This window comes from Pantherophis guttatus, chromosome 1 (genome assembly GCF_059756535.1).
Source record: "Pantherophis guttatus breed Tessera chromosome 1, ASM5975653v1, whole genome shotgun sequence".
Lineage (NCBI taxonomy): Eukaryota > Metazoa > Chordata > Lepidosauria > Squamata > Colubridae > Pantherophis > Pantherophis guttatus.
This window is the reverse complement of record NC_142063.1, coordinates 39,346,606-39,634,963: the sequence shown is the minus strand read 5'-3', so window position 1 is coordinate 39,634,963 and position 288,358 is coordinate 39,346,606. Positions and strand designations below refer to the sequence as shown.

The following is a 288,358-nucleotide window of genomic DNA, read 5'->3' as shown; positions in this document are numbered from 1 at the left end:
TACTGTACAAAATTCATTCTCCTGTTGAAATCCATACATCTTAAAGTTGCTGAAGTTGAAAATACTGTTATACATGGAAAGATGGACACCTAAATCTGTCACTACTGCCTTCTCTTAGTTTTCTTCAAATATGCATTTTTTTTTCAAAATCAGCATCATTTACCTACCAATGACCTAGTGGTAATTATTCATGTTTATTTTGGCCAGGTCCACAGTTCAATTCATTTGATGGTTTGGTTGTGACTTACTTGCTGAGTGAGCAGGCATTCTTGATTAAAGTCCTGGATTTATACTGGGCATTAATCTGGCCTAGATTATGGTCAATACTTGTTTTTCTTTTCTCATCAAGCCAAAATGTAATTTTCTTTCTCTTATTTCTGCTTCTGATCGGAAGACGTAAAACCAACACTCTTTCCATGGGACTCTCCTTATCATGATTAATAGAGTTGTTATTTGGAGAGTATCCAAAACGAAAAGAGAGGAGAATTTATATTTCTACAGAAGTTGCTGAATTACAACTCTCATAATCCCTGACTACTGTAGTGATCAGGCTGATTGCAATTTGTAGGAGCTGAAACCCAAATGTTCTAGAGACCTACAGCTTTCAAGCCTGATTATATAGGAATCTGTACTTAAACAATAACCCCTTAAAATGTATAATTATTTATGCCAAAAGATTTACAGTCTAAATGTTGGAAGCAGGTTTTGCAGCCTTACATAACCTGCAATGAGCAGTGTACCAGAGTTTCTCTGGAGGAGGGTACCATATAAATGAGTCCATCAGGGAAAAAATCCAGTCTCTTATAGATGGCAACATACTATCTGGTGATAAAAGTAGCATCAAGAGGATCTCTGGAGATCAGGAGGTTTCCTTTGAGTATCCATGTTCATGGAGGTGGAACTAGGAAATTGTCTAACAAGGCAGTTCCACAAGGTTTCTTATAGCGTGCTGACTTTTTGTTTTTAATGGATAACCTTTCATGAAACTAGATGTCATCTTAATATAGCTTGTTACCAATGTTACATTAGATATGTATTAGTGAAAATAGACTGAGCTGACTGGAACACTCTAAGCCTAAGGCCTGGCATAAATATAGAAACATCAGCTAGGCAGAAAAGGCATCTGTAATCCATAACCCAAGATGTAAATGGAGAAGGCAGCAAGCATGCTCAGCTGCTATTTATTACAACATAGTCCATGTGTATCCCATTTACTTATCATATTGTATAATACTCTTTCCTCATGTCCAGGAAAACATGCAATGCCATCTCGTCAACAAATTTTCAGGTGGCTTCACTGAGACATCCCTCAAGATTTTCAGCAATAATATGGACTTAGTTTGCCCCGCCCTCTTCAGGAAGGGGTTTTCCCTTTTTTAAAAACTTTTCAGCCTAGTCTGAGGGGTCCTTTGTATTCTCTGATCTTGGTTGTTTTCTTGCAGACATTTCATTACCCAAACTAGTAACATCATCAGTGCTAGTAAGGAGTGGGGTTTATTCTCAATTTATATTTTAGAGGCTTGCCCTGTCAGTGTTGATGGGGATGGTCTTGGAGATTGTTTGGTTGGACTGTTTATTGTTAGCTTGCTTTGCAGTTTCTTGATTGGAGTATTGTTTATTCCTGACCATCTAGCAGTTTGAAAACATGCAAATGTGAGTAGATAAATAGGTACCACTTTGGTGGGAAAGTAGCAACATTCTGTATGTCAGAATTGGCATATAGTCATGCTGACCACATGATCACAAAAGTGTCTTTGGACAACACTTTCTCCCTCAGCTAAAAAATGGAATGACCACCAATCCCTAGCGTCACACTCAATTTAGCTTTACCTTTTACTTCTTGATTGTTGGTCTGATGTTAATCTTGGTGTTAATCTATGCTTAGCTGGATGTGTTTTGTCTTTTTGTTCCCTTCTTGGCTTGTTGATTGTCTCTTTTGCACAGCATGTAGATGTTGTTTATGCTTATGTATCTATTGATGGCCAATTTATCAGAGTGCCAGGTTTCCAGAACTTATCTAGTGTTTTGGATTTGGCTTAATCTAACATGGTTGCTGTTTCCTAATTGAAACTATGATTAAGCCTGTCTATTTGTTGTAAAATTAAAGTCTAAGTCTAGCAGTCTGTTCTGGTATTCTCCAGCTGCATAGTCACTACATAATTTTTGAAAGCCTCTAGACTACATTTAAAAATAAAAAATAGCTCTAACAATTTTTAAAAATAAAAAATAGCTCTAACAATTACAACATTCTGTCTTTCTGTGTAACAGGAACACTCTGAAATGTTGGTCCTTAATGACCTGTTGATGCGTGTAGTTTTTCTTTCAAGTATACTAGATAACAGTTTGTCACTTCATTAAGGATAGTGACAGAACATGAAGGACCACAATAGTATTGAACTTCAATTCCCATTATCTCTCTGTACTGACCATGTTGATTGGTGCTGCTGAGAATGATAGCTTAATCAGAGAGACAGTTTCCTGTTTCTCATTTAGGATTCAGATCCCAAAATTCTTATTTCCAAAAGCACAAAGTCCTGCAGGATGTGGAAAGCATGAGTGTTGCCAACTGTATTCAGAATGATGAATATAAGCTTGTGTATAAGTCACAGCCCAAAAGTCTGGCTAGTTTTTATTCTGCAATCCAATGGTTTTGTTTTAACTCAACTTGCTGTTACTTAACTCAGTCATTCCAAAACCGTCCTAGAAAGCTATTGAAAACAATAACTGCCCCCCTGACAAAGCTGGAATAATCCCCTTTCCTCCGTCTCAACTGAAAACATCTTTGCTTGCTTCCCCCAGCACTGCACACATTTAATTCTGCACCAATTTAGGTTAATGACCTTGAAATGGGGAAAAAGTAACATTTCTTCTGATCTCTATAAAAGGTCACCAATCTTAATTTCCATTCATGAATAGGCAAGTGATTATTTATGTGTTTTAACAATATGCAGTCCAAGGGGTGAATTAAAACTGGGGAAACATGAGGACATATCCCTGCTCAGATTGTCACAAAAGGAATCATACATAGAAGTCTTTCAAATACCTCCAGGATTCTTTGTTGCTCTTATTTATCCCAGCACCCAGAACACAAAGAAAGCAATGTGGATTTACAATTTTGCTTTCCTTCTGAACTAAAACCTTTACTCATTAACTCCTCTTCCTTGTATACATGCCTAAATCCAAGTCTTTCTGGCCAGATAGGTCTGAGTTCCAGAAGAATCAAGGCAGGAAGCTTATAAAGCACTTTCTGTTTGATGGCTTATAGGTACTATAGTAGTTCCCATTCATTTTTGTTGACTTCCAAAAAAGTTTAGCCAGTCCCAAGGTGATACTTTTCTAACGTCTCCTACTGCTTTTCCATCTTCTCATCCAGTCCTCATGCAACCTTTGGGTATTTGGGGAACAAACTTTGCTTAAGAGGGCCATTCCTTCTTTTGAAAACCATCTTGTTGTGCCTGGCCTAATTTTCTCCCTCTTTCATAAAAGGTTTTTAATTTTTAATATCTTTTAATATTTTATACATTCAATTTTAAAATTGGTTTTAAATAGTTCGGGGTTTTAAATTTGTCGGAGCCGAAATTATTTAATTTGATTTTATTCTACTTTTAAATTTTGTATGGATGTGTTTTATTGTTTGGCTGTGCACTGCCCTGAGTTCTTCGGGAGTAGGGCGGTATAGAAATCGAATAAAATAAATGAATGAATAAATAAATTGTTAGAAATTTATATTCTGGTATTTTACCAGAAATTGCTACTACTTTTTTTAAAAAACTATTTTGTTTTTATGACCTACATTGAATGAGTCTCAAATACCCCATGTTTTATAAATGTCCATTTGTGTCATCAGGCAAATATTCTCCTGAACATTATGAACAATTTGATGTTGATATTGCAATAGAATGAATCATCATTTATGGATATTTGTTAGCCATAACAAATATATTTGTTAATAAAATGTAATTATCTTGGAATAATTTCCACACCACTGAGGTAAAGAAATGCTATCCAGCTCCTTGGAAGACCTGTGGAATATGCTGGGTCAACTCCCAAGAAAAGAAGCAGCTGGTTCTTGAGATAAACTTCTCCCTCAATGAGGGCCTCCCTACATTTCTCCTTGTAATTCAGAATTATTTCTAGCCCCAGAGCCCAGTTTTGGGGAAAGCAACTGAAGGACTGGTTATAGGCATCATATTCTGTATTGAGACTTGCAAGAGAAGTCGAAGACTAGAAATAAGTGGAGATCATGCAAGATTGGATCAGATGATAGTCCAATAGACATGTGATAGACAAGTGAGTTGTCATTTTGTGGAAAAGGCAGCTGAAATTACTTCAAGTGTGTTTTGCCAGTAAACAGCAAGATATTGTTATCTCAGCAGCAAGTAAGAACTAAGTGGTGCAAACCCAACCATCTACATTTGTCCAATGAGTTACTCAGTCTCTTTTTCTGGATAGCCATAATTTTGATAAATTAACCAAGATGGACCAGATTCACAGAACAATGGTTGGCTAATAAGTGTGGCCGTGGATAGTTCCATGGCGATTTTGCTGATAAAAAAGCAACGTTCTCTGATTGGTGGTCTTGAATAAAACTCTGGTTGTGCTTCTGCTAAGAGGGGAGATTGTCATTTTCTCATTAGAATTTTCTGCTGCATCTTTAAAAAAAACCTGTGTAAACTGTTGGATGCATAAACCCTTTGAAATTATTTTAAAAGTATTGACAGATTGCAATAGAACTCAGATGTAATCTGAAATGGTTTGAACACTCCAAAATATTTAATAAATGCAAAATCAGTTTCATCAGGGCACTCTTTATGTATCTGAAAATTTGTAATGCAAAATAAAGGCAAAATTGCTTCTTCCAAAGTATAGAACACGGGTGTCAAACTCGTGTTGTCATAGCGGTATCATGTGATGTATCCCGACTTTTCCGTCTTCGCTAACCCAGGCATGGGCGTGGCCAGCGCATGATGCATCCGGCCCGCAGGCTGTGAATTTGACAGCCCTGGTATAAACATCAAATAATGATTATAAGTTACAGGATTCCAATTGACTGTTAGAAAATAATATAATGATCACAATAGAACCTGTGATTGAGGAAGTTTGCAAATTCCTTTTTATTGGAATTCTACAAACATGTTGGCTGAATGTTTGTCAGAAGTTTTAAATTGAACTCCAGCACTGAGCAAAGATTGATTTCAAGGGCTTAAGTCCTGCCTTCTAATTCTAGGTTTCTATATAACCCATGTTAATTAATTAATTGTTTTATTTGAAGGCAGTTTTTTTTTAAGTCTCCAGTTGTTTTTAGTAGTAGTAATACATGCTCAGTTGTACTGTTCCTCCCTTAGATCAGTATGTGTTGCTTTTATTCTTCTTTGAGATTAACTTTCAGTTAAGGCTTCCCTTGCCCCTTGATCCAGGGAGGATTGATTATTATTCTTGAACACAATCCAGTAATTTTCTCATAGGGCTAACTGATTGAGCTTTCTATTTAATTAAAGATACTTTGATAAATGTTACACATAAGAACATTGGAGTCCATATTCTTTATAGGAATGGCAAGTAAGCCTCCCAAATACCACCTCAGACCTCTTTGCTTTTGAAAACACCTTTCGGGCTGGCTATCATAGCTCTCTGGCCAGCAATTGCAAACGAATGTTTACTTTGATAGTTTGCTTAATAAAGTTAAGCAAGTATTGGAGGTTTTCACAAGAGGACAGTGACCTGGCCTTGGTGCAAGCAAGCAAAGTCTAGGAAGGCAAAGGGACCAGGCCTTAGCCTCACACCCACAGCAGTAAGCACATTTTCTTGCTTATCAAGGAACACTTCTTAGATATACAGCCCAAAGTTCTCAGAGGAAACAAAGAAAAAGAGAGGCTAGCAGGACTCTAAATACCTTAATGTTATGCTATAGAGATGACAAGAGTACTCTAATTTCACAGCCAATGACAAGAGATGTCTTAACAACTGCAGGCTATGTTGGGAATTTCTCTTTTCATTTCAGTGTAGCTTTAATTAAGCCCATCACCTTCAAGCAGTATTCAAAAATGTGATTTCAACTGAAGGGTTTTATAGATTGTCCAATTAACATGCATAACCTCCAAGGAAGCCCTCTTAGCTGTCCCATTGTGAGCATTCCCTGAGCTTCTATGCGATTAACCTTGGTTGATATGACTACAGCATACACAATATGAAAATTTTAAATGTGAATGGTTAGTTTAACAGCAAAATTGTATCACTTGTAATGGGAGGAGGGGTAAGGAATGAGAAATATGTATATTAAAAGTTTTATGTTTAGTATTACTATACTTAACTATACAAGACAGACACAGACTTCAGAGGATAATTAGAACTGCAGAAAAACAATTACTGCCAACCTGCCTTCCATTAAGGACCTGTATACTGCACGAGTCAAAAAGAGGGCTGTGAAAATATCTACAGACCCCTTGCATCCTGGACATAAATTGTTTCAACTCCTATCCTCAAAACGATGTTATAGACACCACACACCAAAACCACTAGACACAAGAACAGTTTTTTTCTGAACGCCATCACTCTGCTAAACAAATAATTCCCTCAACACTATCAAACTATTCACTAAGGCTGCATTACTAGTACTATTAGTTTTCTCATCATTCCTATCACCCATCTCCTCCCATTTATGACTGCATGACTGTAGCTTTGTTGCTTGGATCCTTACAATTTATATTGATATAGTTTCCTGATTGCTTATTTGTACCCTATGACTATCATTTAATGTTGTACCTTATGATTCTTGACGAATGTATCTTTTATGTATACTGAGAGCATATGCACCAAAGACAAATTCCTTGTGTGTCCAAACCCACTTGGCCAATAAGGAATTCTATTCTATTTCTTGCTTTCTGTTTAATGTTTTCTTTAATGTTTGGAAATCAAGGGCCCTTCCATACTCAACAGCCATATCAATCCAAAATCTGCATTATTTCATGGGCTGATACCAGTGCTGTCAGAATTAATGTCAGAATTAATAAGCTCTGCTATAAAGAAAAACAATAGCAAAAACTGATTTTCAGCATTTCATCTGTAGTAAAAGAGCAATTACTACACTCACTCCTCTTCCAGCTCCTGCAGTTTTTCCTTTCGCTCCAAGGAAAGACGTGTCATCAATCCCCACTGATTTCTGGCAGCTTTACTAGGCCTTCTTCATCATGACTGATTTGCTGGTTGGTTTTACCTTGTTAATTGTTACCAAAGAAAAAACAGCAAAAGAACAAGAGTGTGGCTGGTTGCTATTTTGAGTGATCCCATTGGACAATTGTAAGTATTGCTGGCCAGCTCAAGTGCGGGAAAAGTGAGAACTCTCAAGGCGCAAAAATTACCCTAATAATTTGGAAAGGAAATGATCACATGGAAGATGAAAAAGAAGATATATTTCTTGCATGTTTAATAAACAGAAAAGGACAAGTGACAGTTTCTTCTTCTACACAGTTATTAATTGGACTTTCAACTTCTCATGAGTTCTCACATTAGATGCTGAACGCCTGTCTTTATGCATCTTGACAGTGCTAAACATTTGACCAACTAAATTTATTTACTTGATTATGTCCTATGTTCCATATCATGGATGATTCTACATATTAAACCATTATTATTTGGATTTACAGTATGTCTCTCCCTATTCCAAGTCTCTAAGCAGTTTACAGAAATGCAGTGAGAGCGACGAAGAATTTGGTCCATCCATCTTGCTGCTAGTCATTCTCATCTTCTCTTTCCACCCACTTTCTCGGCATTAGAGCTTTTCCCAGAGAATTAGGTCTTCACATAATGTGACCAAAGTAGGGTAATTTGAGCTTGGTCATTTATGCCTTGAAGGAGAAATCTGGGTTGATTTGTTTGATGTTTCATTTGTTTGTTTTTGGGTTCTCTGGGGAATTCTCAAGAGTTTTCTCCAACACAAACTTTCAAAAGCATCAATACTGTTCAGAGGTGGGTTTCACATAATGTTACCACCGGTTTGCTGCATACTGAAAATGTGAGTGCGCACGCTTGCACACATGCACACAGCTTAGAAAACATGGCTAACTAGGATGGCATAGCGCCGAGGCGGGTAGGCAGGTGGGCTACGAACTGGTCCGAACCGGCTGAATCCACCACAGATAATTTTTCTATCCAGTACAGTACGTAGCACATTGACAAATGGGACTAAAATTAAATGTACAGAAGAGCAAACAAGGTAGAACAACCAGCCTTTGAATTGGCAATAAAGATCTTGAAATGGTAGATACCTTCAGCCTTTTAGGATCAACCATCAATGGTAAAGAATAAGCAGTCAAGAAATATACCACAGATAGCATTTTGTAGAGTGTTTAATTAATTATTAAATTTGCATACTGTTTAATTCCCTGAAAAGCCTCTGAAAAAAATATTTTGATACCATGGTATGTCTATATCTACAAAGACCAGAATAGTGCAAGCAATGGTGTTCTCTGTAACACTGTATGGCAGTGATGCCGTCGTGTGCCAAAAGCGGGGGGAGTGCAGGGGGGTTGCACACGCACGTGCCCACACCCATAATTCAATGTGCCCTACCCCCATGCATGCGCACCTGACCCCCCCCCCACAACCTCCCTTTTGGGCACACAATGGCACGGTGGGCCCATTAGGCCTGTTTTTTGCTCTCCCCAGGCTCCAGAGGCTTTCTAGGAGCCTGTGGAGGGGGGAAACGGCCTTCCCCACCCCCTGGAGGCCCTCTGGAGGCCGAAAACAGCCTGTTTTCTGACTTCTGGTGGGCCTGGAAGGCCCAAAAATCAGCTGGCTGGCACGCACATGCACACTGGAGCTGAGCTAGGGCAACACTCGTGTGCCCACCGATATGGCTCCGCATGCCACCTGTGGCACACATGCCATAGGTTCGCCATCACGGTTCTATGGAAATGAAAAGTTGGACTTTGAAGAAACAGGATAGGAAGAGTATTGATACCTTTGAACTTTGGTGTTGGGGAAGATTTCAGAGAATACCATGGACAGCCAAGAAAGCAAACAAATAGATCATGGAACAAATCAATCCAGAGTATCCATTTGAAGCACAAATGACCAGGCTCAAATAATCATACTCCAAACACATTATGCAAAGACCTACTGTAGATCTTTGAAGAAGGTTCTAATGCTGGGAAAAATGTAGGGAAAAAGAAGCAGAAAAATGTATGGACTCAGTTACAGTGACAATGAGTGCACGGCTGGGAGACTTGAAAGAACAGGTTAGGGACAGATCAGAGCCCAAATCCTGCTTCTTTTTTTGCATGGTTTTAGCTGCCAACTCTTCAACCATTGTTTTAATGAAAAAGGTTGCAATGGTCAAGTTGGGAATTCAGAGTTTTTAATGGGAAAATTGCCCAGCAATTTAACATTTAACATATATTTTATATCAAAGTGCTTGAATTTGGAATTCCTAATTACAACTAAGCTTCCTGTGAGAAGAACTTGTTGTGGCATGAATGGAAGCTGGAATTATTTACTATGAGTTGTTATGTACACCATTTTCAAACGTGTCTAAACAAGCTGAGACCTTTTGTGTAAGCATAAAGAGAGGCTAAAAAATATCCTGTGCCTATTACTGGTGATGCATTTTATTTTCCAATTGTTTTGAAATAGGTAATTTGAAACTTGCTGTGTGTCTCACTGTCCTCTCAAAATGTATTCATATTTTCCACATATTCCTATTTTTAGCACTTATACACCAACTTCTACTCTATTACATCAATATCTCAGTTATCTGACTTATTCAGTAAACCAGCTTTTTGATTTTGTGACACACCAAACTATAAACTAAGCACATGGGCTAGTCTAAAATATGATTAGATAAATTGTGACAAAGTGTGTGATGTTAATACAACCAGGGTCTCCTCCTACCTTTTAAGCAACTGCTAACTTGCTTATCCTCACTTTTTATATTTATAGCAACACTATTAAAGTTAGTATATTTGTCAAAGAATTAAAGGCTGAGTATAATAACCAACTCATATTTTTGGGGTGTGTAAAGCATTGTAAATAAAACAGTTACTGAAACCCTCTGGATTTGTCGCTTTCTTCTTTGAGGACCTCATCAGCTGTGGGGAACCATCTGCTTCTTGGGACAGCGATGCAAAGTTGGGCTTCTCTTGTTTTACTACATGTATCAAAACAAGAGGATGCATCTGTCCTAGCTTGCTGTCCTCATATTACTTTGGAACAGCTGGGCCCAGGTCTTTCTACCAGGAGCATGGAAAAAAGAATGGTACTAAGGGCAATACCTAAAGGTCTGAGGAAAAAGGGGCATGCTTGCATCAACTTGAATGGGCAATGGGCTCTTCCTGAACCCCATCACCTGACTGACCCCTGAGATAATATTTGGCTAAGGGTCAGATTTCCCTGAGATTTGAACTGCTTCAGGTTTCTCCCAGCTAAAGTTGAATATGTCCTTGACTGTTTAGTATTAACATAACATCTTGACCGTGTTTCATTTCATTCATGGTTTGGAGATGAGGTGAAGACAATACCATGGTGACAAAGTGAAAAGAGAGTTGCTGGGGCATGTTTGTACCTAGTTAAATACAAGAGGGGAAAGCCCTCTGTTAACGTAACAGTGATGGCCAGGACACAATGCCAGCCAAGCCATTTTGAGAATATGTTATAGCTCTGGTCAAGAGAGGAGAAGGCTGGCCAGATCTCAAGGGAAGGAACTTCTGGAATTGCTAAACAGTTAGGTATCACATATGAGTAGTTCAGCGTAGATTTAAGGAATATTGCTGAACTTGGAGCTTTGAAATTCTTTTTGTCAGGGAACAGGTCAGTGTGGAAATAATTATCAATTCAATTTGTATGCCGCCCCTCTCCGAAGACTCAGGGCGGCTAGTAATAATATCTGTATCAATTTCTGCCTTTCTGGCATTCATATTTTAGAATTCAGGATTCTATTACTGATCTTACCTATTACTTCCAGATTACTCTCCAATTGAACTTTTGACAAGACAATTGTATCTGGGATGCAAACATCTGAATTACCACTTGATGGCAGCCCAGAGTGCAAGTTTTCTGTTTCTTTACTGCCTTCCAGTGGTTAGCAAGATTTTTGCAGCCTAGATATGGTTGCTTTAATTTGTGATCTACTCAAATGTTTACTGCTCTGTGTAAACCCTTCTAAAATGTTTATTGAAACAAGTTCATGTACACCAATTTGACTTTCTGTTATTTGAGTGAACTAAATTGGCTTGGCACATCATTATTGTTCCAACATACCATATATCCTGCCTTTCTACCTAAACCATAAACCATGCTTCCTTCATCATATTTGTTGAATTCATGGAGCACGCTAAACTAAAGCCATGGTTTCTGGCTGAGGTCTGCAAAACACAATGGGCTAATGTGCAGCTGGCTACCATGGCTCAGTGACTATAGTCAGCTGGCATAAGCTAGCTAGCCACACTTTTTCTCTGGTATGAATCCACAACTTGGTTAATTCCTCTAAATGTTAAACATGCTAGTTTGAATATTAGTGTGTGAGGACACAAAAAGGTGACTCAAATCTATTTAGTAAGTTGTGATCAAAATAAACTGCAATGGGTTAGCCATGATGTGTTAGGCTGCTGCTGCAGATACTTGATTACCATCATGGAGGACCCAATGATGTCAACCAGGCAAGTAGAGTTCAAAGTGTTCTTAATACTGTAACACTGTGTGACTAAGTGATCAAAGTGTTTTTAATGTTGGAGTACCATGTGACTTGATTTCAGGTAGGGAAGATTCAGGACTGCAAATTAAACAGGCATGATTCATCAAGTGTACACTTGCATTTCATACCAGAGCTTATTTAGAACCTGACAAAGTGTGATTTATTAAAGAATTGTAGGAGGAGAGAATGTTAGTTCTTGGCAAAAAACCAAAAGGAATCCAATAGTACTTTTTCAGACTTACAAATTTGATTCAAAAGCATTAACTTTTGTGAAAGCTCAGTATGAAAATATGCTAGTTGACTTCTGATTTATGATATACCGGTAATTGTGCAAAATTATTTTTCCTTGCTTCTTCGAAACACTTAGAAATAACTGCATCCATAGCAAAATGTTACCCTCTACAGACAACTAATAGTTACTGCAACAGGTATTACCAGCTCTAGAACTCTTCTTTGTGGCCAAATATAGAATTCCTCCTTAAACCAGCCACATTCCACACATTCTCGCCCCCCTCAAGAAAATTCTAAATTGTTTGCTGCCTGATAAAGGGTTAATTGAAACTTCAAACCTTCTTGCTATGCTTGCATGGTACATTGAATCCAGTTAACCAATGTCTGTTGCCTTTATCTTTTCTATATTTTCTTTCTAGCTGCTTCCTCAGAGTCTTACAGGAAGCAGAATGTATAACCTATATCAAATACTGATTTTCGTAAACCTTGCAATTTAGTTAATGGGTTGTGTGTGACAGGGCAAGATGGCAGGGAGGTTGACTGTCAAATCAGGGTTTTTTTCAAACTTGGCAACTTGAAAATGTGGACTTCAACTTCTGGACTTCTAGTTGAAGTCTTCATAGCTTCAAGTTACCAAGTTTGAAAAAAACAAAAAAAAACTGTCTTAAACAATATGGGCTTACTCAGTGGTGGGATTCAAGTCATTTAATAGCCGGTTCTCTGCCCTAATGATTTCTTCCAACAACCAGTTCGCCAAACTGCTCAGAAAGTTAACAACCGGTTCTCCCGAAGTGGTGCGAACTGGCTGAATCCCACCACTGGGCTTACTGTGTCATTCAAAACCAGCTATTTTTCCTCTATGAATTTTACAGTTTGGTGATTTAGACCTGCCACATGGACTGTATTCAAGCACCATGTTATATAATGGAAACTATGTTCAGCTTTATTGACAACCTAATTGCTTCTGTTCACACAACTGCTTAATGCGTTGTGTATTCCCTGTCAACTATCTGCAGTGAGAAATACGTGTCTTCTTTGAAGTCTTCATTCTGGTACTATGCCATCTGTTCAGAGGTGGGTTTCAGCAGGTTCTGACCAGTTCTGGAGAACCGGTAGTGGAAATTTTGAGTAGTTTGAAGAACTGGTAGTAAAAATTCTGATTGGCCCTGCCCCCATCTATTCTCTGCCTCCCAAGTCCCAGCTGATCAGGTGGGAATGGGGATTTTGCAGTAACTTCCCCTGGATTGGGGAGGGAATGGAGATTTTATATCATCCTTCCCCTGCCATGCCTACCAAGCCAGTAGTAAAAAATTTTGAAACCCACCACTGCACCTGTTGGAAACTTCTTGAGTGGGTCTTTATGCCTTCACGAGCTAATCATTATATTATTATATCATAGCATTATCCAAGATGGGAATTACATGCTGAGAGCCACTTTGATGTAATAGTGAAGGCATTAGACTCCCAGGAGTTTGGGAGTTCTAGTCCTGTCTTTGGCACGAAGCTAGCTGGGCCAGTCACTCTCTCAGCCCTAGACAGAAGGCAATGGCAAACCATTTCCAAAATCTTGCCACGAAAACTGAAGGGATTTGTCCATGCAGTTGTCAGGAGTCAAGACTGATGTGAAGACACCTAAAAAAATAATTACATAAACGTATTTTAGTAATGATATGCTGGCATTAATATCTGATTTATTCACTAGCATGAGAATAATTCATGATTATATATGGTAATCTGTCCCAACATGCTTTAATGGACTGAATGCCTTAATCCAAATGCTCTGAAACTAACAGTTGTGGAAGAGCAGGAAACAGGTTTTTGGCTGAGGATTTCCCAGATTAGTTAGATTTCTATTAACCCAGGACCAAGATGGCCATAGGTCAACTATGAGTATGATTGACCCACCTATCTTGGGGCCATTTTGTGAAAGCACCTGCAACAAACCTCAAGAATGCTAACTGAGGAATTCTGGGAGTTGAAGTCCACACATCTTAAAACTGCCAGGTTTGTGAAACATTGCAATAGGTGACAGCAAGGACTGAGAGTTTTCTGTATCTCTTTGCTGCCCTCTAGTGGTGGTCTGGAGTTTACAGCCTGAGGGTCTTTTCAGTTTGTAGCCTTTCCTATATTGTTAGGGCTACCAGATCTGGATGGCAAACTAGGTAGCAATAAAGGGAGAGAGATTTCTCTATTACTTTGCTGCCTTCTAATGGCTTACTAGTATTTTGCAGCCCAGATACAGAAGCCCTAACTAAAATGTAAGTCAGTTTCATCCCACTTTGTTGCATTTTTTAAAAAAGCTTGTACTGTCTGTTTTATCCCTCGACTGTTGGCGCCAAGTTATGATTAGGAAAATCAAGTTATTTCATAACAATCAGAATAATTGAAAACACAAGCAGGGCTTCACTTTATTTGTCTGCCATCATTTAAGTCAAGTTATATGAGTCTCAGATTCCAGTAGATAGCAGATTCACAAAAGGCTTACCTTTTGGAAGTCATTATTTAGTTAGCAAGCAAGGGAGACTTGCCCCACCCACAGACAAATATGATGCAATCAGAATATTTGGCAACGATTTTCTGAGCAATTTAGTGTTTTTATATCCTGGTTCTCTGGGAAACCACATTCTGAATTTGCAAGACATTTTAAGAACAAAATTACATTTCTCTATATTAATGGAAGCTGCTGGATGTGCAAATAATGTTCGGCTCCAACTAAGGACATGATGTGAATGAAAAGCAAGAGTCCAGTGGAATTTGTTTCCTATCAGAAGGTCCCATGATACCAAATGCTGCCTCTTCAATTTCTGCCTGCAACACAAGCCCTAACTGTAAGTTGATAGGGCCAATAGGATACAGTACAGGTAGTCCTTGAATTAAGTCTATAATTGAATCTGGCAATTACACCAAGTCATGATGGTTGTAAAGTGGATCATCACAAGTCTAGACTTGCTTTTAATGACTTCTTTTGAGATGGCCATAAAGCAACTGTCACAGTCGTTAAGTGAACCTATTGTTCGCTATGGGCCAGTTTTTGCCAGAAATCGGAAGAAAACACTAGTTTCCAACAAAATTGTTATATATTGCAAGGACATGACCATGGGACACTGCAAACAGATGTAAATGTGGGCTGGTTGCCAACTGCCCAATATGTGGTCATGTGGCTGTGGGGGAGGAGCAATGTCAAAATGTTGAAATTGGATTGTAAGTACCTTTGGGGGAGGGCATCAAAGTTTCAAGAGGTCACTAAGAACTGGTTGTGAGTTGAGCACTTCCTTTACTATATTTGCATAGGTCAAAATTAAAAAGCAGTCAGTATGGATTCCTTAACTGGTTCTCCCCAAATTCCAGGGCTGAATCCAGTGCTGAAATCCAAATTTTTTTTTACTACTGGTTCTGTGGGCGTGGCTTGGTGGGGGTGGCAGGGGAAGGAAACTGCAAAATCTCCATTCCCACTCCATTCTGGGGCCAGCCAGAGGTGGTATTTGCTGGTTCTCTGAACTATTCAAAATTTCCGCTACTGGTTCTCCAGAACCTGTCAGAACCTGCTGGATTTCACCCCTGGCTGAATCCATTACTTGCCAACTTGGAGGTAGAAAAGGTAGATTTCTCCATAAGGAAAAGAGTCCTTGGCTTGTTTTCATCCAGAATGCTGTATTTGTACAAAAATATTTACCATCTATCAACAAAGATTTGCTTCTATGAGCGCTGCCTACTGAACAGATTGGGAGCTGCACCCAGGTGCAGTGAAACAAACTTTTCTTACACACTTAAACTGGGCAGGGATGAGTTCCTGAAGGATATCTAGATCCTTGTGCTCAACTGAAGGAGGGAACGGAAAAGCATATAAGCAGAAAAGTGAAATCTGAGGGGTAAAAGAGCCCAACAACAATCTCCTGTATCTGTAGTTCCTGAAGCTGGAAATACTACCAGTACTTCTGATCAATCAGGGGCTATGCCGATATTAACACTCAGTGGCAGAGGGAATCAGTGAAGTCAGTTTGATAAGATAAGGTAAAGGTTCCCCTCGCACACACTGTACGTGCTAGTCATTCCCAACTCTAGGGGGTGGTGCTCATCTTTGTTTCAAAGCCGAAGAGCCAGCGCTGTCCGAAGACGTCTCTGCAGTCACGTGGCAGGCATGACTAAATGCCAAAGGCGCATGGAACGCTGTTACCTTTCCACCAAAGGTGGTCCCTATTTTTCTACTTGAATTTTTTATGTGCTTTCGAACCATTAGGTTGGCAGAAGCCGGGACAAGTAATGGGAGCTCACCCCATTATGCGGCACTAGGGATTTGAACCGCTGAACTGCCGACTTTTGATCGACAAGCTCAGCGTCTTAGCCCCTGAGCCACCACGTCCCTCTACTTGATAGGATATGTCTATGGAATTTCTCAGTCATCCAGGTCATGGTTGTCCCAAAGGTGCTTTTTCAAAAGGCAACTAGACTTTCTGGGGGTTTTTTTTTTTGAAGATATTTCGCTTCTTGTCCAAGAAGCTTCTTCAGCTCTGACTGGATGGTGGGGAACTGAAGGATTTATATTCCTTGCAGACAGCTGGTCATTTGCATTCTTTTAGTGAATCGTTTGATAGGATATGCCTTTGGTCTTTCATTATAATGGAAACCCACAGAGACAAGTCTGGGCACACATCACACAGAGCCTTTGAGCAGCAGTGCTCGATTATCAGCAACTCTCCTTGCTGGTGCCTAGACATCCTGAACAAGGTCTGAAGTTCTTGAAGGCAACTCAGGCTCTCATTTTGAATGCGTCTGTTAAATTTCTGCAAATATCAACAATTTTGAAGTGCAAGTTTCTTCTGTTTTGTTTCAGCTTAAGATGTAAACTCTGGGGCAAAAAACTCCCCCACATTTCTTGTTTGTTGCAATACACCTAATTGCTCCTAATGTTGTATTTCTTCCAGGGTAGTGTTATTTTGTGCATTATTTCATATCATTGACTTGATGATGATAATCAGAAGAATGCAAAAACCCTATACATTGTAATTTTAACCCAGGCGACTTGACTTCAGCATAATTTCATCTCTAAAGTTGCCAGCTTTGCCCCAAATGTGCTCCAGTACATCTAACAGTTCTGGGAGAGCAATACAGGACAGGGGCAGGCTTCCGATCTTTGCCTTTCGCTCCTTGGAGAGCTTGCTTCATTGTGACAGGGTTTCCATATCACACTATGCCATCTCGTGATTAACCACAGTTGATTTAATAAATCATAATGGGTGGCTTCACCCAATTCAACTAAACAGGTCATGTGTCTTAATTGTAGAGTGGAAATAATAGTCTTACTGCTTTCCGTGCACTTTTATGCAGGGTTTATTTTATTTGTTTTGCATCTTGATTGGGGTGGTGGTGGTGAGGTTTGTTTCCTAAGAAAAGAGCTGAGACAAGACTGAGGGATGCTGAGAACTGTAGTTTCAATTGTGTTGAATTGTATTTCACAGCAGATGAGGCAGGAAAGTTAATGGAAGAGTTTACTATGGTTCACAAGGATAAAAAAGTCACCTCTTCTCTCAACTGCCTGGCACCCCTTGTCATCTATGAGCTGTGGGACGTTCATGCTAATGATCAAAAGATTAATTAACTTCACCCCACCTATCAATGCTACACAAATACTCATTTATTCACTCTTCATTTACTCTTGTACACTTCAGGCAGTGTATTTATGTATGTAATTATTTATGTATATAAGTCAGTGGTGAAATCCAAATATTTTTACTACTGGTTCTGTGGGCGTGGCTTGGTGGGCGTGGTGTAGCTTGATGGGCATGGCTTGGTAGGCGTGGCAGGGAAAGGATACTGCAAAATCCCCATTCCCTCCCCACTCCAGGGGAAGGATATTGCAAAATCTCCATTCCCTCCCCACTCTGGGGCCAGCCAGAGGTGGTATTTGCCGGTTCTCCGAACTACTCAAAATTTCCGCTACCGGTTCTCCAGAACCTGTCAGAACCTGCTGGATTTCACCCCTGGTGGAATATAAACAAAGAAACAAACAACCCAAAATACAATCAAAGTAAAGGGAAAATAAAACATGGGCTACACAGCCATCTTGCTAAGTCTGTAGTTTGGTGGCAGCCCCAGGCCTGGTCGCCCAATTAGATCTTGAATTTATTTTGGAATAGCAAAAGGGATGGGGGCCAATCCAATTTTGGAGAGAAGGATGTTCCATAGGTGGGCATTACAGTTTAAGAATATCTGCTGGTTTCATTAAGCAGACAGATGGGTACATTCCAGATTCCCTCCCTGAAATCTTGCCATCTAGTGAAATCTCGGAAGCGGGCCTTTTCCATAACTGCCCTTAACACCCTCTTGCTGGAGATTCAAGAGACACCCACCCTTCTAGCCATTTGGAGGGCCATTAAGACCTGGTTTTTTACTGAGGCATTGGGGTTGTATTATACAGTAGATAGTATGGAAGGCGGGCAATTTAGCTTGCTGTGGGGCATCCCAAGGGGACAATTAAGGTGCAGGAGTTTTGTTTTATTGCTTTTATTGTTTTATGATTGTTTCATTTATAGCTTTTATTCTTGCTGTGAGCCTGCCCACAGTTGCTTAACATGGGTGGCCGTATAAATATTTTAAATAAACAAATAGCAAAGCTTGCCTGTGAGACATGCATAGCAGGAACATTCCATCCAAGGATATTTCTTCTAGCTAGGCTGAATGACATGCTAAATAGGAACAAAGAAATGGACGTATTGCAAACAAGCCCTCCATGGGAAAACAAATTCCAGCAAAGCCAGGATAACATTGGAATGCAGTTTCATTAGCATTAATACTGGTGGCTAGCAGAAAACATGCAACTGAATTTGGAAGTCTGAGAAATGAAGAAAACTTAGTAAACTGAAGTGTTAAAATATAGAGCCAGTTTTTATACGTTGTTTTTGTAACTGGAAAAGTTAGGGATTAAATCTGGCTATTGCAAAGGAAGTGCTTCAACATTAAGCTTAATGTTTGAAATGAATGGAATTGCTATTACTATCTAGCTCTTGTTTATTTTAGTGAGGCTTGCTTAAGTAATAGTCTGCTCCTTAAAGCATTTGTACAGTTTCTTTTGCTGAAATCACACCTCCACAACCTTAATACTTAGATTCAATTCCCAGGCAGAGGGAATTCTTTGGAGTAAATAGATACAGGCTGGAGGCAGGGAAATGTCTTAGTTATCCACATCTATGGAAATTAGGTCTTTGTCTCTTTTTAAGATGTGAGTTAGCACTTCTGTGTGCAATCATTGTCCCATCAATGTCTCAAAGACAATTAAGTTAATAGCTGGTAGTGCATGAGAAAGACTCCAGGGAACACTGACGACTGAGCGCAGAGCCGATCCAAGAGTATTACCTGATTGCCTACCTGTTTATTACCCACTTATGGTGCTTCTTAGCAAAGAAAGGAGAAGTTGGAACAGGATGTTATATCAAGCAGTCAACAGTCAGGGAATCGGTTTCTCAAATGTTGCCCTAGAGCAAGGAGTAGCTATTGCAGGTGCAATCAACTTCATACCCACCCACCCCACCTCCATACTCCTCTCCTCCACTAATATGCTAGCAATACTTCCAACTAAAAAGGGATTAAGTACAGTAGAAGATGCATCTCTTTTCAAATTCACACGAGGAAGTTAAGTGAGCCTGTAAATGAAGCCATCCTTTATTGTGCGCTGTTAACCCACACTTGGTTTCCTGAAATGAGGTCAGAGAAGTTACGTGTAACTGTAGGTTTACAAATGTGTAAGTTGATGATAGTAGAAAGGAACAACATACCTTGACACGTGCCCTTGTAAAGTGCGTAAATGTTTGTGGAAGGGGATTACAGTCAACATCATAAAATGCCACTAGAGTGGAGGGCACGGCTTTAAAGAGAGTTGCATAGCTCTTTATTTCTTCATCCGTTGATTTATTCTAAGTCAGTTACATTTTTAAGCCAAAGTATTTTAAGCAGGAGTGGGTTTCACCTATCTTAGCCGTTTGCTGTGCGTGCGCACACTCGCGCATGTGCTTTGATCGCTCATGAGCCTTCTGTACATGTGCCTGGCCTAAAAAACATGCCTAAATAGCACGGCTTGGAGCCGGGGTGGGGTGGGCCGGGCCGGGCCCACCCGCAATCGCCACTACCGGTTTGCCCGAACCGGTGCAAACCGGCTCAATACCACCTCTGACTTTAAGGCACAAAACAAAAGGCAGCCACAAATAAAAAAATAGCTTTTTGCTCTACTTTTTCCAAAACAACAGACAACACTCCAAGAAGAGCTGTTTTGGATCAGGGTTGGGGGAAAGAATGTTTGAATGCGGAGGTAGGGTGAGGTTGCTTATATAGGCAAGGGAAATCCAGATGGAAAAGGACTAGAGCTGTGATGGCGAACCTATGACATACGTGCCACAGGTGGCACATGGAGCCATATTGGTGGGCACATGAGTGTTGTCCTAGCTCAGCTCCAGCATGCATGTGTGCGCCGGCCAGCTGATTTTCGAGCCTTCCGGACCCACTGGAAGTCAGGAAACAAGCTGTTTCCGGCCTCTGGAGGGCCTCTGGGGGAGGGAGGAGGCCGTTTTCGCCCTCCCCAGGCCCCAGAAAGCCTCTGGACCTTGGTGAGAGTGAAAAATGGGCCTTTTGGTCCCACTGGAAGTCAGGAAACGGGTCATTTCCGGCCTCCAGAGGGCCTTTAGGGGGGTGAGGAAGGCCGTTTTTGCCCTCCCCAGGCTCCAAGAAAGCCTCTGGGGCCTGGGGAGATTGAAAAACAGGCCTACCATGCCTACTGTATCATCGCGTGCCAAAAGTGGGGGGAGTGTGGGAAGGGGGTGTCGTGCATGCATGCATGGGGGGATGGGGCACATTGAATTATGGGTGTGGGCACACATGTGCAACCCCCTGCTCCCCCCACTTTTTGCATGCGATGGCAAAAAGGTTAGCCATCACTGGACTAGAGGAATTAAGACTGTTTGATGCCTAAAATATGTAACTAGATTGCTCCAGGGTTAGTTGGTGGGAGGCAAATGAAATAAGAATATTGTGAATTGGAAAGTTGCTACCCAAACTTTTGAAACTTACTACTTCAACACAGAAGTTGGACATTTGAATTTCAACATCACTCAGTATCTGAAGGAGGACATTAGCTGAGGGGAGGCAGCCCTGATGTAGGAGAGGCCCTAAAAGTGTGATTAGAAGTGTACATAGATAAACTCAGTGCCAAGCTTCCTATCCAAAGGCATGTATTCCTTTCCTTAACAAAGGGATTTGAGCTGAACGCATTGTGAGTAGGACTTTGGGCCTGCTCAGCAGGCTTTCCAGGAAAACAGACCTGTTCAGCCATCAGATGTATTGCCTTTTAACAACCTTTTCTTTTACCTGTATTGATCTAATAGCATAAGATCTGTAGAAATTATGAAATAAATCATCAAATCCTTCCTTGGAAAGGGGAATCATGCTGAATCAATTAGTAGCTGTTAACATGTTATTGGGAATTTTGTTGCTACTGGTAGTCCTGAAATGTTTTTGGTTCCACTTACATCTGAAATTTGAAACAGCATCCACTAGCGAATTTTTGGTGGCCACGGCTTCTGAACCTGTCTGAAAATCTGAAAAAGAAGAAATGTTGCCTATGAGAAAATCTGAAAAAGAAATTATTTCTCTTAACCATCTTTTTTTGATAGCTCTTCTACCAACACATTTCCACTGTATAGCATTAATCTCCTGGAAAAAATGGGGCTATATATCACTGATCTTGAACCACTAAAGATCATTGTTGCTCCTGTAATGTTATCTCCTTTGAATGGGTGGAGTTACTCAGTATCTTTGCAAACATAGCAGCTTGTTGCTATGTCTGCCGCCAACTGACATGTCCCAAAATGCACAGAAGATAATCCCCTGCAATTTCCCTGTAGCACAACTGTATGCTGGCTGCAATCCAGCTGTATTATGTGAATGAGCCTGCTAGGCATTTCAGAGAGTGAACTGCTTAGTTCCCTGTGATCTTGCAAGCAGATTTAGAAATGGAAGATTTCTCTGAGGAAACCAACCCCGCCTGGATTATGGTGGCTAGGAATAATAGGCAATATGATCCAACACATTTTAAGAGTCCCTGGATGGTGGAATTCAATTTTTTTTACTACCGGTTCTGTGGGCGTTGCTTGGTGGGCTTGGTGGGCGTGGCTAAGTGGGTATGGCAGGGGAAAGATATTGCAAAATCTCCATTCCCACCCCATTCCAGGGGAAGGATACTGCAAAGTCTCCATTCCCTCCCCACTCTGGGACCAGCCAGAGGTGTACTATATTTGCATAGATCAAAACTAAAAAGCAGTCAGTATGGATTCCTTAACTGGTTTTCCCCAAATTCCAAGGCTGAATCCAGTGGTGAAATCCAAAATTTTTTATTACCGGTTCTGTGGGTGTGGCTTGGTGGGCATGGTGTGGCTTGGTGGGCGTGGCTTGGTGGCAGGGGAAGGACACTGCAAAATCTCCATTCCCACCCCACTCCAGGGGAAGGATACTACAAAATCCCCATTCCCTCCCCACTCTGGGACCAGCCAGAGGTGGTATTTACTGGTTCTCCGAACTACTCAAAATTTCTGCTACAGGTTCTCCAGAACCTGTCAGAATCTGCTGAATAGCACCCCTGATTCCATCCTTCTTTGTCCTAAGTGGCTCCTAGTTTTCTCAGTGAATACATGCCATTCACTTTCTGTATTTTTCATTAGAGTGAGAGGTTTGTGGAAGGCTTGCTAAAGAAGCCTGTCCCTAGGTAGCTATGATGCTGTTGGTGCCTAGAACAGCTGGAGACTCTTCACTTCCTCTGATAACAATAGACAGTTGCATAGAACTATACAGTTCTTTTTTGGGTAGTGCTGACAGCATAGGCACTTGTAATTTCCTCCACTCATTTATTTATAGAATTGTGATGGATTTCACCAATCTTTTGTTTATCAGTCTTAATAACTGGGGACTTTTGTGAGCTAAAGTCTCCAACTTTCACATCAGGTTGTGGTCTCCAAAAGGATAAATAACTTTTTTGGGGTTAGAGACCTATTTGATATATTGAGAATAATAACTCAATAAGTAACTCTCATCCTGCCCACCAAGGGACCTGGTCAGTCAATGGAGAAGCCTCCCCAGAGCCGTCATGTTTTGAGGATGTTCACAACATGCTCATAAAGTTTCATTAAAGGAACATCTGTTAGAGGGTGTAAAAAAAAAATTAAGACAAGTAAGCTGCAACTTTACAATCAAAGCTCTGCTACTTTTTCACATGTGTAACACATGTGAAAAAGTGTGAGGCTTCAGTCATGGGACTGTGGCTGCCATTTTGACTCTGTTAATCTCCTCTGTGGACACCCTGGCTTATGGTAAGAGCCAGCTACTCCATCTTCTTACAGTAACTGAAGTCACTAGTATGATATGCTTAGGATTCCCTTGCAGCCACTATTTCTCTTGCAAAACATTAGCCTCCCTCTGTAGGAAGAAATATCTTTCTGGGTTCAGCTCCAAGTGGGGAAAAAGACACTGGAAACATGGAGACTGCTTGGAAAGATGGTTTAATGGTGGACAGGATCACATGGTTTGAGTTCCCGAACAGAAAAGGGCCGAGATGCAGCGAGACCCCGGGTTTTATGCCCTCTCTGGCTTTGAATTTCCTGGGGCCCCGAAAGAGTATCCTGATTGGTTGTCAGACTCCCAGGGGTTGGGGGTCTTAGCTAGCCTTGCTGGCTGATGTAATCTTCCCAGGTGCCATGTGGTGAGTTTCTGTTGCTAGATGGGTCCTATTGTATTGCAGATGATGATCCATTGACAAAGATGGGTGGGAATTGAGTTTCTGCCTCTGGCCCATTGACAAAGGGGGGGGCAAGAAGGTGGGAGCTGCTTCATCTTTAAAACATGCTTCTCCATTTCTCATCCAGGGAAACATAATATTCTGCCTTTTTAATATTTCCTAAAATATTTCATTCTTCTAGGAAAGGGGTAGGTGCTAACTTCCTACACCTCCAAACCATTTTGAAAGAATTTTTGAGCCTCAGCCGAGTTTTACAATTGAAACACCTGCCCTCTAAATCAGCCAGATCACTGTTTAGCTTTTTATACAGAAGTTGTTGGATGTCTATATAAAAAGAAGAGGCAGCTTGCTTGTTGTCTTGGGATTCTAAATTTAGCAGATGGTAAACAGGCATCTTTTTAATCCTAACGGTAAAAAGAGAAAGCCAAATGTGAAATAAAATGCCTCACTTTCAATATAGAAAAGAACAATAGGATTAATAAATCTCTTTGTAATGAGATGCAGTGCAAATTTGGATTATGAAGTTGACTAGGGTGGTTAACCTGTGTATGTGTGTTTGGATAAATATATACTTTCTCTTGAGAGCAGGCAACAGAATTTCATTTTTAATGGGGGCCAGTGCTCACAGTAAAAATATGACAATAACATCTGTCTGTCTGTCTGTCTGTCTGTCTGTCTGTCTGTCTGTCTGTCTATCTATCTATCTATCTATCTATCTATCTATCTATCTATCTATCTATCTCTGCCCAAGCGCCCCTGTATGACTATATCATGTCCACAAAGTCCTCAACAGCTTGTCTTGAGTTTACATTCCTTAAACTGAAATAATAATACATCATTGGTTTCTCTGTTGTCTGAGTTGATGGCTGAAAGGGGGATTCTTTCCAGATTTCCTGAGGTGAGGTATATAGTCTATCACATCCTTGGCAGCTGGATCATGCAATAGGGACAAGTAAATTGGCCAGATTTCACCTTGAGCATCTCTGCAAGATGTCACACAAAAAGCTTAGTGGAGGTTGAATAGTTTTTCTTGCCATCTGTTCTCAGTAAGTCTTAGCTTCCACTTCAAGGACAAGTTCTATTCTATAAAGTTTGAATATAAAGTAAGGTCTCCACCACTATGATATTAGTTTAAATAGGAATATTTTAGAGATATAATCCCTGAAAAAAATCTGCTTTGTTATCCATATTTACTTTTCCACATAATCACTACTATTTGAAATAGTATTTAGTATCAGCTCCACATTGTAAATTAGTTTGGAGCTTTAACTCAACCTTTAGCCTTCATGTTGTTTTTCTTAACAAGTGTCCTAATAGTTTGGAAAGAAAAACTGTGTTGGACTCTGATAACTTTGCTGTTCCTTGCATTTCTGCAAAACACTGAGCTTGGGATGACTGGCAAGAGTTATCTGTAAGAAACTAGTTACAAGTCCATAAACCTGTTTATAAAATTATATAGTTAGCTATGACTATTCCCTCATGTTTATATATATATATATATTTCTTTCATTTATGTCATTTATTGTATTTGTTTCCTCATTTCTCTGCAACTTCACACTTCTCCCAACAAGAAGATTAACTGGACAGAGAGAATGACTGGTCTTAAGTCCCTCACTGAACATCATGGCTAAGTTGAAGTTCAGCCTGGCTTTCTCTCATTTGAGTCTAGATCATGGGTGTCAAACTCGATCGTGTCACGTGACGTATCATGGCGTTTTTTGCCTTTGCAAAGCCAGGGTGGGTGTGGCCTGTGTGTGACGCATCTGGCCAGTGGGCTGCCAGTTTGACAGGCCAGCTCTAGAGACTCAGGTATTAGTACCAACTTGATCTTAATTGATCTCAAAAAGCTAAGTGTTGGTTTGCATTTAGATAGAAGATAACCAGGAAATCCAGAACTATAGAGATTTTTTGACCAAGAAATCAGAAAACATCCAGAAAAAAGGCAGTGGCAATCTGCTATCTTGCCAAGAAAGCAATGGCAAGTTCCAGAGTCAATCAGAAGCTCAACTTGAAAGAGATGTTTCCTTGTATTTTGTGAGCGTAAGAAGGTTAATTTATGAAGTGCTTTATATATTTCCTTGAGGCTTTCACACTGTCATCTCTAACCCTATAGAAATTCTTGAGAGTAAAAAAAATTACAGAGCTGGAAAGTAAGCTGTGAGATCATCTTGTCAAAATCACAATATCACAATTTAATCGTGATCATCAAAATGAACTGTATGGGAGAAATATGTAAAAAAAAAGAGTATTAGAATTTGATTCAGAGGTTATGGGAATGTGTTCCGAATCCCCCTCCAAAATGGTGTGCTGAACAGACAGGTGATTCTTTTTCTCCTGCTGTTGAATACCTGATTTTGTCACCAAAGCTGGTTATTTGGTGGCTGGGCTGCCCGTTTTTTGAAGGGGAAACTAGGAAGACCCAGGATTACCTTTGGACAATTATGCACTAATGGAGAAGAGGGAATCTGGATAACTATGGACAGTCTGGTCTCTTGCCACCTTTTCCCTTCAGCTGCTCATTTTTCTTAATCTCACCTGGGTTTTAATTGCACTTTTTGAAGCTTCACTATCTCTTGATTTATGACTAGTTGACTTTTCACCTATTTTATAATCTCTTGATGGACTTTTAAATCTTTTTTTTCCTGTTTGTCCACTATTATTATATTCCAAACTACTCTTTAGCCTTACTTACTTACATACAAACATACATATAAACAAATATATCATCATCATCATTTTAGCCATTGTCTATCCACTGCAGGATGAAGGCCTCTTCCACATGTTTCCACCAAAACAGTCCTGAGCTTTATTTTGCCAATTGGACCAACAATACTTGCTGATGTCATTGATCCATCTTATAGGTCTCTTTTATGGATGCTTTTTGTCATTTTTTCTATGACTGCTTTTGGTCCACCTGCCATCAGTCCTTCTTGCTATGTGACCAGCCCATTTCTACTGCAATTCTTTTACTCTCTTGATAACATCATATACTTTCCTTTGTTCTCCAATCCATGTGCAAGTCTATCTATTTTCTATTTCAAGCAAGTATCTTTCCATGGATCTTTGCGCCACTTATACCTTTTGCAACAATTGTGAGGTTAGTGTCCATGTTTCTCTGGCATATAATAGAGCAAGTAGCACACACTACCTACTATACAGTGAATATTATTGGATTTATATTTACACAGGATTATACTACAAATTTTGCTCTTTCTAGTTTACCTTTTTTTAAAAAAGAGCATTGATATTGATCTCTCAATTTTTGATAGGAAAATTCCTTCCTTCCTTCCTGGAATAGATGTGATAATTAAATCCCATAAATATATTGCATTCAAAGTTTGGGCTTTTCTTAACAATTAAGAGTTTAATACATTAGGGTTGTTTTATTGGTTAAATAAGGATAAAATGTTTAGATTAGGCAGAGAATTTTGTTTACTTTTTACTGTGATTTATGATTCATATTACATTGGCTATTTTATTAACTATTAAATGCTGGATTTTAATAATATTAGGGAGTCTTAAAATGCAGTAATGCACTAATCTAATAGTACTTCATCTATAATTTATTATATTGCTTGCTAACCTTTCTTAATTTTTTTCTACTTGCTTTTCTTGATACTTTTAAATAACTACTAAAATAAAATAAAATAAAATAAAATAAAATAAAATAAAATAATCAAGTAAATAAATATAGCAATAGATCTTACAAAGTCCATGCATTTGGGATTATCCCAGTGCCTCCTGGGACATTGTTTATTTACTCAATCTGAGTAAATAATACTTTTCCTTCCTATCATGATGCTACATTAATCTGTCAATAAAAATAAACTTCCCAGATGTTACTAAGCACCAGAATTACAACAGCTGCTATTTTAGAAAACATTCCTAGTCCACAAAGTTGCTTGAAGAGTTGCTACAGCTGTTGGAAACGGGAATATGTCAGCACATATCTACACTATAAAGTTCTTCAGTAGTCAAAGCCCCAGGAAATATTTCTTAAAAATGTTTGTATTTACTGTTCTAAGAAAAGGGAAGGCAAAGTCAAACCAAACCTTGAGGGGAATTCCCACTTTTCCCCATCAGCACAAGTTGCCTGAGAAGTGGCAGCCTGGTGGGCTCAAGCACCACTCCTATGATACAATTTGGAGTACCTCTGCTTGTGATGTGAAAAATAAAAGACTTCTCTTTAACCCCGGTTGTTAGGAAATCACTGGCACTTCTCAATTAAAGGATATATTCTCAACAGCCACACTTACTGTTAACATAGTGAGAAAAAAACAAACAGAACCAGCAGTTGAAAAGTTCTACCCTAAAGTCATAAAAGTATAACAATTTAACCAATCATAATCTAATCTAGCATGTCATGTGAACCTGGCTAGTTTGGTTCATGCTAAGCCAGAAACTTGGTTAATCCCCCATGTCAAAGTTCTGTTAACTAGGCAAGAATACAATGCTTAGAATGCAAATACAGTCTAATCATTCTCTTCTGTGCCCTTTTGAACATGGAGTTAATAACACTGGCTTATTAACTTCCAACTGTTGCGAGGAGGACTGTAAGAATTTTGGCTATACTTTGAACCGTTCAAAGCAGGGGTATCAAACTCGCGGCCTGTTCTGCCCCAGCTACGGATCCCAAAGAATGTAGCACACACAAACTCTGAACAAAACTCAGTTTACTTCAAAACACAGTCTTTTGCAAATGCAGGCTGTTAATAAAAACATTCTTAACAACCTGCCAGAAATTCCACAGATAAGATAGAGTCTTACTAGAGTTGGCAGAAAGCCCAGAAATCAGGTTTGCAGAGAAAATTCAAACTCAATGATCAGCGAATGAATGGACGAACACACGTTGTTTCCTGCAGCTTTTTACAAGCTGTGTGCAAACTTAAATAGACTAAGGGAGTGGCCAATTAGCCCCAAGCCTTACTCTCGAGGAGACCTCCTCCTGGGTAACCACTCCTGCCTTTTGGCAGCTCTGCGTGCTCATGCATTGAGAAGAGGCTCTTCCACTTCATCCTCTTCACTTAAAGGAGCCTCTGGAGGTTCTGAAGGCCCTGGCTGAATCCCTGCCTCTGGCACCACAACTTCTTCAGCCTCCTCGCTGTCCAACTCGAGCGCCGGCTGCACAGGCTGCTGGCGCGACACCACACCAGCTTCCTTGTCGTCGGGATCAGCAACAATCTGCGCAGGCCGCTGGCGGGCCACAACACAGCCCACAGGCCAGATGCGTTACGTGCTGGCCCCTCCCCCTCCCGGTTTAGCAAAGAGGGAAAAAGTCCCGATATTTCACATGATGCCACTGTGACGATACCAGTTTGACACCCCTGATTTAAAGTGCTATGACGCTATGTCACAAGTGTGGGACATAGCGAGGGAGGTGGATTTTTTTCTTCCTCCCATAGAGGAGCAAACTACTTTCACAACAGGTTCTGTACATCATTCAAGAGGAGGGCTGTCAAACTGATGTTGTCACAGCAGCATCATGTGACATATCGGGACTTTTCCCCCCTTTGCTAAACCGGGTGTGGGCGTGGCCAGAGCATGATACATCTGACCCATGGGCCGGAAATTTGATGCCCTGTTCAAAAGCATAACTTTCCTGAGCAGAATGCACATAGAACTTCCCTTCCTAGTTCTATATGATGGTGAAGGACAGGGGTACCAATCTCACGTCATCACGGCGTCGTCATGTGACATATTGCTTTTCCCCCCTTTGCTAAACCGGGCGTGGGCATGGTCAGTGCATGACGCATCCATGGGCCACAAGTTTGACAGCCCTGGTGAAAGAGAATTGAATGTAAAGTTGGGCTCATGTAGAATAGGATTCCCCAAAATGTTTAATCTCAATCCCAATAGCTCAATAGAATTTGGATTCTAGCCAAAGGTTACTGCTGCTGTTATTATTTGTAGTACTATCAGTTAAACTAGTATTTATTAAACTATCTTCATATAATTATAAATGCTTGGGGATTGTTGAACAATCTGGAACTTTATAAAGGGGTCAATGAGCAGAAGGTTTGGAGGGGCACTGATGTAAAACTTGCCCAAGAGACCTTCCACCCTTATTTTTTTTAAAAAATATGCCCTCTATTATAATACATCAGTGTTAAATATAATTACATACAGTTATACAGAATCTGATAACAGCCAAACCGGCCTTAGAAAATATTGTAATTCTGTATAAAAGAGCAGAATCTTGAATCTTTTATCTTCATAGTTCTTTTTGATTATTTATATTCCACTTTATAAATGTAATATATTTAGAAACCTTCAACCTTCTGTTTCTTCCCATATTTCTTAGGATATCCTAATTGCACATTCATTCCTTCCCAGGCTAGGTCAAAGGAGAACATTAAAAAAAATGTTGCAAAACAGGCTCTAATTTTAAAACCGCTCCCACTGATAAAAGTTATGTTAGATAAGCCTGTATATTGCTTGGTAGTTTATGGAAATTACAATTATAAAAGGGGAAAATATAATAAAAGTATGAAAGTTAAAATAATGTGGGATAAATTGAGATCTATGCTTGTGCCAGGCATATGAACTAAATACAACTGTTCCCAAGGGAAGGAGATATTTGGCCGACTATAGGGGACAGAGAGAATAACCTTGAAGGACAGGAAGAAGAGCTGCTTTCAAGGCAACAGTCAGATAAAAGTAACCTCAGTCATGCCAAGAAAATAACATGCATAAGCATCTTAGGCAACACCTTCCCTAGTTCACATGAAGATGAGGGAGGGACAGGGGGAAATTTACAAGATTCTGTTCCTATAGTTTTACAGTAAAAGTAATAACTATATGACATCGGTTTGCCTTGAAGGACTGACACCAGGGGTGAAATCCAGCAGGTTCTGACAGGTTCTGGAGAATCAGTAGTGGAAATTTTGAGCAGTTCAGAGAACTGGCAAATACCACCTCTGGCTGGCTCCAGAGTGGGGTGGGAATGGAGATTTTGCAGTATCCTTCCCTGCCATGCCTACCAAGCCATGCCCACCAAGCCACACCACGCTCACAGAACCCGTAGTAAAAAAAAATTGAATTTCACCACTGAAATTCACTGATTTTTTCACCACTGAAAAAAATTTGAATGACACCTATAGACTTTTGAATATCCATCTGGCCTGTGTTATCTTGGAGGCCTTTCTCGCTGTTACCGACAGGAGGAGTTGTGATTTCTGCAGCTTACTGAACCGCAGCAGCTACAATTTAACTTCAATTGTGTTTATTTTTTCTCCTTTGGAGAAGAACAAATGAAACGAGACCAATCTTTCTCCATGCAGGAGACAGAAAGTATTGCTGACCAGATGACATCAGCTTTTAGGGCACGTGCCCGAGAGTGGAGGTTCCATTCTTATATCTCTGTCCCAAATATGAAAACTGTGGGGTGAGACAGAACTCTAAACCTGGGGCCTGGTGGCTCAGCAGACTGAAAGCATTGTGATTAACACCAGCTGTCTGCAATTACTGTAAGTTCGAATCTCACCAGGCTCAAGGTTGACTCAGCCTTCCATCCTTTCTAAGGTAGGTAAATTGAGGACCCAGTTTGTGGGGGCAATAAGCTGACTTTGTATAAATATACAAAAAGTATGAAGGCTATTGCTTAACGCATTGTAAGCCGCCCTGTTCTGTCCCCAACCCCACGTACACACACCAATAGACGTTCAGGAGTTAAAGACCAAACCAGCCAGCAAAATCCTTTTCCTTATGATAACAGAACTTGGCAACAACCTAGTGGCTGCCTGCCAAGAGTTTATTATTTACAAAGAGGAGAGATAACTTCTCCCCATTTCTGATACATCAAAGGAAAGCAGCTCAATAATTACAATCAAGTCCAGAGATAATCCAGTCTTAAAGCAAAAGTCCGGCAATGCAGAATGGCGTGGAAGCTTTCAGCTTTGTTCGTCACAAGGTTTGACTGGCCACCACGCTCCCTTTTTATATCCTGTGGGGTGTGGTCCAGTGACTCAGCCTAATCTCGGGCACGCCCTTTCTTCTGTTGCGCGCGCTTATCTCTGCGACGCTGGCGTGGGTCCAGCCAAGACTCATTACCCTCATCACTGTCCATCTGTGGCTGCGTGGACGTGCTTGGCCCTGGCCCTATCTCTTGCCCTTCGGCGGACACCGAAGGCATTGCCAGAGAGGAGGGTCCTGGAGAGGGAGGCCTTGCCAACTCCTCCCCTTCACTCTCGGAGTCCTCTCCTGACGATGACACAGGCTCCAGTAACGGAGCCACAACATGCCCTGAGTCTCCGGAGAAGGGCGGCATATAAATCAAATAAAAAAAACAACAACTGGTCCTTAAGCATATTTATTTCTCTGTATCTGAAGTTCAAGAATAAACGCTAATTTAGATTGCCTCTTATGAAAATCATTCTTCAAATAGGGAGCATTCAGCCAAAATAGCATTTCTTTCATAGAAAAGGGAAATATCAATAGGCAATGTGGAGGGAGGAGAAAACCCAGAAGGAGAGAATTGATAGAATGTTCTAGATGTGGACATGGCTAGAATCTTTATCAGGAGCCTCCATGCTGCAATATGTTGCTATAGGTCTTTTTGAGTCTCCAAGACATTGGCACATTGAAACCATTTCCTGCTTTCCATTCTTCTTACTTTCCTCCAGTTATTTTCTAAGGAGAAATATTAATGCCTTTTTACAAAAAATATTTCAAAGTTTCCATTTTCTGTAGTTGCTGAGAAAAGGATAATGAGCAACAGATTCTGGTATATGGAGCTGATTGTAACAGGCACAAGAAGTTTCCAACTTGCCACTAAGTCTTCAGACCGGATGTATATGAAGATCTTCTATCAATATCCATTGGGATTAGTTAAATTCTGAAGAATTGTACCTATACGTTGTATAGGATTACAGATCCCTTGAGATTCTTTCTATGCCAGCAAATCTCATTTGCTTATGTTCAGAATGACATATCCTTTGCTCTTAACGCTTAAACAGGGATTTCCTACATCGTATATACCTATTCTAGGTATATATTTTCAAAGAATTTCTGAGACTAGATAAAATTAGATTAAGATGTTTAATAAAAGTTCTGCTCTTTAAAGATTGGATAACTACTGCCAACAAGATCTTTAAAGTGATGGGACACATTTGCAGTGTGAACTTTGAATAAGAAGCCTGTGTGCAAGTCAACTCCTATCCAGCAGAGGTCAGTAATTCCTGCGCCTCAGCACTTTTGGTATAAACCAAAATTAAGGCAGCAAGAGAACAAAATTGATATAATTGTCAAACAATCCGTTGGAGAGCACAGACTATTGCACTGAATCATTCTGCCTGCGATATTCCAAATGTAAAGCCGGTTACTCTGAGTTTAAAAATAAATCCTGAGAGCAGAGATGTTAAAAGGAAAAACATGAAAAATCACAGTGAATTATTGAGTATTAAAAATGAAGAACGTGGGTGGAGATAGGTTAGGTTATTGATTGTTTAGTTTAAAGAAAAGGGATATTATGTCTAGATGTGAATATATGTAAAAGATTTGAGCTAAGAGATATAATGATGGGGGGGAAGGAAATGGGTAGCTGAACTGAATAAATGTTAAATTAGGATTTACTATATAGTCTTATAGTGGAAGGTTGTTTTGAAATGTTATATTAATATATACAAAAGATTTGACTTAAGAGATAGACGTATGGGGGGTAGTAAAAGGGTAGATTATGAGCGGAAATCGCTAAATTGGGAGATATAATAATATTATGTTAAATTAGGAGTTATTAGATAATGTTATAACAGAATGTCACTTTGAAATGTATAGCATAGTATAGTATAAGGGGGATATGATAATTTTATTAGAAAGAAAGGGTCAGCATATGGAGATGGAGTAAGTGGATGGTAAAGTATGATATAATCTGTTATGAATTTGGGTTTTATTATGAAGAAGTCACAGGGGAAGGGGAGGGTGAGGGGGGGTTAGGGAGGAGGGGGGGAAAGGGGGAAAATCTGTATTTGAAAAACTTTTTCAAAAAAAAATAATATTAAAAAAAAAATGAAGAACGGATGCCCTGTTTCAGTACCTGGGGACAGAGCAAGGAACTCAAATGCATACTATAGAATAGGAAGTATCTTGCTTGAGAATTGCACTTCTGAGTGAGAACTGAACATGAGTCAGCAATTCAACCTGGAAGCGAAAGAGGGAAACTTAGTTATTTGGCTGCATCTCTTTCATAGCACAGGAAGTTATTATACCCACTCTGCTCCCTGGTATACTGGCTGGGTGGGGAAGTCTGGGAGTTGAAGTCCACACACTTTGAAATTGCTGAGGTTGGGAAACAACGACCTTGGTGCATGGATTTCATACTTGAAAAGGATCCAGGCAAGCTGGAAGAGAAATAAAATGAGGAAATGAAGCTAGTTTTGGGACTGGAAATTTATTCCTTTGAGGAGAGGCTGAGGGAACTGAGCATGCTGAATGGAAGTACAGGTAATCCTCGATTTATGACCATGCTTGAGTCAAAAATTTCTATAGCTAAGTGAAACATTTGTTAAGTGAGCTTTGCCCCATTTTGCGACCTTTCTTGCTACGGTTGCTAAGTGAATCATTGCAGTTGTTAAGTTAGTAACACGGTTGTTAAGTGGAATCTGGTTTCCCCATGGACTTTGCTCGTCAGAAGGTCGCAAAAAGGTGATCACATGACTCCAGGACACTGCAACCGTCATAAATATGGGTCAGTTGCCAAGTTGCTGAAGTTTGATCACATGTCCATGAAGATGCTACAGTGGTCTTACGTGTGAAAAACGGCCATAAGTAACTTTTTTAGTCCTGCTATACACTGGTGGGTTTCAAAAAATTTTATTACAGATTCTGTGGGTGTGGCTTGGTTGGCGTGGCTTGGTGGGCGTGGCAGGAAAAGAATACTGTAAAATCTCCATTCCCATCCCATTCCAGGGGAAGGTTACTGCAAAATCCCCATTTCCTCCCGATCAGCTAGGACTTGGGAGGCAGAGAATAGATGGGGGCGGGGCCAGTCAGAATTTTTACTACCAGTTCTCTGAACTACTCAAAATTTTCACTACTGGTTCTCCAGAACTGGTCAGAATCAGGGGTGGGTTCTAAATTTTTTTACTACCGGTTCTGTGGGCGTGGCTTATTTTGTGGGCATGGCTTGGTGGGGGTAAAGTGACTGGGTGGGAGTGGCCAACTTTTTTCCCCCCTACTTTTAAAAGCATTTTTTCTATAACCTTAAGAGGTTGCAGAAAACAATGCTTTGAAAAGCCTCTGCCGATCAGGCAACTCAGCTGAGATTGTCAGAGGCCTTTCAAAGCATTTTTTAACCATCTTTTCGGCTGAAGAGGTTGTAGAAAAAATGCTTTGAAAAGCCTCTGACGTTCCCAGCTGAGCCGCAGGATCATCAGAGGCTTTTTTTTTTTTTACTTTTAAAAGCATTTTTTCGGCCAAAAAGGTTATAAAAAAAATGCTTTTAAAAGTTAAAAAAAAAGCCTCTGATGAGGTGGGTGGGGTAAGCGAGCGGCGACTGGGCCGGGGACCGGTTCAGGGGCATGGCAGCCAAAGTTATTAGTGGTTCTCGGAACTACTACAAATTTTTACTACCGGTTCTTGCGAACCGGTGCGAACCGGTAGCAACCCACCATTGGTCAGAACCTGCTGAAACCCACCTCTGCCACTGTAACTTCGAACAGTCACTAAATGTATGTTGTAAATCGAGGACTACCTGAATAGTTCAAATACCTGAAGGAACTTCACACAAAAGAAGACCATGATTTGTTCCCTATTGTCGAAGAAGGCAGGAGTTGGAAGGCAGGACTTGGAATAACTTGTCTTAAGTTATAGGAAAACTAATTTCGGCTGACTGTTAAGAATGCTTTTTAGCGATAAAAGCGGTTTGACCGCAAGATCAATTGCCAAGGGGTGTGTATGTGATCAGCTTTCCATTACTGAACATGGCTAGACATGGATCTTTTCATTTGCACCAATCAAGGATTTGATTTAGCACAGATTTCAATGTCTTGTACTAATCCTATTATTTTTTTAATACATACTTTATGGCATACAGTCACAGACATTTGTGCATGAAGGACAAAGATAAAGCAGGTGTTGTAATATTGTGATGGAAACTCCATTCCTTATGTATTTATGTGCTATATAATGTCATAAAAGAGCAGTTTGGTCTAGTGGTCAAGGCTAGAATCCAGGAGACCATGGCTTCTGCCCCTGCCTTAGAGCTGTGGTGGCGCAGTGGTTAGAATGCAGTATTTCCGCTTAACTCTGCTCACATTGCCAGAAGTTTGATTCCTTCGTTCCTGACCAGCTCAAGTTTGAGTCAGGAATGAAGAAAGGTTGACTCAGCCTTCCATCCTTCTGAGGTGGGTAAAATGAGGACCTAGATTGTTGGGGGAAATATGCTGACTCTGTAAACCACTTTGAGAGGGATGTAAACCACTGTGAAGGAGTATATAAGTCTAAGTGCTATTGCTTAGGAACAAAGCCAGCTGGGTGACCTTGGGCCAGTCATTTTCTCTCAGCCCAAGGAAGGAGGCAATGGAAAAACACTTCTGAAATCTTACCAACAAAAATGCAGGGACTTAACCAGTCAGTAACCAGGAGTCAACGCTACTCAGAGGCACACACACACAAAGTGTGTCACAACTATAAAATGGTGGAGCTTGTGTTACAACGTTGCAACACATATTTTATTATAATGGTGCCACTGTGGTTAGGAATAGATGCCTTTATGTATGGTTCCCACTGTCACCTTATGGTTCAGGCTGCAACCTGGCAATAAGTTGTATTGAATTAAATGCAATGTAGAAATATGGGGTTACATTTCTGATCTTGGAACTCAGTCAAAATCTTAGAGGCTTCCTGGTCTACTGATACTAATGCTAGTAAAATCAGCTGAAAAACCTGATGGCAATTATGAGATTTATAGGGATGTTTCTGGGCAGATGTTTCTACTGCAGGTCTGCAGTATAGATAGCCCTCTACGTACGACCACAATTGGGACCAGAATTTCAGTTGTTAAACAAGGCAGATGTTAAGTGAGTCATGCTCAGTTTTATGGCTTCAAGCGGTTACGTGAATCACTGCAAGTTGTTAAGTGAATCACATAGTCATTAAGCAAATCCAGTGTTCTCCCTTGACTTTGCTTGTTGGAAGTTGGCTGGGAAGGTTGCAGAGGGCAGTCACATGACCCCAGGATGCTGCAACCATTGTAAATACATGTCGGCTGCCTGATCATGTGACCATGAGGATGCTACAATGGTTGCACACCACAAAGACTGATCATTATTTTCAGTGTCGCTGAAACTTTAATCACTAAACAAATGATTGTAAGTCAAAGACTATCTATATGAGATTCACGTGATTCATTTCTTTGACTTTTCATCTGAGAAGGAGCTGCATTTAATGAAGATCTTGCTGGAAACCTAAGCACAGTCTGACAGTGTAAGTAACCTTCGCTACAGGATCTTTACTTATCTATTTCTGAATCATTTATCAGTCATGTACATATTATACAGTAGGTCTTTATTTTATAATATCTTTAGTTTAGAAATCCTATTCTTTTCTATAACCAGAATGTGCTTAAAGCAGTTTAGCATCAGGACAGGAGAAGTGAACTACTTTGGTCATGAAGGCGCTGCCCGGGAAGACAATAGCTGTGTGTTTCACAGTTGAAGCAATTAACACACATGGCAATTTAGAAGCCTCCCCCCACAAGACTATTTAGTTCAAGGTCAATATTACTTTCCTGCATCGCCACCTGTGCTATCTAATGGGCTATATCAAAGGAGGCTCACAAATGAAACATGAAATTAAGATGGCCGCTTCTCCAGCCTGATGATTTCCATTGGCTTTCACAATTCCTCTGATGAGTTTCACCTGACGTAGAAAAGCTTTCCTAGCTGTTTTCTGAAACAGAGAAGTAATCCAAGCAATTGGCGATAGCAATTGTGCAAGCAGCCTGCTGCTTTTCTTAATAGGGGTCAAGCTGAATGATTGCAAAGTCTCTAGCTTTTACTATTGTTCAGTGGGAAACGGCTGAAGGATACCTGCAAACTCCTCTTAACTTCTGTTGCCATTCTCTTTCTCAAGATTGATGTTGTCTCAAAGCTCAGGAAATGACCCTGGAGCAGTACAAGAGAAGATGATAATATTTCTGAGTCACCAGAAGAGCAAAAGAAGAACAGGTGAGTTCATCTCTCACTGAATGGAAAGCAAGCACCTTCCTGTTTTGTTCAATCTGCAAGCAGGGCTGTGCTTGCCTTGGTCCTTCGACTAAGCATTTGAGCACTACGTTTGGTTGTGTACCTCTGTGGTGATACCTGGGATGTCTCCCATGTTGGTGAGGAGAAAATAAGAATTGTATTCCGACACATCTAAGAGCACCAGATTGAGATGATCTGTTTTAGATCAACCAACCCCAAGTTATTTTGGGTGTGGTTAATAAATTTTAACCACATTGTTAAGACATGTTTATTTTCCACACCATCTGGATAATAATGAATTGTATTGCTTGGAATTTTCTAATTCATCTGATTAAATTCCTGCCTTTTGTCCTGATTGAGGACATTTATATCCCACTCAACCCTCATGGCTGCTACAAATAATTAAATAGTTATAAGAATATCAGTATAATAATATGTTAAGTAGTAGGACGGTACCTGGCAAAGAATACCAGGTTTGTGGATAGAAATTTGAGACCTGAATAGTGATTGGAAATATGCACCCCTAGTTCTCTGCAACCCCCAAATTTGAATCACCACACAATTCAATAAATACTTCCAGTGCTAGTGGCCAGTGTGTGTGGCCACTGCATCTCCCTTTAACTGTGCCAGCAGTTATTTCATCAGTTTTCCTCCTGCGCTTAGTGTAGCAAAGCTGTAAACCATGTCATTGAGATGATGTTTGGGCTGAGTGAATTGAGTCACAGTTCATTCCCTCATGCTTATGATTTAATTATAAACCAGTCCTTGTGGCAGGTGTGACCATCATCACACCTTCTGACTGGAAGTACTTACTTATGTAGCTGATTCTGCAAGTTAACTTTGGAACCCGGCTTCCAACCAGAGTTACCCTGGGATTTTCAGTATCCTTTCCCAAGGCAGCTTTAGATAAACCTTGATTGATTGATTGATCTGTCTGCTCATCTCACAATGGTAATATTCGGTGGCATGCAAGGATTAAAACACAAAATCCACAGCATTCAAGAACTCCACTCATAGAGAAACACATAACCACAACAGATTTCTGTGTTCACTGGTGCCAAGGAAAAGTGCTGGATGAGTGCCTGCTTCTCTAAGCTCTTATTATTGCATGATTTTCACTCATGTACGCTCTGATCCTCCAAAGCCCCATCAACTTCTGCAGCTAAGGTTGTTTTTCCATTTCTAATTTGCACTGCTTATTCACTGAGCCACAGAAGTGTAGGAGCTGGAGAAATACCAAGAAGTGTACAGCACAGTATTTATTTTTTTATATTTTTATTTATTTCGTCAAGCATGTATTAGATAAGATATATAGACATAATTATGAATACATGAGATGGATACAAATAAAAGGGAAGATTAGAACAGAGATGGTAGGCATGTTGGTGCACTTCTGCATGCCACTTAAAGACCTCTTAGGAATGGGGTGAGGTCGATAGTAGACAGTCTAAGGGTTAGAGTTTTGGGGTTTGGGGAAGAAACCACAGAGTCAGGTAGTGCATTACAGGCACTGACTACTCTGTTGCTGAAGTCATATCGTATCTCTGCTTAGGATCTGAATTGTCTTGTAATCTTTGCTGTAAATCAGTGGCCCCTGACTTTTTGGGCCCCACGGACTGGTTCTATGGAGAAAGGTTTTTCTGTGGGCTGCAGCCCGGTGTTAGGCCACGGACTAGGGGTTGAGGACTCTTGTTCTAAATGAAACATCTTGCAACTCTGGGCAATTTACAAAAAAAGTTAAAAAGTGCTAGAAAGCAGTTAAAATTAGAAAAAACGAATAGAGAAGTTAAAAGTTAAAAATCAATATGATAGAAGTCCTGGGGATGAGAATCTTCTCTAACCTGTCAACCACTCTGAACGGAGCAGGCCCTTGTTTGGCCCAGGCCAAACAGCAGAGCAATTGCAATAGCATTTAGACTTATATACCGCTTCACAGTGCTTTACAGCCCTCTCTAAGTGATTTACAGAGTCAGCATATTGCCCCCAACAATCTGGGTCCTCATTTTGCCTACCTTGGAAGGATGGAAGGCTGAGTCAACCTTGAACTGGTGAGATTCGAACTGCCAAATTGCAGGCAGCTGGGAGTCAGCAGAAATAACTTACAGCACTGCGCCACCACGGCACTCTAGCCATATTTTTTAGGCTCCTCTGGAAAGCCAAGAATATGGGGGCAGACCTCAACTCCAAAAAGAGAAGAGAGACTAGTCCAGAGGGCAGGGGCCACAACAGAAAAGGCTCTTCTGGACCCCACCAGCTGAAATTCTTTGGCTGACAGGATCTGAAGTAAGTCCTTTCCCCTGAAACAAGTGGGGTGGGTTAGTCCCACTAGAGCGAGATGTTTCCTCAGATACCTTGGACCCAGTCCATAAAGAGTTTTAAAGGTAATGACCTACACCTTGAGTAAGACCTGAAAGCAAACTGGTAGCCACTGCAGCTCACATAATAGCAGTGTTACATGTGCCACCTGAGATGCTTCCAGAACTGTCTGTGTTGCTGTGTTATGTACCAGGTAGCTTCCAAGAACTCTTCAAATGTACCCAATGTAGAGTGTATTGCAGTGATCCAACAGGGAGATGAATAAGGAACGAATGACAGTGTACAGGTCTTACGATCCAGGAAAGGGAATAACTGGTGCATAACTGGGAATAACACAAAGTTGTGAAAAGGGTCTCCTAGTCATGACTGCCACCTACTCTTTGAGCAGGATTCGCAAGTCTAGGAGAAGCCCCAGGTTGTGCATTGCGTTTGTCTGGGGTAATGCAAATCCATCCAGAACTAAGGATGATAAACCCTCAGATCCCGAGGCCCCTTGAAGCCACAGTCTTTTATTACATTTAAAATACAATCCTCCTTTTGCTTTTATTAGTTTACTTATTGCATAATATCTAGCCTTTTTAAAAAAATAAGGATGCCAAACTTTTTCATTGTTTTTGGTTTTCAGCCTGTAAATGCCAGCAACATTCCATGCAGAAATGTTGCAACTAAAGCATTTCCTAGATAATAATGTGTTGGGACTACAATAGAGTCAGCACCTGGCATCATTGGGCAGCTAGACCATCCCCAAAACTTTGCTGCACCCTCTGCTAATTCTAACCCTAAATTCCTGTCCAATTAACAATTCTAGATCTTCAGATACCCTGCTTTTCCATTGCCCATAATGTCTATAGAGATTCTCAGTCATCCAGGTCATGGTGCTTTTTTTCAAGAGGCAACTGGACTTCGTTTTTCCTTGAAGACATCTCACTTCTCATCCAAGAAGCTTCTTCAGTTTTGACTGAATAGTGGGGAAGGGTAGGATTTATATTCCTTGCAGTCATCTGGTCGTTAGCACTCTTTCTCAGAATTCAGAAAGGGTTCTGAGAAACTTACAGTCTCCTGGTTTTTAGCTAAGTGCCTTAACTACTAAACCAAACTAGCAATCCTTGATGTTAACTGTATTGGGGTATAGATTTTCAGTAGAGCCCAATTTGTCAAAATTTGCAATTTGGAGCCTTTATGGAAACAAATATTTTGTCTTCTGAGAAGAAATACAATTCTCTGCTCCACATTAGCTTCATGGCAGTTATAATGAAAAAGCTGCAACGAAACAATATTTTATCTGATACTAAAGCAGGGCAAGCATCTAAAGCACTTCTCAGGAGAAAACCAATTCAGGTTACCTGTTTACCACCAGATTTGGTGCTCATGGATACACAGAGCATTCCCTGATCAAGAGAAGTATGCTTGCAAGGCATTGATCAAGACAAGTATACTAGCTAAGTTGATGATTTGCAAGAGATGAAAGATACTTGGTGTGTACGTGTGTGCATATGAAAGAGGGGGTAGGGGAGAACTCCCATGTTCATTATTTTTTTGCTGAAAATGAATTACAACTCCCTTTTTTTGTTTTAAGATTTTTATTCATTTGCATTGCTCTTGTGCATTTGACTGCGTACTAGCACTTGGAAATTTAGAAGGTCGTGGTTTGTCTGGCAAGCAAGTATGGGAAAGCATCTCTTCCTTTGTTTCTGCATGTCAGCTACTGTTAAAGGCACAGTGGAAAGTGAACTAAATGGCACATTAAATGACCTTCTGGAGGGGAGGACTGGGTTCTCTGTTTTTTTCTAGTAGCATTGGAGATACCCCTACCAGAGAGAGCCTTTTCTCATGGAGGTTTAATTAAGTCTCTTTAAAAAGGAGATACCCCATTGCCTTCATTCCTTCCTAGCAGCTGCAGTGTTTGGGATTAATGATTTCTGTTGACTCAGAAGGCATCCTTAATTAATTGGTTAGCCTGTTTTCAAATCTTACTTTTTTTTTTTATAGAACTGCAGATGGCAAGTGCTGCCTTGGAAGAGACATTCCCCTATTGTGGGTGGGAAAGAAAAATGGATAATTTCATTTCTGAAATTAAACTCCCGGAAGCACATATGGCTGTAATCTGGAAAAAAAAAAGTGATTATCTTTTTAAATAGATAAGGACATTATGTGGATCTATTGAATGGTGTAACATTCTTCACATATTTCTTAGATGAAAATCGCATTTTGTTTAAGGGAGGTAACTCCACATAAGCATGTTCAGGACTATATAGCCTTAACTGATTGACAACACTAATATTGCTGGCAAACACTTTTCTTTAAATCTGAGAAAAATACATTGATTTAGAGGCAAAAAGAATTGATTTCTCTAATTTTGTGGAAGTCAGACACTCAGCAAGCGAAAGAGTCTTTTTGGACATATGTCATGCCATATGTCAGGGGTGTCAAAATCAAGGGCCAGGGCCGGATCCAGCCCATGGGGTACTTAGATCTGGCCTGTGGGGCTGCCCTGGAAACAGCGAAGGACAGGTCCACAATGCTTCTGCCAGTGAAAACGGGCTCCCAAGCTTCATTTTCGGCTGCCATGGCCTCCTGCAATCCTCTGCCAGTGAAAACGGAGCTTTCGGAGGGCCACACATGGAGCTCAGGAGCCTGTTTTCGCTGGAAGAGCACTCAGGCCACCACAAGCGCCCCCGACAGAAGTGACGTCGAGCTGGCCATGCCCACCCTGGGCACACCCACCCTGGCCCCCCAAGGCCAAACACAACCCTGATGTGGCCCTCAATGAAATTGAGTTTGACACCCCTGCCATATATGATAAGGTATACTTGCTAAAATCCACTATTCCTCATATTTCTTCCAGGACTGTCTACAGAAACTGTAGACAGTTTCCAGACTGTCTACAGGTTTTATGACTGGCCGCTTAGTGACCATTCAAAGTTATGACCAACCTGAAAAAGGATTTACAACTCAGATTCAAAGTTCTGATGATCCCCCTGCCCTCCACAGTGGTCACATGACCAAACTTTGGGCATTCGGCAGCACAGCCATATTTAGGGCTGCTTGCAGTGTCCCACAGTCACATGACTGCATTTTACAATGGTTTTGCTGAAAAATGCACTGGTTTGTTTAAGATTATTGTGTTTACTTATCAACTGCTGCATTCACTTTACAACTGCTTTACAAATTGCTGTTTGCTTTACAGTCTCTGCATTTGCTTCACAGCCATTGTAAAATATAAAATTTATGACTGACAGGACATAAGACCATAATGGGTTTGCTCCAGGGGTGGGTTCTAAATTTTTTTACTACCGTTTCTGTGGGCATGGCTTATTTTGTGGGTGTGGCTTGGTGGGTAATGTGACTGGGTGGGCATGGCCAACTTTTTTTTTTTTTAACTTTTAAAAGCATTTTTTCTACAATTTTAAGAGGTGCAGAAAAAAATGCTTTGAAAAGCCTCTGCCGATCAGGCAACTCAGCTGAGATCGTCAGAGGCTTTTCAAAGCATTTTTTTTACCACCTCTTCGGTTGAAAAAATGCTTTGAAAAGCCTCTGACGTTCCCAGCTGAGCCGTGGGATCATCAGAGACTTTTTTTTTAACTTTTAAAAGCATTTTTTCGGCTGAAAAAAAGCCTCTGATGAGGTAGGTGGGGTAAGCGAGCGGTGACCGGGCCGGGGACTGGTTCCGGGGCGTGGCCAGCCAATGTTATTACCGGTTCTCGGAATTACTACAAATTTTTACTACCGGTTCTTGCGAATCGGTGCGAACCGGGAGCAACCTACCACTGCTTTGCTCCCTTTACAGTCGTATGGTTGGGACTGAAATTTTAAACAAAGTCAAAATGGCAGCCGCAATGGTGTCATTAAAACTCTGGCTATTGTTTATACCTGTTGCACACACAATATTCTTCCCTGCCCTCTGCACTACATTTCCTGATATATTCAATTTTGAGAGTACCTCAAACCTGGCCCCATTTGCCCTTAATTATGTTAAGGTTTAGATTTTTATGAAAATCTGTGTGCAGCGTATGTGTCTGATGCTTGGCATTTGCCCCAAAGTCTCCATTAGCGTTTATGTGCATGAGAGAAAGATGCAACCGCACAATTTCTCTTTCTGTAGCATTTGATATCTGAAGTCTTGGTGAGCCTTGGTGGCGCAGCAGACTAAAGTGCTGTTAAGTAGCACCAGCTGCCTGCAATTACTGCAGGTTCAAATCTTACAAGGCTCAAGGTTGACTCAGCCTTCCATCCTTTCGAGGCAGGTAAAATGAGGAGCCGGATTGTGGGGGCAATAACCTGACTTTGTATAAAAAAGAACACCGCTTGGGGGGGGAGGGTGAAATCCCTACTAAGCAGGTATATACAAAAGTATGAAGGCTATTGCTTAACGCATTGTAAGCCTCCCTGAGTCTCCGGAGAAGGGCGGCATATAAATCGAACCAATAAATAAATAAGTGTCTACAAGAGATCCGAACATTAAAAGGTGCAATATTCAAACAGTACGTTATTGCAGACAGTCGGTCTCCCATTCTCCATTTTTCACTTGAGATGTTATTTATTCCACTTGCATTTAACTTCATCACAGTGCTAGTATTTGACATTAACAATAAATCCTGCGTAGCAAATTTCAGCTTCAGTTAATGCAGCTCTGTTGTGAGTTCATCTATTATTGGCAATCTTGTACAAACATACCAACCAGGACAATAGAACCTGCTATTCTTTATTATACATTTCTCCCCATCTTTGCTGCGCTTTAATGGCAAATCTGAGAAAGACTGAAGAAGCCAATCAGAAAATACGTTTCCCTTTTCTGAATGGTGAACAATTGCAGGGAGAATAGATGAAGGGGGAAAATGCAGGAAGCATAACACAAAAGCCCTCCAGTAGATGTGATCCTTGGCATTCTGTTATTTAGCCCTCTTCGGTACTTAATTTCTCACTTTCCACTGCTTTTGAATCCCGTCAGTCGGCTTTTTAGCGATGAGCTTAAATAAAGCGATGAGCTTTATTTATTTAGCATATTTTCATGGCCACTCATATATCAGGGTGGCAAAAAAGTGAAACCAATTTTATAGCATAAACACACACACAAATGAGCCCCCACCTCCATCTCAATAACAGCATAAGAAACACACGCATCAGTGGTGGGCTGCCCCTGGTTCGGACCGGTTCGCAAGAACCGGTAGTAAAACTGGTAAAACCAGTTTTACCAATTTTACCAGTAAAACCACCCACCGCCCTGGATGTCGTCATCTGTGATCTGCTCATGTGTAGAAGCTTCTGCGCATGCGAGCGAAGCAAGCATGCTTGCACGATCCCATTGCAAACCAGTAGTAAAGGTAAGTAGAACCCACCCCTGACACACACCCACACCAGAGCTCCATTAACATGCTGACCCCAGTATCTGGGGGAAAGCCAGGTCTTTGTGGGCCTTCTGGAAGGCAGCAGGTTTGGGGGGTGTCCATATCTTGGAGGTGGGAGAGGCTCTTTCACATGACAGGCTCCATGATAGAGAAGGGACAGCTTCCGAGTGACACCAGTCTTGTATACTTGAGTCACATACCCTAAACCCAATAATGAGAGGCAAAGGAAAGCAATATTCATTCCATAGATTCTCTATTGGCCCTCCCCTTGTTGATATGTTCCTGGAGTAGACTTTTCCCCAGGCTCTGCATAACAACTGTGAGAAAAAAAAACCCCTCTGCATGAGCAGGAATGTCATGTCTGAATAAGCTGTAGGGCAGTTCTACTCACAATACACACAATGCCCTGATTGTGAGTCCATAAACACTTCCATGATGTTACGCTGGTAATAATGTGGAAGAGTTTGGCCATGCTGCCTGTTAGGATATTTTTAATGACTTCTGAGACAAGACAGCAGCCCTACGGATTTCCTAGTAGCTTCCCACCACCCCAGGATTAATCAGATTTGGATGCGAGCAGGTAAAAAAGTCAAGCTGGCAGCCACAACAATGTGATCAAAGCTCCCTCCCAGCCCCTTTTTGATGTACATTGGGCTTGTCAAAAAGGGGCAGGGCTGTGATCACATGTATTGGCTGCCAGCTTGATTTTTTTTTTTTAACCACTCTCCTGCTAGTTCTGCTCCTGCTCAATTTTTGTTGTTAGCCAAGATTGGCTAGTGCTGTCATCTGCCACGGCACCTTCTATTACAGTATGTAATATAACCAAAGTGCATGAAATGGAGTAAAAAATATCCCTCTGCACTGCCTTGAAAGGTTCTTGTGGGCTAGTTCTGAAAACATCATTATAACAGGAGATTTTAAAAAGGACAATTTTCACATCAATGTATTTATAACCCTCCATTTTTCACATTTTATCTTTTAATTTACTGATGAGCAAGAAATTGGATCTTGCTGATTTTCTTTAAAAAAAACCACCCTAATGTAATTAGGTAAGTCATATAATTGCACCTTCTCAAGGATTCTCTCACCCATGAAGGGGATATAAGCTGGATCAGCAAAGTGGGCTTTCTGGATGCAACCTAATATTGTCCACTCAGCACGAGCATCTGAACTGTCCTCCCCCACCCCAAAGGAGGAAAAAGTAATTGGGCTGGAGAAGAGAGCAGAACTGAGCAGAGAGATAGATACCTTGGATGAGAATGAGAGATTGATAGATCAGCAGGTTAAAAATATGAAAGAGTGGATACAGATAGTTTTATCTGTGTTGTGTGAGCTTGTGCACGTGTTTGAAACTGCAGCAAAACTAGAGTTTCTTTTTTAATGTTTGGGAACACATTCCCATTTCCCTACTTGCCTCAAGCTGCTTCCTGAATTCAATTCTTGAATTGAGGCAAGCAGAGAAATGAATTTACTGAATTTATTTTCTTTCTTCTTGCACTCTCCTCCTCCTCCTATTACTTCTCTTTCAAGGCAGTTGCTGGGGGAAAAAAAAATCAAACAGTTGTTTGTCAGTTGACTCCCTGCCAAAAAGAAGGGTGAAAAAGAGATTAATGTTGAAGGTTTCAGCCTTGCTCACTGCCAGGCTACAGCACTGCCAGAAAGAGTTGCAAGGATCTGCAGACAAAAAGAGCTCACATCAATCCAGATTGTCTTCTTCATTCCTGCAGCCACCGCAAAAAGCACCCACTGTTAGAGCTGTTGGGAAAAGCACCCGGTTGCAAAATGCTGACATGCTGTCTTTTTGATTGCACAGGTTATAGTGGCTTTCAAATGAAAACAAAGGAATGGTGCCTTTGTAATCAAGTTGATTCCCCTCATGGTAACTATTCAGATTTTTTTTTTTGGTGCAAATGGCTAGAGGAATGTATATTTCATGTTCTGAAAATGTGGATGGGAAGGTATCCAAGTCGTTTATTTACTCTCCTTTGGTATGAAGCAATGTTTTTCAAATTTAACTATCTTAAGATATATGGACTTCAACTCCCAGAATTCCCTAGTGAGCATGCTGGCTAGGTAATTCCAGAGTTAGAAATCCATGTATCTTAATATTGTCAAGTTGAAAAATGCTGGTGTGGAATGTAGGCAGGAGGAGTTTTAGAATAGAATAGAATAACAGAGTTGGAAGGGACCTTGGAGGTCTTCTAATCCAACACCCTGCCCAGGCAGGAAACCCTACACCACTTCAGACAAATGGTTATCCAACATCTTCTTAAAAACTTCCAGTGTTGGAGCATTCACAACTTCTGCAGGCAAGTTGTTCCACTTATTAATTGTTCTAACTGTCAGGAAATTTCTAAGTTGCTTCTCTCCTTGATTAGTTTCCACCCATTGCTTCTTGTTCTACCCTCAGGTGCTTTGGAGAATAGTTTGACTCCTTCTTCTTTGTGGCAGCCCCTGAGATATTGGAACACTGATATCATGTCTCCCCTAGTCCTTCTTTTCATTAAACTAGACATACCCAGTTCCTGCAACCGTTCTTCATATGTTTTAGCCTCCAGTCCCCTAATCATCTTTGTTGCTCTTCTCTGCACTCTTTCTAGAGTCTCAACATCTTTTTTACATCGTGGCGATCAAAATGGAATGCAATATTCCAAGTGTGGCCTTACCAAGGCATTATAAAGTGGTATTAACACTTCATGTGATCTTGATTCTATCCCTCTGTTTATGCAGCCCAGAACTGTGTTGGCTTTTTTGGCGGCTGCTGCACACTGTTGGCTCATATCTAAATGGTTGTCCACTAGGATTCCAAGATTTTGTTTTTCTTGTACCTGAGGAAATTTAGGGGATAAGGCATTTACTGAAAAAATAATTTGGGGACTCTCTTTTAGGTCAGCTGAAGGAAGCACAGATTGCCACATGATGTTTTCTGCCTATTTCTAGCATTCTGAAGTCAGTAGAAGTTTGCTTCAGATTGCTTCAGAGACTGAAGAGGGAAGAAGTGAGGAAGGAAAAAGGGGGTGAGATGGGAGTCCTCTAAATGACAAAAATGGCTGAATGACCAATTTTACAGGCTCTCTGTAACTGAGAATTGGTTTATATACACTATGTATTTCAAAATTGGTAACATACACATTCATCTCAAAAGTAATATGACAGGAGTTATAGAAATATAACTGGTATCTTTTTCTATCTGCATTGACTGCCGGCTGAGTCTACTTGTCAGCCGTAAAGCAGTAAACAAACAGGAAGAATGTGCCTTAATCTAGGAGACGGGCACTTGAATCTTTTGTTTCCTGTCACCAAAACAAATATTTCATAACCAGGACAGCCATAAAGTACTTTTAAACTATGGACTTAGTTATTTACCTAGCAGTTTTCCTAAGATGGCAACATGAATTGCTTTACTTCATTTATCACATTTTAACTCTCCTCCTACTCTGTTTTGTTTTGGGCCTTTGACTTTATGTTCTGTGACACCTTGAATTTATACAACCTAATCCTGTTTTGATGGAACCAGTGATCTGTGATCATACAATCTTATCTTATTAACAACATAATATCAATATTAATATAGCAATATATATTTCTTAAATGGTGGGCTGCTTCATCATTGGGATTAAGCATTATAGATCAGTGGTCACCAACTGGTAATCCGTGGACCACTGGTGGTCCGCAAGAAAATTTTGGTCTGCAGAAAAATTATTTGCATTTTTTATATTGCACTAAATCAGGGGTCCTCAAACTATGGCCCCTGGGGCGGATACATGCAATGAACATTTGCATTACTGTGGAGAGTCTCCCCCTTCAGGGTCTTTTTGTGTGAGTTGGAGTGGGGCAGAAATTCCAACTTGGAGTCTGCTTCAGCCTCCTGGTGTGGGGCTTTGGGCAAAGGCTGGAGGAAAATGCCGCTGGTGGCGAAGAGCCAGAGGGCTTTGTTCCAGTGGGACTGCATCATGGCCTGGAACTGGCTGACCATCTCAGCCCACTGAGCTTCCAGGTGCCGATACCTGGCCTTGCACTCCTGCAGGTCTTCCCTCTACTTGGAAAGCCTATGCTCTTAGTCCTCAGTGAGGTGCTTCTGCTAAGCCTCCTTCTCGGTCAGATCCAATCTGAACTGAGCTGTTTTGCCAACTCTTTCTCATGGTGGCTGCTTAGCTCCAATAACTGCTTCCTGTTGGGACACTAAGGAGCCTGGATGGACAGGCGAGGAGGGGTGAGTAGAGGCTGGCGAGGCGCCCCTCAACATGAGTGACATCAAGTTGACCACACCCACCCAGTCACATGACCACCTAGCCACACCCACCCAGCCGATCATTAGGCAGATCATATTAGTGGTCCGTGGGATTTAAAATTATGAATTTAGTGGTCCCTGAGGTCCGAAAGGTTGGTGACCCCTGGTGTAGATCAGGGTTTCCCATACTTAATAACGCTATTATGTGTGGACTTCAATCCCTAGAATTCATTAGTTAGCATGCCTGGAGCACCATCTTCAAAAAAGGGACAAAAATGGAATTTATTTATTTATTTATTTATTTTATTCAATTTGTATACCGCCCTTCTCCTAATGGACTCAGGGCGGTGCACAGCCAAAACTAAAACACATACCAATACAAAATTTAAAATTTTTTAAAGAATTTCATGACTTTGGCCCCAAAATTTAAAACATTCAAACTAAAACCCATTGACAATTTAAAAAACTAAAAAAGCTAGAAAAGGGGGGGGGGGTTTCACGCCAGCCCTGCTTGATGGAAAGGAAAAGTTTTTAGGGCACGGCGAAAAACCCGGAGATCCAATATCCTTCGTATCTCCGGGATCAAATCGTTCCAGAGGGCAGGAGCTGCCATAAAGAAGGCCCTCCCGCTGGGGGTCGCCAGCCGACATTGCCTGGCTGATGGCACCCTGAGGAGTCCCTCTCTGTGGGAGCGTACTGGTCGGTGGGAGGCTATTGGCGACAGAAGGCGGTCCCGCAAATACCCAGGTCCTATGCCATGGAGCGCTTTAAAGGTGATGACCAACACCTTAAAGCGCACCCGGAAGACCACTGGAAGCCAGTGCTGCTCACGCAGGAGAGGTGTCAGATGGGAGCGCCCCCTCGCTCCCATAATGCCCCGCGTGGCTGCATTCTGCACCAGGCTTTTGACAAAGTAGACCACAACCTAATCTTTGTAAGTTAGAAAAATGTGGGATAGACAGCATCACTACCAAATGGATTCATAACTGGTTGACAAACTGCACTCAATGTGTAGTCCTTAATGGAACAACTTTTACATGGAGGGAAGTAAGCAGTGGGGCACTCCAAGGTTCTGTCTTAGGCCCAATATTCTTTAATATTTTCATAAACAATTTTGATGAGGGAATATAAGGGGAACTCCTCAAATTTGCAGATAACATCAATTGTTAGGAATAGGCAGGAATAGGCAACAGCCCAGAAGATAGGCTTAAGATCCAGAAAGATTGTGACAGACTAATACTGGGCCTATCTAACTGAATGAAATTCAATGGTGAAAAAAGTAAGACAAGAAAAACCAAATGTACAGATATAGAATAAGTGGAACCTGGCTCAATAGCAGTAATTGCAAGAGGGATGTTAGAGTTCTGGTGGACAATCACTTAAATATGAGCCAGCAGTTTGGTGCAGCTACCAAAAAAGCCAATGCAATCCAAGGCTGCATTAACAGAGGATAGAATCAAGGTTACATGAAGTATTAGTACTGCTTTATAATGCCTTGATAAAACCACGTTGGGAATATTACATCCAGTTTTGGACGCCACAATATAAAAAAGATGTTCAAATTCTGGAAAGAATGCAGAGAAAGGCAAGAAAGATGATTAGGGGGCTGGAGGCTAAAATATATGAAGAATGGTTGCAGGAATTGGGTTTATCTAGTTTAGTGAAAAGAAGGACCGGGGGTGACACAATACCAGTGTCCCAATATTTGAGGGGCTGCCACAAAGAAGGGAGGGGTCAACCTCTTTTCCAAAACACCAGAAGGCAGGACAAGAAGCAATGGATGGAAACTAATCAAAGAGAGAAGCAATCTAGAACTAGGGAGAAATTTCCTGACAGTGAGAACAATTAACCAGTGATACTGGTGGCCTTCAGAAGTTGTGGGTGCTCCATTACTGGAGGTTTTAAAGAACAGATTAGATAGTCATTTATCTAGAATGGTATATGGTCTCCTGCAGGGGTTGGTTCTACTTACCTTTACTACTGGTTCGCAGCGGGGCCACACGCTCGCGCTCTTCTGTGCAAGTGCAGAAGCGTTTTGATGACATCAGGGTCGGTGGGCGGAGCCTCCCTCTGGTTTTACTATCGGTTCTATAGAACCGGTGCGAACCGGGGGCAACCCATCACTGGTCTCCTGCTTGTGCAGAGAATTGAATTAGAAGACCTCCTAAGTCCCTTCCAACCATGGGTGAAATGCTCCTGGTTCGGACCGGATCACCCGATCTGGTAGCGATGGAGGCGGGTGGTTCGGAGAACCGGTAGCAAAAATCCCTACCCCCCACCCCCATTGGCCAGATGATCCGCACAATTATCAGAGGCTTTTTTTTCATTTTTAAAAGCATTTTTTCTACTACCTCTTTGGCCGAAAAAATGCTTTTAAAAGTAAAAAAAAAAAGCCTCTGATGATCGTGTGGCTCAGCTGGGATCATCAGAGGCTTTTAAAAGCATTTTTTCTACAACCTCTTAGGCCAAAGAGGTTATAGAAAAAATGTTTTTAAAAGTAAAAAAAAAAGTTGTCCACACCCACTCAGTCATATTACCCCCCCACACACACACACACCAAGCCACGCCCACAGAACCGGTAGTAACAAATTTTACATTTCACCACTGCTTCCAACTGTTATTCTGTTATATCTTAAAGTGGCCAAGGTTGGGAAACACTGATCTAGATGGACTTTAGAGCTTCCTCACTCCTTGTCTTCAGTCAAAAGAATGTGGACTTTTAAGTAAAGGGCTGGAAGCCATACTGAAACAATTTTAAAGAGGTTAAAAGGTAGATTTAAAAAACAACCATCATTTTATCTCCATCCCATGTATTGAAATAAAAATTTTCCTCATAAAATCATTGGATATTTTTTCCCATCCTTCTTGTTCAGTGATAGGGGTGTCCACAAAGTATGATCAAAAGGTCAAGATGGCAGCCACAGTGGTGCCATCAAAACTTCACCTGTGGGTTTTTTTGATGATTCAATCATACCATAGTGGCTGCCATCTTGACATTTTGTACACATACCTTATGCACACCCCTTTTTAATTCACCAACAGTTTTTGAATAATCTGATTCCAGGGATTTCTAACCCTCTTTAATTGGCCCTGAGCTTGGAAACTTTCCCCCCATAATGTGTATCTATGACTACGGTATACAGCTAGAGATCATGTCATGTCCTGAAACAGAAAAATAACGAAGTTGTGAATAGGATTACATGCAATCCTTGACTTACAACTACAATTGAACCCAAAATTTCTGTTGATAAGCAAGACAATTGTTAAGTGAGTTTTGCCCCATTTTAAACCTTTCTTGCCACAGATGTTAAGTGAATCACTGCAGTTGTTAAGTGAGTAACATGGTTGCTAAATGAATCTGGCTTCCCCACTGACTTTGCTTGTCAGAAAGATTGCAAAAGGTGATCACATGATCCAGGATGTTGCAACCGTTGCCACGCGTTCGAATTTTGATCACACGACCATGGCGATGTTGCCACGGTCCATAAGGATGAAAAACAGCCATATGTCACTTTTTTCAGTGCTGTTGTAACTTCAAACAGTCACTAAACGAATGGTTTTAAATCAAGGACTACCTAACCCTACGTAGTTAAAATGTTATCCCAGAATGTAAAATGTAATCTTCAAACAGAAGATTAGGGATATATATGGAGAGATTGCCCTGGAAGTTAGCAATTGCAATTGTGCCAGCATTGCAGTGAAAGAAAGTACAGTAGCTAATGCCACTAAGAGATCTTCCACACAAAAGCTTTGTGTCACTTGAGGCTGGTCTCAGGACTGGTTTGATCTCATGGCTTGGGGAGCTGAGCCAATTTATTCCTGGATATGCATAGCTTGTGGGTAGCCTGCTATCCCAACAGCAGGAAATCTCGCCTTCCTTTGCTTCCTGGGCTCAGGCAGCTATTTGTCCCTCCCTCCCTTTCTTTTTAGCATTCAGTTTCTGGAGCTTGCCTCTTCCTCCATGCATTATTTAGAATCATTTCCCCCTCTCCAGTCACAGTAGCAATACTTAGATATAGTTAGATGATTTGGGGGTGGGGAGAGAAAGCCCACCTGGTTGCAAAATTGCTGGAATGCTCTTATTTATCTTCATAATTCACAAGGGTTTTTAAATGTGACAGATGAATGACGGGCAGGGTCTGAGAAGCCTTTGCAGGTTTTCAATACTTTAGTGTACATTTTGTTTTTCAATAGATCTTTCAGTAGATGGCTTCCCTCTTTGCCATTGATCAGATCGTTTGTTTTTTTTTGCAAAGAGGCAGCTGGTTGCATACAAATAAACATTTTGAAAGATGTGAAAAATATGGTGTGTGTAGGTGTGTGTGTATGTAAGGAATTTAATCCTAGAATAATAATCTATTTAGCATGGTGTGGGGTAAAGGTGTCTTTGTTTTCTCTACACCTCCAGTACCTTTGGAGAAGGGATCATTAAATAAAATACGTTCTTTGTATTCTCCCCTATTGGGCCACTGGAGGGAGTCCTGTTTGGCTCATGGTATTCTCCACATTTTGAGATCAGCTGAAGAGAAGATCATCACAGTTTGCTGTCAAACTGCTAGGTGAGTGATGATAGAACAGAAACTCTGGTAGAGTGGTAGGATACTCTATCAATGTTCCTCAGACAGTGGACAGAGGGTGGGATTAGGTGGCACACAAGGAAATCTTGAAAAGTCTCTAGCTGCTATACTTTCCATCTATGATTCCTCCCAGTTCTGTATTGCTTGCACAACACAACTGTTTTAATAGTGGGAGAAGCTATTTATAGAACAGGGGTGTCAAACTTGATTTCATTGAGGGCCACATCAGGGTTGTGTTTGACCTTGGGGGGCCGTGGCCAGGGTGGGTGTGGCCAGCCCAACGTCACTTATGTCGGGGGAACCTATGGCAGCCTAAGCGCTCTGCCAGTGAAAATGGGCTCTCAAGCTCCTTTTTCAGCTGCAACAGCCTCCTGCAACTCTCTGCCAGCGAAAACTGAGCTCAGGAGGGCCGCATGCAGCCGTCCCGAACTCCATTTTTGCTGGCAGAGTCACTGTGGGCCGGCCCTTTACTGTTTCCAGGGCGGCCCCCTGGGCCAGATCTAAGCATCCCGTGGGCTGGCTCTAGCTCCTGTGCCTTGAGTTTGACACCCCTGTTATAGAGTAATAGAACTATAGGCCTGGAAGAGACCTTGGAGGTCTTCTAGTCCAACCCTCTGCCCAAGGCAGGAGTCCTTCTGGACAAATGGTTGTCTGATCTTTTCTCTGGATGGCAAGCTGTTCCAATGATTAATTGTTCTCATTGTCAGGAAATTTCCCCTTAATTCCAGGTTTGATCTCCCTCTGATGAGCCTTCCACCCATTGTTTCATGTCATGCTTTCAGGTGTCTTGGAGAATAAATTTATTTATTTTAATTTTAATTTTATCTATTAAATGTATTTGCTTCCCATCTCATTTTGAAGTGACTCCCGTGGCTTGTGGTATTGAAAACATCAAAATTGTAAAAGATAAATATTTCTAAAAATAAAAATGGAAATTACAGTGAAAAACAGAATTGCACTTAAATGATAGGGAGGAAGCAGGATTGCCTCTTATTCATCAATCACTTCCAGTGTGATGTTCCCCCACTGGGGCCCCAAGCCATCTGGCAGAGCCAGGTCTCCAGGCCCTTACGGAAGATCAGAAGGATGGGAGCTGAGCTCACCTCAGGGATAAAACATTCTAATGGGCAGGTGCCATGGCAGAGAAGGCCCTTCTCTTGGACCCCACTAGCAGGAATTCCTTGACTGAGAGGGCCCACACCATGCCTCCTCTGCCGACGTGGTTGCGGTGGGCCAATCCCAGTGGGATGAGACTGGTTCCTCAAGTAACCTGGACCTACGTAATTCAGGACTTTAAAGTTAATAACCAACACTTTGAATTGCATCTGGAAGCAAAGTGACAGCCAGTGAGTGCACCTCGCGAAGCAATGGAGTAACAGGGGCCACCCTAGGAATCGCCTAAACTGCCCATCCTGCCACACTCTGCATCAGTTGAACCTTCCAAATGTTCCCAAGGTTGACCCATGTAGAGTGCATTGCAGCATTCCAGATGTGAGATGACCAGGGCTTAAATCAACCACTTCTTCCCTGTTCAGGTATTGGAAGACAACTATAATGTCACTCCTAAGCCTTCTCTTTGTTAGGCTAAACATACAGTACTTAGTTCCCTTAGCCATTCATCATACTATTTAGCCTCCAGAACCCTTATCATCTTTTGTTGCTCTTCTCTGTACTCTTTCTAAGTCCTCAGCATCTTTGTTTGCATCATGGTGACCAGAACTGGGCACAGTATTCCAAGTGTGGCCTCACTAGTTTACAGTATAAAGTGGCATTATTACTCTTGATGCTATCCCTCTGTTCATGCAGCCTAGGACTGCATTGGGCTTTTTTTTGGCAGCTGAAACTTAAGGGGTGGTCTACCAGAACACCTAAACCCCTCTCATAGGTAGTACTGTTGAGCCAGGTACTGCCTATTTTGTACCTGAATTGTGCTTTTTTCCCCTTACTCTCCATCTATCTTGTCCCTTTTGAGACAAAAAGAGGCAAGCTAGATGGAGGATGAAATCTTATTCTGCTGCCAGTTAACATTTATAGCCTCTTAAGTATCTGTACCTTACTATAAAACACATATTAATAACAGTGTAAATATAACAACAGAATGTGTTGCATTCTGGGAGCTTTGTGAGACCAAGATTTGTTAGACGAATTCCTGGTACCCTGTTTTCCCCAAAATAAGACATCCCCTGATAATAAGCCCAATCGGGCTTTTGAGCGCATGGCAATAAGGCCAAGCGCTTATTTCAGGGTTCAAAAAAATATAAGACAGGGTCTTATTTTTGGGGAAACACGGTATATAAAGACACAAAATGTTTATTCCCATCGAAATTTGCTGAACATTTAAAAAGCAAAGATTATACCAAGAATTTATAAGAACATAATTTATCTCCTTTTACCTGTACTAATAGACAAATATTTCAAAGAAAGCAGATCCTATTTACACAATTAATAAGGAAAAGAAAACAGAAGCCTGTCACAGAAAAAAACAGAAAAATGGAGGGGAATATCCTCAAACCGCAAATGTTTGGGAGAAAAGAGAAGTCTTAATCATGCTTAGTAAGTAATTATTGCTTACTAACCAATATTTATTAACCATTATTATCAAACCATGTTTAGACCATCATACAATGCTCAAGCAGTTTAGGTTGTTAATAAAAAGTTAAGGATATGCTGCTCACAAAAGTTCTTAATTTCATTTTTTCTTATTGTGAAGTCGATTACTCAGCTCCTGGTTATAAAAAGCAGCATCAGCATATACCCTCTACTTTCAGCCAATTTTAGGACCTTCCAAGAAGAATTCCAACTGATTGGTCAATAATTTGGATGGTCTGATCACTATCTTACACATGTTTTTTTACAGTATTTGTTTGGCAGAATGGCCAAGTCATAGGGATATGGATTCATCTAGGTTAAAAGTGTGAATTAAGTTGGCTCCTTAAAATGTGGATCAAATTAAATATTCCTCCGGGGTAGCACTACTTTTGAAAGAGCCTTGTGTGGCATATGCTGCATTGGTCTCTTTCAACCTCCCCTCCTCCCAAGTAGGACTAGAGTTTATGCTAATCAGTCAGCAGTAGCAGGAGTGGTTAAGGTGCTGGCTTATAAACCAGGAGACTGTGAGTTCTAGTCCTGCCTTAGGCTTGAAAACCAGCTGAGTGACTTTGGACCAATCACTCAGCCCAACTCAACAACTCCCAAGATGGTTGTTGTGAAGAAAATAGGAGGCAGGTGAATTAGATATGTTTACCTTGAATTACTTATAAAGTAATAAACGCAGGCTAAAAATGAAATCAATCAATCAATCAATCAAACAAAGAAAGACTTTAATTTTATTTTACAATATCTTTCTAGGAGGAGAGGGATGGTCTTCAGCCTGACCTTACAAACAGAATGCTATTGCTGCCATCTTGATTTCCCCAGAAATATCTCTAGTTTTATGCAATAGCCAGCACCGTTGAAATAAAGAGCAAAGGCAGAGAGCAATATAGAGAAGGTTATTACAGAAGATCAGAACATAACCGATTGATGCAACCAGAGTAGCTTTATTGACAGGCCTCTGGATAAAATTGCTTACTACTTTAAATGCCATTCATTAGTGGAAAAGCAAGATACAATTTCAGTAAACCTAAATCTATAAAAGACAATTCATGCTAATTCATAATAAAGATCATGGCCAGTTGTGCTAGTTTATCAGAGATTGGAATTATTGATAAATACACCTCCTTTTTCACACAGCTGTTGTTTACTCCCACATTAGCCACTGTAATTAAACACTTCACCCGTATTCCACAAAGTCATTTCAGGTCAGGAGAACCGAGCAATTGCTATTCCTTTCTGGTTCTGCCCAAGGCTGAGTTAAAAAAAAAAAAAAGAACAACATCGTCCTTCATTTCTCTATATTAAGTAATGGACTAAGAAGAATGCTGGCTCTGAAAAGGGCATTCTGTTCCATTAATTATTGCCCTAAAGAACCAAAGGATTTATATCTTCAGACTAGGTTCCTTCCACCCAAAGCCAAAAAAAGTGACCACGGCTTTCATTTCCCACTTTCCTGTGTCCACATTTTTCATCAAATACGAGGCTCAATTTCACAGTAGCACAAATGTAATCCCTAAACCAGATGTCTTCAAACTTGGCAGCTTTAAGACTTGTGGACTTCAACTCCCAGAATTCTCCAGCCAGCTGGCTGGAGAATTCTGCGAGTTGAAGTCCACAAGTCTTAAAACTGCCAAGTTTGAAGACCTCTGCCCTAAACTATCCTCCAGTCTTCCAACATTCCTTTGGGACTACTAGGGTTCAATATATTCATAGATGATGTTGGAAGCACAGAGCATAGCTGTCAAAGGACACCATATTTTCAGGAAGGCAAAAACTTTGAAGTAGAAAGGCCTTTGTGCAACTTGAATGAACAGAAAATAAAATAAAAACCGAAATGCAATCGTATCCATTTGTATACTTCTTCATCCTGAAAAGTGGTTCATAACATCAAAAGAGCTCAGAGTCACCTTATAGGAGTAGGTGAAATGAGGACCCAGTTTGTGGGGGCAATAAGCTGACTTTGTATAAATATACAAGGATGAAGGCTATTGCTGAGCACATTGTAAGCCGCCCTGAGTCTTCGGAGAAGGGCGGCATATAAATCAAATTAAAAAAAAAAAAAAAAAGGGGTGGAATCAAAAATCAATAAATAAATCTCACAACTTAATAGTTAAATATTACTTATCAATATCTAATGTTGTAAGCCACCTAGAATCACCTCACAGTGAAATGGACGGCAAACAAATTTAATAATAATAATAACAGTGCTTCTTTATATAATACATAGTAATATTAATAGACACACACTGTTTGAAAGATCAATAATTGGCATAATAATGAGACAAAAACATATTCCAGGTAGCAGCAAAAGCAAAACAACCAAAAGACCAAATGTCTGTGGAGATTCTTAGTCATCCAGGTCATAGCTGTCTCAAAGGTGCTTTTTTCTTCAAAAGGCAACTGAACTATGTTTTTTTTCCTCTGAGGAAGAAGAAGGAAAATTTGCTTCTCATCCAAGAAGCTTCATCAGTTATGATGGTGGGGGGGATGGAAGGATTTTAAAAAGACCACTTTAACCAATATTAACTATTAATCCTAAAAAACAAAAATGTATGGCTATATTCTAGCCAGCATCTGAAATATTTTTTGTGATGCAATCCCAGCTGAGGCTGGAATGAGAAAGACTAATCTTTCCCAATTGGGCACTTCCAGAAATTTTGGGGATTTAGAAGAAAACCTGATTGAGAAAAGGTGATCTAGATGAGAAGCAAGGACAACCCAGATGTAGTGGGACTCGTGATATATTTTGGGCCCAAAATTTTTAATTTCACATGTACAGTAGTGGATAAAAGCTAGAGGTGCATTATTGTGGCTAATCTAGAGGCCGTCTTGTTATGCTTGGAAGACTGACAAGGAGGGGTGTGTGCAACTTGGTTTATTAATATGGGACGTAACTGCAATCTGTTCCTGGCAGTATAAGAGCCAAACAGAACTGCATCAGCCAAAGCCCTCTGAGTATATAGACATGTATCTACATGTATATATGTATGGGTGTAAGTATATATATGTGTATACATATTTATATAGCGTGTATATGTGTGTTACGTATGTGTATGAGTAGATATATTCTTTCTTTTGAAAGGCAACAGAATTTCATTTTTAATGTGTGCCAGTGTGATCACAGTAAAAAATGACGAAGGTTATCTTGATCTATATAAAGTCAGAGGAAGCTTTGGTCTTTTACTTTGAAAGCTGGGTGATAAGCCTCTGGTTGGAAGAAAGTTGAATGCAGTATTCCTATGAATCCAGTTATTCCAGAATTGGACAAGTTATAACAGGCATTTGAAAAAAGGGCATTTCTCCCCAGTCAGAATTGTTGTACTGTGTTTCCCCAAAAATAAGACCCTGTCTTATATTTTTTTGAACCCCAAAATAAGCGCTTGGCCTTATTTTCAGGGGAGTCTTATTATTTTGGGGCGTGTGGAGCAAGATGGGGCTCCTCTTGCCGTCTTACTTGATTTCCAGGTCTGCGTTTAAATATTTTCGGGGAGGGCTTATTTTCGGGGGGAGGCTTATTTTAGCGCATGTGCTCAAAAGCCCAATTGGGCTTATTATCAGGGGATCTCTTATTTTCCGGGAAACAGGGTATTAAGGAACTTCCATTTAGTTAGCTGAGGCCTGTTTCCGTTTACCTTGAGATTATTTCAGAGGATGCTGACTCAGGGTGTTGATCCTGAATCAGCCCTGACAGTCTGTGGAAAAGGAATGCCAGGATATTTCACCCTTGTCTCCTTCCTCATCAACTCGGGTCAGTTTCAGGTCGTTTGATTCTGCAGGAACCGATGCATTTTCCAGGCCTCTGCACAGTAGAGATAATAACTTTGCAATTGTTTGCTGCTTCCAGAATGCGATAGAGATTAGAGACATTTCACCAGTGATTTTCTTTCTTTCTTTCTTTTTCTATTCCAGCTTGTAGCTCTGCTCTTGATTGTTAATTATGTTAACTATGGGGTTGAGGCCCCTAAAAATCCTTGGGATTAAGAACATTTTGAAGACCAAGAGCTGCACTTCACAGTCACTGAAGGTGCTGAAGTTTGCAACATTGTAAAATTTAGGCAGTGTTAGAGGAGAAGTCTGAGCTTACTTTTCTCTTTCATCTTTTATTATAGCAAAATACTTTTCAGATGTTTCCCACTTCAAAATGGTGGGAAATTATGCTTTCAGTTTTCAGCAGTCATCATTAAAAGGGTCACAGAAGATCAAACTAGGAACCAGGTCACAGGTTTTCCACCCTTTTTTTTTTCATGCATCTGATTGTTCCTATTGGAGATGGTTTATTTGCAAACTTCAACAATCACAGTGTATTTTAAAGGCATTTAAAAGCATTTGTTATAGGTATTTTTATGATGTGTAACAAGCATGGGAATATTTTCCTCTGTCTGAGGGACAGGAATGTTTTAGCTGGTGGTCTTTCATTCAGGCCTTTCCTCACCGCTGAGCTGAAGTGTCATCAACCCGCCCTTAAAGTAGCTGAAAAATCCCCTAGCATAAAATTTGTCACCCTGTCACTGACCCTCATCCTGCCAGTTTCAAGTCACATCCGTCACTTGATTTCCTTCTAAAGTAATGGATGATAAAGGGCTGCCATCTGCTTGTCTCCTATGCTGAAACCAGTAGGAGATGAAGCTTTAGATATTACTGTCTGTATTTCAAGCTTTCTTCATTGCTGGCCAGAGTTTTTGTTTGAATAGTTGTTACCAATTGGTTGGTTCTCCTCTCATCCATGCCAGGAACCAAAGCAGTATTCTTTCTTTTTTGTGGGTGCTTTTCACTGATATTCATTTATTAGATTTTTATCTAGCCTTTATTATCTTTATAAATAACTCAAGGTGGCAAACATACATAATGCACCTTCTTCCTCTTATTTTCCTCATAACAATAACTGTGTAAGGCAGGTTGGGCTGAGTGACTGGCCCAAAATCACTCAGCAGGCTTTCTATGACTAACGTGGGACTAGAATTCACAGTCTCCTGATTTCTAGGCCAGCACCTTAACTATTACACCAAACTATGCCTTTTATACCTCATCTACTGACTTCACTACCTGCTCAACACCTTCCCATCTAGTGCAGTCAGGCAGGGAGACACTGGTAGAATGCTTGCCAGTTTTACTTGGTCTTAAAAAAAAAAAAAAAAAGAAGGCCAGTGTTCATTGCTCCCATGGTGGACAGCAACCAGTTATTAGAGAAGAAGGGGTATTCCTGCCCAGAATGGAACAACTCGCCGCAGCCAATTCATCATGGCAAACCCGCCACAGTCAACTTGCCCTAGCTAATTCGCCATGGCCAATTTGTCATAGCCAAAGGACAACTCACCATGGGACAACTGGTTGCGGGATAACTCAACAATTCAATTTAATTATTTAAAAAAAAAATTCATTTACATTTTATTTTGTCCCTCCTTTGGATTTCTTTCTTTAATTATTCTATTCCACTATTTCTTCTATATTAGTGTTACTCTTGTCCCACAGCAAGTTGTCCCATGGCAAATGGGCTGTGGTGAGTTGCCCACGGCCAGTTGTCATAGACCCGTACGTGTAGTGGGGCAAGTTAGTTATGCGAATCAGCCAATATTACAGGAAGGTTTTGTGTTCAAAGAATCAGCAGAAAGCTAAGGAGTGGCAGGAACAATGATATTGCAAAAGTTGTAGGATTATACTGCCCTGTCATGTGCCCCTTCCAAATGATCTCAATGGGTGCCAAATCACCTCAAAACATATATCTTGGTTTTCCAACCTTTGCAACTTTAAGATGTGTGGGCTTCAATTCCCAGAATTCCCCAGCCACCATGGTTGGCTGGGGAATTCTGGGAGCTGAAGTCCCACACATCTTAAAGTTGCAAAGATTGGAACACCTTGTCATAGGTATAGCTAGGGTTTTGTTGGCAGAAGGGGGAAAATGTCACTTTCACTCCAGATCAGATATTCTGACAGGCAGTTTTGGCTAGAGGTGAAGGATGAGAGATATCATCATAAAATGATGTTAATATCATGTTAAAAACCTGGAACTGTTTTACAGTAAATACTTTTTATATTGTGAATATTAAAGCATTTATGTTCTCCCCACCCACATCTTTTGGAATGTTGAATTTACAATTAAAATTCTACAATTCAGCAAAACAGATCGTCTCTGTGAGACAAATATTCCCTCTTCTTCCCATTGCCAAGTTCTTTTTGTTATAAACTTGCATTTTTTTTCCAGATTTCCTTCAGTCTATACATGGAGCAAAACCTAGGCCCGTGATGGTGAACCTATGGCACGCGTTCCACAGGTGGCACGCAGAGCCATATCTGTGAGCTCGTGAGTGTTGCCCTAGGTCAGCTCCAGCGCACATGTGCGTGCCAGCCAGCTGATTTTCGGGCCTTTTGGGCCCACTGGAAGTCAGGAAATGGGCCGTTTCTGGCCTCTGTAGGGCCTCTGGGGGGTGGGGAAGGCCGTTCTTGCCCTTCCCAGGCTCCTAGAAAGCCTCTGGTGCCTGGGGAGGGCAAAAAATGGGACTACCAGGCCCACCGGGCCATCACGTGCCAAAAGCAGGGAGAATGTCACGCATGGGTGTGGGCATGCGCACGTGCGCCCCCCCGCGCTCCCCCGCTTTTGGCACGCGATGACAAAAAGGTTAGCCATCACTGTCCTAGGCCATCTTCAATTATTTCTTGCATCCATTTCCTGCAGATAGGGACTAGAAAAACTAATACATTTTCTGCAGTAAAAATATTGGTATACTCTAGTTTATCTGCTTCTTCTTTTTTCCCAGTGGAACTTTCTTTGACAAAACTATCATCACCATTGAACCACGGTGATGCAGTGTTTAGAATGCAGTACTGCAGGCTACTTCTGTTGCCTGCTAGCTGCCTGCAATTTGGCAGTTCAAATCTCACCAGGCTCAAGGTTGACTCAGCCTAAAGATTCTCAGCTGCATTACTGTGAGCAAGAACAGATATAACCTTACAAGGTTTATTTAGATGGGCCCTGGCATGGTATTATTTAAAGCCAACTTCAAAGGGAGTAAACGGCTCCTGTGCCTCAAAAGGTTTTGTAGCACTGGACGATAAAAATTACCATGAAGAAATGAGAGAATGTGGTTTTTTTGGGTGCCTTAGAGAGTCAGTTTTAACTTGTGGTGACTGCCTGGATTAGTCCCTGCAACTTTCTTTATCTCTCTCTCTCTCTCTTTTTAAAAAATAACTTTATTATATTTCAGAGTCAAACTTTAAAATACAAACTAACATAAATTTTCGGAACTAGTTTATCATTGCCTTTTTCTTCCTAGAGCTGAAAAAAAAAGTGATTGCCCCAAAATCACCTAGCTGGCTTTGTGCCTAAGACAGGACTAGAACTCACAGTCCCCAGGTTTATAACTTGATACCTTTACCACTACACCAAACTTTATTTGGCAATCCAGTTCAAAATTTCCCTTTGGCATTAACAAGTCATGCTAATTAATGGGCAGTTAGATTAAGAGATTTCATAGGCCATCATTCTTTATGAAGAGGAAAAAGCACAGTAAAACTGGTCTGACTAGCTGAATGAGAGAGGTCTGTATGCCAAAACAGACAGAAAAGGAAACGGTCTGAACTACTAGACATCCAGATTGCTTGTGCTAGAACAGAATGTATAACCACCAGTATTTCCTTCTTTAAAAGGAAATTGACCCAATTAAAAAAAAAAAATCTTGCCATTCTCAACAATAGCCTTTGACCAAGTTGGCTGGGAACTTAAGGAGCTGGACAAACATACTTAGATCGTAACAGATTATGGAAGCTGTATAACAATTAACTCTAGCTAAAGATATGTACGGCAAGGAAACCAACAGTTCTTATGAATTGCTAAATTTACTGGGATTTTGACAAGGTTAGCCAACTTGTGGCCCATAGATTGCATATTATAGAACCTCATTTAGATACTCAAAGTACCTTGGAATATTATATCAAAATTCAGCAGTGCAAATTCTTTCTTTCTTTCTTTCTTTCTTTCTTTCTTTCTTTCTTTCTTTCTTTCTTTCTTTCTTTCTTTCTTTCTCTTTCTTTCTTTCTTTCCTTCCTTCCTTCCTTCCTTTCTTCCTTCCTTCTTTCACTCTTTCTCCCTCCCTCCCTTCCTTCCTTTCCTTCCTTTCACTTAGTATATAAACTGTTCTAATCAAAAGGACTCTGAGTGGCATCTGATCCCCCAAATCCATAATTTGGGTTAAAAACAGACGAATAGGAAGATAAACATAACATTATCAGTTATGTTATCAAAATAAGAACTTTAAAAATGCCAGAATAAGCCTGGAAATAGGTTTAACTAAGTTTGGGTGAGGCAAAATACAGTTATTGCTACTCTTTAATCCCACTGAAATTTTCAAATCGTGAAAATTTAAATCAGAATGTCCATGTTATTAGAAGGCCTTCTGCAATTTTTTGCCAGTCCAGGAGGTGAATCTCAGACCTCTGGCCAGAAACCATTACAACTCCTATAGCCCAAGGAAGATTTAAGATTAACGCTGTTTAGGAGGCAGAACTGTGAATAGAGTGCCCAGAATACATTTGTCTACTGAAGTTTAATTTTATTTGACACAGAAATTGCTCTGCAAGTCCCTACAAAACAAAGATGCTCTGAGTCTTGGCAAGGGCTCCTCCACATTCTTCTCAGTTGCTTCCACCTCAGCTGGAGGTCTTATCACTTGTGAAACTTCCATATGGCAGGCTGCCCATAGTGAATGACAACTATTGAAGGATGTCTTAACTGGGAGTATCAAGAGAAATAACAAGCAGGAGGGGATAGGAGCAATAAATAGCTATGACTGATCCTGCAGCAGAATGCAACTTCCTAGGGCAGCTGCCAGGAACTTGCCAAAGATGCTTGCTCTCTGTGGCTTATCCTAGAAGTTGCAATTTTAATTTTCTAGTACAAATCTCCTGATGCAGCAGTTTTCAAAAGGCATCTTCAACACATTTACCCCAGCCAGGCACAAGAACAGCTCCATAACTTTGAAACTGGTTATCTGAAAGAGCATTTTCTCTTATATAAACCCCAAAAACTTCTTGAGACCTTACAGTGGCTACGTTCCCATGGTGCACTGATTTGCAATTTGGTCAGCCACATATGCATATAATAGCAGCAGAAAGATGCTATCTTTTCCCACTGTTTCTTCACTATTTTTCTGAAATTTACAGAACTGTTTCTTCCAAAAGGGATTAATGTATTAGGAAAGTGGCACCCAATAAAATTAAAATGCCCAAATTCCTTCCGGGCCCTTTTTAGACCTCAATATTTGATGTGTAAGTGCGGTCCAATATTTTGTTGTAAATGCATCCATCTACCCAGAAAAAAAGGCAAAGGAAAGTAGAAGCAGAAGGGAGAAAGTCACCAATGGCATTTCAGTCAATTGGGTTTTTTTTAATAGGCTGCATTTCTGTATAGCATTTCTGAATGGGTCATCCCTCTAACTTCCCAAAACCAGGGGTGAAATGCTATTGGTTCAGCTGAACTGGCAGTGAGTGGTTCAGAGAACTGGTAGCAATGGCAGTGCGAGGCTCTGCCCACCTGGCCGGTCGTCATTACTTCCTGATTTTAACCAGGAAGTAACCTGTTTTTTACCCCTCTGCGCATGCGCAGAGGGTCCACGTGCGCATGTGACATGCACAGCGTGTGCACTTCCAAACTGGTAGGGAAGGTAAGTAGATTTCACCCGTGCCCAAAACCATTTGCAAGAGCATCCAGAACACGTTCCTCAGATGCTCAAAGAATTTTAGATCTATTGGTCATCTGAACCTAGGCAATTGCTTGCCTGAAATGAGTAAATTAACCAGGGCTAAGCTCCCGTTACTTGTCCCAGCTTCTGCCAACCTAGCAGTTCGAAAGAACATAAAAAAAAAAATGCAAGTAGAAAAGATAGGGACCAGATAGGGTGGGAAGGTAATAGCGTTCCATGCGCCTTTGGCATTTAGTCATGCTGACCACATGACCATGGACACGTCTTCGGACAGCGCTGGCTCTTCGGCTTTGAAACGGAGATGAACACCGTCCCCTAGAGTCGGGAACGACTAGCACATATGTGCGAGGGGAACCTTTACTTTTACCTGTAAGCATGAGAACAGAGTGAATGACCTTTCAGACAACACTGAAGCAGGCAACTACCTTGGAGAAGGCTTTTTCACAAGTGGAACCTCAATTATGCTATGTTGTCCAAGGCTTGTTGGACAACATCCAACAATCCCTGCTGTATGATTCTGTATCCTGCTTCATGCTTAAATTGCACTTCTGCTTATTTATTAGAAGCCATGCAGAGAACTATGTGATAAGAAAACATGTGAGTATGGAATAAATATAAATATAGGTTCTGTTTGAAAGCACCATTATGGCTATCAGCACAAGAAGCATTCTATAGACAAGAAATGATAAGTTAAACATGAATCAGGGGTGAAATGCTCCCAGTTTGGACCGGCTCGGGCGAGTAGGTAGCGATGGTGGCGGGCAGTTCGGAGAACTGGTAGCAAAAATCCCTGACCCCGCCCCCCATGCCCAGCTGAGCCGCGTGATCATCAGAGCCTTTTTTTCCTTTTAAATGGCTCTGACGAGCCAAGCTCTAACGATCCCAGCTGAGTTGCCTGCTAATCAGGCAACTCAGCTTGGATCGCCAGAGCCATGTAAAAGAAAAAAAGTTTCTTTTTTTCTCCCCCCTTCCCCCCAGCCTCCAGCTTGCTTACCTTAGCTGCTGCGCTTGCTGTAATACCTGCAATCCATTGCATCAGCAAGCAACTGAATCTCCCTGCCTGAAATCAAGCTCATCGGTGAGCAGCTCTATCTGCACTTGTGAACTTCAACTCCCAGCAAAGCTGACTGAGGAATTCTGGGAGTTGAAGTCCACAAGTCTTAAAGTTGCCAAGGTTGGAGACCCCTGTTCTATTGGGTAAGTTTTTTTCTCCTTTGGGAGCTTTAAAAAAATAGTTAATTGGGGGTTTTTTTAGTTCTTTTTTTAGACCTAGCCATTTAAAGTTTAGGAAGTTTTAAATTTAGCTGTTTTTATATAAAAATAAAAATAAATTAAAATAATATTTGTGCAGCTTTCTGAGATTTAGTGTGTTTCTGTAGTGTTTCACTCTAACTACACAAACACACAAAATCTCACAAAGCTGTATGTGGAATTTTGTGTGTAAAGTGTGAAAGTTGTTTTTTGGGGGGTTTTGTGGCTGTGTGAGGTTCCTGCTTGTTGCAGGGGCCATTTTGGGTCTAGCACAGCTGCTTTTACATTGTGGGTGAGCCAGTTGTGTTGTGTTGTGTGTGTGTAAAGTGTGAAAGTTGTTTTTTTGGGCTTTTTGTGGCTGTGTGAGGTTCCTGCTTGTTGCAGGGGCCATTTTGGGTCTAGCACAGCTGCTTTTACATTGTGGGTGAGCCAGTTGTGTTGTGTTGTGTTTTGTAGGTTAAAAAAGGGCAAAGAAGTGACATTGACTTGGCCACGCCCACCCAGTCACCTTACCACCAAGCCCTGCCCACTAATTAAGCCATGCCCACAGAACCAGTAGCAAAAAATTTTAGATTTCACCCCTGACATGAATGGTTAACTTATCGTGATGTACTAGAATTTTCTCACAGGGACTGTAAAATAAAATCAAGAGAAGATTCGATAATAGAAAGATATATCTGCCAATGGTTTTCTAATGTACAATTATCTGAAATATTTAAACTGGATCAAAGATTTTATGGTATTGAACAAGGTAAAACTGAGTTTGAAGCAGAACTCTTTATTAAAGTTATTGCTAAAATGTATACACTTTTGTTGAAATATGAGATAGAAGGACAAGTGAAAGAATGCATAATTAAATTGACTAAAAATATCAGTTTTTAGAATAGAATAGAATTCTTTATTGGCCACGTGTGATTGGACATACGAGGAATTTGTCTTTGGTGCATATGTTCTCAGTGTACATAAAAGGAAAAAAATACATTCATCAAGAATCATAAGATACAACACTTCGTGATATTCATAGGTTACTAATAAGCAATCAAATTGTACTAGGAAACAAAAGAACAAAATAAATCGTAAAAATAGGAAGGAAGAGAAGAATAATAGTAATACAGACTTAGTAAATAGTTAGACGGTGTTGTGGGAATTAGTTGTTTAGCAGATTAATGGCATTCAGGAAATAACTGTCCTTGTGTCTAGTTGTTCTGGTGTGCAGTATGCAGGGTAGAAGTTGAAACAATTTATGTCCAGGATGTGAGGGATCTGTAGATATTTTCTCAGCTCTCTTTTTGACTCGTGCAGTATAAGGATCCTCACTGGAAGGCAGGTTGGTAGCAATTGTTTTTTTTCTGCAGTTCTAATTATCCGTTGAAGTCTGTGTCTTATAATATACTAATGGATCAATGGGAATGTGGATGGAAGGATTGAAATTTACATTATGTTCTAATTTTAAAGAGAATTTTTATAGAATGATGTATCATTGAACTTTGTCACCAGATAAATTGTCTAGAATGTATAAAACTTCAATTTTTTGCTAAAAATGTGAACAATATGAAGGGACATCCTATCATGTTTAGTGAATGTGTAAAGAAGTTTAACAATTTTGAATACGAGTACTGCACATACATTGATTCAGAAAATTTTAAAGTCTGAAGTACAATTGAAACCAGAGAGTTTTCTTTTTGGACTGGTGAACAGCAACTAGAAAAAGACATGGACCTTTGTTTTTATATTATTGGGAAAGTTTGACACTACCCACAATGGAGCAATTGGTGAAGAAGATGGAATTTGCAGAGATAACTAAACTTCTTTGATGAGAGAAAAGCCAGTATCTACATTTATGTTGAGTACAGATCATTTATATAATTTTTGCATAAAACAGAAAAAATGCACTTTTGGTTTGTTGCTTCAATGATTAGAAAAAGACTGGATAATAAGAAAAAATGAGTTTTTGTAATTATAGAGAACTTTGTAATCATACTGAATTTGCTGCAGATGGAATTGGAAGCTGCTTCTTCCTGTTTCTTTTTAACTTTTCTGCATCTCTCTCTCTCTCTCCCCTTAGTCTGTACCAGTTTGTTTTTGTTTTCTGCACACACACACACACACACACACACTAAAGAAAACATATGCATGCCAAAAATAAGAAATATAACCCCCCCAAACTAGCACAACAGCAATGGCTGCTGTGTAGTTAAATAACATCTGTATTTCCACAGTATAATTCTTTCAGTTTTTTTCACGGCTACATTGCTATCACATATCACTTTTACCTATGTAATACGCAGCTTGCTTATCTCACACAAGGATAAGCACACATTATTGTTGCTAATTAACAAGAGCAGAGTTGAACCACTGTTGCAACAGAAAGAGAACATGTAAATATGTGCTAATGAGCTGCTGGAATGAAGCACAGGAACTTTTATCTATTTAAGTCCAATAAGTATAATGGAAATGGAATATAATCAAGATATTGGCTAAAGTACTGATCTAACAATACTAATCTAAATTATTTTTATAATAACTGCCCATAATAAAATAAAAATCCACCTAGTTACCTACCTATCATATAAACCTATCTTCCTAAAATACCTATCTATCTGCCTTTCATATTGGAAAGTATGAGCCTGAGAAATAAGAAACATAATCCTTTATCTTACATTTTAACATGTGTCCATAATATCATAAAACATGTGCAAATGAGTGTAACATTTAAATATTACAATTTATACAATATGCAATATCTTTGTAGGGATTCCCACATATATGTATTTGATGATATCTGTGTAATGATATGTTATAATTATTGTATATTGCTTTTCTTCTGGGTAAGAACTTAATGTAGTTAAAGATTTTTCCTTATAAGTTTTTTTAAAAAGCTTTCATAATATATTATTTAAAGCAACTTTTCAAAATGTATACTTTTTAGGAAGAACCATGCAACCCCCTGAGAAATTTGTACCTCACAGCTAAGACAGATCCTGTATAACACATGGATTGATCTTGAGAAATGGTGCAGAAAAGTATTTTTAGAATGTTAGTCACCCAAATGTATCAATTTATATCATATCCATACAAACATTCCAGAATGTGATGACAGTGACAGAGAAGGTCACTGTGTGATGGCCAATTCAAACATGGAATTTTGAGGAGTTGTGAAGAAATCCATTAATTTCTAGGCACATAGAGTTGATGAATGTATTTTCTACAAATAAGGACAAGATTTTAGTATACCATATCTTGGCTTAAAAAATTCAGACTACCATGAGATGGGAGCAGATGCTTTTATGGGCCAGATAATGGCAGGCCTAACAAAAATTAGCAGATACAGAAATATCTTTAAACACCATAATCCACTGCCTTCGAAGAATACCCAGGTAAAACAAAAGATTTCTGCATGCTGATAGGTTTGAAGTGTTCTTAAATAAGATAGAAATTGCACAATGTCTTTATTGTTAGTGCTAAGGCAAAGGGTAAGCAGTCTCTTTAAGCCACTGATCATATCAGTAGTCCTTGACTTATCACAGTTCCATTGCTAAGCACATCAGGCGTTAAGTGAGTTTTCCCCATTTCATGATGTTGCTTGCCACAGCTGTTAAGGGAATCAACTGCAGTTGTTAAGTGAGTAATATGGTCGTTAAGTGAATCTGGCTTCCTCCCCTCATTAAGGTGACCCAATCTGTGCTGTAAAAGAAATAGAAAAAGCCCTGGCCTTTTGTTGTCATCTGGATCACTGCAACTAAGATCTATTAGCTGATCTTGATGTAAAAGAAATAGAAAAAGCACTGGCCTTTTGTTGTCATCTGGATCACTGCAACTAAGATCTATTAGCTGATCTTGGTGTAGTGGTTAACGTGGTGCAGTGGTTAACGTGCAGCTGACTGACTGCAATTTGGCAGTTCAAATCTCACCAGGCTCAAGGTTGACGCAGCCTTCCAGCCTTCTGAGGTAGGTAAAATGAGGACCCAGATTGTTGGGGGAAATATGGTGACTCTGTAGAGAGGGCTGTAAAGCGGTATATGAGGCTAAGTTCCATTGCTATTGCTATTTATAGCAGATCTGTGATATAGCGATGGTCTGTATTCAGGCAGGGACAATGGACATCACCTACCCCTTACTCCTGTGAACTGAAAATGAATCTGGCACTTTATATGCACAAAGCATGTGCCTTATTAACACCTGACAGAGTAGAGCAGAGCAACTAAAATGGAACCATCTCACTGGACTTCCCTAGAACCACAGAGGCTTTTTGACAAATTGGAACTCTCAAACGCTCCACACAGCACAGATCTTCTCATGGTCCATTTGTGAGCACGTGGAATTGCTGAGTCAGATTGAAATAATTGCAGCAAAAAGAGTGCCCTGTATTGTGGACAGAGCAGCTTAGCTTTTTGCAAAGTAAGATCAGTTGCAAATTTGGTGGGAGGGGGAAGGACAGAGACATAAGCAGGATGGAGGCTCAGAAAGCAGAGCTCTTACCTACTACTCCCTCTTGCTGCACACTGAGCCTGTCAACAGTGCATTTGTTTTATTACAGACAAGATGCTATAACATAATCCTGTACCAAGCTAGTGGAACTGCATAAAGCCTTACTGGAAGGCAATAAAAACTGTACTCAGAATTTACACGGACAGAAAGGCAAGTGATCAACACAAATCCAACAAGACCAGCTCTTCTATTGTAACTGATGTCATTTCTATCTTGCTTTCTACCTTTTTATGTTAATACTGTAAATAACTAGGAGTTTTATGTAATTATGGCAGGATAAACATGTAATAGACACATATTTTGTTATTGCTAATCACTAATTTTATCTCCTGCTGGGAAGTTAGAACTATTCCAATTGGCTTTCAATCATCCTGAGCTGCACCTTTCACTCTGTCCATTAACAGCTATCTTTTTGGCCGGGAGGACACTCTTATTTTGTGGTACAGTATACAAACATTTGCAAAACCTTTGTGCAGTTTCATAATTAGTATTTTGAGCCAGGGAGCAGAAACTTGGGTGTATTAGGCTGTATCTAGAAAAAAGAAACAGAAATTTCCACTCCTTACACCTCTTTTGGCATCCATCCCACAGGTGGCCTTTGCTCTGATTGCATGCATTGGCTCCAGAGATCCACAAAGAAAGGAAAGACAAACTACTTATAGAGGAACCTGCTGTTCTGCTCAAAGTTTTGCTCTAGGTTTCCACTATCTTTAGTTATTAATTTTTTAGTGTGGAAAGCCATAATATGAAATAATGCTTTTTACATAAGGAAGAGTGCTTTTGGATATGCCAGTACCCACCTTATAGCATACTTCATTTTGTTGGGTCTGTTTTTTTTCAGGTTCTGCCTATTTGTACCCTATACTCTGAGCACTGGTGCCCAGTGCTCTTTAGCACTGCTAAAGCTCTTTAGCACTGCTTTTCTCAAGAATGCCCTTGGCATCTTCTGGCGATTCCTTCTTAGCACTTCCTTCCTTATTGAGATTATGCTGTGAGTGTGTTTCTTGGTATTGGCCTCGCACCTCTTCAGATTTTGTCTAAAACCCACCAGAAAACTTGAGCAAGGTGTCTTCCAAACATTCTTCCCATACTTTGGTCAGATTTGTCTCTCACCAAAAGCCCTTCCTATAATACAAGTAGTCCTCAACTTACTACAGTTCATTTAGTGACAGTTCAAAGTTACAACGGGATTGAAAAAAGTGATTTATGACCGTTTTTCACTCTTATGACCATTGTAGCATCCCCATGGTCATGTGATCAAAATCCAGATGCTTGGGAACTGACTCATATTTATGACGGTTTCAGTGTCCTGGGGTCAGATTATCACCTTCTATGACCTTCTGATAAGCAAAGTCAATGGGGAAGCCAGATTCACTTAACAACCATGTTACTAACTTAACAACATCAATGATTCACTTAACAACTGTGCCAAGAAAATTTGTAAAATGGGGCAAAACAAACTTAACAAATATTTCACTTAGCAACAGAAATGTTGGGCTCAGCTGTGGTCATAGGTTGAGGACTACCTGTATAGAGCATGTTCCAAGAATCCAAAGTTTTTCAATAATATTTTCCCTTTAACTTGTAGTGCTCTTTCAGAATCCTCTATTCTTCCTTCGGATCATGATCTTTAGATGGAATTATGGACAAAGGTGTCATCTGTGCTGCAAATTCTTTTTCATTCCTGCCTAGCTTTTGCTGTTCTTCAATTTCTTTTTTGGCAGTGTCATTTATTCCAACATGAAACTAGAAAGGGATAATGGTCAATAAGTTTAATTCATCAGGTCAGCCTCTTCATCATATTCTGCACCTTTGCCCTTTGACAGATAATGCCCTTCCCTTGAAATTATGTCTGATCTGCAGATGGCTGTTCCGCTCAGCACCAAGTTGCCCATTTCCTCCCCATGCTTTTTCCTCGTTGGGTCAATTTTTGGATTCCTACCTTCTTCCCATCTCAGGAATGCTGAGAAATAATCTTTCCCTACACATCTGTGAGCCACGGGGGTAGGCTGCTGGGGGTTTGCAGGGGTTCGGGAAAACCTCTAGCTAAGATTCTGTGCAGTTCAGAGAACCGCCAAATCGCACTCCTGGCTGGCCCCGCCCACCCCTCCCAGGAGTCCCCATGCGGCCCGTTTTGGATGCAGGTAAGTGCAGGGCGCGCATGGAGGCTCAGGGAGGGTGAAAAACAGGCCTACCGGAAGTTTGGGAAGGCCGGAAATGGGCCTGTTTCTGGCCTCCAGAGGGCCTCTGGAGCCTGGGTAGGCTGTTTTCGCCCTCCCGGAGGAAAACTTCTGGAGCCCAGGGAAGGCAAAAAGCCGCCCCTTGCGGTGGTGCAGGAGGCTGACTAGGCCATGCCCACCATAGCCACGCCCACGCCCACCCAGCAACTGGGCAGAGAACCCCTTGCTAAATTTTTTTTAAAAAATTTGATTTATATGCTGCCTTTCTCCGGAGACTCAGGACAGCTTACAGTGCGTTAAGCAATAGCCTTCATACTTTTGTATATTTATACAAAGTCAGCTTATTGCCCCCACAAACTGGGTCCTCAATTTACCTACCTTAGAAAGGATGGAAGGCTGAGTCAACCTTGAGCCTGGTGAGATTCGAATTTACAGTAATTACAGACAGCTGGTGTTAATCACAATGCTATCAGTCTGCTGTGCCACCAGGCCCGTGGTGAGCCACCTCCTGGGAGAAGACCTGAAATTGATTGTGTAGATTCAGCATAGTCTCTTGATCCTCTGAGTTACATGCAGACAACCCTCCTCCTCTAAGTTCAAGTTTTCTTTGTAGTTGTCTCTTTCTTCCTGTGCTCATTTTGCAGACATCTTCTTGCCTTGTCCAGAAGAGTGTCAGTGTCACTCGACATACCTCCAGACCCCTCCGCTTTCTCCCCCAGCAATATAATGAACTTGGACTTAGTATAAAAATAGCTGGGATCTTCTTCTGGCAGGAACAAAAACATGGCATATTATCTTGAGGGTCATCATGATACCTGCCTCCTTGTCTATATCTATATGTTTCCCCGAACATTGTGCAGCTTCAAACAGCTTCTTCTTTTAACCACTTTCTTGTCTAGATTCTCCTGCAAAAAAAAAATTGAAAAGCTTGAGCTGATAAGACAAACTCTAATAAGCTGTCCAGTGTTGCGGTGAATTGGGCAGCAAATAAATTTAATAAATATATTTAAAAATAATGAAATAAATATTTCTGCTGCTCATGGTGACCTTCTGCTAGAGTATTCCACAGGGGTGGATAAATGTGGCCCTTTTTATAACCTGTGGCCAAGCTGTTTAAGGAATTCTGGGAGTTGAAGTCCACAGGTTGTAAAAGGGCCACATTTGCCCACCCCTGCTCTAGAAGTATGCAAATTATCCTGATGAGTTAGAATAATTTCCCATATCTAAAAGGAAAGTGGGCAGTAATAATGATTCTAGATCCGGTGTAAACAACACCAGCTGCTTTGGGGACATCAACTCTTTATTTAGAAGTTATTTTTATTTTGAAAAGAAATGTTGCATTAAGTGGAACAAACTCACAGCATTATATTTATAACTAAGAATGTCAATATGCCAAAGATAGCACATATCAAGTCATTACTCCCACGTTGGTTATAATACCAGACAGTTACAAACTATTATTGTTGTAGAAATTAAACAGCATATGATTTAAGGAAAGAGAGGCCCTGCGAAGCTTAATAGGCCTACCCTGAAGAAGAGTTGGGGGTGGGGGGAAAGAAAATGGAAGAAGGGAGGAAAATTTTCAGAAAATGGGAAACTTTGGGGAAAATAAGAAAAAAGAGGAGCAGGAGAAAATGGTCATGCTTGGGTTAAAATCTTGCTTGTGACTGCAGGAAGTGGGTCGTGAGTGATTAGAATACAGTCTTGCAGGCTAACTCTGGATTCCTCTGCCAGGAGTTCAATTCTGGCTGGCTCAAGGTTGAATTAGCCTTCCATCCTTCCAAGTTGGTAAAATGAGGACCCAGATTGTTGTGGGCAATATGCTGACTCTGTAAAACCGCTTAGAGAGGGCTGTAAAGGACTATGAAGCAGTATATAAATCTAAGTGCTGTTGCTATTAATTCATAATGACTAACACATCTAATCAACTCAAATGCCTAATCTACATTTGCCTCTGAACCCACCAAGATGAAGAATCCCAGCCCTACCAACTTGCTCTCTTTCCATTTACCAGGGAAGTATAAGGGGAAACTGAGAGAATGAGGTCCATCTTAAGCATGCTTAACCAGAATAATGTCATCATCAGCCAGCAATGCCTGTTCCTCATCTCACTAAATCTGCACTAGGAGGTCCTGCCCCAAAGAACAGATTTTGGGTACATGGAAGGAGTCTTGCAATGCTAATGAGGGGATGAAAAGGATCTGTTGTATAAAGACTTCTTTAGTACAGCAGTTGTTCAATAATTATAGTATATATAATTTTGCCTATTAGCTCCTAAGGATCTAAGGATGTTTGGGCAATACCAAATTTCTGAAATTACATGTCCTTGTTTAGAGAATTTATGCAAATCATACATTTTGCAACAAATATAAAACTTAACGTGTGAATAAAATACGTATTTAAGTATAATAGGAGGTTTGAAAAAGAACTGTAATTTTCTAGCTGCTAAGATATTGTAATATTTATCAAGGGAGAACAATAATAAATAATGAATGAATTTTTGTGTTATCAGTTGTTAATTTTCCTATCAGTTTCAGAAAATACCAACAGATAATCATTTTTTCTTTGTTTATCCAAAAAGATACCAGTGAAGTCCAAAAAGGAGTATTAAGAGGATTTGTTTATAAGTGAGACTACACTATTTTCATTTTCAAAATTAAGAGAACTGAGATTTAATTGTTTTAGCTCTCTTCCAGTTTTTTTAAGCTAAGCTATTTTGTTAAGAGTTTGTGAACCCTGAATCAGCTTAATTCAGCCAAAATGGTTTCTTCTTTATCTGTGTGGTCACCATAGATACCACTTCAATCTACTAAGAAATGTACTACTATTTTGTTCCTAAATTATTTTATCCACAGATGCTCCTATGATTTGTTTTGTACAAATCTGACATAGCTGCATCAGATTTTGCCTCTTTTTGTTTGAGATAAATATAGTAGACAATGGCTACTATATAATTATGCATTACAAAACTGAGTTTTGTAAACAAAAAGTCTCACGCTGGATTTTCATATACTATGACATTTAAATGGCATTAAAATATGCAATTTCATTCATATGATTTGTACTTACAATTCTATTCTGATGATTTTGTCTAACTTCTTATACAAGTAATACATACTAAAATAAAGCAGAACACATCCACGAGGAATTGTACAGATATAAAAACAGACAAAGTTCCTGTGTGCAGGATTATGTTTTAAAACTAATGAACTGTAGACAGAAAAAAGGGAGAAAGATTTGTCAGGCTACCAAGGAAAAATATAAAGCTGACAATTGTAGCTTAATGAAGGAGTGTAGATCTGTATCAAGATAATCCCAAACAAAATCCTTGACACTTTGAGTTAAAAGAACACTGGGTCAATATATATTTATTCCATCATTGTGACATCTGGCTTTCTTAAAGATACTCAACACCTTATTCAACCTGTTCTCTGGACACTATTTTATCTTTATGACCATTCTATTAGCTTATGGTCATTCTTCCTCCTAATAGTAAGATGTGTTCCAGTCTTCAATGAGCAATAGTCAAAGGAGAGGAAACTGGAGTCATGTGATTACCTTTTGTAATCTGACAAGTTTCTGACAAGTAAAGTCAATGGGAAAGCCAGATTCACTTAACATCCATGTTACTAAATTAGCAACTTCAGTGATTCACTTAACAACTGTGACAAGTAAGGTTGTAAAATGGGGCAAAATTCAGTTAAACAACTATCTTGTTTAGCAAAAGACATTTTGGGCTCAATCGTGTCACAGGTTGAGGACTATGGAAAGAAATAGTGCTAGTTAAGGCAAGTAAAGTATCCTCTCCCCAAATGTATGTACCATGGGAAAAATAAACTGCCAGCTCAGCTATAGAGCATTTAGACTCAAAGAATGTGATTAGGCCACTAAGAGATAGAACAACACTGGGAAGCAAGGTCATTGGGAAATAATACCTAGAAGAAAGTGCAACACATCAGTCGTGACTTTATTCAGAGAACACAGTCTTTGTCTAACTCAATGAGCTATTGTCTGTGTGTCATCTTCATTACCTCACTATCTTTACCTCATCAATGTGCATATCAAATCAAACTGTGTTGCTATATCCAGTAAATTAATCTACCGTACTGATTGTATGTATACCGTAATTAGGATATGTCTACATAATAAGGTTGCAGCTCCACCCCTCTTTAGGTTAGCCTCTGCTGCCTTTGGTACTGTAATAAACAATATGTGCTTCAGTGAAAGGCTATCTCTATTAAGATATTTCTCTTACAATGATCTGACTGGGAACCTGAGCTGAATTACTCCACAATATCCTACTGCCTAGGATTCTTGGTAAGTTATAAACAATGTGGAGCAGAATCTTGTATAGTGATGTTTTTGTTAAACAATACATATTTCAAAATTTTTATATTTCAGAAAATGCTGTTTGAAAATGTGAGAAACAAGCTTTAAGTCTTGCATTCTGAGTGTTGTGGTGCCTGGGAGCTATATTGAGCAACTTCTGTCTTTGGTTAAGAAAAACAAGTTGCTAACAAGAGTTGTAGTCTTTTAATTTGGTTGTTTTGTTTATATGCATCATCATCATCCTTGGTTTGGAGTAGCTAATATTTCCACCCAGTTTCTTTATACATTTTATAAATCTTCAATCTTTTATACAGACAACCTCCAATAATTTAAAGCAATTAAGAACCCTTATACATAAATAAATAATTATATTTCTCCAGAATTGCTTAGGGTGTTTTACAGGATAACATTAATATTAGGGTTTTGTTATAAGTATTTGGGCCAAGATACACAAGAGGGATACTAATGCTATGCTGTTGGATACACCTTTTTCTTTCAGGTTTTTGTTTTGAGATTTCTGGAGGAAAAACATACCCACTGTTTTCTTTTCTTGCAGGCATATTCTCAACTACATCTGGTGATATGAAAAGGAAGCACATTTCTGAGTCTTCAGTTTAAATATATATTTCATCACATTTTATAAAATTCAAGATTTTTGCTGATTTCAGTTCAACATGATAGAACTAACGAAACTATGAAGTCTGGTTTGACATTTGTATAATCAGTTTTGTCCCTTTTTATTTTGGGTTCTTTATTTATTGCTTGCTTTATCTGCTGTACTGTAAGTCACAAATGGAACTGAGAACATTATACATATATTTGTACGTCACCCAACTATTTTATGCTCTTTTCATACTTCCGACTAACCATAGTGCAAGCATGGCCTGGCAACATCTTTTTTCCTACCACTTCTCTAATATTGCCATGAGTGAGAAAGGATTGAGTCAGTCCCCTAATTCAGACACCATCCAAGGGCAACATGAAGATGTCCTAAAATCTATTACACTTTCCACTCATTTACTTTGAAGGGAAATCAGCTGACTGCAATGACTGAATAAAGACAAAAGAGGCAGCATGCAGTAAGGATTGGCAGAGAGGACGGCAAATGTCATGCAGGTATAGTTTTCTGATGGCTCAAGCTTTGGTTGATCATCCTTCAGCGTAAGGTTAGGAGGAATGGACCTAAATCAAATGAACAAGGGAAGAACTAGGTCGTTTAAGTTTCCCCACTTCCCTCCCCCCCCAAGCTAATAGTTTTATGGAATTACAAAATGTGAATAATATATTATAGAATTCAGAGTCATCACTAAGTACAGTGGTATTTGTAGAATAGAGACTAGTAATTGTTAACACTGATAATTTAGATTAACTAAATCTTTCAAGATAAGGAAAAATGATATGATTTCTAAAATGTCATGAACACAAGGTTGCTTAAATTGTACAATTAATGCCGAGTATGGTATTGATAAACAGTTGCAAAATGGATTATTTTATAATATAAAGGTTTGGATCTTGAAGCTCAATACTGAAGTATAGACTATAATATTTATTATTCATAAATGATAAAAGAGAGGGAAAACAGAGTTGCTTGGAAAAAACAGACACAGGTAGTAGTAAATTTCTAATTACCTTCTTCTTTATGTTCTGACTGTTTTTCAGTGTTTATAAATATATATATAGACCCTCTTAAAAACCAGCCTAGGTATTTTCCTTCTCCATGACGTAGTATGCATTCAACCATTCTTATTTGAATTTAGTTAAACTTCTGTTGTGGACATATGTTGTTAGTTTTGCCATTGTTACATATTCTCCCCGTTTATTTTATTTATTAAATTTATATGCCCCCCCCTCAATTTCCAAAGCTATTCTGGGTATCTGAGTTCCCAATCCAATATCATTGGTACTGTATTTTTCTTCTAATGTTGGGGAAAATTTATCCTCACTGCTATGAGCAAATACCTCAGTAAATTATGAATTACTTGCTAATTCTGGGATTGTATTTACTAAAGATGGGATTTCAAAATTACCTGGATAGTGCTATGTACATCTTTCCAATCCTTTTGAGGTTTTTTTTTTACATGTCTACCACTGTATAAAACGTTCCTTCTGTTTCATTACCAATGTTTGTTATTGTAACATTTGTCTATCTTGAAAATCATTGATAGAGCTATATACCATCTGTGAAACATTTGTACTAGTTTTCTTTTAGATTATAACTAGGAGTAAAAGTCTAAAGCAATCATAAAGGGAGAAGATTCCAAGAGCTGCAAAAAAAAAAAAAAAAAAAGGCAGTTGGGCCTTTGTGCTAAGCCTCGTGTCCTGTTTCTGTTTTTGGATACAGAGGTTTGGAAATGAGGAAAAAGGCAGTTTTACTCTACATAAACATATGTAGTATGATTTGAGTCACTGCAGATTCTTGAACTTTGAGGCAATTCTGTTTCCCTTTGGTAGGAACTCTCCCTCTCTTTCAGATCCTTGACATTTCTCCACTCCCTGCAGCTGATAACTCTGATAATCAGAATTGCCTCAAAGTGCCCCTGGTATCCTTATATCTGGATTAAGACAGGCAACAACTTCATTTTTCACTGTTTGTCTTAATGCCCAAACCAACACGGGTAGGCAAGGATGAGGAATGGGGTGTTGGAGTTACTACAAATAATTGGACTTAATATGCAGAAACCGAATTTGTGAGTTTCATTAGGCACATTTTTGCTTAATGTATTATTATTTTTTAAATGTGATCATATTCATAGAGCCCCACATATCACAAAAGGTGACTCTCAGCAGCATGCAATAAAAAACAAACCCTAAAATAAACAATATTAAAAACATTCCATAATTAGAAAACAATTTGGAGAACTTCTTCCTGATTCACCATTTTGTGTAGCACCTTGTCTGATGAAGGCTTCTTAGGAATTCCATTATTTTTTCTTTGTCATTTGATTGATCCTAATAAAAATATTACTGCATGATGACTTTCGGATTGATTTTATTTTATTTTTCCTGATGGATCATCACAATTACTATTCATAGAAGAAAAAACTTCATAGGTGAAGCCTTTCTGATTTGTACTTACGCCATACAAACAGTTCATGTTTCTAAATATCTCTGCATTTGTTAAGTGGCTGTCAAACAGTTTAGGAATAGTGCAAGAGATAGTGAAAAATGTGGGTAAATCCTGTACAACAGGCCTTTTTTTAGAGGACTATTTTTGACTCAGATTCTACGTGTATTCTCAAATCATCCTTGTGCTTTTACATTTCTGTTGGTTACGAGCAATTTCAAATGAAAGAGACAGATTGCCACCTTCTGTGGAAAAACTTGTGGGAGAAGGGAAATGCCAGAAGCCTCCTCCTCTCTTTGAGAGGCGCCAGTTCCCAGACTGAAAAAGATTGGAACGCTGAATCCCTTTGCTGTGAATATGCCGGAAGGAGTTTTGCTCTGAGTGAAATGTCAGACTTTTCTGGCTCCCCTTGTGGTGCATTTGTGGTCACTTTTGAAATTCGAAAGATGGAAACTGAAGGAGTCTCTTTGCTGTATCTTTTATCATGAAGATTTTACCCCTGCCTTCCTTCCTTCCTTCACCTGAGATCAAAATTAGATTTGTGTTTGCATTCATTCTTAAGCCTAATGTTAAAGGCAACATTTTACATTAATGCTCAAAAGATAAACAAGAGATCTAAGCAGTTGTTATTATAGGTTGGAAACCAGGATTATCTTTAACCTGTCATAATTCACGCTTAAAGCACCTCTGGTCTTATAAAGGACTGGTATGTTTTATCTTGAAGAGTTAATAATTGTGAACAGATTTAGTGTACAAGTTTAGAATATTTCATCACAATTCACTCTTTACATGCTAGAATATTTTAACTTTGTTATAAAGTATGGATCATGGCAAGTTGAGTTAACAGTATAAACACAATTGGGCCAGTCACTCTCTCAGCCGAATCCACCTCATAGGGTTGTTGTTGTGTGAAAAATAGGAGGAAGAAGGAGTATTATGTATATTCTCTGCCTTGAGTTAATTATAAAAAGAACAAAGATGGGAAACCAACCAACCGAATAGTATGGTATATTCTCTTCTTCAGTCAGATAACATCACAGGAATCCTAAAAACTCTGACTAAAGTCAAACCCTACTTTATTGCTTTGCAACAGAGCTTTGCAACATAGATATTTGTATAAAATATTATTGATAACATGCCAGTGTTTATAGAATTTATGTGCCATGTAAACAATAGATATTTTAAATATACATATATTAACAGTTTGAAAATAAAAACTCTGATTCTAACTTTGAATTTTTATTTTCATAGCTGGAAAACAGAAAGAAAAATCTGTAAACACAATCGAAAGTAAGTTTAGATAGTGTGCTAGCTTAAATAAAAGATAATAACAGTGAAAAGGAATCTAATACCAGAAGGAATGTGTGGATTTCAGAGACTAAAGTTCAGATTATACAAGAGAGTATTCATAAACTTATTTTCCTAGTAAGGATTTTGGATTTTTTCCCCTTGTGATCAACATGGTTACCTTTGCTTCTGTAGCTTGGGAGGGTTGGGGGTGAGGATGAAGCTGGTAATCAGAAATTCTAACATTGGTTTGCAAAGATCAGAAGGCCTTTCAGAATGTGTTGACAATATCACTAGGGGATTGTGAGGCCAGTGTAGCTTGAAATGGCAATTCTAAATTACAGCTGCTTTGATTTTTAGAAATTAGTTAAGAATGTAAAAAAATATTTATCTATAGAGGGAAAAAAGACTGTGCTTAACTTAGAAATTTAAATTTAAATGGTTTACAAATAGAATCCATTATAACTACAGATGTGTAGTTATATGTAAAGCTTTGCTTTAATTTAGCTGAGGTACATTTAGCATTCTATTTAAAAACATACTAACTTGCCAACACCCCCCCACCCCCGCCACAAAATAAACTTAACATTTTAAAACAAACCCTTTAAAAAAATATCTGCATGACAGACATTCCTCAGATACCTTGAAATCTCATCTCATTACAATAAAACAAGGTTAATCCTACTGAACTTCACATTTTCATATAGATGTTCTTAAAGGACTAAAGTGTACAACAAAGTTGAAACCTATTGAGAATTAATTAATCCATATTATATATAACTGGCATTCTAGCAAGCCAATTCTCCAAAGCCTAAATTAGAGAAGAACTTTGGATGTCTATCCTGGGAAATATTTTACCCATAAAGGTATATGAGTTTAGATTCTGCCCCTATTAATTCTGTCCTGATTGGCAAGTTTGAGTACAGGTAGTCCTCAACTTACAACTATTTGTTTAATGACCTTTCAAAGCTACCACAGCACTGAAAATGTGATTTATGACCATTTTTCATACTTACAACTGTTGCAGCATTCCCCATAGTCATGTGATCAAAATTCAGATGCAACTGGTTCATATTTACGATGATTGCAGTGTCCCAGGGTCATGGTGATCAACTTTTGTGACCTTCTGACAAGCAGAAGATTCACTTAACCATGTTACTAACTTAAAACCAGTGATTCACTTAACAATGGTGGCAAGCAAGATTGTATAATGGGGCAAAACTAACATAACTGTTTTGCTTAGCAATGGAACTGTTGGACTCAATGGTGATCAAGGACAACCTATACTCCAATTATGTTACACCAATCAGTCTTAGTGGTAACTGAAGCCCAGCTTGAATGATTCCTTACACATAAATGAAAATGTAATGGCTTGGGTCACTGTTTTGGACTAAGCTGAGTTTTTGTAGAGATGGCTAGATTTTATGGACAGAAGGGATAGGTGAGGTAACCTCTGCACCACATTTAAAACTAGGCGGCTGTCTTGATTGTGATCCTCAGGGTTCTCTCAGTTGTTTGTGTAATCGTGTTGTGTATTCCTGGTCATACTTCCCTAATATCATAATGAATGATATACTGATAATATGATATGTCAACTCAGTTTAAGTATAATATTAATGATATATAATACTGCATAATAACTAGTGAACTTTTAAAAATCTTTAGTATCCCACCTAATTAGACTTGAAGGAGAAAATTCGAAGCAGCTGGAGCAGCTTTATGAAAGCCTTATAAATAATCTGCCGGTCAGCAGGTTTTAAAAATTCCATCACAATTAAGCAAGAAATAGATGCAGAAAAATTGCTATACTTTATAATGTTTATTATTGATCTATTTTTTAAAAAGTGTTTTTGCCTACTCAAGGCTGATTAGATAGCACTTTAACTCAGTAGCAAGGCCCAGAAAGACATTTCTTTCAGGAAAATCAAGATGCGTATACATGCAGGACAGTCAATCTTCAGTATTTTTAGTTCTAAGAGCTATACAGGTAGTCCTCTCTTACAAACAGTAATTGGAACTGAGAACTCCATTGCTAAGCGATGTGGTCATAAAGTGTGATGTCACAAGATCACACCAATTTATGATGGCAGTCTCAGTTGCTGTTACTAAGCAAATACTGCATGGCTGCAGCATCCTGCACTCATGTTACTTACGGGACTGCCTGCTACCACCAATAGCCTCCCACCGACCAGTACGCTCCCATAGAGAGGGGCTCCTCCGGGTGCCGTTGGCCAAACAATGTCGACTGGTGGCCCCCAGGGGGAGAGCCTTCTCTGTGGGGGCACCTATTATCTGGAACGAGCTCCCCCCGGAGATACGGAGGATTCCAGAACTGCGTACCTTCCGTTGCGCACTCAAGACGTTCTTATTTCATCAAGCTGGCCTGACCTAAGTTTTTCCCCTTTTTAAATGGAAATTTTAAATTTGGTTTTAAATTACTGGGGTTTTAAATTTTCAGCCAAATTATTTAATTCGTTTTACTCTATTTTAAATTTTGTATTTATATGTTTTATTCTATGGCTGTTCACCGCCCTGAGTCCTTCGGGAGTAGGGCGGTATACAAATAAAATAAAATAAAATAAAAAAATAAAATAAATGTGATCACCTTTTTCAAACCCCTGCTGGTTTTCCTATTGTCTTTGCTTGTTAGAAGCCAGCAGCAAAAGTCACAAATGACTACACTGTGAACTAGTTGCCGAGTATACAAATTGTGATCATATGACCATGTGGATGTTGCAATAGCCGCAAGTATGATGAGCAGGAGTAAGCCTTCTTGTTCAACACTATCACAAAGTCTGAACAGTTGTTAAGTGAGAACTACCTATAGTTCAATGAGTAAGAGAAATTGTATTGCATACAAAAAGTTCCTAAATTCAATTCCTAACATTTCCAGGTATAAATGGGAACAATCCCGCCCCATTTCTAAAATATGAGGAAACTAATCCTAGTTTATGAATAAATCAGAACTGCTGGATTCGCACAACATTCTCAGCTAAAGTCAATCAGGTATAATGAAAGATTTTACAGCTCAGTCAGAATAACTATGCACATTTCCCCATTACTGAGCTTAAATAATTCTCCATTCTTGAGTTGGCAGAAAACTGCACCAGTGGCAAATGTACTGTCCCTATTGCCAGTTCTTACCCTGTCTCTCTTTAAAGTCATTGCAGTTACCTATTTTCTTCTAAGGTAATGGATGCCAAGGTCTAATAGCACACCTTGAAGCTGTCCTTGGACAACGTTGGAATAAGTGGAAATATACTACTTTAATACTGGTACAGCTAACGATGGAGCTGTCTCATTCATCAGTTGAGGAAGAGATGGAGGCAATGAGATGGACATACTGAAGAAAAATAATGTTTCCAGACATGTTTGTGCTGCGCTTAAATACAAGTAAGAAAAATATTATGAAGGTTGTAGTAAAAATCCTGCATCTAGTGTTTGATTCCCCCTGGCCTTAGAAGCTTTCCACCTTAAAGTTTCCCCTTAGTCAACTGGTACCTCCTTCATATGTTTGAATGGTGTCATTTTGGCAATATGAGCAAAACCAACTCATGAGAGTTTGCTATTAATGAATATAACAGTTAAATCTATTGTTGCCTTTTTGCCAAAGAGCTCAGGAACATAGAGCCATGGTGGAACAGTGGTTTGAAAGCAGTATTGTAGGCTAATTCTACTGATTGCCAGCAGTTCGATTCTCACGGGCTCATGGTTGACTCAGCCTTCCATTCTTCTGAGGTTGGTAAAATGAGGACCCAGATTGTTGGGGGCAATACACTACTCTGCTTAGAGAGGGCTGTAAAGCCCTGGGAAGTGGTATATAACTCTAAATGCTTATTGCTATTACAGTTTATGCTGACATATATGACTATGGACTTTCCGCACTTGGACCTAATCACAGCACAAATATTTATTATTTTATTTATTATTCATATTTCTATGCCGCCCACTCTCCGAGGACTCTGGGTGGCTTACACCAGACAGTATACTAAATAGCATATTGCCCCCAACAATCTTAGTCCTCATTTTACCCACCTCAGAAGGATGGAAGGCTGAGTCAACCTTGAGCCGGTGAGATTTGATCCACTGATCTGCTGAACTAACAGTCAGCTGAAGTAACTGCAGTACTACACTCTAACCACTGCGCCACCTCGGCTCTAAATATGTGTTAGCAGCATATATTTCAATGTGCATAAAACTAGACATACTTCCCAGTCAATGGCCCAGGCAGAATTAGCTCACACCTACTGAACATTGGGACTTCCGGTTGACGTTGCAGTGAGAATGACATGGAAATTAGCAGGCTCTGCCAAGCCTTGCAAAATCCAGCCAGTAACCACTGTTGGGAGGCCCTACAGGGTCAAAGCTGCCTTGTAGGGGTGGCAAAGAAAGAAGTGCTTCGTGGACCACAAGGAATTTGCAATTTCCTCGTTAGGTCCTCTCCTGAACGGCAGCAAGGACAATGGCCATTTTTGGCAGTCACAAGCTCGGACAACCAGGACCACAGGTTTTGTGCTGGAGCGATCCATGGACGGAGCACCTAATGAGTTTCTTTTTCCTCTTGAAGATTTCTAAGATGAACTAAATTGCAAATAACTAAACTTTATTGAAACTGGCTATTGGATTATGGATTTTAAAGATTGGAGGAACCTAGTGGATTTGGATTATTAAGGCTGTTTGACAGAGCAAAGGCGATAGAAGAAAAGAGAAAAGAAGAAAAGTTAAATAAGACTTTAAAATTTGGACAATTGGGAAGATATGTAATTGGAAAATCACAAGGCTGTAAATTACTATTTTTTTTTAAAGATTATAAATTTATGGGATTTGGAGACATAACTGTGGGATTGATTGAATTATATTGAGTTTTTAAATATTGAGACGTTGGAACTAGAGGTATACTGAGTAATTTTTATTAAATTGTTACAAAATGGATCTACAGGGATAATAGAGGCAAATGAAATAATTTTAATGCTCAAAAACATGCATGAAACTATAAAGAACAATAAGGAGACAAGGGGATTGTCTAAAGATAAAGAAATGAGTGTAGAAGCTACTCAACAATGTGGGGGGAAGACGAACATGATATTTAGGAAATAGATGAGAAATTAGAAGAAGTGGAAGGAAAAAAACAAAATGAGATGCAAGAAGATAAAGATAATGAAGAGAAAGGATTAATAAGTAGGAATCAATCAGATAATTCCTTAAAAATTTACAATAGCACAGGAAAAAAAACTTCAAAAAAAGAAAGGTTTAAAGAAAAAAAAGAGAAAAATCTCTTTAAAAAGAAGAAAATTTCACTGATGGGTGTTCAAATAATACAGCAGAAAGAGACAAAGGGCAACCCAAAGGGAATGCTCAGTAGGTATAAAAATATCAAAAAGAGTTATAAGACTCCAAGAGAGAGAGAAATAAAAGGGTGATTAAAAAGACAATAAATGATGGAACTCCAAAAAGGTTAAGAGATGATGCGATAATGATAAAATATATTAATAAAAAGAAAAATAGAAAATACAAATAGGGAAAACAGTAGCATATATATTAACAGATAATAGAATCTAATACAATTAAAAATAAGCTAAACTTAGTAGGTGGAAGTTTAGGATTAGGTAATCTAATTGTATTATTAATATTAATAGTGTTAAAAGTATATTGTGAACTTAAACTTTTAAGAATTAGAAATTGTGGGGATTTTGAGATATATTCCCAGGATTGATTAAATTTTGTTAATATTTAGCTTTATTAGTAGTCCTAGACATTTGGGATATTGAAATTATGGTGGAATAATGAGTAATTTTAAAAATATTAAATATTAGTAATTTAGTAGGGGATAACAAATACATGGCACAAAGAAGTGTTATTTATGTTTAAATGAATTAATGGAAAAAATGATAAAGAATTATAAAGAGAGAATGGTACTGTTGAAGTTGGAAGATCAGGATTAGGTTAGGTATACTTATTTGTATTACTACAGTTAGCCTTATTTTAAAAAGATTTGACCCAGTCAATACACTGTCCACAAAGTATGTGTGTATTGTATTAAAAATAAAAAATGTATACAAAAAACCCATTAAAATCAGATAGGATCCACAGTAAATATGACTAATTACATAAAAAATATATTACTACAAATTTGACTCTTTTCAATATTTATCTTTGTGTATATTTCTCTCTGTGTGTGTACACCCCTTCCCCCTCCCCCCCAACTGCCCCACTCTGAACTTACTCCTGGTCTACTGCCAAATTTTTGCACAAACCACCTCTTCACCTCTGATTCCCACTGATCACCTCCCTGCAATGTTCCCTCTAATTTCTGACGTGCCTTGTGTGGGAAAAAATTGTTTTGTGCAGCTTTTCCCAGACCAAACATAAAATTGTGCGTCACAAGAATATGAGTAAATTAAAAATACATACAATAGACACATGTTATTTATGTATTTCTTTCTTAAACTACAGTATATACTATAACATATATAATATTATGTCAGTCAGATACACTCTTGGAAGTTTATGTCATTTTGGGCTCCTGGCAATTGCCCCCTGCACTTTCCTTGGCAGCTTTCTTCAGAAGTGGCTTGGCAGTTCTTTCTTGGTAGGGGTGACAGAAGTGACAGGCCCCAAGTCACCCCGCTGGATTTGTAACTAAGGCAAGACTAGAAATTATGGTCTCCTGATTTCTAGTCTGACACTTTAACCACTACACCAAACAGGCTGACAGATTATAATATAAACTCACCGGTCACTAATAACTGTAATAAATATTTTATAAGCATTAACATTATTCTCATTCTCCCTCCCTCCCTCCCTGATAGTATAATGAAAGAAAGAAATGAGAAAAGAAAAGCATTATTCAAAAAGCACTTTGAATGCTCCCTTTCTTTCATTTCCATATTCTTCTCCGGATATGTTGTGAACTTATAACTTTTAATTATTATTAATTTAAACATGGAAACTTTATAGAGTTAACAATGTTCATAGACTTTGTGCAGCCTGAAACTCAACTGGTATTGTTTAAACCTACTTTGGAGGGAGGAAAGAAGCAAATTCAATCTGTTTTGGAGAGAGGCGCTGCTTTGTATGCCGGAAGTTTTGGGTCTGGAGAAGGTTGACTGTCAGTGCAAGTCATTCACTTAAATGACTATCCAGGAAAAAGGCACAAACTCTCCGCCTCACTTAAACACAGCTTCAAGGTTACTTGGCACTGGTGCATCGCGGACTGAGAGGGAACTCCTGACATATGGTGTACCTACTCAAGTCCCATCACAGCAATGCCAAAGGAATTCTGTGTTCTGCAATTAAACCATGGCAGCAAACTTGCGCAAGCCTAAGATTTATGTCTGTTTGCAGCATTCCACAGACATCTGATTGCAATTTTGGCATTTTTTGCTAGTTTCTGGTATTATACTTCAGGTTTTTAGCAAAAAAAAAAAAAGCCCATTGGGGAAAATGGGTTTCCTAACGACGATGGCATTTTGTTGATGACCACAGCGGTCACTTAACACCCACTGCAAAAAAGGTTATAAGATCAGGCATGGCGACGTGGTTAATGACTGCCATGACCCAGCGACTATAATTCTGGGCTCTAAGTCCTTGGCTTACAACCAAAACTGGGGCTGAAATTTCTATTGGTAAGCAATGAAGTCATTAAGTGAATTGCACTCGATTTTACAACGCTTTTTGCTGCAGGTGTTAACCAAATCATCTGGTCATTTCGTGAACCTATTGGAACACTATTATCACTTCATTTCTAGTTCTTCTTTTCACTAGACATAAACAATTCCTGCAACTGTTTTTTGAACCTCCAATCATCTTTGTTGCTCTTTTGTGCTCTTTTCAGAGTCTCAACAACTTTTTTTTACATCATCACGACCAAAACTGGATGCAGTATTCCAAGAGTGGCCTTACCAAAGCATTATAAAGTGGTATTAACACTTCACGTGATCTTGATTCTATCCCTCTGTTAATGCAGCGTAAGATTGCACTGGCTTTTTTGGCAGCTGCAGTACACTGCTGGCTCATATTTAAGCGGTTGTCTACTAGGGCTCCAGAAACAGATTGGATCAATTGAAGTTGATCGTTTTGATGGATGGCTAAACCCATCAGTGCTATGATTGGTGGAGAGTTTCTCTTCAGCTGGTCGTACTTAGAAAAAGCAGGAAAGCCAGAAGGTTAACTAGTAGGTTTACTTAATATGCTGTGCACACTTGGACAACACTCTCTGGCAACAAGCCAGGACACAGACTAAAGCGACAGGATAGGGATCTGGAATGGGGATAGCAGATTTTGTGCTGATAAGTTTTTTGATGGCTCAAGGACAGGCAATAGCACTTTAACCGAGCTGGGAGGAAAAGTCATTTGTCATCCATTACCTTGGAGGGAAGTCAGGTGACTGCAGTGACTTGAAACAGAGGTAGGGTAGAGATCAGCAATGGGAAAAGTAAATTACTTGTTGGGATAGTTGTAGTAACTCTTAAGATTGAGTGGAGAATGCTTTTATCTCAACCCTGGGAAGGCCCTAAGAAATCTTTACACATTACTCGTTTACAAAAGAACAGAGCAGAAACTTCTCTGCCTAAACGGTACAGCCGTAGAGAGGCAGAGTCCCCATCTTTGCATCACTCCATGCCTTGCTAACTTTGTTAATTCCACTTTGAAGATGGAAGCACCAAGAAAGTAATTAGTTTTGGAGACAGCTAATGGCTAGGAGGCTCCTGAGAGGAGGACTGGAACCTAGAGGCATCTTGAAAAATAACCACCATCTTTGTTTTGGTATTTCCAATTTTTCTCTTTCAAGTTTCACTCTCTGCTTCGCAGCTAAGCCGGTCTTCAATACATTTAGCTGGCTCCTTTGTATGCTTATATATATATATAAGCCTTTGCAAGGAAAAGATGAGGCATTGGCCGGCTATAACTTCATTCCAATATAAATCCTCAATGCTGCCCTCCCCCCCCCGCCTTTCTTTACGTAGAAAAAATGGTTAGATGTTGGCAAGTTCGTTCTCTGAGATTCAGCATACTTCCTCCTCATGGGCGAGGAGGGGTGGTGGTGGAAGAAGCTGAGAAAGGGCTGTTTCCCTCCCCCCCCCCACTCCGGTTTGGGATTCGTATTAACCCGTTTGTGTCATTAGCCCCCGTCTGTCTCTCTCCGGCCCTAGCGGCCGATTCCAACCAGCAGCATTGCCTGTCGGTGGATACACATTTCAAATCCAAAAATTCAGGGTTTTCCTTCCCTTGATATTGTCATCTCTTCCCTTTTGCAAAGTGTCGCCCCCTCCCCCCCGCGCCCCGCCTGGGAAAATCAGCATGGAAAGTTGCCTTCCTTTTATCCCTTCAAAAAGCTCCATTTCTTTCTCTCTCTCAACTGGGCGCCACGAGACTAAGCCCGGGTTGCTTAAAAACTCCAGCAATTCAAAGTGTCCCCCCCCCCCCCCACACAACCGCAAGCCTCTCCGAAGCCCTAACTCGCCTTCTCTGGCGACCTCTTTTTGTGTGTGTGTGTGTGTGTGTTTTTTCCTTCCCCGAAAAGGACACACATGGCTTCAGTTACGGAGGGAGGTTTGGCCACTCGGAAAGGTGGTGGGGGGGGGGGAGAGGAAGAGGAAGAGAAAGAAGAAACCCGTTTTCCACGAACACGCGTGGAAACACGCGTCGAAACTGTACGGCGGGGACGCGGAGACACTTCGCGGCGTTCTTTTAGTTTCTTTGTATGGAGATTCCATTCAAACTGTTCAGCGTGTCGCCAGTAGCCTTCCGCCAAGGAGGAGGGGTGGTGGAAGAAAATAGTCCCAAGCTACTCTTTTACCCCTCTTTCTGAGGGCAGAAAGCGAGAGGAAGAGCGCGAGAGGAGACCCCTGGATTGCAGCTCGCCCCGCCGCGACCCTCCTCCCGTCCCCCGAGGCGGTGCCTTGGCACCCGCGCCCCCTTCCCAAGCGGGGCCGTAGAGCGGAGCTATAGGGCAGCTGCCCAACTCCCCCCTCTTTCCCCCCCCCTCTATATAACGATACAATGTAGCCTTGGAACAAGCTGTATCATTGGGCGTAGAGATCGCAAAGCCCTCACCACGTAGAGCGGGCGATACGCCTCTCCACCTAACTTAACAAACGGAAGCATCGGGCCGGTTTGATGGACGGGGAGGGCGGGCCAATGGGGAGTGGGGAAAGCTTCCCAAAATGTGCGGGCGGCCAATGGGTGGAGCGGGGGGGCAGGCTCGCGGGGAGCCTAGCAGCTCAGGTTGACAGTGACTAGTCCCAGTGCAAGGGAAGTGCAAGGAAAGGGATGAGCCTTTAAAGTTCGGGGCTTCATCTCATTGCAGGGAATTTGAAAAGAAGAAGAAGAAGAAGAAGAAGGAGAGAGAGAGAGAAAAAAAAAAAAGGAGCGAGGAAGGAAAAGTCCCGCAATCTAAAAACTTGCAAATAGCGCAGGGATAGCGCGAAGCCTTCAGTTGCGGCCAACTTCCCCGGAGCTGTTTTTTTATTTTTTATTTTTTTTATTTTCCCTTCTTCTTTTTCCCTCCCCTGCCTTTTTTTTTTTTTTTTTTTGCAGAAAGAGAAGAAGAGTCCTGCTGTTCTTTCTTTCCGCTTTTCTCACACAATTCCGAGTCCGCGCTTTTTTTTTTTTCCTTAGCTGCCTCTCCCCCTCCCTCCCTCCCTCCCTCCCACCCGCCCCCCCCGGTCACCCCCCCCACCCCCCCGATGCCAACCATGATAGAAAAGGGCCCAGAGGTCTCGGGGAAAAGAAGGGGCAGGAACAATAATGCCAGCGGCGCGGCCAACGCTTCCAACAGCGCCTCCGCCAGCGCCAACAACGCTAACAATGGGAATAATAAAAGTTTGGCAACGGCAGCAGCGCCCAATGGGAATAGCAGCAGCAACAACTGGGAAGAAGGCAGCTCCGGCTCTTCCAGCGATGAGGAGCACGGTGAGTCTCTCTTTTTTTTGGGGTGGGTGGGTGGGTGGGAAGAAGACGACCGAGAAGATTGGCCCGCTTTCTCAAAGCCTTCAAAAACCCCACAACTCTTTTTTTATCACAGCTACAACCCGCGCGAGGGAGGGGGGGAGGGAAAGCTAGAATTGGGAAATAACAATTCTTTTTTGGTTTTTTTTTTTGTTTTTTTTAACCATGTCAGGAGGAGGAGGAATGAGAGTGGGACCCCAGTATCAAGCGGTTGTTCCTGACTTTGATCCTGGTGAGTCATTTTTTCACCCCTTCTTCTCTCCCTCCCCCCCCCAAATAAAGCAGAAATCTCTTCCTTCTTTCACGACTTCTCCATCGAAATTTTTGAAAAGAGGTGGTTCTCTCTTTACACCTTCCCACTCCTCCTGCCATCCCCCCCCCCTCCACACCTGATGGCGGTCTTCCTCGCGGGTAAAAAGCTCACGAGTGCCGTATAAATAGGCTCGCCTCTTCTCTAAGGGTTGCAACCAAGGTGGCAAACTGTGGGCAGCTTCTAATAATGTGGACTTTATTGGGGGGGGGTATCTGCGTGGAGTTTTAATGGATCTTAATACCCCCCCCCCAAGCCTTGTCTGGATCGCTACAAGGCTTGTGTAATTAACTCGTGTCTCTCCCCCCCCCCCGCGAAAATATTAAAAGTGAGATTAGAGGACACTTCCTTCCTGTTGTTTTAGTTGGTAGTTGTTTTTTTTTTAAAGTGAGTTTTCAATTGAAGAGGGGAGAAGGTAAAAAAATTCCCCTCCCTGCCCAGATTGCATGTCTGGCCAGCAGTTCAAAGAAAGAAAGAAAGAAAGAAAGAAAGAAAATGGGAAGGTGTGTGTGTGTGTGTTGGGGGTGGGTGGGAGGAGGAGAAGAACAGAATTTGATGATGGATAGATTGAAATGAGTTCAGGAAAGGTGGCAGCAGCACACTTGGGAATGGCTGAGGGAGGGAGGGGGAGAGGGGGAGAGGAGGACAGTGGAGTTATTCTGGGGTTTTACTTCCTTAAATGAAATCTATTTTAGAAATAAATGTTTCTCTTTTTATCCTTCCTTTTGGTGGTGTGGAAGATAACTGGTTAACATAGCAAGGAAAAAGAAGCTTTAATCTTAAATCATCCCCCACCTTCATTTTTTGCTGGTTTTCAGGTGTGGCTACTATTTCCATATTCACAGAGTTAGAAAGAGCTGGCCCTTTATGAAAATCGGTGCCAGTCTACTCCCTGAGACTCCTCCCCTTCCCCCTTGCACATAATTATTTTAGATGCAATTGACCTAAATCCAATTACTTTTTTTTTTTAATGAGTGGTTTTATCCGATTAGGTTTTTGAGGTAGTGGGGAGAATAAAGCTCTTTCACTTCTTGCTTTCTTAATGATGAAATTTAGGGCAAGTAAAGGGCAAAGAAAGAGAAGAGGAGAGCAGTTAATGAAAAGCAGCAGAGCACTTTCTAGGGGGCGCTTGGTAGACCTGGTGACAAACAGGAAAACGAATTTGTCCATTGAGAAAGAAGCATTCCTGATTCTCTTCCTGTGTTTGCAGATATGGTACTATTGTCAGGAATGGGGCAAAAAGCTTCCCTTTTGTTTGTTTGTTTTTTTAGGATTTGCAATTTCATTCTTGGAGATGCTACTCTGTAATGTTCTACTTGGTTATATTTTCTTTCCAATTTAAAATGTTAAGGAGACACTGAATAAACAAAGGGATTCAAATGTTCGTGTAAAACAATTTTTAAAAACTTGAGTGTATTGGAAACCATACCTGCAATTTGTTTAAAGGGGGAAAGGTTCATTTCCATAGTTTTTAAATGCTGGTTTTAAAGTTTTTTAAAAAAAACAAAAACAAAAAAATTCCTGTTTGATTTAAAAAATGTGCCATTTCTCTTGGTCCTGAGGAATTCTTAATAAGATTCATCCAGTTAGCTGATTGGCATAATAAGTGAATGTACTTGCAGGTATATGAAGCTGCCAAACCTATGAATCAGGACATCCCTGGTTTTCTGCCACAGAATTAGGCAAGGGCCTTGCAATCCATCCAGTTCTCTGTTGGCAGCAGGAACTACGCAACTGGAGCATCCTCAGCAAATGGCTGTTCAGTTTTTGTTGGAAAACTGACAAATGAAATCCCTCTCATTAGTTGAAAATATTGAACTGTTAATTGCTGTTACTTTAAAAAGTTACTTCTAACAGTCAACCAAAATCTCCCCTTAAATAGCCCATTAGATCTTGCCTTGTTTTTCGGAAGTGGAAAACAAGCCTTTTCCTTTCATATGTGACAGATATTTCACGGGTACTATCCTTGTCTGTCATTAGCCTTCTGTTTTTTCTAAATAGTCCTATTTCTATTATCTTGTGATGGACATTTCCATCAAGAGTTTCCATCTCTTGAACTTCTTTGATTTCTACACATCCTCTGTAAGGTAAAATGCAAAGAACTGGACACAATATTTCACCATGAGGCCAGGCTGCAAAGTAAAGTCAAATTGTTTCTCATAATTTGGGAACCATGCTGAAAATTGCACTTACATATTTATTTTGACAGCTATTTTTTTTTTTGTGGATCTCCATTAAGCTTGTGATCAGTTGAAGCTCAATTGTTTAGATGTATGTATTTGATTTTCTCCCTCTTCCCGTATTAAACTTTTTATAAGTGTCTGAGTTGAACTAATAAAACAGTTTCTCACTTTAGAAATATTATTTTGAATTTCTTTCTTATCATCTGAGACTATTTACTTTCTAATATGTGTGTATGGAACTATAACATATCTCTGCATCTTTAGACTGAATGAGGCCTTAACAATTTTTGATTCTTTCCACTTAGTTTCTAGCCTGCAACATAGAGAGTAAATAATTTTGATCTTTCTAGCTACGGCGTTGCTTTATTCTAAGTGATTCTTACAATATGAGAATATGTCTGCATGTGTTAGCACTTTATGCTATATAAAATTTAATTGTGAAGCTTAGAACAAAAATATACATTGACTTCCTTAGGAAAATTAAAGGTGGTATTTTATTATAGCAGAATATGTACATTTTCTCTCTGGATTCGTTTTCCATTCCAGATTGCTGTTGATCTAATTATTTCATCCCTTCTTTTTCTTTCTTTTAAAAAGTGAAGATTGTATATGCAGTTTTTTCTTTACCTGTTCTGTTCTCATGTTTACTTTATTGGATGGTTAGTCTGAGAGTAATTACAGTAAATTTCATACTATTGATTGGAATCTATGTTTTCCTATGTCTAGCAGGATGCAACGGTATATATGCTTGGCTCAGGCTAATGTTAGCTCCCTTTTTACACCCAAAACATATCTGTCCAGGAAACTGCAGTACATGAATTCCACATACAACTTAGTCATGTGACAAATGCCTAACTTCAGAGTTGCTATTTTTAAATTTGTGTATAGCTGCTTTCAGGTGTTTGAATCCAAAAGTATGGAGAAGAATGGGAAGGCATTCTTTGATACTAGCCCTGCCAATTGTTCGTAAGGAAGTTAATCCATAGCCATGTTTGTATATGAAGTTAACTAATATGTGTGACCACATTTCTGAGTGTGTGGAGGGCAGGAACCAGCTTTTGGTGACCTTTTATTTTAGACTGGTATGAATGAGTGGCTGAGAGTGTAAAATGAGGTCTCTCTCTTTCCCATGCTTTGGAAACCAAATGATCGAAGAGAGCTTGTGAAAGTGTTAAATGTATGCAACAAGATAGACACATGTTGTATCATTCATAAACAGCATCCTAGTGTATTATGCCATTCGCTTGCAAGTAGAAGAGCCTTCTTGGATGAAATGGTCCTGAGGTTTTAAGAATAAAATGCATGGGCTGATCTGTTATCAGATTCTCTGATCTTTCTTTTTAACCTACAATACGAGTTCACATAACAGCAGTAATGATGAGGATTGTTATAACACAGGTGTAATCATTTTGTTGCTGCTTAGGGGAGAATCAGTTGACTACTGTCTTAAGGTTTTGTATGGAAAAAGTGTATTGCAAAGAATCTTTGTAAATTTGCATCTATGTGATGCTTCGCGGTTTTCAGTATTTTGTTTCTATCCTGTGTCGCACTACAATTAGTTGGTGTCAGTTGTGTGTGTCATGTGAATGTATCCACTATTATGATTTATACAGTAAACCATAGTTTTGAATAAGGTTTGAATGAGCCCGGGCAGTTACACCTAACCACTTATGACTGTATGACTGTAACCTTGTTGCTGGTATCCTTACGATTTATATTGACTGTTTCCTAATAGGATTTGATTGGTTATTTGTTCCCTATGACTATCATTAAGTGTTGTACCTTATGATTCTTGATGAACGTATCTTTTCTTTTATGTACACTGAGAGCATATGCACCAAGACAAATTCCTTGTGTGTCCAATCACACTTGGCCAATAAAGAATTCTGCTCTGCTCTGCTCTGCTCTGCTCTGCTCTGCTCTATTCTATTCTATTCTATTCTATTCTATTCTATTCTATTCTATTCTATTCTATTCTAATTTGTTGAAAGCAGCATTGTTTTTTATAGAATTTTCTTGAAAAATATCAATGTATGTGTAAAACGAAATCCCAACTCACCATGTTCATTTAAAAAATTTCCTGTTCTTTTAAATCAAAGTTCAGTTTGTAATACAGTTTAATTTGAATTCTAGATGGTATGCTGAAGTTAAGAGTAGAGGAATCCTAATGATTTTGAAGGAAATGGATTGTGCTCAGTGAGTTATTGTACACATGTACTAGGAAATAGATATATATATGTATATACATGATGAACTGAAGTTTTATTCCAAGAACAGTAAATTACTCTTAAGTAATCTACTCTTTTTTAAAAAGTAGTTTGTATCCAGTGTTAAGGAATTTGCAGAGCTCTGTAATTTAAAGAAACCGATCTTTTCATTAAACCCCTTATTAGTAATGTTCTGTAGTAATTAAAGGTATACATTGTCAAATTACTTAGAACTTCACAATGGATACTGCTTTAACTCACAGAAAAGTCAGCAATGTCAAGTGAACCTTTGCTAGAAGTAATTGTGTTAAGTAGGCCCTTAGTGTCAGCAGCTCCTTTTCTTTTTAAATGAACAAAGTTTCTTTCTTCCTGAATCAGTAAGTAAATTGTGCTGGAAAATATCCCAGGTAGTTTTTCCCCCCTACCTTTTCCCTGATTTTCTGTGCCTATTTGAAAATGCTTTTCTAGTCCTGTAGTTTAATCTTCATGACATATCCTTTTTTAATTAAACGTCTTAAATGTCCAAGCAGAAAAACAGGACTACTTTGGCTTCTAAATATTTTTATTGACCTGTTTTCTGTTACGTATCAGTGCATATTACTGCTTTTACTGTTTTAATAGTCCAGAGTGGTGAATAGCCATACATTTTGTTGTTGTTGTTAGTTGCGAAGTCATGCCTGACCCATTGCGACCCCATGGACAATGTTCCTCCAGGCCTTCCTGCTCTCTACCATCCTCTGGAGTCCATTTAAGCTCACGCCTACTGCTTCAGTGACTCCATCCAGCCACCTTATTCTCTGTCGTCCCCTTCTTCTTTTGCCCTCAATCTTTCCAACATTAGGCTCTTCTCCAGTGAGTCCTTCCTTCTCATTAGGTGGCCAAAGTATTTGAGTTTCATCTTCAGGATCTGGCCTTCTAAAGAGCAGTCAGGGTTGATTTCCTCTAGGACTGACCGGTTTGATTGCCTTGCAGTCCAAGGAGATTGCAGGAGTCTTCTTCAGCACCATAGTTCAAAGGCCTCAATTCTTTAATTTCTTGGCTGCAGTCCCCATCTGCGGTGATCTTGGCGCCCAGGAAAATAAAATCTGTCACTACCTCCATTTCTTCCCCATCTATTTGCCAGGAATTGAGAGGGCCGGATATCATGATCTTAGTTTTCTTAATATTGAGCTTCAAGCAAACTTTTTCACTCTCCTTCACCCGCATTGAGAGGCTCTTTAGTTCCTCTTCACTTTCTGCCATTAGAGTGGTATCATCTGCAAATCTAAGGTTGTTGGCCCAGTCGCTTCACTCTTTCTGGCGCTACTAATACTAGCCCTCTGCTCTTCCCCAGTAGCATATTGGACATCTTCTGACCTGAGGGGCTCATCTTCCGGCGTCCATGGGGCTTTCATGCAAAGATACTGGAGTTGATTGCCATTTCCTTCTCCAGTGGATCACGTTTTGTCAGAACTCTCTGCTATGACCTGTCCGTCTTGGGTATCCCTGCGCGGCATAGCTCATAGCTTCATTGAGCTATGCAAGCCCTTTCACCATGATAAGGCAATAATCCATGAAGGGGTCTATAAGTATAGAAATGTAATAAAAGCAATAGGATGATGACACTTGCCTAAAGAATGAATAGGTTTGCTATAAATGAGAGACTTTGATAAATGACTTTGATCAGCAGTCTTTGTGAAAATCTATATTTCATGCTGTTGAATCAGGTGCATTGCCATATTGTCTTGGGTTCATCAACAGTTGGTAAAAAAAGAATAAGTGATGTTGACTTCTAGGGAATGTCACCACCAGGAACCATAAGAGCATACCTCTGCTGTTGCTCCTCTTCTATGGAAGAGCGCACCACTGGTAATGAGGGCAGCACTGACCCTGCTAGTATTTCAGGCCATGAAGGTCTGGCTTTTTTTGAGGATATTTGTGGGATGGTTTCTTAAGGAAAATCAGCATCAATGACTGTTGTTTCTTGATGCTGTTCTATTTTAATGGGTTACTTATTTTGGAGAGTAAGGTATTCAATGTCTCTTGCAATTGGAACTGTATATATAAATCTCAGTAAATAAGTACCGGTAAATGTATTTTATAAGATTTCAAGACACAATGTTGTTTATTTGTTTTGGGCTACTTATGTTTTATAAACTTACCAAAGCGTATTCAGTAAGCAGTGGTTAAACATGATATTTGAATCCCATCATTTATAGGCATGTCATGCACAGTTGAGGCTGCATAATGTTAAATTACTTTAGTATTGGGAGTGAACTTCTCAGTGGTCTTCTGATGATCCTTCACTGTTTTTTGAGTTTTCTTTCCTGCTTTTCTAAGATGTTCAAGATATAGTCTAGAGCAGGGGTGTCAAGCCCGCGGACTGGATGTATCACGTACTGGCCCTGCCCCCGCTTGGTTTAGTGAAGGGGAAAAAAGTCCTGATACGTCATGTGAAGCCGCACGTTTGACACCCCTGGTCTAGAGATCCTGCCATATATCCTAGATATTTAGCAAACACCTGAAATTTATTTGCCAAGGTTTTCATTATAGTTCCTTATGGTATAATGCTTGCTTCCAACTGTGTTTGTCTTGTCTGGTTAGAAAGTTCAAGGTTAGAGGCATGGCGTGAGAGAGGAATTGGTTAATGGGGCAAATGATGGAACCAGTGTTGTAATGCAAGCTTTGCTGCTCTAGAAAGCATGTTGTGACACCATAAGCATATGGGGAAAGAGTGAATAGACTTATGACCACAATTGGGATTGGAATCTTGGTTGTTGAGTGATCTTGTCATTAAATGAGATATCAATGTGAGTACTTCATTTAATGACTTGAATGAATCTTGGTACTCTTGAGTTGCAGTTGTAAAGCAATCTTGCAAGTTATTAAGCAGTCATAGGTAAGGAGCCTAGGTTGCCATGGAGGGTGGGGCTCCACTTTTTTGCACAGTTTTTAAGTGAATCACAGTGTCATTAAGAAAATTCAGCTTCCCCTATTGAGTTTGCTTGTTGGAAGCCAGCTGGGATCAAATGGTGATCACATGACCCAGGACACTGTAAGTGTCATAAGTGCTTGTTGATTTCCTAGTGCCCAAATTTTGATTGTGTGACTGTGAGAATGCTGCAGTTATTGTGAATGTAAGGCTTGGTTATAAATCACCTTTTTCAATCCCATTGTAACTTCAAACAGTTGCTAAATAAATAGTTTTAAGTGGAGGAAACCTGTAGTTTATTAAAAAAAAAAACTAAACTGAAAAAAAAAGGCAATGACAACAGTTGACTGAGAACTGGGTTCAAATCTCTAGTCAAATTTAATTTAATTCACCCAGTAAACTACCGGTACCTCTTCTGGCCTAGTTATGTGGGAAAAAATGCATGAGATCTTAGATTCTTTAGAGGAAGATTACAAATGATGACAATAGCAATAATAAAATCTTTTCCAACTTCCTCTTCCTAACTGAACAACCAACATTGTTTGAAAGAGCTCTTTTGAAAGTTTGCTTGTTCATTTCTTCTTTGAAAACATTTACTGTTTTAATCTTAATATCTGCTAAAGAGAGAAATACTTATGAATATTCTTAGTGTTTTAAAGTGAACCGATTTAATTCACATTTCTTTGATTAGTACTCAGAAAGTAAGTATAGCAAGGTTATCTTTTGTATTGTGTTCAATTTTGGGATTTGAAATGTAGTTCTCAACTAAAGAATATGTGTAAAAATGCACATTTTTTTGACAGAATAATGCTGAGATAGACTCGTTTTTACAGCAAAATGTGTGCAGAAATATTTGGGATTTAAAATTTCTATACATTTCTATACATGTATACCGGTAAATAAAATGACACAGACTTGGGGATAAACGGATCCTTTGACATGCAGAAATAAAGTTAATGCTGACCAGCATTTTACATGTCAAGGATTTAGGCTTAGTGAGCTAGTAATACATCAGAAATGTGGGAGAACAGTAGCAACAAAAAGGTAATATGTATTATGGATATTCTAAGAACATTTCTGAGAATTGTCTTTTGATATGAAGTATCATTTTAAAGACAGTAAGCATTTGCAGGAAGTGAAAGTATAGAAAGAAAGGGAGTGGCAGAAGAAAAAAACTACAATCATACTTCCAGTTTCTCATGTACTAACTAACTATTCTATACCTAGGGAGGAATTTGCAGTGCAAGGAAACCTATTTCTGTGGAATGCAACCAACATTTGAATCCCGATTCTGTTTTAGGAAGGAGCAGGATTACAATTGAAGTAAAAGAGCATCTGATTGTCATTATACCAACCCTTTCAACGTCTTGTCTGTGTGCAGCAGGCAATTGCTGACAGTTTGCTATCCAATTTTGGAAAAGAGTAGAACCCAAAGCCCCAAAGTTCAGGGCTGGGTAATTGGCTGGATCAGTAATTTAAAATTCATCTAAAAACATCTCCCAACTCATGTTTGTGCAATATACAATTTTTACAATATTTCACTATTCATATTTGTTTGGTTTTAGGATTTTATGTTGAAATGCCTGAACATCCTGAATTGCACTGTATTATGACTAAATATTTGGCTATACCAGAAGTCATAATGACCTTCTGAATTAAGCAGTCATGCTGGCTGGAAATTATAGGGGCTGAATTGTCCAATAAATTTTAGGGGATATCCAAGTTGGATAAAACTAGTTTTATCATTTTTTTCCAGCTGCAGTTTATCCACAATGTATAGTGTTATGGCTATGGCATAAACAGCCAACAAATAATATATTCTAAGACAGTAAAGGAATTTAGCAAGTTGAATATTTATAGCAAAGAATGGCAACTGGAGAAGTCAGAGTTCAAACCCTTATCTGGTTTTGAACCTTGTTGGCTGACTGTGTAGCTAGTTTCAGTGCCTTCAGCCCAGTTTAATACTATAAAGATAAAGTTAGGAGACAAAACACGTTTCTCTAAGCACTTTGGAGATGAAACAGGGTATAAGGTAAAGGTAAAGGTTCCCCTCGCACATATGTGCTAGTCGTTCCCGACTCCAGGGGGCGGTGCTCATCTCTGTTTCAAAGCCAAAGAACCAGCCCTGTTCGAAGACGTATCGGTGGTCATGTGACTGGCATGACTAAATGCCAAAAATGCATGGAATGCTGTTACCTTCCCACCAAAGGTTGTCCCTATTTTTCTACTTGCCTTTTTTACTTGCTTTCGAATTGCTAGGTTGGCAGAAGCTGGGACAAGTAACGGGAGCTCATCCCGTTACACGGCATTAGGGATTTGAACCGCTGAACTGCCGACCTTTCGATTGACAAACTCAGCATCTTAGCCACTGAGCCACCGCGTCCCTTAACAAACATATAATTTAAACATATAATATAAAAATTATAAACATATAAAATTTATATATATATATATAACATATATATATATATATAATATATATAAATTTATATATATATATAATATAAACTTATATATATATAATATAAAAATATATAAACATATATATATATACACACACATACACTTAAGACATATATATATATATATATATATATGTTTTTCTTTCTTTTTCATAGGTTTTATGTGTATTTCTCTCTAGCCAGGTTCCACCTACGTAAACCAAGATATTATGCAGCCCTAGTTCAGTGAAGAGAGAGAGAAATACACATAAAACCTATATTGGTTTTATATTTATATTGGTTTTTAAAATTGATACTGATTTTAATTGAAATGTTTTAAATTATGGGCCAAACTTTATTTAATTATTTTAAAACTATTTTAACTTTTGTGTACAAATGTTTTATTTTTGGCTGTTCACCGCCCTGAGTCCGAAAGGAGAAGGGCGGTATAGAAATTTAAAAAAAAGAAAAAAAAACCTACGAAAAAGAAAGAAAAACAAATATTGTACTTTTACAGGGAGGATACATGAGATGAGGGTGTGGCTAACTGATGAGGCCTTATAAGGCCCAAATAGATCTATCTTAGTCTCCCAATGGGCAGCAAAGGGTCTGCTGGCTGCCAGAAAGGAAAAAAAAAAGCCCAGAAACTAGTGAATTGTGATTTCACTGAACTAGGACTGCATAATATCTTGGTTTACGTAGGTGGAACCTGGCTAGAGAGAAATACATACATACATACATACATACATACATACATACATACATATAAACGGTATATACACATAATAAATATACGAAGGTTCTTGTGCTGGGGAGATGCTTTAATCTGATGAACAAATCTAAGGCTTGCATGGGCCATCTTACCATTGTAGAACACAGTTTATCCTTTTGTGTGTATTTCCGCTGGTAATATGCTTCTGTGCTGGAAAAAAAAAAAACAATCCAGGATTTTTTCCGCTTAAAAATATCAAAATTAATGGCAGATGCATTTTGACTCTTCCAGACTTTTGATAGGATTATAGGTTTTTCAAAACTTCGAGCAAATATAACTGGAATTTGTAGACCTAACATAGCTAGAGAAGACCAAGATAGAGAAGACTACTTAAGGATAAGTTAATTAATAATTACCCTGAAAATGAGGAAGTATTGCACAATTAAAAATTGTGTCATTCTTCTGCCATTTTAAAACAGATGTGAACAGAATATAGATCTAGCCATAATAATAGAAGTTTCGGTGATTTGTAGCAAATCAGCAAAGAATTCTGCCTTGCAGGTATTTTTAATCAATAATACATTTCCCTCTCTCTAAATTATATGGCTCTGAAGTGAAGAAAACCGAAATGTTGATTTTTATGTAGAAATACTGTAATCAGCTGGTAGAGTTTAAGATTCCAGCAAGCAACAACAATGTGTATCTTGCAAGATTGAAATTTTCCTCTGTTGCTTTTAAAGTATGTGTAGTAGACAGCATGTTTAGAACAAACAAGCCTGGCAAAATTAAAATGATTTCTCATCTGAACTTGCAATTTTTTTCAAGTGGGAAGGAATTTACAAAACCATTTTAAAGACCATTGCAACAAGTAGTTAGGAAACATTTGTTTTCTGTCTAAGTATATTAAATTGCTGGATAAATTGGGGAACAACTAGTGAATAGAAGATAAAGAGTTTACCTCCATCTTTAAGAGATGGTTAAATTGCTTCATTTTTGTTGCATTGTACAAACATATGAAGTGAAGGTACACATAAAATGAAACATCTAGTTATTCTCCAATGTCTGATTATTTTTATATAAGTAGATTTGAAATGAAGCAAGCTCACTATTAGACCACAATATTCACTTGTCTCTTTGTTTAACTTCTGTGAAATTATCTAATCTTTTTGAGGAGAAAATGAAAATAGGATAATAGTTCAAGGGTGTAAAAAAAATCCTCTGTAAACACACTATTTCACCACCGGTCCCAGTTTATTATATGATTATTTTTATAAACTTCTCCAAGTTGGTATTCTCCAGATTTGTGTAGCTTCAATGAGAGAAACATTGCATGCAGAAAATTAAAAAACAAACAAACCAAAGGTCAACTATTGAATTATCTCCAGTGACACAAAGTAGAGTTGCTGCTTTATTCCTAATTTACATCTGTATGTAGATTTCCATAATAAATGGACACTTAGAAATACAAACTAATCAAGGCATTTTGTACTGTAAGCAAATAACATTTCATGGCTATTGCAAATCCCTGCAGATTTTAAGTACTTCAGGAATTGGTCATGAAGGCTAGAATTTTCATTCCAACTGTTAATGTTTAACATTTATGTTTCATAAGAAAACTGGATATAGAATAGAATAGAATAAAAACTTTATCGCTTTAAATGTACATTAATCAGCATACATTAAAATGAAATTTCATTGCATTCAGCTCTCAAAAGATAACCTTTATGCATATACCCACATATATGATACAGAGAAACATCACAGTCTAGTTTGTGTGTATGTGTGTGTGTGTATCATGAAAAAAAAGAATCCTGTGAGTTTACAAAATGGTTGGCATATCTGTTAAAAGTTTATTTTTCTTTTCCTTCTAATAGTTGTATGACTTCTGGAAATAAGTTTTCAAATTCTATGATTTTAAGCCCTTATTATCGACCCAGAAACTTCGTTTCTGATCAAGATACTCTAAAAAATATGGTTTGTTTTATGGCTTGTGTTTCCTTCTTAAGCTTAAAGGAGCTTAAACCAGGGACCTCCTTTCAGTTTTGCCCCACAATAATAGAACTGTAGTTAGATGAGGCAGGGAGAAAAGATTTGACTGGTCCAAAGTCATCCAGGGAATTTTCATGGCTGAGAGGACACTTAAGCCTTAGTCTCTCCAGTCCTAACACCTTAACCACTAGATCATACTGGCTGTCTTAGTGGGTCCCTGCCCAATTTCATACTTGAGTCTATGCTGTTACAGGTAGTCTTGCTTAACAACCACATTTGGAAATGGCAACGCCATTGCTAAGCACCGCTATCACTTAATGGAAAATTATGTGACTGTATTGGGCTTGCAAATCACTCCCCATTTGATCATTAAGCGAAATGCAGTCATTTAGCAAGGTATCACGTAATTGTGATGTGCGATTTTACTTTGTCAGATTTGTCAGAAGCTGCTTGCCAAATAGTGAAATGGCAATCATGTGACTATGGGATGCTATGACAGTTGTAAATGTGAGGACTGGCTGCAGAACTACTTTTTTTTGTTTATACTGTTGTAAATTTGATTGGTCGTTAGGCAAGGCGGTTGATAAGTGAGGACTACCTGACACTGAACCATGATGAAAATGAGAGCTGAAGAGCTGTATGTCAAGAGAAACATGGAATGAATTGGATGCAGTAGAAATGTGATACTCAAAGCCTGTAGGTAGCAAAATAAGGCATGAAAGAAAGGGTACTGAATGAATCAGGATTGAAAACAAAAGTGACCAATCACTGCACAACAAGTAAATTGAAATGGTGTGGTCATATAGAGAGAATGAGAATCTAATCCCAAAACAATACGGAAAAAGTAAGTTGAAGAAGAACAAGAACAAGGAAGTCAGAATTGAATGGAACTAAAAACTGAAAAAGAGAGAAATAAAGAGCTGTGAAGAACAAAAGGCAATGTGGAAGTAAGATGTGGATGTGTTGGAAGCAAGGAAAAAAGGCATGATAATGATTTTTCTCAATGTAAACTATATTTAGCTTTTTCTTTCTTTACTGTATATGTGAATATCTTTCACTTATTATTTCTGCAATGTGCATAATATTGTTTACCTTGAAAAACAATGTGAACAATGAAGCAATATGTATGCTATACATAAAGAAATTGTATACTCTTCTTAGAGAAGTTTAATATTGACATCACTCCAAAAGACATCATCTTCTTGCCAGCATCAGGTGGGGCACAGTAACTATCACAGCAACCAGTTCTACTCATCATTCTCTTTATTCTATAGGGCAAATCTTTCCAGTGGGCAAGCCTAGAATTTCAGGATTACATGACTGGAAGGGAATTGAAAGATCTTCTAGTCCAACCCTCTGCCGTATCTCCCAAAATATCACCATGGTTTTTTAATTGTCAAATGAATTATTAATCATTTTGCCACTAACCTTCTATTATTACAAAAGTCTTTTGAATTTTCTTTTGAAAGTATAGATATGTTTTTCTGGAGAAAATACTTTCCTGTGAACTAATATGAGGATATGATAAATATGAAGTATCATCAGTCAAGAGAAGAATTTGAACGAGAGAGACCAAATATCTGTTATAAGTGTAATTAATGATAGCTCTGAATACAAATCTCATGAGATCTTTCCTTCAAGGAACTCAAGGCAAGCTTCCAAGTTTTTCTTCCAAAAATCACTTGATCCTCACAGCTCTGCAGGGTAAGTTAGGATAAATAGTGAACCAATTCACAACTAATTGGGGATCTGAACCTGAGTTTTCCTGGTCTTCATTTAACCATTTTAATTACAAAACTACACTGGCTCTTAAGAGTGTGAGAAATGCACAAACAAGTTCTCTGCTTTAATGTGGCTCACTCATCCACTTTCTTCAAACACCCTGTTCCTACTGTTCAGCTGCTAGATGTTCAAATAAAACTGTTTAGTTCTTCAAGTGTCTGCTTCCAAGTCTTTTCTCTTTTTAAAAAGTCCTCCGTCTCAGGACTTTGTGATCACAGAGAATAGGAAAAAAGACAAAGTGTTTTTATCATCAAGACTGCTTGATATCTATACCAAGTTAGACCTGCCTAGCAACAAGTTGGGAGTTACTAACTCGTATCTTCCTTCTTGCGTTCCCATGGCTACTGTCACCAACAGTGAAGTTAGCAGCCAAGCACAATCAGCTGCAGGGTCCCGGGGGGGTGGGGGGGCACATTTAATGGAGGATAAAGAAAATACCAGTAGTAGCATGAGTAACTAGCAGGTGTGCACCCATCTTTCATAAGTACAGAGAAAAAGCTCAAAATCAGCTTCCCATACTGTATACAGAGGATTGTAAGCATAATCGGCTAAGATTTAACAATGTTGCATCTACCAAGATTTAAAAATCATTGTAAGAAGGAAAGAGGAATGAGGAGGGAAGCCATTTCAGTCCTAAAAAATTGCTGTGTTAAACACATGAAAATCTTGGTATGAGTCTTCAGATGTCGACAGACCACAACTCCCAACGTCCCTGTCGTTCAGCAATATCTGGAAGGACACACATTGTCCATCCTTTCCTTAAAATCTTTTCTACTTTTGGGATGCTCAGTGGGATACCTATGGATTCTACAACACAGAAATACATCTGCCAGGTTATCCTCACTCTTTCACACAAGGTTTATTTTGATTTTAAAAGTAGGCAGTAACTTTTGGACTGGTTGGAAGGGAACGAAAGGGAACAGTCATGCTACGTCCAAAAATCAAAGAGGAAAAGAAAATGGTGGTGGAAAATGGATTACATCAACTAAGAGAATAAGAATCATGATTTCAGGCAAGTCTTGGAATGAATTAATAAAGGGTGAAAGGCTGATAAAAGGATTTAGCTAGTACACAGAAAAAAAAGCTTTTCTTCTGCTAAATGGGTGTTTTCATTCAAACTTTTATTAGAGCCACAGATGATAGTTAAATGTTTTTGTACTGTATAAAACAAATACAGGTAGTCCTCAACATATAACAGGTCGCTTAACAAATGTTCAAAGCTATGGTGGACCCTGAAAAAGCTACCTAGGACTGAAATTCAAAGTTCAGATATCAGGGCCCTCCTGTGGTGATGTGACTGTATTTTGTGCGCTTGGCAACTGGCATGCAGTTACGGCTATTTGTTGCACCCCACAATCATGTGGTTGCGATTTACGACATTTTTGCTGGAAACCAATGTTTATTTCCGCTTCCCAGCAAAAACTGCCCCATAGCAAACAATGGGTTCATTTAATGATGACAGCATTTGCTTAACAACCACAGCATACACTTAATAATCGCAGCATTTGCTTAATCATCATTGCAAAAAGATCATAAAATTGGGTTTGGTCCAGGGGTGAAATGCTACCAGTTTGGGCTGGTTTGCGCGAACCAGTAGTAACAAATGTGACTGGTTCGCTGAACTGGTAGTAAAAATGCTTTAAATAGTAAAAAAAAAAGTTCCGACGATGGTGCGGCACTGCTGATCGTCGGAACTTTTTTTTTTTACTTTTTTAAAGCAGCTTTTTACTACACATTCGGGCAATAGGTAGTAAAAAAATGCTTTAAAAAAGTAAAGAAAAGGTTCCGACAATCAGCTGTGACAATAAGCTGTGCCGTGTGATACTTGGAACTTTTAAAAAACTTTTTAAAGCACTTTTTACTACCTATTGGGAGAAGTTAAGGCCTGCTAGACCAAAAACAGGTGAGCCCCCCATTTTTGCTCCCAGGAGGCTTCCCTGAGGTCTGCTAGGCCAAGAACGGGGGGGTGAGGGGGGTCTGCTTTTGCTCCCAGGAGGCTTCCCTGAGGCCTGCTAGGCCAAGAACGGGGGGGTGGGGGGTGCTGCAAAAGAAAGAGGGAGGGAAGAAAGAAAGAAAAAAAAAGGGAGGGAGGGAGGGAAAAAGGCGAGGAAGGAAGGACCACAAACCTGGCACTAGACGCAACTTCAGAGGATACCTTGAAAGAGCATAGCAATCAATCCAGGGCTGGGAGGAACCTGGAGATCATCTAGTTCAACCCCCTGCTGCAGCAGGACATTGTTAAAGTGAGTTCCTGTCTTTTGCCCCCCCACTCACATGACTACATAGCCACGCCTACCCAGTCACATGACCCCCACCAAGCCACACCCACAGAACTGGTAGGAAAATTTTTTAGATTTCATCAATGGTTTGGTCATGTGGTAACCCACTTTACATCCATTGCAACTTTTGACCAAAATTGTAGACTCAGTTATGATCATAAGTCAAACTACCTGTACTCTATTGGGGCAGAAAATCATGATTTCAAAATAGCAATATTAGGTTTAGAATTCAGGCAAAGTAATGCTCTTGTGCAAAATGATACCTTTTTAGTCTCGCTAATTTGTGCCGCTTCCTGGCAGCTCTTCAATACTTTCTCAATGTTATGAATTAGTGCACGGAGCCAAAAACCTGGGGATCCTAGGCTTATTTGAATTGCCAATAGCTCTTCAGAGAGTAGTTTTCTTAGTCTTATACGAAGGTCCCAAGCACTGAAGCTGGGAATTTTGTATTCAAATCACGAACTCCATCACTATACTATTTGCCTTCACATAGAGGTCATCTGCCATGAGCACTGCAGTGTTATCAATCTGAAATTACATAAAGATGAAGTACAAAGTATTTTTTACTGTGTAGATACTATAGAAGGTGCCAAAATCAGTGAAAATGTGTACAGGAGCCAAAAATCAGAAGTCTGATAGTACCTTTTCCAGCTAACAAATTACCATACTCCTCAGTATTTTTTAAAGAGTTACTGAATAGGGTCTAAGATTGAATATAAAAATGAAAGCATACATGGGATACAAGAGCTTTCACAAGTTTGCACACACTCGTTCAGGATTCTTTCTCTTACCATAGATATGTATGGGCAGATGCTAATAACCTGGTAAGGAAAAAGAGCAATCAGCATATTCCTAGGGATTAACAAGGCATTTATTACCATGTGCTTAGCCTTGGAATCTGTTAAACTGAGCTGCAGAATAACAAAATTAACAATATAAAGACTCACTTTTAAACATATTGACGTTGGGTCCCAGGGCTGAATAGAAACCTTCCTGAGACATCTAGTTAAATGATTTAGGTTTAGAAAGGATTATAAAACATTACAAAATTCATTTTTCTGATGGATAAAGATGTAGCTCTAACCACTTAATCGTCTACCTAGAAGTGAGGACTCCTGAAGTCTGAAAGATCAAGTTTTCTTTCAGGGGGTTAGTTTTTATGAAGATTAGTCTCTGATAACTGAGGAAGGCATCAAATTTTAAATTGTCAATGGGTTTTAGTTTGAATGTTTTAAATTTTGGGCCAAAGTCATATAATTCTTTTAAAAATTTTAAATTTTGTATTGGTATGTGTTTTAGTTCTGGCTGTGCACCACCCTGAGTCCACTAGGAGAAGGGCGGGATACTAATAAAATAAAATAAAATAAATAAATAAATAAATAAATTGGGAAAAGCTGACATAATATACAACCAATTTTGTTATATACATGATGTACAATGACAATAAAGGCTATACTATATAAATAATTTAGCGCAATCAGAATAGCTCATTAAAGGTGCCAAAATTCCACAGCATCTCCAAACAGCTTATCCAATTTGTTTTCCTATGGGAAGTTCTCTCTTTTTCATTTTTTGCAGGTACAGCTTTAATTTCTGTGTCTACATTACTACTATCAGTCTGGTTCAGAGAGATTTTTAAAAGAGAACCTATCTTTATATTCATCATACACACTTAGTTGTAAAGCAATGCATCATATTACTAAGACACTTTAAGTTCCATACTATAGCTTCCCTGTCTATTTCAAATACAGCTTTGTAAAAATAGCTCAATTTCTCATTTCACATTAAAGAATAAAGCAGAGAGAACTGGAAGATTTTTTTAAAAAAACAACAACAACCTGATCAGATAGAATTTATAACCCAGCATCTTGCAACCTGGATGTTAAAAATGGGGATCAGTATTGATCCAAATCAGAAATGCCATCTTAAAATTGTTTTTTGGCATTACCCCTGAGATAAAATGATCTATAGTCTGTAAAATTATGGTTTATGTGCACTATAGTAGAGTTTATCATGACTAATTATTTCTAGCTAGCAAGAAAGGAAAGCAATCCATCACTCACAATATCCTCCTTTAACCTGGATTCTCCTAGAAATGCTGAAACTAAAATTCCCAGAATTCCCAGGACAATAGATAGAAATTCAGATGAGTTGTAATCCCAATTTATATGGACAGCATCAGATGTGGAATATAGCTCTATTTTAGTTTTGCTCAGAATATGTACTCTGCATTGCCTGGTGCTGTACAACCACCCAAAAGTTAACATCACATATACATACACTTCAGCAATGTACAGTAATACATATCAAAGTCATGTCTACTACGTCTAAAAAGATAAGGTAGTCCCTGCTAATTTTACTCTGCTGGTTGTTAACTCTAGGGGGTGGTTATCATCTCCGTTTCAAGGGCCATTGAGCCAGTTCTGTCCAAAGACATTTCTGCAGTCATGTGGTCCGTATGATATCACGGTAGCTACTCACATTTGAATGCCTTCAAACGGCTGGGTTGGCAGGAAGGGAAGGCTTATTTCTTTTAAATTATGTAATTTTTAAAGGTTTTTTTTTGTCTTGCTATGTTCTTCAATAAAATAAAAACATACAATTAAAAACTAATTCCAAATAATATTTAAAAAGAATCCTTATAATCTTTAACTATTACCCCAGCACTAACACAGCCCATTCTTGTCCCAGTTGACCTCATTAGTAATAAGCACTGCACATTTACTGAACAAACTGAGCTGAGCTAACTTAACAGGGAATTTCATGGGTAAAATTATGCTAGATTTATGCATTACACTGAGCCCTGTTTTGTTTATATGTACTGTATTAAATATACCACAATTGTCTGGTTTCACACAATATGCCTAGCAACAAACAATGATTTAGAAATGGCAATGGATAGCCTTACACAAAGCACTAACGCAGAATAATACAAAATTAAATTTTTGCTTAGATGAATTCATTCCTACTACCAAAAGGCCCTGAATGCTTTTCTATGGAGGAACGTAGGAATGTGTAAATGAATTAAGGAAGCATAAATAAATGAGAGTCCCTATGTTACATTCAGTCAATAGCTTTTTATTTATTATAACAAAGAGAGCCAGTTTGGTATATAATGTTAAAGCTTCAGGCTAGAGCTAGAAACTGGGAGACCGTGAGTTCTAGTGTCATTTTAGGCATAAAGGGTGACCTTGGACCAGTCATTCTAAATGATAATCTATAATTTATAAAAAATATACAACCAAGCACACAAATGTGATGATCATTATTAACTATAGGGACTAATCTACATTTACTGACATATTTTGGAACTTATACAGTAGTCAAGAGTAAACAAGGCTAGAATATTTTAATTCAAACTACTATAGGTATGTGCTATAAGTATCTGCCAATAGGCAATAATGGAAAGTCAGCATCAGCTGTTATCTGAAGAGAAATTATCATACCTTGGGCAGCTGTTGACCACATAGCACTTTGGTCTCAGCACAAATGTAGAACATTTAATGTTAGGAAGTAGTTTCCAAGGGTGACTAACTATAACAGCTTGCTTAAAGTTATTCAACAAATTTCATGGCCAAGAAAATATATGAGTCCAGGTCTCTACTAATCATGATCCTCCTTTTAGCTTTACAAATAAATACATGGCTTCCAATCCCCTACTGACTTATTGAGAAGCGTACAAATGTCTTTCATAAACAAGTTGTGATCTGCTTAAACATCTTTTCTTTTCTACTGCATACTTTTCACATTTGAAAAAGCAGTATATATGTTGTACCACTAGAATCCTAAACAGCTTGTAAGAACAAATGTTGTAAAAAACCCCGGATAAACTATTAATCTAATGTAAAATTCAACAAAAGCATATAAAATTAATAAGCTGGAAACAGAGGGATGAAAAATAATTATTCATAAAAAAAATCAATCTAGCTCCCGAAAATGAGGATAGAATTTCTGGTGAGAATTATTAATAACTAGGATAAAACAAGGTCTCTAAATGATTATAGAGTAACTAATCGTTTGTATGACAAATGGGAAATATTTTGGAGTCTAGTGAGGGCATATAAAAATGGGAGGGGTCATGAGGAATAATAAGTAGAGTTTGCTCACACGAATGGGCAAAGCTATTCCAGCTTTCTGATTTGCATTCTCCATTGAGAGTGGAGACAGCAGCCAGTGTGGGTACCACTCATCCAATCAGATTGGAGGACTGAGCCAGCCAATAATTTCAAGTCCCGCCCCTGTTGCCGGGCAGACCCAGCTTTTGGCTCAGTCCTTCAGTTGGACTGGCGTGTGGGTTTCTAGCTCTGTCTGCTTTCTTCAAATTATCTGTTCTGCTTTGGAATATTTGGTGTTTTTTGATCTGGACTGTTTTCTGACGTTTCTTCTGCTTATCCCTATGGACTTGGTTGCCTTTGGACTTTGTGAGTTTTTTTTTTTTTTTTCCTTTTAAGGGCTGTTAGGACTCTGGTGTGAGGGCGTTTGAATTGTTCCCTTGGGGACCCCTGGGGGGGCTTCCTCGGTGCCCCTGCCTGGCTTGGCATTCCCCTTCCTTCAGGATCTGGCCCTTCCTTGCCAAACGCCTTCCCCAGGGCCTCGCTTTTTTCTTCTAGGCCGTTTTTTCGCGCCGTTTCTGTGGCGGCGGCCATTTTGTCGCCCCTAGGCTCCGTGTACAACTTTTATTTTAAAATTTTTTCTGACTATTTCTTTGGTCTTTTGGATTGCTGGGCTTGCTTGTCTAAGCCTCCTGGGAGCCGAATTTGCTGCCTTTGCTGTTCCGGTTGCCTCCTCTGCTGTCTAAGCTCCGTCATTGCTAAAAGCGCTGGAATCGCCGCTTCTTATCTCCGACAAACAGCTGAGCTAATTAGTGGAGTTTTTTTAGGCTCCCGCCCTTTCTCTGCAGCTCTAACAGCCGACGATCAGCTGAGCCGGGCCTGAAGGGTTCCCTTGTTACCACGTCTCCCTGCTACAGCGCCTGGACTGCTTCCTGTTAGTTGCCCATCAAGAGCGTGTGTGTGTGGAGCTTCGCGCCCCCCCACCCCACCCCAGCGCTTGCATCTGAACTGCTGGTCTTCCCTGCTGTTGGCAACCCCAAAGGGCATCTGTCTGGACTATATTTATTTTGGCTGGCTGTGCGTGTGTTCGTGGAGCTTCGCGCCCCCTCCCTTTGACTGTTGGAGCTGCTTGTATTTCTGCCGCCCTTGCCAGCCACTATTTGCTGTCTCCCTAATTGCAGCGGCCATTTTGTGGAGTGCCTGCGCTCCCCTTCCTTTGCTTCTGGAATTGTGGGCACAGGACTTGAATTTAGTGGAGTTGCCGCGCTCCCCACCTTGTCTTCGTTTAGTGACTGTTGCATCTGCCATTATGCCGAAGTCATTGGCCAAATCCAAATATGGTCGTAAAAACAGTTCTTCTACTCAGAGGCAGTCGGAGGATGCATCTACCTCGCATCAAGACCCTGCACAGTCACATGTTGCCCCATCTTCTCATGGGCATCACAAGAGTAGGAAGCATAGCAGTGCGCTGGACAAAGTAGAAAAACGCAGGGATAAAGTCCTCACTCAACTTTGTGCAAAAGCGAGCACTGGACTTCAGACATCGACGGCTTCTGCTCCGCTACAGGGTTCCCGGCCGGCTACTCCTGACCAGCTGTCTCTCAGGGACTGTCCTGTCACTATCTCCACTTCGAATTTGTGGGGCACTGCTCCTGTGGACCTTGTTACTGTTCCGCCCACTGTCGAGGATGTTCCTGATATACCATCTCCTCAGGATTCCTCTACGGTTCCCGTGGATCCGGCTCTGTCTCAGGAAGTGGTGACTTGTCCTCTTCCTACCGACCAACTGCAAAAGATGATCGAAGCTGCGGTACAAAAGACCTTGGCGGAGGGCCGTCGTACCTCCAGTGTGGCTGGCTCTGTTCGATCTGTCTCGCCAGAGCAGCCTCGTTCCTCGGGGCTCGAATCCTCTAGAGCGCTTCATTCTCCTTCGTGCTCCCAAGCTGGTCATCTCTCCACCCTGTCGGATGTGGACGACAGCGACTCTGGGTTGTCGGACGACGAGAATCTTCCACCTGATCAGCCGCCGTCTACTGCCCTCTTTCCGCAGGCATTGTTCAGATCTCTTCTGTTTAAAGCCGTCAATACGGCCCAACTTTCCTCCCCAACTTCCCAAGCTTCCATTTCAGTGCCGCCTGGGGCTTTGGACCCGATGTTCGCCGAGCCGGCCAAACCGATTACGGCTATCCCCACGCCTCCGCTTTTCCTGGATGTCGTGAAGCGGCAGTGGTCTTCGCCGGGGTCTGCTCCTATCCCGTCTTCGTCTGACCGTACGAATTTCCACGTCGCAGCTGAACTGGACACTCTTCTGCAGCTTCCGTCAATAGATGCTCCCATCGCTGCTCTCCTGTCTTCTGCCGCCATTCCAGGCGATCCCGCTGAAAACTTACGCCCTGATGAACGCCGTACTGATCAGGTCCTCCAACGGGCACATCTAGGGGCCGCATGGGCCATCAAGGCAGCCTCAACAGCATCTTTTTTTAACCGCACCACGTTGTTATGGCTCCGCCAGTTACAAGAGAAGTTATCACCAGAGGATGCTCGTATCAAGCATGACCTTAACAAGATTGTGGCTGCGGTTCAGTTTTCAGCGGACTCGACACTCGGCGCTGCACGGTTCGCTGCCAAATCGTTAGCTTCGGCTGTTACGGCTCGCCGTTTGACCTGGCTCCGGCATTGGCAGGCGGACGCCAGACATAAGTGGAAGCTCGCTTCGGTCCCATTTGGGGGTCCCTTTTGTTTGGGGCAGCCTTAGATCCCTTTTTGACCGAGACGAGGGACAAACGAAAGGTTTTGGCGGCGGCCTTCCGCAGGGGGGATTCTCGCTTCTCCTCTTATCCCTCTCGTCCCCAGTTTCGAGGTAATGATTTTGGGGGGCCCTCCTCCTACTCTTCCCTTCCCTCGCTCCGGCCATCCACAAACTTTGGCAGGCATCGGGGCTCACAGGATAGGGGATTCCGGGGCAGATCGTTCGGGTCTAAACGGCCCTTTTGAGGGGGAGGAGGTCGTTCCATCCGTCGCCGGCGTTAATTACATTGTTGATCCTCCCATTGGCGGCAGATTGGCCATCTTCGTGGCCGCCTGGGAACGGTCCACCTCTGATCAGTGGGTCCTAGCCACTCTTCGTTCTGGTCTAGCTATCGAATTTGTCTCCATCCCCCCTGACTCCTTTGTCTGCTGTCCGATTTCTCGTAATTCGGACAAAAAGTCCCTTATGGACGCAGCAGTTCAGCATCTCCTGACCATTAGGGCTATTCAACCCGTCCCTGCGGGTCAGGAGCGTCAGGGTTTCTATTCCCGGGTTTTCCTGGTTCCCAAATCTTCGGGGGGGTGGCGCCCTATTTTGGACCTGAAACGTTTGAATAGGTACGTGGTGTACCGTAAATTCAAAATGCAATCATTGCAAACTATTTTAGCCGGTGTTCGGAGGGGCGATCTCCTCTCTTCCATAGACCTTACGGAGGCTTATTTGCACATCCCTATCCTTCCTTCCCATAGGCGTTTTTTAAGGTTTTGTTACGGTGGGGTCCATTATCAATATAGGGCGTTACCCTTTGGTCTCTCCTCTGCCCCCCGTACTTTTACGAAGGTACTGGCCGCCTTAGCGGCCTCTCTTCGTATCCGTTCTGTTAGGCTTTTATGTTACCTCGATGATATTCTCCTGTTGTCCCCTTCTCTCTCTCAGGCAGTTTCGGATGTTCGCCTCACTGTAGAGACTTTGGCGGCCCATGGTTTCTCGGTTAATTTAGATAAAAGTCACCTCTCCCCGTCCACCAGTTTGGTCCATTTGGGGGCCCTTATCGACTCTGTTCAGGGTAAGGTGTTCCTGTCCCCCGATAGACAGGCAGGTATTCATCAGTTAATTTCCAAGGTGGAAGCTTGTAGGGCAGTTTCCCCTCTTGTCCTCTCCCAACTGTTAGGCAAGATGATCTCGGCCATCTCCATAGTTCCTTGGGCACAACTGCACGCACGGGAACTTCAATGGTTTCTCTTGCCGTTGCAGAAGGCGGGCAGAGGCACGTCATCCAGGCCGGTTCCGGTCCCTCCTGCTGTTCGCCGATCCCTGCGGTGGTGGCGCTCCCCGGCCCTAGCTGCGGGGTCGTTCTTCCTGGAACCTCAGAGGGTGGTAGTAACTACAGATGCCAGTCTCCTCGGCTGGGGGGCCCATTGTCAAGGCCAGTTGGCTCAGGGCACTTGGAGCCCGGCAGAGTCCCGCCGCCCGATCAACTGGCTAGAACTACAGGCGATCTTCCTGGCTCTCAGGGCCTTCCGGAATCTGGTCTCCAACTCCCACGTCCTCGTTCTGACGGACAATGTTGCAGCGAAAGCGCACCTGAACAAGCTGGGGGGGACCAGGTCGAGGTCGCTTCTCCTGTTGGCCCTGCGACTGGGATTCTGGGCAGAGCGGCACCTTTGCTCCCTCCGGGCAGAGCATATTTCCGGAGTGGACAACTCCCAAGCGGACTGGCTGAGTCGTCGTCGAGTGGACAACGCGGAGTGGCGCCTCCATCCACGGATCTTTCAGGAGCTGTCGCGTCGGTTCGGCATGCCGATCATCGACCTCTTCGCAACAAGCGCGAATGCTCATCTGCCACGGTTCTTTGCCCGGTTCCCAGATCCTCGGGCTGCGGGCGTCGACGCTCTTCGGATTCCATGGCCGGCGGGTCTTCTCTACGCTTTTCCCCCGACCTCACTCCTACCCAGGGTTGTTCGCAAGATCTTATACGAGCGGGCGGAAGTGGTCCTTGTAGCACCTCATTGGCCCCGGAGACCCTGGTATGCGGACCTTGTGTCCCTCTCGGTGGCCCCATCGTGGCGCATCCCCCTCGAGGACGACGTTCTGTCCCAGGGCGCTCTGTTGCACCCGGACCTGGCCTGGCTCAGCCTGACCGTTTGGCGGTTGAGCGGAGCACTTTGACTGCAGTACATATTCCGCCAGACGTTATTCAGACATTGCAGGCCTCGCGCCGCCCTTCTACGGATCGGATTTATTCTGCCACTTGGCGTGCCTTCTGTTCCTGGTGTTCAGAGTCTGGCGTTTCTGCTCTTCAGCCATCCATTGTGGACGTTTTATGCTTTCTGCAGCAGGGTCTGGCTCAAGGCCTCTCTTCCAATACGTTACGCAGGCATGTGGCCGCGCTGTCTTCGGTCCTGGTCTGCGGATCTCTGCCATCATTGTCGCAACATCGCCTAATCCGGCGTTTTCTTCGAGGAGCTACGAATTTGTGTCCTCCTGTATTACACAGATATCCGACCTGGGATCTCCCTTTAGTATTGGAGTCGCTTACGGAACCTCCGTATGAACCCTTGCGAACTACTAGTCTCCGTCTACTCACCTGCAAGGTGGCCTTTCTTGTGGCGATAACGTCGGCCCGTCGTATATCAGAGATAGCAGCATTGTCTATCCGTTCTGACCTTTGTGTCTTTCATTCGGACCGTGTAGTACTCCGCTTGGACCCTACCTTCGTCCCAAAAATCAATTCAGTTTTCCACCGATCGCAGGAAATCATTCTGCCTAATTTCTGCCCGCATCCTGCTCATCCCCGGGAGCGCAGATGGCACTCGCTCGACGTACGGCGGGCTTTGCGGATCTACATTAAGAGGACATCTGTTTTCCGTCGTTCGGAGTCGCTGTTTGTCTCATTTCTGCCCGTTTCCCAAGGGTGCAAGGTCTCCTCATCTGTTGTCGGTCGTTGGATTCGGCATACCATCGCCTCGGCTTACGACCTTCGTTCCCTTCCGCGTCCAGCTCGAGTGACCGCTCATTCCACCCGTAGCGCTGCTACGACTGCTGCATGGGCGACGCAGGTGCCTTTGTTCGAGATCTGCAGGGCGGCCACGTGGACTTCACCGGTTCCCTTCATACGTCATTATCGATTGGACCAATTTGCATCGGCGGAGGCAGCATTCGGACGACGGGTGCTTCAGCGTGTCGTTGCCGGGGAGACGGTTGTTGCTGACCAGCCGGTTCCCACCCTAAACTCGGGACAGTGAACTGGGGTATGTCCCACACTGGCTGCTGTCTCCACTCTCAATGGAGAAGGGGCGTTGGTCCTACCTGATACGCTCCTTCTCGTTGAGTGGAGACAGCAGCCAGACCCTCCCTTATCCGGCTGTGTCTTTTGTCTGTCCTTTTTTCTCTCTTTACTTACCTGGTGGCTTGCTGCCTTCTGTGCCCACACGCCGAGTCAGTCTTACGAGTCTTCGCCAAAGCTGGGTCTGCCCGGCAACAGGGGCGGGACTTGAAATTATTGGCTGGCTCAGTCCTCCAATCTGATTGGATGAGTGGTACCCACACTGGCTGCTGTCTCCACTCAACGAGAAGGAGCGTATCAGGTAGGACCAACGCCCCTTTTGTTTTTATATTGCCAGACACACTAAACTTCCAGTTTTTACACTTCAAGATGATGCAAACATTGTCAATTGTGGCTGTTTGGGTCAGGAAGAGGTACTGATTTTCTGGAATTTCATGTTGCTCACCCTGTGTTAAAGCATATGATAGCAATGCCCTCTACAAGAAAGAAAAATTGATATAAACAATATATTGTTTATATTATATATTGTTTTGATTGATATAAACAATATATTTTTCTACCCCTTAACTAAACCACCTTAAATAATTTGTCTGAAAGAAAAAGGCAGCACAAGTATACAGAATCTGTGGTCCTCAAGAGATTGCTGAATTATAGTTTCAAACTCCTTCACTTTGACTTCACCTGGCTGGAACTACTTGGCAGGTGTGCTTCATGAACATCTGGACTGCCAGAAGGTTCCTACTATAAGATCAATCAGGAAAAGACTGCCATGAACTGGAACATCCAGGACCTAGCACTGTATAGTACGGAACATTCTTATTTCTTTAATCATCTTTATGCTTTTAGAACACCATACGGAGTCATGATGTGCCTAGGGCAATTGAAGACTGAACCATACTTCAGCTTTAAATCCAAAGGACCTCATACACACACTAGAAAGGAACAGACAATACTAAAATTTCTGCCTGAAATTCTGGAATTCTGGTCAGCTAAATAAAGCAAGTCTTTACTGGTTCACACAGTTAATCGGATCTGTTTCTCCTCTTCATTTTTTAATATAAAAGTTTCTAATATAGCATTCCCTAACCAAGAATACTTCAGATGAGTAGAAACTGCAACACCAATCCAATTCCTAACTTTATACAAATACTGGAGTTTCAATCCCAACATTTCTGGATGGGTCCATTTTGAGGAAGGCTAATGGTCTTTCATCTTACTGCCCATATCACAGGCTTCCTGTGAAGACATGAATACAACAACTTTACTATTTGGCTGGAGCAAGAGGACATTCTCATATCACAAAGAGAGCAGAAACATGTGTTTTATGTGTATTCATTTTCACTCCTCCCTGCTCTGGAAGTGAAGGGGATTCAATTAGGAATTCCTTCCTGTGCTCCTGGGCCTCATCTAGCAGAATTTCACTGGCTTTTAGGATTGAGGACCTCCATGCATTGGGTCAGGAGGGAAAGTACAGGAGTTATAGAGTCACTTGGCTGAATTGGGTGGCTATAGAAATTGAGTTAATTAATTCATCTCTGGGCTTGTTGCATTTTGGGGCCAGATTATACAGGTGGGCATATGTTATTTCTGAGCAACTGATATATGGCCTGAAATTGTAAGAATTTGGTGCCATTGTTGGATCATGCCTCTATGGACAAAATTGCCCAAATTAAGGAAGCTCAGAGTAGGTGAGTGAAGAAGCAACTTCCAATGTTACCCAAGATTCATTGTGGCTTGTTAATTTAGAGGAAGCTGATGAGGTAATCTATGTCACATGACATTGATTCTGTGGTCTCTCTATTGTCGTCTAGTAGGCTTCCAAATAGAATTAAAAGTATTGGGTTTAATCTTTAGAGCACTTTAAGGCTTGGTGTCTGGATGCTTGTGGGATTAGCTTCTTCAAGTAGGACAAGGTACGGTATATACTGTGAGCTGAGATGTTAAGAAGCCCACATAAATGAAATTAGGGTGGTGAGAGCTTAATGTTTTCTATTTTATGTTTTGGCCTGAAGGAATAGGCTGCCCTTGATAGTCCAAACCATGTTTTCTCTAATGATATTCAGAAAGGCAATATTAAAACCAAGTTTTTCTACAGAGAAAACTAGTACTTTAACTAATATTACCTTTTTAATGGGATTGGGCCTGGTTGCATTGTACAGACACTAAGAATATTTGGATATTTATATTGTTTTGAATTTGTTTTACATCAGCTCTGTGAGCCATGAGGAGTTGTTGTGGAGTTAATGGCATAAAAATGCAGTAAATAAATAAAAACCTCTTTGAAAATAATTGCAAGGGTAATCTGTCTCAGGGTTCACATTAGCAAGAGTGGGAATGTAAAATACTTTCTTTTAAAGTAGTTAGATTCAGATTCCTTGTCTATCTAGCCAAGTATTATTTATATGGCTGCAAGTAACTCTCCAAGGTCTTGATGTCATTTTTCTCTTGGTCTTTTCACCTGAGGCAGGTGTGGCTTTGTATGGAAAGCATGTGATAAACTACAGGTAGTCCTTGACTTGTGACCATAATTGAGCCTGGAATTTCTGCTGCTAAGTGAGACATTTGTTAAGTGAGTTTTGCCCAAGTTTACAACCTTGCTTGCCACAGTTGTTAGGTGAATCATTACAAGTGTTAAGTTAGTAACACGGTTCTTAAGTGAATGTGGCTTCCCCATTGACTTTGTTTGTCAATGACCTTGGGGATTCTGCAATGGTCATAAGTGTGAAAAATGGTCATAAGTCACTTTTTTTCAGTGCCATTGCAACTTTGAAAGGTCACTAAATAAACTGTTATGAGTCAAGTACTACCTATAAAGAGAAATAATTCTTTGTCTAAGGAGGTCTTGATAGTACGAAGAATGTGTAGCTTTAATCCCTGATTTTTTTGCAGTCAAGCTTCATATCAGTTATCTATGTCGCAAAGGAAAATGGAAAATCCCGGAGTAAGAATAAAAAAGCAACCATAACTCTTTTTGACCATAAGTTGACTACAAGTAACCAACATTCTTTGAATAAATTATGTCAATGATAATTCTCCTGCAAGCTCCCAGGGGTGGCCAACAATGGGTGAAATCGTCTGTTTCATGTTGAGACCGAGCTGTCTGTTTCTTTTAGCCACACCTTCTTCCTCCACCTTCCTGCCCCAGTTTTGGCTTGGTCTTAACCTGAATAAGATGTTTCAAAGCATTCCTGGCCACTTCTGAACTGCAGGATCGTGAGAATTCTATTTCCTTATTATTCTTAGATGTTTTGCCTTTGAAGGTGACGGTTGCCTTTTATAGCAGCGGCTTTACATTGCGTGTTTCGCGATCGGCCTTTTAAATCAAGGGCTGAGCAACTGCGGGCTTGCAGTTGCCAGCGGCTGATTGCTTTCAGCAGGAAACAGGCGGAATTGTCGGATTTCCTCCTTTTAGGCCATTAGCGGCCTGGGTTGAAGCGGCACTGCGGGAGGCCAGGGAGCTAGAGGGACGTTGGCTCCCTTTGTTAATAAGCTGGGCCGCGCAAGCCATTGGAGGCCCCAAAATTAATCGCAGCAGCGCGATAAGAGTCCCTGCCTAGCTTCGGCTAGGCACACTTGTACTGAAGGCCCCAGGTACCCGAATTTGAGGGGATTGCTTGCCCGGGCCCACAGATCGAACAGAGGAGCCGTGTGAGTCGTTGTGGGCCTAATTTCCTTGCTGGAGTGAGAAGGAGTCCCTGCCTAGTTTCGGCTAGGCATACTCAGTGGCTGAGACCTCAGGAGAGGTGTGGAGTCCCTGCCCAGCGGCTGCTGAGCATACCCAGGAGCCACAGCCTCAGTAGAGGCCATTGGAGTCCCTGCCTAGTCTCGGCTAGGCATACTGGTTGCAGGAGGCCTTTGGGCTGCAGGAGTTTCTGCAACAGTTGCATTTTTTAAACTGCAAAAATGGCGGGAAGAGTGCTGGGCATAGATCCAAGAAGCAACACTCCAGCAATTCAGCTCTGGATACAAATGTTGCAACCCTTCAGGAGGCCACTCCCCAATCTGGGGCCCAAGGGAAGCAGAATCATTCTAAAGATTCTGAAAAAGATGCCAGCAGGAGACAGAAAGCTCTAGAAAAACATTCACAGAGCAGAAAAAGGTCAGTCCCAGCAAGCCCCTAACGGGGCTGAAAGGGGAAATTCCAGCTCTGGTTCTGCTGAGAGGTTGCTGACTCATCAGCCTGTAATTGCCCAACATTTGTCACCAGAGGGGGCAAGTGAGCATTCCTTTAACTTGTCTCCTAATACTGATACCGCCTTCGTACGAGATTCTGTTTTCTGCCCAGCAGCTCCTGCTCCTGCATCACACCCCTCGACCTCTGGAAAAGAGATTTCAGCAACATTTACACCGACGACAGCTGGCTTGAGGCAAGGTGAGGACTGTGTTTCTGATTTACCTGCTGATCTTAAATTGCTCATTGGGTAAACAGTCTCTCAAGCAATTGACGATAAATTGCACAGTATCCCTAGGCCTGCAGCCCCTCCAGTGGAGGCTTCCAGTAGTCTCCCTCAGGGAGGGCATTTAACGAGAGACCAGTCCTACTGGCAGGAGTCCCAATCACAGGATGAATCTTCTGACGGAGAGGATTCATTAATTCAAGAGGGGAGTCAAGGAGAAGTAGATTTTTCAGAGGATGAAGGATTAACACCCGATGAGCTGGCCTTTTCTGGCCTTTTTCCTCTTGCCATATTTAAATTGATTCTGTTAGGATATGGTATAAGTCTAACAAGTTGTCCAGGCAATATATGTGTTCTATCACTTTAAATGTATTCTGTAACTTTAAGATGTAATGCTGAGTAATTGTACTGCTGAGTCATTGTAATGACTAATGACTGCTGACTGACTGCTGACTCCAATTATCCTAATTGTACTGTTGAGTCATTGCACTGCTGACTTCACTTATCTTAAGTGGATAATTACTAGTGTAAACTGTATATAAGAAGGAAGCCGAGCTATAGTCATTGTTGGACCTGCTCTCATCATTGCTTGACTTCTTGCTTGACTTGTTGGTTGGAACTGTTACTGTTGTGTGTGAAGACGTGGATGGATATGCTACCATCGTGATTTGTTACCAGCGTGAATTGCTGTTTATTACCTACTGCTGTTTGTATGGTAAGAAGATATCTGTAACTTCGGACTGATTTGAATGGCTAAAGACTTGGATTGACTAAAAGACCATGCAATTGTTTTTTCACTACAAAGTAAAAGCTTTGTTAAACCAGTTTGTATGTATTGTATTCATTGCTCTCAGTACTGTTTCTCTGTACACTTACTCTGCTGGTTGGTAACACAACAATATCCTTAACAGATTCTACACAAGGCAAGGGTGACTGCAAGGATGGGGTTAGACCCCTCACTCAGCTCACCGGGACCTACAAGCCCCAGTGTCCAACTTTTCTCTAAACCGGCCACTTTATAGGAGGATGTTCCAGCTCCACAATTGTCCATTGATGTGGTGCAATAACAATGGGCGCAGCCAGGGTCCTTCTATACTCCAAGCGGCCTTGACCGCCGTTTTTACCATCTAGCTCCATCATTGGAGGATCATCTACAATTGCCCGAGGTTGATTTGCCAGTGGCATGGCTTGTCTCTCCCTCATTAGTATCAGGCGATATAGCAGAGGGCCTGAAGCTGGGCAATTAAGGCTGCATCTGCAGCCTCATTTTTTAATCACACTTCGTTACTGTGGTTGCAACAGATGCAACAGAGGGTTCCACCCATGAAACCAGGCTCCACCAGGACCTAAATAAACTGATTGTCACCACACAATTTTCTGCGGATACAATCTTATCCGCAGCTAAGTATGCTTCTAGAGCCCTGGCCTCTTCCGTAACATCAAGGAGGATGCTTTGGCTCCGCAATTGGCAAGCAGATGCCAAATCCAAATGGCGGCTGGTTTTGGTCCCTTATAAGGCAGGCACCTTCAACATCAATTGGCTGGAGCTTTGGGCAGCACACCTTGCCCTTCAAGAGCATAGTACAACACCAACATCAACACGTTCTCATACTCACGGACAACATAACAGCCAAAGCACACACAAATCGTCAGGGAGGCACTCACTCCAGGAGCCTCATGGCAGAGGCAGAGTTCTTGAGAAAGTGGGCGGAGAAGCATTTGCTTTCTCTCAAAGCGGAGCATATTGTGGGGATGGTGAACACACAGGTGTACTGCCTCAGCTGGTCCACAGTAGACAATGCAGAATGGAGGTTACATCTCAATCTCTTTCAGGAGCTGACAGTCAGATTTGGTCAGCCAGTAGTGGACCTGTTTGCCTCACAGCAAAATGCTCAGTTTCCTCGATATTTCACCAGGTTTCCATCACAAGGGGCAGAGGGGACCAATGTCTTACGCAGCCCTTGGCCCTAAGGCCTACTTTATGCCTTTCAACCTCCCACTCATTCAAGGAGTCATACGGAAGGTAATACAGGAGTGGGCAGAGGTTCTTTTAGTTGCTCCCCACTGGCCCAGATGCCCATGGTTTGCAGACCTAGTGGGCCTCTTAGTGTCTCGGCTCTGGAGTATTCCTCAGGAGAGGATCTCCCTCAGCCAGGGGGTCTTACAACATCCGGAGCCTAAGTGGCTCAACTTGACCATCTGGCACTTGAAGTGAGACTCCTGAGGAAACGTGAGTTTTCCTCCAGGGTGATTAGGACCATCCAGGCTTCCCGCAGATAATCTACAAATCATATTTACGATTCGACATGGTCAGCATTTACCAAATGGTGTGGGGTTCGGAACCTTGACCCCACCTCAACTGCAGTACCACATGTTCTAGATTTTTTGCAGGATGGGCTGGACAAAGGTCTATCCCACAACACCCTTCATTGACAGGTTGCAGCACTGTCCACGGTCTTGTGGTGTGGGAAGAGATTATCATTGGCTCATGAACCGGTTCTCCGGCAGTTTATCAAGGGAGCGGTTAACCTCAGACCACCTGTTGTCCATAGATACCCCACATGAGATTTATCTAAAGTACTCCAGGCCCTGACATCAGCACCTTTTGAACCCTTATGGACAGTGAGTTTGTGGTTCTTAACATTCAAGGTTGCTTTTTTGGTGGCTGTCACCTCCGCCAGATGGATTTCTGAACTGGCAGCTCTTTCAGTCCAACAGGATTTGTGCATTTTTCATCCTAATAGGGTAGTCCTCTGGATGGATCCCTCCTTCATCCCTAAAGTAAACTCCAGGTTCCATAGGGCCCAGGAGGTTATCTTGCCTGATTTCTGCTCAGGACCTTCCCATGCCCTGGAGCGCAGATGGCACACTTTGGATGTTAGGAGGGCTCTCAAGATTCATATCAAGAGGACATCCAACTCTCGTTGGACAGAAGCACTCTTTGTGTCTTTCCATCCCTCTTCTACGTGTGCCAAGGTGACCCCATCTTCCATAGGCTGTTAGCTGCGGACTTGCATTGCAATGGCCTATCATGTCCAGGCCTTACCAACCCCTAGTGGGGTAACGGCCCATTCCACTCGCAGTGCTGCCTCCTCTGCAGCATGGGCAATGCAAGCCTCTATTAAGGACATCTGCAGAGCCACCGTCTGGGCTTCCCCCTCACCCTTTATCCATTATTACAAGGTTGACGTCTATGCTTCGGCTGAGGCATCATTTGGGCGAAGGGTGTTACAACATGTACATGGGGAGGCTACAGGTTCTGGCCAAGCGGCTTCCCACCCGTGATTGGGGGAGGCTTTGGCAAATCCCATTCTTGGCCACTCCTGGGAGCTTGCAGGAGAATGGGCGTTGGTCCTACCATGATACGCCCTTTCTCTGCATCGTCCCAGGAGTGGCCAAGCCCCACCCTGCTTTTACGCTTTTTTTTTTTTGGCTTTAATTTATATGCCGCCTTTCTCCGGAGACTCAGGGCGGCTTACAATGTGTTAAGCAATAGCCTTCATACTTTTGTATATTTATACAAAGTCATCTTATTGCCCCCCACAATCTGGGTCCTCATTTTACCTACCTTTGAAAGGATGGAAGGCTGAGTCAACTTTGAGCCTGGTGAGATTTGAACTTGCAGTAATTGCAAGCAGCAGATGTTAATAACAGTGCTTTAGTCCACTGTACTACAGGCTCTTGGCCTGTGGTCCGGGAACTAATGCTTGCATGATTTGAGTTGTCTTTACAGCTACGTCCTTGCTGAAACTGGGGCAGGAAGGTGGAAGGAGGCGTGGCTAAAAGAAACAGACAGCTCGGTCTCAACAGGAAGCAGATGATTCATCCCATTCTTGGCCACTCCTGGGACGACGCAGAGAAAGAGCGTGTCACGGTAGGACCAACACCCATTCTATACAAATGGTGTGTTGAGATCTGCCACATTCCTGACCAAAAATTGAAGGATAAAAGTTGATCCCTTAATATTTGAAAACTGGAAAAAAACTGGATTTGATGTATGTTTCCTCTGCTAAACAGATGCTATAATTTTAGCCCTTTTAACCAGTGGTGAAATTCAGCTGGCTCTATCTAGATTGCGTGATCCAGTGGTGGCGGCGGGAGGCTCCGCCCACCCGCCCGCACGTCATGTCCCATTTTTGACTCTCTGTGCATGTGCAGAAGGCTCTGTGTATGCGTGGAGGAGGTGCACACACTCACATTTGCGAACCAGTAGGAAGGTAAGTGAATACCACCCCTGCTTTTAATTTTGTGCTAATGTTATCACCAGTGTTTATTTAATGCTGTAGCCCTTCTTGCTTGCTAAATTTACAGCATAAGAACAGTTATGTTGCAAATCTATATCATGGCTACAGGGGTGAGTCTTTGCTCATTTATGATTGGCCTTTCTATCTAATGAGAGTAATTTCTTAATCCAGAATGCAAGATTTGCCTACAGACTGATTTTACATACATATACAAGCATCTGTTTGGAAAGTATTATGTGTTCTCAGGTAGCTTGTTGTGCAGAAGACGAATGTTTTGAACTACTTAATCTATGGCTGATGCTTTAATGAAGGGTAGGCAAACTATCCATTGCTAGATATTTTGGACTAGAACTGCCAGACTGATTATTGTCTGTGGTTGTTTGTCCTACTAAACGAATGCATTTAGTTTACTTAAATATGAAAATGCCAACACAACCAAATAGATATTTATACATACAAATTTCCTTCAAGTATTAGAGCTGCAAAGCCTGAAAATATACAATCTGGATATATTCTAAGTTTTTTTAATAATAAAACTAAGGGCTAGATGATCTCCCTGATCTTCCTGACTTTTTATGCATCTTTCCAAAAATCTTTCTGTTTTTTTTTTAAAGGGAGGCTAGGAAAGCACTTTCTTTATTTTCAAACTGTTTCAAGGCCCATAAGCTTTATTTTTTAAAAAATGTAAGTGGTCCAGCCGGGATACCTTTATCAATCAGAAAAGGTAAATGAATTTGACTTTGAACATTTACTATGTTATTAAGCATACTTCTCACTTGTTACTTCCAAACAAGTCTGTTACTGTAAAACAGATTTGGATCATGGTTTAGGAATACTGATTTTTTAATAAATATTAAGCTAATAATTCCAATGTGGCAATTCACCAAAAGTTGGATTTTGTATTAATTTAACTGTTTCCTGATTAATTAACAATTTAATTTACAACTGAGTTGAAACAGAGCTAAATCTGCATGATAATATGTTTTGGAAACAGCTAGCCAGGAATCTTTGGAACTTTGCTTAGTGTTCCATGCACACACACACACACACAAACACACACACACAGACAGACAGACAGACAGAAACACACACACACACACACACACACACGTATAAAACTCGCTATAAACTCTCTGGCATAATAGAGGTATTGAATGAACAACAAACATTTTGTACAAACTCTTAATATAAAAATAAATTTTATGTATTTTAATTGTAATCCCAACCAATTAATATTTAAGCTTATTTAGAGAATACATGAATTGGGAATTTGATTTAAATCCATTAGTACAGAGCCAAGTTAATTATCCCTTCACTTAGCTTAACTTATTCACTATTTATAGTGAAATAATTAATTTTGTCAATGCAAAATTATTTCCCTCTTTTTATGTACTTAATTAATATAGAAGATAAGAATCCATCAAAATGAGAAAGATCAAATTTGTTTCTTCATACCCCAATGTAAAAAAAAGAAAACAGTGAAAGAAGGCTTCAAGGTTGTAATAGGCAAACTTGATTTTCATTACAAACTTTGAGGAAAGAATAAGTTGAGTTGACCTACGTGGATTCTGGTTAATTAAAAAACCCAACAAAGCAATGCTTGCTAGAGGTATCTTGATGTCATATAGTCTATATGCTGTTATTGACATGTTTGATTTGAAGTAAAGATGCTGAGAAACTGGAAAGTGAATAAGGGTATGAAACACTTCAGAATTGAAGCTGTAATAGAGACTTCTAGTTTGATCCTCTGCACCTGAATTAGAAACTATACAGAATTAAGACAAAATCAGGAAATACTGTATCAGAAAGTACTCCAATATTTTGCCCCCTCTTCGTGTGATATTGTACTAACTGAAACAGTTTTCCCCAGTCTTAATTTTCTAAATTTGTTACTGTAATTCACATTACCTCTGGATTAAAGCATCGGATTAAAGCATTGGATGGTCATCTCCTGTGAAGTTTATTAATCTAGTGCAATGTTTCCCAACTTTGGCAACTTTAAGATACTATATATGGACCTCAAATCTCACAGTGGACAGTTGAGTTAGCATGCTGGCTAGAGAATTCTGGAAGTTGAACTTCACACATATTAAAGTTGCCAAGGTTGGAATACTGATCTTGTGAGAGCCTGTGCACACTAAGATTGGGTGGAAAACAAAACTACTGTACTCACATAACAGGTGATACTCAAACCACTATATTGTAGCTAAAAGCATCATGGCTTGCTATGTTAATGGCTACTTATAATTTTTAAACAACAAATTACTCACCATGTTTAACTTAGTCTGACTTGTGTAAACTGATTCATAAGATTGGTGAGGAGCATACAGTTAAAATAAAGCTAAGTAATTGTAGTGTCTCTTGTTAATCTACAGATATATCTCTAGATACAATATCAAGGCTTCCAGATATGATGGATTTAATTCCAGTTATAAGATGAGAATGAATGGCGTGCTTGTATAACACATGTGGAAAACACCAGATTGGGGAAGACTAATTTACAGTATGCATTTATACAACATGTTTCTGCTGCAGACAGAAGAGCTGGAAGGCTTTTTAGATATAATATTCTAAAATTGTATTTTAAAATCCCCAAGCTAAAATAAAATTATGTTATCTACTACATGTGTCCTGCAGCCTATATCAAGGTGAAGAATACAAATTGTAACTGAGCAAGAAATGTGAAAGATTCATGGGGAAGAAAACACACACCATACCACCCATCTCTTGTTTCTCAAATCTATGGACTTCTTAAAAGTAGGCACATTTAAATGGGGTTTATTGTGCTTCTTTCAAGATGATGTATGAGAAAAGACCAGCAGCACTAGTGCCTCTTAAAGAGAAATCTTTTTTCAGATATAAAGGAAATGAAACTGTCCCTGGCAGATCAACATCTGCTGCCTATAGGCAATCAGAAACAGAATGTTTGCTTTTGATGGAAACTGTTGCATATGGATAGAATTCAGTTTTGCAGTGGGATGTTTGGAACATTCTTGTGTGATTGGGGAACGTAATGAAGTGAAAGAAAATAAGAGCCTTTGGGTTTGTTTTTTTTAAAAGAAATCTCCCTGCCTATATATTAATGCATGTGGAAACTAAGAATTACGATTGCCTTCTTGATGTGCCAGCTTCCTCTATTTTGTGATCATGTCTTCAATAAGGTGACATTTGCACTTGGAATTAAACATAGTGCATCCAATTTCTTGCACATCCTTGATTATAGTGGGTAGATGGATTCTCCATTCTCTCTTTCATCCTCACTGATTCATGTAGTTTGTTTTTTAGTTTGGGTTTTTTTTAGATTTTTATCCTGCCTTTTTATATATATATAACCCAAGGTGGCGAACATGTCTGACCTAAGCGTAGTACATAAAATTATCTGCTACAATGTCCTACCTGTCAGTGACTACTTCAGCTTCAACCACAACAATACATGAGCAAACAATAGATACAAACTCAAGGTAAACCACTCCAAACTTGATTGCAGAAAATATGACTTCAGCAACAGAGTGGTCAATGCCTGGAATGCACTACTTGACTGGTTTCTTCCCCAAACCCCCACAACTTTAACCTTAGACTGTCTACTGTTGACCTCACCCCATTCCTAAGAGGTCTGTAAGGGGCGTGCATAAGAGCACCAACATGCCTACCATCCCTGTCCTAATGTCCCCATTTATTTGGGTCCATTTCATGTATTCATGATCATGTTTATACTTATATCTGTAATCTTATATATGCTTGACAAATTAAAAAAAATTCTTCTTCCTCTAGAGTCGTTTGCCCGATTACTTTATTTTGTATTTTACACTGGCAGATGGAGTGGATTCTGTTCACAAGGGCTAAATCTCTCTTGTCTGTTTTGAAGGTACAGTTCTAGTACTTTGGGCAAGAGAAGGCCTTTCCAATGTAGGTAATCCTCAACTTACGACCATAATTGAGCCCTACATTTCTCCAACGCGCAGCTTGGAGAATCCAAAGCTTCGGGTTGTTCAGTAGTTGGATAGCCTACACTGAGTGTGTTCCTTTAAGAGATTTCTCTTCAGACACGCCCACTTGCTCAACAGAGTCCCAGTTTAGTTCACTCAGTTGAGCCTGTGACACTGTCTGAATTTTTCTCTATATTTCTCTACTAAACTGTTCCTGAAGCTTTGGATTTCTTCATAATTTTCTGCCTTTTTCGTTGGATTAAATTTTCTCTCTTCGATTGGTTGGCCAGGGGTGAGTTTTGCCTGCCACCTCAGGCAGGCTGTCTGGGACTTTTACCTTCTCCGGGACCCTGGCCACTTATCTGAATCCCCGTTCCACTTTATAGCCGCTGGCGTGTGGGTAGGTTTCCCGGCCTCCCGGTAACACCGCCCCCGCCCTTGGACTTGATCTCGGACATTAGCGGCTTGAGATAGTTGCCCTGCTCCCAGCGGCACTTTCTCATTTAAATTTGATCTGGTGGCTGGCGCTGGGATCGCTTCTGAACGATCGCGCGCCTGGGAAGCACAGGGACGGCGCCGCAACTTCCCCTTGCCGATACTTCAATCAGCAGCTTCAATTTGAAATCGCAAGCGGCTTTTCTCAGCTCCAGTCGTCCCACGCAGCGCTGGAAGTTCTTCTGAGGCTTCAGCTGCTCTCCTCTATCGTTGGCTTCCCTCCTCGTCCTCTCGCTTGCTGGGCAGCGGCGCTAGGAGCATTTGATTTTTCGCGCCCTTTTTTCGCCCACCTCAGCGCTCAGAGCCGCCATTTCTGACAGCTCACGCCAGATTGCCTGTCCCTCCGGCGAGCCTTCTCTAACCCTCCCTACAGCTGGGCACCTCGTTTCCACCATCAGGGGAGGCGATAAGCAAAGGACTCCCTGCCAGAAAAAATCATCTATCCTTCTGCAGCCCTCCCCTGAAGCCATTCCCTCCACCCTGGTGCAAGGAAATCAACGGCTGTTTTATTCTGCCCAGCAACTGCCTTGCGCATGCGCAGTTGGCTGCTGGAAGCCAAAGCCTCCTGCTGGCAATTTCTTGGGCTTATGACATTGCCTCTGTGTTATAACTGTTGGAGTTCTTAGTTCTCCCATTGTTTTCCTTGGACTTACCTGCTGTGCTTCTTTTGGTTCTTCTACTGTTATCATCTGTTGTTACCTTTAAAAAAAAAAAAAAAAAAAAAAAAAAAGACTTACCTGCTAGCCTTGGGCTCTCTTCATTTATTCCTCTGTATCCATTTACATAAATTAAATACTTATTGAATCTTCATCTTCCTCCTTTCAAAAAAAAAAAAAAAAAAAGAAAAAAAAAAAAAGAAACAAAGGTTACAACATGGCTGAACGTGCTCTCTCATCTGATCTGGAGGACAACAGCTCTCCCGAGCGCATTCACGACCAGGCCAAGCAACGTAAACGGTCCCGCAAACGCGCTTCGCATTCATCTTCATCGGCTGCTCCACGTTCTAAAAAGACAAAACACTCATCAGCTGCAGACAAGGACGCCTCCAGGAGACACAAGGCTCTGGAGCGCCAGTTCGAGAAAGCGCGCAACCAGTCAGCACAAGCTGCTTTCGCACACTTACCTACGCCACTCTCGCCCGTTGTCGAAGCTACGGTCCAGCCCGTCCATCAGGCTCCTCAACAACCTTTGCAACCGTTGTTTCCATCGCCAAACATGGAAGTTTTCCCTGAGGCGTTAATGTCTCACTGCATGGAGCCAGTGGACCTCTCGTGCACTGCCACTCTCCCTCGACGGTCTCAGCCGGAGGCAACCTTTACTCCCACGGCGGCAGGCTTGCGCGCCACGGAGGCAGCTCCTCCACCTTCTCAGTATGATATTCAGCGGATCATCTCTGACACGGTTACCAGGACGCTGGCAGCGACTTCTCAACAGGCTGCACCATATGGAGCCTGGCCTCAGCCACGTTTTCCTCCTCCTCCTCTGGCCCGGGACCCCCAACAGGTCCCTACCCAGTATCAGGCTATGACGCATGGGTCCGAGCTGTATCTGGACCATGGTCACCACGAGGAGTCGTCTTCGGAGGAGGGAGAGTGCGACCCGTCGGATATGGACTTATCTGACGATGCAGATATGCCACCCGAAAAGCCAGCCTTCTCTGGGCTCTTTAGACCGTCGTTATTCAAATCGCTCCTGCGCAAGGCCAAGTTGGCCACAAATATGGCTGACCCAGTCTCTCAAGTTGATCAGCCCGGTACCTCTCAACAACATGAGGCCTTGTTTACGGCGCCTAAGGCGCAAGCGGACTTTATTCCGTGTCCACAGCTATTTTCTGAGGTGGTCCAACGATCCTGGTCCACGCCTTCCTCCTTGCCCGCTCCTTCGGGGCTAGACAAAAAACTTTATTGTTCGGCGCCTAGTCTCCAAGATCTCCTTCAGTTACCAACTGTTGACGCGCCAGTGGCCAATCTGACGGCTTCCTCTGTAATCTCCAACGACGTCGCCGACGGTTTGCGCTCAGAGGACCGAAAAGCTGAGTTTAACTTCCGACGTACGCACAATGCGGCCGCATGGGCGGTTAGGGCAGCCACCTCTGCTTCTTTCTTCAGCCGTGCCTGCCTAATCTGGCTCCGTCAACTCCACGAGCGCCTTCCCCCTGCAGATTCACGCCTCCGCCAAGATGTCAACAAACTGGTGGCGGCTACCGAATATACAGCAGACGCCTCGCTCAATGCCGCGAAGTTTGCTTCGCGCGCCCTGGTGTCGTCCGTCACATCTCGCCGTCTATTATGGCTTAAAAATTGGAGAGCTGATGCCAAGTCTAGGTGGCGCCTCGCTTCAACTCCATATAAGGGGTCCCGTCTTTTTGGAGAAGCCTTAGACCCCATCCTTGTCGAGGACAAGGATAAACGGAAGGTGATGCCATCATCGTATAAGAGGGCAGATCGTAGACCTTCGTCCTACTTCTCCAGGCAGCCCTTTCGGAACGACTCCGGTCCCTCGGGATCCTTCTCCTCAAGGCCCTATTCTCAAGGTTTCGACCGTTCCCTCGATAGATCATCCTTCAGGGACCGTGGTCGGAAGGCCCCAGCACCCAAACGACCATTTCGAGGTACGGGATCCCGTACCTTTCGAAGAGGGAAGTGACTACATCCATCTTCCCATTGGCGGCCGTCTGGCTCATTTTCTTCCCCAGTGGGAGATCTCGACGTCGGACGCCTGGGTGCTCCAGACAATTCGTCTGGGACTTACTCTGGAGTTTCGTTCAAGACCTCCCTCTCACTTCGTACAATGCCCTATTTCCCCCAACTTGGACAAGCGCCAGCTAATGGAGGCAGAGATCCATCACCTGCTTCAAATTCAAGCCATCGAACCGGTTCCCCACCATCATCGCGGGACCGGCTTCTATTCAATTTTCTTCCTGGTCCCCAAGGCGTCCGGGGGCCACAGGGGCATCTTGGACCTCAAGAAGCTGAACGAATTTATAGTATACCATCAGTTCAAGATGGAGTCCCTCCGTTCGATTCTGGCTTCCATTCGACCAGCGGACTGGATGACCTCTATCGATCTGAAAGAAGCGTACCTCCACGTACCTGTACGGCTATCCCATCGTCGTTTTCTACGCTTCGCCTACAACAACAGGCATTACCAATACAGAGCAATGCCCTTTGGCCTCTCCTCCGCCCCAAGGACCTTTACAAAGCTCCTGGCTGCAGTGGCGGCCCATCTACGTCAACATCCGGTCCGCCTCCACTGCTACTTGGACGATATCCTAGTGCTCTCCCCTTCTCCGGCCCGAGCATCCCGAGACCTAGCAGTGGTGTGTCACTGCCTTCGTCATCATGGCTTCTCCCTCAACATCCCGAAAAGCCAATTGCAGCCCACTACCCGCATTCTCCATCTCGGGACATTAATAGATTCTGTAAAGGGCCAGGTGTTCCTGTCAACGGACCGGTGTTCCAGTCTCCAGTCATTAACATCCCAGGTCCTCTCCTCTCGGAAGGTGACCTTGCTGCTCCTGTCCCGTCTGCTCGGCAAAATGATTTCCTGCCTGTCTGTAGTCCCTTGGGCGAGATTCCATTCCCGCCAGCTCCAATGGTTCCTCCTCCCCTTTCAGAGAGCCAGGAGAAGCAACTCTTCCGCACAAGTATCCCTCCCGCCAGAGGTCTCAAGGTCTCTCCTCTGGTGGTCCTCCCAGAGCCTTCATCAGGGCAGCTACTTCCAGAATCTTCAGCGCCTGGTGGTGACAACGGACGCCAGCCTGACGGGATGGGGAGGTCATCTTCTATCCCTCGTTGCCCAGGGAACGTGGTCAGCAGAGGAGAGTCGCAACGGGATCAACTGGTTGGAACTCCGTGCGATCCGTCTCTCCCTCCAACGGTTCCAGCAGATTGTGTCAGGGCACCATGTCCTGATACGCACGGACAATGTAACAGCAAAGGCGCACGTGAACCGCCAGGGGGGGACGCGCTCGGGTCCATTGATGGAGGAAACGACCCTACTGCTGATCTGGGCGGAGACGCACGTCCTGTCCCTTGTGGCGGAGCACATCGCCGGGACCACGAACATCACAGCGGACTGGCTCAGCAGGCAACACTTGGACCACGCCGAGTGGCGACTTCACCCAGATCTGTTCGCCGAGATCGTCCGCAGATTCGGCATGCCTCTAGTCGACCTATTTGCCAGCCGCGACAACACTCACCTCCCCAGGTTCTTCACCCGGCACCAGTGTCCTCAGGCGGAGGGAGTCGACGCCCTCGCCTCCCCCTGGCCCAGGGGTCTCCTCTATGCCTTTCCCCCTCTACCGCTCCTTCCTCGTCTGATCCGCAGGATAATAGCAGAGAGGGCAGACGTCGTTCTGGTCGCACCCCACTGGCCTCGGAGGTCCTGGTTTGCGGATCTGGTGGACCTGTCGGTGGCACGGCCGTGGAGGATTCCAGGGGACAGGATCGTTCTCAGCCAGGGGGTCATTCTGCACCCAGACCCGCAGTGGTTGCAGTTGACCGCCTGGCGCTTGAACGGATCTTGCTAAGGCGAGCCAACGTGCCTAGCAATGCGATCCCCACGATTCAAGCGTCAAGACGGCCGTCAACATGCCGCATTTATAACGCAACCTGGAACTCCTCCTGCTCCTGGTGTGCTAAATTCCACCTGGATCCAACGTCTGCTTCTGTCCCCGAAGTGCTGGGATTCCTTCAGCGGGGCATGGACAAGCACCTTGCACCTAACACTCTTCGTCGCCAAGTTGCTGCACTTAGTACGGTCCTTTTGACTTCTGCAAAGCTTCCTCTCTCCCAGGACCCGACGATTCGCGACTTTCTGCGAGGGGCATCCAACCTGCGCCCCCCTGTTATACATCGATACCCGACCTGGGATTTGACTCTGGTCCTTCAGGCCCTCATGCACCCTCCATTTGAGCCTCTCGCCTCAATCAGCCTTCGCTTTCTGACTCTTAAGGTGGCGTTTCTGGTCGCGATTACTTCGGCTCGCCGTGTATCCGAACTAGCTGCACTGTCTGTGAGAAGCGACCTTTGTGTCTTCCACGCAAATCGCGTGGTATTAAGACTAGACCCCTCATTCCTGCCTAAAGTAAATTCCACATTCCATCGAGCCCAGGAATTGATCCTTCCGGACTTCTGCCCCGATCCTCGACATCCTCGGGAAGCAGACTGGCACCTCTTAGATGTCCGACGGGCCCTGCGCCGCTATATTAAGCGGACTGAGCATTTCCGGAAATCTGAATCGCTCTTCATTTCCTTTCTGCCCGCTTCCATGGGCCGGAAGGTTTCTTCCACGACAATTGGGAGATGGATTAAATCCTGCATCTCTAGGGCTTATTCGGCTCGGAACAAACCGGTTCCGCAGAGAATTCTTCCACACTCCACCAGGAGCGCCGCCACTACGGCCGCCTGGGCCACTAATGCCTCCATTCCCGACATATGCAGGGCGGCTACCTGGTCATCCTTGAACCCCTTTATCAGGCACTACAAGGTGGATTCCTTTGCCTCGGCGGAGGCATCCTTCGGCCGCCGGGTGCTCCAAGCTGTATGCAACTCTTCAGACGACGTACAGCAGCCAGTCACCCTCCCTGTATGAACTTGCTTGGGTAAATCCCGAAGCTTTGGATTCTCCAAGCTGCGCGTTGGAGAACGGACGTTGCTTACCTGAACGTCCCTTCTCGACGCGCAGCTGGAGAATCCAACCCACCCAGCTTGGCTGCTGAACATTCCTTCCTTACGCTCTACTGCTCCTTACTTCGTGAACAAAACTGGGACTCTGTTGAGCAAGTGGGCGTGTCTGAAGAGAAATCTCTTAAAGGAACACACTCAGTGTAGGCTATCCAACTACTGAACAACCCGAAGCTTTGGATTCTCCAGCTGCGCGTCGAGAAGGGACGTTCAGGTAAGCAACGTCCGTTTTGTTGCTAAGTGAGACAGTGGTTATGTGAATTTTGCCCCATTTTATGACCTTTGTTGCCACACTTGTTAAGTGAATCCCTGCAGTTGTTAAATTAGAAACATGGTTGCTAAGTGAATCTGGCTTCCCCGTTGACTTGGCTTATTAGAAGGCCACAAAAGGTGATCTGAGACACTGCAATCATCATAAATATGACTCAGTTGCCAAGCATCTGAATTTTGATCATGGGATAATGGAGATGCTACAGTTGTTGTAAGTGTGAAAAATGATCATGTCACTTTTTTCAGTGCCATTGTAACTTCAACTGGTCACTAAATGAACTGTTGTAAATTAAGGACTAACTATATATGCTTTGTGCTGGACTACCAAGCTATGCTTCCTTCCATATTGTCTTGTACTGTACTAAAGTGTTGCTGTAACTTGTTGGATTTATATTTGTATCTGACATATCTTAAAACAAGGACGTTTTAAATACTTTGTGGCCACAGAAGTTGCCTATTTAAAAAAAATGTGAAGAGCGGTGGGGTTTCTGAATGTTCCATGGTAAATCCCATCACTTAAACTGTATGATAAAGACTAAGAAAAAAAACATTCTTTGAGAGGACTAAGAATTTCCCCCTCAGTCCCTTGCACAGACAATAGTTTTTATTTGTTTATTTTGCCTCAGGCTGCTATGGAAAACTGCAAAAGATCTCTGCAAAGGACCAAGGACAAAACAAAACTGCAGCCCCACTCTCACCCACAAGGGACTAAGCCATTTCCCCCCTTATTCACTTGCAGAGAGGGTTTCACCCCCCCCAAGCCTGCAGAACCTATTCAGATATAAAGGAAATCAATCATTTCTTGCTATTGTTCCCCATTGACTGATATTAGGTGGCTTGCTGCCCTTGATCCTGGAAGCAGAATATTGCCATCATGGGTAGTAATATAAACAGGATTCTACTACCTGAATTTGCCTAGTCTGCCTTTAAAGAAATGCAAAGAAGTGACTGCAACGATCATATTAAAATACACTATACACCTTGGATAGTTTGGGAATCTTCCTTCCCTCTCACCATTTATGATTTTATTCTTGAGGTCCTCTCACTTCTTCATCATTTTTACAGATCATGTTTGCATGTATAAGAGAATCTGGCAAAAGCAAAACTAGAACAAAAAAGTATATAGAGAGAAGAATATTCATTTTGGAAAGTAATCACCGTGAGGATTAATGTTTTTCATCTTGGATGCTTTTACATTGTGTTTTAAAATATATTAGAGGTCATTATAGAGATGATAGCAGAAATTTCTTTGGAATACTGGTAAAAAGGCTAGGTTTTATCTGCATTTTAAGTTTCTTGGTGGTTTAAGTCACTATTCCCCTCCTCTCCTTTTCCTACTTCATGGCTCTATTATGAAGGTCTCTGGATATTACCTGCGATTTTCAGATGAAAAATTGAATAAAAATAAAAATATTTCTGTAACTTTTGCAAAAATATCATTACACACACACGCCAGTTAATCATGAACAATAGTAGTGCACCCTTTCTCAAAAAGATGTATTTTATAGACTACTCAAATGTGTAAGTTATTATAAAGTATCTTTCTTAAAACATACTGAACTGCCTATAATTAGGTGAAAAGTGAAGAGATAGTTGGCAAAAGAAAAATAGGATTACACATTTTATAATTCCAAACATGGCAGAGAATTATGTGAGCTGTGATCTAGCACTTTTGGAGGGTGCCAAATGTTTGGGACTCCTACATTAATGGAGGACTCTTGCAAAGGAAATCTTTTCCTCAGCTTTTTACGGAGGGTGCGCTTTTGTGTTAGGATGCCTTTCCCCTTGAGGCTTTCAACACCAATTGAATAGGTGTTCAGTGATAGTTTGATTAGATTAGAACTGGATGGGTTGGGCATTCTTATGCTGACTGAATTGCTGAGATATGGATGAAAGGTCTAGAAGCAAAAAGCACAAACACTGCTTTTACAGCTGCATCTATAGAATATAGCTTCTTTCGTCTACATATACCCACGGAAATATTTCTTTGATAATGCATTTGTGGCACATTGAGGGTTGATAATACCGATAGAAGATTCTGTCCTTGGCTTACAGGTCTTGGCTTACAGGTCTTCCTTACTCAATATGATGTTTGACCAGTTTTCTCATAAAGTTTTCTCAGAAAATGGAGCAGCAGACGTTATCTGAAATAGCCTTCCATAGCGTATTCCAATTCTGATGGATTACAACCCCTGTAATCCTAATTAGCTGGTACAATAAATTTAGGGTGGAGAATATAGTAAATGGAAGCAAGACTTGTATGAAAAATTAGCAAAATAATTTCCTTAGTGTGGCTGGTAGGTACATAATTTGCTTTCTCTTGTGATTGAATCTACATCCTCAAGGTTTAATGCTTATTAATGAAACTTTTGTGTGTTTTTATATTACTTTTGTCTACATAGCCTGGGAAGTTAAAAATGAGTGAGAGATAAATTGTCTCCTCTCTCTCTGTTCTTTCAGTGAATGCTAGTGAGTGGGTGGGGAAGAAGAAGTTATGAAAAGATCTCTTTTTTGTTTCTTTCGTATTAATAAATGTAGAAAGAAAAGGTTGTTACTGAGAGCATATCCTTGAAAAGGATTGCAGCTCTTCTGGTTTAGCAATGGATACAAGTATTGAAATTTTTTTTGACCCTTATGGTTCTCTCCCCCCGCCCCTCCAATATCATTAGGAGAAGCTGGCAAGAGATTAATCCTGAAGCACAAAACCAAAAATCTCCCTTTTTATCGCGAGGGAGTATGTACATGTAAAGGACAAAGAAGGGGATATTACATTTTAACCCATGCTTTGGTTGGAACTTGTGACTGGACTGTATGCACAATTGTCACAATGTTAGGAATAGGAAACAGGAGAGCATATGTCCTTATGGAAGAAATCTCTAAAAGAAGCATGATTTATTTGGCCCACTATCTAATTTTATAGGTAGCTCTATGGTTAGTGATTGAATTTATTTAAAGAAAATAATGATATAAAAGATACAAACTAGTGATTGACCTCCTACTGGTGGAGAGGCAAGGAGGGCTTATACCTGATTTGGGAGCATTGCATGTGCCTGAGAACAGAGGGTAGAACATATTGGGAATGTGCAAAGACATGTATATTTTCTCTGTAGTACAAATGAATTTTCACTGGTGAGCAGAATGCAAGAGAAAATCCCCTTCCTAAATCCATATTATACAATGGCTTGGTTCAGCCATAAATTGTGTAATGTGTGAATCTAGTCAGTCTGATTACTGTGGTTTAAAGCCTAGATTACTAAACATGGTTAAATGGTTTTTGTTAAATTCTGTTCAATATTTCCCACAAACAATTCAGAGCAGTCTGTAAAGTCCTTCCATTATCTCATAAAATAGTATCATCCACAAAGTCAAATAAAGCTGAATGTGACCGGATAAAACATTTTACCCCTTAGTCAGAATTTCCAGTCTTTGGCATAACCATTCTCCTATCTACCGTGTTTCCCTGAAAATAAGACAGGGTCTTATTTTCTTTTGAACCCCAAAATAAGGGCTTGGCCTGATTATCGTGTGTGTGTGTGTGTGTGTGTGTGTGTGTGTGTTTGTCTTATTATTTTGGGGGGGGAGGCGGTGGCGAGTGTGGGACTGGATGATCTGTCTTCACTGCTGCCTCCCCTCCCTGTTCTTCGCACCGGTCGAGTGGCTGGCGGCTACTGCCGTGACATGTCCCGCCGCCACCGCTGCTACCTCACGGAGGAGGACTCTACAAGGCTTGTTGTGCCATTGCACGCATGAACTGCAGCACCGCCATGAGCTTCATCATACCGGCCCAACTGATGTCCTGCTGCTCATGGCTGCGCTGGTACGTCAAACTTTGCGGCAGTGCTGCTGTTCGTGCATATAAGGGCACAAGCCTTGCAGAGTCCTGCTCTACGAGGTGGCGGCAGCGGCGTGATGAGTCTCACAAAGACTCATTTCTGACAGGTGGAGAGGGGGAGAAGCGAGACGCGTGGAATGAGACGTGGCTCCCCTTGCCATCTCTTCTCCCCCCACCCCTTGCCGGGCATGGCAGGGCTCCTGCCCCTGCCCCCTTTAGGGATACAATTTGGGGATGGCAAGTGGGGCGGGCGAGAAGCGGGACGTGCGTCTTATCTTTCCAGCTCTGTCGCATTCCTCGCCGTTGTGTCCAGGGAAACACGTTGTAAAAAAAAAAAAACCCTCATGAGTTCAATTTGGAACGCTGACATCAAACTTCTCAAACTCTTCGTGAGACTCATCGCGCTGCCACCACCTTGTGGAACAGGACTCTGCAAGGTTTGTGCCCTTGCACGCACGAACGGCAGCACTGCCGCGAGATTTGACATACCGGCACAGCCGCGAGCAGCAGGATGTCAGCTGTGCCGGTATGATGTAGCTCATAGCGGTGCTGCAGTTTGTGCATGCAACGGCACAACAAGCCTTACAGAGTCCTACTCCACAAGGCAGCGGCGGTGATGGGACATATCAAGGCAGTGACGGCCAGCTGCTCGGTGGCGTGAAGAACAGGGAGTGGAGGGCATGTTCCCCCCCGCTCCTCCCCCTCCGGCTTCACCTCCTCAACTTGTCTTTGTTGCGCAGCAAGCAACCAGAAGAAATGGCAGGACCGGCTGTGCATGCGTGTAAGTAGTTGGTGGGGGCTTATTTGGTGGGGGGGGGCTTATTTTAACGCATGCACTGAAAAGTCTGATTGGGCTTATTATCCGGAGAGGTCTTAATTGTGGGGGAAATACGGTAATAATAGTGCTAGTTATGCCTTTCAGTTTGTGGATTCTTTTTGGTGAATTCTGCTTATATTCTTGCAATTGGGATCTAACATACTATTTTTTTTTTTATTTGATTTATATGCCGCCCTTCTCCGGAGACTCAGGGCGGCTTACAATGCGTTAAGCAATAGCCTTCATTCTTTTGTATATTTTATACAAAGTCAGCTTATTGCCCCCACAAACTGGGTCCTCATTTCACCTACCTTAGAAAGGATGGAAGGCTGAGTCAACCTTGAGCCTTGGAGAGATTCGAACCAGCAGAAATTGCAGACAGCTGTGTTAATAACAGGGTGCACTAAACCACTGTACTATCAAGGCTCTTGTCTCTATACTATGCAAATATCTCTGCATATAACGCTGAATTTGTGGTTCATTTTTTAAAGCATGGCTTTTTTTCTGTAATAGAAATATTATAATTTTTCATGGAACACAAAACCAATTTTGAACAGGTGCAGTTAAAATAACTTTTGTCTCCTACCTTACCTTGTAAAAGGGAAGGTCAAAGACATGAAATCCAAAATAGCATTTTATATTTTTTATAATATTTTATATTATAAGTTTCTATTGATAGGTTTTCAGGGGAATGAAATGGAATTTCTACTCTGTCTTCATGTAAATGCAGCTCCATTTCCTTAATTTCCTGGTTTCTAATCTACTGCTAGGCTATCCCATGTCCTGTATGTTCAAGTTGGCTTTTGTAGTCTTCAGAACAAATGGAAGCTGAAATGATTTGTGTGCTGGCTGAATAGTTTTTGGAAGCATACTCTTGTCTGATACCTGGATGAACTGGTGTCTGTGCTCAGTATAGGTTATAGGGCATGATTTGAATGGAAAGACCTTTTAAAAAAACTTCTAGAGAGAAAGAGAGGGAGAGACTTTTTTTTTCCACCAGTGATACACCTATTTTAAAACTTACTCTATTTTTCCCCCACCTATAAATGGCAAGAATTTGCATATGCTGAAATTCGGTTTGAGAAAATTCTTTGGAGGTGGGAATAAAGAATTTGAAGGGTATAACAGTGATGGGTTTCTACCGGTTTGCCCCGGTTCGGGCAAACCGGTAGTGGTGGCGGCGGGAGGCTCCACCCACCCACCCGGATATCATCACTGACGATTTGCGCATGCGGAGAAGGTTCTGCGCATGTGCAGAAGCGCCGCACATGAGCTCACAGTTCCGAACCGGTAGCGAAGGTAAGTGGAACCCACTACTGGGGTATTAGTTACTAGTCTGCGATTTAATACCATATAAGGCGCTTCCCTAATAATACACCATAGTTTGTTTCCCAGGAGTATTATTAATCTCTTTATCTGGAAAGCGATGTAGTCTATTTTTCAAAAATGGTTTTCAGAAGAGAGCTTATTTCTTGAATATTTATGCATGTTCACAGTTCTGCAAAATGCACCTGTCTTAGAAATAACTGGCTTTTGCTTGGCTTCAGTGCCTACCCAGGTACTTCTTTAGATTCTGTCTGGCTTTACATTCCCATTTAATTTTAATGAGGGTGTATGAGTATTTCTTTTTTGTTTAAAAGACTATGACGAAGGATGTTCTTAGCCCGAGGATGACTTTGTAGTCTTGTACTTTCATAGTTGTTGATTTTCTCTAATTCTTGACTACCTGCCTTCTGTTTCCTTTTCTGCTTTTGTTACAAGCATGAAAAATAGTATCATGTTGTTGTTTTTTTTTGGTTTATATGAAATGGGGAAAATAAGTAGGAACCAAATTAAATATTTGATTGTGGTTTAATATGGGGAATTACACTAAAAAGTAGAAATAAGTTTAAAAAGGAAAATGATGAGTGTACCCTGTAATTTTTTAAAAAATGCAGTCTGTATTTTAAACTACCCCTTATAATTCTAGGGAATATAAAATATATTTAAATAATAACATACAAGAATAAATAAAACAGGGTTTTTAAAAGCTTAAAGCTAGCCTTTGGGGTGGGGGTGGGGGAAGAGGGGATTGACTGCCATAAATACGATCTTTGAGAAAAAAGTTTTGTTTTCTATTCCAAGATTTGGGTGAAAAGTGTTCAGTAGGTAGCAGAAGGTGGCACAGATTTGTTCAGATCTTTTTTAAACTGGCCTATATTACCTCCTCTCTGCTTGAGGCAACGAACAGACAGAGCAAGACCCTGAGTGGTATATATAGCAATCCTCTAGTTAGTGCTTCCCTCTCTTTTCCTTTGCCCAGATTTGTGGCCCAATATCTCAATTTGAAAACCCTCAACTGAAGGCAAGCTGTGAAAGATCCAGCGTGGCTGTTTGCTTGCAGGAGGGAGATTGCAAAGAGACTGAGATGAGATCTCTGGCTTGTGATCTGCCCACTTAACCAACCATAGGCTGATTTCCTGATTTTTACTCATACATGTACTATATTCTGCGTTAGCTTTGATGCTGCAGGGTTATTGGTTTAAAAACGCCAACTATGAGAAACACTGGTTTTAAATGTTACTATCACTCTTGCTGCTTTTACTAGGCTTTCTCAGTTTCTAAAAGTGCCATAAACTGTATTTTGAATGTTCCCTGCTGTAAATTTGTTTTTAACAATGAATGTAGAAATCTGTACTACATCATAAAACACGTAGGGAGTGAACTTTGTCCCAGTGGCTTTCTTTCAGTCTGATCTAACTCATTGGAGTTTTGTGGGTGGGGGAAGAAGCGGTTCTCAGTTCATAAAGAAAAGGTGAAATATAAATTGAACAAGAAAAATATTCTGATACCATTTTCAGTAATATCTTCTTTTCTTATCTTTACAATGGAGCCTGGTCTGCAGGTCAAAATTCTTATTCACAGTGGACTGATTGGAAGTGAATTATAATTGTACCTTAGCAGTAGTAAAATGAAAAATTATCTTTTAACACTTGCTAGTCTAGTATGTGAGTAGAATTAATTGTAAAAAAGTTCCAGTCCAGATGACATTTCAAAGCATTTTATCATTTCAATTTTGGATAGATGGCTCTGTAGTATTCCTCCTTTGATCTGAATGGACAGAAACAAAAAGTTGTCTGCATAAATATTTATTGGTTCTGAAATCCTTTGGAAAGCAAGAAGATCTAACTATTTTCAATGCAAACATACACTTTTGGCTTTTTAGTTGATCCTAGTTCAGATATTTAGATGATTTTTTTCTTCTAATTTTTCTTTTCGTAGTGGGCTGTCACAGCACTTTAATCATAATTACAGATACTTTGGAGCCTGATTGAAATGCAAAACGCCTTCTTAATTTTTAATAATAGTGTGTGCCAAATCCCTTTGATGAATCTTGTGTTATTGAGAATTATTTTTCTTGTATCTATTTTAAATAGTGTTTGCTCTAACTGAACATTACTGGTGACCCATGTTTTGGTTTATATTGTGATATTGATTTATCCTGATACTAAAATTCAGATGATTCAGCTAAACAGTGTATTGATAGATATATTTATTACAATTTTATTTTGCATTCATTCTAAAGAGCTCAAAGTGGTGCTGACTTATCTTGGCTGGGCTGGGCTCTGGGATCATACTTGTTTCATACTTAGGAGTTCAAAATACGGTTGCTACAAAACCTTCATGATTGTGTCCATGCATTTGTTGTACTGAACTTGAATTGAGGGCAAAAGATCTGTGATCTTTTCAATGGCAGTACCATAATAAAACCTTTTAGAAGTGGCTTAAAAGTCACTTCCTTTTCCACTTTCAAATAAGTTCCAAAAACTCTTTTATTGCAGAAAACCTTGTGTCAAGATTTTTGATTTTGTGGATAATATTTTAGACTTTTATTATACACATGGGGCAAATTTATTTGTTATATTTGTGCAGCCACCCCATCTCATATTGTCACATACCTCATCTTCTGCTTCCCATTTTTCCCACAACTCTGTGAGGTAGGTTGGGCTGAGAGAGATTGGCCCAAAATCATCCAGCCAGGTTTCACACCTAAGTGAGGCGTAGCATTCATAGTCTCCTGTTTCTAGGCTAGCATCTTAAAACACTACATCAAATTGGCTGTCTCTGTTTTTTTCTTTTTAATACTGATATTATTTTCCTTACATTCAATTTTTAAAAACTGCATTTAATTGCTATCTTGATTTTTTTTGTGAACTGCTGTTAAACATTGTTTTCCTTTGTGCTACCTTTTCAATTAAAGGAGATATTTAATTTTTTTCTAATATGATCTTTAAAATCTTCTGAAAACTGGTAAGCATTTTCTTGAAAGGTCTGTAGGGAAAAAAATTGACTTCCTGTTTATTTGGTCCCTGGCTTTAATACATTAAATATATTTCTTCCTTCTCCTCCTTATATTATTTTTTTAGAATATTAATATTTAGTTGTATATTGATTAGAATTTATTTATGCAAGAGACTGCTCAGTCAACCAACTACTTGTTGATGAATTCTGTAAATCTGCTGATTTAATAATGATTATGTATAATAAACCTGCTGTCTTTTAGTTCTTGGAAATATGCAATACTGTACTATTTTCCTTATTTAAAAGTTGCACTTTCTTCTCTTGATTGATTTTCTTGAACAATTTTTTATTTCTCACTTTCTATATAAACGTCTCTGGTGCAGGTCTCTATTACTGAAGTTTTATGCTGCTTAGTTTGTTCGTCCTGACAGTTTCCTATATGGAACAGTCTCCCCTTTTCTTACAGCCAAGTCAAGGCGTTTTCTTTAAAATCCTTCCGAGACCACGTCTTGAATTCAAACTGTTTTACCTCTCTCTGCTCTTCAGCTGCCACTGGATTGTCTCTGTACCATCTTTTCCTTTTCAATTTCTGCTTATTTTATGCCAATTTTGTTCATTGTACTGAATAGGAGTTTAATTCAACCTATCTGATGGATGCCAGATCTGTATATTACAAGACATCTTTCCCAATCAATTGTTCTATGTTCTTATCTAAAAACAGAAGCCTTGGAGAAGGAAAGTATTTCCCTCCCCTGTTCTTTCTCTAAGACAATGCTTCTCAAAGCAGTGTTGGTGTTGGGTCTTGCAAGACTGTTGGGGTGTGTGTGTGTCTTATACCAAACAAACACCTTCTTCTGAACCCCTCTCTTTGGCAGGCTTACCAGTTTGATTCAAAAATGTTAAATGCATAGTATCCTTACCTTTCCAAAGCTTTAGCCTGAGTGTTCCTTTTCTTCATTTTAATACATTATCTTTGTCTTTCAGTGGAGGGATAATCATTCCTGGAGGGTACTAGTCTCTTGTGCAAACCTTTGACCTTTTGACCTAACACTTAATGTGCCTAGGAATTAATTGCTGAGGTGAAAGGGGGAGGGCTTGTGAGGAGGGTTTGTGAAGCTTCAACAAGGAGAAATGTGTTAAGATTGGAGTAAGGGATTAACAAGCAACAAACATATGTCAAGAACATGAGATGATGGTGCTATGATATTATTGCACTTTTGGGAAAGATGTCTAAGAAACTGCCAGTATTTTGCAAGCTGTTTAAGCATGTTAAGAATTGTTTAGGAGAAGCTTATTTAAGGCAAGGAACACTCACTATTTCATCCAGTACCCAAACAACCTATATAAAACGAATGTCCCTTCTTTTTTTCCTGACTTTCTTAGTGAACAAGTTATTGTTTGGAACATAAAATCTAACTTTTAGGAGTTAGGAAAAAGTAAGTGCACTCATCTTTACCATTTAAAATGGTTTAAAATGGTTTTAAATTGATTTTGTTTTTTCCAATAGTTTTGCTGTATAGAGTTATGGAATTTTATCATTGTCTTATTTGATTTGATTGTTTTCACTATTTGATTTAATAATTAATCCAAATAATAATAAATAAACAATAAAGCAAATAATAAAGCCAAAATAATTAAATCAGATAGAACAATTAATATAAGTGGTATTGTCGAGCATCAAGCAATACTCGACACTCTGATGTCTTGGCAATGCGGGAGGGGGTCCATAGGCACGGGTGATGGTGATGGGAATGTGGCTAGGTATCATGTGCACTGGTGGTGGGATATAGAGGGGTTTGGATCGGGACCGGGAATAGCTGATGTCGGGTAGCAGCCGGCAGCCAGCCGAGAGCACCGGAGCCTAGATGATGTCATAAGCCTGCGGCCACGCTGATTGGACCGGCGGCAGATTCGAAACAGCCGCATTCCATCTGACACCGATCGCGACTACGATCATGCCGGTAATCAGCACAGGGCGGACATATAAAGGATGCTGAAGGGTGAACGCCTTCAGTTCCGACTTTGTTCGTGTAATCAATCCGGCGCCGACTGGAAGCTGTCTTGTAGCAGGAGAATAAATCGGGTTTCCCAATCGAAGCGGTGGCGTCATGTTTTCCCGGACCCCTGCACTGGCAGCCTAGCGGGACCGAGAGAAAGTTGGAACTCAACTCCCCTTCCTTTGTATTGTGGTTTATCATACTTGGCGGACTATGGCGGAGGGCACATCAGATGGGGCCCCAGTTACAGAGCCAACTGTAGCAGAAGAGGAAGAGAAGGTAGCAGAGACACCGTCTGACATCGGACAAACCGTGGTGCGGCCAAAACAACGAGAGAAGCGTATGGAAATGGGGCTGGAGGACCAGGAAGCGCATGGGGCAGGTGTTACGCAATCCACATCCGGACATTGGTTGCACAGCTCTGCCCTGATGGGGAAAACCGGGTTCAGAGCACCCCCCCTCAGGGGCTCAGTTCCAAGGCTGGAGGGAACGGCAATGGGCTGAAGATGAGGAGTGGGAGTGGAACTACTCCACTAGGTCTGGAGCAACCACTATGGACACCTTAAGGAAGCAGTTTGGGGAAGCAAGTTTTTGGGATGCATCCTCATGGCAGCCATGGGTGCCGGGACTGGACCCTTCAGCCACATGGCAAGGTGGGGCTGAAGCAGGGAAAGGGTCTGAAAGTAGACTCCGTCTGGCTAGTCCCAAGTTCAGGCCAGAACAGAGGCAAGGGCGACCCCGGATGGACGAAGAATATCATGTCCAGGCTTCCGCTTCATCCCTTGGGGAGGTGATGTGGGGTTCAGAGCAACCACAACCAAGGCCATTGAGGGATGAAGGTCATGTGACCAGACAGCAGATGGGGCAGAACGGGGGACCTTGATGGCATGGCTATGGGTCGCACTATGGACCCCCTACCCATTTGGGCTCCAGGAATGTGGAACCCGCAAGCGCCATGGGGGCCCCTTCCTGTGCAAGCCACATTCGTTGGGGCTCCGGAATGGGTGGCATTGTTCCTGAGCCAAGTAATCAGCCATATGGACTTTTATGGTCGCTTTTATCCGTCTCAATGGGCAATGGTTCTGGCGGTCACCCCGGTACTCACTGGGGAGGCAGCTGATCGGGTAGCTGACCTCCACAGTGACCATGCTTGTGAGTTAACCAACCTGGACTTATTCCTAGAGGCTTTATGTAGCCATTTTGAAGATGAAGCCTGTACCTAGGTGGCCGAGGGAGAGTTAGTCACTCTGAAACAACCGGGAAGACCACCTAAGGAGTATGTAAAGGAGTTTAGGAAATTTATTTATTTATTTATTTATTAGTTCAATTTATATGCTGCCTTTCTTCGGAGACTCAGGGCGGCTTATTAGCCAGGAGGCTGAGGACTTGGCCTGAAAGGCTTCTGATACATCAATTCCTCATAGGTTTGGATAGGGAGCTCAGACAGGCTTGGGTTTACAGAGGCCTCGCCCCTCATTTAGTTAACTGGTACAAGGCAGCAGTGGAACTGGATGTTGGATTGCAGGAATTCAGACCCCGAATGGGGACGTTTGGGCTGACTCAGGGTAGGCAAGGGGGGGTATGACAAGTAATGGACCGAGATCAGGTAAAACCTTTCATACCATGAGCTCCCGGAACGTCGAGGATGTACAGGATCCAACAGTAAGCGAGCCAATACACCTATTCATAATTCCTGTAACCATTAGACACCTAGGAATGGGGAAAGAGAGCGAGCAAGGAGCACTCGTGGATTCCGGATGTACCCGGTGTCTTATGCGGTGGTCAATAGTGGAGGCCTTGGGTATTCGCGTAGTGAAATTACGGAAGCCTATTACCTTTGAACAAATGGATGGGTCAACATTAGGGGGCCATCCCGCCACCCATGTGACCGAACCTGTACATCTGACAGTCGGAGAACATTGGGAACATATCCGGTTCGTAGTAATAGACCGAATGATCGAACCAGTTATCCTGGGACTTGCCTGGTTAGACAAGTGGGAACCGATTATCTGGTGGGAGGATGGTTTCCATAAATTGAGATTAGCAAAGGGACCAGAGCCCCACATAAAAGCCCAAGTTAGCGAAACTGAAAAAGAAGTTTCACTGCCCTTGCCAGAGAGGGGATTCCCGAGTATTTACGAGAATTTAGCACAAGTATTCGGCGAGGATGAATGCGAATCATTACCTCCCCACCGGGATACTGATTATGCCATAGAACTGATCCCTGGAGCCAAGTTACCAAAACCTCATATGTACTCGATGACTCCAAGAGAACTGACGGAGTTAAGGAAGTATATTGATAAAAATCTGGCCAGAGGCTTCATTCGGCCTAGCGAAGCACATATGGTGGTCCAGTGCTCTTTAGGGAAAAGAAGGATGGCAGCTTACGTCTCTGTGTTGACTATAGGGGTCTCAATCCTGTGTGCCTAGAACCGGTATACCCTCTCCCGCTTATGATGGATTTGTTGGTGATGTTAGCGACTGGTAAAATCTTCACAAAGCTTGATCTTCGTGAAGCATATTACCGGGTGCGTATCTGACCAGGGAATGAATGGAAAAGCACCTTCAACTGTCCCCTGGGGAATTCCAGGTGATGCCATTCGGACTACAGGGTGCTTCGGCCATGTTTATGCAACTAATCAATAAGGTGCTCCCTGATTTTTTGTACCGGGGGTCCTGGTATACCTCGACGACATTCTGATTTACACAAATACCATGGAGGAGCACATTAGGTTAGTAAAACAAGTATTGACAAGATTGTTAGAGGCCCGACTGTTTGTGGAACTCTCCAAGTGCGAATTTCACTGTACGGAGGTAGACTATTTGGGGTCTAGGAATCCTGGAGAGGGGATTGAAATGGACCCCAAAAAGATGGAGACAGTGTTGGAATGGCAAGCACCACAGACTAGAAAACAACTGCAGAGCTTCCTTGGGTTTGCCAATTTTTATAGGCAATTTATCCCGTCGTTTGCTCAGGTTGCTTTGCCTTTAATGGACCTATTACGCACAAAAACAACATCAACTGTTAAACCCAAACCAGGACAAATATTGAACTGGTCTCCTGAGTGCCAAAAAGTGTTTGAACATTTAAAAGGGTTGTTTGCCAGAGAACCTATTTTCAAGCACCCGGATATGTCAAAACCTTTTGTTATACAGGCTGATGCGAACGATGTTCTTATAGGGGCCATACTCTTGGAAAGGAATACACAAAACGAGTTCCAACCTTGTGCATATACATCGCATAAACTAACACCAGCAGAAAGAAACTGGGCTGTATGGGAAAAGGAGGCGTTTGCTGTGAAATGGGCTTTACAGACATGGAGACATTTATTAGAGGGTTCTGACAAAGCTTTTGAGGTTTGGACAGATCATAAGAACCTGGAAGCACTCCAAACGCCCCATAAACTGTCTCCCAAACAGGTTAGATGGGCGCAGTATTTCCAACGTTTTAAGTTCGTTTTCAAATATGTACTGGTAAGAAAGAATTTCTTAGCGGATGTGTTATCACGCATGCCCCAATACAATAGCAAGAGGGATGGAATAATGCAGGCCCTAGTACTCCCTACACAGACTGGAACACGTGTGATGGACAAAACACGATTGAAAAGTGACTGGGTAAATGTCCTGAAAAAGGAATCAGAGTCTGACCCATGGTTACTGGCTAACACAAGGTTGGTTACCCACCGAGAAGGCTTAGCATGGAGTGGGGACAAATCCTGACGTTGTTGAGACTCAAGGTGATGGGGCAATGCCATGATGTCAAAACAGCAGGGCATTTTGGGTTTCTAAAAACCTTACATCTAATCAGGAGGCAATTCTGGTGGCCTAGAATGCGCACAGACATTGAGGAATATGTCAGAGGATTTCTGATCTCTGCCACCTCCAAACCATGACCAGGGAAACCACTCAGTCTCTTACAAACAATTGCTGAACCCAGTAGACCATGGGATGAAATCGCCATGGATTTCATAGTAGAACTACCACGCAGTAAAGGGCATACTGTAATATGGACTGTGCTCGATTTGTTTTCCAAACAGGCCCATTTCATCCCATATAAAGGGTTACCATCAGCACAAAAGTTAGCTAAACTCTTTATTCAGCACATATATCACCTACATGGAGTACCGAAACGAGTCATATTGGATAGAGGGGTACAGTTCACCGCTATATTCTGGAGGGCATTTCTACGCTACATCGGGTCAGAACAGGGACTTAGCTCCGCATTCCATCCTAGCACCAACGGAGCCGTTGAACGTGCCAACACTATGGTGGAACGGTACCTATGGTCCTATGTATCATATCAACAGAACGAGCGGTACGAGCTATTACTGTTTGCGGAGGCAGCTTATAACAATTCGATTCACCGTAGCACGGTTACACACCATTCAGAATAGTAACACGGAAAGAGTTTCCTGCCATTCCAGACCTGAATATACAAGCCCTCGAACCTAAGTCAATAGCAGAATGGACAGAAAACATACAAAGAGTATGGCCCCACGTGAAAGAAGCCCTGGAAAAAGCATCTAAAGAATACAAACAAGCCAATAAAAAGAGGGATGATTGCCCGCCGTTCAGGGTAGGGGAGCGGGTATATCTGTCTACTAAATACCTACGGTTACGAATACTCAGTAAGAAACTAGGTCCCAAGTTTATAGGACCATTCACCATAATTAGAGTGATAAACCCAGTAACTGTGGAATTAAAGCTATCCCCCTTGTTGGGTATTACACCCAGTGTTTCATAGTAGCTTACTAAAACCAGTGACGAACCCCCGTGATCCCAATACATACCCGGCCCTGTATCGGGGACCCATTACGAGGTCAAAAAGATTGTTGATTCTAAATACCATAAGGGGACCCTTAAATATCTAATTAAGTGGAAAGGATATCCAGATACGCCTCATAGGTACGGAAACGGGACATCAATGCTCCGAGCCTATTACGGCGATTCCACAGGGCATACCCCAAAAAACCAGGCAGCGCAAAGGATTAACACTAATATCTCCTTTTCTCATTTCAGACAGAAGCCTGGTAGGGGGAGCTGCCTGTCGAGCGTCAAGCAACACTCGACACCCTGATGTCTTGGCAATGCAGGAGGGGGCCCATAGGCACTGGTGATGGTGATGGGAATGCGGCTAGGTATCATATGCGCTGGTGGTGGGATATAGGGTTCGGATCGAGACTGGGAATAGCTGATGTCGGGTAGCAGCCGGCAGCCAGCTGAGAGCACTGGAGCCTAGATGACATCATAAGCCTGTGGCCACGCTGATCGGACCGGCGGCAGATTCGAAACAGCCGCATTCCAGCTGACTGATCGTGGCTATGATCATGCCAGCAATCAGCACGGGGCGGACCTATAAAGGATGCTAAAGGGTGGATGCCTTCAGTTCCGACTTTGTTAGTGTAATCGATCCGACACCGACTGGAAGCTATCTTATAGCAGGAGAATAAACCGGATTTCCCAATCGAAGATGGCGTCTTGTTTTCCCAGATCCCTGCACTGGCAGCCTAGTGGGGCCGAGAGGTGTATTTCTTGTCCAATTGTTACCCCAGTGAAATTACTAGTTTATGCTTGGAATGGGATCACCCTAATTTGTTTATCATTTCAAAGATTTATAAATTTCAGAATTTGAGAATTCCTCCATAAACTTTTTCTTGTTCTTTTCTCAATAAAAACAACAACAACCCAGCACTGAAATAGTTTTTTTTAAGAAAAGAAATATACTACATCAAATAGACAGCCAATACAGGTTGTCCTCAACTTATGACCATAATTGAACTCAAAATTTATGTTGCTAAGTGACAAATTTGTTAAGTGAATTTTGCTCTATTTTATGAACTTTCTTGCCACTGTTCAGTGAATCCCTGCATCTATCAAGGTAATAACCCTGTTAAGTGAATCTGATTTCCCCATTTACTTTCTTTGTCTGAAAACTGCAAAAGGGGATCACATGACCATAGGACACTGCAACCATCATAAATATGAGTCAGTTGTGCATGAATTTTGATCATGTGACCATGGGAATGCTGCGATGGTCCTATAAAAACGGTCATAAGTCACTTTTTTCACTGCCGTTGCAAGTTTAAATGGTCACTAAATGAACTGTTGTAAGTCAAGGACTACCTGTACATGCAAAGATAAAAATAAGCAGAGAAATTGCTACTAGTCCTATAGTGATAGTATTTCAAATGAGACTCATCTAGCAATTCTTTGTGTGTGTATGGGGAAAAATGTGAGCCACAGGAGGAAGAAGTATGTTTTCTATTGCTTCAGGGTTTTGTTCCCTTTTGTTAATGCTTTCCTTTAACTATTGCAACCGTGTTTCCCCAAAATGAATGTTGGCTGACGACCCCCAGGAGGAGAGCCTTCTCTGTGATGGCGCCTACCCTCTGGAACAATCTACCCCTAGAGATACGAGTGATCCCAGACCTCCGGACTTTTCGTCGGGACCTTAAAACCTATTTCTTTCAGTTATCCGGGCTGGCCTGATTTTATATTGGTTTTTAAAATTGATACTGATTTTAATTGGAATGTTTTAAATTATGGGCCAAACTTTATTTAATTATTTTAAAACTATTTTAACTTTTGTGTACAAATGTTTTATTTTTGGCTGTTCACCGCCCTGAGTCCGAAAGGAGAAGGGCGGTATAGAAATTTAAATAAATAAATAAATAAATAATAAATAAAAATAAAACAGGGTCTTATTTTCCTTTGAAACCCCCCCCCCCAAATAAGGGCTTGGCCTTATTATCGTGGGGTCTTATTTTGGGAGTGCAGGAGGTGGTGAGCATGGGACTGGATGTCCCATCGCTGCCGTCGCCTCCCCTTCCTGTTCTTCGCGCCGGCTGAGCAGCCCAACACGTCCCACCCCACCCCAATGGCAACAACTACTTCCCTTCCCCTTGCCGTCTCTTCTCCCTCGCTGGGCATGACAGGGTCCTGCCCCTCACTTAGCCACCTGCCTCCTTTAGGGATGCAATTTGGGGGTGGCAGGTAGGATGGGTCAGAAGCAGGACGGGTGTCTTACCTTTCCAGTTCCGTCATGTTCCTCGCCGTTGTGTCCAGGGAAACACTCTATAAAAGAAAACCTTCTCGCGACTTCAATCAAACTTCTTGAACTTGCGAGGTTTTCTTTTACAGCATGTTTCCCTGGACATAATGGCGAGGAAAGTGACGGAGCTTGAAAGGTAAGACGCGCGTCTTGCGGCCCAACACATCCCATCCCATCCCAATGGCAACAACAGCCTGGCTGCTTCCCTTCCCTGCTATCTCTTTATCAAGAGGGGTGGCAGGTGGGGCGGGGGAGAAGCAAGACATGTGGAGTGAGAGGTGGCTCCCCTTGCCGTCTCTTTTGCCCCCCTCACCGGGCATGGCAGGGCGCCTGCCCCTTGCTTAGCCACCGGTCCCTTTTATGGATGCAATTTGGGGGTGGCAGTTGGGGCGTGTGAGAAGCGGGACACTGTTCTTACCTTTCAAGCTCTGTCGCTTTCCTCTCTGTTGTGTCCAGGGAAACAAACTATAAAAGAAAATCTTCTCGCGAGTTTAATCAAACTTCTTGAACTCACAAGGTTTTCCATTGATGGCTGTGGTGTCATCCAGACATGGGTTGCTTCAGTTGGATCTGCTGTTGGCTGAGTCATAGTTTTTTGACCACACCCCTTGCTCCTCCCTTTCAGGCTCAGTTTCGACTCAGTCGGCCTGGGTAGACCGGTAGAGTCTACCCAGCTCTTTTTTGGAGCGTCCTGGTCTACCAGGTTTCTTCTTCACTCCTGGCAGCCGCCATTTTGGGTGGTTCCCTTCGATCTGCCATTTTTGTGTTTTTGGTGGGATTGGAGTCCTATATCACCAACAAAGCAGCACACAGGGCTTGGAACACTTTACCACCAACTTAAATAGCAATTCCTGGCAGCAGCTCCAGGATTGCTTATTTTGGCCGCTGCCGCCCTCAGCAACCTCAGAACACCAACGATCAGCTGTAGGGCAGCCCTTTGAAGCGCCGTGGCAATTTAAAAGCACCTTTTTTGCCGCTTTGCCACCAACGAGCCTGGGAGAGAGGTTTGGATGCAATTACCTCTATTTCTCATACCACCAACGAAGTTTTCTTCTATTGAAGAGTAGCAAGGTTATTCCTTGCTCTCTCCCTGTGGCATATTCCAGCCATCGGTTCCTCGAATCATGGCTTTGGAGGCGCTGGATAGGGACTGTTTCTAGGTGCTACCTGGACAGTCACCTCTGAAGCAGAGTTTATCCTGCTCACGTGTGTGCTGGCAGCCATTGGCCTGCTCCGACATAGCTGCCGCCATTTTTTCTTCCTCCATGTGGCGAAAGTGAAACTAATTCTTCTCCAGTCAACATCTTGGTTGCAGTGAGTATAAAACAAGATGGCGGATCGCTCTTTTCAAGAGGAGAGAGTTACCATGTCTCAAGAGGAGGGAGCTTTCTGGAAAGAAAGACACTTGCAAGCACCTTTCTAAAGCAGAGGAGGAGGATCTGGAAAGGAGGCATAAAACCTTAGAGAAGCAGATTACTAAGACTGCTGCAAATGTGCCTGAAAAAGAGGTTTCTACTCTTCCCCCTACTCCCTCCCTCCCTGTTCCTGCAGTTAACCAGGCCTGGTCATTGGAAGGGGAGGGAGGGTTTCTTCTTCAAGAAGAACAAGGCACAATTCAAAATCTCTTTGCATGCCAATTGATTACTCCTGCAACCCCTGAATCTGGCAGAAATGTGGCAGGAGAGCTTCTGCAGGGGAATTCACCTTACCAGAAAAAACTCCAGACGACCCTTTTAAAAATCTGCCAGAAGGATTAAAAATCTTAATTGATCAGGCCATTGCCTCTTGCATGACAGCTGCCTTTCAGGGTCATCACACTTTCAGGGTCATCACAATAATTTCAGAACGTTCCGCCCAAATCAGAGGCTCTCCTTCAGTTAGCCTTACTGGATCTCATTCTCCTGCAGCTTCCAGGGTAAGTGAAGCATTTGCCTTTGAAGAAGAACGCCACTCTGACTTATCAGATGATGGGGGGGGGGTGATTCAAGACACACCTGCTTTTACAGGTTTATTTCCCCCAAATAGATTCAAGTCCTTATTGCATAAGGCACGAATTACTGCTGCATTAAAAGAGGATGATTACCTCAAGGAAGCGCAGGAAGCTCAACAGAGTCAAACACAGGGCCTTTTTTCTGAGCCTCCTCCTGAACAATGTTTTATTCCAACCCCACAATTGTTCATAGACGTGGTTAAAAAGCAATGGTCTAGTCCTGCAGCCCTGTCTTCCGCACATGGTTCAGATAGAAAATATTATGCTGTAGCATCCAAGTTTGCCCAATTATTAAAGGTTCCCCCAGCAGACAGTCCTGTAGCAGCTCGCTCTTCTTCCTCCTCTTCCTATGTGGCAGGGGATACATCTGAAGGTCTCTGACCGGAGTATAAAAAAATTGAAATTTCTTTTTAAAAAGAACCATCAGGCTGCAGCATGGGCAATTCAGACGGCTTCCTCGGCCTCATTTTTTAATTGAACCATCATTCTCTGGATCCAACAATTACAGGCCAGAGTACCTTCTAGTGAGATTCGCCTCCATCAGGATATTAATAAAATCATAGCTGCCACTCAATTTTCAGCTGATGCTACTCTAAATTTGGCCAAATATGCGTCTAGGGTGCTAGCCTCTACAGTGTCAGCTCGCAGGCTGCTCTGGCTTTGCCAGTGGCCAGCAGATCTTAAGGTTAAATGGTGTTTGGCTGCAGCTCCATATTCAGCAGAGAAATTGTTTGGTGAGTCACTTGATCCTCTTCTTATTGAGACACGTGACAAGCGAAAAGTTCTACCTTCAACATCTAAACGTTCTGACAGAAGGTCCTCTCCCTATTACAGGAGGGCGTCCTTTCGCACCTATTCCCAGGAAAGCCCCTCCCATCAGGTGTATCTTCAGGGACCAAACCGGTCTTCGGACCGTCAATCCTTTCAAGACAGGAACAAGCAATTCCCGCAGTCTAAGCGGTCTTTTCGTGGCTCTGGCTACTGCCAATCCTGCGATCATAAATGACTTACCGCCCAATCCGCCCACTGGAGGACGCTTGGCCTTCTTCACGGACAGGTGGGAAAGCTCAACCCCAGATCTCTGGGTCCTCTCGATAGTAAAATTTGGTCTTCCCCTAGAATTCCTCTCCATACCTCCGAACTGCTTCATCCAATGCCCACCTTCAAACAGCAAGTCCAGACGATAACTGATGGACCAAGCTGTTCAACACCACCTGCAAATTCACGCCATAGAGGAGGTTCCCCACAGTCAGTGGAAACAGGGCTATTACTCCATCCTTTTCGTGGTTCCGAAGCGTTCGGAGGGGTGGAGAGCGATTCTAGATTTAAAGTCCCTCAACTCATACATAGTTTATCGCAGATTCAAAATGTGTTCATTAACCTCTATTCTTCAGGAGATTCGTCCCAATGATTTTCTAGTTTCTATAGATCTCATGGAGGCTTACCTTCACATTCCCATTCTGGCAAAGCATCGGAAATATCTGTGTTTCAGCTACACAGGAAAACATCTGCAGTACAGAGCTCTTCCCTTCGGGCTGGCCTCGGCCCCAAAGGTCTTCACAAAGGCCCTGGCGGTCGTAGCAGCCCACCTAAGGCTGAAACTGGTCAGACTGCAGGCTTATCTGGACAACATTCTAATTCAGGCTCATTCTTACGACCAAGCCTTACACAATCTGGACCTCACAATTCGAACCTTGAACGACCACGGGTTCCTGGTCAACTACAAGAAAAGCCAGTTAGTTCCAGAGAGTAAGGGAGCAGTCTGTCTATCCTTGGAACGGTGGTCTGACATACGGGACCTGGTGACACAAATTCACAGAAACCCGTCAGTTCCCTTGGCCACCTTGTCCAAACTCCTAGGCAAGATGGTCTCCTGTGTTCAGATCGTTCCCTGGGCACACCTTCACACTCAACACATACAGTGGTTCCTGCTTCCCTTCCAGCGAAAGCATCAGGCTCACACCATGACCACAGTCAGGGTTCCCCTCTAAGTCGGGCGAGCACTACATTGGTGGACATCGCCTTCTCTAGACAAGGGATGTCTCTTCACGGATCAAGACAGACTTGTCCTTACTACAGACGCCAGCCTGTCCGGCTGGGGAACCCATCTTGATTCGCAGGTAGTGCAAAGATGTTGGTGTGCAACAGATCTAACCAACCCTATCAATTGGCTAGAGTTGAAGGCCATTCGCCTAGCCCTCAGACATTTTCAACAGACTGTACAAAACCGCCATGTCCTGATATTGACTGACAACATTGCTGCAAAAGCACATGTCAATCGTCAAGGGGGAACTCGTTCAAGGCGACTCATGGAGGAATCCTTTCGACTTGGCAAGTGGACCAAGCAATATCTCCTCTCCATTCGAGTGGACCACATAGTGGGGACGGAGAACACCCAGGTGGATTTCCTCAGCAGGATCCAGGTGGACAACGCCGAGTGGCAGATCCATCCAGACATATTCCAAAAGATATGCAACAGGTTTGGGATTCCGACCATAGACCGCTTTGCAATGAACCTGAATACTCAGCTTCCTCGATTCTTCTCAAGGTTCCTGACACTGGGGGCGGAAGGGGTCAATGCTCTCCGACTCAAATGGCCACCCGGACTTCACTATGCCTTTCGTCCATTACCCTAATCCAGGCTCTGCTTCGGAAGGTCATCACCAACAGGGTGGAAATTATCCTCGTGGCTCCACACTGGCCACGTCGCCCATGGTTTGCGGACCTGGTCAGTCTCTCCATATCACAACCTTGGGAGATTCCATCAGATCAGGTCATTCTGCGCCAGGGGGCCCTGATTCATCCGGAACCTTAGTGGCTCCAACTGACTGCCTGGCACTTGAAAGGGTCCTCCTAAAATGGGACAAGTATTTAGATAGGGTTATCCACACCATGCAAGCCTGCAGACGCAGGTCCACAGTTAGGCTTTACAATGCCACCTGGCTAGTTTTTTTATAGGTAGTGTAAGTCCCGCCAGATCAACCCACTTTCAGCCTCCGCTCCTCAGATACTTGAATTCCTGCAGGATGGCTTGGACCGTGGTCTGGCCCATAGCACCCTTCGGAGGCATGTGGCGACCATATCTACGCCCTTGTCCGGTGCCACCGGGGAGCCACTTACTCATCACCCAGTTATCAAAAAATTTCTAAGAGGAGTCAGTCTTTTACGGTCCTTTTCAATTCATAGATACCCCACTTGGGATTTGTCCAAAGTGCTTAAGGCATTAACTGGTTTTCCTTTGAGCCTCTCCGCACTGTCCACCTTCATTTCCTCGCTTGGCCATAACGTCAGCTCGCCGCATATCTGAGCTGGCAGCCCTTTCTATTCGAGAAGATCTCTGTGTTTTCAGACCTGTCACTGTTGTCTTGCGTCTGGATCCCTCCTTTATCCCTGAAGTAAATTCCCTCTTTCACAGGACTCAGGAGGTTGTTCTCCCTAATTTTTGTCCAAGGCCTTCTCATGACTTGGAGCGGAGGTGGCACTCCTTAGATGTGTGGAGGGCTCTCAAAATTTACATTAAGAGAACTTCCCCTTTCAGAAAATCTGAGGCCTTATTTGTTTCATTTTTACCAAATTCTTTAGGGTATAAGGTCTCCTCCGTGACAATTGGTCGCTGGATCAGAGCTTGCATCTCCTTGGCATATCAAGCCCAGGCGATTCCTGTTCCCAGGCGCATTATTGCTCACTCCACGCTGAGTGCTGCTACCTCAGCGGCCTGGGCAACTCAGGCCTCCCTTGAGGAGGTCTGCAGGGCGGCCACCTGGTCTACTCCCTCACCATTTATTCACCATTATAATTTAGATGTTTTCGCTTCAGCTGAAGCATCATTTGGCATGAGGGTATTGCAACAGGTGCATCAGACCGGGGCTTCTCCAGGCCCTTCGGCATCCCACCCTTAGGACTGCCAAAACTTTGGTATGTCCCATGTCTGGACGATGCCACAACCATCAATGGAAAATGGGCATTAGACTTACCTTGAATGCCTGTTTTCATTGAAAGGATGTGGCATTGTCCAGCCCCTCCCTCTGTCTCAGGGCCTGTACCCGGTCCTTTTTTCTAATGTTCAAGGAGTTTGTTTTCCAGTTGCTGTATTAGACCGGTTCCTATCTCTAACGGTGTTGGTTCCTGTTGGAGATTTTTCTTGTGGCCTTTATTTGCCGAAACTGAGCCTGAAAGGGAGGAGCAAGGGGCGTGGTCAAAAAATATGACTCAGCCAACAGCAGATCTGACTGAAGCAACCCATGTCTGGACGATGCCACATCCTTTCAATGAAAACAGGCGTTCAAGGTAAGTCTAATGCCCATTTTCTTTTACAGCGTGTTTCCCTGGACACAACGGTGAGGAAAACGATGAAGCTTGAAACGCGTCTTGCTTCTTCCCCGCCCCACCTGCCACCTCTCTCGATAAAGAGACAGCGGGGAAGGGAAGCAGCCATGCTGCTGTTGCCATTGGGGTGGGGTGGGACGTTTTGGGCCGCTCGGCTGGCGTGAAGAGCCGGGAAGGGAGGGCATATCTCCCCTTTCCTCCCCTCCGGCCTCGCTGCCTCAACTCATTTTGATTGCGTGGCAAGGAACCAGAGGAAATGGCGGGACCGGCTGTGCATGCATGTAAGTAGTTGGTGGGGGGGCTTATTTTGCAGGAGTGGCTTATATTATTGCATGTGCTGAAAAGCCTGATTGGGCTTATTATCCGGACATGTCTTATTTTTGGGGAAACACTGTAATAAATTAGGGTCCAGACCTCAGAATATGCATTTCTTCAAAAGGTTTGCACTGAATTTAGCAAAAAACTGGACTCATATTGTGCCTTGTCTCTTCTTGCTTACTTTCTTCGATCCTTCCTTCACCTCCACCCAACCTATTACTCGCTCCCCACACCTGGTAGCAACCCCACACCTGGTAGTATCTGTGGGCCTGGGATTTGCAAGTTTCTGCTGGCTTTCCTGTTAACTTCAGTTGTGGGAAGTCAGAATGAAATTGTGTTGCCTAACAGCTATCCGATTCAATTAATGATGGTCATTGGGACTGCAGGGATTGCCTTTGCTAAGTAAAGTGATTCATGCTTTACCACCAATTGCTTAGTAATGGAAATTCTGGTTCCAATTTCTATTGTAAATTGAGGATTACTTGTTGATGTTTCAAAACTTACAGGAGGATGAACACAGTTCTAGTTTGCAATACTTTAAAGCAGCCCCTCCCACTTGGGGTTGCATAGGGCTTCTTGCGGTCTTAGGGAAAAAATGAAACTGCTTTAAGGTGCTGGGAGAGGGCCTAATTTGTACTCTCATGTGCTCCAAAGCACTTTTTGGGGATTGAATCCAAAGCACTGCCCAGCCCTTCGGTTACAGCTCAAGCAGCTCCATGGTAATACAGTGTATTAGCTGTGCTCCCTATGATGTGATTCAGTTAACTATTTATTTATTTAACCAAACAGATCAGTTAGTGAATATGGTATGCTTATGTTCTCCACTGTTTGTTCCTCCACATTCAGGAAGAGGCAGAACTATCTGTTCCCTTCGTATAGATATTTGCACAGTATCTGTACATTTCATCATATTCTGCCCCCAAACAACAAGGAGAAGAGTTATAGGTGCTTAAAAAAGGAAGCATTTAACAAAAATGTAGTTCAAAATATTCTGTTAGGTAGACCAGGAGATTGACTTAGTGTAAGGCAATTTCCTGAATATCTATATATTTGTAATGGCTGGCGCCGCCAGTATTAATAACTGACCCGGCTGTTTGTGCTGACACAATGCAGGCAGCATTGTCTTTGCTGGCTTTCTGTTTTCCCCTTGGCCAGCAGTGCAGGACGAATAAAATAGCAGCCTTTGCTGCATACCTGCAATTTAACATTGTATGGATATCCCCATACAATGCAGAAAAGAAAAATGCACAAACTTAAAAACAAAACAAAACATTTCCCCGTTTTATCATCTTCAGTTGTTCCTCCAGGACACATTTTGGTTATTTGTGTGAATGGAAAGATTGGTCTAAAATCTTGCAAAGATGGTACATTTTTGCAAAACGCTATTCCCAAAATAGAAATCCTATTTCTTCTTTTCTACAGGAATATTCCTGTTTCTTTTGTTATGTGTTTTGAAGGGATGAGCATTAACATGGGGAGGTTTTCTTTTAACACATTTTATATCTATTTTCTTGTCAGCTAAACTTACCAAGCGATCTCAGGAGAGAGAGAATCTCGGTATGCTGGTTTGGTCACCCAATCAGAATATTTCAGAAGCAAAATGTAAGTTACTGCTTTGTTTCTGTTTTACTTACTTTTTTTTCCACAGTGCTCTTTATTATATAAATGGTTAAAGAGTAGAACTAAATGCCTCCAAATGTATTTGAGTGTTCATATGTACCCTGTGACACAGTGATGTTTATTTCTAAATAGGATTTCTCTCTTAACTTTTTTTTATTCATCACATATGTCATAAAAATGATTGGAAAGAGGATTACTTGTCACAATCCAAATCTGAATTAACTGTAGAAGAAACAAGGATATACCATAGACATTTTATATATGTTAAAAATAGGTTATTTGCTACTTGTGTCTTCATTTAATATTGACCTTTTATCTTTATCATTGCACACTAGAATTTTGAAACAAGAATTGCCTGGCATAAATGAAGTGATGGGAAGGACCACAAAAGCAATCCAGAATGTAGAAATTAGTATTGCAATTCCTGATCCGGTTTAGGAATCGTATCTTTGCGTAATAAATTGTGCTACTGATGCAGCTCCTGTATGAGGGAAAAAAGGCAATCATGAAGGATTTAACTATAATCCCTGTGTTTTGTATGTACTTGAAAGCTATGGTTAACCATTGCAAAAATGCCTGAATGTCAAACTACAGTATGACTGGAAGACTACTTAATATTCTTTTCTAAAATTGATTAATTCTGCTTTTTTGTTTGGGAAAAATAAGGCATAATTAATTTTACCTCAAAGAAAACCATGTTTGTCTGTAAAAATGTTTGTCTACATAAGCTAACTTTAAGTAACACTTTAGTACCAAAATTGCCCAAAATTATGGGCAGTCTTTTAAAATCATTGAAGCTGGATGGAAATAAACTACAGGTTTCCCAGGCTGCAGAATTGGAAATTAATGGCAATACCTTCTGCTGGTTTTAAGCCTTCTTTCTCAGCACAGGAAAGGGACATTTTCTAGAGCTGTTTATAGGTTTAGAGGGATTTGGCTTCAGAGCTTTGAGCAAAGGACCATTTCAGAGCAGTTGCACTCTTCCATCTGCATTGTTTCACTTTCTATTGCTTCAGAATTCTCTCACAGCATTTCCAGTAGCCAGAATAAGATTCTGCAGATTCAGTTGCATTAGTAGATAAGGCACATTCATAGAAATTTGTTCTGGCAACTAGATATACTATAGGAAAGCACCTGAAATATCTCAGCTAGATGGAAGTGAGCTGCAAAGCACCTGAAAGTAAAGTACTTTTGCTTTCCACATAAAGATACTGTAGTCCTCGAGGTATGACTGTAATGGAATCTGTTATGATTGTAAGTCAAGGACTATATATACCTAGTTTTTTATTTTATTTATTTATTTATTTATTAATTAAATTTTTATACCGCCCCCTCTCCCGAAGGACTCGGGGCGTGAACAGCCAAGATTAAGAAACATCCAATACAAACATTAAAATGCATTTAAAACAAAATTAAATCCAATGGCTTTCTCCAATTTAAAACCCCTTACCCATAAGATTCACCAATAAAAATTCTAAGCCAGCCCGGCTTGCTGAAATAAAAACGTTTTCAGAGCCCGGCGAAAGGTTTGGAGGTCTGGGATCAGTCATATCCCTGGGGGTAGCTCATTCCAGAGGTGGGTGCCCCCACAGAGAAGGCTCTTCCCTGGGGGGTCGCCAGTCGACATTGCCTGATGGCACCCTGAGGAGACCCTCTCTGTGGGAGCGTATTGGCCGGTGGGAGGTTATCGGTGGCAGAAGGTGGTGTCGTAAATAACCGGGCCCTAAGCCATGGAGCGCTTTGAAGATGAGAACCAGTACCTTGAAGCGCACACGGAAGACCACCGGAAGCCAATGCAGCTCACGCAGGAGAGGTGTTACACGGGAGCGCCATGTCGCCCCCATAAGTACCTGCGCGGCTGCATTCTGCACCAGCTGGAGCCTCCGGGTGCTCCTCAAGGGGAGCCCCATGTAGAGAGCATTGCAGTAGTCTAAGCGGGAAGTGACGAGGGCATGAGTGACCATGAATAAGGAGTCCCGATCCAGAAAGGGACGCAACTGGCGTATCAGGCGAACCTGATAGAAAGCCCCCCTGGCCACGGCCGTCATATGCTCTTCTAAAGACAGCCATGCGTCCAGGAGGACACCCAAGTTACGCGCCCTCTCCGTGGGGGCCAATGTCTCGCCCCCAATAGCCAGCGATGGCACCAGCTGGCTATATCGGGACGCCGGCAACCACAGCCACTCAGTCTTGGAGGGATTGAGTCGGAGCCTGTTCCTCCCCATCCAGACCCGCACAGCCTCCAGGCACCGGGATATCACTTCAAGGGCATCGTTGGGGTGGTCTGGGGTGGAGATGTACAGCTGAGTGTCATCAGCGTACAGATGGCACTGCACCCCGAAACCATGGATGATCTCACCCAGCGGCTTCACATAAAAGTTGAACAGGAGAGGCGAGAGGACCGACCCTCGCGCCACCCCACAAACCAGATGCCTTGAGGTCGACCTCTGCCCCCCAGCCAACACGGACTGCGACCGGTCGGAGAGATAGGAGGAGAACCACTGTAAAACGGTGCCTCCCACTCCCAACCCCTCCAACCGGCGCAGCATGATACCATGGTCGATGGTATCAAAAGCCGCTGAGAGATCTAATAGGACCGGAACAGAGGAGCAACCCCTGTCCCGAGCCCTCCAGAGATCATCAACCAAGCCGACCAATGCCTTTTCCATGCTGTACCCAGGCCTGAAGCCGGACTGAAACGGATCTAGATAGACGGTTTCATCCAGGTACTGAGGGAGCTGTCGCACCACCACACTCTCAACAACCTTTGCCAGAAAGCGAAGGTTGGAAACAGGACGATAGCTTGCCGAAACAGCTGGGTCCAGAGAGGGCTTCTTGAGGAGGGGCCTCACCACCGCCTCTTTCAAGGCAGGAGGCAAGAAACCCTCACTCAAGGAAGCATTTATAATCCTCTGGAGCCAGCCTCGTGTAACCTCCCGGGTAGCCAGCACCAACCAGGAGGGACACAGGTCCAATAAACATGTGGTTGCGTTCAGCCTCCCCAGCATCCTATCCACGTCCTTGGGGGTCACAGGGACACGGGGATAACATTCTCAAGACACACCTCGGACAACCCACCTGAATCCACCCAGTCGAAGTCCAGACCTTCCCAAATTTGAGTGACTTTATCGTGCAGATAATGCGCAAAATCCTCAGCACGTCCTTGCAAGGGGTCTTCCCGCGCTCCCAGATGGAGAAGGGAGCGGGTCACTCTAAACAAGGCAGCTGGGCGATTATCTGCCGACGCGATAAGAGCGGTAAAGTAGTTACACTTCGCCGCTTTTATCGCCACTAAGTAGGTCTTGATATAAGACCTCACTAGTGTACGGTCAGATTCGGAACGACTAGCCCTTCAACTGCTCTCTAGGCGTCTTTTCCGGCACTTCATCCCCCTCAGCTCCTTGGAGAACCAAGGAGCTGGGCAGATTCGGCGCCGGGTCAGAGGCCGCAAAGGCACGACCCGATCTAAAGCACCAGCGGCTATCCCAGGCGACCACCAGGTCTTCCGTCGAGTCGCGAGCCAGAGTCTCAGGAAACGGCCCAAGCTCCATTTGGAACCTATCAGGATCCATCAGGTGCCTGGGGCGGAACCACCTAATCGGTTCCGCCTCCATGCGGTGGGCGTAGCGGTCAGGAAGTCAAGTCTGAGGAGAGAATGGTCTGACCATGACAAAGGTTCAATGACTATATCCCCTGTATCTAAGCCATTCAACCACTGACCAGAGATAAACAGCAAGGGACAGCATCGTAGAGGATAAGGTGGTAAATGATGGCTGTATATTGCTTATGTATATATTTTGGCAAAGCAATTTATGGTATTTTTGATGCTTCCTGAATGCTTCATCATTTATTTATTTATTGACTGCTATGCAACTATAGGAAAATTAGCTGCCCTGTACATCAGGGCAGGCAGCTTATAAGTTCAGGGGTGCATGTGGTTCCTGAATCTCCTTTTTTATTTTCTGAGTTACTGTCTCACCGAAAATCAGAATTATAACTTCCTGCTACTGTAAAGTGGAGAACGCACAACACAAAAACTGAATTACAGCTCCTGTAATTACTTTATGATCATTTAAAAAAAAAGGGGGGGGGGAGAAAAGGAAGAAAAAGAAAACACTTCTCCCACCCCAAGGAAGATCCATTCAGAAAATCTTGATCCTCCCATGGGTGGCATCTGGTCTTATTACCCCATTAACTGCACCCTTCAACTATCAAAAGGTTCCTGACACAGTACAAGTAGTGCTCGACTTACTACCACAATTGAGGCCAAAATTTCTGTTAAGTGAATTTTGCCCCATTTTATGATCTTTCTTGCCACAGTTGTTAAATGAATCATTGCACTTGATAAGTTAGTAGCAATAGCACTTAGACTTTATACAGTGCTTTACAGCCCTCTCTAAGTGGTTTATAGAGTCAGCCTATTGCCCCCAACAATCTAGTAACATAGTTTTTAAGCGAATCTGTCTTCACCATTGATTTTGCTTGTCAAAAGGTTGCAAAAGGTGATCACATAACCTTGGGGACAGAGTAACAGTCATAAGTATGAACATGTTGCCAAGCATCTGAATTTTGATCACATGATCATGTGGATGCTACAAAGGTTTTAAAGTTGAAACATGGTCATGTCACTTTTTTCAGTGTCATTGTAACTTTGAACAGTCGTTAAATGAACTGTTGTAAGTCGAGGACTACCTGTATGACAGTATTGTGACACAGCAATTAAAGTTTGGACTAGCTTCAGGGAGGCCCAACTCTTATAACTGCCAGCCATAGAATCTCCCTGGATAACTTTGGGTCAGTTGCACATCCTTTCTCAGCCCAACTCACCTTATAGGGTGGTTGTTATGGGGAAAAATAGAATACTGTGCATTTCACTTTGTACTTCTGTATGAAAGATGGGATATAAATCAATAAAGCATAACGCTCACTGGACTCTCTAAATTCAATAAAACGCCAGCTCTGCAGAGGACTTTAGGCATGGCTCCCAGCTCTGTCAAAAATGTGAACAGTTGAAGGACTGAACTTCTATTTTTCAAAATTGTTCCCTTTTATACTACTGTAGGAGTCTTTTGAGGTCATGTGAAATTTGCATCTGTAAATTAGTATATGTGCTAATTAGGATAGCACAAAAATAGTGTACAGCTGATGTTCTCAAAAACATTTTGTTATAGTGAGCTTTGCTAAGTCAAGAACAAACTTGTTTATGCTGCCTTAAATGTAACGAAGCCAAAGTTTAAAAAAAAAAACAGTTCAGTGAATAGAAGCAGAATTGGGGCCATACAGATGAAGGGCCATCATAAGAACGCTACTGCTCCATTGTGCAGCAGTAGGGAAGTGAAAAGATTGTATTCACCTATCACTTTAAGACATATCTTAGTTTAATAATCTTGGCCTTTCAGCAAGCCAGAAATTAGTCTTGCACCTGAGCAAGTCTAGTCAATTTTAGGTTTGGGGGGTGGGGGGGTGTATTAATCTTTGTTGGGTTTTTTTGTTCATTTCCTGTTGCAGCTGTGTGAATCTCTTAGAAGTTTTGATGGGCAAATTGTATTATAGCTATACTGGAACTGAAATATGGCCAGAAATCCTTTATATAAAAAACTGGTTTCTTGGCATTCATCAAGTGGGATCAAGAGATTGTTACTGAGATTGTCAAGTATCATAATTTTAATTTTTGAGATGCTGAAATTTTATTTCTTGATTGCAAATAACTAAGATAGCTGCCATTTTGGAAATTAATTTGGGAAAGGGTTCTTTATCTCTTTGTTTGAAATAATATTAATCCTTACTCACATATTTCAATTACTTTTTTTTTTTTTTTTTAATTTGATTTATATGCCGCCCTTCTCCGAAGACTCAGGGCGGCTTACAATGTGCTCAGCAATAGCCTTCATCCTTTTGTATATTTATACAAAGTCAGCTTATTGCCCCCACAAACTGGGTCCTCATTTCACCTACCTTAGAAAGGATGGAAGGCTGAGTCAACCTTGAGCCTTGGCGAGATTCGAACCCTGCAGTAATTGCAGGCAGCTGGTCTTAATAAGCTTAATAACAGGGTGCCTTAAACCCCTGTAGTACCAAGGCTCTTTGATACGAGCCATGGTGGTTCACTGGTTAGAATGCAGTACTGCAGCTACTTCTGCTGCCTGCCAGCTGCCTGCAGTTTGACAGATTGAATCTCACCAGACTCAGGGTTGACCAATCCTTCCGAGGTTGGTAAAATGAGGATCCAAATTGTTGGGGGCAATATGCTGACTCTAAATTGCTTAGAGAGGGCTGTAAAGCACTGTGAAGTGGTATATAAGTCTAAGTGCTATTGCTATTGCTATATCCTAATTCAGCAGCCCCCAACCTTTTGGGCACGGGACTGGTTCCACAGGAAAATTGTTTTCCACGAACCTGGGGTTATGTGGTTTCATGTACTATTTAAATCCCATGCATGTGCAGATGAAGCTTTGCTCGCTTGTGTAGCCCAGTTCCCAATGCGTCTGGGGGTTGGGGACCCCATCCTAATTGACTTGCAAGATTAAAGCGCTATGAGAAAAGGATAGGATTTTCTTCAGGAACTGTGAAGAAGGAGCTGTGAAGTGGTATAAGATTTGACCCTTTTCTGTTATGGCTGCCAAAGGAGAATTGGTAGTTCTTTAAATGGCATTTTATTTTGCCAGGCATTTTGAGGCGCAGGTTGCTGTAATTTGGATGAATTGACATTTATATCTCCTACTTTGTCTTTTAGAAGGGCTTATTTATTGATTTAAAAAAAAAATCACCTGAGGAACTTTTGGATTGTATTAGGAAGTTGATATGTAACAAACAAACAATAAATGAATGCATCTTGAAGCTGTATGACAGATACATCCCTTTTGCACAAGGAATGCTTGTGTTTATTACTTGAATTTGTCACCTACCATGATAGAAAAGAAATGGATAAATGGGGCATACATTGGTACACATGAAAGAGTCAGCAGCCATCTTGTGAAGTCTCAGTGTTTGACAAGAGAAGCAAAAATGTGTATAAAAGTGTGTTTCTCCTCACTTTGTTATATAGAGGCGAGCATTGGCTATGGCAGGGCAAATATAAAAATAAATTGAATGCAATAGGAATAGAGTGCTTAAATTTGTGGTAAGGCAAAAACAGGTCAGGTCAAGAATGATTTTAAATGCTGAATGAATGAATGTGGATTAAATGCAAAAGTGAATTATTAGTACAAAAGAGATAAGTGGAGATTTGGTCATAGAGAGTGAATGAGAATCAAATCACAAATCAAATATATTAAATAGGTGACTGTATTAAGAAGAAGACAAAGACCAAGTACATTATGATTGTGTGCAGCTGACGAAATCCCAGAAAAAAGAAGGATAAGATTTAAAGGACAAAAAGCAATACCGTGTTTTCCCAAAAATAAGACCCTGTCTTATATTTTTTTGAACCCCGAAATAAGCGCTTCGCCTTATTTTTGGGGAGGTCTTATTATTTTGGGGCATGTGGAGCAAGATGGGGCTCCTCTTGCCATCTTACCTGGTTTCTGCATTTAAATATTTTCGGGGAGGGCTTATTTTTGAGGGGAGGCTTATTTTAGCACAAGCACTCAAAAGCCTGATTAGGCTTATTATCAGGGGATGTCTTATTTTCGGAAAAACAGGGTATATGAAGTGGAATATGAACATGATAAAGGCAGGGATGGGTTGCAAGGAGAAACAAGTATGCAGAGATAGAGTGAAGGATGTTGGTGCTTTGAAAGGAAATAGCTTGATGAATGTTTAGTATATGTTAGAATACTAAGGTTGTCTAGCAATTGTCTTTAAAATCCTTGTTGATGTCATTTGAAGTGGTACTTTGTTATGAAGTGCAGGGGAGTGTTTCTCTGATCAGAGCTCTTCCCACCTCCGCAGCAGACTGGAAGATTAATAGATTGGAAATCATTTACATAATAGAGGAACATTTTATTAATATGAATTAATTAGAATTAATTAGAATTCTTGTCTTCTCTAATTCAAGAACCAGGGGTTTTATCACATCCTGAGGTATTTGAAAAACCACACTCCGAATTAATGTACCAGAATATGTACAAATAATAGGCACCTTTGTGCCATCCGTGCCTCTTTCTTTTCGTAAAAACAAATTGACAAGTCGTCCTTGAACATAGCTTTTCATTATGTCTGAACAGGGAACAGTGGTTAATAGCCTTCAAACAGGTATGGTTATAAGCCAGCTTTAAGCCATGTCAAAAAAGGACCATTTTTTTATCACACTATATGCATTAGACAGCATATCAATCAAAATAATGAGCATCTCACAATCCAGCAGTTGTTTTGCTAATACAGTAAATTCTTGACTTTAGCCAGGAGGAAGGAGTGTCTGCTAGAGGTGAGTGAATAAATGATGGATGGGATGTTGAGCAATGGATTAAATGTACATAGTGTGTAAAATCTAGATAAAATGTGCATAATAATATAAAAAGTACGTAAAATGTATAAAATTGTTTAGACTAATTAGTACCACAACAGTCTTAGATCATTTCTGGGAGAAAGTCTATTATATTGTCTGAAATTCTGATTCTGTCTTTTATATCCAAAGTCCACTGCATTGAGATCTGTAGGATATGATTCACTGTCCACTTCATAAATTCCATTTCCCTTTGAAGTTTTTTTTTTATCCTTTTTCCCTCCCCACTGACAGGGATGTGTGTAATAATACTTCTCTCTCACGGCAGAGTTCCATGGGTATAAGATGTTACAAAACTATGTTGTTTTTGCTTTGTTGTTTTAACATAGCTAAAGCCGCCTGGAAATTTATGCAGCAGAAAACCATTGCTTATTTTGTTTTAACCCCAAAGCCATATTAAGAAGGCTTCTGTTGTTTGGCTAAATAAATGCTTGAAGTTGAGAATTTCAACTTGAATTTAGCCTTTTTCGGATTGTTGGAATAGAAAGCTGATTGAAGTCACTGGTATATAAATTGTCAGAAAGAAGTGCTGAGGCCCTAAGGCGCTCATAGTTCAATTCCCATTGTTTTGAGGAAATGATAGATATCCCTGTTTGCTTTTTGAAGTAGTATATTCAAAGCTCTCCTTATTTCCTAACAAATCTCTTAGAAACAGCTCCAGGGTCAAAGGATGGGCTAACTTTATAAATAGTTTTCATGTAAACAGTATTTCGCTGTTTTTGTGTTACCTTATTTCCAGTTATTCATTTTCTACTATTGCAGGAAGCTTTAAAGATGTCTGTAAGCCCATATTAGTCAGAAAAATGTCAACCTATAATATTTTATGTTTAGGAGTAGTTGCCACCATTAAAAGTGATGGGAAACTTGCCATTGGTCTAATAGGTTGTGTTTTGCAGGCCTGCAAAGTTTAAGTGAAAGCTAGGAGCAGCAAGAGCCAGGTTGTAGTCCTCCTCAGTCATGGAAACACATTGAGTGACTCAAATGAAACTACTTTGCAGGATCATTGTTGTGAGGGAAAATAAAAGGATGCAACACTACGTACACTGCCTTGAGTTCCTGTGCAGAAGACAGGATGTAAATCTAATAAAAGATGAACTAGAAGTGCGTCTGGATCAATTCTGCAATAGATTTTAATAAGTGCACTTGATTTGCAAAAACAGTAATATAAAGACTTCTATATAAAACATTTTAAGATAAGGCCTATTGTGAAGTGTCAAACGTGTGTGTTAACATGTTAATTGGAGCCATTAGTTTTTATTTTCTTAAGCCAATTGCAATTTAATCAACAAAATCTACATTGTATCATATAGTAAAATGTGACATCACTGTAAAAATTACAAGTGCATGAAAATGCTTGTAAAAATAATATAGGTATAAAATATGGATTAAAATATTATTGCTTTAAGACAAAACGTGCAACATTTTTTAGAATTATATACTGTAGGTAAGTCCTTGGTAAAGAAAAAATGTTTTTGCCTCTTTAAACTCCAGGTCAGTTAGTGGGACAAGCAAAGATACCTCTTGGTATCTTCTCTTTTGAGTCCAGCTCAACTTCCATGACTTACTGAAATGATTTGCAATAGCTTTATGGGATTTTTTCCCCACCTTCCCAATCCAGTTTATGGTCCTGATTTTTTTTTTAAAATTGCCTTTCATCCAGTAACAATCAGAGCCAAGCCAATTTTGGTTTTGGCGATAGGTTAAAATTCAAAACCTTTTTTTGGAGGGGGCAAATATTTACAACTTTACAACTTCTGGAGGTAAGTTGTTCCACTGATTAATTGTTTTAACTGTCAGGAAATTTCTCCTTAGTTCTAGGTTGCTTCTCTCCTTGATTAATTTCCACCTGTTGCTTCTTGTCCTGCCCTTAGGTGCTTTGAAGAATAGCTTGACTCCCTCTTCTTTGTGGTAGCCCTTGAGATATCAGAACACTGCTATCATGTCACCCCTGGTCCTTCTTTTCATCAAGCTAGACATACCCAATTCCAGCAACCCAATCCCAGCAACCAAACCAGGGGTGAAATCTACTTACCTTCCCTACCGGTTTGGAAGTGCATGCGCGGACCCTCTGCGCATGCGCAAACCCTTCTGGGCATGCACAGAGGGTAAAAAACAGATTACTTCCTGGTTAAAACCAGGCAGTAACGATGACAGGGCGGGTGTGCAGAGCCTTGTGCTGCCGTCGCTACCGGTTCTCCAAACCACTCGCCACCATCGCTACTGGTTCAGCCAAACTGGTCCGTACCAGTAGCATTTCATCCCTGAACCAAACCCAATTCCAGCAAGTATAAATAGTTATAAAATGTTTTCAATGGAAAAACTACCCATCAGTGAAAGGTCTGAATATACTCATCTACCCCGGTAACCTTGTTCATTTATCATGGTACCTTATAGCCTATTTAAAATCAGTGGAAAATTCATTTTTATTGACTTTTGGGAACAATTTTAAAAAAGATGTGATCCATACTTCAGTGATTTTTTTTTTCATTCTGCAATATACTGGTATATTGATCTAAACAAAGTATCATATTGGAGAGAAAGTAGTATTAAGGATAGGTATAAGTAGTGAAGAAATTCTTGTTTTATTTTAATTTAATAATATTTTGCAATAATTCGCAGTTCTGCAATGTGTGGATGAACAACTTGATTATTTTTAGTCTAATATGGAAGTGGAACATATGAGTAGTTTAAAGAGGTATGAAGTATGTGATTAACTGAAACCAGGGTGGATAAAAATAGATTTTTTTTTAAAAAAAAAACCAATTAAAAATAAATAAATAAAAAATACCGGATTTTTTAATTTAAATCAGATTTTTTTATTTAAACCAGATTTTTATTTTTATCAAATTTATTTTAATAAAATGCTTTTGGAGTAAAAATCTATCTAAAGATAGTTTTCTATTTAAGATACATTAATAATTTAGTTTATTCAGCATGAAATAGTTATGTTAGTTATGTAACATGAGGCTGTATATTCTGCAATATTTACATTCTTGGTAAACTCATTCAATGAATCCAATCTCTGCAAGCTAAATAGGAAACCTTCATTTTTTTTACAAATAATATTAAAGATTCTAACTGCCAGCAAGAATCAGTCCTCACATTTAAAGAGTATCTGTCATTTCAGATTCATCATGGCAGCATCTGTTAACATCTGCTGCCCGCCATGTCCCTCATCTTGTTGTGTCACTGCCACATCACCAGCCGACCCATTAAAATGAATGGGACTGTTGGTGAGTCAACAGTGGGTCAGAGGAGGAGCCGCTGCGGGACAGAGATGACAGTTGCTCTTTAAAAATTATGATTTAAATCAACTTGATTTAAATCAAATCCACCCTGACTGAAACAATAACCTTAGTAAGAGATTCTTTGAATTGTTATTTTATTTGAATTGCCACAATTTTTATAAAATTTTTGTAGGGTGTAAACAGATAATCTTGACTTTTGATGACTCCCCAGATGAAAGCCTATTCCACTCTAGTCATTTATTTATATGCTTACATTATTTGATTAAATAGCCAGTGTAATAAGCCACATACAGGTAGTCCTTAATGTGCAACAGTTCATTTAGGACCATTCAAAGTTACAATAGCATTGAAAAAAGTGACTTATAATCATTTTTTTACGCTTATGACCATTGCAGCATCCCCATGGCCACAAGATCAAAATTCAGACACTTGGCAACTGACTCATACTTACGACGGTTGCAATGTCCTGGGTTCAGGTGATCACCTTTTTACAATCTTCTGACAAGCAAAGTCAGTGGTCAAGCCAGATTCACTTAACAACTAACTTAACAACTGCAGTGATTCAACAGTGCAACTGCAGATTAACAAAAGTGACAAGCAAGATCATAAAATGGGGCAAAATTCACTTAACTGACTTATTTTGCAATAAAAAGTTTGGGCTCAAACTTTTGTAGTTGTAGGTAGAGGACTATGTGTAAAGAGTGGACTTGGAGGAAGTGAGGGAGAAAAGTGGAAGTTTAAACATGAGTGCAAATATACCCACAGCCTGAAGCTAATCTTGAGCCAAAAATGTATGGTACATTCCTATAATATTTCTCAGAAGCAAAACGTCTCTAACATGGCATAAATTTAGACAGATCATAAATAATAAAACTAGATTATATTTTTGTAGTGTACAAAGCCTGCTCTAAGGGGAATATTTGTAAATGCATACAGTCAGTACCTCTCCCAATTCTATGGATTGGCCCTCCAAAGATTATGATCTTTAGTTTAATGGAATGGAAAATAAAGCATATGATTATATTAATTACCCTTAATTCTTAAAATTTTAGTTAATTTTAAATTATGTCATATTACATTCATCCTGCCTACACTCCCTGATCTAGGCTATAATCAAAGGCCAAAAGTTGCCCTTAGTCTGAAAAACATATACATTACTGGTTTATAAACACTTATCAATCAATATCAATCAATCTGATCTTATTCATCTATGTATTTGAAGGGATCACTGACTTTATATAGAAGAAATTGTCTTGGGATATGCTGCCAGTTCAGATAATTTAATGGCAATTTGTTTTATAATTGAAGATGATAGCAGATAGTTTTATACCAGTAAGTGCTGGCTACAATGACAATAAAGCTCTATTAGATAACTCGTGTCCTGTTCTGTCATTGTTTCAGAGATGTTTCCTTATCTAAACAGAGAAACAGAATGACCATGGGTGGGCAAAAAAGCAGTGGGAGAGGGAGTGACTTCCAACTTCCTGCCAGCTTTCCTTTGAATTTCCTTGTGAGAATCTGGCAGAGACTGTCAGAAATCTCTCCCTCCATCCCAATCCATGAATAAATTTGAATAAATTGGCTTGCTGGTTGGGATCTGGTATTAAATTTCTGATGTAATGTTGGATTTGCCTTCAAAATAAACACAGAAGGACTTATTTGGCACCAAATATTATTTGGAAGAGGCAGTTGTGTTGTGTGGTGTTCTTCCTGAACTCGTTTGCAGTAGGTTCATTGTTGCTATATAAATTAAAGAGTTTATTAGGCAAAGATAGCAAACTGCCCATCCTGACCTTTCCCTCCATAAAGCAGAAATTTGCAGTTTCTTCAGGGAAGAGGAGTGCTTGACAGTGAGGATAGGCTTTGGCCATGTCACCAACATCAACAGAGATATTATATCATGTAAGACATGCATTTTGTCTCACTCTTTCTCAAATTCCATTCTGTCCTAGTGGACACATTCTGTATATTAGTCCATTTGAGGTAGACTGGTTCAAAAATTGTTGCCTTGTGATGTCCCATTTTGCTCAATTAATAGTAGTGACAACAAGAGGTTTAGTAATGTATAAATGTAGATCTCAGATTTACCACATTATGGTGAGAAACAAGGTTAGTAAGCCAATAATGCCTTGCTTGTATCCTTCATAGCTGCATCTAGCAGTTAGCTGAAATGAAGGCTTTAAAAATAATATCTGTTTCAGTAAGGAAGTTCTTGTAGCAATCTTAATTTTGGGGATTGCCTGCTGTTTAAATTATCAGAGCTTGATCTGGGATAGCTTCTTGCAAATTAGTGTCCTGCAAATGCACTGGCATTGCAAATCCAGAATTCCTACCTTGCAAACTTTTACCTTGTGGATTGGAATAAAGCTTCTGGAGATACTTTTTCATTTTACAAAAAGGTGGGGGGATGTAACAGTTTCAAAGTGCCATTTACCATAATGTTGCTTGTCACACACACTAACTCCCTTTCCTAGAGGATGCTATTATCTCTGCTTCCTTTTGGTTTTTTGAACTAGTGCTTTTTCAGACAAAGTCATGGTGTCTGTTTTATTTCCTAAGAAAACGTTGGATCCATCTGGGACCCAAAGGCATTCTTAGAAATAAAGATGATACAAGAGATGGCACTTTACTGTGGAGCATGCAAGCGTCTGTGTTCAGATTAAATAATTTTTGAAAATCTAAAATATCACGGAAGCCTCACGGCATCAAGGGATGTGTTTGTGGGTTCAACAAATTCTGGGTGTCTAGGTTACAGTGACCAAATTTTTAAAACTTTACATCTGGAGCATACTGTTTTGTGTAACCTTCTGACATAAACAGGAAGAGCTTTTATACTTGGTTGCTGGATATGGTTTCTTTCCTAGGAATATTTTAGACAATATCCCATGAAATTTAATGAAAGTGTTTCAAGAAGAGCAAATTATCTCTCTCTCACTTTCTGTATGTAAAATTGAAATAAATGCAAAAGAGAACTTAAATAGTGTAACATTGGACCAGCCTAAACATCTCCTATTTCCTATTATAATGGAGTATTGGTTTTCCTTTTCTCTGGCCTTTGTTTTACATGAGGATTCATATTTTGAGCCAATGATGATATTAATAGTATATGAAATTATTAAAATCCTGATGCTTATTTAAATAATATTTAAATATTGTGTGACTTTTTATAGGATAAATATTGAAGTGTATCATTTTTAAAACAATAATAACTGCTATTAATACTTTTTGTATTTTGGGGGAAATGAGAATAAGTTCATATTCCAGTTATTCTGGATTCTTATCTTAAAATCTGTTAATACTTTCTCCAGTGTGTACCTGGTCAGAGCAACAAGTACAGATAGTTCTTGACTTACAATCACAATTGAGCCCAAAATTTCTGTTGAGACATTTGTTAAATGAATTTTGCCCCATTTTATGACCTTTCTTCCCACAGTTGATAAGTGAATCACTGCACATGTTAAGTTAGTAACACAGTTTTTAAGTGAATCTGGCTTCTCCGTTGACTTTGCCTGTCAAAAGTTTAGAAAAGGTGATCACATAATCCCAGGACACTGTAACCGTCATAAGTATGAGTTAGTTGCCAAGCATCTGAATTCTCCAGAAAAGTGGGACTGGCAACCAGGCATAGGGTTAACTCCGTCTGATATCCAATAGGATATTTAGCTTGTATTGCTAAAGCCTACGAGGCCCAGGCATTGCCTGCCCTGAGGCGTATCACTGCCCATTCTACCAGGAGTGCGGCCACCTTGGCGGCTTGGGCTACCCAGGCCTCCTTGGGGGAGATATGTAGGACTGTCATCTGGACGTCCCCTTCCCCATTTACCCACCATTATAAATTGGATGTGTATGCATCGGCGGATGCAACCAGGTTCACATTGACCAGGGGACACCGGGCCGGTCGGCTCCCTCCCAGTAGGACATCGGCTTTGGTATGTCCCATGCCTGGCTGCCGGTCCCACTTTTCTGGAGAATGGGAATTGGTCCTACGTGAATGCCCTTTCTCTGCATTGTGGGACCGGCAGTCAGCCCCACCCTTGGCCTCCCAGGTCCGGTGTGGGTGGCTTAGTGGAGGTGGCATTCCCCTTCCTGTGGTGGGTGCGTAACCTTGTCTTTGCAGCTCAGCACGTTGGTCTGCAGCATCATCCTTGTAGGAAAGCTGGGAAGCAAGAGGAAGAGGAGGTGCTTAACATCTTGCAAACTTGGTCCTATTGGATATCAGACGGAGTTAACCCATGCCTGGTTGCCAGTCCCACAATGCAGAGAAAGGGCATTCAGGTAGGACCAGTGCCCATTTTGATCACATCACCATGGAGATGCTACAATGTAAGAGTGAAAAATGATCATAAGGCACTTTTTTTTAGTGCCAGTGTAACTTTGAATGGTCACTAAATGAACTGTTCTAAATTGAGGGCCACCTGTACTAATGGTTCTGTTAAATGCAGAATAACTATAGTTTTTATGAAGTACTGCATTTGCTCTCTAAGACATCTTTCAATGTGTTATGCTCCTTAGAAAAAGGAGACAATCCTTTGCAGTTTGACTGTAGAAGTCTATTATTGAGAAGACCAGAAGTTGTTGCTAGAAGAAAGTGTAGTTTATTGTTTCAGAGTGCTAATGTTCTGTGCTGCTAGTATCTATGCTGGAAGCTTACCCAATATTGAAGCAGTGATTATAAAATGTTAAAAATTGTTTTCCACATCATTTTAGATACAAATTTTGTCTGTATCTTTTTTCAACTTTTTTTTTTATGTTTTGTACTTTTTATTTGAGGCTCTGACAATGGTGCTTAACTTTTGAAATGGCACTGGCTAGAAGTCCTAAATTTATAAATCTGTTATAACATTTTTTGAATGCTTCTGTAATTTAATCTTCTTATCCTAGTATTTCCTTAAAAATATTTTACATTTCTTTTATAAACGTACGATGCTGAAAAAAGTGATTTATGACCGATCCTTGCTCTTACGACTGCAGTATCCCTGCAGTCATGTAATCAGAATTTGGGTGATTGACATCTGGCATGTATTAACAAGTGTTACAGCATCTCAGGGTCACTCATTGCCATTTGCAACCTGTGTATCTTGTATTTTATTCAATCAATCCTTATTCATCAGTTTAACATTTGTTTGCAAATTAAAATTAAAATGTATTACATCAAACAGTACATTTTCTTAAAATTTTCCTGCCTCAAAATATATTCTTCTTTATTATTTTTATCCCCTTGATATCATCCACTATTTTAATAGCCACCTCTTATTAGAAATAGGAGGAGACTTGGAGGAGACTATGCTGGAAATCAGCCAAATAATGGAGGGAGTTAAGGAGGAGATTATGCTGGAAATCAGCCCATAAAATGCTGGAAACAGCCAAACAAATAGGAGGAGAGTTGGAGGAGACTATGCTGGAAATCAGCCAAATAATGGAGGGAGTTAAGGAGGAGATTATGCTGGAAATCAGCCCACAAAATGCTGGAAACAGTCAAACAAATAGGAGGAGAGTTGGAGGAGACTATGCTGGAAATCAGCCAAATAATGGAGGGAGTTAAGGAGGAGATTATGCTGGAAATCAGCCCACAAAATGCTGGAAACAGTCAAACAAATAGGAGGAGAGTTGGAGGAGATTGAGGAACTATTCTAAAATCAACTAAATAGTTGGTGTTTTGGAGGGGATTAAGCTGAGAATTAATCAAATAAAACAAGATGGAAGATAGTTAAACATTAGAGGGAGATATAGTGGAAAATATATTAGAAATTGGAGTAAATAAAATATGCCTTTGAGAGAAATCTGTGTAATATGTAAGCTGGAAAAAAAAAACCTAAGGTAAACTGATTTGAGGATAAGGGTCAAAGGATTAAAATTAGATAAAATGTTGTTTTATAAAATATAATAAAAATGGAGTGGTATTGAATTGAAACTAAGAATAAATGGTGATACAATTGTAAGGTAAACACTTAACAAGAGGTTAGAATATTGTAAAAATTATTTTGATATGACTTGTATAAGATATAAGGTAAAGAAGAATAAAGATATCTTTAGAATTGTTATGCAGAAGTAAAAATGAGTGAAAGTGAATTTGAAACTAATTTTGGATAGATATAATGGATTTATATAGATGAAAATGTGAAATTTGAGGTAAAATTGGCTTTTTCTTAAGTTTTGAATTTCTTTTTTATCTTCTTTTTTTTTTCTCTTTTTGTTTATTTATAAAAGATGTAATGGAAATTGTGAATTGAGCTTGTGAAAGGAATGTAAGCGTGGTAACCATCTATGACCGGATCGAGATTTTTGCTCTTGAAAGTTATGTTTTTATGTTTAAATTTGAAAAAATAAATAAAACATATTTACAAAAAAAAAAAAAAAAAAAAGGTTGACTCAGCCTTCCATCCTTCCGAGGTGGGTAAAATGAGGACCCAGATTGTTGGGGGCAATATGCTATTTAGTATACTGTCTTTGGTGTAAGCCGCCCAGAGTCCTTGGAGAGTGGGCGGCATAGAAATATGACTAATAAACAAACAAACAAACAAACAAACAAACAAACAAACAAATAATAGTCAGTGTGAAATTTGGAGGACTTCTCTTAGCAGCTGTAAATCCTTCTACTCTACCTGATCTTAATTTTCTGCACTTTTTCCAATGAAAAAAATTAGATAGAAGCTAGCATTTCAAAAAGCAGAATACTAGCTTCCATTATATGTTTTATTTATAAAAATACCTTTAAACCTCACACAATCTCTATAAGCCATTTTAGCAATTGAAAATACTGGATGGTTTCTTTTCAATTCATTTTTTGTAAGTACGTGCAGCTGTCAAACATTTAAAAAAAATGGAGGAATGGAAAAAAGCATCTGGAGCATTAGAAATAAGTGATACAGAGCAACGTCAACACTATTTTGTGACTGCACACAATCACAGTCACATTTTATGAGTAGGAAGAATAAAGTCCTCCAATGATCATCTTTTGTTTTGTTTTAGAGAACATCATCTTAGAATTTGCCCTTTCACCCAGCAAAAATGTTTAACTGCCAGCGTAGCTCTTGAATTACCACACTTATCTTACTCTGAAGAGGTGTAAACAAAACGAGCTGTTTGCATTCATTGCGCAACATGTTTTCCGAGAGTAAGATTGCACTAAACTTTGAATTTAATTACATATTTTTGGAATTTGGCTGACCTCTCTTTTACTGATTTGCCTCCTTTCCTTATAGCATGGTTCACAAATGAGATGGGGTGGGTGGGATAAGTTCATTTTTCTACAAGGTTTTTCAGATTTCCCATCTTTTACATCCAACTGCTGTTGTTACAGACAGATTTATGATAAACGTCTTTTAAGAAAATGAAAGAAGCAAATCAGGACCATGAGTCTCTCACCATAGCACTCATCCTAGCAACCAATACTGTGGTAGGTTGTGCACGGAAAAGAGAGTTAAGAGTTCCGTTTCATGAGCACAGTAACACACCGATGCAGGCTCTGAACCACTTAGGACTTTATAGGTAACGCCCAGCACCTTGAATTGGAAACATACTGAAAGTCATTACAGCTCCAACAACAGCAGACTGCCCCGTGAGCACATAGGTTGTTGCATTTTGTACCAGTTGAAGTTACCAGCTGATTTTTAAAGGAAGCATATGTAAGCAGTAATAATATCAAGATAGGAGGGATATTCAGTAGACACCATGAAATAACCAACTTGTGGCAAATGACTTAAGTGGGCAGCAAACAAAGCAGCCACCAGGTGCATTTAATTGGGTGATGTTTGTCATGTTTACTGCCATTTCTTATTAGTTATAGGTTTTGTACTATTATTAGTACAAAATTGAAACTTGGAAAATTGAGTATACATGTTTCCTGCTGTACAGATTTTGATCCTTATTGTACTCATATGTGAGCAAATTTGAGCTGTAAAATGTGATGTTTAAGAATGGACTGTTTTTACTTTCTAGAAGTGTTGCTGACCTGGAAAAGAGAATTGTTTGCAGAATTTGATGATGCTTCTCAGATGAAAGTATATAAATCCACCCACTGAGAGCATTGGAGTAATTTTAGGGTTTTTTTTGTCTTTTTCTCCTTATTGTTGATCAGTTCCTTTTTGCCAGATGACAATGACAGTCTTGTCGTTCATTAAACTTGTCACTTTTTACATTGTCTGGTAAATTACTGCAAGGGAAAATAATAAATTTCTACAAGTTCAGCAAATATTGAGCAAGGAAACTTTGTTGCTATTGTGGTACAATATACATAATGACCAAAGAGGGCAGAGAAGAGCAGTAAACATAAATATAGGCACAAATGTGCATTCTTATTGCTTCCCCTCTTAATCTCCCAGCCCTTTATTTTTAGCACCATAGTTTCATGGACTTGGAACATGTAGATCATTGAGTCCAATTCCCTAGTGAGTGCAGGAATGCAAATTGAAACAGTCCTAGAGATGGCTGTTCTGGTTAAACACATCTAATGAAAGGGAACACATCATTTGAGTAATTGGTTCCATTATTCTTTTCTAGAATTCAATCAAGATTAGGCTAATTTAAATCCATTATTTTAGGCACTGCAGTCTGGTGGGGGAGGGGGAGGGAGAGAAAAGGTCATGAATGTGTTCTGTATGGTAGATAGTTTCAGATAGTTGAGAATGCTTTCCAGGATTTCTATGCAATGTGCCAAATGTACATGGAAATGTTTATCCAAAGGAGGTGAGTATCGGGGGTACTATTTTGCTAGTGTAGCATTCAACCGATTTACAGGGCAGACAACTGGATAAGTAGATGACAAAATATGGTGAATTTAAAGCACTTTTGGACTTTAAAACATTCATTGCATCAATAAATGAGCACAGATCTCTTGTCTCCTTTCCTGTTATTTTTTTTTTAATAAAAAATGCAGTTTTACAGTTCTTTAAGCAATGGAAAAAAGGACTAGTAAAAATGGTGTGTGTGGTAAACTTGATAATTAGAGGAGAATTTGAAATAAAATTCAGAAATAAAAGAAATCCTGTTCTTTTAAGTGGAAAAAGCACCTAATCCACATAATAGCTCAAAGAAGAAATAATGTACCCAAGAATAGAAGTAAATGATGCAAAACATTGTGGGAAAGATATAGTAACTATGATCTTTTGTGCTGTAACACTTTGTGGAAAACCCTTGTGTGTATATCATGCATAAATATCCAGCTTCCCAACATATCACATTTCTGATAGGAAAGAAATCTGGCTTTCTTCCAATCTCTGGAAAGTTTTCCTATCTGATTGTCTGGAGAAAATATTTGCCCCAAGTGATCTAATTATCTCAATTCCAAACAATGTGGAAATTACTGCAACTATTGGAACAAACACAACAAGACTTAAGTCATCTGTAGTTGGCCTAGTGTTCCCACAACTCCTTTTTATGCTGTTAAATCAGTGCTTTGTTTTAAAAGTTATGCTCGGGAATAGGAATAATAAATCATGTTGTAACACTTTATGCGTATGGGCATGCCCTTGTAAAATTAGTTAGCTGCAAGTTTTTGAAATGGAAAACTAAATTCTGAGGATATGCATGTTGCTTGAGGGGTTATGAAAGTGAGGGGAACAAGCCCTATGTATTGAAAACCTGCTGTGATTTGGCTGGTTGTCATCTTCATGCATTTTATTCCTCTCAGAAGTTTTGTTTTCAGTCAAATCTATCCTGAATGTCTTATATCAGAATTGTGAAGACCTCACAAATTTTCTTTTATATTTAATTTGTCAGTTCATTCAGCTTACCATCAAATAGGGTGATTTTTCTGGATGATGTGCAAAACGAGCAAAATAATATGATTGATTAAGATGCAACAGACAGAAAATGTAAAATCAGAACAAATTGCAAAGACTGCAGCAATGATCATATATAGATATGTTAAAAAACAATCTTCATAAAATGAAATGATGGCACTAAAACTGCAGTATAGTATAAAATTTAAAAGCTCGAGAAAATAACATTGACATTTAAGATAGACACTGCATGCGGATCTTTCTAGAAAGATTTCACAGTTGAGATGCTTTGAAGAAAAACCTGTTTTCATGGCATTTCAGTTGTTGGCCGTACTTAGAAAAAGGGGTGCAGAAAAGATTGGGTGGGTCAACTATCAGACTACCTATAAGCATAATTCAAAGAGCTTTCTATAATCTACACCCAGGAGATCTGATTCTCTATGAAAGCAGATGAATCTCAGATCTGATTCTTGAGAAACATGTCTCTTTTTCTCGTGTATGCTCAAGGACATTGGGCTAGACTGTGAGAGAAAGGGCTTGTTGGAGGCTTTTCAAGCCATTGCTGGTTCTTGCTTAGTTTAGTTCAAAATTTTGCAAGCAGTCTTTATTGTTACACATGTTATAGTGCATACTTTTATAAATGAAATTTATTTTAATCTGACGGATGGTATTATTAGTACATTTTTATTTGGATTAACTACTTTAATTATACTTTCTTTTTTATCTTTATTGGTTTCTTGCCCTGAGCATTTTTTTAAGTAGAAAGTTGGGGTATAATTTAAATAAACAGTCTGTGCTCTGATATTAAAGCAGCATTTATGCATGGAAAATGAAAAAGAGACTGTTACTTGTATGTCTTTAAGCTTTACAAACACTTCTTCAAAAGAAAGCAGAAATATTTTTATTGATTTGTTCAATTTTGTTTAGTTGCTGCAATCGACTCCCCTAAGTAAGAGACATTTGTATATGTATGTTTGCCATATATTTAAAGCAGAGGTCCCCAACCTTTCGGACCTCAGGGACCACTAAATTAATAATTTTAAATCCTGTGGACCACTAATATGATCTGTCTAATGACCTGCTGGGTGGGTGTGGCTAGGTGGTCATGTGACTGGGGTGTGTGGCCAACTCAATGTCACTCACATTGTGGGGTGCCTTGCCGGCCTCAACTCGCCCCACCCCTGCCAGCCACTCCTTGCCTCCTGCCTGGGCTCCTTAGGGCCCCAACAGGAAGCAGTTGTTGGAACTAAGCAGCCACCATGAGAAAGAGTTGGCAAAACAGCTCAGTTCAGATTGGATCTGACCGAGAAGGAGGCTCAGCAGAAGCACCTCACTGAGGACTACGAGCATAGGCTTTCCAGGCAGAGGGAAGACCTGCGGGAGTGCAAGGCCAGGTACCGGCACCTGGAGGCTCAGTGAGCTGAGATGGTCAGCCAGTTCCAGGCCATGATGCAGTCCCACTGGAACAAGGCCCTCCGGCTCTTTGCACTACCAGCACTTTTCTTCAGCCTTCGCCCAAAGCCCCACACCAGGAGGCTGAAGCAGACCCCAAGTTGGAATTTCTGCCCCCCTCGGACCCACACAAAAAGACCCCGAAGGGGGAGACTCTCTGCAGCAACACAAATGTTCATTACATTTATCTGGCCCAGGGTCCATAATTTGAGAATTTAATGCAATATAAAAAAATGCAAATAATTTTTCTGCGGACCACCAAAATTTTCTCGTAGACCACCAGTGGTCCACGGACCACCAGTTTGTGACCACTGATTTAAAGTATGGAAAGCTAGAATTTAAACCTAAAGCAGTGTCCAATAATAGTTTTTTAAACTTCTAGCCTATTAAATCATTGTCTCATTGTTTACAGTTGAATAATTACTGTTTGTATGTGCCTGTTTGCTAAAGCACTGCACAAAAAATCAGAGACAATATAGTTATTAAATGATAAAATTTATCAACAAACAATTTAAAAATATTAAAAGTACAAGTAACATTGAAGGTGCCAGACATAATTTGAGACACCAATTTAAGAGTGACTGCCAGAAGGAAGATGACTAGGGCATCCAAGATTTTGGTTAGGAAATAATTTTTAGTTACAGTGCTGAACTACATTTTGGCAGGTTTTTTGCTGATAGTGAAAGCTGTAATACTGGTTTGGTGAGACGCTGCTAACAGCACAGACCCAATAATGATTGTGACCAGCTCAAGTCCGTTGTGACCCCAGCAAAAGCTTGAGCAATTTGAGCACTTAGCAGAATGTGCTTTTTTGCTTGTTGTTTCCTACTTTTAAGCTATTGCTGGGTGAGAATTGGAATGTTGCAGAATTGGGCTGGATTGTTTTTAAATGTCTTCATTAAGGTTGAATACAAATTTAAAGCCTAACCCCCCACTATTGCAGTTAACAACAGTTTTTGAACAATTTTTTAAAAAAATGTAATTTCCATTTCCAAATCTGTATTTCTGTTTCACAAGATGTAGTATTAAGTAGCATTTGGAGTTGTAATGGGGGTAGTCATGTTGTTTCATGTGCTAGAAGCACATGAGGCCACCTCTATGGAATGTGTTAAAACGGTATGTAAGACCTTGTTCCCATTTCATAATTCCTTCCTCCAGCACACACTTTTAAAAGTAGTTATTCCTAGCCAAAGTTCTTCTGCACTGAAACGGAACAGAGGACAGTAGTTCCATTCTTAATTATCTACCTCTGAAGAACTTTGTAGCAATCCATGTGTTCTGGCAATTTCAGTATATTGTTGATATTTTCTTTGCCTTGGTGGTGCAGTGATTAGAATGCAATACTGCAGGCTACCTCTGCTGACTGGTGGCTGTTTGGCAGTTTGAATCTCACCGGCTCAAGGTTGATTTGTCCTTCCATCCTTCTGAGGTTGGTAAAATGAGGACCCAGATTGTTGGGGGTAATATGCTGACACTCTCAACAGCTTAGAGAGGGCTGTAAAGCATTGTGGAGTGGTATATAAATCTTAAGTGCTATTGCTGTTTGCTCCATATAATTCCTCCACCCTTCTGGTAAGTTCCAGCAGGTGGTAGAACTTGGCTGACTTTGTCTGCACTCAGAACCTAAGCATGATCAGATTTGGTTTACTGGTTGGGTAGATGACATCAGGGCTATCTAGGACTGAAGTTGAAAAGTACTGCAGAAGGAGGCAGAGGCAAACCATTTCCATTCTATTGCCAGGAAAACTGCATGAGGTATCCATGAAGTCACCAGGAGTCAAGCTTGACTTGAAGATTTCCTGTTTCCCCTAAAATAAGACCCATTTCGAAAAGAAGCCCTATCATGTTTTTGAACTCATGCGCTCAAATTAAGCCCTAACCCCAAAATTAGATCTAATTAAGACCCCGCGCACCCCCGTGCAGGGGGTGGGGTGAGGTAAAAATTAAGCTAGGGTGGGGATGTGGGTGTGGAGCTGCCCTACTTACCAGACCTCACACACCCTGACACCTGCCTTGCCTTCTTCTGCAGCCCAATTCTTTGGCCTCTTGCACGCATCACCCTCTGACCTCCGTTTCGCCTTGGGAGTCCTTCTAGAAAGCTCTCTGCAGTTGAGAAACAGGCTCCGGATTGACGCACGTGGCACCCCCTGGCTTCCATTTTGCCTTCAGAGGCCTTCTGGAAAGCCCTCTGCAGCTGATAACAGATCTCTGAATCAATCCAGAGCCTGTTTCTCAGCTGCAGAGGGCTTTCCGTAAGGCTCTGATGGCGAAACGGAGGCCGGGGACGACGCATGCGAGGGGCGGCAAGTGGCCGGAGAAGAAGTGGGCCAGCAGTGGGCTCCTGTTGGGCGGGGCTGTCAGTGCCCCTGCCTCGAGGTGAGTCAATAATTAGACCTCCCTGAAAAGAAAAGCCCTAGCTGTTTTTTCGGGGGTCAAAAGAAAATAAGACCCAGTTTTATTTTCTGGGAAACACAGGTATCTTTACTTTTTTTCAAAACCTTCTATTAGTGTGCTGATGCTACAATTTCTCCAATACATTTGTTCTTCAAACTATAACCTTGTGAAGAAGTTGTAAGAGGTATAGCTGAGGTTCATTTGATCCAACACAAGGAATACAACAATTTAGGATCTCTACGTTATGTTGATTCATTGTAGAATAGGCTGCCATAAACATAGCACCATATATTTGTTATCAAATGCCAGTAAGAATGTGGGTTGATATAGAGGTCTCTAGATTTTGGTCAAGAAAGAGCATCTGACATCCCAGGAAACGTATGGGGCAAGAGTCAGATAAACTTCATTTCACAACTTTTTTTTTATTCTGTGAGTCTAAGGCACAAGGTGAAGAAACCTTCTCTTGTCTTCTTAGAAAAGAACACAATAAAAAGTAATACTGTATGAACATTGATCAAAGAAGCAGACTATATAGGAAGTTTGTTTTGTTCCATTCTAATAACATGTATTAATTAATTTCCACAATATTCTTAATATATTTTTGCCGTGAAAGACTACTTTCCTCCAAATCTGGTATATGTTTCAAGTAGCAAAGCCTCCTGTGGCATCTTAATATTTGAAACATGCATTATTGCATATACTCTTGAGGATCATAGATCCTCCTTCACTCCCAAACCTCTTGTGTTAGATCCTTTAGATCTCAAACTTCTCTGGAACCTTTTTCCACTTGGAACTTCTGATAATACTTTTAATAATAATATTTTTTTAAAAAATGCTAGCAAAATGGGCATGTCACAAGAAAATGTTTTAAAGAGTCACATATGAATTTCCTGAATAATTGATTATTTCGAGATATATTCAAAGAAAAACCAGAAAGTCCAGTTGCCGCTTGAAAAAGCACCTTTGAATATAACAGCCTCCTTCAACTTGATACCCTCCAAACGTATCAGTGCTATAATTCTGTAACTTAGTCCTATCGTATGTAGAGAGCATTCCATTGGAGAAAGTGGAATATAACTGGAATGGACAATCTTTCTGGTGAAAGCACATTTTAAAGCCTACAGAGGCCCCACCTCTTTTTTTTTTAATTTGATTTATATGCTGCCGTTCTCCGAAGACTCAGGGCGGCTTACAATGCATTAAGCAATAGCCTTCATACTTTTGTATATTTTATACAAAGTCAACTTACTGCCCCCACAAACCGGGTCCTCATTTTATCTACCTTAGAAAGGATGGAAGGCTGAGTCAACCTTGAGCCTGGTGAGAATTGAACTTGCAGTAATTGCAGGCAGCTGATGTTAATAACAGTGCTTTAGTCTGCTGCGCTACCAGGGCTCTTTTGATGGGAGGGGAGTCGCTTACTCCTCCTGAAAGGGTGCGTAACTTAGGCGTCCTCCTGGATTTGCGGCTCTCCTTAGTGGACCATCTGACAGCTGTGACCAGGGGGGCTTTTGCATAGGTTTGCCTGGTGTGCCAGTTACATCCTTTCCTAGACAGGGATGCCCTCCGCACAGTCACCCAAGCTCTCGTCATCTCTCGTTTAGACTACTGTAATGCCCTCTACATGGGGCTGCCCTTGGGGTGTACCCGGAGGCTCCAGCTGGTCGAGAATGCAGCCGCGCGGGTTGTTACGGGAGCTTCCTGTTACTCCCGTGCAACACCTCTCCTGCGTGAGCTGCACGGGTTACCGGTGGTCCTTCGGATTCGCTTAAAGTGCTGGTACTTACTTATAAAGCCCTACATGGCATGGGCCCGGGGTATTTACAGGACCACCTTCTGCCTGCCTCCCACCGCCCTGTGCGCTCAAATAGGATTGCCCTCCTCCGGGTGCCATCGACCAGACAATGTCAGCTGGCGGCACCGAGGATGAAGGCGTTCTCTGTGGCCGCACCGACCCTCTGAAATGGGTTACCCACAGAGCTCTAGACGGCCCCCGACCTCCTCTCTTTCCGCCGAGAGCTGAAGACATGGCTTTTCCAACAAATTTGCTGATCTGATGGGTGGTTTTAATTGGATGGATTTTAAATTGATTGTCTGTGTAGTTAGTTTTACTGTTTTACTGTTTTTATTGTCTTAATTTCTGTAAGCCGCCTCGAGTCCCTCGGGAGAAGGGTGGCATATAAGTATACTAAAATACATACATACATACATACATACATACATACATACATACACACACACATACAGCACAGGAATGGAGAGAATTAGCAAACAAGTCATACAGCAAACAGGGGACCCTGTCTCTTTGGGGATCTTGTTCTGTCATGGTTTGCTTAAGTACTGGAATACACCCCATTTCCACATGCAACAAGTTTGGGTCCACAGGGAAATGTTATTTTGCAAGTATTACAACATTAGCAGACAACCTTTTGATGGCCAGGAATTCTTAAAAGATCCCAGTGTGTGAGATGATGATGATGCAAAAGTGGAGACTCTGCCTTTAGAAGTGGCAAAGGTTTTCTGCTTTTCTCTCTTGTGTGGGTTTGTTGGTGCTAGTTTAAACTAACATGTTAAATCTTTTAAAGCGGTATATGACAGTTTTTATTTGTTTTCCTGGCTTAAGACAACAAACACATACTGCCAGCTTTTATACTGATGACTAGAGGTTTGAAGCAGGGGTGAAATCCAGCCGGTTCTATCCGGCTTGGGCGAACCGGTAACAGCTGCTGCGGGAGGCTCCACCCACCCGTGCGGACGTCATGATGTTGCTTTTTTGCGACATTTTAAGCCTCTGCGCGTGCACAGATGACAGATCGCACCCATTGGCAAACCGGTAGGGAAGGTAAGTAATTTTCACCCCTGGTGAAGCCATAAAAAGAGGATTGTGGACCAGGTGCATCTCTAAGGCTGAGTTACCCACCCCTGGATTGAAAACAGACCACATCTTATGCCTGAATTTATCTTTGTGCTCTTAAATACATAGAGAGGATGTGGCCTGATAATTTCCTTCCTTCTGACTAAAAACCTTGATATCAGAGTTCAATATTAATTGTTGATAAAAAATTAATTGGCCAATTTTGTACTTCGTGTCTTTTAAATATATTTAGTTTTATATTGGGCTTCTTGTGTCTCTGGAATCTTTTTTCATTTCCTGTAAATGCAAAACCAGATTACTATGTTTTTATAGTAGTCTTTATATAGTTTTGTAGAGAAGGGTCAGCATATGACCTCTACATTGTAGATGAAGAAGGTGAGTGAAAAAGTAGCTTGCTAAGAATGTCCAGCAATTTTAAAGTTTGGGAGGGAGTCTACTTCTTGCTGAAAGCTTAGTCACTTACACCATATTATAGCCCATTACATTTGTCTTGTCAGTTTCCCCTCCCATTTCATTATAAAACAGTTCATCTCTTTTCTCCTTTTTGTTCTTCTACATGCCAGGAGGAAGACAAATTGTCCGCTACTTGTGCATCTTCAGCAGTTAGATCTATGTGAAATTCACTCTCTTGCAAAAGGCTTAATTGTGCTCAACCTTCTTGATGCAATTTAATCTGAGTGCTAGGCTGCCGCACCCACATCTTGTTCTCCCACTTCTTCCTTTCTGAATATTATGTGCCCTTGCACAATATAACATACTATGTTTTAGAATAATGGATTTGCTCTATCAACTATTTATGAACCTAGACTCCAATGTTGAGTTTTCATTTAGAAACATAGAAAACTGACAGCAGAAAAAGACCTAGTGGTCCATTAAGTCTGCTCTTTGAGTTTGTTTTTTGTTTACTTATTATTTTTAAAATTATTTTTATATTTTATTTTTAATTTTAATTTTTGTGAGATGATGGACATGTGTTTATCCCAAGCATGTTTAAACTCAGTTTTCAATCTCAATTTGAGAAAAGGAGAACAATTTAGTTTGGCTAGAAATGAAAATGGAATTAAATGATTTGTATTTGGTTATCGAAAAAGGAGCTTGAGAAAATTAGAGTGTGTGTGTGGGATGCATCTTAGACATTAAAAGTAGGCTTTAATTTAATTGCAGATCTGTGGGACCCAGTGCTTGTTGTAAAGTGATCATATGAGAGGATTCCCAAACATGGAATTGCATCTATATAATATGTGGCATTTAAAATTAATGCCTTTTCTAGTTCATGTTTTGCTTATTACTATTTCATATTTTTAAAAGCAAATGTTACTTGCAGTTATGATATTTAAAACATTTATATAATTCAGAAACAAATAAGGATGATACTTATCAAAAGCAAACAACTCAACGAAAGAGTACAGATAAGTGGGGGTGGGGTGGATGGATTGATGGATACAGTTTATGTCTGTTTATGGTCTTGTTGAATGCTTTGTGGTAGAAGAGAACAAATGGGTGATTGGGACACTTGGGGCAGTAGAATTGATGTGCACGACTGATAGATCTTGACTTATGACCACAATTGAGCCCAACATTTCCATTACTAAGCAAGACAATTGTTAAGTGAGTTTTACCTGATTTTACAAACTTTTTTTGCCACAGTTGTTAAGCGAATCACTGTCACTTCAGTTGTTAAGGAAATCGTACAGCCATATAGTGAATCTGGCTTTCCCCATTGACTTTACTTGTCGGAAGTCAGCTGGGAAGGTTACAAATGACACTGGAATAGGGCAGTGGACATAAATACATGCCAGTTGCCAAGCGCCCGAATTTTGATCACATGACCATGGAGATGGTGCAGCAGTGAAAAATGATCATAGGCTCCTTTTTTCATTGCCATTGTAACTTTGAACGGTCACTAAACGAATGGTTTTAAGTCAAGGACTGCCTGCAAGCTCTTGCACAAGATTTTTTTCATTAAGAAATTGTGTTTAGCATTTGGTGTTGCAGAGTATAAGTGCTTTGCATTAACTTCTTTTGCTGACCCCATTGGCTCACTCACTTCCTGATTTTTGTAGCTCTGCCTGCTTCTAAAGGCATATGTTGATCTCTGCACTACCCTTGTTCTGATGTATTTTCTTTCTGGCATTCTATCATCTCACCCCCAATGATCATGGAGAAAATCCACATGGTTGCTTGGACTCGAAAAAATGATCAATGGCAAATAATTAGTCACTCCCAGTGAAGGGAGCTATAGGAGTTGGCTTCCTCATTCCATAGTAAAGACCAGTTTCTGCAAGTCCTAGCAGTGGTAACAAACTGTGAATAGGACAGCCAGGCACAGTTGTTAACATGCTAGTCAATCCTGAAAAATAAGGCCTGCCCCAAATATAAGCCTGAGCTTGATTTTTTTAGCGTGCTCCTAATAAGCCCTACCCAAAAATAAGCCCTAGTTAAGACCATCAGCGAGGGGCATGGTCAGCACCGGAGGCAGTGAGGGCATGGGGTTAATGGTGTCCGGCAGCAGCCGCACCCTATGTAGCACAGGAGAATTGAGGCGGGGGGGAGGCATGCAACCTGGATACGCTGCAAGGGACGCAAGAGAGCCGAAAGTTGGTGGGCAGGGCGGCTGGACCAGGGGTGAAATTCAGCAGGTTCTGATAGATTCTGGAGAACCGATAGTGGAAATTTTTAGCAGTTCAGAGAACTGATAGTGGAAATTTTGAGTAGTTCGGAGAACCGGCAAATATCACCTCTGGCTGGCCCCAGAGTGGGGTGGGAATGGAGATTTTGCAGTATCCTTCCCCTGGAGTGGGGTGGGAATGGGGATTTTGCAATATCCTTCCCCTGCCACGCCCACCAAGCCACGACCACAAGCTACGCCCACAGAACCGGTGGTAAAAAAAATTTGAATTCCACGTTCAGTGGGCTGGACGGTTGTCTTCCCTTGGTGGCACCAGCAGCAGACGGAGGCAGAGGCATGGGGGGAAGGCAGGTGATCCTGATGCGCTGTGGGAAAGCCAAGAGACATGAAGACAAGCCTCCTGTGGTCGCCTGACCACTCCATCCCACTATCTCGACTTGCCTGCTCCATTGCAGCCGCAAGCAAGCAGAAGAAGTGGGCCAACCCTATTTTCGGGGAAATACAGGTAGGTAGTCCTTGTTAATGAATGCCTCAGATAGTGCCCATATACAGTTATGATAGTGATGAAAAAGTACCTTTATGATGAATCCTCCCATTTATGACCTTTACAGAGCTGTAAAGCAAAGGAAAGCTGAAGTAAGATCCTAAACACAGTTGTGGTTTCTTTTAGCAGCCACTTTGCTTAATGATGAAGTTGTTGGCCTCAATTGTGGTTGCTACATGAGAATTGCAATTGTTATTTTTCTAGTGATCTTTAGTCAAAATGTTTGGCTAAATATTTTTTTCCAGGTTTGATCCATTGCATCTATTTTGGCTCTGGGGAGCATAACATTTATGCATATAGTTGCCTAAACATCAATAAATGCAAACTGGCATTTTTCTTGAGCACATGATAAGAACTATATTTATGCTGGGCTCCCAAATTGCTTACTGTCTATTCACTAGTTACTCTGAGGTCTTTTTAGCTTTATATGCTTTCATACTAAGCCATGAAACACGTCATTTGCAGGTCATGGGCTATTTCTTCAAGCAATTCTTACGTTTTTCTTCCAAAACACTATATTTGTCTTGGTAAACATACAGTATATTTAAAACCACCCTCATAAAATAAGAATAAATAAATGTTCTTACTTAATCCAAAATTTCAAACAATGTATATTGAACAAAAAGGTAATTGAAACTGATCAGAAATACGTTCAGCTTTTAAAAACTAGATAAATGTCTGTAAAGCATGTCAGCCTTTTCATGTCAAGAATGTTATGCTAAGAACTGGGTATGGATAGGCTAATTTCAATCTTAGTTAAATCTTCATGCTACTATTTTTGTCATCCAGAAGTTATGGTCAAATGCTATGGATATATACCATACCACTCTCCGGTATACTCTGTTTCCCTGAAAATAAGAGTCCCCTGATAATAAACTTTTGAGCACATGCGCTAAAATAAGCCTCCCCCCCAAATAAGCCCTCCCGGGAAATAAGCCCTCCCTGAAAATATTTAAACGCATGTGCAGCCGGTCCCCACCATTTCCTCTGGTTAGGGTTATGGAGACAGAGCTGGAAATCAAGTAAGATGGCAAGAGAAGCCCCGTCTTCTCCACGCACCCCAAAATAATAAGACTTCCTTGAAAATAAGGCCAAGTGCTTATTTTGGGGTTCAAAAAAATATAAGACAGGGTCTTATTTTTGGGGAAACATGATAGTATGTTTAAGTAGCTTAAGTTACACCCATTTTTTATTTACTGCATAAAGCAGGAGTGTCAATCTTAGGGGTGATATGCTACCGGTTCGGACTGGTTCGCCCAAACTGGTAGTAATAAAAGCTACCGATTCAAGTGAACTGGTAGTAAAAATAATGCTACCGGTTGGGACAAACCGGTATTTCTGACGATCAGCTGTGCCACACAATTTATATTCGCCAGAAAGCAGGAAATCCTGTGCGTGTGTCTGTGCGTGTTTGGCACGCGCAGTGAACCAGTAGCAAAGTGAACTGGTAGCAGACCTCGGAGCATTTCACCCCCTGCTCAAACTCTATTTCATTGCGGGCCACATCAGGGTTGTGTTTGACCTTGTGTGTGTGTGTGTGTGTCCAGAGTGGGCATGGCCTGCCTGATGTTACTCACGTTGGGGGTGCCTGTGGCAGCCCGAGTGGTCTGCCAGTGAAAATAAGCTCCCAAGCTCCGTTTTCACTGGCAGAAGGCTGCAAGAGTCCGTTGCAGCTGGAAACTGAGCTCGGGAGCCTGTTTTCGCTACCAGAGGCACCACGGGCTGGTCCCTCACTGTTTCCAGGATGGCCCCGTGGGCCAGATCTAAGCACCCGGTGGGCCAGATCTGGCCCGTAGGCCTTGAGTTTGACACTCCTGGCATAAAGGGATCTTTAAAGTATGAGTCCATCAGTAAAATAATTTGAAGTAATGCTCCTTTAACTTGTTTAGAAAGAGATCATTTTTAGGAAAGCAAAATAAGTTGCTGACTTTGTTAATTCTTTGTCACCTCAGAATCTCCTTTCAATGTTCAAATGATAGCACCCTAATAGGGATAATTTCATTTGTTCTTGGCAAAATGTATGGTGCCCTATCCTGTTTTACTTTCCATTTGGGTAAATAATAAGTTTTGTGATAAAATTTTTTTTGATGTTTGTTTTAACAATTGTAATGGTAGCTTGGCCTGACAGTTTCATAAAATGCCAGAGAAAAGTAGTCTTCAAATATAATTTAAATCCTTCATAGTCTATATTTCACTGCAGTATCTAAATGCAATACAGGTAGCCCTCAACTTACAACAATTCATTTAGTGACCATTCAAAGTTGCAGCACCACCGAAAAAAAGTGACTTATGACCGTTTTCACACTTACAACCATTGTAGCACCCCCATACTCACATGATTGAAATTCAGACACTTGGCAATTGACTCAAATTTATGATGGTTGCAGTGTCCCGAGGTCATGTGATACTCTTTTGTAAGCTTCTGACATGCAAAGTCGGTGGAGAAGCCTGATTCATTTACTGCCAGATGACTAACTTAACAACTGCAGTGATTTACTTAACAACTGAGGCAAGACAGGTCATAAAATGGGGCAAAATTCACTGAACAAATGTCTCACTTAGCAACAGAAATTAGGGTCGTAAATCGAGGACTACCTGTAGTGTGCTTCCCAATCTGGTGCCCAGCCTGGTAGTCAGCGATAAAACTATGAAATGTGGCACGCATTAACTGAAATAAACTGGCTTGAAAATTAAAACATCACATTACATAGTCCCAAGCAACTTGCACTTTTTCTGGTCAGCCATTTAATCTACATCTCATTGTATCAGAAACTGCTTACCCAGGGTTTCAAAAATGGGGTAGTTGTGCTTGGCAATTGACAGGTTCCACTATAGCACTAACAATCCTGTCCATCATGACAACTTGCAAGTTGCGTGGCCGGATTACCCTTTTGACTGTCTCGGTTTTGGCCTCAATCCTTACTGTGGCTTTTTAAATCAAGAGTCTGCATACTAGCCATGAGATGGCAGCCTTGCTCTACTAAAACAGTTCTGAATCGAGCCTCCTTCTCCTCCTCCTCCCTCCTGTTGCAAAGCAATAGCACTACTCTGTTTTTTTCCCACAGCAAAGGTTAAAGCTTCTCCTGATATTTGTTTTAGGCTGTCACCGTCTTCTGGAGCTTGAGGATATTTCAGATTTGTATGCAAGCCATCTACATTGGGTCTCCTGCATGATAATGGATTTTGTAAGGGGGAGGAAAGGAGGAACGAGAAATCCTACTTGCTTCTGTTTTAGCCTCTCATTGTTCCATCAGTGCTAGAACCCGCATCAGGCATACTAAATGCAGGGAGGCTGTGGAAACTGCTGCTGTGTCCTGAAGTCACCCTGTTCTCTCAGTGCATTTTGGCACGTAACAGACAAGGTGCTTGGTGCTTCCTTGCAGTACCTCATCAAATAATGGTGCCATGGTAGCTTAACTTCAGGATTACTTGCTCTCCCTTTGCATTTGGATGTTTATGGACACTCAGATCTTAACAGCACGCTGTGGGGAGTAATCTCTAGGTCTTCGGCAGGGTGAGGAGGAGGATTTGGTGACTGGATGGGGGTAGGGGTGGGAGGAAATGAGAAGACACTTTGCACAGGCTTAACTTTTTAATCAATATGTTGGACTATACATTTGTTTATAGTTCCCTGCAAGTGTTGTGCAGTCATCTAAAAGCATAATGGTGGTTATTATTTAATATTATTAACTATTCTTATTCAAATCTGGAACAGCAGAAAAACTCAAATAAACACATAATGACGCTGTGCTGTAAAAATGTACAATGGATGCATGAGCTAAAATCTAGCTCTCGGGATTAAAATATTGAATTTTCTAAAATTGGATAGTAAGGATTAGCTTGGCATCTAAAATTTATTTATCTATTATTTAGCAGGTTTATATAGCTGCCTATCTCACCTAACATGATTCTGGGCAGGGTACAACCATTGGAACAGATAAAACAATTAAATATGAAAATTAAGATTGTGGGAGAATAATAACCATCTAGATAAAATCCAATCTTCTCACAGGCTCCTCATTGGATCACCAGGTTTGTTGGAAGAAATTAAGTGCATTCTGGAAAACTATCATGGATAGGGCTAACCCACCTTGAGGGAAATGAACTTTCAGAGGTGGAAGCCACAGCCGAAAAGCCATGACTTCGGGATCCTGATAGATGGAACTCTTCAGTAGATGGAACTCTGCTGGACCTGATGTGGCAGTAGATGTAATAGAGAAGAGGTGGTCCCTGAAATAATCTGATTCCAAGTCATATAGAGTTTTAAAGATCAAAAACAGAACCTTGAATGGCACCCAGATCGTCTTCAAAGGCAACCCCATATAGAGCATATTACAGTAATCCATTCTAGAGGTGACCAGGGCATGAGTCATTGAGTAAATGGTACCAAATGTTCAAGGAAATCTAGAAGGACACTCTGAGCCTGTAGAGCAGGGGTGTCAAACTCGAGTTGTCACGTGACATATTGTGACTTTCCCCCCCTTTGTTAAACTGGGCGTGGACATGGTCAGCGCATGACTCATCTGTCCTGCAGGCGACAAATTTGACATCCCTGTTGTAGAGTGAAACAGGTATCCGAGCTTTCCATGAGCCCTTGTCTTGCCTTCCCATCTTAGTGTAAACTGCTTAGTAGTTACTGCAATGAAGATGCCAGAATCTGATGTTCTCCCAACTTTAGCATGTGAGAGAGATTGAGCTCCCATACTATATATAGTATAGTATGGGAGCTCATACTTTTCTATAACAAGAAAAAGGAAATTGTTTTCTTTGAAGAGAGTGCATCATTGCTGTCAGGATCTTCTGACTAGGACTCAGCAGTGAATCATAGATCTACTGTCAAGTAGCTTGACTTTATGACTCCTTAAGTTTGGTAAACAACTCAGACATAGCTCAGCTACAGAGTCCGTATACAACACTTGAGGAGATGAAAATTATTTTGATAGCCTGCCTTGGGTCTTAAACTAACAGCTTCCCTCCTGCCCCATCTTTCTAAATTATAGATACTTGATGAGATATTTGGTAGTCATGTATAGTTGGGATATGTACAAAACAGAAAAATGTTCTGTTTCTTATCTGGAACAAACCATTCTACTCCAGAAATTGCCACCAAAACCATGATATCTGGTTGATTGGCTAGTACTTGCTCATCTGTCTGGATCTTGAAATCCCACAGGATCTTAGCCCTTTTGTTCTCCACGACCTTTTGTGGTCTCCATCTGGACTTGGGAAGTTCTAGCTCACACACTGTGCAGATATTCTTGTATACAATGCCAGCTATTTAGTTGTGCCATTCAGTGTATGCTGTTTCTGCCTGCATCTTACACCCTGCCACTATGTGTTGGACTATCTCTAAGGCCTCTAGTCTGTACCTTGGGTCCTGTCTAGTGTGGTAGATCTCTGCTTCTATGGATTGGGCGCTTAGTGGCTGTTCTTGTGCTGCTATGACCAGTACCTCAGTTATATATTTAAGTCCAACTCTTTCCAGCCATTGGTAAGAAAGAGTACCAATGGCTGTCACTTCAGCTACTGATGTTATATTTAATGCAGGGTCTTGACTTGCCATGGCACTTCCTCTGCTTGATCTTTCTCCCATGTCTGCTGCTGCCTCAGGCATTCTCGCAGCAATTCAGTGCCATGTTATTGAGGTACTCTTGGAAGCTTTGGGTTTCATGCAGGACAGTGTCTTTTACCCTCCCTGCCCTCTTTCTGGCTGGTATACAGCCTATAGGTCAGTGATAGCTAACCTTTTTGCCATTGCGTGCCAAAAGCGGGGGGAGTTCGGGGTGGTTACACGCGTGCCCACATTCATAATTCTATGCTCCCCGCGCATGCTCCCCCCACTTTTGGCACGTGATGGCACGGTGGGCCCGGTCGGCCTGTTTTTTGCTCTCGCCAGGCTCCAGAGCCTCTCTAGGAGCCTGGGGAGGGCGAAAAGGGCCTTCTGCAGCCCCCCGGAAGCTCTCTGGAGGCCAGAAATGGCCTGTTTGCCAACTTCCGGTCCCACCGGAGCTGAGCTCGCGTGCCCACTGATATGGCTCCTTGTGCCATCTATGGCACGCATGCCATAGGTTTGCCATCACAGCTATAAATGTTGAACCTGGGGTAGAAACCTCTATACATTGTGAGGAACTTCTTGGTCTTCACTTTGATGACTTCTATGTTCTCCTATGGCCAGCTCACTATACCAGCAGGATATCTGATGACTGACAGGATTTATGTGTTGATGGCATGGGTTTTGTTCTTCCCATTCAGCTGGCTCTTCAGTATCTGTCTTATTCTTTGGTGGTACTTCAATGTTGCTGTCGTCTTTGCTTCCTCACATTGTGGTTCTCGTATGATTGTAGAATACCACGGTAGTTGTCTACATGTCTGCTAGGTGACCTGCTGGTAGCTCCACTTCATCATTCTTAACTACTTTCTCTCTCTTGACTACCATCCAGCCATTCTTCTCCAGCCCAAATAACATCCCTATGTCCTCACTGTAGATCCATGTCAGGTGGATCAGCAAATTGGTGTCTCATTTACTATTAGCATGTAGCTTGATATCATCCATGTAGAAGAGGTGGCTGTTGGTAGTTTCACCCCTGAACTAATATCTGTATGCAGATATTGTGATTATCTGGCTAATTGGCCCAAGCCCATGCAGAACAGCAGCGGGGACAGTGCATCACCTTGATGTATGCTTCATTTGATGAGCACTTGTATTAGCTGTCTTGAATTGATTTTCAATGTGGTCTTCCACAGTCTCGTTGAGTTCTTGAGGAAGCCCTTAGTGTCCTGTTGACTTTGTGTAGTGCCAGGCATTCATGAATCTATGTGTGTGTCATTGAATCATAGATTTTCTTGCAGTCAATCGAGGCTGTGCTCAGATTGGTCTGTCTAGGACTTGTTTCTTGGATGACTGCTCTGTTCATGAGCAACTGGTGTTTTGAACCTATGGTTTTGTTCCTAATGCTATTTTGAGCTGTGCTGATGCACTGGCACATATGGTCCAATGGCTGTGATGCTTGGTAGGACTTTCCATGTTGTAGGGAGGAAGGCTATTATCGTAGTGGGATAATGCTGTTCCTTGTGAGTAGACTTCATGATGAGTACTTTCTTCCTTATTTTAGCCAAGTTGGGTGGAGCTTGCTGTTAGCTCTTAGTTTCTTTAGTCAAAAGGTGGGCCTGATACTGTCCAGTTCTCCAGCGCGCTGCCTGGAGAATCCAAATAATGGGGTAGTTCCTCAGCTTCATTGCTGGACTGGGTGACTGTTTCTTTAAGAAACATCCTTGGCCACTCCTCCTTTGCCTGGCTAATCTCCAGTTCATTCACTCAGTCAAGTGAGAGACTGGGTTTTTTCCTTGACTCTAGCAATTTGGCTGGTGAAATACCTCATTTTTTGGATTTTCCATCTGAAATTCTTCTGATAACTTCTTCAGAGTGGTGTGGATTCAGTGTCTCAACTAACGGCCCTGTTGTTACTGCGCCGGGTGAGTTAGCCTGGGGTTCTATCCAGGGGACTCCTCTCCGCTGTTTCTTTATGTAACAGACTCCTCGGAGCTCTACCTGAAGGCAACTCCGAGTGATTGGCCTGCCGCCGGGGTACTGCGTGGGGGTCTGGATAGCCGGATCCCCCCCTCTGCCTCCCACACCACTCCAACGATCTCTGTGGCGGCTGGGGGTCCCTACATTGCCCCGCAAACCCCCTTGATCGCTTCCTCAAGGTCTGAAGCGATCGTAATTCAAAGAGCGAGCCGATTCCCTTTTTATTCTGCTGGCAGCGCTCGGCGGCTAGGCTGAGCTGAGCGCGCCCTTTGGATGATTGACGGCTTCGGCGCTCGTCCGTTATGGCGTTGGCGGCGAAAATTCTAGCCGCGCGCCATTTTTAAACTGCCTCAGCGCTTCTCAGGCTTCTCGTGATTTCGGCTACATATGTCTTTGCAAGCCGTGTGCGCCTGTTTTTTTTTTTTTGGGGAGCCTAGCAGCTTGCCTCTCCTGTCCTATCTTCGGCGCTTGGGAGCTGAGGCGCTTGAGGGCTGAATTCAGCCTAGCGCCCGTTTTTTGTCAGCCCTGCAGTTTTCCCGCCATTACTGTTGCTGGGCTGGACGAATCTGCCACACAGTGAGGTGAAGATGGGCTGATCCACTATGGTCTGCTATCCAAAGCTGAGGCCACTCCAACCTCCTTTCTCCTAGGCAACCCTGGGTTCCTTTGTGGCCAATAGGCTGGGGGTGTTGTGACACCTGATTGCCCTGATTAATTGGTTCCTTTTTCCGAAGTTTGCTCTTTCCTCCTGATTGGCTTATCTCTGGATATATATAATAATAATAATAATAATAATAATAATAATAATAATAATAATAATAATATTTATAATACCAAAAAAAAAAAAACAACGAATTAATTAATTATTTTGCATCTCTGACTTGTTTCAGCTGCTTACCTTTTCCGTGTCGTCGTTATGGCGGATTCGGACATGTCTTCCGACATTGAGCAGGCCTACAGTCCTCCTGAGACCAGGAAGAGAGCTAAAACCTCATCCAAGGGTCCTAAAAATCGTGAAGTCAGGGCTAGGTCTGCCAGTCCTCATTCTTCTAAACGCTCCTCTGCTGCTGACAGAGCTGAGGAAAGGAAGCGTAAGGCCTTTGAAAGGCAATATCTTCTTGCCCAACAAAGAGCTCAACCTGGTCATCGCCAGCTGTCTCCAGCCAGGTCACTCCCTGTGCCTCAAACTACATCTGGGTCGCCGCAAGGCTCTTCTGATGTTCAACTTTTGAGAGCTGCGGCCTTCCCGTCTGTGGACCCAGGACCCAGTGCACCTGCCACCCGACCTCTGGGAAAGACTCCTCCAGAGGCTACCTTTACGCCAACTGCAGCTGGTCTTCGTACATCTGAGGGCCTCCAGCCTGCGCTTTCTAGGGACATCCAGGATCTCGTGTCTCAGACGATGTCTCGCATCCTGTCTTCTGATCCTCACCAAGTGCCTCACGCCCCGGCCAGGGCTCAGCCCCCCTTGGTTCAGGTCTGTGATGATCCGCGACTTGCCTATTCTTATCATCCGGATCCCCTTATCATGGAGGACTCTCCTTGGGAGGAAGACGAGCTCGAGGAAGGGGAATTATCCGAGGATGAGGATCTAACTCCGGAAAGGCCTGCTTTTACGGGACTTTTCCGACCTTCCATGTTTAAGTCCTTGCTCCACAAGGCCAAGGTTACAACTAACATGGGGATTGCTCCATCTCAATCATCTCAGACCTCGGATCCCAATCCCCATGGTGACTTATTTCGCCTGCAGAAACCGGACCAGGATTTTATCCCATGTCCGGAATTATTCACTGATGTGGTTCAAAGGTCCTGGTCTCAGCCGGCCTATATCTCGGCTCCCACCGGTCTTGACAAACGATTGTATTGCTCTGATCCTTCCTTCCAGGACCTGATCCAGTTGCCAGCTGTTGACCCCCCTGTGGCCCACCTTACGTCTTCCTCGGTGATATCTAACGACGTCCTTGATGGCCTCAAGGCCGAGGACAGGAAGTCTGAGCTGTCTCTCCGTAAGACACACCAAGCCGCTGCTTGGGCCATCAGGTCTTCTACTGCGACTTCCTTCTTTGCCCGCGCATCGCTCATCTGGATGCGCCAATTACAGGAGCGGCTTCCACCCGAGGACAGCAGGCTGCATCACGACATTAATAAAATCATTGCAGCCACTGAGTACTGTGCGGACGCCTCTTTAAATGCAGCAAAGTTTTCGTCCCGGGCTCTTGTTTCCAATGTCACCACCCGGCGTCTTCTTTGGCTCCGCCATTGGAAGGCGGACCTCAAGTCAAAGTGGAAGCTGGCATCTGCTCCCTACAAGGGGTCCCTCCTCTTTGGTGACGCTTTAGACCCTATCCTTGTGGAGGACAAGGATAAGCGTAAAATCATGCCATCCTCCTACAGGCGCCACGATAGGCGGTTTACCCCTTATGGCCAGCGTCAGCCTTTTCGGACTGATTCCGGACCCAGGGGGTCCTACTTTCCAAGACAACATTACTCCTACGGAGCAGATCGGGCCTTTGAGCGGCCTGCCTACCGTGATCGAGGCAGAGGCCAACCCTCCTCCAGACGCCAGTACCGCGGAGCTTCCAACCGATCTTTCAGGAGGGGCAAGTGACTATTCCGCAGAGCTTCCTATCGGTGGTCGTCTTCTCCATTTTTTGCCCCAATGGATCTCTTCCACAACGGATGCTTGGGTCCTTCAGACTGTGCGCTTCGGTCTCACCTTGGACTTCCTCTCCAGCCCTCCGAGCCGCTTCCTGCGGTGCCCTCTTCCGAGCAATCCGGCAAGGAGGGCGTTAATGGACGCAGAAGTTCAACACCTACTCGACATCTGCGCTATCGAGCCAGTGCCAGTAGAACAACGGGGCTCCGGGTTCTACTCGCGCCTGTTTCTCGTCCCCAAGTCCTCCGGAGACTGGAGAGGGATCTTGGACCTAAAAGCATTGAACAAGTTTGTCAAATACCACCATTTCAAGATGCACTCGCTCAGATCGATCCTGCAGGGCGTCCGACGAGGCGACTTTATGACGTCAATCGATCTCAAGGAGGCTTACTTGCATGTCCCGATCCGTCCTTGTCATCGACGGTTTCTTCGATTTGCCTATGCCAACAGGCACTTCCAGTATCGGGCCATGCCGTTCGGCCTCTCGTCCGCCCCTCGGACCTTCACGAAACTGCTGGCTACATTAGCAGCATCTCTGCGACAAGTCCCCATCAGGATTATGTGCTATCTGGACGACATCATTATCCTTTCTGCCTCTCGTCATCAGGCTGTCGTCGATCTGAAGGTCGTTTCTCGTGTCCTGCGACAACACGGGTTCTCCCTGAACCTCAACAAAAGTCAAATCTTGCCTACCACTCGCATCCTCCATCTGGGTGCTCTCATCGACTCCATCAGCTGCCGGGTTTTCCTATCCCCCGACAGGATTCACAGCATCCAGTCATCAGTGACCAAGGTTCTTGCCCGCAGGTCCGTGTCCCTGATCACCTTGTCCCAATTACTCGGCAAGCTAATTTCGTGCATCTCCATCGTCCCGTGGGCTCGTCTACACTCTCGCCCCCTCCAATGGTTCCTCCTGCCCTATCAAAGATCCCACCGGGCCTGTTCGAACATCACCGTGGTCCTTCCAACGACGGTACGGCTGTCTCTGAGGTGGTGGATCTCCCCGTCCATACGGAAGGGCTCCTTCTTCCTGGAACCCTGTCGCTTAACCCTGACGACGGATGCGAGTCAATTCGGCTGGGGCGCCCATCTGCAGTCGTCAGTTGTCCAGGGCCGCTGGTCCACTCGGGACTTACGGCACGACATAAATTGGCTGGAACTACGAGCTGTCCACCTCGCTCTCCGTCACTTCAAGACGTCTGTGAGAGGGCATCATGTCCTAGTCCTAACGGACAATACGACAACGAAAGCCCACATCAACAGAGGGGGGGGAACTCGCTCCAGACAGCTAATGGAGGAAGCGACGAGAATGCTCCTTTGGGCAGAGAGGAACGTCCTCTCCCTAACAGCCGAACACATATCCGGGGTCGAGAACATCACGGCAGATTGGCTCAGCCGGACTCCAATAGATCAGGCGGAGTGGCGTCTAGCTCCGGCTCTGTTCGGGGAGCTGTCGAAGCGGTTCGGCCTTCCAACGGTCGACTTGTTCGCAACCCAGCTGAACACTCATCTTCCCCGGTTCTTCTCCCGGTTCCCCTGTCCAGGAGCAGAGGGGTGCAACGCTCTTCGGAGCAGATGGCCACAAGGCCTTCTCTACGCCTTTCCCCCATTGCCTCTCATTCCCCGAGTGATTCGCAAGTTGCTGGAGGAGAAAGCGGACCTCATCCTGGTCGCCCCCAATTGGCCGCGTCGCCCTTGGTACGCGGATCTTCGGAACCTCTCGGTGGAACGTCCTTGGCACATTCCCAACGACCGGATATCTCTCAGCCAGGGGGTCGTACTGCACCCAGATCCTCAATGGCTGCAGTTGACCGTCTGGCGTTTGAGAGGATCAGATTGAGGAAGGACAACATCCCGGCCTGTGTGATCCACACCATGCAGTCTGCCAGACGTGCATCCACTAACCGTATATACGACGCCACCTGGCGTGCCTTTTGCACATGGTGTTCCAACTCTCATCAGGACCCTACTACTGCTTCTCCTTCTGACGTGCTTGTCTTTCTACAGGACGGCTTGGACCGTGGCCTTGCTCCTAACACCCTGAGGCGACAAGTGGCCGCCCTTAGCACAGTTCTGTCATCTGGGAACGATCGTCCTTTGACCCAGAATTCCAGTATACGGACATTTTTACGGGGCGCATCCAATCTCCGTCCTCCTACTATTCATAGATACCCAACCTGGGACTTGCCACTCGTTCTATCAGCTCTCATGTCACCTCCCTTTGAGCCCTTGGCATCTATATCTCTACGATATCTAACGCTTAAGGTTGCTTTCTTAGTGGCAATTACTTCGGCAAGACGTGTGTCTGAGTTGGCGGCGCTTTCGGTACGGCCGGACCTTTGCGTGTTCCATCCCAACAAGGTGGTTCTCCGTACAGATCCTTCCTTCCTGCCGAAGATAAATTCTCTGTACCACCGTGCCCAGGAGTTAATTCTGCCTGACTTTTGTCCGGCTCCTAGCCATCATCTTGAACAGCAATGGCATACCCTGGACGTTAAACGGGCTCTCCGCCGCTATATCAAACGGACTGCGGCCTTCCGTAAATCCGAAGCCTTGTTCCTGTCCTTCAATCCTTCTACTTTGGGCATGAAGGTTTCATCATCCACGATAGGCCGTTGGATCAGGGCCTGCATCATCATGGCGTATCGCACCAGACGGACTCCTCTGCCAGGGAAGATACTTCCACACTCCACCAGGAGCGCAGCCACCTCAGCGGCTTGGGCTACCCAGGCTTCCATCCTTGATGTCTGTAGGGCTGCCACGTGGACTACCTTGACTCCTTTTGTTAGACATTACAAAATTGACTCCTTTGCCTCGGCTGAAGCTTCTTTTGGACGTCGAGTACTGCAGTCTGTCCTGGCTCTTCCTCCCCGGGGTGACGCAGCCTCCCACCCTTCTTCTAACTAGCTTGGGTATATCCCATTATTTGGATTCTCCAGGCAGCGCGCTGGAGAACGAACGTTGTCTTACCTGAACGTTCCTTCTCTGCGCGCTGATGGAGAATCCAACCCATCCCTGGGCTGCTTCCGGCCAGGACTGCCTTGTTTTTTTCTTTTTCTTCTTTCCTTCTGTTGTTTCAGGAATATACCATCCTCTGTTGACTTCGCGAATGAACTGGAGATTAGCCAGGCAAAGGAGGAGTGGCCAAGGATGTTTCTTAAAGAAACAGTCACCCAGTCCAGCAATGAAGCTGAGGAACTACCCCATTATTTGGATTCTCCATCAGCGCGCAGAGAAGGAACGTTCAGGTAAGACAACGTTCGTTCTTTATGTTCTTGACTCGCTGTTGGATATTTGTACAGTGATTGTGAATGGTTCCTGTTTTGGGAGTTTGCTGTGATCTGCTTTCAGATCCTGTAGCCACTTTGCATTATGTGTCTTCTCTTTCTCCAATATATTCTTTCAGTACTATTCTGTTTCTGCTGTTCTTCATTGTGTAGCCAAGATTACCTCCAAGATTACAGCAGCACATATCAGTTCCTTGATTTGAGTATTGGTAGTAGGGGTTGTAGTGAGGCCTCTATTGGCATCTTCACTGAGCCTTGTTACTGGTCTCAAAGTTTGGCTGTATCAGTTTACCCATGATCCTATGTCTCATATCAGAGGTGTGCTCTGTAATGGAGAAGGTGGTAGTGGCATTCCAGCTTTAGGTGTTGGCTGCACATCCAGTTGTTCTTCCGGGTCTTCTTGAGTGTGGGCTGTAATGTGTAGTTGGTGTATCTCAAGTTGCAAGAGCAGCTTCTTCTTCACTATGTTGAAGCATTGGGTAACTAGCTATTTCTCAGTTAGTGTAGATGCAGGTTTTCTGTCCATCCATAGTTCCTTCATATATTTCATTCATCCCCTTTCATTCGGTCTGCTGTTGTAGTAGCATTCCACCAATTCCAGGTTCCCTTTTCTCATCCATGTACAAGTAGTTCTTGACTTACAACAGTTCATTTAGTGATAATTCAACAGCACTGAAAAAAATGACTTATGACCATTTTTTCACACTTATGACCATTTCAGCATCCCCATGGTCCTATGATCAAAACTCAGGCACTTGACTCATATTTATGATGATTACATTGTCCTGGGGTCATGTAATCTCCTTTTGCAACTTTCTGATAAGCAAAGTTAATGGGGAAGCTAGATTCACTTAACAACCCTGTTACTAATTTAATACCTGCTGTGATTCACCTAACAACTGGGGCAAGTCATAAAATGACACAAAATTCACTTAACAAATGTCTCACTTAGCAATAGAAATTTTGGGCTTAATTGTGGCCATAAGCCAAGGACTACCTGTATAGTTTATCCTTGTAGTCCATTTGTCATCAGATCATCTGGGTTCCCCAACATCTGACACAGACTTTATTAATCTGGGCAATATCCGACCCAGTTTGATTCTCCTAGTTTGTGTTTTTGCCAAGGATGCCTAAGTACTAAGTGGAATTTGAACCCTGTTCTTCCACATCAAAGGTGGTGCTTTAATTACATATGCTGTTTAGCCACTATATATATTAGAACTGTTGAAATAATAAAATAATATTAGACAACCTGTGACTTGTTGGGTCTTCATTTTAGAGATATTTCCTTACCTAAACAGGGAAACAAAATGATCATGGGCAGGAAAAAATTAATTGGGAGGAGGAGTGACTTATGACTTCCTGTTGGCTTCCCCATTGTGTTTATTGATGGGAAGCTGCAGTGAGAATTGGAAATCCCTCTCCTTCCTTCACTGCCACATTGTGTCTAGAGTTTCTGTCAGTTTCTCCATTGACTTAATAAAAAATAACAAGTGCCACAAGTCAGGGAAGGCTTGCGGGGATGCCATGTGGGTTGGGAAGAGTGCACAAATGTGTGCAGGAGACACTGTGTAGGTTGAGAGGACATGGCATGAGTCTGGAAAGGTGCACAGGGGTGCATGAGTGGTTGGCATGGCATGAGCGCAGAGAGACTGGGGAGGTTGCACAGATAGGAGTGAGTTACCCAAGCAACTTCCAACCTTGCCTGGTGGCTTCTCCATTATTGGTGCTCCCAAAGACTTTGCTTGTGGGAAATTGGTAGGGAGCGTAGGCAATCATGATTGAGTTTACACTTCCTGCTGACTTCCCCAGTGACTTGTGGGAAGTTGTCAGGAAGTGTTGGAAATGTTCCTATGCTCTCTTTGACTTGAGAACTTTTGTCCATGGGATCTTTTCCAGGCCTTTTCAAGTTAAAATGGATGTCCTAAAATTTTAGCATGTTTTAGCAGTTTGCCTTTCTATAGTATCTTGAAACCCAAGGTGATTGCTGAAAGGCCCAACAGGGAAGCATCATGCTGGAACAGTTGATGGACCAATAGAAGATTCCACCTTCCCTGAACATCCTGCCCCTTCCCTCCCCATCTTTAATTATAATTTGTATTTTTATTGTTAGGAAAATCTATGTTTCATGGTTTTATTGCTTTTAGTGTTGTAAGAAACCTACAATCGCCTATCAATCAATCAATTGATTGAACAAACAATCAATATTTTTAAAGAACAGAAGCCAATATTAATAGTAAATAATTATTTCTCATTACAATGTATCATACTGAATAATAATAAATAATCTGGAACAAATAAAGGCAGTTAGGTCCAAATTTTTCTCATCTTGCTTTGCTATTAAATGCCTATTTTTATGAGGAGGATAATGCTAAGAAAACTGGAAACATAATTTGTTGGCAAGATTTTACTTTATGATGGTGTAGTTTAACTGACTGATTGCAAATCTCCAAATAAATAGCATAGTACTAAAAGAATGGTAGAAACAAAGGGGAATATTGAGAGATGTGACTGAATTCAAAAACCTTATAATATGTAGTTTGAAATATTTGTTACATTTGATTTATAAATTATTGGTGCAGAAGAATTCGATTTCTAAATATTGCATGATTAAGTAGATGCAGAATTAGTATGCAGTAATACAGGTGCAGCAATTGGATATTTCAATGGAAGCAGAATATTAAATTTATCCCAAATACTGTATTTAGAAAACTGTAAGAGAAAGACTGACAGAGCCTGGAGGTGGAGTTAAAAGAAGGATTAGCCTAAAATTCCTATGTAGCCATAAGTGAGCTAAGCCCAACCTCCCTTGAATTCTGTTGACCGATATCTAACTTCAAGTAGATACCAGCTATTAGTTGAGAATATTCTTGTGCACAGGCGTGAGTAGCAATAAATCAGTTTAATTGGACTTAAATGTGTGGACCTGATCTTTTGCACCTGACAAAGATATTGATATAAGGTGTTTTATTATGGTATATCACCCCAGTTTTAATTGCTAAAAGGGATAATTCATTTATGAAAAATTATTGGAAAAGTAATGAGCAGGGCAGATTTTTTTTACCCATATTTGGTGGCATCGCTATAAAGCTGAACAATTTGAAACAAATTTTAAAAGTTGAATTTTCATTTCAACCTATATTATTCTTATAACATTTTATTAACCCATATATTTCTTCTAAGTGTATTCAATTAACTTTGTACATGCTAAACACTACCAGGATATTATATGCTTCTTATTGGAAAAATAAATTCCTCTCTTGGGAATGACAGTTAATCAAGTTATGGGAGTATGCTTTTATGTCCAATATAACTTTATGAAAGCAAATGTGACATAGAATTTAATTTAAACTGGAAACCATTCATAGACTGCAATTTAATACGTGGATCTACGTGTTAATTTCATGGAATATTTAAACAAGAACAATTTTTCAGCTTTCATTCAATCTACTGTATGGTTTTATTTGGTGATTCATACTGTGTTGGCTATAGTTCTTGACATCCATCCTTGCCTAGAGATTTTGTTTTTGTTTCCTAAAGTGATATACTCAATGGTTCATAATTAATTAATCAATTATATACCGAAAATTTATAACTTTCTAGAAAATTTTGTATCCCTTGTTCACTTAATTTGTATAACTCTTTCCTCTTTTTCTTTTTTCTTTTTTTGCTACATTGTTTAACCTCTGTAAAGCATTTAATTAAATTTGCCTATTGACTTTGCTTGTCAGAAGATCATAAAAGGTGATCTTGGGACCCAGCAATGGTCATAAGTATGAACCAGTTGCCAACCATCTGAATTTTGATCACCTGGATTAAGGGGATGTTGCAAAGGTCATAACTGTGAAAAACAGCAATTTTTGATGACTGAAAAACAGTCTATTGTAAGTCAAGGACTACCTGTAAAAGCTATGTTTATACTGAAAAATATCATAGAGTCACAGTCTAGAACACACAGCAACTCCTTCAACATTCCAGTTCCCAAGGCAAAGCAGAGAGCATTTATTGTCCCTTTCTGAAATTCGTCCTTAAGCAGCGAGCTCTTTGCTAGAATGCAGTAGTTTTTTAAATTAGTGGGGACTTGTGTTTATGAAAAATTACTGATTATTCCTTAATTAATCTCAATTGCTGATGGTTACTTATGCTTTCAATTTTTCATAATTAACATAATGAGCTAAAAAGATTAGAGTGAAAAAAGATGGTATAATGCTAACAAATGAGCTTAGACAATCACTGAAAATGAATTCGAATGTTTGTAAATGTGACAAACTTTTATTATGTGGCATGCATGCCTGGCATTTTGAATAATGAATTCAGTGCATATCTGTGCATGTATACTTGCAGCCCTTTTAAACTTCCCATACTGTGCTCTCCGCTGCTTGTAAGAAAGAAAATATCTGCACCTGCCAATTAGCTTCAACTTCTACCTAGAGAGTAATTGTTTACACAGTACTTCATCCTTCATATGTGTTTAAAGATGTTTAGGAATGTTGGCCCAGATTTTAAACAGATTAGCTCTCCTTCCTTGGGTAGTAAAATACACCAGAGCTTACTCTCATTTTGATACTTTTCTGAATTTTGCAGTATTGTTCTTTGCTCAAAAGGTACATATCAAAACATGCATGGATGGAAAGTGCAGAAAAAAATGTGTATTGTGCTAAAGTACATTAAGATTTTTGTGCAACATTTAAATAAAAAACTTGATACAAGCAAAACAGATAAAAAGCAACTGCTGCCCATTTTTTAGTTCCAAGGAGACATTTGTTGCAAATAGAAAGTTTAAAAGGCTACAAATAGCAGGGTAGAGTGATTTATTTCATCCAGAGAAAATCCTGATTTAAAAAAATCTTAACGTAGCAGCTGGTATTGATGAAAACTTTGTAGTCTTAAAGAGAGAAACTCTGCTGAATTGTGAACATTCGGTCTATGGAGATTCTCAGTCATCCAGGTCAGGGTTGTCCCAAAGGTGCTTTTTCAAGAGGCAACTGGACTTTCTAGGTTCAGTCCTTTGGCCAAAACATTATATTCTATTTGGGTAAGCTCTCTCAGATTTCTCACAGAAAGTCTAGTTGCCTCTTGAAAAAACACCTTTGGGACAATTAACGCATTCCAATTGTTAGTTACTTGGAACCCAGATTAGGTCTAGAAATCAGAGATTTTAAGTTGATATGATGTGGCTTTCTGATGAATGTGTCTGCTTGTATCACCATGGTTCTCTGGTCAAGTGGCATTGCTCTGAAAAAGTACATTTTAAGCATAGCAAAATATTTCTGAGTGTAACTAATCCAATAATTATGGAATGCTCCCTGGATGTCAGTACAATTTAAATTTCAGTCATAAATTCAGGGCATCATCAGGTCAATATAAATAAAAATAATAATTGAAGCTTATTGTGTTGATGGGTGTACAGTCCATTGCAGCACAGCCATGTGGAAAAGAGTTGGACACTTGGTAGCCTTTAAGTTGCTGTTTACTCATCATGCAGCATGGTCAACTATCATGAGATGTCAGAGGTGATGGGAGAGATATTGAAATCCAACAACCTTTGTAGGACTGTAGGTTTCCCATTCTTATGGAAATGATAACTGGCATGGGAGAAATGGGAGAGATGATTCTTAAGGCATTGGATAGGATTGCTTCTGAAACCGTTTCAAGGAAGAGCAAGATTACTTGTTTGGTAACTTTAGCACTAAGGAGTTCCAGGTAATACACACATAGCAAACAAAATTCCAAGGCAAGTAGATTCCTCAAAGAATAGTTTTATTTGGATATATCATATTGTCACAGTTCTGGTGAAAAGTGACTCTAAAGGTCCCCATGGTTTTCACCTAATTAAAAGTAAAAGTTTTTCCCCTTCCCCAAACAATTACTCACATAGTCCAATCAAGGTGCCGTCTAGTTGCCTGGTAACATCACTCCTCCTTCCTCTGACCAGGTGTGAGAATGTTCTTGGTTCCTAAGAGAAAGTATTTTGTTTTGGCTACAAATCCTCAGCTATCTCTGTTCCCCCCTCCTAATTCCCGCAGCTCCAATGTGGCAACACTGAATCTCCAAGATGGCTTCGGTCAGGTCAGCTTCAGGGTTGACACTAAGAGTTTCTCACCATTTTTAGAGAGAATGTGAGCTATTGTTCTGTATTAAAGTACATTATTTGTAGGCAAAAGATTTCAAATTCAAACCTTTCTATTTCCATTTAAAAGGTTCTCAGGCAGCAAAGCTGGAAGAACGCTGTTTTTTCCTCAGACAGCAGTGATCCTTATAGACTGGTTTTTAAAGCCAGGGAAACGAGCTGTTTCTCGTTTCATTGCTTATTCACATATTCAGCTTCAACTATGTATGCTACTCACTATAGCCAGTAATATTTTATGCAGATCAAAAGTATTTTGCAGTGGGATCCCTGAAATTTGCCTTAAGGTTGTTATTGACATAAAAGGCTTTTTCCTATTTCCCCTCTTTAATACTTGAGTTACATTGGCAGTGAGAATAGCTTTAATGGACAGTAAACTTTCTGATTAGTTGCTAGTGAAATTAGAATATTAAGAGTTTAATTTAGAAAAGCAAATCTTTAATCTCAACTTTGAAAATAATCCGCAGAGCAAACAAAATCCATAACACGTGGCTTAGCTTCAATGTTAAAAACCAGTGGTGACACTTTTATTATATCCGTGGAATGAAATCATGAAAACCAGAGTTTTTCATTTTCATTCATCTCTCCCCTCTGACTGTTGTTTCAACTTCTTTACGGTACTAACTTCACTTTTTGTATTGAAACCAAGAGAAATAAATAACTGGAGAATCTTTATTTATTCATGTAATTATTTTATGACTTGAAACTAAGGGGCTTGCACAACTTACAATGTAAAAATATAACATAAAAACCAGCATTATAATTTCTTAAAATAATAAAACCCCAAGCCTAATTTTCCATATAAATGCTAAAATTAATAAGCTATCTTTGTTTAATATGGTGCTGTTGGTTATAATGGCTCCCCAGAGATCTTCAAGAACAGATTTCCACAACCTTTCCAGTGGGTAGTGCATCCATGCTCGTAGCTCCATTTGGGTGAGCTTCCACAAGTGGTGATGCGTGCATGTTCACCTGCCATTTCTGTAGCCTGGTTCTAAAGGGCTCAAGGCCTGGTAGTGGGCCGCAGCCTGGGCGTTGGGGACCCCTATTCTAGAAGATTTTCCAGAAGAGACAGATGTTTCACTTGCTTCTGAAAGGTTATAAGGATGGGGATCATCCTTGCTTTTAGGAGCTAACTGCTCCAAAGGTGGGAAGCTACTGTAAAGAACGCCTGCAGTCTGCCCCCATCTTGCAATACTTCCAGCTAGGTGGGGATTCTTAGTGGTGCTCCCTGGTTATTTTGGTGGAACAGGCAGAAATTATTGTGGAAAGATAGACCCTAAGACATTTAGCATCTAGGCCTCTATAGCTACCAATCAGGCCTCTATAGCAGGGGTGTCAAACTCAAGACCCAGGGGTTGGGTGCTTAGATCTGGCCTGTAGGGCTGCCCTGGAAACAGCAAAGGACTGGCCTGTAGTGTCTCTGCCAGCGAAAATGGAGCTCGGAAGGGCCACTGGCAGAGGGTTGCAGGAGGCTATCGCAGCTGAAAATGAGCTTGGGAGCCCGTTTTCTCTCGCAGAATGCTCGGGACACCACAGGCGCCTCTGACACAAGTGATGTCGACCTGTCCACACCCACCCTGTCCACACCTACTCTGGCCTTCAGAGGTCAAGCACAACCCTGATGCAGCCCTCAATGAAATCGAGTTTGACACCCCTGCTCTATAGGTACTTACTTACTTATTTAATTTTATTATAGCTGCCCATTTCAGCAAACTCTGAGCAGTTTACAAAATCTAATAGAAGATAAAACAATAAAACATAAAACAAAACAGTCTGGACTAAAAACAGCCATTAAAACACAATGCAACCCCCCCCCCAACATAAATCCAAGTGTAACACCCAACATTAAGTCTGAAGGATTTTTTGAAACCCCAGGAGAGTGATTTCTGGGCAGATGCTGTTCTAGAGGGTGAGAGCTATGACAGAGAAGGCACCCTTCCAACGTCCCCAAAAAAGGCAACACTAGTAACCAATGAAACTCCATCAGAGGTCTAAGGGGCAGTATTGTGACCATGCATAGTGCATGCTGCTGAATTCTGGACCAGTTGAAATTTCCAGGTAGTCTTCAAAGCAGCCCTATGTAAAGTGAGTTACAGTAATCTAATCTAGAGATGAAAAGCGTGTGAATGAACGTCTCCAGATAAGGTCACCACTGGTGCATCAGCCAAAGCTATGCAAAAGCCCCCCTAACTCTGTTCTTCACCTGCTCTTGGAGTTGGAGATAAGGGAGACTCGTGTATTTATTTATTTATTTATTTATTAATCAAATTTCTATACCGCCCTACTCCCGAAGGACTCAGGGCGGTGAACAGCCAAGATAAAATACAGATAATACAAATATTAAAAAATCCCTTAAAATTATTAAATATTTCAGTCGAAACACAGATTAAAACACCCAATTTGTAAAATCACGAATTAAAAAATTTAAAAATTTAAAAGATGGGAGTTAGGCCAGGCCAGTTTGCTGAAATAGAAAAGTTTTGAGAGCACGGCGAAACGTGCGCAGGTCCGGGATCTTCCGTATCTCTGGGGGGAGCTCGTTCCAGATGGTAGGTGCCCCCACAGAGAAGGCTCTCCCCCTGGGGGCCGCCAGTCGACACTGTTTGGCCGACGGCACCCTGAGGAGCCCCTCTCTATGGGAGCGTACTGGTCGGTGAGAGGCTATTGGTAGCAGAAGGCGGACTCGTAGATACCCTGGTCCGATGCCATGGAGCGCTCTAAAGGTGGTAACCAAAACCTTGAAGCGCACCCGGAAGACCACCGGGAGCCAGTGCAGCTCGCGCAGGAGGGGGGTCACATGGGAGCGCCACGTGTATTGTGAACTCCTGTGTCATCTGGGAGAGCACAACTCTGTCAAAAACCAAAGATGGTACAGTCCTGGAATCAATCAGCCTTTGAATCACACCCTCTTGTTTGGGTTGGGTCTGAGTCTGTGTTTACCCATCCCGATACAAGGACATGATTGTCAGAGTTAGTGCATCTCTTTGGTTTGCTCCTGTTCCTGTGATTGTAAGATCCTTCAGTATGTTCCTTTCATGTCTCTGTGGCCTTTTTGAAGATATGTACCTGATAGTGAAGCATTTAGTCAAAGATACCTTTAGATGGAAGCTTGTTGTATAGCAACCTTTCCTAATTCAGTGACCTCCTAGAACTACAGTTCTTAGCATGTTCCTTGCTAAGTTTAAGAATTGTACAGGTAGTCCTCGACTTACAACAGTTTATTTAGTAACTATTCAAAGTTACAACGGCATTGAAAAAAGTGACTTATGATCGTTTTTCACAATCATTGCAGCATCCCCATGGTCATGTGATCAAAATCCAGGCAACTGGTAATTGACTCATGTTTATAATGGTTGCAGTGTACAGGGTCATGCGGACCCCTTTTGATACCTGCTCACAAGCAAAGTCAGTGTGGAATCCAGATTCAGTTAACAACCGTGTTACTAACTTAACAACTGAAGTGATTCACTTAACAACTATGGCAAGAGAGGTTGTAAAATGGGGCAAAATTCACTTAACAACTGTCTCACTTAGCAACACAATTTTTTGGTTCAACTGTCATAAATTTAGGACTATCTATACAGTAGTTTCAATACATCTGGAGGATGAAGTTTATAGATGTATGATGTGCAGTGAGTAAGAGATAGCATACATAGAACTATGCAGTCTTAGATTGCCTTTAAAGCTCCTTCCCTGAGAAAGCCACTTTTTTGTGATAAGTTTAATTAAGATTATTTAAAAAAAAAAAAGCTTTGATGGAATCAGTTGTTAATTCTATTCCTGCTTACCTTGTGAAGTAAACTTGGGGTTTTGAGGTATGAAGGCATTTTAATGCAAAGTTAGTCCATCGAAAGCTGCTATTATATTTTGTTATCTGTCACAAATTTTTATATGCATTTTTAAATTTTTTGATGAAATGGTAGAATGTGGGCACTTTAAAAAATGTGAACCTAAGTACTTGGGCAGATCTGTATCGTGCCAATTTTAGTTCTTTGGACACACTCAAGTCTTTTCTTTTTGTTTAATCCTTACTGCTGCTTCAAATCTTGAGGAGAAACCATAAGCCGAAATGTTGGGCCGTGTGCACTGCAGTGTGGAATTAATTAGATGATATTAGATGAAGGAAACAAAGCCTGCTTCTTTGATATCACCCCAGTAAAAACCTGTTCACTCAACTGACTCTTGGATTTGTTTCTGTGAGCTTGTGATGGTTAAAATACTTTTCTTAAATGCAAACTTGTAATTTTGATTTGATGAGTGGCAGATTGTGTATGTATAAGATTTTATACATACATAGTTAGAGTAGGGTTGAGGGAGAGATTTTTCCCCCTGAGGATCATCTTATCACTGTGCCAGTCCTGTTGATGCTTCTTTCTACTAGTAGGAAGTTTGTTCTTCCTTTCCCTTTTTCAACTACATGGCAGACATAAGGGGATTTTCTTCCTTGTATTTGGTAACTTGTATTAGTTACAATAATGACAAAGAAATGCTATACCATGACTACAACAATATGTAGTTGGCCATAGCCTCAAACTATTGAGCCTTTTTGATTTTTCAAAAATCTCACGTTTTTGTAATGTATGAATGGTTTATTCTGCATTACTACAGTTGGATGTACTACAGTCTAGAGCAGGGGTGTCAAACTCAAGGCCCGGGTGCCAGAATCAGCCCATGGGGTGCTTAGATCTGGTCCACGGGGCCGCCCTGAAAACAGCAAAGGACCGGCTTGCAGTCCCTCTGCCAGCGAAAACGGAGCTTGGGAGGACCACATGTGGCCCTTCTGAGCTCTGTTTTCGCTGGCAGAGAGTTAAAGGAGGCCATCGCAGCTCCAAGCTCAGGAGGTCATTTTTGCTGGCAGAGCTCTCGGGCTGCCACAGATGCCCCTGACATGAGTGATGTCGAGTTGGCCACACCCACCCCGGGTCCCCGAGGTCAAACACAATGCTGGTGCGGCCCTCAATGAAATCAAGTTTGACACCCTTGGTCTAGAGCAAAATACTTATCCCCCCCCCCAACCTGTTAAACAGGCATCTCGTTCAGCTAAATTTGTTGATCAATCTTAGGATGGCAATTCTTATATTTCCTAAGGACATTCTTTCATCTGCAGATTTAAACATGTCCCAGACGAGTTGACTATTCCTTACCAATAGACCACTGGAAATGTCTAGCCCCTGTCGCTCCTGAAAAACATTATGATGTAGGAAGTCCAGCTTGGCTCCATCTGTGAACAAGTAGCAGCAGGAAGCTCTGTTCTTTTTTTGCATTTTGGAAGAACACACAAAACCAGCTGCCAGTTGCTCTGGCACAAAGAAAATATGCCATGGCTCTATCCATCTACTAGGAAGTTAAGAGTTGTGAATGAAGTTGTACTGAAGGATAGAGTTAGGTTGATCCAATCAGATAAAGTAGCAAGATTATGAAATGTCTAGCACGAGTACCTGTATTTGTTTTCCTCCCTCTTCCTTTCCCCTATTTTGCATGTTGTGTTTTTTTTAAACTGGAAATTTGACTGTTGAAACCATTATCATAATTTGTAGAGTGGTTAGTAATTCTTAGACAACATATTAATGTTAACAGTTATCTCATTCTGGTATATGCATGGGGCAGTGGTGAAATCTAAAATTTGTTACTACTGGTTCTATGGCATGGCTTGGGGGGGGGGTAATATGACTGGGTGGGCGTGGCCATTTTTTTTTTACTTTTAAAAACATTTTTTCTACAACCTCTTTGGCAAAGAGGTTGTAAAAAAATGCTTTCAAAAGGCTCTGACGATTCCAGCTGAGTTGCCTGATCTGCAGAGGCTTTTTTTCTTTTAAAAGCCTCTGCCGATCAGGCAACTCAGCTGGGATCGTCAGAGGCTTTTAAAAGAAAAAAACCCTCTGCTGATCAGGCAACTCAGCTGGGATCGTCAGAGGCTTTTAAAAGCGTTTTTTCTACAACCTCTTCAGAAAAAATGCTTTTAAAAGCCTCTGACGATCCCAGCTGAGCCGCGCGATCATCAGAGGCTTTTTTTTTTACTTTTAAAATCATTTTTTCAGAGGTTGTAGAAAAAATGCTTTTAAAAATTAAAGAAAAAGCCTCTGATGATTGTGCGGCTCAGCTGGGCATGGGGGTGTGTGTGGACAGGGATTTTTGCTACCAGTTCTCCAAACCACCCGCCTCCATCGCTACCGGATCGGGCGATCCGGTCTAAACCGGGAGCATTTCACCCCTGGCATGGGGGAATAGAATTATAACATGGGTGTGCTTATCTTTATAGTATCTTCAAACTGGAAACCTTTGATTAACAAATTCTGAATAAGACAAGTTATAAGTTGGCTTCAAGTATTTGGTTTTGGAGCTATAGCCATAGTTTTTAAGCTTCCCAAAGATTTTATTATCTAAATGTTTTTATTACCTTTACTACATGATAAACAATTTTTTTTCTTTATAGATTTGTTTTTCTAATTTTTATTTTTATTTTCTATTCTCAGTGGATGAATACATTGCTATTGCAAAAGAAAAACATGGGTACAACATGGAACAGGTAATAAACAGTTGGAAAATGTTTAAATGTGTTCTCTCTCCTTCTCCATCTGGGGCAGAGGTGGGTTTTTGAAAACTTGGTTTATTATTTTCGGTAAATACAAAATATGATGTAAAAGAGAAGCAGAAATAACTATAGCGACTTTCAATATGTTGATTTTGGCTTTAGGTGATTTTTATTAACAATGTTACTGTATTTTTAGTGTGTATGATATTTGCATATATAGAACCTTATGCAGTCATTTTAATTCTGCCTATTCAAAATGTCAAGCTGGACTCTTACACAGAAATCTTGATTAAAACATGTAGGCAGCAACTAAATGAGCTCTTCCGGGAAGCTCAATAAAAGAGACAGCCAATGACAGGGCCAGTTGTGCAGCGGAAGCCAAATGATTATTTTATGTCTAAACATAGACTCTTTATATTTATTTCTGGATAATAAAAAAGAATATGCACTACCCAGATAAATGCAGAGAATTATTCCAAATAGAATGTTCATTTTAAGTTTCTTAAAAATGTCAATTTTTAATGGCTGCCTGGTCAGATGTAGCAAGAAATAGACCTCCTGATTTATAAACAAAGCAAGGGCTAGAGTCACTTCTGAGGTTTGAGAATACTTTCTATAGAAAATTTCCAGAGAAGATTTCCTAAACAAACCTAGACCTATTTAAGGTATGTTGTGAGGGAGAATGAACAATTTTCTCTTTCTTAAGCAGATCATGCCCTAGGTTTTAAGAACAGTCTTCATATATTTTAAAACCAAATGGGTTTCAGATGGAAGGAAAACTTATTGCATGCTTCTCTGCCCTAAGAACATTGTGGTGTTGAAAGGTGAAGGAAGAGCAAGCTGGCAGCCAGGCTCAAGTGTGCCCAATTACAGACCATCAATTTTGTGTTACTCTAATGCCACACACTTTAAGTTATAGATAGTCCAACTCACCCATGACCTTACCTAAAGTGATGTACAGCTGTTATCAAGCTCCTGTCCCCTCTCTAATTTTCTTTTAATTAAAAAAAAAATGAATTGCATTTCAGCAAACTGCTAGCCTCAAGTTATATTTGCAGTAATGGATCCACTTAGAGCTCAGAAGAATTTCATTGCAATCTTCAGAGATTGTAAAGACCCCACTGGATTTGCATTGTTTGGCTTGCCTTCTGTATGGATGTTCTAAGATTGGCTCAACTCACCATATCCATGACCTTGTGAGAGTACCCACCATGTGTTCTCAACGGTCCAAATGAACCTCTAACGCATAAAGGTTGGAAATTTTTAGGCAATGCACTAATACACTTGGAGGTGCTTCTTTTTAGCCTTTTTGTTTTTCTCGCCCGCTGTTCTGTTTTCCTCACTCTGAGTCAGAGCTTATTTCTCATGTAGGAATTCTAATGTGGGGTCAGGAAAGTACTGGGGTGTGTGTGGAAGAGTAGAATAACAGAATAGATGGTAAGGGAGGATGAAAGATAATGGAAGGATCTACAGGTCAATAGATGGACAAATGTGATACATGTTAGTGTTTATTTGTGGACTGACTGGGGGAACAGAACTGAAGAGCATTTTCTCACATATTGACCTTACCGTCTATCAATAATGTGGTTCCCAAATATTTTCCACTAAAACAACACAGCTCTTGGTTTCAAAATGTTTGCTTGCCTCTGTGTCCCTCCAGACATAAAAACAACAACTTTAATCAGTTATGGTCAATGATAAGGGATACTGGAAGCTATAGTTGAACAAAAGCTGGTCCACTGTAGTATGTTTTCTCATTCTGATATAATAACGTATTATAATTCAGATAATACAGTTAAAAGAAATAAGCCTTAGATGAATCTGAATTATTTTATTTCTCAACTTTTAAATCTGTCTAAAGAAAAGCTTATTGAGAACCCCATCCTATTTGAAACAGTGGAAAGTGATCCAAGTAAAGGACCTGTAATTCCATGTTCTATGAGGCATGCCTTACTGGATATATGAAAAGGGTAGGATCTCTTCCTGTGACTACTTATTCTATGTAGAATACTTGCAATAAATCATGCTAAGAAAATGCCAAGATGGAAACTCCCTAGATGTTTAACAATGACAACATAATGACGTGGATAGGACCACAGATTTTTTAAAGCAGTACTCTTTCCTTTCCTTTCCTTTCCTTTCCTTTCCTGTCCTTTCCTTTCCTTTCCTTTCCTTTCCTTTCCTTTCCTTTTCTTTTCTTTTCTTTTCTTTTCTTTTCTTTTCTTTTCTTTTCCTTTCCTTTCCTTTCCTTTCCTTTCCTTTCCTTTCCTTTCTTCATAATGAAATTGGTTTGGAGGACTGGGAAACTCCAATGGCAGAGTTATCATTTCACTTTGAATTATCTGAGTCAAAGTTTTAGTCCAGGGTATCTGGATTCTCTATATGACTGCAGAAAGTAAGAATTGTTCAATTAAATACTTTAGCTATTGATTGAAGCAGAAAATTTTACTTGAGTAAGCCTGAATGTCTGCTTAATTTTATTTAAATAAGTAGCCCCTTTTCATATAGACTCATTGATTTGCAGAATTAAATAGATTTGCAGAAACTGTGTTGTGTTCTAGAATAGAGCTATATTTTTGTGCTTCTTTGTACAGGAACTAACAGACTTTGGAAATTAGGTTAAAATTTAGAATGGGGTGGGGTTTCCAGATATCCTTTATTCATACTTCTCAAAAATTGCCCGGTGAAACAGAATAGTATTTCACTTAATTAATTAGATAAAATGCCTCCATGATATAGAACAAAAGTATTTGTTCATTAGTTTATGCTCACAATTAAAAGTTGTGAGCATTTTTGACAATTCATTGCTTTTTTGCAAAAGTGGTCATTCATTCTCACAGAATGTCCAGTTTTCTTAAATTCAAATTGTAGGGGGCTATTTCATAGACTACATTATACTATTAAGTTGCAGATTAACAACTCAGTGGTGATGTCTACTTCTATATCCGCTGTAGACTTAATGTTCCAAGTCACAATGATGTCAAAATGATGCAATAATTTGCACCAATGGCCTCAAGACATCACACACACACACACACACACACACACACACACACACACACACCCTGGAAGTCCATGGATACTCACCATACAATAATGCATTGGTGGAGAAGAACGCATTCTTCACAGCATTCAGACCCTTTTATGTTTTTTGCAGCATTTCTAGATTGAAATGTTCTGTATTATTCATCACTTCAAAAGAAAGCATTGTAATATAACAGTATTTATAAAGAGTCCTACGTCTACAAGTTCATATTGTAGTGACATTAAGAGAGAATCTCTGTGTTGCTTCCTTCTTTCACTAGTTTTCTGTGTAGTAAGAATATGGTGTGTGGCAACTGTCGCAGAGGTCAATTGGGAAGTATCTAAAACAGACCAGACCACTAAAACCTGTGCTGTGATTGGCTATTTTGAATGTAAACATGCCAGAGTTATTACTGTTTTCCTTTAATTATGGGCTTTTCTTTCTGCTCCATCTTCCCCAATTGCAGGCCCTTGGGATGCTGTTTTGGCACAAACATAACATCGAGAAATCCCTGGCAGATTTACCCAACTTCACCCCCTTCCCAGATGAATGGACAGTTGAAGACAAAGTATTGTTTGAACAAGCTTTCAGTTTCCATGGGAAAACTTTTCATCGAATTCAGCAAATGGTAAGGATCATCAAGTGCAAGAGACTGCAAGTGCAAAGGTCTTGACTTAAAACAAATGAGGGAGTTAAAATGTATTTCAATGATTAGCTTTTATTATCCAAATACATGTATCTCCATTTTATCCTTGTTTATTATTTATAAAATTCAGCATGCAAGCACCGAATATTGATAGCCAGGAAAAAGTGAATTTGGGAGATGATAATGTGATATATTAGAAACTTATCATTGTACACAATAAATAGTGTCTGCATATTAGTAATAGAAAGGATCATTTCATTATCAATTTTTTGTAGGTCTTTAATAAAAGGAAAATAATGTCAAATTATTTATCCATTGTTGTAAAATCAACAGTACATGGAGTGTTTTGCAGTAATGGTCTGTCAAAAGATTCCATACTTTCAGAATATATCGCCATACATGTTTGTATATCTGAAAGCCTTAGCAGCAGGCCGGATTAAGCAATTTTCTGAGATAAAGAGCAGATGGTAGAAGTTTGAGATGTTTAAATATCAGTTTTACTTGCATTTAATCCTATCTTTATCATCTGAGTGACAGAAGCACTGAAAGCATTCTCTTTCCTCCAGATCTGTTTTTGTATGAAGATATTTTAAAGAATAAAATGTTTTATATTGATAATCACTGGAGTTTAAGGGGCACACTTGTAACTGCTGTTAATTGGATGAAATAACCATGTTTCTTCTTTTTGTGGCCAAGACGTCCCATTTAGTACTCTGCCTTTAAGGACTTTTTCCAGTTCTTTAAACCAGCAAATTGGTTTGTTCTGGGTTATTGAATGTTTTAAAGAGTTAAAAAAATGTGCTTCTGATATCCATAAAACAATCTCATTCAAGACTAAGCTGTCCCTCTTTTGAGGATAATTTGATTTGAATATCTGTGCATGGTTGGATTCCATGGTCTAAATTACCCCTTCCATCCCTGTGATTCTCTGACGTGACCTATGATTCTCCTGCTGATTTGCCTTCTGATAGCATACAACTAGTCCTTTAACAGGCAGGAAATAACCTTATGGCATAAAATATTTTTGTTATAAGAGTTAGGGCTATCTAGACTTTTTATGGAAAAAAAATGATGTTATTGGAAGAAAAGGAATGTCTTATGACACTCCACTTAACACATTCCAAATAAAAAAATGATTTCTTGGTCACTAGAAAGAAAACTATTCCATACTGGATTACTCTTCTAGTATTTTTTTTTCCCAGTACAACTTTTTGGACAAGCAAGTAGTAATTGAATTCAGGCAGTCCTCCAAATCATGGTCTGGAAGATAAATGAAGTGGAAGCAGCACTTCCACTTCTCTGAGACATTCCTTTACTTGTTTTTTACTGTTTAAGAGTTACTTTTGTTTGTCATAATGTCTACATTTGCCTGGGGCAGCACGTCGGCTCAACGGTTAAGATGCTGGGCTTGTTGGCTGAAAGTGCTCTGTGACGTCATGATGGCCACATCACCGCAGAAATATCTTTGGTTGGTGCTAGAACAATGGCCTTGAAATGGAGATGAGCACCACTCCCTATAGTCAGCATTGATTATCAGAGTACGATCCGCAGGGACTCCTTTATCATTTTTTTAAACCTACATTTGCCATCTATATTTAGAACTGTATGTATTGGAAATGACTTAGGAGCTAGAATTCCTATAATTGGAATGTGCAGAATGTCAAATAGGCAACTGCCACCTCTAACATCTCTCAAGTGTAAAGCAAAGATGAAACATGAAAGAAAGAGGGACCAAAATTAAGGATGCATAAGACGAGACAGCAGCCTTACCGATCAACTGTTATAGCAGAGTTTCAGATGAATCATGTCTTCAGAAGCTTCATCCTAGTTCTTACATCCTATGGGAATCAGAGAGTATGCATTTATGTACGTGTGCTTCTTGTTCAGCATCTACTACAGGTAGTCCTCGACTTATGACCTCAATTGAGCCCCAGATTTCTGTTGCTAAGTGAGATATTTGTTATATATTTGAGATCCATTTTACAACCTTTCTTGCCACAGTTGTTAAGTGAATTACTGCTGTGGTTAGTAACATGATTGTTAAGTGAATCTGGCTTTGCTTGTCAGAAGGTCATGAAAGGGGATCACATGATCCTGGGACAGTGCCTCTGTCATAAATATGAGACAATTGCCAAGCATCTGAATTTTGAATATGTGACCATGGGGATGCCAGAACAGTCATAAGTGTGAAAAACGGTAATAGTCACTTTTTTCAGTGAATTATAATTCTGAATGGTCACTAAATGAACTGTTGTAAGTCGAGGATTATCTGTAACATATATTTTATTTTGTTATAGAATTCACACACAAAATGGTCTAGAATAAAAAAATACGCAGTGTTACAGATGAATTCCCTGAAAGGAATAGGATGCTCTGTTTGAAATCCAAGATACTAATTGCCAGCTTCTGCTCATATTGGATCATAGTTCAGAAGCATCGCTATTGGACACATTATCGTTATGAGTGCTTTTGTCAACAGTTATTTTATGTTCCCCAGCTTCCTGACAAATCAATAGCAAGCTTGGTAAAGTTTTACTATTCCTGGAAAAAGACAAGAACCAAAACAAGTGTCATGGATCGTCATGCACGAAAGCAAAAAAGAGAAAGGGAAGAAAGGTAAGCAGAGGCAATTGTGAATATGCACTTCACACTTAACTTTTGATGAAATATTGAAGACTTTTATGCTCCATATGCATAGAACTCCTGTTATCAATCAGATCACAGCCAAGTAGCTGATCTAATCTGACAGTTAGAGTGGAACATTGTTTTTAAAGATCCACATAATTCTAATGGTTATTTCTCATGAGTTTAATAATGTTCACTTTTTTTTGCATGAAGAATTAAAATATGGCAGCAACTTTTGAAGAATCTCTGAGGGCTGCAGGCAAGGCTTTTAGGACCCGTTTGAAGTGATGGAACTATAATAAAATATAACAAAAATCTGTAAAACAAATCATGATGGCAGAAACTCACATCTTATATATTAAAAAGAGATCACATACCATCCTTACCCAATACATCTTCAAGACCAATGACTTAAATATGGTTAAACTTGCTGGAGAGACATTTGATGTAGTAGCTAAGTCTACCAAAACCTATACCAAACTGGTGCTCTCTAGGTCTGTGATGGTGAACCTATGGCACACGTGCCACAGGTGGCACACATAGCCATATCGGTGGGCATGCAAGCACAGCTCCAGCGCGCATGCGCATGACGGCCAGCTGATTTTCGGGCCTTCCAGGCCTACCAGAAGTAGGGAAACAGGCTGTTTCCTGCCTCCGGAGGGTCTCGGGGGGTGGTGGGGAAGGCCCATTTTTCTCTCTCCCCAGGCTCCAGAGCCTTTCTAGGAACCTGGGGAGGGCGAAAACAGCCTTCCCCACCCCACCCGGAGGCCCTCCTAGAAAGGCTCTGGAGCTTGGGGAGAGCAAAAAACAGGCCTTTCGGTCCCACCGGAACTTAGCAAAGGGGGTGTTTCTGGCCTCTGGAGGACCTCCAGGAGTGATGGGGAAGGCTGTTTTCACCCTCCCCAGACTCCTAGAAAGACTCTGGAGCCAGGGGAGAGCAAAAAACGGGCCTTCCATCCCACCGGATGTTGGCAAACAGGTAGTTTCCGGCCTCGGGGTGGGGGGTGGGGAAGGCTGTTTTCGCCCTTCCCAGACTCCTAGAAAGGCTCTGGAGCCCGGGGAGAGAGAAAAACGGGCCCATTGGGCCATCGTGTGCCAGGAGCAGGGGGTTGCGTGCGTGGGGGTGGGGCGCATAGAATTATGGGTGTGGGCACATGCGCGTGCGACCCCCCCCCACCTTCCATCCTCCGCTCCTGGCACGCAATGGCAAAAAGGTTAACCATCACTGCTTTAGGTCATATGAGGATAGTAGGTTGGGGGAATCTGGATTATGCTACAATAATTTTGTTGTGCTTCTTTTTCTTTTTGTTCAAAGCTATCTCTTTGAAAATTAACACGCAGCAGACTATCTCGCTTTTCAGGGCAGGCAAAAGAAAAAAGAGCTTGTAAACTGCTGACATTTTGGGTACAAATGCTATTTTGTTTGTCTCCATCAGATATTTTTAAAAAAATTCCGAGCTTTATTTTGTAGCTTATTCCATTCTAGTGGTAAATAAGAATAGATATAATTACTGTATAAGAATGTGTGTCTTAAGGTTGCTGTAATTGTACCTGTGCTATCATTTCCTGAAATAAACATAATTACCATGTTGACTTTAAAACTTCTTAGAAATTTGGGAATATGTATTGGTTTTTATGATCATGTATATAGATGTTAGAAAGATAGTCTTTTATAATTCACACTTGTGCTTAGGTTTATTGTGGTAAGCAGTGTAATGCTGATATATTGGTAGTTTTCCTGGTTGAACACAGCACTAGCTGAGTGGTTTTATTTGTATCCTAATTCATGGAAGGACATCACGTATTTGATGTTCATATTCATGTTAATTGCAGAGACTATGTGCTTGAGTATGGTGCAGGAAGGATTACTTGTTGCTCCATTTCTCCCAAACAAAATGCAACAAAATATATTCCCTAAAGTCTTGTGTAGAATTGCTTTCAATAATACAAACAAATGTATTATGTATTATCCAGAACCTTGATTCAGGATCACAATTGGTATTGAATTGCCCATGTGGATTGTCAGCAGGTTTAACTCAACCAATTTATGGATTTTCTGGTGGATGGAATCCTTGTTCTAGGCTTTGTTATGATTTTTCCCCATATTATTTTTCCAGTCATGTGTTCTATTCCTGGGCCAAAAATGCTCTATGAAAAGAGCTCTGTGAATTGTTGCTCAAACACCTTTATAGAGTATATTTAAGAATCTTTGATTAGTCTTAATAACTTAAGATATGAACAAACTCCTTGCTATGCAGTGTTCCTTTTTTTCCTTTGTATTAATGCATCAGTCAACTTGTATCTCCAATAAACAAATTCCTGTTCATCTAAACTATGATAATCAGCTTTGGAAGAAACCAGGATATTAAAAAGTGTTTTAAATGTTGGTTTAAGGACCTAGAATGTTGTGGGAGTTGGTAGCCGCATGGGAAATTATGTTTAATTTGACTTCTGTATTTCATCTTATCTTCATTATACATACCATGAAGAGAGGGAAGGGGAACTTTATTTGGAGGATTAAATATTAGTCATGATCAAGAACAGTCATAACCTTTTTTAAATAAATCTTAAAATTTATCAAAGGCAAAAGACTTAGTCATTTGTATTTTCAATTCTGAATAATAATTATATCAATGCCTTTTTCATGGCAATTGAAGGCTTGCATCATATAACCAAAATTTTGAATGGGAATCAACTTAATAAAACTTGACTGTCTCCTGTGGGTTTTTTTTCCATGTATTCTGCTCATTGTGTAGAATTAAATTAGTCTCATAAATTTAATTTGATTTACAAGCAATTTGATATAGGTTTGGTCTTAAAGAATCCATGAAGATCTGCCAGAACCTGGACTTTATATTAATACTGTGTTCTCTCAGTACAGGAATATTGATTCAAAATACTCTGAGAGCTTGTTGCTATGGAGATGGTGATTCCATTTGTACAGTTTTGGGAAAGGGGCCAACCTGGCACATGTATGCTTGCATTCATAAACTACATAAACTGCAGGCTTAATATGTCCTTGGTTTGGTAATTGAAAGCCACATTTAGCACATGAGGAACAGCAAGGTACAAATATTTTAAACATTAAATAAGCTGTTTCTGATTTAATTTTTCTATAGCTGAAATTCATCAAACAAGCCAGTTTATCTGAAAACAAATACTGAAATTGGCACTGTTGTCCCTAAGATTGTAACCTGTCATGTATGGTTGCCAATCACTGAAGGAAAAATCTGTGTAGAATTTATAATTATACTGTTTCTTTTAATACTAATAAATACATCTTCCTAGATCATTGAATTGACACTTCCTTTCATCAGCAAGAATACCTAAAAATATTACAAAATAAGATTCCCATTAGGCAGGTCAGGACACGTATTTTCTCAGATTACAAATATAAGAATTAGAACACAAAGTAGAAGTGGAAAAGTAAGCCATTTGGGGATTTAAATTTTAATAGACTAAAATGCTTTGAACATTTGCTAAAATATGGATTGATAGTTAAGCACCACATTAAACTATTTTTCAAATTCTGAACAATTACATCTTTTTGTAATTTCTTTAAACTTTTGGAACAGAATTGATATTCCTATTTCCAGTAATATGTTTTGTGTTTATTGATTATATTTCTTTGTTAAGGTTATTTGAATTGCCTCTCCATGAGAATTCTTGGGAGTTGAAGGTGTAACAGATGAATCCAGTGACTCGTGGAGCTGAAAGTCTGTTGAATCCACTGCTCAGTGCAGGGATCCTAGTTAAATTCTCTATTATATGGCTTCCAGCATTGTCTCCCTCAGTAATTAGATCTATTATACAGCTGTTCATACCATTGAGAGTTTGACTTATAAATTAATATACATCTGCCTTGTATTTCTCACCAAACAATTATCCTGAGAAATGAGACACCTGGATAGTTACATGTTGCATTCTATTATATTCAACTTCTTGTAAATTTAGAACCATGGTTCAAAAATACCAATTCCCCCACTACCACATTCCCTACTTATAAGCTCATAGTTATTGGTTATCGCAGGGGAACATGGCAGTCTTAAACAGTATTCTGTGCTTTCATAGATCAACAGGCAAAGTTTAGTCATTACTGCCCATGTGAGTCCAGTAGGACAAGACTAAAAAAAATTTGCCCAGATTAAATTGCAGAATTATTTTAGTTACAGCTATGGTCTCTAAACATAATCTGTAACCAATTCTTGAAATGCATGGTTAAATATACAAGTAGTCTAAATTACACTGTAGACTGTACAAACAAAAACTCTTGTTTGTCTAAAAAGGAATGTGCAATTCTGATTTTTACTTTATAGCCAGTCACTCTATAGGTTTTTCAAATTGCTCTTGAGGAGGCAACTTGGTCTGGGAAAAAAAGGGCTATTTATTTATCAAATTTCTATACTGCCCATTACCCTTGCAATAATAGCAATTGATGAGATTTGCAGTTTGAAGGCATAGCTCTGTAATTACAATGTGAATAATACCAGTAGTGGAATAGGGACATTGATTCTCCACTCAGATAGAATATAATCCTGCATATGTATTAGTTCATTTCACCTTCTTCATTGTGGTGGCAATCATAATGATTACACAGCTCTTAACAATCAGTTTCCAAGCGGAAATACATGAGCCTTTCCTTTTAAAATGTTACCCTTTTTAATTTATTTATTTTATTCAAAGGAAGAGAGAGAAGCCCATAAAGTATATCTTGATGTACTAAATGAAGTTTAGCTTTACAGTTTTACATAACGTTATGCAATTAATTTATCTAAATGTTTACTGAACAATTGGAAAAAGGAAACTAAACATGTAAATTATCACCAAGATGACGGCCTCTTCATAGATTGTGATGGACCATGCTGGTCCAGTGCAGTTCATAGATGTTATTCAATTTCACAGTCTATGGCTGCTTGTAAATGAGTGGCCCAAAATCACCCAGTGCCAAGGGTGGAGTAGAATATGTGTTTTCCCCAGTCTCAATCTAGCACTTTATTCACAATACTACATTGTCTCTCATTAACTAATATATAGAATTAATATATTAACACACACAAACTTACACACAAACTCTAATAAATTTGAAAATAGTCTTACAAGCAGAAATCCTGGGCAGAAAATGGTTGTTTAAATTTTCTGAGTTCTTCAGAATATTATATATAACATTATGTTCCGTCTGGAACATCCTGCCCCTCTGGCCTGAAGACCAGGGTCTGCCGGTTGGCCTGGGGGTCCAGTATATTATTGTACTTTCAGCATTTATTTTTATTGTTTCATTTCATTTCTATTGTTATTTTTTTATCATTCCCCCCCCCATTTTATTGTTGTACACCGCCAAGAGTAGCCCCACGGTGAGATGGGCAGCAAATAAATTTAATAAATAAATTGCATAAGTGATACATCAATATGAATTATTCAGTGATAATAGAATCTGTAATATGGATTTCCATTGTCCCCGTATTTGATTCCAAACTGCTAGTATATAATTCAAAAGAACATAAGAAACAACAAAATCTGAATACTTGCAAAGTAGAATCAGGATGTGAAAGGGTACCAGCCACATTACATGAACCACTCTTCTGTCTTGAGTATCATATCTTTAAGAATGAGCTGACTACTTTCTAAAAAGACACAGATATGCAGTAGAAGCAAAGTAATACATTTTGTTTAATTAGAAATATGGTATATAAAATGATCTTTCATTATGTTCATGTGCTGGAAATGATAATTTGTTACTCCGTGCCTCCTTTATAAGCTGATTATTTTATATCGGAGCCAGTTTGGTATACTAGTTAAGACATCAGGCTAGAACCAGGAGACAATGAGTTCAAGTCTTGAGCACTTAGCTAGTTTTATGATGAACATTCTTTTTCTCATCAAAGTGCACAATATAGATTCCAGAATGGCCCAAAAGTCAAAACATGCTATTTTATTAAGCTGAGAAAGAAAATATAATGTACTATATAAATTTAAATATTAAATTCTTTGATAATGGGAATTTCTTGTTTGAAAAATACAAGGGCGTTGTCACAAATAAATATCAGTATCATTTGTTTTTAAAGTATTAATTTTGCCCCAGATACTCAATCTAAGTAAAATTAGTGTTAAAGATCACTTCCAAAACTGAAATTGTGTATGCCTTCTTTGGAATTTCAGATTTTCTTCATCTCTTCTACTGACTAAGAAACAATCCAGTATTTTCTGCCTGTCTATCCTTTCTCTTCCCATGTATTTTGCAATTAAAGGTTAGGCCCATTTTTTAAAAAAATTAAAAATGAATTGTTAAGTTAGTACAGTGATGAAGTAAGAAAGGGAAAAGTGGTGCTAAATTGTTCATTTATGAAGACTAATATTAGTTAAACTTAACCTTTAACTATTTCCTTCTTAACCACTGTTGTATGAGTCATTAACTGTTTTCATATTGGACTGAAAACCTAAATAAGAGCTTTAAAAGAGCAACAGTAAAAAAATACAAATATTGTAGGTTGTTGAAGCAATTATAAAAGAGATTAATTGCTGATAACTGTTTATATCTTATAGGCTTCTGCAAAATCTTTTTAATTTCATGGGTTGTTGGAAAGGTATGCCTGTTCATTGAATCTGAACCTTTCACATATATTACAAATAGAGCTGTTATATTTCTTATGCTTATGAATGCTCCCTTCAACAGTATATCTAGGATAGAAGTGCTGTCTCACGGATAGAATATATATAATTTTAATGTAAAATACAGTTCAGGATAAAGATTAAATTAACTTAGACAAGTGCTGCATCTTCCTCAGATTTTGAGGCAACCCTGAAAATGTTTAGTGTGCCATCTCTGAAAACTTCACAATATAGCCATCTCTTTAATTGAAGCTGTTAGTGGATTGAAATAGTCAATTAGTCATGTTAATCTCAATGTAATAATCAGCAAAGATTAGCAAGACTGTCCATAAGCAATAATTTATTATTTTAAACATAATTGCTAGTGTTGATAAATTCGAGAGGTTTAACTATCTAGTTTGGTTGTGTATAACACTTATTGTTTGTATTTTAAGGTCAAATTTGGTGACATGGAAAGCTCCTTTATATTAGATGAGATTATTGGTCTTTTTAGCCCAGTGTTCGGATTCTTCAGCTAGGACACTGATAATTAAAAGTCAAGGATTATTTGATCCTTTAATGTTTCTCAGCCATGGGAACCAGAAGATATTTGCTTCTGGAAACTGAAGTGCACACATCTTCAAGTTCTCAAGGTGGAGAAACACTGCTTTAAATCAAGATGCCAGGAATTATATCTAGAATGCACTCACTAGATGATTCTGAACTTGAAAAGAAACAAATGATTTTGAAGAGATTATTATTTACTTCAGCTAAACTTCTAGAGTTTTCAGTTTATTTCTTTCAATAAAAAAAAAACTTCAAGATTAGATCAATTTGGGGGAAAATGAGATTTAACTTTTTGCCAAATTATATGAGAAAATTATTATTATTATTATTATTATTATTATTATTATTATTATTATTATTATTATTATTATTATTTATTAGATTTCTATACCGCCCTACTCCCGAAGGACTCAGGGCGGTGCACAGCCAAACAATAAAAACACATACAATACAAAATTTAAAAAATAGAATAAAATCAAATTAAATAATTTTGGCCCCGACAAATTTAAAACCCCAAACTTTTAAAACCAATTTAAAATTGAATATATAAATACTAAAAAATATTTAAAATATTTAAAATATTTAAAAATTTAAAAATCTTTTATAAAAGAGGGGGAAAATTAGGCCAGGCCGGCCTGGTGAAATAGTAAGGTCTTTAAGGCGCGGCGGAAGGTGCGCAGATCCGGGATCCTCCGTATCTCTGGGGGGAGCTCGTTCCAGATAGTAGGTGCCCCCACAGAGAAGGCTCTCCCCCTGGGGGCCGCCAGTCGGCATTGTTTGGCTGACGGCACCCGGAGGAGCCCCTCTCTATGGGAGCGTACTGGTCGGTGGGAGGCTATTGGTGGTAGTAGGCGGTCCCGCAAGTACCCGGGTCCTAAGCCATGGAATTGATTTAATGATTATTCTCTTAAAATCAAACAACAGTGCTACCAAGGACTAAATCTCAAACTAATTATATTCACTGTCTCTCTTGATTTTTGAATTGGCTCTCTGTCAACAGAATGTGTGTTTTATTCCATTAATATCAATAGGAGCCCTGGTGTGGATCTAGGACAACTTGCCCCATGACAATTCGCCATGGGCAATTTGCCACAGGACAACTTGCCACGGAACAAAAATTACATAATATAGAAAAAAATGGTGAAATAGAATAATTAAAGAAAGGATGCAAAAGGAGGGACGAAATGTGAATGACCAAAAATTAAAATAATTTTAAATTTTATTTTAAATAATTAAATAAAATTGTTGAATTATCCTGCGACAAGTTTTCCTATGGCGAATTGGCCATGGTGAATTGTCCTGTGCTGAGTTGGCCATGGCAAATTGGCAGCGGTGACTTGGCCATTCAAGTTGTCCCGTTCCACTTGGTGGCTCAGTGGTTAGACTGCAGTATTGCAGGCTAACTCTGTCCACAGCCTGGAATCCGATTCTGAAGGGTTGACTCAGCCTTCCATCCTTCCTAGGTTGGTAAAATGAGGGCCCAGATTTTGGGGGGGGAAATACGCTGACATTGTAAAATGCCCAAAGAATACTGTAAAGCACTATGGGGTGGTCTATAAGTTGTAAATTCTATTGCTACTGCTATTGATAATAGTGGAGAAATAGGCTAATATTACTCTGTGTCAAGATTTAATTTTGCCTTTAAAAACACAACTGTTCCATACATATTTAGAATAGAATTACAGAGTTGGAAGGGACCTTGGAGGTCTTCTAGTCCAACCCCCTGCCTAGGCAGGAAACCCTACACCACTTCAGACAAATGGTTATTCAACATCTTCTTAAAAACTTCCAGTGTTGGAGCATTCACAGCTTCTGGAGGCAAGTTGTTCCACTGATTAATTGTTCTAACTGTCAGGAAATCTCCTTAGTTCTAAGTTGCTTCTCTCCTTGATTAGTTTCCACCCATTGCTTCTTGTTCTACCCTCAGGTGCTTTGGAGGATAGCTTGACTCCCTCTTCTTTGTGGCAACCCCTGAGATATTGGAACACTGCTATTATGTCTCCCCTAGTCCTTCTCTTCATTAAACTAGACATACCCAGTTCCTGCAACCGTTCTTCATATGTTTTAGCCTCCAGTCCCCTAATCATCTTTGTTGCTCTTCTCTGAACACTTTCTAGAGTCTCAACATCTTTTTTACATCGTGGCGACCAAATTTTGATCATATGCTTTGTTTTGTTGGTGGGTTGTTTTTTTTTTCCATTTTGGAAAGCAAGCAAAAGTATGTCTGAAAAATGAGGGTGGAGGGGAATTGAGCTTTGTTAGCAAATTATCTGTAATTTATATCTGGCTTCACAATCTCAACAAATAGATTTTTCTAAGAAATAACACACTGAGGTTGTTTTTCTCCAAAAATACTTTCTTTGAAACCAAAATATATGTAACTTTCATCATACTTTCTTGACATAGACTTATTTTTATTGGCACTACTGATGCATCTTATCACTTTTAACAGTTACAAAAATAAAATAACAATGAAAAATCTAAAGTTGATATATTAAAGCTTACTAATTTTATTAATACTGAACTTCATTACACAGAAATTCCAAAAATTGCTGAAACAGTAGATGCTTCAGCAAAGGTCACCACTATGTAGGAAACCATCCTTTAATCACAACACTTCACTCAATTGTACCTGTGGATATTGCTGCTCACTCTGGCTGGACAAGTACACACAGAGCAAGAGGAAGTTCTGAGTATAGATAGTCCTTACTTTATGACCACAGTGGAGCTTAGAATTTTGGTCGTAATTCATTGCAGTCATAAGTTAAGGCGCCACATGACTAGACACAATTCTATGATTTTTACAATTGTTATAAAGTGAATTAACGTGGTTGTTAAGTGAATCACATGGTTAAGCAAATCCAGCATTTCCAGCGGGTGTTTTTTTGCCAGAAATTGGAAAAAAAAGTCACAAATTGAAGGGGTCCTTAGTGCTCTCTGAGTTTGGTTGTTTTCTTACAGACATTTCCTTACCCAAATTAGGTAACATTGTCAGTGTTGATGATGTTACCTAGTTTGAGTAATGAAATGTCTGCAAGAAAACAACCAAGCTCAGAGAGTACCAAGGATCCCTCATTTCAACCCTGAGCTTCAAATATTCTTTTTTAAAGTCAGAAATTGTAGTCACATGACTGTCAGATGCTGCAACCGGTCGTAAATGCAAGCCAATTGCCAACTGCCCAAAACGTGATCATGTAACCATATGGCCAGGGTATATCAGCCGTATCTTTGTGGATAGGTTGTAAGTAGCATTTTTTAAGTCTGTTGTAAACTCAAACGGGGGTTAAGTGACTGGGTGTAAGTCAAGGACTGTCTGTATCCTATAGCTTTCCAAGTGCAAGCAAGGAAGCTTGCACACACAGCTGGAGCTTTCTTGAAACTTGCTTGTGACAGGTAGAACAGGAACATATTTGAGCAATGATTCTGCTCTGCATATATAAGTCTCCCTATCAATTAGGACAATGTTCAAATTTGCTTATGACATCCCCAATCCCAAGTAGTTATCTGACAGTTTGAGAACCTCTGACTTACGTAGATGATGATGTAATATTTACTGATTTCATCCTTAGGGGTGTGGGGAATAACCCAGTCTACAAACAGAAAAGTTTCTGGTCAGCAAGTTAACTTGTGTGTGTATGAGTCTCCATTAAAATATATACATGCATTGTAGAAATTCATAGCTACAATCCATAAAACAATGCAAGAGTTCATAATAAGTAATAAACAGTATAATCAAATGAGATTAAATGTCAGATTGAACATAAATATTTTAAGTATGTAACTGAATTGTAATAATGTTAATTCAAGCTTTATTTCTACGGACGGGGTGGTGATAGTATTCAATAGACTAGGTACCACAACAAAAAAGCTTAATTCTTTACTGAATAACAAATCAATACCTCTATATATACAGTGATTGGGCAGAAATATACTGCAAAATGGCTTAGTAATAGCTACCAATAATCTATATTTTTCATTGGAAATTATGAGCAATCCTTTCCATAGAAAAATAGGAAATGTAAGTTCTTGAACAGGCCTGTCAAACTGATGGCCTGTGGGTCGGATGCGTCATGTGCAGGTCACACCCATCCCAGCTCTGCAAAGGCAAAAAAAACATCACGATACGTCACGTGATGCGATTGAGTTTGACACCCATGTTCTAGAAGTATCGCCTTGGTATGGATTGATTCATACTGTATTCTAATGAATTATAATTTTAGGAAAATGCTTGCATCCTGATCCCCAGTTCTGTAGGACCTTATGGGTTAATATCAGAACTCTAGACCTGACTATGTGGCAGTTCTTTCATCAGATATGTTATAGCAATCTGTATATATAATATTGTCGATGTTACATAAAGTATGCTCACAGTAGACTTGTGGCAGGATTTTGCACTAGCTGGATAAGCAGGATGATATGATGTCAACGATGACGATATAAATAACCATTTTGTTATAAATAGTTATTTGCCAAGGTTCTATTTTTCAGCCATTTATGGTCATACCATGACCTACTATGATAATTATCCAAGTGCAATGTTTAAAGTAGCAATTTACTTTGTGGTAGTGATAGTTTTAAAATGGTTATTAATCCTCCATGTAGGTCCATATACAGAAGATTAAAAATCTAAATAAATAAAATATTCCAATCAGGGGCTATTTGTCCTCTCAGATTCAGCATTGTTTCTGTTTCCTGAAACTGGACTGTTATTTCTTACTTATTTTTAACCAAACATACTCTTCTCAGCCAAAAGAAACACATGCGCATAACTGGGCATATTGTTGAACATATGCTCCCTAGCAGGTATAATCTGAAATTTATAAAAATGAAGAAGAGAACATATGTGATTTTAATAAATAGGCCATTCCACAGGAAGACATTTATTCATTTTGTTTTCTTGTTATTTGTTTTATTAGATTTATAGACTGCCAGAATTGAAAGACTTAGTAATTACAATAGCAATAGTTGTGATGAACTCCTGCATTCCATTTATTCAAGGAGATAAAATATAGAGTATTGGGGTGTTTATGTCTATTTGATACATCCCTTTGGGGGAAAAAAACCTCAGAAGCTTGTGAAGTAGTAGTGCAAGGAAACATTTTTATAAAAGTAAACTAATAGATGATAAAAGCAACTATTAGTTGTTATAGGCTGAAAACTTCAACACTTGAGCAATAGGCTTTTCAGCACTTTTATATTTTTTCCAATATATATTAGAATAGGTGATCATTCAAAAAATTCTATTTATCTTGCTATTTATTGTAAAATTATCAGAGTGTCGCTTAGCCTGTCAATTGTGCTTCCGTTTTAAGGTTGTTTTTCTTATGCTCAGTTGTGTCCAATTCTCAGAGACTGCCTGGACAAGTCCTTGCAGTTTTCTTGGCAAAGTTTTTCAGAAGTGGTTTGTCATTGTTTCCTTCCTAGGGTTGAGCAAAAGTCACTGGCTGAAGGTCACCCAGGTGGCTTCGTGCCCAAGTCAGGACTAGAACTCATGGCTTTTCCGTTTCTAGCCTGATGCTGTAACCACTATACACAAAGTTGCTCTCATTTTATTATTACATCACCTTAAATTATATGTTAACATCATATTCTCAGTTTGAACTTCTCTGGATACTTATTCTGATCACACTTTTTAATTTTGATATGTAGAAATATGTAAGAAGGGAAATTATGTAATAAACAATAAAATGTAGATTTTTTTTTTAAAAAAATGTTGTATCTACCTGGAGACTTCTGGCAGTCTTGACAGAGAAATAATTTGGTAATGTCTTATTTATTTTCAGTGAGGATGAAATGGAAGAAGCAAATGGAAATAACCCTATTGACATTGAGGTTGAACAAAACAAGGAGAGCAAAAAAGAGGTATTTTCCCTGATAATGCTTTAGTGCATGAAATATTGTGAACCTATTCTTTAAACCATGTTTCTCCATCTCAGCAACTTGCTTACTGGGGAATTCTGGGATTTGAAGTCCATATAACTTAGTCGCTGAGATGGAGAAACACTGCTCTAAATGATTTATTTAAATATTATATTATCAAAAATTGCTTTTGATAATAGCAAGTTCTGTGATCCAAGAATGTCATTCTAAGTACTTTAGTGTATCTGAGAGACATTTGAAAACAATCCATATTTTATTCCATACATGAATTCTTTATGTAGCCTAATTTGGGTACATATTTATACTTCAAAACAATCTCAGTTTAAGAGCATACATTGATTTGCTTCTCGGTATTTTGGCTGAATGCGGAGGACTTATTCTCTTGTTTGCTTTTTGTTGTGCCGTCGTTTCTTCCCATGCTTACTTAATCAGCGTAAAATCACCATATAACATGGTGAAGGATGCATAGAGAACAAGTAAGTTAAATGTTTATCCTGATAAAATGGTAGGACTGTGCTATTTCACGACTGGTTGTTGATCTTGTTTTAGGTTCCTTTTAACAATCAGATGCCCACTGTGAGCTTTTTAAACAGGATTTTGCCCCCAGATACTCAGATAATAACAATGGCATTAGCCTTCTTCACTTATCAACTACTTTTCATCTTGGATAAATCAGTCAGCTCGAGTGGAAAAATCCATATGACCAGAAATATTCTGAACAATCATTTCAGGGTTATTAAAACTCTGAAAACTGCATTTTAGCAGATCAGATAGATTGTCCTTCCAGCTTGGTATTGTGTGTTCTTATTAATAGTTATCTCAGTATCATCACGTCATTATCTCTTTATTTCGCAATGAAAGGATGAAGCAAGGACTTGCTATATGCAAAATAATATATTCCATCATTGCGACTAGTGCCTGCCTTGGCTATGTTGATTGCTTCTTTGCTTTTGAGCACAATTTGATATTTTAATCTTTAAGACCAAAAATGGCCATAGATCATAATATCTTAAAAATGACCTCCTGAATGGAAATTTGTCTGGATATTTCATTCAGCAATCAAAGCCTTACTGATTATACAGTTCCTTGCCCTCTGGGTTCTTGGAAATTTTTAGCACACAGTCAAAAATTGCTTTTAAAAAAAGCCTAACTCAGTGCTGATTTAGAAAAGGATTTATGTTGTTAGTGTCACTTTAGTGGTTAAATGTTGTAAATTTGGTTGCCTGTTTATTATACAATTTCAACTTACATTTTCTTGCAAGCCTCTATTTAATTTTATTTATTTAATTCAATTTAGAGTCCATCTGACTTAGGGTAGGTCACAACTAATAAACCAAAAATATACAAACAAATTTAGATGGGATCTGGTTGCTCTATTCAAAAGAATAGACATCTTAGAAAGGTTATATCTATCTAGGCCTAGAACAACAACCAGGACTTCAAGGCCTAACTTAATGCCAACAGGGTGGAAGCCAGATAGATTTCAATGAAGGGGATCTTATTCAGGTGCCATGACAGAAAACACACACTTCCTAGCTTCCAGTAGATGCAGCATCTAATCAAGAAAACCCAAGTACTCCAACTCTGTCAGCAGAAACCATGGGGATTAGGTAATCCATCACATAACCTGACCTATGCCAGGTAGGGTTTTATAAGTAATGACCAGGATCTTGATCTGCACTCAGAAGCATACTGACAACTAAGTACAATTTGTGAAGCATGGGTGCCACATGGACATACCAAAACATGCCTATCACTTTCCACGTCATTACATTCTGGACTAGTTGAAGCTTCTGAGTGATTTTCAAGCGCAGCCGCCTGTAGAATATATTTCAGTAGCTGAGCTGTGAGATAATTAGGGCATGAATGATTGTCAGAAAGGCCTCCAATCCAGGAAGGAGCCCAACTGTCATACATGATGAAGCTGTACAAAGGCCCCCTTGGCCACAGCTGCCACTCTCTACCTGCTTTTCAGCAGGAGAGAACTTAAACAGCCCCCCCCCGATCATGCATCATTCTTGAATGGGAAATGCCATCCTGCCAAGAATATAGATAGAAATTCCACAGCTTTTGAGGAGCCCCAGTATTCACAACCACTCAGACTTGGTAGGATTGTTCTGGAACTAGCCATGAAGCAAAAAAAGAGGATGCACTATTTCCACAACAAGAATAGATTCACTATTTCCATCCTAATACACTAAACATGCATGACTAAAACTATCTTAGTTCTGAATCCTGGCCTGAAACCTAATTGGTACAGGTCTAAATAATCTGCTGCTTCCAGCATTCTCTATATGTAGGTTGACCATCTAGAAGCCAGTTGAAACCCCCAGCCCTAACAGCAAAAATTCTATGACTAACTCTACAACAAAATCCAGAAGCTCAGGCCATGATACTGCTGGGAGAAGAGGGCAATACTTCAACAGTTTGTTTAGTGACCGTTCGAAGTTACAACGGCACTGAAAAAAGTGGCATGACCGTTTTTCACACTTATAACTGTTGCAGCATCCACATGGTCATATAATCAAAATTCAGATGCATGGCAACTAGTTCATATTTAGGATGGTAGCAGTGTCCCAGGGTCATGGAGAAGCCAGATTCACTTAACAACTGGGTCACTAACTCAGTGACTGCAGTGATTCACTTAACCACTGCAGCAAGAAAAGTGGTAAAATAGGACAAAACCTACTTAACAAATGTCTCTCTTAGCAACATAAATTTTGGGCTCAATTGTGGTCGTAAGTTGAGGACTATCTATACATCAGCAGCAAATGCAACAGTAATCTAGGGCTAAACCTCTGGCCCATATCTTGTTTTATGTGGAAGTGAGCACCTGAGATCCTCTGAGACTCACGGATGATAATCCTACCTTCCCTGGGATTTCAGTTGATTCTGAATTTAAAACTCAGATGAACACAGCTCCAAGAGGGGTATACCCAGGGGTGAAATCCAGCAGGTTCAGACAGATTCTGGAGAACTGGTAGCAGTTCTTAGCAGTTTTTAGCAGTTCGGAGAACCGGTAGTGGAAATTTTGAGTACTTTGGAGAACCGACAAATACCACCTCTGGCTGGCCCCAGAATGGGGTGGGAATGGTGATTTTGCAGTTTCTTTCCCCTGCTATGCCCACCAAGCCGCTGCCCACCAAGCCACATCCACAGAACTGGTAGTAAAAAGGTTTGGATTTCATTACTGGGTATACCCCCTTCTTAACTCAGCCAGGTCTCAGTGATATATACCAAGTTGGAATCCTTATCTATGATAAGGTTATGAGTGAGTGCAAGCTTGTTACAAATTGACTTGGCATTCAAAGTAGTTACAGCTCAGGGCCAGCAAAAATATGACAGCTAGGTATAGAAGGTGAAAACCAGGAACCATATAGTGAAATCACTTTCAAATAGCACATCCAATTTCCCCGAGTGTTGGATTGGAAAAAAATGAACATGATTTAAAATCGAAGAAATCAATAATCTGCACTGTACTGATGACACTACTCTAATAGTTGAAAATGCAAATGATCTGCAAGGTCTTGTAATAAAAGTCAAGTGAAAAAAATGGGAGTGAGATTAAATATAAAGAAGACCAAAATAGTAACTACAGGAAAAGCAACCAGCCTTAGAATTGGCAGTGAAGATATGAAGTGGTGGACAGCTTCTGCTTTTTAGGACTGATGATCAAGAGTAAAATAATAAGTCAAGAAATGCAGACTAGCACATAGTGAAGTTAAGTATTATTATTCAGAGGCCCTAATGCATCCATACCTACAAAGATCAAAATATGCAGGCAGTGGTTTTCACAATATCTCTTATGGAAGCAAAATTTAAATTGAAAAAGCAGGACTGAAAGAATATTCTTGAACAGTGATGCTGGCAATGGATACTCTGTTGAAGATCTTAAAGATTAGGTTGGGGACATTTAATTATGGAGACTATCTGATCACTTAACGGCACTAACTTGATGACACATAATTACATCACTGATCAAGATTTGCACATTAGCTTACATTAAAGTTATCAAACAATCAGCATAGAGAATAATGTTAAGTGGACTTCTTAAGGTGCTATTTATCTCATAATACCTGATAATGAAAGTACATCAATTTATTTATCAATTGGATAAATTCTGAGAGTGCTACAAATTTCCACATTTAAAAGAAACTCAATCCTTGCTAGACATGTTAAGGGTCATTACATGTCTGCCTTCAGCCCATCTTATAGGATTTTTGCTGACAAATTGAAGGACCCTTTGAATGTATATGGTCTTCCCGTGAGTTGCAACTTTACGTCTTGAAATCTAGCAAGAAAAACAGTGGTTTGCTAGTCAGTTGTCAGCTCCACAACTTTTGCTTCCATTTACAGCTCCATTTATTAAATTTCATATTTAGTCTCATAAATCAAAAAGAAAACACATATTGTTAACTATGCTTTCTTACAGAAAAAAAATATTCAAAGTTATGTATTACAGATAGCCCTTGACTTACAATCATTTATTTAGTGATCATCTGAAGTTACAGTGGCACTGAATAAAGTGACTTACGATAGTTTTTCACACTTATGACACAATTTCCATGGTCACATGATCAAAATTCAGATGCTTGGCAATTGGCATGTATCTATGACAGTTGCAGTGTCCCTGTTCTGCCTCAGCTACGGACCCCAAAGAACGCAGTACACACAAAGTCTGTACAAACCTCAGTTTACTAAATTAAATCAGTCTTTTTCAAACAAAGGCTGTTAATTAACTTTCTTAACAGCCTACAAGAATCCAAAGAATAAATAATCGTAATCTTACTATGATTGGCAGAAAGCCCAGAAGCAATTTGCAGGAAACTGATAAGAGAACTAAGATCAAAACGCGAAGGAGAGTGAACGAAGTTGTTCCCTGCAAATTGCCTCAGTCGTCGTCCTTCCTTAAATAGGCTAAGGGAGTGGCCAATTAGCCCCAAGCCTTACTCTTGAGGAGACCTCCTCCTGAGAAGTCACTCCTGCCTTTTGGCAGCTCTGCGCGCCCATGCATCGAGAAGAGGCTCCTCCTCTTCTTCCTCTTCACTTATGGGAGCTTCTGGAGGTTCTGAAGGCCCTGGCTGAATCCCTGCCTCTGGCACCACATCTTCTCCAGCCTCCTCATTGTCTGACTCGAGCGCCAGTTGCACAGGCTGCTGGCGCAGCACCACACCAGCCTCCTTGCTGTCGGAATCAGCTACTAGCTGCACAGGCCGCTGACGGGCTGCAACAGTCCCAGGGTCATGTAATCATCTTTTGTGACCTTCTGACAAGCAAAGTCAGTGCGGAAGCCAGATTCACTTAACAACTATATAACTAACTTAGTAACTTGTAGTCATTCACTTAATAACTGTGGCAAGAAAGATCATAAAATGGAGCAAAACTCATTTAACAGGTGTCTTGCTTAGCAATGGAAATTTGGTGCTTATATATAAGAATATTTCAGACATTTCTAGATCACTGATCAGTCTGTTGTACCTGCTTCATTAGATACTTTCTACCAGTCTTCATTTATACCATTATTGGTCTCTTTTGGATAATAAAAAAAAAATCCATATTATGTAGAATAAACAATGCTTAAAACAACAAAACTTTATTGGGTGATAAGAAGTTGGTATCCAAACAACATCCCAGTTCTGCAATTGAACTTTAATTTCAAAAACACTAAACAAGTAATGCTTTAAATTGTTGGCTAAAGATTAGTCATACATAGGGAAATTCCTCAGGTTGAAGAAAGGGGATTTTTTTTTTAAAAAAAAGCAAGATTATGTCATTTCCTTTTTTCTAAATAGTAACAACAGTCATATTACAGAATGCAAATAACTATAACAATAATAGATGGATGCAATAAAACTTTTAACTTGTTCTTAACTATCTTAGGAAGCTGATTGTTTTCAATTAGAGCAGGAGTAGGTAAAAAAATTGTAGCAATAGTTTTGCATCTTGCAGTGGACAGCATTTTACAGACTCCCAGAATGTCCTTTCTGCTTTTGGCATCTGATTAACATTGACGGGTTCTGTCAACAGCAGTTCATAACTAAAGATGATAGAAATAAACTCCTGCAAGATTACAGCTTAATTGCATATTATGTCCCTGTGCAATTGTAGATGTGGAGAACTCCTCTGCCACGAGAAAAATAGATGTGGGCATTTTAATTTGAGTGTCATTTTGATAGTGCTTTATTTTACATTTTTGCAGTTTGTGTTCAAATTTTATGTGCTTGTCATAACTATTAGTGACTTCTTGGCATTATTTTTGTGTAGAGTCAAGGGTAAAAATATCTGTCATAGAAAATACTATTTTACTTCTAGCTGAAATTTGAGAGGCAACTTGATTCCTTGAGACAAAAATGAATGGTGTGTTCATTTATAATTATATAAGTTGCATTTGAATTGGTTCTCTTGTATTGTGATTGAAAAAAAACTGGCAATGTCCTTAGTGGATTTAATACAGAAATTTGTCTTGAAAAGAAAAGTAAAACACACACAGGTAGTCCTCGACTTTACAACAGTTCATTTAGTGACCGTTTAAAGTTGCAGTGGCACTGAAAAATGTGACATGATCATTTTTCACACTTACAACCTCTGCAGCATACCCATAATCATGGGATGAAAATTCAGATGCTTGGCAGTTGGTTCATATTTATGACAGTTGCAGTTCCCCCCTTTTCCGGCCTTCTGACAAGCAAAGTCAATGGGGAAGCCAGATTCACTTAACAACCAGGTTACTAACTTAATAACTGTGGCAGGAAAGGTCATAATATGGGGCAAAACTCACTTAACAAATGTTTCACTTAACAACAGAAATGTTGGACTCAATTGTTAGTTAATGGTAACTCTTAGTTACCACCTTTAGAGCGCTCTATGACTTAGGACCGGGGTACTTACGAGACCGCCTTCTGCCACCAATAGCCTCTCACCGCCCAGTACGCTCCCATAGAGAGGGGCTTCTCAGGGTGCCGTCAGCCAAACAGTGTCGACTGGCGGCCCCCAGGGGGAGAGCCTTTTCTGTGAGGGCACCCACCATCTGGAACGAGTTCCCCCCAGAGATACAGAAGATTCCGGATCTGCGCACTTTCCGTTGTGCCCTCAAAACATTCCTGTTTCAGCAGGCCGGCCTGGCCTAACTTTCCCTTTATATTGCTTTTGATTTTATTTTAAACTGGGATGTCTTGAATTATCTAGGACCAGAGTGTTTAGTATATTTTAATTGGGTTTTTTTAACGTTTGTATTACATGTATTTTTATCGTTCGCTGTTCACCGCCCTGAGTCCCTCAGGAATAGGGTGGTATATTAAATAAATAAATAAATAAATAAATAAATAAATAAATAAATAAATAAATAAATAATAGTTATAAGTCCAGGGCTACCTGTATTATGCCCCTAAGACTACTATTTGTTTTTTAGATCAAGTCTCATATGGGTTTTTGGTGGTGTGACTGGCAAATAAATAAGTTGCCTACTTATGCGCAAACTTAAAATGAATTTACTGTTCATTCATTTGAATCCTTATATGCACATCAAAAATTTGTGTGTCCTTTGTTTCTAACTCAAGGGCTGGGTAGTCTATGAGCCCCATGAGAACGTGACAGCATGTCTGGATTCCATTGCTGAAGTTTGGTAGTGAAATGGCTAAATTTCAGCAGTTACAATCCCCCCTCCCCACCTTTAGCAAGAATAAGGGAGGACGTGAATACATTAAAAATAAGGGAGGACTTGAATACATTTTTAAAAAGCAAAATGCATCCATTCCAGATTTAAAATTCATCATTTTCCTTTTTCAAGAATGGAAAGGGGGGGAAAAAGGACCCTGTAATTTTCCAACCTCACTCAGCTGAAGTCCTCTGGTATCTTCAGATGCTAAATATTTTTTTTACTTTTTTAAAAGAGTGCCTCTGTCCTAAAAAAATTGCAGATTATTGTACTTGCACCTCTTTTGAGTCATCTACTTAGTAATCAAATTGGATTTTAATGGCTGAATTTTAATAAAAGCTTCATTAATATATAAATATCCAAAGACTTCTACTATAAATAAAATAATATAACACAATTAAGTTAATGCAAGACAAAGAGGCTATCATATATCAGTTGAAATACAACGGCATTATAATACAGAAAGTTTCATCTGCAAAAATATTCTTATACTGATAGGCAAAACCCGAGATTTCTGTTGCATTGTACGTGATTTTATTGTAGTGTATGAATACTTATTTTGTATATATATATATATATATATATATATATATATATATATATATATATATATATATATATATATATATATATTTGGCTTCTAGTTTGGTAAATAAATATATTTTGAAAGTCTACCCCTTTGATGGACGTGGTACATTAAGTTTTAGTAAGGCAAATTTATTAAGACTATGTAACAGTGAATAGCACAATAGTGTTGGAAAGTGATGGGTGAATTGACCCCAACATAATTTGCAGTTTATTCACTGATTTGAGAATCCAATGTTTCGAATTTAGATGTAGAACACTGGATTTTCAGATTTCAGTGTATCTTCAAACATTCATACATAAGTGATACCAAAATGTATCTGGGGAATCTGGCATACATAATTGTATTACTATATGCATAAGTGGCATATTGTTTGCCAAAAATTTGTTATTATCCAAGCAGGAAGTGGGGGTCCCCCCCCCAATATGATTTATTGGTGTATGGTTTCAGAGCCAACAACTTAAAAGGGGCAAATAATAAAGTTATACCATACTATCTACATTGCAAGTAGGGTTTTTCCTTTATTTTAGAAACTTAAAGTTTATGGAATACCTATCAATTTTTTTTTTGGATATCATTTACCTGTTTTAAATTACAGGCATGTATTATGCTAGATATTATGAGCTGCCCAGATACATTTTGGAGTCAGGAAGTCCCCAAATCCAGCCAATCAATAGCAAATAGAGGTAATTTTGAATAAATGCAATGATTTAATACTAGGATGTTTAAAGGGAACTGAAACTGAAGATGAATGTAGTTAGACATATGCCTTGAGATTCAAGAAAGCAGATTGTAATAAAATCAAATCCATACAAAAAGAAACTGGTAGAAAAAGGAGCCAGAGATGCATGGGAATTTCTAAAAATGAAATTGTGAAAGCATATTTGCAATTTTTTCCAACAAAGGGGGAGGGGAAGAAGGTAAAAGATGAAATCATACATCTTATTGAAGATATGAAAGAAAAAGAAAAAATCACATAGGAAGCAGAAAAGAATAGCAAGGCCACCCACAAAGGGCTCTCAAGACTTGGAAAGATAGTGTCTAGAAAGAATGAGACTAGATTAATGAAGGATGTAAAGAACAACAAAAAGATCTTCAGCTACATTCAAAATAAAAGGAAGAGAAGTAAATGATTGTACCAGCTGCTCAGTAAGGATAACAATGGATAAGAAGTATAAAGATTGTATATCAGATATACAGATGATACAAAATTGGGTTGGATATCCAGTGCCCAAGAAAACAGAAATAAGATTCAAAATGAACTTGACAATTTAGAGAAATGGTTTAAAAAAAAACAGAATGAAATTTAACAGAGACAAATGCAAAGTTCTTCATGTAAGAAAAAGAAATCAAAGTACTTGTGTAAAAGAGCTTGGAATTATAGTTGATTACAAACTAAATATGAGTCAGCAGTGTGACATAGTTGCTGAAAGGGCAAATGCAATTTGAGGCTGCATCAATTGAAGCCTAGTTTGTAAATCACAGGAAGCGATCGTTCCATTTTATTTGGTATTCTTCATCTCCCATCTGAAATACTGGACACCATATTTTATAAAAGAGTCAGAGAAAGGTGCAGGTGCAGAAAATGGCAAAGCAAGGATGATAAAAGACAATCTGAGTCTTACAAAGCGATTGTGACAACTTGGCATGTTCAGCTTTGAGATAAGTCAACTGGGTGGGATCATACAATAGCATTTTCTAAGGACCTGAAGAGTAGTGAAGAGACCTGTCCTGGAGCATAGGATGGACTGAATGTCTATGGAGATTCTCAGTCGTTCAGGTCATGGTTGTCCCAAGTGTTTTCTCAAGAGGCAATTGGACTTTCTGGGACAGAAAGTCCAATTGCCTCTTGAAAAAGCACCTTTGGGACAGGATGGACTAAATTCACAAGAAATCAGATTATATCGAATGTTACAAAGCACTTCCTACAGTGAGAGCAGTCTAACACTGGAACCATTGGCTAAGGGAGCTGGAGAGCTTGCTTTCAATGTGTTTATTTAATCAGAGGCTGGACAACAAAGTATTAGGGAATGTGGACTTTTGTCCTAAACGGAGAGTTTCTCTTTCTGTCTTAAATTAAATTAAGAGTTGTGGTGGTGCAGTGGTTAGAATGTAGTTTTGCAAGCTAATTCTGCTAACTGCCAGGAGTTCGATCCTCACCAGCTCAAGGTTGACTCAGCCTTTCATATTTCTGAGGTCAATAAAATTAGGACCCAGATTGTTGGGGGCAAGATGCTGACTCTGTAAACCACTTAGAGAGGGCTGTAAAGCACTGTGAAGTAACATATAAGTCTTAAGTGCTGTTGCTATTAAATTGCATCTTCCAACTCTGTAAATTTATGGTGCGGGTGTGTGTGGATTATTTAATAAAACAGAACAGAGAGGAAAAAAATAAGAGGAAAAATTAAAACAAAAATAAAAAATGCAATAGTGACAAGATAAATAGGATTCTTATGCATATCAAGATATATTTTATATTTTATATAACCATTTCAATAACAGATAACCATATTTCACTGTAATTGTCCATGCATAATCAGCATCTATAGGCATTTCATTCACAAGATGCAAGTAACTTCCTCTCTTCACTCCATCGGGTAATTGATGCCATAAATTTGTCTTTCCAATGTTTAAGAACTAATTCTTGGCAATAATAAGGGCACAGAGAATCAATTAGGGTAACTCTTCAGTTATGCTGTGGGAAGAAATAATTATGTATATTCATTTGACTTTGAAACAAAGTTTAATATTTTCATAGCCACTACTTGGAAATTGATTCACTGTTTCTTTATATGAAAAATATAAATTACACCAGTTCCGACCATAAAAATTATTTTACAATGACTTGGATTACAAAATTTGGTATGACTGTACTAGACGCATCTTAAAAGCTGACTATTTAAACATTTCAGTGCCATTACTTCTGAATCAGCCATTCCTGATTTCACTATATCACACAGTTCTATTTTACATAGAATGACACCCCATGGTTCAAGTCAACAAAGTAAAGAGTGTAATATAATGTGTGGATAACCTTGGAGAGTGAGAGGAAGAGATGCTGCCTGGGAAACAGAAGAGAAAAAGGAGCCCCATTAAGTGGCTTAGAAGAAAGAAAGAAATTTAGCACCTGCCCTAATTAATCAAGCTGGTAAAAGTGATGGGGGAAAATTTGTACCTTCAGATTTGCAAGATTCTGTTAATGTATAGCCTGATAATAAAATGGAAGTAGTTCATCTAGTTTAGTTTCATTTCAGGCTTCCTGTCTAGTTCACATATCACTATAATCATAAAGTGACTTACTTAGATTCATGTTGTATGAACCAGCCATTTGTAGCTTGTTTGTAGCTTCAAATCATAATCCATCAGAACATGGATTAGTGCAGTAAGTAAACTTTATCATTTTGTGGTAAAGTGGCTGATGTAATCCAGGTTCAAATCTCCATTCAGCCATGAAGCTCACTGAGTGACCTTGGAGTAGATATTGCTTCTAGTGCCTCTCAGCCTTACCTACTTGGCAGGATTGTTGAAACGATGAACATTGAGTGCTGAGAACTAGGATTACTGCATTGAACAAGAGGATATAAAGAAGCAGCTCTCTAATACTGAACTCTGGAAATTTTTCCTGTATCGTGTTTTTCTCATAATTTTTACAGTGCTATTGTTGAAGTGACGTGGATGAATTTATCTGATATTCTTAATAATGTAATGCTAAATAAAAGCTTCCAGTTTGGGGCTTAGTGTGTCATTGGTTGGTAATTAAAGACACATTTAATATAGTTCAAAATAAGTTAAATTGTCTTCATGCCAAATCCTCAGTCCAGAAATCTTAAGTGTATATTGTATTTTTATAATGCTGAGAATTTCCTTGCCTGTACCCTGTAACCCCCAGGTGCCTACAAATATAATTTTGCATTAGCTATTTCTTCCTTCACGAAATATGCGTTTATAATCTAGATCTTTTAACGAAAGGGCAGGAACAGCAGGTTACACCACAATACAGCTATGGAAAACATCTTGAGCATTCTTGAAATAGAAATAGAGCTTTTTAGCTTGATAGTCTTCCAGAACAGCTCATGACAATCTTGAACAGCTCTTTTTTTCTCAAAATGGGTGTTTTGAATCTAAAAGAATTGGAATAAAAATATTTTGCACATGCTTACACAAGCAGTAAGATGGCCAGAGAATCCATAGCTCTAGTGACACAACCGGGAAGCTGGATTTTCAGTGAAAACTTGGAAGACTGACTTGTTGAGTATAGGAAGGAGGTCACTATATGAAAAGTAATTCCCTGATTGCAGGACAAAGTATCTACATCTGTAAGAGAGCATCTGCTTTGGATGTGGAAGATCCCAGATTCCATTCTCCTTCCCTCTGTATTTCCCAAGGGAGCTGCGCAAGACTCCATCAGCAAACTTAGAGATTACTTTGGAACTGATGTAGATGAACAGGGATCTAGTCCTAAAACAAGAACCTCTATTGAGGAACAACAGTAGCATAAAAGCACCTGCTAAGATTTTTCCCTTTTACAATCCCATGTGTATATACTGGTACATTCAGTTAATAAAACCAGAAATAGGTAGAAAAGGGGGTGGGTAGGTTCTGATTTTTCCCATTAGAAGATGGGATGACTCCTTCACCAGGGAATAAAAAAATAGGAACTATCTAGACAGATGAACATCCCTCTGAAGCTATAGCTTGCACATACATCCTATAACTGTGGGCTCCTACAGCAGCAAAATTATTCCCTTACTGCTGTTAATAAAAGGAGCAGCTTGTGGTAGGATTGCAGGTTGCATTACATTTATATAACCAAATATTTAACCATATTTTGCCAAATAAGCAATGGTTTGTTTAACCATATTTCACCATATATTTCTTTTTCTCCCAAACAAGCTTAACAATGTTAAAAACTCAAAAATGACTCCCCCCAAAAAACAAAACAAACTAGCTGTCTAAAAATATACAATTTAGACTTTTCCTTTCTCAAAAGTTTAATATTATTAACAACTACCAAAAGTTGTCCATCTCTTTCATAAACAATTGCTTATGTATTGCAGTGGCTGAGTTTTCACAGTACACTGATCTAGGACCAAACTAACTACATACAGATTTAGAACAAACTTCACAGATTCTTGAAATCCATATGTTGTGTGCTTTTGAATGTCAGTTTCTGGGGAATAATAAATTGCAGAAAGTTTTTGCAATTGTATTTTGCTTATGGGCTTCCCAGAGGCATCTGGTTGACCACAGTGGGAAACTAAGTGATGGATTTGATCAGTTTGTTTTTGCGGAGTTATTTTTATCTAGATTCAAAGTATGGTGTAAGTGTAAAGATAGAAGATACGTTTCACAAGGCCAATATCTCAAGTTCTTAAGAAAAGATGACAATGTTTTTTCTTTAAAGTTTCGTATCAGTTTTTGGCACCACCAAGGTTACAACTATATTAGTTGGATGGCTGTTCAGTGAGAGGTGTATAATTAGCTAAATTTTAAAAATCTTTTTAATAGACTTTACATTTGATAAATGTAACTTTCGGGGAAAACATGGCAACTGAAAATGAAGAGCCAGCAAGTAGACTGGCTGTTTATAATTCCTCTCTGTACAAGAGAGGACTTGAGATCGTCCGCACATTCTCCACACAGTTGCTTCTCATAAGGAGACTGCAACATAGCAGTCTCTAGTGGATTTGAGCTCTGGGAGATGAGGGAATAGCCCTCTTTTTTGCACAAGCCACTGTTAGTACTTTCAAACTGGGTTGCATATTTCTTTTCTAGTCACTTTCAAAAATGGCTTTGTTAACTGTTTTAGATTGATGGGTATTACATCATTGGGTGTGTTTCTTTCAATCTTAGTGTAAAAGTTTTGAATACAAGTTTAAGGACTTAATTTTTTATTCTTTGGGAATCAACAGCAAAAGGGTAATTTCAGTTTTGATTTTGGAAAGTTACAAAAAGGGAATGATCCAGATGGATTTGAAATAAGATTTTGAAATTAATTATAAGAATCCTTCCCATGGGAAAATAGTTTCATTTGAATTCTTTTTTTTTTAAAAGGATAGGATGAGGAGGCTGGATACTAGGGGGAACCAGAAGGAACTAATTATTACAATTAAATGAGAAGAATGCTTAAATGGAGCAAAATATTTTAACTTTGGAAATATAGAGGGATATTTTTGAACAATGAACCCAGAAGTTAATTTTGGGTTTGCCTCTTGAGTGTGTTTTTTAAAAAAAGAAAGACTGAGACCGATTTGAACATGGATTTTAAAATGACAGGGTACAAGAATCATATAGAAAACGATACTGTCATCAAAAAGAAACTGGCTGATGTCTTAATGAAAAGAGATAAACAAATAACATATCAGAACTTGGATAACTTTCTTATATTGAGAGACCTATTAAAACTAAAGTATTTTGTGAAAAGGGCAAAGGAAAAATGAAAGGAAATCAAGAACTAGAACATTATTTGAAGGGATTAAAGATCAAGATTGTTAAAAGTAGAGGGAAGAAATATAAAATTTATTTATTGATCACGGTTAAAACAAACATGTTATTTCTGGTAATATTTAATGGACTTTGGCTGATCGGAACTGAATGAGAAAGCTTTAAGGATGTATTGTATATATAGGTAAGACATGAGATATGAAAGCCATATTTGGTGATTTTGGTCCAGTCACTCACTCACACAGTCCAACCCACCTTACAGGGTTCTTGTAGAGTAAATAGAAAGGGGAAGGTGTGTTGGATATATTCGCTGCCTTGAGTTGGGTATAAAAATAAAGGTATGATATAAATTTAAAAAAAAATATGGGAAGAAGAAATTTATTATATTTTAAGATAAGGAGATAACTTACTAAAGTTGTTCATATTTGTGATGAAAAGGGAAGTCATTTCTTTTACCATATTCTTATTTTTTTTCTGTCTTATTTTTTATTATTTTTATTTTCTGCACTTTCTACTTTAATTTTATTTTTCTTGGTAGTAGTTTTTATCTTTTAATTATAATTTTTAATAACATTATTATAAAAAAAGATAAATGCAGGCTTTAGTTCTGCCTATCCCCATAAGCTTTGATTTGCTATTGATTCCCTGCAATGCTGTCCAGAACAGTGGACGTAGCCATGCAGAGTGAAAATCAAAGTTAATTTGTATCTCCTGTGTTTTCCAAAAGGAAACAGATGGTTGTCATATTTTGAGTTTGTCCCCTTTCCAGATAGTATAACGTATGTTGATTTACACTCCTTTGTTTTTTATACACTCTTACAACCTTCCTAACCCTGTACCTTTCAAATGTGTGGGACATAGAATCATAGGTGAAAGGAGGCCTTGAAAATTATTTAGTCTCTTTCCCCACTCACTGCAGGAATCCACTGTTATAGCATCACTGACAGATGGCTATCTAACCTGTTTAAATCCTTGCAGGATAAAAGATCCTGCCTGTTCCCAAAGCAGTCTCTGTTTATTATTAGGAATTTTTTCCTGATGTCCAACTGAGATCTACTTCCTCATAACTCTTTTGGTGTTCTGCAGCAATTATGAACAGTTCTTCATCTCTTCTATAATATACCTGTTCAGAAATCCTATTATACTCAGTGCCTCCATGAATTCCTAATAAGACCCTCGCCACCAGCCCCTTCTTGGTTTCTTTCTGGATAGGCTCTAGTTTCTCAGACCCCATCCTAATTTGTGGAATTGAGAACTGATTGCAATATTTTAGGCACAGTCTAACACATGCAGAATAAAGAAGAACAATGACTTTTGACTTCAATCATCATAGTTCCTTAGCTAGCATTGCTATAAGCTGCACTCTCACTATAGATGTAAGATTTTTGGTTCAAAGCCCCAGATTAGGGATCTTGATATAACAACAACAACAATAACAACAACAACCCACGAAGTGACATTCATAGGTTTTACTTGCCAAGAAGAATAGGGGGCAGAGGGCTGTTGCAAATCCATCAAACTGTAGAAGAAGAAAAACGGAGTTTGAATGACTGTGTGAACCAAAGTACAGAAAAATTGCTGCAGGCTGTGAAAACGGAGAACATTATTAAAACAACAGAAACAAAGACAGAATATAAGGAAAAACAGCTAGATGACAGATTAAATAGATGGAAACCCAAAGCACTGCATGGACAGCACTTGAAAATCATTGAAGGAAAACGTGATAACAACTTGACATGGACATGGCTTAAAATGGGAACCATCAAGAAAGAAATGGAAGGTTTAATACTTGCTGCTTAAGATCAAGCACTGCAAACTAATGCCATGAAAGCAAAGATACAAAAATCTACTGACAATCCAAACTGCTGACTTTGCAACAACAAAGTTGACACTCTTTCACATTTAATATATGAGTGCAGCAAAATCACACAAACTGATTACAAAGCTAGACATGACCGAATTGCTAAATTAATCCACTGGTCATTATGTACAAAATATGACTTACTTGTATCCGAAAAGTCATGGGAACATAAAGTGGAAAAAATAGTTGAAAATAAGAAGGGGAAGATCTTGTGGGACTTTCAAATACAGACGGATTGTCATTTGGAACACAACACGCCAGATATCACAGTTGTTGAAAACCGAAATGTACAATTTATTGATATTGCTGTACCAGGAGACGCCAGAGTCGAAGAAAAAGAACTGAAAAAAAATCATGAAATATCACGACCTGGCCATTGAAACTACGCGATTATGGATGAAACATGTGACAGTGATACCCATTGTCATCGGGGCACTTGGCACCATGTCCAAGAATTTTACAAAGTACATCAAGAAATTGCAGCTTCCTGCAATAACACCAGTGGAACTGCAAAAGACTGTGCTACTCAGAACAACATACATTTTAAGAAGATACTTGGTCGATACCTAGGATGCTGGCAGCAACCTGTATCAACTATCAGAGCCAATCAATGATATTTGTGATATATTTTTAAATATTCAGTTGACTGAGTTTCATGTTTAATGAATAAAAAAATATAATAATAATAATAATAATAATAATAATAATAATAATAATAATAAAAAAAAAATTAAACTCATCATTTTGCCTATATCTCTTTTATCCAGAGGTGAAATTTCCATTCCCAACCCACTCAGGGGGCCAGCCAGAGGTGGTATTTACCAGTTCTCCAAACTACTCAAAATCTCCGCTACTGGTTCTCCAAAACCTGTCAGAACCTGCTGGATTTCACCCCTGTTTTTATCCGAAATACTTATGAAAACATTCATAATATCTCTTTTATGCAAGTAATGTGTGCATGCTGGCTTGTGTGTCCAGTGATGACATAATTTGAAGTAGAAGGATGTCCTATTTTCCCACTTCCTGCTTTCAAGAAGTGGTGGGTTTATGTGGGGGAAATAATTAGGCATTTATTTTTATTTTATTTTATTTATTTATTTTATTTTATTTCAAATTTATATACCACACCTTCTCCCAAGGGACTCAGGGCAGTGTACAGCCAGATAAAAACATACAATACAAACATTAAGAACAATTAAAAGAATATATATTAATTTGGCCCCAGTTTAAAATGACAAACCAATTAAAAATTAAAAATTTAAAAATATGTTAAGCATGGTTCAGTCCCTGTCTTATTAACCAGTCCACCATCCACTTTTACTTTGCAGATTTTGTAGTGATACAATTAAAAGCAACAAGCAATCTTTCATGGAAAAAATTGTTAAGACAAAGCTAACTGGTCTACAGCTCTGTAATCTTGTAGGTGATATAGCTGATTATCCAAAATTATCCCAGAACATTAAATCTGAAAGAGGATGTACATTTTTCCTTTACTGTCATATTTTTCTAGAAGTAACATGCCTATGTTCCCCCTCACCTGCAGAATTCATAGCTTTATCATTCAGTTAAACAGTATTAAACATTATTATGGTAATAGGGGATATTTTAAAATATTTTGTTTCAGTGTTCACATCACAGTTTTCTTAAATTATATTAATGACCTCTTCTTCCATTCTAATAATTTTTTAATTTGTGTTATAGCTTAACATAAAAAATAATATTTCAATATTTGCACATAGGAGGAAAAGTAAAACTATTTTCCTACATAAACTTAATAAGGAAATGTGGATCTAAGTAGAGTTCTTTAAGTTCAGGTACTCGGGAGCAATATAGCAATATCCTTGCTTAGCAAGGTTGATTACCAATAGCACTTAGACTTATATACCACTTTGGAGCTCTCTCTAAGCGGTTTACAGAGTCAGCATATTGCCCCCAACAATCTGGGTCCTCATTTTACTGACCTCAGCAGGGTGGAAGGCTGAGTCAACCTTGACCCAGTGAGATTTGAATTGATTCATGACCATTTGAAGTTATAACAGTCTTTTTAAAAAGCTACTTATAACCCATCCTTGAAGTTACAATTGCTGCATAGCACCACCACCATTTTGGCCTCATGATTGCTTTTTGAGCATTTGTCAACCATCTCACATTTGGGGGCAATATATGTTGTGGTTCGCCAGCAGCCTGCGGAGCTGGCAGCAGAGTCGGACAGCGATGAGCCTGAGGAAGAACATGGGCCAGTCCTGGAGGCTGGGAAAGGCCCGGATGAGGGTTCTGTGTCGGAGGCAGAGATGGGGCCAGCGCCATCCGGGAGTGATGTGCGGACTCCGGAGCCTCCAGAGGCTGACAATAGAGAGGCAGAGGAACAGGAGGAGCCTGTTCCTAGTGCACGTATGAGAAGGCAAGAGCAGCTAAAGTAAAGAGGATGACTCGGGAGTAGGGCCAGAGATGATTGGCCCCTCCCATAAGGCTTAAAAGACCAGCAACGGCTCTTGGGCTCTTTGTCAGAAAACAACGTTGATAGTATTGCTGCACTTATCTCTTGTTGGCGTCTTCTGTTTTTGAACTTTTGCCAAGAGAACCCTTTGGCAGTTTGCCTAATTATACCAAAGTTGGTGAAGAATTTGTGTTATGAAGAGTTTGTTTTAATTTAGTTTGGACTACACTGAGAATGAGCTAATTCTCACCTGTTCCAATAAAGTCTGTTTGTTTTGGAACTGTTTGCGTCGATTACTACCTACTTGGGCCTGGGTCACAACAATATGCTGACTCTAAACCGCTTAGAGAGAGCTGTAAAGCTATTTGAAGCGGTATATAAGTCTAAGTAGTGTTTCTATTTACAAGTGGTTGCCTAGTCCTGTGGTCAGATGATCATGATTTGCTATGTTTTTGCCATTTTCCATTTACAGTGTGCAATGAGAAATATCTTCTCCAAGCATCTCTAGTGGCATATTTCTGTTGAAAATGTATTTTCCAGATGCCTGCCAAGTTGGCTTGCATCTGCTAGTCAATGATTGTTTGTGGCATCAAAAAACTCACCATGTTTTTCTAAGTTTTCAAATTTACAGAAAGGTTGAAAACATGAATGGTGACCGCCTATCTTTGTGCTGAAATGTGACAGCTAAGAACTAGGAGTCTCTTCCATAGCCTAAGCTATGGAAGAGATAAAACTGGAATTTAATTTATTCCATACTATAGAGAGATGAACTCTTACCACTTGTAAGCTGGTGAGAGGTGTTGTGGATGCTTTGATTTTTCAGTGCAAAACACAGTAATATATAAAACTGTCCTTAATCCCTATTATGTTATTGACCTATATAGATCAAGCTATTTTCTGCTAACAGTAGCTAAGATTTTCTGGCTAGACTTTTGCTGGGAAACACAAATGTCCTTATAAAGGCATATCTCTATCCCCTCATACGTTGTTTGTTTTGCATACTACACTATTTTTTCCTTCCATTCAGTTGTGTCCAATTCTCAGAGACTTCCTGGACAAATGTACAGTATGTACATATAATGTCTTAAATAAACTGCAGTTAGCAAAGTTCACCTTAACATGCTAAACTTAAACCAGATAAACCCATATAATACAGCTTACTGTAATATGTGAAGTCAGTCTTTCAACATAAGTACTAGATGAATGCTGCATGTGGCTTTGAATATGCTTCAGTGAATCAGTGTGGGCATAGGATCATGTCTAAGGAAGACAAGGAGCTTAATTACGGTATATATATATTAACTTTGGTTGAGGGAAACTGTCTTGGGAAGTGTTTCTTTTCCTCTTTCCTGCCAGCCCTTCTCTGAATCCCTCTCTCATGTATGCCCAGTCCATTACTGAGCATTCTGTGTTCAGTACTTTGCTCAAGCTAGCAAAATCCTAATTAATGCTAGATCAAGTTTGTTTTCAAACCAAAGACCAGCATCAAGATTGAAAGCTGGCTTAAGTCACTGGCTTAAGACCAAAGGATGATTAAAATCGACTAGTATTCCTTCAAGGTGCACATTGTAATAAAAAATGATTAGAAATGGACAGAGGGAAGCAGGCAGCATGACTTTTCAGGTAAAATGGACTTGTCAAACTAAGGTGAGGCTCATGCACCTCCCCCCCCCTTATTGGAAGAGGCAGAATCTTCTGGGAATTCTGTGTATACTGTACAATTTCCGGTTAAGCTTGGAGGTTATTTTCCTCAGAGTAGGAAAGCTCTGTAGTGGTTGCTTGATGCCTCTATGCTTTGCTGTTTTCATTTGAAGAAAGGCAGAAGCAATTATGGCTTTCCCTTAACAGGGAACTTTTTAAGGGTCTTTTTAATATTCTGGAGACATGTCCTTAGTGTTATCAAAAGATTCAGTAGAAATTTTAAAAATTACATTGCTAGTGGAGTGGCAGGCAGATCTAAGTGTTCCTTTGCAGGAATCTAAAACAGTGCTTCAGATTCATTCTTTATGTTTCATACTTGTCCCTGAAAGACCTTTTTCTAGGGCAGATTTCATACCAATGCAAAAATCTTTATCCCTCAGTTTTGCAGTGCTGCATATAAAAAGGAATGAGCTTTAAGGATTAGCCTGCAATCATCTGACCCTTCATGTTTTGTCTTAAATTAGTTTCTTCTTCTTCCCCTCTGGCTGACACACACGAAATTGCATATCAAACATAATTTTTAGATTTTTTTTTTAATTCAACCACCCCCATGCTCAACTGAGATATCTTCCTTTATTTCTGATACACTATTAAACTGAGGTGCTGATGGCCAGAGCTTGGAAAGAGTGCTTTGGTTGGTTTTCAGTGGCATACTTGGAATGTATGGTGGATGTTGGATGTATGGTGGATGTTGTCACTTTAGTTCTCTATGGGGGTATTGAGTCCTTTTCTCAAGATGGGATGGTAATCTTTGGTAAAAGAGTATTTCTCATATATGTTGGAGTTATTGTATTATGTGTGTTTTTGGGTTAGTGCATTTATCTTCTGTTTCAGTAACAGAATGTAAGGAAGATACTTCCTTACATCTTACTTAGAGCCATGTTGGTGCAGTGGTTAGAATGCAGTATTGCAGGGTAATTTACTGCTCACTCCAGGAGTTCGATTCTGAGCGGCTCAAAGGTGACTCAGCCTTCCATCCTTTCAAGGTTAGTAAAATGAGGACCCAGATTGTTGGGGGCAATACGCTGACTCTGTAAACTGCTTAGAGAGGGCTGTAAAGCCTGTGAAATGGAATATAAGTCTAAGTGCTATTGCTATTACTTCATTTTAACAAGATGGGTGCATTTTGTGCTCTTGTGTCTCTTCTTTCAGTGTTGTTGTTACTTTAGTAGAAAAGTACTTGGGCATCACCAACAAACTGTCTCACAGCTCAATGTGCAGAGAGCCTTATATGATTTTAAAAGATGTTTGGCCAATGGCAAGCTAGAAGAATGATGCCATGATGCCTTTGTACTGGACAGGCCTACTGTGCAAGTTGACTTTTTTGAAGAACTTTGAAGGGCAAAATGGATGCCCTAAAGATTCAAGAACTCATATTCAGGGATATTCTGTGTTCTGGGAAGATTTAAATTAGATGCCCATTTCACCCATTAAATTGTGAAAATGCTGACCCTATCCACTGGTTTAGTAAAAAGATGAAGCAAGGCAGTTTATCCCTTTTGGCTTTTGTAATGCAGGATCTTGGAAAAAGAATACACTTAATGACTGTTCACCTCAGGTTTGGGGCATGTTTGGAAGTGAGAGTAGTTGTGGATAGCTTGTGATTGAATCATCAGGCTTACATATGGTAGATCTCTCCTTTGCAGATTCCTCCCGTGGAAACAATTCCTCAGGTAAAGAAAGAAAAGCACAGTACCCAGGCTGCTAAGAACAGGGCCAAGAGGAAACCTCCCAAAGGAATGTTTCTCTCTCAGGAAGACGTGGAAGCCGTGTCTGCCAACGCAACCGCTGCCACCACTTTGCTCAGGCAACTGGATATGGAGCTCGTCTCCATCAAGCGACAGGTATGTGTTTTCTCCTGGCAACAGAGCGAGGCTTCTTTTTAATCATCTGATACATATTTTAAACAATCTCAACTTCACAGCTCCCTGGGAGGATTTATAGCTTGGGTGAGATGTTTTGCATCAGGATGAGACCTGATTAACAAGCTGTCAGTTGCAGTACATTTTAGAGGAGAATTATTTCAACTTGGCTTTCTATTTACAGTGCAGCAAGATGAATTGCCAACTTCCTGTATCTTACTCAGGACGTCATTACGGATTTCCATAAATCAGTTTCCATGTTTCTCCACACTTTGGGCTTTCTAGTTTCTGAAAACTTTTATATCTGCACTGGTCATTTATTTGGTCCCATGGGCATCCATGTAACAATGATCAGTTCCTTTTATATTTGCCACATTGTCTATTCTACTTGACATTTTAAAAGATTATTTTAATTTAAAAAGACATTTAAATGGAAAGCTGTGGATTGCAAAACACAACTTCAGCCTTCAGCATCACCAGTGTTATACGTTTCACTGGCAGGTAGATAGATAGCTTTTATTATGATCAGACTGTGAGAAAAAAACCTCCATATGCATCTTCACAAAATAAAAATAATGAGTGGCTCCAGTTCAGAGGTTGAGTTAGGCTTGTTGTTTTTTAAATGCTGTGGTGTTCAAAAGAAAGACATAGGCAAGCAATGGGAATGCAATCATTTTAACAATGTAAGGGTTCTGTTGGGAATCATCCAACTTAGTATCTTTTTCTTTTTGCAAGTATCAACATTAGAAAGTCCCCAAAAAGGCTAAGAACGAAAGAGCCTATTCCCCATTATTGCTTCTCAACTACTGAGTTATTGGATGTTTGGGTGGGAGGGAAAAAGGGCAAGACCCCAGTCTTAGTTGGGGAGGGAAACTGTGGTTCTTGGAGGAATGGGGGCTCTTGTTTAAATTATTAGTGGGGGGGAATAGATAATATTCCCCCCACCAATGTTTTAGGGAATATTTGAAATTAGATCAAATTTTATGCAAACTTTGTATGTTATCCATACTGAAAGAGGAACCTTTCTTTTCAGATTCAAAATATCAAACAAACAAACAGCTCTCTGAAAGAGAAACTTGAAGGGGGAATAGAGCAATATAGGTTACCAGAGGTAAGCTTGTGTTCTAATAGGAAATTATGTTTTTTTCCCTTCTTTTCTGAAGTTTATAGAAGGGCACCTGACTAAGTTGATCAAATTTGCCATTTATCCCTATAATTACATTGGGCTGCAAAGGTCCTTCAGGAGCTTCTGAGGCCTAGTGCAATTTGGGAAATTACCCCAGTTCCTTTTCTAGCTCCAGTATTGGAGTTAGGATGAGAAGAGATCCACAGTTCACAATTAGGAAGATACTAAAAGCCACAGTCCAGAAGCCCTCCAATTTTGACTTGGTTGACAATGCCAACCCATGCATGGACTCTTGTAGCTAACCTTGTGCTAAAATCATTGACCACTTCCTTTATCCCTTTCTGCTGTTATAAATTAAAATGTTGTTAACTAAATAATGAACTACCTCTATAATTCCACTTGAAAAGATATTTTTTTTAAAAAACATGCTGAAAAGAATAATGCAGACTTTATTTAACAAATGACTGCTCAAGCAATGTATTCATTTTTTCATTTGTATACAGTTTGAGGGCTGAGGTTTAAAAGCACATCTGTTATCTAAGTAAATTATTCTCTTTATGTTTCATGATGCTTAGGTAACATTGAAATTTAATGCACGCTGGACCACAGATGAACAGCTTCTTGCAGTGCAAGGTATGGCGTTGCAAATATATTCCTGTCTGTAGGAAAGATGACCCTGTGTCTTGATTTCTGATGGAGCATTTCCTCATTGGCCACTGAAATAATTCACCAAATTTCTGCTTCTGACTCATGTCTTAGGGTTCGTGCTAACCTTGGAGACCTGAACTACATTTACTGTAGGGTGGTCAAACTAATTCATTTTTGCATTGACCGTTTCCCATATGCCAGATGATGACTGACCCAGTTCCTCATATTCCAAGTCATGATTATTGGTTGAAGTGGGTGCAGTTTGACTGGATATGCTAGCCTTATTCTTGTATTTCTGACAGAGTGTGTGTGTGTGTGTGTGTGTGTGTGTGTGTGTGTGTGTATTCAGTGTGCATATTTTAAACATAAGAATAGTTTTTGTGGGTATACAAAATGTGCCTAATTTCAGCCACTGCAGGAATACTTACAAGAGTGTGCTTACAAGAAGAGGTCCTTGTTTCTGCTTTCGTCAGGTTGTGGAAACGTATTTATTAACATAGAAATACAGCTTGGAGTCCCTGTGGGATTAGTCATTAGCATTTATTTCTTGATCAAATTTGTATGCCCAGGGGCACGGAGCATATTTGATAAGAGTCATATGTGGTTTGTTCAGGCAGAGGAGACAAGTCTTCTCAAACCTACATTCTATTCTGCAGCCAGTGATGCTGTTTTTATACCTATCTATGATTCCCTTCTGAGAGCCCTGTTTCTCCTATCCACTATGAGAAATGTGAATGTCCCAGTGATAAGTTGAAACAGTGCTCCCCTTCCTGCAATAGTGGTTGGCAATGAATCTGCAGGTAGATGGAATTGTGGCTGAGTAGATTCAAGTACAGCAACGCATCTCGATTGAGCGATAATACCACTAGCATTACAGCAGACTAGGAAAGGAAGGCATCATCAAGGCCATAGGATTTTGCCATTGAGGAAATGCAGTAGTAGCATTTGGATCTTGCTCACAAGATGCCAAAAGGAAAGGAGAAACCTCTGGAGTAAGAGGTGTATTAGCCACTTAAACGATCACAAACAATTGTAGAAATCCAGCCAGCAAGTCTTGAAATTGATAAGCATAGTATTTAATGATGTCATTTACACAAATTCATAATTTCAGGGGATCGTTGCATATCCAGATTTGAGAAGCTCTGTATTAATCAATTAAATATTTTAGGAATAGGATAGTTGCTTGTGCTATTAATATTTTGTTTCATTTTAAAATGATTTTGAAATATTTAAACCAAGAATGTGAATATACTCATATAGATGGAATAGAAAAATGTACCAAACAGATTAAAAAGGGGAAATAATTACACAGATTACAGAGTTTAGTTTTCTTGCTGACTTTTTTTTAAAAAATGACAATTAACATTAAAATCACCATATTCACCTCATTTATTTATTTATTTGTCAAACATGTACAAGATAACAAGTATAGATATGAACATAAACAAAGGAAGTAAATACAAATAAATGGGGACAGTAAGATAGGCACGGTAGGTACGCTGGTGCACTTATGGCACTTATGGCCCCCTTTACGGACCTCTTAAGAAGGGAGTGAGCTCCATGGTAAAGTTTGAAGTTGAAACTGTGAGAGTTTGAGGCTGTAACAACAGAATCAGGTGGACCATTCCAGGCGTTGACCATGTGTCGCTGAAATCGTATTTCCTGCCATCAAGTTTGAAGCAGTTTATCTTGAGTTTGTATTGACTGTTTGCCCATGTACTATTGTGTACACGTGTACTATTAAAACTGAAGAAGTCATTGACAGGCAAGATGTTGTAGCTGACAATTTTGTGTACTATGCTTAAATCGGATCTCAGGTGGCACAATTTCAGATTGTCCAAGCCCAAAATTTTAAACCTGATGGAATAGGGAATTCTATTAATTCTAAACCTTGCCTTGATATGATGTTTTTCATCATGAGAACAGCATACTAGATAGCATATTATATTCACTGGGCTAACCAATGGTGAAGTCCTTCATAGTACTCTTGATGTTTGATGGTGTATCAAGTTTTTAGGATTGCTTCACTTTTAAAAGATTGTTGCTGGGTTTTAATTTGTTTTTAACATTGTTCATCAGTTAGGCTTTTGAATTGAATGGCCTTAAATTAATTTATAACTATCATTTTATTTATACTTTGGGAGAAGCAGTGATAAGCAAAGTACACAAAAGAAGAAAGAATTATTGGTGGGGGGGGAGAATCCCAAAGTGTGGGATAAGAAAAATTAAAAGGAAATTTAGCTAAATCTATATTTGGCCATAAGAAATATAAAATACTTTCAAACATAGTTTTAGTAACATAATTGGTTTAATTAGTTTTATGATAAGTGTAAGTTGTTAATTTTATTGTAGAGTTGTCTTGCATGAGATTGGTGGCCATGTTTGATAATAAAATAAAATAATAAATAAATAACCATATTGAGGCAGAATCTTAAGAAAGCCAAGATTTACCACTCTTCTATAAACCTATAATTGGTTTAGAAACAGTGTGACCCTTGATGTATCCCTTAAATCTAGTTGTTGACTTTGAAACTATAAATAGTATATCCATTCCATCTCAAGGAGGTTCATTTGCTGTGTCAATAAATTCTCTACAGCCTCTACAGCATGCATTTTTTGCAGTACTGTTGATGCAAATACGCACTCATCAAGTTTTATTCTGACATCTCATTCAAGGTCACAAGGGGATCTAAGCTAAATTCTCACAGCCATGTCTACTGGATGATTTTAGGCCACTCAGTCTAATCTAGCTCCCTGCACGCTTGGGAAAATGCATGCTACTCTGAACACGATTCCTTAGTATGAGTTTGAAGGCTATATACATTGTCCTCTGGGCTTCAGAAATGGTACTGATAGATCTGTTTTCTTTTGTAGCAATCAGGAAATACGGTCGTGATTTTCAAGCAATCTCTGATGTCATTGGAAACAAATCTGTGGTGCAAGTGAAAAACTTTTTCGTAAATTATCGGCGGCGTTTTAACATAGACGAAGTCCTACAGGAGTGGGAAGCTGAGCATGGGAAGGCCGAGACAAATGGAACCAGTACGCAGAAACCTGTCAAATCCCCGGATAATACTATTAAAGTATCTGAAGAAGAAGATGAGGTAATAGTAGGATTTTTTTTTAATTACTTGAGAGCAGTATGTATTTATTGTCCCAAACTGGATTATAGTGTTTTTGGTAGCATCTACTCTTTGGTTAGCTTTTGGTACTATATAACCATGCTCTTTGGAAATGGATATCATCACTTAAGGTCATGGTTGTCCCAAATGTGCTTTTCCAAAAGGCAACTGGAGTTTCTTGTTTTTGTTTTTTTCTTTGAAAACGTTTTGCTTCTCATCCAAGAAGCTTCTTCAGTTCTTGGATGAGAAGCGAAATGTTTTCAAAGAAAAACAAAAACAAAGTCCAGTTGCCTTTTGGAAAAGCACATTTGGGTCTCTCAGAAGTGTATCATAGTGTGGCTTTAAACTAATATTATTTGTAGTTTTTAATTTATTTTGGCATTATTTACAATTCCATAAATATCTGAAGGAGGTGAAACAGAAATGTATAAATTTGCGGCCAAAGGGACAAGTTTGACATTTGAGCTAACATTTTTTTCCTCTTTCTCGCTTCATTGAAAATAATGCTTCTGACAATAGAACTTGGTGTTTCAGAATTCTATTCATTTTAGACTATTGATTGAGAATTCCAATAATAGAATCTGAGGAGAGAGAGACTTATTAATTCATTGCTCTACATAATTATCTGTGGGTTTTCCTTTCTTTCAATGTCTGCTCTTCTTTCTTAAAGCAAAAATGAAATGAAATAAAAGGGGTATGTGCACTTGCATAAAAAAATAATTTTAAAATGTTGCTTACTGCTACCATCCTTTTCTTCTATTGCAGGCTACTTCGGTTTTGGATGTCAGATATTCATCCACTTCATGAAAAACTTAGGTAGCCTAGAACAATATTATGTTTGACTACTATGTTATCTGAAATATCAGGTATTAGCAAAACTTCGGACAGCCATCTGCATCATAACTCTGTGGACAAGCAGCTATTACCAAAAAGAAAAAAAGAAAGAGAGAAAGAGAGAAGACAGATCACAAATATGGGCAAACACTTCTGTTCCTGTTCTGTATTTGCCTTAACTTTCTCCTCAATCTTCCCAACCAACCACGATTCAATTTCTGCAACTTCTGGAACAAGCTCTCCGTTTTCAACACCATCAAGTTTTAAAGCATCAGTGACTTCTTGAACCATATACATCCCTCTCTGTAAACTTCGATTAGCCAACCTGGCTCCTTGTCATGCTCACAAGTTACCTCCTGACAGCAGGGGCATTTCTAAAACATACTCTGTAGTAAGATAATAGTATGCATTTCTATATGCCCTTGTATGATTTAAACTTATTTTTTATGATATAATCATTGCTGATAAGGTAACCTTTTATTTTATTTTTTTAATGAGTGAGTTTTCTGTTAAGAAAAGTATTGTGTCTATGCTGATTAATCCTTTCCAAAGTGAGCTCCTCCAGTGGTCCCAATACTTGGAGGCACACTGTGGGGAAAGCTGTGCTAGTTGGGCTAGTAGTTTATTTGAAATTAATAATGGGGGGAGGGGGGAATGTGATTTTCAGAATAGAAAACAGATTTTTCCTGTGTCTTAATTCTGTTCTTATAGTCAACTCCTCCTTAGAAAGCTCACTGATATTAATTGTGATTTTTATTATTATTATTATGATGAACCTTTTTATTTAGTGCAAAAGGGAATGTGCAGTGTATAAGCTTGCTTTGATTCTATATATGCATATACTTTCCATTCAGTGGACTTGCATTATAATCTCTAGGTGAGTAGCAAAATAAGTGACTTGATTGGATATCCAGGGGTTTAAGACATAGCAACAGCTTGTTCTAATTTGAGGTGCTTTTAGACCGCTGCATTGGGGATCTCATATTCTATTGAGGTGAGTGGAAGCTACCTCTTAGCTTCCCATGGTTAATTGCTGGTCTGGATGAGAGCTTAGTAGCAGTAATCACAAACCCAAAATAGAGTGCATCAGTACTTAAAATGTTTGTTGGCAAGTAATCTTCCAGTCATACATTTTATTCCATTTCCACCCAACCCATGGCTCTCCTCAGATGACTCCAGGCATTTGGCTTTGAAAGCATGGGATGTCCATTCTTCTGAAAGATGCACAGATATGGTTTTTTTTAATCAGTGAGTTAGTTCTAACAGTAGAAAGTTAAGTTAGTATTTTAATTGGGCATGCAGCAATATTTTTCCCCACATTGACTTTGGTATCTTCTCAACTCAAATGCACAAATCTGATAAAAATGAACTTGTAACTACAGTTACTTTTTGAGTTCCTGAAGACAGTGTGTGAAATAATTTACACCCCTAGCAAGTGATCTAACAGTTAACAGCTGCAAAAAATGTTTCCTTCACTCACAGCTTATTATGTTAGGCCTTGCCTTTGTCAACTAGAATTGACTCACCTATTTACCAATTAATAATTAAATGTTGCAATGACACCACAGCAAGTGCCAGAAAAACACCAGAAATGTTTGAGTTGGGTGAGCCTGGTCTGGGCATAACCATTAAGGAAATCTTTCTCTGTAAGAGGAGAAGCCATAGACAAGTCTTAAGAATCAATAGAGAATAAATCCTTTATGAAGAATGACAAACAGCTGGTCTAATATAGAACAGAGAAGTGGAAAAGCCCTAAGATGCATATGGCAAGACCCATGTGCCTCCCCCACCCCTCCCAAATTAGCTTCCAGTAATGCTGCTTTATGTTTATCAAATCTGATTCAAATTATCGGCTCTGGGAAATGGATATTTTGTGTATTTTAAATACCTGGTTCATGCTTCTCCAACTTGGCATTTCAGGATGTGTTGATATTTTAGTCTTTAGTTACGCTGTTTGGAAATGTAGGCATCATCTGGAGGGTGCCAGGTTGAAGAAACAGATTTATTCTCTTTATGTGAAGCTGAGTGTTTGTTAAAACACTTTCAAATGTTTTGATAAAGAATTGGCATATTTTAACTATGTTATAATTGGCATATTTTAACTATGTTATAAGGCAAACTTGATATAACATCCAGTCCTTTTGGGTGGGTGGGTGGATGATTTTTTAAATCTAGCTACAATGGTAGGCAGTGTGCAATTTTATAAAATCTGAAAAATATCTATGTAAATATTTTATATTCTATTAGCAAAAAAAAATTAGAATAAGATAGAGCAGCTGGAGTGGACTGCCTGAAATCTATGTTAGCTAAGAGCTAAAATGTATGATAATTGCTTTATGTGGTGTGTGTATTGTTGGGCTGTACCATTTTAGACTGCAGCAGAAATTAAACGTTCATAAACTCCCCCATATTTTTATACACAAAAATATGGGAGAGCTTATGCACATCTTTGTACATTGTTGCATGCACACATTCTACTTAATTTCCTTGGTCACGAATGGGTTGAACCAACTATAATGGTTGGACTAGCACATCATGCTAAGCCATAACCCATGGTTCACAAATAACAGTGGTTATAACTATGGGTCATACAAGATGCTAAACCAAAACAAAATGAGATATATTCCCCATTTTTTTATATCTGAAAGAGATATTGCATTGATATTTGCCAAAAACCAGTGACCCAAATTTCTGAGTCTTTCTAAATTACTGTCTTTTAAACAAGTTATAACAATGTTTGCACTTTTAAAAAAAAATTGATATGTAGGTTTCTTAAAACAAATTTACAGTTCACTTCTTTCATCCCTGTTCATTTCAGTAACATATATACAACATTCCATCTTCTTAAATGACATTACTAACCTCTTCTAGTGACCCTAAAGCTTTTTAATCCTACTGTAAAACAGATGAATACAAAGCAGTGGTTCCTTTTAATGTGGTGCTAATAGTAATCCATAGAAGTGGTTTGTCCTTCTTCTCCAAACAGGTCCCAGGGACCTCCTGAATAGAATGAGAGATGAGGAACTGGGTTTAGGAAGTCATAGTAACTGAACAGAAATCTCTCTCATGAGCAAAAACATCACCTGTATCCCATCCAGGTTTTGCTAGAACAAAGGTGAACAAGACAAAAGTTCATTAGGTAACTAGTTCCTTGAACATAAATGAATTAAATCATATTTTCATTATGACATTGTTAACATTTAATCACTGCTCCAGCCTCAAGTGGTACAATTAAATGATGAATCTAATAATCATGTGGCTTAGCTCTGAATACTAATATGTTGCATTGCTTTCTTCGGTGAATTTACCAAACAATATGATTAGAAAAAGATTCAGTTTTGGCTCATTCCCCTGTGGAAATTGACACAGAATCCCTCTATGAGGACAATACCTTATGTATATTTTCTCATTGTTTCATTACTATCATATTGTAGATTTCTCCCGTTAACTAAACTATGCTTGTAATTGTTCCATTGTGAAATGGGAAAACTTATTTAGCTTTTAGCTTTTCTTAAAAAAAAATCTGATGTTTTGTATGGGACAAACCAGATTTCTTTTTCAAGAATTATTTAATCAAGGCTACATATACTGATTTAGAAGAGTCCACAAAGATTGCTACATAATATGTAAAACTCACATTTGTTTTCTTAAACTAGCAATGTGAATGTTATAGTTATATATATTTTGTGGAATATGGAAAATTTTATTTCTTATTAGGTATAAATTATTGTGCATAATTATAGTATCACAAAAAGTGATACTTCTTTTTTAAAAAAAAAAAACCAGCAAAATCCTAGTTTTAGAAATCTTAACCAATGTATTGTATATGCACCAGAATTTTACATTTGTTCTATTTAATTTTTAAATGTAGTTGTGTAACATGACAGTAAATTTTTCATTTTCCCTGCCTCCCTGCTCCATTAGAATATGTTATTACTTGAATATTATATCTTAACTAGACTGAAATGCAGCAATTAAACATCTGTAATCTAGAATGAAGGGAACGGGGGAAGCAATATATATGATTCCATGTATAATACAGAACTTCTTGCAACATACATGTACAATCATAGTAGTAGTTATAATGGTAATCCTGGCAAACAGGCTGTTGTATACATATTTCAGGGATTTTTAAATACGTTTTGTGAAGTTAACCTCTTTTACTGATTCTTTCTTGTTAATAATAACAGTTGCAGTGATAGTGGGATATTGCACCCACTGGTTTGAGGTCCTGGCCTATGTGTGACTGTTACCCCATATCTACTCATTTTCAACAGAAGCAGTGAAAGGAACCTCTTGCCATTTATGACTACACAGCTGTGAAGTCTTCAACATATTCAGGAAATCTGCATTTTTTGATGTAGGTGAATCTGGTCTTATCTCTGCTTTTCATGTCTTCTGCTAACCAGGCAGAGATCAGACCCAATGAGTGTTGTGCATGGAGGGTAACTGTGGAGAGAGAAGACATTGGTCTTATATCACTCTGAAAGTGAAATTAAATAAGTGAATTAGTAGTCTCTTCAGCTATGTGTAATTCTCTAATAGGAAGAAAAAGTTCCCTCTTTTTTAAAACCCAATTGCAGTATCGGCAGATCAAATTCAAGAGAGATCTGCTTCTTGGGGTAGGGGGAGAAATCTAAAGGTGTCTTGAGCTCAAGGAATTAGATTGATTGTTCTATGGCTTTTGCTCTGGGGTAAAACAATACCCAGATTTTCTCTGCACTTTTTTTAAAAAAAGGTGTTAATTATGATCTTGGCAGTTTCCCCCATTTTAGATAGCTTTTGGCAAAAACATTTTAATTTAAATTATCTCCTCCTTTCCATCATTCTAGTAAGATGTTGGTATTCTTGCACATCAAATACGAGTCAATCTTTTTGTTAGGTTAATAGCTCACTGCATAAAAGGGCTTTATAAAATTTGGAATTTAACATTAATTTAAAAAGCAAAGGGTGCAGGGGAAGTTTTAAGAGAGATATAGCTCCTCCCTCCCCCTCCCCAGTCTATATTTTTTAAAATGTAGAAAAGACATGCGCCAATGTATACAGCTAAGTGCTGGTATTATTAATGAAGATCAGAATTTCAATTTGATTAGCTCCACTATGGGTAGTAGCTAGTTGAAACCCAGCATCTTGTGTGATGTTCTACTCCCTAGAAACAATGCAGTTCTAGGCACAATTTGCTGGGCATTGAGACTGCATAGCTTCCCTTCATTTCTACAGGGGATGGGTGGGATAGATGTACAGGAATTCCCTGGCTGCATGTATTCTTACAAAAGAGAGGGACTCAACAGTGCCTGTTAGATTGATGCCTCTGTGGATGGTAAAGCACAATTACTGCAAAAGCTACAGTTCTGAAACAGAAGGTCAGTATATGTCTATGCATGTTGTATATTAATGAATGTTTACATTCATGTTTTCATCTAAATTTATATTGGTGTGTATATTATTGCATTATTTAGACCATCCTCCTACTGTATTCCAGATTTGTTGGAGCTTCAATTCCCAAAATTCTCAGCCAGCATGATGATATATTTTGGGAGTTGTAGTCCCATAACATTTGGAGGGCACCAAATTGAGAAACATTGATATAGTTTTTATCAGCTTATGTTAAATTCTCATAGACGGCTTATATGGGTCTTTTCCCTCCCTCTCCAATATTTTATGGTGTATAATGTTACGTTTGCAAATATAATAAAATTCTGTATAGCCTTTGAACTGATAAAATATTTTGCATCAGAGAGGTGTTTTTTTTTAAAAAAAGTATTATAATAGTGCTGTTGTAAGTAATATTTTTCATATTTTCTCTTTTGCATTTTGGCTTGTTTTTTTCCTCTTTAGTGCACCTGTGGTAATTAATGTTCATAGAATTGTAAAGCTACTTATCCACTGAAAAATAAGAATTCAGCAATTCTTTTCTATGACTTGTCAGTTTTCAGGTTCAAGGACCCCCCCCCCCCGAAATTCTCTACATTCAATTTTTCTATTATTTCCAATGTTTGCTGACATGACATTAATGAAACAAAGATCAAGCCACTGATAAAATTCTATATGTCTTTAAAAGCCTCCTTCTTCTAAAATGAATGGATCATAACTGGTTTATGTCACCTTCTGGAATTTAAGAGATCTTCCCCTGGGGATTCCAATCCCCATTCGCCTTTACTTCCTTCTTTATCCAGTTTAGATTACATGCCACTTCCTTTCCAAGCATATTGAATGATTTATTAAGTATTAAAATTAATAAAATCCATGTGTAACAGAATTATAATCAGTTTGATGTGCCACCGTTCAGGGTTGCTTAGGGTTACTTATCATGAAATGCCTTTCCGAAGAGCCATGTGTTTCCACAGCTTTCAAAAACATAATTGGGAAAGTTGGTCCAAATATCTCTGTATATTCGCAAATATTTTTATTTTATCTTTTGAAACTAAAATTTCACTCTTGGTCATCTAAGTCCACTTCCATAGTAGACTCTGCATGCTTTCAAAGACCCATTGCCAAATCCTGACAGATCTCCAACTGTAGTTCTATTATTTCCCAAGTTAAGTAATTTGGTCAGCCCTTAATTATCCATTCCAAAATGTGTATGCCCAGCTAGATCTGGACTGGAGTCAGAACAGATATTTGTTCTATGCCCCAGAGGAAGGCTGAAAAGCTCAGTTTGCTTGTTCTTACAAGTTCAAAGTCTTACCAGTGTATGTTTCAGAGAGAAGACATGATTTGCAAAGAGAAGTTTCTAGATCCATCTATGTCTGTCTGTCTATATCTATCTATCTATCTATCTATCTATCTATCTATCTATCCATCCATCAATCTATCATATAATTTTTGAACTACCCATCAGGAGGCAGACTTTATTGTGGACACCCATCCATATTGGAATTGTAACAGTTCTCAGGGAGTAGAGGTGAAAATAGCACTCATTGGGAATCCTAGGAATCCATGTAAACATATCTGAGGATTACCAGGATAAGGAAGGCTGATAGAGACAATATTGAGTTAAAGAAACCTGACAGCTCTGTGCTGTTTACAAGCTTGATTTTCATATATCTAGTTGCCTCTAGAACTCCCGACTGAAAGAATTCAATCTGTGCTGGATGGAATAAGTAAAGGGAAAACTTTTATTTTTCTTTTTTTTTAATTTAAAAAGTTTTTTATTAGTAATTCAAAATTAAAAACATTGGACATAGATATGACATCACTAGTCCCAAGCATCTTCCAACACTTTAAGTTAATACATAATATACTAATGATAATATAATAATATATTCCTTACATCTTATACGTTATTTAAATATAATATTAGTAATTTATACCTTATTCCTATACAATTATACATATCTATACCTACATATACCTGTCTATAAATTCACATATATATTTATCTATAATAATGTATATAAGTCTAGTCTAACACTACACATTTGTCTCGGCTATCCTCCTTTTATCTAACCATTCATAGAATTTTGCCCAGATTTTATAGTACAAAGTTTCGCTTTTATCCTTGAGTTCCAAGGTGAGTCTATCCATTTCTGCGCAGTTGAAAATTTTTAGTAGTATTTCCTCTTCATTTGGGGTATCTTTCTCTTTCCACTTCTGCACAAAGGCTATCCGTGCCACTGTAAGTATATGCAGTAGTAGATAATTTATGTCTTTCTTGTATTTGCCCTCTTGTCATTCCCAAAAAGAAAAATTCTGGTTTGACTTCTATGTTTATTAACAAAATTTCTTCCAACCAACTCTTTATCAGATTCCAATATTTCTTTGCCTTTGGGCCTTCCCACCACATATGATAGAAGTTTCCCGGAGCCACCTCGCACTTCCAACATGCCGAAGAATTTCCTTTACTGATTCGTGCTAATCTTTTTCAATTGTATGTTTCCCTGATTATTTTTGCTTGCTGGCTCTGTATTGCATGGTTTCCTGCAATGTTGACTCAATGAAATACACATTTAACTATCACTCTGTTTTTCAGGCTTTTTTTGGTAATTGTGGCATTTTGGATCATGAATATACCCAGTTTCAGCAGTCTGTCTCTTGTAGAACTGTCCTCGGTTTGACTGGTGTGATAATCCACATCCTGACAATTAATTTGATAAATTCTTGGTGCAAACAATTCTTAAAGTTCACAAAGAGGAGCAGAAGCAACGATCTTTCCTAACATGTGGCCAAGAAACTTGAAAACTCATTTGATGAAGCTGTCATGAACATTAATCACTATTTGTAAGGTAGTTATTTTCTTATTTGAAGAAACCATGTATTTTTACACTACATAAATGAGCGTGTGGTGGCCTAATGGTGAAGACGCTTCCCTCCCACTTGGAAAGATAAAGAGTTCAATCCTAGGTAGTAGCAGATGTTTCCCAGGGTGCAAAGAGGAAATATCTGCTGCAAACTCCATGTAGGCATTTGGAAGGGCATCCAGCCAGGAAACACTCAGCTCCATTCAGTCACCCTCACTCTACCACGAATAAAGGGATTAAAAAGTTTTAAAAAATCAATTTTAGGTGAATTATATAGATATAGTGAAATTTGAATAGAACATGAAAACAACTAGCATACAAGTAGTCCTTGACTTATGACTATAATGGAGCCTGCCTATTATAAGTCCTAAGTCATAACTAGAGGTGGTATTCAGCCAGTTTGGACCAGTTTGGGCGAACTGGTAGCAATTTTAACTGGTTCGCCGAACTGGTAATTATCATCTCTGGCTGGCCCCGCTTGACGCTCACCCCACCTGCCCGCTTGACACTCGCCCTGCCGACCCCCGCCCTATGTATATTGCCTTCATCACGCAGCCCAGCTAATCACCTCACCAGTTGCCTCCATGTCTCGCCCGCTCTGGTCAGCTCACCAAAGGTAAGCATACTGCCCGCTCGCCCTTTGCCTGGGGTCGGGGCCCAGGGATGCACCATTCCCCGAGGCCCCGGAGCCTCCACCTGCCCATCGCCTACCTCGTCCGGGTAGGGGAATGCACCATTCCCTGGCTACGGCCTTCCCCAGGCTTCCTGCATGCTGCCCGCTTTCCCTTTGCTACGCGTCACCCCATTTCCTCTGCTTCAGAGGCCCCAGCCCTTACTCAATATCCCCGCTTCCTCCCTGGCGACCCACCTCTTCATCCCGTAACCACCTTACCTTCCTCCTACGGCTGGCTGCCAGCGAAGGCAATCCAGGGCTGAGCCGTCGCCCCTGGGCTTCCCACCAGCCCACATTTGTTTGCCCCCTTGTCATGAGATGCTTGCAGCCACCTCTCTTTTTGGTGTGAGAAACCTCCCAGCCTCTGCTTTGCCAGCCGGAACCAAGCTGGCAATGGCAGCTGGCTGCAGGCTTCTTGTGCCAAAACTGCCGGCCTCCGTTTTTCAAACGTGCCAAAAAAGAGCTTTAGTCTGTCCCGTCACCACCGTGTTCTTTGTGCCGGCCATGCACACGCATCCCTCCGATGCAGCAGGTGATGGGGTGCATGTGTGCAGCCGGCGTGAAGAACAGGGTGGTGACTGCAGCGACGATCACAGGACTGGAGCTCTTTTTCAGCACGTTGGAGAAGCGGAGGCTGGTAGTTTTCAGCGCAAGAAGCCTGCAGCCAGCCACAGCTGCTGGTTCAATCCCAGCTGGCAAAGCGGCAGCTGGGAAGCTTCTCACACCAAGAAAAAGGCAACAGCTGCAGGCATCTCACAACAAGGGGGGCGAACAAATGCGGGCTGGCGGGGAGCCCAGCGACAATGGCTCAGCCCAGGCTTGCCTTCCTTGGCAGCCAGCCGTGGGAGGAAGGTAAGGTCGTGGGACGAAGAAAGAGGCGGTCGTGGGGGAGGAAGCGGTGAGATTGAATAAGGGCCGGGGGGCCTCTGAAGGAGGGGAAATGAGGTGATGCGTGATGAAGGGAGAGCAGAGGGCATGCAGGAGGAGGCCTTTGACAGATTCTGAGTTTAGCCACCTCAGATCCTGGGCAGAAAATTGGTAGAAAGGCTGCAATAGCTGTAAATTCAATTTTTTTCCCTACTGGGCGTGGCTTGGTGAGGGTCTTGTGACTGAGTGGATGTGGCCAACTCAATGTCATTCACAGCAAGGTGCCGCCCCACCAAGCCACGCCTCCCAAGTCACGCCCACAGAACCAGTAGTGGAAAAATTTGAATCCCACCACTGGTTGTGACAGTCATAAAACATGACAACCTTTTTGTCATTAAGTAAATACAGCAGTCATTAAATGAACACTGCTGTTGTTGAATGAACCAATGGTTTGCTATGGGCACAGTTTTGCTGAAAATAGGAAGGAAATGCTGGTTGCCGAGCACCCAAAGTTCAGTTACATGACTGCAAGGAGATCTCAATATTGGAACTTCAAATCTGGGTCGTAAGTAGCTCCCAGGTAGGTCTGTCTTAACCAATAGTTGCCAAGCAACAGGTTGTAAGTTAAGGACTACCTGAACCAAGTAAAGGTATATATGACAATTATCAAATTATTGCCTTTTTGTATAACATCTTTTTCTAATTTTTAAATTGAAGCAGCCCCTGGGTTTGTTAAATGAAACATTTAAGGCTATAAAAATGGCATTGGAGTTACTGCTATCTCAGGTTGGTTGGCTCAAATACATTTGTACAGAAGTACAGCAAGTACACAATCTGTTTCTCAGGGGAACCATGAATATTGGAGGCTGTACATGTTTGTAGCTATTACCCAGAAACAGATTTGCTCTCCTCTTTCTTCAGCTTAGGAAGTTAATGAAAGAGAGAACACACGCAAGAATAAGCTAAGTAGATGCTGTACCACGCATTGGAGCGAGGCTGTATGTTTTAGAATTGAGCTGCCCTATTTCTAAAGTTGAAAGAGAACAAGAGGACCACAAATGGGTATGTGGATGAACTCTATGAGAGTGACGTTGCTGGAAGACCTGAAGGACCAAATTGGGGGGAAATCATCATGGAGAAAATCTTTTGTCAGGGATCCATAAAATCTTCAGTTCATCAACCCTTTCATGAAGTTTCAGATTATTCATTGATCCCCCCCAACGCTGATTATATGAAAATAATATTACTTTAATAGTACTTTGAATAACAACAGATAATAGGCGATTTCAGAAAAATAGGTAATATTTAAAATAGGTAAAATTCACTAATGATATCAACAGTTTCAGTTAAAAAAAGTTATATTAAATCTTTAATTTTAAGTTATATTTAATATAACTTTTTTAATGGAAACTTGATACCTTTAGTGAGAAAACTATGTGATGAGTATCAACAAGGGCAATGATAGCTGGAGATTTGGGAGTATGATCAGTATGTGAGGAACAGGAATGCTACATGCATGTATATCCTTTCTGGGTGAAGGGAAATGAGGTAGACAAGCGGCAGGATAGAGGATCACAAACACATAATGCAAAACAGGCTGGTAAGCGAGACCAGTAACAACACATGGCTGATAGAGGCAGCTCAAGGCCATTCTTGCTGACCAATGATTATCCAACTCTGAGTAATGCTATTGTGTCACTAGCTACCTCCAGGACTAGGGAATGATAGCTTTTGCATTTAGATTCATATACAGCCCCATAGCGATTTACAGTACACACTGGGTGGTTTACAATGTCAGCATTTTGCCCCCAATAATCTGGGTGCTCATTTCATCAACCCCAGAAGGATGGAAGGGTGAGTCAACTTTGAGCCCTGTTGGGATCGAACTCCAGGCTGTTGGCAGAGCTTGCCTGCAATACTGCATTTTAACCACTGTGCCACCAGGGCTCTGAATGATGTGGAGCTCTGTAGAGATCTCAAAAAATTAATTGCCCCCAATCATCCTTCCATGGTATTTTGGATCACCTATTGACCCCCACCCTCCAGATATTTACTGAGCCCCTAATGATCCCCAGCTATTCATTGACCTGTTGGATAGTCCCATCAATCCTTGGGATCAGTACTGATCACTTTGGGAAATCTTGATCTAAGTCTATGATGGTGAACCTATGGCACACATGCCACAGGTGGCACGCGGAGCCATATTGGTGGGCACACAAGCGTTGCCCTAGCTCAGCTCTAGTGCGCATGCGTGCACCAGCCAGCTGATTTTCGAGCCTTCCGGACCCACTGGAAGTCGGGAAACAGGCTGTTTTCGGCCTCTGGAGGGTCTCTGGGGGAGGGGGGAGGCCGTTTTCGCCCTCCCCAGGCTCCTAGAAAGCCTCTGGACCTTGGAGAGAGCGAAAAATGGGCCTTCTGGTCCCACTGGAAGTTGAGAAGCGGCCCATTTCTGGCCTTCAGAGGGCCTTCAGGGGGGTGGGGAAGGCTGTTTTTGCCCTCCCCAGGCTCCAAGAAAGCCTCTGGGGCCTGGGGAGATTGAAAAACAGGCCTACCGTGCCTACTGTGCCATCGCATGCCAAAAGCGGGGGGAGCACAGGGAGGGGGTGTCACGCGCATGCATGGGGGGACAGGGCACATTGAATTATAGGAGTGGGCACATGCGTGCACCCCCCCCCCCGCTCCCCCTGCTTTTGGCACGTGACGGCAAAAAGGTTAGCCATCACTGATCTAAGTGGTCACTAAGAATCGACATCAATTTAATGGCACAGAACCAATCGGTTCTAAAATATATAGCCTGATTCCAATGGACCTTTTATCACAAGTTAATATTATATCTCAATGAAATTATATTAACATTCAAGACGCAAGGCTCTTTTGGCTCTATGCCAGAGATAGAACATCCTGGGCACATGGCTGTGCAACTCCTGCTTGGGATGATAGAAAAATTCATTACATTCATTTTCATCCCATTCCACCTGCCCCATTTAGCTGTCTGAAATCTCTGAAAAGGCTTTCAAGAATAACAGGAGCCTTCCTGAATGAAGAATTAGAAGAGGATGCTGAGGAGGAGGAAATATAATCCCAGTAAGATAGACGTTTGCCCTTCGTTTATGATTAACCCCACAGTAGGGTAGCAATGCCCCTAATTACCGTATTTTTCGGATTATAAAATGCACTTTTCCCCCTCTAAAAGAGGCTGAAAATTTGGGTCCGTTTTATACTCCAAATGTAACTTTTTTGAAGCTTTTTTTCATCCCTAAGGAGGTGCTAGTGAGTGAAGCAAACTTCCGGGCTTCATCTGCTTAATTCTCATTACATCTCTCTCCAAAGATCAGCTGTGGTTTAGAAGCTGTTTTTTATTCCCAACCCGGGTGCGTGCGTGCGCTCAAAACCAGTGAACTAATGTGCTGAAGCTGACCAGACTAAGGACGCTAGCCAGATGAATACTTAGTAGGCAGATTTTTTTTCCTATTTTCCTCCCCCAAAACTAAGGTTTGTTTTATACTCTGGTGCGTCTTATACTCCGAAAAAAACTGGTATTTAAAGAGTTGCCAGAAACCCAAGATTTGGAAGGCTGCAAAGAGTTGCAAGGAGAGGGTGCCAAAATCTTTCTAAGATGTATTTGGTTTTAGATCTTATTTTTGTAAGATAAAGTTGTATAAGATAATAAGAAAGATAGTTGTATAAAAATACTCAATACTATTGAGAGAGATCCATTTGTTCAAAGCATTCCAACTTCACCCAAAAGGAAGCAACTGAGAGCATTGATGTGAATTGTAAGTCTGCTGTTGAGACAATCATTCAAGTTTTTGCTGCTTTCTGGGGAAAAAACCCAAAGGATTTGCAATAAAAACACCGAAGTCACAATTGCATGAGTAGAGACCAGTATTTGGCACATTAAGAAGCAGTTAGAAAAGTTCCATGGGAGTACCTATTTATTTTCTGCATTGATTGTGTTACATTTAACAAGTAGGTTATAAGCCCCACTGTAGATTTCTCACTATTTGAGTGGAACAAAAGCTTGGTGGCTTGTAAAGTCTTTTTTCCTGTAGATACAATGATTCTTTTGACAATTTAAAGCTTTTTTTCATTGTAAAATGCCAATTTATCTTTTTTTGCATAAGAGAGCATATTACCTGGGGGCCCTTTTGTAATGAGAATTGCTGTCTTAATGGATCCAGCCACTTCTCATTGTGACAGCAAACAACCCAGCAACAACAGGTTGTTTGCTCTTGGCAATGCTTGCATTGAAGTTAACGAGCTTTATATTTTGAATAATAAATAATAACTTTATTGTCATTGTATGTGTATACACAGTATACCCATACAACAAAATTCACTTAACACCGGAAGACCAGGTCGAACACACATAACAATTCCCAAACACTCCCCCACCCACCACAAATTCCCCACCCCTAAACCACCCAAACATCCACACAACAGCCCAAGTAATGCTGTCCAACAGCTCACTGATGGTGGCCCTTTAGTTCATTGCTGAGTGCAATGTTGTACAATAATGTCAATTGTGATGTTTAGAGGACTAAGTGGTAGATGGTGGGGCCCAAGTTCAGTGGTGGAGCACATATTTGCCATGTAAAAGGTCTCAAATATTTCTACTTTGAAGGAGTCAGAAGAAGGTGATAGGAAAGATCTTTCTTTCTTTCAAGCCCCAAGAAGCTATTGAGATCAGAGTCTCAATACAGACAAGTATTGGGGGTTGGTTCAGATGGATGAGTGGCTTGGCATCTATTTCTGGCAGATGACTACCCATTCTCTGATTTGGAAATGCATTCGCTCCAGGTGCATTTGGCAGCAAAAATAAAGAGTATAAGCAGGTTACAGAAAAAATGGTTGCTTTCAGGAAAGCAGGTTTACATTTTGATGGTCTGGCTTAGAGGAGTTGAAAACTCTACAGCAGGGGTGAACAATCTTGGCAACTTTAAGACTTGTGGATTTCAATTCCCAGAATTCCCTAGCCAGCATTCTGGAAGTTGAAGTTCACAAGTCTTAAAGTCACCAAGGTTTGACATCCCTGCTTTACAGTTTTCAGGCTTTCAGCTGAATTTTGATCAGGGCGGAAACATGTTTGAGTTTTGCATGTTTCCAAGAAGTCTCAAGTAAAAGGTAGCCTAGGGTGAGGGACGAGCTGTGAACTCCACTGGAAGCTCTGGTTTTCTTTCCTCATTCATCAGCTTCTCTGTTTCTGTAGCCTTTTTGGTCATGGGGTAGAGAGGTCAGTAGCCTAAAAACAATTCATAGATTTCTCTGACCTTAGGAATCTTGACAATCTGGGTCTTTGATTCATTTTCAAGGACTTTTCAGTTTTAGAGTCTGGGCAGATCTAGATCCACTAGAATATTCTTAACACTGAAATATTCCATATTATTTGTGCAAAGTATGCATATGCTAAGATTAAACGCTACAATAATTTGCATATGAAGCCTCTCTTCAACTTACCCACCTGTGAAGGTATTTTACTATTTACTTTTTAAAAAAATCTTAAGGGTGCATTCTTGAAAAGGAATTCTTCCCACTAAGCATAAACACTCCCTAAGGGAGTAAATTATATTTGATTATTCTAATTTATGGCTTCAATCTCACTATTAAATCCCGCATTTTTATCCAGTTTGCATTATTCTTGCTTTCAATTGGGACAATTTAGTTTCTGTGCCGCAGCTGTAGATTCTTCCAAACCTTTTTCTTTCTGTGGATGTGAACAATACAAACGTAGGAGTTATTGGATCATACGCAGCCTTCCCTGACATGGTAGATCAAGATCCTTTTCCTTTCACTGAGTGAAAGATCAGAGAAAACCATATTAAAAGATAGTGAAGGTAGTTATGTGTGGATTGGATGGCATGACAATTAAGTAGATAAATAGGTGGCTTAAGATCTCATTAGTGTTGCTTGTCAGACTGAAGTGAGATATTGAAGAGCATCACAAGATCAAGTCCTGGGCCCTATGCTAATCCCACATTTTTATTAATGACTTATTTGACCTGCCTTGACAAGAGTGTTTGTGAAAATGGCTTTGGAGCAGTAGGTGCTTAAAAATACATAGCAAGAAAAAGGAGGAGGATGGATGCCTTGGGAAAACAAGGAGGACATAAGATGACTGAATAGGCTAAACAAGCAAGAAAGGACCCCCAGTGAAGGAACAGAGGAAAACAAGAAGTAAAAGAAAACGAATTATGTTTTTAAGATTTAAAAAAATTACAGGGAAAATTAGTATTAAGTTGTTAAAGAGAACTCATACCATGATCATGAAAGAAGTAGAACAGGCACGTGAGGTTAAAGGAAGAAGTATTATAAGCATTTTATGAGAATAATTATATAATGGGAAACATTGACAGAGTAAGAAAAACTAGGAATCAACTCCTTTAAAAAGTGAGGTTCAACAGAGAGTAGACCAGCTTCAAATAGGAAAACATCAGATATTTTTCATTGAGGCAATGGAACGATTAATCAGTGCTATAGGTAGTCTTTGACTTATCACAATTGGAATGGGAACTTCCATTGTTAGGCAATGTGATTATTAAGCGAGTCACGCCTAATTCAATAACTTATTCTGCTGCAGTTGTTAAGTTAACAACTTAGTTGTTAAGCAAATTCTGCTTCCCCCCATTGACTTTGCTTGTTGGAAGCCCCTGGAAAGGTCGCAAGTGGTGATCATGTGATCCTAGGCTGCTACAGCTGCCAAAAAATACATGTGGTGGAATGGAGTCTGGATTCCCAGGAAGGAGGGGCTGCTTTCCAGGTGACAAAGAGACAGTAGAGCTTGAAAAGTTTGGTTGGCAAGAAGAAGGTTACAACAGCTCCTTCCTGAGTATATCTGTAGTTATGCAAGTAGTTGCTTTAGACTGGCATAATTCTGTGTAGATGAAGAACGATCAAGGAAACTATTCTTAAGTAATTCCACATGTCATTCTTGGGTCCTGATAATAAATGCTGGTTGTCAAGCACCCAAATTTTGATCATCCCCGTGGAGATGCTGTAACAGTCATAAATGTACAAGGACTGGCCATAAGTCTCATCATAACTTTGAATGATTGATAAACAGTCATAAGTCAAGGACTACCTGTACTCCAGGAGTCATGCTTTAATGCTGATTTTAAAATATGTTGGTTTTGTATAGTATCTTCTAAACTTTTTTTTGCTTTTTTTATATTCCCCTCTTTCTGAATACTTCCTAGCATGTGAAATCTCTCTCTCTC

The 288,358-nt window shown here is 40.4% G+C and overlaps 1 protein-coding gene and 1 long non-coding RNA gene across 3 annotated transcripts in view; both read left to right on the top strand.

The window, feature by feature from the left end:
• The window catches only part of LOC117666010 (uncharacterized), a 96,597-nt gene extending 9,969 nt beyond the window's left edge, over positions 1 to 86,628 (top strand). The window contains exons 3-6 of the long non-coding RNA XR_015731181.1: positions 37,755 to 37,849; positions 77,124 to 77,169; positions 79,428 to 83,225; positions 86,412 to 86,628. This is a non-coding gene — a long non-coding RNA (uncharacterized LOC117666010). The remainder of the gene's footprint in view (positions 1 to 37,754; positions 37,850 to 77,123; positions 77,170 to 79,427; positions 83,226 to 86,411) is intronic.
• A 6,398-nt stretch (positions 86,629 to 93,026) lies between these two features.
• RCOR1 (REST corepressor 1) lies at positions 93,027 to 275,273 on the top strand. Of its 2 annotated transcripts, none has more exons than XM_034418516.3 (12): positions 93,027 to 94,136; positions 94,345 to 94,404; positions 166,223 to 166,306; positions 223,703 to 223,755; positions 227,253 to 227,414; positions 229,930 to 230,048; positions 242,993 to 243,071; positions 265,404 to 265,616; positions 266,668 to 266,745; positions 267,336 to 267,393; positions 270,283 to 270,512; positions 271,296 to 275,273. In XM_034418516.3, the coding sequence occupies exons 1-12, from the start codon at positions 93,911 to 93,913 to the stop codon at positions 271,335 to 271,337; spliced, it is 1,404 nt and encodes a 467-aa protein (XP_034274407.2). In that variant the 5' UTR covers positions 93,027 to 93,910; the 3' UTR covers positions 271,338 to 275,273. The 2 variants fall into 2 exon arrangements, with proteins under 2 accessions (XP_034274407.2, XP_034274408.2); XM_034418517.3 differs by having other exon boundaries at positions 93,039 to 94,136; positions 265,419 to 265,616.
• Positions 275,274 to 288,358: the final 13,085 nt, after the last annotated feature.

Bases quoted from the DNA above. Each gene is read 5' to 3' on its own strand.
- RCOR1 (XM_034418516.3), top strand. From the start codon at position 93,911: ATGCCAACCATGATAGAAAAGGGCCCAGAGGTCTCGGGGAAAAGAAGG. The intron at 94,405-166,222 runs GTGAGTCATTTT...TTTTCTTGTCAG, and splicing joins TGTTCCTGACTTTGATCCTG to CTAAACTTACCAAGCGATCT. The intron at 267,394-270,282 runs GTATGGCGTTGC...TTTCTTTTGTAG, and splicing joins ACAGCTTCTTGCAGTGCAAG to CAATCAGGAAATACGGTCGT.